Here is a 267,277-nt window from a genome sequence, read left to right on the forward strand (position 1 = left end):
ATCTTTTCTTTCATTTCTTCTTCCAAGTCCATATTTGCCAACAATTCCTTCCTCCGGTTCTTCACCCACAATCGCGTTCCAGTCCCCCTTGGCAATCAGGTTTTCATCTCCCTTAACATTTCTCATTGCATTATTTATTTCTTCGTATATTTTGTCACTGACTGCATCTTCTTCTTTGGATGTTGGCATGTACATTTGTATTATCACAGTGTCCTTTGGTTTAGTTTCAAGTTTGAGTAGTATTATTCGAGAGCTGTCTTGCGAACCATGGATGAAGGGCATCAGACGGATGCCATATTCCTTGACTTCCGGAAAGCGTTTGACTCGGTGCCCCACTGCAGATTCCTAACTAAGGTACGAACATATGGGATTGGTTCCCAAGTATGTGAGTGGCTCGAAGACTTCTTAAGTAATAGAACCCAGTACGTTGTCCTCGATGGTGAGTGTTCATCGGAGGTGAGGGTATCATCTAGAGTGCCCCATGGAAGTGTGGTAGGTCCGCTTTTGTTTTCAATCTACATAAATGATCTTTTGGATAGGGTGGATAGCAATGTGCGGCTGTTTGCTGATGATGCTGTGGTGTACGGGAAGGTGTCGTCGTTGAGTGACTGTAGGAGGATACACGATGACTTGGACAGGATTTGTGATTGGTGTAAAGATTGGCAGCTAACTCTAAATGTAGATAAATGTAAATTAATGCAGATGAATAGGAAAAAGAATCCTGTAATGTCTGAATACTCCCTCAGTAGTGTAGCGCTTGACACAGTCACGTGGATTAAATATCTGGGTGTAACATTGCAGATATGAAGTGGGACAAGCATGTAATGGCAGTTGTGGGGAAGGCGGATAGTCGTCTTCGGTTCATTGGTAGAATTTTGGGAAGATGTGGTTCATCTGTAAAGGAGACCACTTATAAAACACTAATACGACCTATTCTTGAGTACTGCTCGAGCGTTTGGGATCCCTATCAGTTAGGATTGAGGGAGGACACAGAAGCAATTCAGAGGCGGGCTGCTAGGTTTGATCATCACACGAGAGTTACGGAAATGCTCCAGGAACTCGGGTAGGAGTCTCTAGAGGAAAGGAGGCGTTCTTTTCGTGAATCGCTACTGAGGAAATTTAGAGAACCAGCATTTGAGGCTGACTGCAGTACAATTTTACTGCTGCCGGCTTACATTTCGCGAAAAGACCACAAAGATAAGATAAGAAAGATTAGGGCTCGTACAGAGGCATATAGGCAGTCATTCTGTTTGGGAGTGGAACAAGGAGAGAAGATGCTAGTTGTGGTACGAGGTACCCTCCGCCACGCACCGTATGGTGGACTGCGGAGTATGTATGTAGATGTAGATGCACGTATCCCTTGACACGTGAGCCATAGTTTTTCCTCAAAATTATTCCAACTCTTCCCATTCCTGGTCTACCTTGGTCAGTTCCGGTGTGAATGACTGCATTCTCCAGACCAGAAATCACTTGGTTGTGGCCATCTCATCTCCGATATGCCTAGGATACCGATTTCCACTCGTTCCATTTCAAGTTTTACCTTTCCTAGCTTGCTACACTGAAGCAATGTTCTCATTCCAAGTGGCTATGTTAAAATTGGGATTATTTTCCTTCACGTTGTCTGTATCTTTTGCACTCCTCACCAGGAGATCTGATTGGGCGACTATTTTATCTCTGGAAAATTTTACAGAAGATTCTGATAGAATCTGTAAAACTGTTTTTGTGATATCTGTGACTTCTCAATCACAGTGATTTATAACAAATACGCGATTTCTCGCTCAGCGCTAGAAGCAAGTGATGCTGAAACAGGAAGAGGTCTGGGATTGTGAGCGCCACCTGCAGGCTGCTGCAACGAACTGAGGCGTCACGTGAGGTCTTGGTATTTGTTGTGTCTCTCTTGCCTGGTACACAATAATTAGTAGTCTTAAGAAATGCAAAGCGTATCATTGTAGTTATGGTGCTGCATACATAACCTGTTAGGCCACGCTTCTTGTATTCGGACTTTTTTTGCAGACAAGCTTATGAGTTATAGACGTAAGGACAACTAATGAAAAAATCCAATTTTATGTTTTTATATTGGTGCATTTGATAAACAGAACAGTACTTTAGGGCACAGCTGTACCAGTGTACTAGCTTTGTTCGTAATATTCATTAAAGAAATAGTTACCTAATGATTGAGAATACATATCTTTCTTGTCTCGACTTTTTGTTTCTGTCTCGATTTTTAAAGGTATCAGTCGTTAAACATAGAGTTTCTGGAAATTCTGTCTGGCGCCTCTAATAGTCGCGTACTTAAATTTGAGTGTGTGGATAGTGAGTCATATGCGGGTGGGCCAGTCCGTACTGTAAAAGGCCAGTTCCCAGGTTCCAGTCTACATCTACATCGACACTCCGCAAACCACGGTACGGTGCGTGGTTCAGGGTACCCTGTACTACTACTAGTCATTTCCTTTTCTGTTCCACTCAGAAATAAAGAGAGGGAAAAATAACGCCTCCGTATGAGCCCTAATTTCTCGAATGTTATCTTCGTTGCCCTTACGCGCAATGCATGTTGGCGGCAGTAGGATTGTTCGATAGTCAGCTTGAAATGCCGGTTCTCTCAATTTTCTCAATAACGTTTCTCGAAAAGAACGTCGCCTTCCGTCCATAGATTCCCATTTGAGTTCCCGTAGCATCCCCGAAACACTAACGTGTTGTTCGAACCTACCGGTAACAAATGTACGCGTAGTGCCTCCCACGGATTGCGTCCTTCATTGGGCCAAACATATGGAAATCCGACGGTGCGAGATCGGGGCTGTAGGGTGCATGAGGAAGAACAGTCCACTGAAGTTTTGTGAGCTCCTCTCGGGTGCGAAGACTTGTGTGAGGTCTTGCGTTGTCATGAAGAAGGAGAAGTTCGTTCAGATTTTTGTGCCTACGAACACGCTGAAGTCGTTTCTTCAATTTCTGAAGAGTAGCACAATACACTTCATAGTTGATCGTTTGACCATGGGGGAAGGACATAGATCAGAATAACCCTTTCAGCGTCCCAGAAGACTGTAACCATGACTTTACCGGCTGAGGGTATGGCTTTAAACTTTTTCTTGGTAGGGGAGTGGGTGTGGCGCCACTCCATTGATTGCCGTTTTGTTTCAGGTTCGAAGTGATGAACCCATGTTTCATCGCCTGTAACAATCTTTGACAAGAAATTGTCACCCTCAGCCACATGACGAGCAAACAATTCCGCACAGATGGTTCTCCTTTGCTCTTTATGGTGTTCGGTTAGACAACGAGGGACCCAGCGGGAACAAACCTTTGAATATCCCAACTGGTGAACAATTGTGACAGCACTACCAACAGAGATGTCAAGTTGAGCACTGAGTTGTTTGATGGTGATCCGTCGATCATCTCGAACGAGTGTGTTCGCACGCTCCGCCATTGCAGGAGTCACAGCTGTGCACGGCCGGCCCGCACGCGGGAGATCAGACAGTCTTGCTTGACCTTGCGGCGATGATGACACACGGTTTGCCCAACGACTCACCGTGCTTTTGTCCACTGCCAGATCACCGTAGACTTCTGCAAGCGCCTATGAATATCTGAGATGCCCTGGTTTTCCGCCAAAAGAAACTCGATCACTGCCCGTTGTTTGCAACGCACATTCGTTACAGACGCCATTTTAACAGCTCCGTACAGCGCTGCCACCTGTCGGAAGTCAATGAAACTATACGAGACGAAGCGGGAATGTTTGAAAATATTCCACAAGAAATTTCCGGTTTTTTCAACCAAAATTGGCCGAGAAAAAAAATGTGTTGCATTACTTATTGAACTGCGCTCGTAGCAACCCGCCTCTGAATTGCGCCGATGTCTTCCTTCGATCCAACCTGGCGCGGATCCGAAACACTGGAGTAGTACTGAAGAATACGTCGCATCAGCGTCCTATATGTGATCTCCTTTGCAGGTGAACCACATCTTCCTAAAATTCAACCAAAAACCATTCGCCTTCCCTACCGCAGTTCCCACATGCTCGTTCCATTCCCGGTTTGATTCCCGGCAGAGTCAGGGATTTTCACCAGCCTCGAGATGACTGGGTGTTTGTGTTGTCCTCATCATTTCATCATCATAGAGAGATTGGACTGAGCAAAGGTTGGGAATTTGTACGGGCGCTGATAACCGCGCAGTAGAGCAACCCACAAACCAAACATCATCATCAACGTTACGCCCAGATATTTAAAGGACTTGACTGAGTCAAACAGGACACTAGCAGTACTGTATCCGAACATTTATAGGTTTGTTCTTCCTACTCATCCGCATTGACTTACAATTTTCCAAATTTAGAGCTAGCTGTCATTCAGCACACCAACTGGAAGTTTTGTCTAAGTCGTCTTGTATCTTCCTACTGTCTAACTTTTGTTTTAATACCCTTGGAAGTCTGAAAACAGCACGTACTCCGCTGCAGGGAGAAAATACATTCATGTTCTTTCTGCATGTATTAGGCATTATCTTCTTAGCCCTCTTAGTTGAAATCATTGATCTTCGTAAAGATCTTTTTCTCATCGAGTAATAAGTCATCATTTGTGTGACATGACCCAGTTTTTCAGTATTCCATAATCTGCTCATTTAGGCCTTTCACTCTTAGTTTCTCCGTGATGTCAGTATTCTCCTCCTGCTGGATAGTGTGTACCCAGCTACTCTTCTCGGAATTCGCATCTCCGATGCTGGTATGCCAATAACATCGAATTTTTATTCAAGATACTTCAAGAAAATAAAATAGATATAGTTTCAACAACAAAAAGAAAATAGAAAATTCATTCTGGTACCCTTAAGGAGAGATTCCGTCCAAAAAATTTAACTCTTCTTCTACTTTACCCATATAAACCTAACATTAGTCATGTCCATCACGTAGAGATTTAGCAAATACCCGAGATTGTAAGTCCAGTACTTCATTAGATTTTGAATTTTTGATATTATTGTAATGGTATTTTTGAAAACCAACTTTTGATACTCAGACCTTAATTTTTAATTGCAGATTTTTTAGGAACGTTCGCAAGACGTTGTTCAACACCTGTAAGCATTCGTTTTATGAGAAATGTTATTAATACACTCAGTATTTTTTTCAAGTTTCAGACATACGTTTTCTGTAATTGTCGGTGCGTAAATGTGATAATAAAATAAACACAGTTTCGTAATGTTAATGCATAAAAGCGTCGAAATACCGCAAGAGTAGTTCCTGCAAAAATTTCATTCAGAATTTTAGGATACAGAAGTTGGCATTGAATTCAGAAAAATAAAGTTACGAGGAGAGAGATTTTCAAATTGTACTAAAGAATGAACTTTGGTATAAGACACAAAACCCACTAAAATTCACAAGCACCTTCTTGGTCCTGTAAGGTTTCTTCTATTTGTGATTTCAAGACCACGATAGGCTTTTTTCCAGGGTGGATCTTGTGGACTGCTTGACCCTCGTTGATCTCTAGATACGGAGATCTTCTTCTTGTAGGAGCGCTGGGACTCCTGCTTTCTCCAGTTTTCAAACGTCTCATATCGAACAGAGAAATGTCTTCTGCGAGACCGGAAATTTATTTATTTATTTACTTATTTTATTATTTAAAAAAATTTTTTTTTTGCAAACTTCCATTTGCACAATGTGTCGTGCCATTAGTGTATCTTGGCACTAGTGCATCAGATGCAAATCTCTGATAGACACTTACTATTCTGACCACTTTGGCAGCTGTCTGTCTACCACGGCACCTGTGCAGTCAATATTTCATTTTTTTCCCTTAAACGTACTTGCAATCCATATACAGCCAGTTTGTTTCGGGATCTGAGACTAAACATTCCAAAGATATGACTATCCATTAGTTTTTTTGTAATTGAAGTTTTAGGGTGGAGTCTCCTCTTGAGGTTGGTTTGCTACCGCTAACCACTTGAGGACAATATTATGGAAATGGAAGAGGATGTAGATGAAGATGAAATGGGAGATATGATACTGCGTGAAGAGTTTGACAGAGCACTGAAGGACCTGAGCCGAAACAAGGCCCCCGGAGTAGACAACATTCCATTGGAACTACTGACGGCTTTGGGAGAGCCATCCCTGACAAAACTCTACCATCTGGTGAGCAAGATGTGTGAGACAGACGAAATACCCTCAGACTTCAAGAAGAATATAATAATTCCAATCCCAAAGAAAGCAGGCGTTGACAGATGTGAAAATTACCGAACTATCAGTTTAATAAGTCACAGCTGCAAAATACTAACGTGAATTCTTTACAGACGAATGGAAAAACTGATAGAAGCCGACCTCGGGGAAGATCAGTTTGGATTCCGTAGAAATGTTGGAACACGTGAGGCAATACTGACCCTACGACTTATCTTAGAAGAAAGATTAAGGAAAGGCAAACCTACGTTTCTAGCATTTGTAGACTTAGAGAAAGCCTTTGACAATGTTGATTGGAATACTCTCTTTCAAATTCTGAAGGTGTCAGGGGTAAAATACAAGGAGCGAAAGGCTATTTACAATTTGTACAGAAACCAGATGGCAGTTATAAGAGTCGAGGGGCATGAAAGGGACACAGTGGTTAGGAAGGAAGTGAGACAGGGTTGTAGCGTATCCCCGATGTTATTCAATCTGTATATTGAGCAAGCAGCAAAGGAAACAAAAGAAAAGTTCGGAGTAGGTATTAAATTGCATGGAGAAGAAATAAAAACTTTGATGTTCGCCGATGACATTGTAATTCTGTCAGAGACAGCAAAGGACTTGGAAGAGCAGTTGAACGGAATGGATAGTGTCTTGAAAGGAGGGTATAAGATGAACATCAACAAAAGCAAAACGAGGATAATGGAATGTAGTCGAATTAACTCGGGTGATGCTGAGGGAATTAGATTAGGAAATGAGACACTTAAAGTAGTATAGGAGTTTTGCTATTTGTGGAGCAAAATAACTGATGATGGTCGAAGTAGAGAGGATATAAAATGTAGACTGGCAATGGCAAGGAAAGCGTTTCTGAAAAAGCTAAATTTTAACATTGAGTATAGATTTAAATGTCAGGAAGTTGTTTCTGAAAGTATTTGTATGCAGTGTAGCCATGCATGGAAGTGAAACGTGGACGATAAATAGTTTGGACAAGAAGAGAATAGAAGCTTTCGAAATGTGGCGCTACATAAGAATGCTGAAGATTAGATGGGTAGATCACATAACTAATGAGGAGGCATTGAATAGAACTGGGGAGAAGAGGAGCTTGTGGCACAACTTGACTAGAAGAAGGGATCGGTTGGTAGGACATGTTCTGAGGCATCTAGGGATCACCAATTTAGTATTGGAGGGCAGCATGGAGGATAAAAATCGTAGAGGGAGACCAAGAGATGAATACACTAAACAGATTCAGAAGGATGTAGGCTGCAGTAGGTACTGGGAGATGAAGAAGCTTGCACAGGATAGAGTAGCATGGAGAGCTGCATCAAACCAGTCTCAGGACTGAAGACCACAAGAACAACAACAACAACAACCACCACCACTACTCCTGTCGCTTGCTAGCGGTTCCCTTCATTTCGGTGTTACTACTGCACCCCACATGACCGACGACCTGCCTTACATACTCACATCCAGATCTGCCCTTGCGATCCTTTCAATTGTTGCTTTCAGCGACGACTCGTAACGCAATATGTACAGAACCATCCTATCTCTTCATTCCATTATGTTCTGTATTAACCATTTTTACCGATGACTCATTGCAGAGCTGCCGAGACTAGCAGTCTAGTGGTACTAAAAGGAGTGGTGAAGAGGCTGGAAACCGACAGGTCGCTCGATCGTGTCCCAGTCGCACCACGGAAATTATCAGTTTGCCTTCAAACTAACCTTTACCTCTCAACGATGTAAGGAGTCGCCACGAACGGGACGTGTTTCGAATTCCACTTTAAACTGTATGTCCCCTTTCCCTCGTTGGATAACTGCGTTAGGGAAATGCTAGACGGCGAAGTGGGGCCCAGTTGAAATACACTGGTGTCAAAAATTGAAGCAACAAACCAACGTTTTCCTGTCCTGCATCCGATTCACGATGTATTCATGCAAACTGTCAACAGATGTCGCCGGCCGCGGTGGTCTAGCGGCTCTAGGCGCGCAGTCCGGAACCGCGCGACTGCTACGGTCGCAGGTTCGAATCCTGCCTCGGGCGTGGATGTGTGTGATGTCCTTAGGTTAGTTAGGTTTAACTAGTTCTAAGTTCTAGGGGACTGATGACCACAGATGTTAAGTCCCATAGCGCCCAGAGCCATTTTTGAACAGATGTCGTTACGGTCGCGTCCTGCACGGAAGATGGCATTCCGGTCAACGGACAACCACGCCAACGATGACATCAGGGCACCTACCAAACGAGAGAGTGTTTGCCGGGTAGTCCAACATCCATAGTCGCTGTGTACACAGTGACAGACGGTGCAGTATGGATGGCCCTGCGATGGAGGGCCGTAGGAAGAATGGAAGCAGGACAGTCGCAGACTGATGCGGTCCGATGACTTAATGTGAATCGTTCTGTTGTTTCTCCGATGTGGCGACAGGTTACAGATATCGGAAATGTATCCTGATGACCAGGGCGGGGCCGATCACGTGTAACATCAGAAAGAGAGAACCGTCATTTGAATGTAAAGGCCCGACGGTATTGCCTCAGTACTGCACGGCAACCTGCATCTGACCTCGCAGGATCCACTGGGTGTGTTGCAGCGAGGCAAACGGTGCACACAAGGCTTCGGCAGAGTTGCTTTTATTACCGGAGACCTGCTGTATGTGTCCTTCTGATGTGTCTTCACAGAAGAGGATGTCTAGAGTGGAGCCGTCAACATCGAACAGGCCAATGCTCTTTACACAGATGAGTCCCAATTTGGCCTGGACAGTGATTCGCATCAAGTGAAATACGATTTCGGGACTCGAACGTTCTTGAAAGAGGCCGATATCGAGGAGGATCTGGAATGGTGTCTTCATGAATTTGTACTCTCAAATCGGCAATGTTTTACTGCTGCCAGGAATCGTGACGAGATCTCATATGCGGTTGCTGCGAGGTGCTGTGTTCCCAGACTTCGAATTGCTGGACGATAATGCTCAACCTCGAAGAGCATGTGAGGTTGATGTTTCCTTGGAAACGGAAGATATTACACGCATGGAGTGGCCTGTTCGCTTCCCCGATTTGAATCCCATAGAGCACGTCTGGGATGCACGAAGGACACGGGTTGCATCACGTAATCATCGACGAACCATTCTCCAAGACTTGCGAACAGCCCTGTAGAGCCGGCCGCGGTGACCGAGCGGTTCTAGGCGCTTCAGTCCGGATGCTATGGTCGCAGGCTCGAATCCTGCCTCGGGAATGGATGTGTGTGATGTCCTTAGGTTAGTTAGGTTTAAGTAGTTGTAAGTTCTAGGGGACTGATGAGCTCAGATGTTAAGTACCATAGTGCTCAGAGCCATTTGAGCCATTTTGAGCGCTGCAGAAAGAATGGCTGTTATTGCCTCAACATGAGATTGATGGCATCATTCACAGCATGCCCCGTCGTTGTCAGGTCTGTACGGCTGCCAGAGGTAGTCAGATCCCATACTGAGCGCATTAAACATTTGTCGGAATGTGTGTGTAACTCCTCTAAGTTGGAAAAAACGAAGAACATTTTGGTCTAGCGTTATGAATGTTGCGGTTGTTTACATTCTGTGTTCTTTATATTGTTTTTACTTTACTATCACCTGTTTATACCGTTTTGTGGCAGAATAAACGCAACCCTACAAAATTTAGATTTGTTGCTTTACTTTTGGTCACCAGGACATTGAGCCACACGCAGATTATCACAGGTTTTCTTCGTTCCTTATACAGGCAACCGGATCTTGAATAATTTCCTTAACACCAAGTTTGAACGGTTCCTAATTGTTTCATTTCTGTTGCTCCTATTGTCCACCTTTCGACTCGACCGATGCATTTATGCGCGTTCCCGGCAGCCCGATTTACCAAAGTTCAGTCAGCGTACGCTAGTCTCTGCTATCTGTCACCAGCGCGCGGGTTGAGTTGCCTTGTTCCCTCGAAATGGATGCTCATTACGACTTTTTTTCACACGATCAAATATTACTCTGATGTTCGATGTGTTTTTTTATAGATGGATGCCTCTTCAGTAGCTAGCTGTAGGTGGCAGCTTTACATGGAGGTGAATGATAATCATCATAAAAGCATTCAAGAAGTTCTTCCGGAAGTCCAAAATGGTCCAAATGGCTCTGAGCTCTACGGGACTTAATTTCTGAGGTCATCAGTCCCCTAGACTTAGAACTACTTAAACCTAACTAACCTAAGGAGCGCCTAGAACCGCTCGGCTACTCCGGCCGACTCTTCCGGAAGTTCTGTTAATACTTCACTGTTGGTTTTCTTTACTGGTGAAGGTTCATAGTCAGCAGAACTGTTGGCTTCTCTTTGAGGAGGTTTCCAACATTGCCACTAACGCTTCAATCTTGAATACTATTAATCGCGTTGCGTCCATAAAATCGTTTTCTTCGTCTACTGTCTTACCCAATGTAACTTCAGTTGAGCAGTCAAATTACTGTTCATGTTTCTGAATAACTAGATCCAGCAAAAACATTGTGAAAGTTTCACCATTCCTACACCGTCTTCCGTTGGATGAGAGCTTATTAACATGGTTGCCACAATACTTAAAACGCTCCAAACATTAGTAGTCGCGTTCGTTTTTGCTGTATATGTGTGAAAATGCTGACACAGATACAGTAAATATGTGAACTACTTGCCTGACCAGCTAAAGTCCCGTCCTCCAACACAGCGAACACTGTCGAGTGCAAACCAAGAGCAACACTATCACCTGTTGACGCAGGCGTGGTTAAAAATCTGAGATGGATCTGTGTACAAACATTTAAAGACGAATTCCTGTTCGAGCTGAGAGACTTCCCTTGTAAGATCAACCCCCGTCGAAAGGCAGCCGATACTAAGCCATATTCTGCCTCCTGGCCTCCAACGAAAAGTAGCCCTTCTGCGTGAGTTTAAACGCATACAAGACAAGCCGCAGCTCTCTATACATCAATACACGGTTATCCTAGAAAGAGACCAACTTCATTCAAGGAAACCATTAAAAAAAGAAAAAAAGCTATGGAAATGCACACGTCTCAGATCAACCTAATCGACTCATGAGAAATGAAACAAGGCAAAGCCTTGACATCCAGACTCTCAAAACATGCCCTGCAGTAGAAAAAGAAAATCCTGTCTTCCACCACTCGCGCAGAACATGGACAATGAGCAACAGAATACGCGCCAATCATTGCAGAAACGCAGACACTATCCCTAGGTGCGGTAAAGACTCCACTCCAAAATGCGATTGCAGGACAGCCAGGCAAACCGTTCGCCGCATTATTACGGAGGCTTACGTAGAGCCGGCCGGTTCTAGGCGCTTCACTCTGGAACCGCGCGACAGCTACGGTCGCAGGTTCGAATCCTGCCTCGGGCATTGATGTGTGTGATGTCCTTAGGTTGGTTAGGTTTAAGTAGTTCTCAGTTCTAGGGGACTGATGACCTCAGATGTTAAGTTCCATAGTGCTCAGAACGAATTGAACCATTTTTGAGCTTACCGTAGACTTTTGACGACTTCCTGATGGCAATGACCGACGCATTTGATATTTAAATGTCTGCTTGTAAATTACACGTGTTACTGTTCGTATTTCGTTTAATATTCTGCTTAAAAATTATTTGATAAATAAATAAATTTAATAATACTGATTTGTAACTACACGAAAAATTAATTTGTAGGAATGTCTTTGTTCTCTTCCAACATCACTCTTATTTCCTGGTGTTAAATACCGGATTAGATCGCGCAGAAGTGGGAAAGAGTAGTATTTATTTCGGAAAGTTCATGCGACTATGTCTCAATAGGCGCAGATTCAGTGATTTTGTACGGAAAGAGGAGATACTCAGTTATTAAAACTGTTGGCACCGGGGACGTGTAAAATGGAAAACGCTTTCATACGATATACAGTGCGCAACAATTCGTACTACGCATTCAACCGCGACCCAATCATTGACTCATGAGAGATAAGTGTTTGCCATTGTCCTGTGGTCTTTGGAAGTTCCATGAATTCACGAACTTCTACGTGGGGATTTAAAATCGTGCCACCGCTTAACACTTTAGTACAGCCATACTCTGCAAATCGCTGTCAAGTGCATTATTTGGGCTTCTTTCCGTCCCTGTCACGTATAGAAATGACTGTGTGAAATGCCTCTGTGCGCGCTGTAATTCATATGACCTTCTCCTCAGAATCACTGCAGCAGCGATACGTAGTGGGTTGTGGTTTATTCTCAAAGCAATCATTTAAAGACGATTCTTGAAACTTTTTAAAGTAGACTTTCTCTTCTGGTGTCTGCCAGTTCACTTTCGAAGCCATTTCGGCGCAAGTGATTAGTAGGCAATCTCTCTGTAGACTGCATTTCCCTCGTATTCTACCAGAAGTCTGGCACCTGCTTTGCCTATGAGAGAGCTTACGATTCCATACACCTAAAAAGCGTTACGTCCATATACAGCGTAGTTGACACACGTAGTGAAAATAGGTAACAAGAAACAATGGTGTTATCCGTACGTCGCTGGGCACTATCGGTGGTGAAAAATCTGAGTGGTCACGTGGAGATCGAAGAAAGCAAACGCCCATAGCAGCGAGTGTGTCAAGGGGAGTAACGTACACTAACAAGTGAAAGTGTTGTGCGTGTCTCTCTCCTCTTAGCTCTCGGTTGCGTAACGGAAGAGAACTGCCTCCGACGAAAATACCGGAACGGATATGTCCAGCTTTGCCGTGGGCTCCCGAAAGAAATATTTTTTTTCCGCAGGAGGAGGAAGCAGCTGCACAGCCAGCAACAGGGGATCCGAGCTTCCGACCTATTTACTAGGAAATTCTTACAAAACGCCGGGTCCACCGAAGACGGCGCGTACGCACACCGACAGAAAACACGTGTTCGGGCCTCCTTTGTCTGCAGGCTCGGTAATTTTAGCACCGGCCGTAGCGCCCCCTCTGTCGGTTCCTCCTCTCCCCTTCCTCGCCCCTCCCACAGCCGGTCCTCGCTCACGCAGTGCCGCCCATAAGCGAGTCCAGCGGCCCGCAGCAATGGAGGGGGCAGGTGCCGGCGCGGCGCATTGCGCGTGCGCGGGCCGGGTCACGTGGCAGCGGCCTACCGCCAATGGCGAGGCGCGCTTCGAATTTGCCGCCGCGGCGCTACTGTAGCACATGCTGCGCAGCCGGCCGGGCCGCGACGGGACAGTCGCATTGCGTCGCCACCGCAGGGTAGGGGCGCACTCAACTCCTACGTTCATTCGACCTCGCACGCTGTCGACAAACAGACGGGCGACCGGTGCACCTACAGGAGAGACACGACACGCGGTGCGCCAGAGCATTTATATTTTTGTACAGGAGAGTGACAGGCAATCGGACTGGAAGTGCTGTATATTTTTTCGTTCTCTCGCTGCCGAGTGAGCGATTTTGTTTCTACGTGCATGTCATCGAAATAAGGGGTGAGCACCCCCGTGCTTTGAGAGGAGGGCCACTGCCGAACTCCCCTCGCGACCGAGCAGCAGTGTGTCGCCGGACGCCGAACGAGCTCTTCCCGACGACGCCCCCGTTACCCGGTCGGCAGCTGCAGTAGTGTGCGGCGATGCCGGCTAGCCTCTTCTCGGACATGGAAGGCGGCCGGGGTGCCGGCGGCGCGGGCGGCCTCGAGGACCAGCGGGCGCTGCAGCTGGCCTTCGAGCTGTCGATGCTGGGCTTCACGACGGACGTGTCGCCGCCGCCCGGAGTGGTGGGCGGCCCTGCGGGGGCAGGGCCCGGCGGGGGCGGCGCCGCCCCCGACACCTCGACGACGGCGGCGGCCGTGGCCGCAGCAGCCGCCGCCGCCGCTGCCGCCGCCGCCGACGCGGCGCACCACCATCTGCTGGCGCCGCCGCCGCCCGCCGCCGCCTTCCCCGACGACGCCCGCTGCCCGCCGGGCAAGAAGTCGCAGAACATGACGGAGTGCGTGCCCGTGCCCAGCTCGGAGCACGTCGCCGAAATTGTTGGCAGACAAGGTAGGCCACCGCCCTGCTCCTAACTTCTCTATTACTGTGGCAAATCCAGAGCAAGATGCTGATAAGACTGCGGGAGTGATCTTCCTTGACGTAGATCTGCTGTAGTGGCCGTGCACGAGTTAAAGTTCAATCGGTAGGAAGGTATATTTTCCGCTCAGTTCTTTCATCTCGATTCCGCCTAGATCTGCTCTGTCCATTGTTGCTGGGTAGTTTCCACTAGGTTGACGGATATTGCTCAACTTCCGCGGTTGTTACCAGTGTTAAGTGGTATAACATGAACTGCGATTACTTTTCGAATGAGCAATTTTGGTTCATATCTACCCGTTACTGCCTGGTGCACAACAACTGCATTACGACTCTTTCATGAGTGGAGGGGTATTTTGCAGTAGTGAGATGAATACTTGGTCTTCAAAGTTGTCCATTAGTCAGCACGTAGTTTGGATGTAATACTTTCGAGCGTATCATTTGAGTTACAAATGGGTCAACAGTAGCGAACGAATTATTTATATTCGTTGCAGTTGTTTGTAGCTAAGTAGACTTCTTTTATACCGACAGTGACTTCTCAACACTTGTATCGATGATGTTGCCTTTTCACCCAGCATACAACACTTTGCTTGCCAGCTATTAGGTCAGAGTTGATTTGAGTAATTAGATGTACCAACGGAAGAGTTGCCCATTCCACTGTAGTTTACATTGGGGTAGCGAAGCTTTTAGACTAGGCAGATCAGTTTTGTGCAGTGCGCTGAAAGACTTTTCCTCGATTGTTCCTTTCGATGATAAAAAGGTTTGTTTTCAGTGTCAATTTGGAAGTAGTCATTCTGAGTTTCCGCGTTGCCTATAAATGAAACTTAATTTTTCACATGATACAAATATATGGCAAGTTTTTTCAGACGTTCGGGACGGTATGTTAGTGTCATGTAGATGTTCCATTTAAAACGTAGGTCTTAGCGGAGTGCAGTTTCGACTGCAGTCTGAAAAAGCTGTCACATGCAAGCATTTTGCATTAGCCCCCACAATTTATTACCGTGACACTAAAGGTGGTTTATAGCTTTCGTACTAAATACGTAAGTTGGGATGACAATATTGCTACTTTGGTCACGAAAGAGGAAGCGATGTCGTCGTAATGTAGTTAATGGAAAGTTTTAATGGAATCCCCCGTATACTTAGCGAATTGAAATGTTTTTCTGCTATTGCCTTGTTTCGTGAAGAAAACTAAGCAGCACAGTGTCGGTTTATATTGATATACATGTCACTAAAATCATTTTTCCGTTCTCGTCTGTTGTTTGGAATGTTTTTCATGACGTTGGCGCGGATGGATGTTATTTTGACAGGAGTACCGCGCATTGCGACTTGCATACTCTAAACATCGAAGCTTCTTGGGAATATGAGCTCGTACGGAAAGATATCTTTCCGTGCGCTATACGAGATTGGAATAATAGAGAATTGTGAAGGTGGTTCGATGAACCCTCTGCTAGGTACTTAAATGTGATTCGCAGAGGATGTGGTTTTTGTCTTTTCGCTCATTGTTGGCTTCTATGTTATGGAATAAACTCTTCAATACAGGTGCCGGCTCGTGTTTGAGGTTGCTTACCACGTTGCTTGTTACGGATCTTTGTGGGTACAAACGCCCACAGATTTGTGACACATAAGACGTTTTGGTAGAGTTTTCATTATCGAAAATCGGTTAAGCCTCAGGCCACTCGAATAGCTCGAATGCTAGATCACTTCATCACAGGGGACGATCGGGTACGCTTAATGAGCTTGCAGTGAGTCTGGTATCAGCTGTTGATGAGGTCCTCGGTGTAGGTTAAGCCGCGTGGCGGCGGCGCGCCGGCGACCACGTGGTCGCGCGGACAGCTCCGTCTGCTGCGTTCGCCTCTCCTCTCCCTACCTAGCTTCCCCGCCGTCCGCTCAGACGCCGACCTTGGAAGCGTTCAGCCAACTTTCTCTGTTCCGCTCTCGTCCGGTGCACCGGGCCGGTCGCCACGGCCGCCACACGAGACCAGAGACACATTGCGTAACAAAAGCAGTCATCGCCGCCGCCGCCGTCTGCTCGCTGCCTCGCCGCGGTAGGTCCCCAGTTCGCGTCCCGACGACCTGTTCTTTTTTTCAATTGTCGAACGTTCTGGGTATGGACTGGCGTATTCGTCGAGGCAGTAAATCGACAACGCTATTCGCTTCAAAGACGATCAGCTCGGAATTGTTAGACATAGCTAGAAGCCACACGATTCTTCGTGTCACGTAATGTCATATTTCTAAACTCGGTCGCAGCTAGCGGTGCCGTCGGCCGACCTTGCGCTCCATTGAGCGCAATGAACAACTTCCTTATTTTCAGCGAAACTCGCGAGCGATAGGAGGCAACCGCTGTATGCTAGTAAAACTCTGCGATGGCCGCAATAAAACGCAAACATCTCGTTCGATGCTCGAGCTCTGTCGTCGACTTCTGAAGCCTCGAAGTAATCCACACAATTCCTTGGAACGATAGAAACTGGCAGCACCGAATATTGTTCCGGCTGCGTAACCACAAGAATATGAAGCGTTACGTGCCCTTACTTCAGTGATGCAGATAGGTGACCTGTCTGTAAGCCAAGCATGTCTGTTTAACGTATTATAATCTACACTTGAGAATGGCTACGCAACCGAAACTGCATTATAATGAACATTATAATAATGGTTTAACCTTAACAATAACAGCTACTTCGGTAGATGTGATTAGAGATACCTATATAGCCTGCTGCAGCTGAAATACGGTAGCAAATTTCATAAAACTTAATGAATTTATTGTATCTAGCGTGTGTATTCACCACAGGTTCAAAGGCAGAACTAGTGATTGAAGTACCATTTCTTTTTTGTAGTGGACATCGTAAGATATCCCCCGATTTGTGTACGCAACTTTTCAGCCGTAAGTGGTCCTATATTTTTTTGCTTAGTGCTACGCGTAGGGCCGAATGTCTTGCAGAAGTGATTCCATACAGTTGTGCGTCTGAATTTATACGAAATAACGTGACGTGCGCGTTCCTGCTGATCTTTCAACGAACTGACTGCCGGTTCAAGTAAACAGTGCGCCAGATCAGGACACTCCGTTAATCTTCTACGCAGTACCATCTTCTACGCAGTGCCATTTAGTATGTAACACGTGAACGTAGAAAGTAATATGACGCGGGTCCCGCAATACAGGTATAACTTGTATGCAGATAATTGTTCCTTCATGTCGTAATGTTACAAACATGGTTATAGATGTAGGATAACTGACTTTAGGCGGCAATAGCCACAACGAAGTTAGTAATTCGGTTGTCAAGGCCACGCCACTGGCTCACTTGCACCACAGCTTCCGAGGTCCCACGTACTCTTGACCAGTCAGTTTCCACGGCGACCCTGGCGTCGGAGGGCCGGCTGGCACCCGTTGTCAGACAACAAAGGAGCAGATGGCCGGAAGAGCGGGCCTGCTAGCAGGCACACACGATACCCGAGCTGGCCGGCGTTGTTCGGTTAGGCTCGCCGAGCGACCCCCGAACAAAGCAGCAGATGTTCCGACCTCCGGGCGCTCCTTTTTCCCTTTTTCGTCTTCCTATTCCTTGTGCCCCTTATGTAGGACCTTCTCTTCCTGTCGTCCCGCGCTGCGCGCCAGGTTCTTTGTGTGTTAGTGCCCGGTGGAGGGGGTTCCGACATCCGTTTACCGCCGCGTCGTCTCTACCGGGGTTCCTCTCGTCTCAAAGGACCTTTCAGGTCGCCGAACCAGTCATCTCAATCTCCACGTACGTCGTTAATACTAAATATACGTGGCTTAAATCTATACTAAAGGTGGACGTATACACCTACGAACTGCAAGCCGGAGAAGCATTTACAACATGACAGTTCTACACATAAGTCAGTGTGTGGCTGACGGTTCGTTGAACCACGTTGAGACCCCACAATTCTAGAGTAGCACTTGGGACAAATAAACACTGAAATTCCGCCCGAGCTCGAATTTTATTGCGGTGCCCATTTGCGCAAGGTAACTGGGAATCTTCAAAATAGCGCGGTATGGACACAGTAATAAGGTCATCCGAAGACCAGTATCAGTTGCAAAGCGATTTAGGAAAGATTGCTGTATGGTGTGGCAGGTGGCAGTTGACGCTAAATAACGAAAAGTGAGGTGATCCACATGAGTTCCAAAAGAAATCAATTGGAATTCGATTACTCGATAAGTAGTTAAATTCTCAAGGCTGTCAATTCATCTAAGTACCTGGGTGTTAAAATTACGAACAACTTCAGTTGGAAAGACCACATAGATAATATTGTGGGGAAGGCGAGCCAAAGGTTGCGTTTCATTGGCAGGACACTTAAAAGATGCAATAAGTGCACTACACTCGTTAGTCCTCTGTTAGAATATTGCTGCGCGGTTTGGGATCCTTACCAGGTGGGATTGACGGAGGACATCGAAAGGGTGCAAGAAAGGGCAGCTCGTTTTGTATTATCACGTAATAGGGGAGAGTGTGGCAGATATGATACGCGAGTTGGGATGGAAGTCATTAAAGCAAAGACGTTTTTCGTCGTGGCGAGATCTATTTACGAAATTTCAGTCACCAACTTCCTCTTCCGAATGCGAAAATATTTTGTTGAGCCCAACCTACATAGGTAGGAATGATCATCAAAATAAGAGAAATCAGAGCTCGAACAGAAAGGTTTAGGTGTGCGTTTTTCCCGCCCGCTGTTCGGGAGTGGAACGGTAGAGAGATAGTATGCTTGTGGTTCGATGAACCCTCTGCCAAGCTTTTAAATGTGAATTGCAGCGTAGTCATGTAGATGTAGTAGATTCGTTATCACTTTCTACCGTCTGGAACCACGCGACCGCTACGGCCGCAGGTTTGAATCCTGCCTCGGGCATGGATGTGTGTGATGTCCTTAGGTTAGTTGTTAGGTTTTGGTAGTTCTAAGTGACTGATGACCTCAGATGTTAAGTCCCGTAGTGCTCAGAGCCATTTGAACCATCACTTTCAACCAGTAAAACGCAAAATTTGATTCGCCTTCCCCAGTACATTTATGTGATGGTTCCAATTTGTTGTTAGTGATAAGCTCCAGGTATTTGGTTGAATGCACAGTCTTCAAGAAACCTTGTCCCCATAGTTTTGCAATTCGTTCTTATCTTCTGACGACTTTGTTATACAAATGTGACAGCATCACCTGCAAAAAATTAGAGCTGCTCAAATTGTTGTAAATAGCTCCTGTATATTTGGAGCGGCAGGGGCGTCTAACATTTCCATGCGGAACCGCAGATATCACTTTCTCGGTGACTTCCCGGCAATTACAACCAATCCAGTCGCACAATTGGGACCATGCTCATTAGAAGCTGATTGTCAGCAAAGGCGTGAAAACCCTCCTTCGAATTTAGAAACATGATAGCAACCTCACATTCCATGACGATAACTACCATTACATCGTGTGATTTAAGATCCAGTTTTTTGTTAACAACGAAATTTTCTGCGCCAGTACTGGTTGTGATAGTTTCAGTGAAGTATTTCGTACGTTCGAACGCAGTAGATGTTCCAAAATCCCACTGAAAATAGGTACATCAGGTGCAAGCGTACGCGACCGTCTGTAGGATAAGATTTGCGCTGTTAAAGCTGCTTTTGACTTGAGATTTTGAGTTATGCAAGCTCGTGAACATGCAGGCTTGTATAAGCAAACCTCAGTTGTGAGGCAGTCTTCGTAGCAGAAAATGTCCAGCGATGTTAGCAAATAAATTGCAGATTGCTCCTAGAGGTTCTTTTGGAGAATTTTGTACGTGTACTAAATCGAAAGCGTTTGACGATAAGCGAAGAGCATTTCCGCATACGTTGTATTTGGAAAATTATACAAAACAATTGCCCGTCGCAGACGTATCGTTATTAAAAAGTGGAATGAACGTACGGCCTGACCATGTAAACGTGAACCGTGAGACCGTTATAAGCAGTTCTTTCAATTATCTTGCTCAAACACCGAAGGGACCGCGATACACGTTCCTGGGAGCTTTGTCAAGGTTCCATTGTCGTAGAGCAAGCATGAGCTATTAAATGTGCTTGAAAACACTTTTGGGCGAAAAAGAAAATGTAAGATAACTACAGATATGTCGCATCACAGGCCTGTATGTCAAACTTTCATAAAGAAAGTGACATAAGGTTCAAATAAATTTTCTGTATATCCTAACATAATTCTGCTAATAACTTAAGTTGGCATAGGAATCTGGACAGAGCTGTACTGATTTGAAAACAAAGGCAGTTAATAAATTCTCTTGTTGTTGAATATCGTCAATTTCTTTGTGTAACAGTACTCGCAGATGTATTGCAGCATGTTCCCGGTAATTTTGACTAATGTAGTGAATTTAACTTGCACCACCCTTTGCACATTTATTAAGATCCATTGACAGATAGTGGACAATGTTCCCTCTTCACCATACCTTAATTAGCCGTAAACTGCGATACGTCAATGTAGATTCAAAATTCTGTAACTAAAGGGTGTAGAAGTTTCTAAGAGGTATTCTAATCCTGCCATTCTGATGTCTTCTTTTGCGGGATTTTTGATAATAAAAAATACTTTAATGTTTGGCTGACCCTTCAATAATTGTAGGGATTGATATGCCCTCTTCAGCGGTTTACATGTTAATGAGACTTGAAACAGATTGTAAATACCTGATTGACCTCCATTTCAGATATTTACTACCTATCTTCCGGTACAGTTCTATTATAGATAACTCAAGCTAATCCAGAGCTTCCTGGTGCGATATTTTATTTACATGTTTATTGCATAAAAGCTTTCGTGTGATCAGAATTACGTAGTAAAAGGATAGCTGCTGGTTTAGGGAAATCATACGCACACTGACATTACGTGTAATGCGATGCTTTTTCGTACAGTTAATTCTTTAGATCTGGACATGTGCATTCCAGATCGTTATATGCTCGCGCCTTTTATTTTAAAATATGCAAATGTCGCTGCGAAAGTTCTCATTTGCTTTTGGCGGCATTCAGTGGATGCGCCGTTAATCTCGCACACTGCGGTCTGTTGCTGTACAGCACTCTTCTTGTGATAAAGCCTATGCCAACAGCTTTTCGAAACTATAAAGTGCGTTTTCTCGATGTTTTTCATTTGTCGTTGCTACGAAGGGTCACCCTTCACGGATCATCGTAAAGAAAACGCCAGTGTTCGAATTCTGACATTGTTGCGAAACATTTACAACCTGAAAAATAAATGACTGAGAAATGATCCACACGCACTTACCTCCATAATCTACTAACCAGTGTGAAGTGCACGGAGTACGAGAAGAATATGTAAACATGACTGTACGATCTGTACACGAGATATACGTAGAGGTTGTAGTAATTCTATATTGATCAAATAAAACTGGTGAACATCCCGTATTAGTCATATTTGGTACGGGTCCCCATAGACTTAGGGACGCACAATTACCATGTACGCTATCTCCTTTGTAGACAGGCGTTTTCCTAGTATTCCACTGATTTTGCACCGCTCTGAACTCCTATAATAATCCGTGAATGTTATTGCAGTGATTCAAGCGAATGATTGTAAAACTGTCACCGGTGAAGTCTGTTGTTACTGTTAAGTGCCTGGAAGGTCATTAATATACAACACGAACGAGAAGGGTCGCAACACAAGTGAAGTTCGTCTGAAACTTTCCATCCAAGATCATCCTGCGTCTCCCTTTCCAAGAAATAGTGCAGTAAGAAATTTCGCTTGATAAGAGCAAAACGAGGATCATGGAATGTAGTCGAATCAAGTCGGGTGATGCTGAGGGAATTAGATTAGGAAATGAGACAAAGTAGTAAAGGAGTTTTGCTATTTGGGGAGCAAAATAACTGATGGTCGAAGTAGAGAGGATATAAAATGTAGACTGGCAATGGCAAGGAAAGCGTTTCTGAAGAGAAATTTGTTAACATCGAGTATAGATTTGTCAGGAAGTAGTTTCTGAAAGTACTTGTATCGAGTGTAGCCATGTATGGAAGTGAAACATGGACGATAAATAGTTTGGACAAGAAGAGAATAGAAGCTTTCGAAATGTGGTGCTACAGAAGAATGCTGAAGATTAGATGGGTAGATCACAATACTAATGAGGAGGTATTGAACAGAATTGAGGAGAACAGGAGTTTGTGGCACAACTTGACTAGAAGAAGGGACCGGTTGGTAGGACATGTTCTGAGGCATCAAGGGATCACAATTTTATCATTGGACGGCAGCGTGGAGGGTAAAAATCGTAGAGGGAGACCAAGAGATGAATACACTAAACAGATTCAGAAGGATGTAGGTTGCAGTAAGTACTGGGAGACGAAGAAGCTTGCACAGGATAGAGTAGCATGGAGAGCTGCATCAAACCAGTCTCAGGGCCAGACCACAACAACTGCATATGATAGTACTTTCGTTAATAGGCGTACAAAGTCAAATGCCTTTCGAAAATAAAGAATTAGTGCATATAACTTGATCCGTGGCTTTCAGGATGTCTTGAGAGATTTCGCGTGATATTTTCGGAACCGATGATTGCCATGGGGAATATATATAGACGTATATCATTGTCTGAGCAGATAGTTTTTGTGTAGCAGCGATTTTATTTGGGTTCCAGCATAAATTATTTGCAGCGTGGTGCTCAACATATTGTGGTACGGACAGTGTGTCAGATGCAGTGGGTTAGTTTGGCTCTCGGCCGCGGAGCCGGCCGGCGCAGACAGGTCCTTTATTCCGCAGTCAAGGCCGGCGGCGAGGAGAAACCGCGTCCGTGGCGCACACGTGGGAGGAATTCTGTTAACGCAGAGTCGCGGGTGCGAGACTTCCTGCCCCCGGACCCCGGCCCTTATCACGCAGATAGCCCACCCGCTCCCTGTGCATACTTGTTTTCGCGTACTGCGAGGCCCTAATCTTCCCCGTTCCAGGAATCCGCCACCTGCCTTTTGCTGGGCCCTGGACGCCGCCTCCAGCGTGCCGGCGTGTTTGGCAACAGCGCGGCGTCGATTCATTGCCTCTATCCTGTCCGCTGATAGGATTGCATCGCGCCGATCCCAGTAGCTCAACTCGGCCCGTGCCACACATAGGCTGCGCCCGCTTTCGTGTCGGCGCAGTTCGGAGCAGTCTTCTGCTGTGTGTCCCATCGGCTGACCTCCACGACTGCATAAACACATCGTACAGAACCTACCGAGCGAGGTCGTACGTTCGGGAAAATGGATTCGGCCATCCTGATTTTGGTGTACCTAAATTTCCTTAGGAATTTTCCACCTTAATTCCTTAAATACCGGGTGATCAAAAAGTCGGTATAAATTTGAAAACTCAATAAATCACGGAATATTGTAGATAGATGTACAAATTGACACTCATGCTTGGAATGACATGGGGTTTTATTAGAACCAAAAAATATAACGTCCGAAAAAGTCACACATGGTGCTTCATCTGATCAGAATAGCAATAATTATCATAACAAAGTAAGACAAAGCAAAGATAATGACCTTTACAGGAAATGCTCAATATATCCACCATCATTAGTCATCAATAGCTGTAGTCGAGGAATAATGTTGTGAACAGCACTATAAAGCATGTCCGGAGTTATGGTGAGGCATTGGCGTCGGATGTTGGCTTTAAGCATCCCTAGAGATGTCGGTCGATCACGATACACTTGAGACTTCAGGTAACCCCAAAGCCAATAATCGCACGGACTGAGGTCTGGGGACCTGGGAAGCCAAGCATGACGAAAGTGGCGGCTGAGCACACATCATCACCAAACGACGCGCGCAAGAGATCTTTCACGCGTCTACCAATATGGGGTGGAGCGCCATCCTGCATAAACATCGTACGTTCCAGCAGGTGTTTATCAGCCAGGCTGGGGATGATGCGATTCTGTAACATATCGGCGTACCTCTCACCCGTCACGGTAGCAGTTTTGCTGTCCAGCGCAATCTGTCGAACATTTAGTGAACTTTTTTTTTTTGTTCTAATAAAACCCTATGTCATTCCAAGCATGTGTCAATTTTTACCTCTCGATGTACATTATTCCGTGGTTTATTAAGTCTTCAAATTTATACTGACTTTTTGATCACCCTGTATTTTCCGCCAAAAAAAAAAAAAAAAAAAAAGTTGGTTCCTTCCTCCATTCCTGTCTCGATTTCACTTACCGACAGCTGATGGGAAGGAAAACCCCAATCTTGGTACTTTCCTCAGTCTCGTGTATGCTTTACGGTCCCTTATCTGTAAGCATTACGATCTCTGGTGCTGCTGTTGGTTTTTAATATCCACTCACCTTCTGTTACGACTTTCCGTTCTTTTAACTACTGGAATCCGGCAAACCACTTTATTTCGGAAGAAAATTATCTTACGTTCCACAGATGCTCTATTTCGCTTCACTGGCTTCGATAAATCAGTAATCTTAAGAAGCCTGCCAAATTAGAGGTATTACAGATCATTAGATCTTAGCTTCGTGTAAAATATAGTAAGTGTCGCACAGAAACTTTCTGAGCAGTCGTCAATAACTTATTCACAGAAACATTGTCATATGTTCGTATTGCATGTAATTATTGTAACCACCGACAAATTAATAATTTAGAGGATGAATCACATTTGTGTATACGTCGAGCGGTTGTTCCAGCAGTGGAAGTTGTAATTATCCGTTCTCCTGGTTTTATGACCTCCTGTTTCGTAAAAATTAGCAACATGCACAGCTCCAGTGATTGCAGAGCAACCTTGTTTAGAGAATAGTTTTCATACCGGAAGCCATGGTCTGCCTTTTGTCAAAACAGGTGATGAACAATGATTTTTAATTGTGATTGACATCTTAGATGTACGGCATCAGTATTTATAGTTACTCTGATAGCCTTGTAAGCCGAAAACCGTTTGACTAAATAAGTTCTCTAGAACATGTACAATATTCTGCTTTTCATTTGTAGTTCTGTTTTCCCAAGAAGCGATAAGACAGTTAACATACTGCATTCAATTCAGACGAGAAAGGATATAAAATTACAATTACATCAGAACATTCTATCAAATGTTACACCTGCGACAAATGTTGGCCAAATTTAACCCCCGACGAAAGCTTGTCACTTCTGGTAAATTCTAAACATGATCTGTTTCCAGAATCCTGCAGATATATTTATGTGGATTGTTGTGTTCCTCTGTTAAGATCTAAATAAAGGTTTATAAATGATGAAAAATAAATCTTTTGAAATTTCTAGCCCTTGTTTTGCCAGCGTTACCTCTAGTGTGGTGCACAACACGAATGTAAATGTAAACCCTTAAACTAATTACCCGGAAGGGAGGCGTAAAGTCACTTTCAAACATATAATTATGTAACAATCAAAACTGTACTAAGATATGTGTGTACGTAAATTAAATGTTTTGTAGAGTGATGTATTTAGAAATTACAAGGTGAGCCGTAAGACAAAACAACTATTGAATTAGGAATATTGTTGGACGTGCCGTTCTGTGTCGGTACGTCGTAGCTTATTGTTCAGGTAACAATTACATTTTGTAATGTACCCAACAGTAACTGCGACGCAGTTAATAGCAAGACTGGCAGCTTTGTTGAAATGCATATGCTTTATTTAATAGTCAGAAACATTCGCCGAACTTACATGTTAGTTTTGATGGATTTGTCACAACCATTCATCTTTCAAGTGAGAGTAATGAAGATTCCTGCGACGCTACGTTCTTCTAAGTTGCGTAGAAATTAAAATACTCAGTTGTGAAGGAACAGCTAGCCATTTATAAATGTCACCAAGCTATATCTAGAAAAGGATTAATCTTAAGTAGGCAGTAATCATGCTACGATTAGCAACCATAGATTGGCTGAATATGGGAGTACAGTTTCACTATGCGCGTATACACACAGGTCGCAGAAATTATTGAACTTTTGTCTCATTAGTGCAGAGAACATTGATAGGAATGATGTCTTAACTTTCACCGTTTGGAAATCTTTCTCTTCACGAAATTGCTGATAAAATTTTGTATCTGAACTTTTTCGGCTGAGATATGGTCTTACGTTATCGGTGCAGTTAAAGACATTCTCATCTAACCAGAGCTGCTTTAGGCTGCCTTCAAGTTGATTACCACGTATATACCGTTTAATCTTGCTTCCTCGCAACTAGAACATTTGTACAGTGCTTTGCTCGAAGGGAGTGTAATGGGGTCGTAAAGTTTAATTTACTTAGCGTGTAGTATTAGCGACAAACTGAGGCTTTACGTAGATGAAATTACCGGGAATTCTGACGTGTATGAAATAAAAGCCATATGCAGTTAAGACATCGATGAAATAGCTATCTGGTACTGAGCAACCAACTGTGGAAAGGAACGCGTAGCTGTTACACGAAATATCAAGCGTAGTGTCATTTCAGTAGTGAGGTATAAGAACTCGTCATGAATATGTAGGATTGGCTGTGTATAGAGTAAGTTGAACGATTGCATCGAGCAAACGGGCGACTAAGAGTAATTTCGGTGTGTCTACAAGAGGGGTTACCAACTAAACACGGGTACAGCTCACACATGATTACTATTAGTGTAAATATCTTGCAACACTTCACCCGTAGAGATCATGCAAATAGCTCGAAAAGAGGCGTTCAGTCTCTTCCCAAGCCCCGTCCTTAAGTAGAACAGCAGAAATTTTAATATGTAACGGTTTAATACATAGCATACTACAAAGTACCACTGTAACGCACTTAACGTTCAAGGGACTCCGTGAAAAATTGGAATAATTGAGTTAGCGTAAATGAATCTGACTGATACAGGAGGAATAGTCTAAGGGTATCTGTCTAAAAAGTTATTGTAGTTTCGATGACATGCCGTATTATTGCTCAAAGGATCAGTCAGAACTCTGATGTACATTCTTCAGTAACTTTATTAATTTTTATTTTCCAATTTCAAACTACTACTACTGCTACTGTTACTACGGATATCCGGAAAACAAGAAAATCCAGTCTTCTTCTGCTTCCATGTCCTCGAGCTTGCTTGGTCAATCGCATTTTCTATTGCCACCAGTGCCGAAAATACTCATTCGCAGTGTTTCCAATGACGACTGATGAAGCTACAGATGGACTCTACTCTTTTAATTTGCTTCTTCAAAACTCCGAATAAGTTTTCGATTTATCATTTAATTCGATGTGAGGTTCGAATTAGGAGTTTGAAACACAGCTTCTCCTTCCAAAACTCATCTGTCAAACAAGACTGCGACACAGCTAGACTTATTATTAGTACTTTCTCGTCACACGATTCCATGTCTTTGCGGACGGGCAATATTTGCAAGGTGTACACTTCAGAGTGCGAGGCAGACTAAACAGTCGCCTGAAGTTCACACGAGAGCTGGAATAGTATGGACGTCAGCGCGTAGCGTCGGTTGCCGCCGTATGCTAAGTTAGCGCAAGAAGTTACTTCTTTCATTGTCCATACAAGTAAATGTTATATTATGCTATACCACGATTATTGAGGTTAAGCTTCACAGCTTTCAAGTTCACCAGTTTCGTGAATTTATCACTAAGAACACGGGGGTTATTTAATACCTCGAACCCTAAAGTATGCATATTCGCCTGTGTAATTTAAGTGCCATAGTGAAATCTATGAACCGTACAGTAACGGTCGTCGAGAACCTAGCTGAAAGCACGACCCCCGTAATCCTGCTCTTTTCGGGACGTATTGCCCGTTTCTGGAGCGGAGCAGTTCGGCTGGCCGGGTTTTGGGCCGAAGGGGGCGTGCGTCAACGAGCTGTAATCCGGATGCCGGCGTCAGCACCGGCTGGCGCCAGTATCGCCTGGCACGACTGCGGCTCGCTCCGCGACCTTGGCCGTGGTGGGCAGAGGGAGGGGTTCAAGACCCGGTCAGCGCCAAGGCCCTCGTCTGAGCCGTGCGGCTCCGGCAAGCTGTACTAGCGTGACGGTAAACTGCTTGAGGCCTAATAGTGCAATGTTTGTACCGACAATGTGCAGGCATTTTACAAGCAAATACCATTTGTGTCGTAATGTTCACTAAGGCACTTTCAGAACAGTGTGGGCCACATCTATTGTAAATGTTAGTGTCTGCGAGGCAGCCTTCCATCATGAACACCCAAATCTATGGCCTATTGTGGGAAGGCAAAGTGCGATGTTGAGAACGTTATACTTCCAATGAAATAAAAGGCAATTGTCTTTGTTAAGAGTGTCAGGTGATTTATTAGGAAGATAAATTCTCGTTAACAAACTACTCGAGGAAAAACGGTATTAATAAATGTGGCACAGGAGGCAGATAAAACACGCAAATTGTTTCTGTGGTGTTAGCTGCTTTTAAAGTGTTAAGTGGTTCGAGGTTAAAATGTGTTTCTAAATTGATCGTGATATTATTGTACCAATCCTGTGCATACATCTGAGCCCAGTCAGTTCCTAACATTGTTTCATCAACAAAACAAACATGTACGTGATGTCTGACGAGGACTGATAAGTACTCAGGGATACGAGAAGAAAGATAATTCGAAGCAAGAAGTCTAGTAATCATGGGCTCTAGAATACACACCTTACGAGCTATGAGCACTTATTCATCTTCGCTAATGTTAAACTCATCTCTTCTATTGAAAAAAATGCCATAGCTCTTAAGGTATGCATTTTAGAGGCCATTTCACTAGGTTTTTTTTGTGGTGGTGGGGGGAATCGTTCCTGTAATATCCCTAAATAGTGCCATTTTTCTTGTACACCCTTTATAACTTGTCATTTCTTTTTTCGTCACAGTAGCAGATCAGGCCAAAATTAGCAACTTGGTTTCAGAGCGCCAAATCTGAAGCACACACAGTTGAAGCATTCTTAAATCATGTGGCTGTGAAGGAAACTGCATGCATGTTACGTTCGGTCGCCATTATGCAATGTTGTGTTGACTCGTAGAAGCAAATGTCAATGGAACTTAGTGATTTTTCCGAAAATAGTTTTAATTTACTTGCCAGCCCGCAGTAGGTATTTTCTAATTCTGACCTTCAATGTTTCACATAATGGTTATTATATCTGTTGCCTTACTTCGTAGCAAACATATCAAATCTTAATGTGTCATATCAGTAGGTACGTGCTATTGTGGTAAGTAGTCTAATTGGCATTTGGGAGTTGCCCATTCAGCCTGCTCAAGAGTGGACTGTCGATTACGCCGATATGAACGTAAGGACAACAGAACACACTGGCACGAGCGGAGAAAATCTACTACCCCGCATGGAACTGAACCCCTGTGGTAAGTAATTTCTCAGAACACAACCAATAAAACAAAATTGCTGCTACGGGGAGTCGAATCGCGATAGCAGGGTTCCGGGCAAGCCCCAGTCCGGTACATAATTACAATCTGGCAGGAAGCTTCGAAACAGTGTTGACCCCGCTGGAATGCTAGCCAAGAATCTTAGGTCTGAAAGATGTAAACTGACCATAGTTCTTCAGTACTATAAAAAAATCATGGGGATAATTTACACCTAAGGCAGCTACAAACAACTCGCAATTTTTATAGCTTCCGCACATTTGTACTTCACGAAAACCACTTGAAAATGCAAATCTTAATTTGTCGTAAAAATTCAGAGCCACAGAGCTGTGACAAACATTCCACTTAGCTCTTGTGCTGACAATAGAGGCACAGTGGTTTTATGTTGATGCGTCACCGAGATAAATCAGTATTGACGATAATATAAGATTCGCGTATTCATAGAGTCCTATCCGAGGTGTGTGTGTGTGTGTGTGTGTGTGTGTGTGTGTGTGTGTGTGTAGTACTATAATTGGCCAGTCGAGCGAGTTGTTTACGTGACGAAGCCCTTTGTTGCTAAGTGACCCTTTCCACCGCAACGTCTGTAATTTTAATGACTTTAGTCTGTTCCCTACATTGGGAAAGTCGTGTCGTTGGTGGGACATGACTGGGTGTGCTCAGTAACGTTTCGGAATTAGGTGTAAACAGTTTAGAAACAGCGAGACTAAAAAAAGTTCATGCGGGAGGATACTTGCGTTATTAAATCGTTAGTTAAGTGGTTTTGTTAAGGTCCATATAGGTGTCAGGGAATAGTTCTTTAGAGAAAGTTGGTGGATTTTGAGTTTTGTTTGTGCAATTTGCCTTAGAAAATACTGGGAGAGAACCTGATGTTCAGAAGGGCTGAAGTGAAAATCGTTGCTCTCTGATGATTCAAGAAACAACCATTAACACTAAAAAGAATTGGGCTAATTCTGGGTTGATTTTACTGTCAACTCTATCCCGTAGAAGCTTCATCTCTTCTGAGGCAACATCAACATACCTAGTTCTACTTGATTACTGTATTCATCCCTTCGTCTCCCTGTAAAATTTTAACCCCCCCCCCCCCTCCCCGCACACACACACACACACACACACACACACACACACACACACACTCACTCACTCACTCACTCACTTCGAATACCAGATTTGTCGAGTCATTGAGTCCTGTCAACTGATCATTTATTTCCGTCAATTTACTTCCTTTTTCCAAATACAATTCAGCACCTCCTCATCAGTTATTCGATCTACCAATCTAATACTCAGCATTCTTTTGTAGTAAGACATTTCAAGAGCTTCTATTCTCTTATTGTCTCAGCTGCTGACTTTGACGCGTTACATGCGCACAAGGCTAGTCTCCAGACACTTAGCTTCAGAAAAGAGTTCTTAAAGTTACTTTAATTTCTGATTCCCAGAAAAGTTTTTTCTTGCTAGAACGGTTATTTCGCTGCGCAAATAGCGGAACTCCTCAGTTCTTAGTGTCCAATACAGCGAACGGCGTTACCGCGTTGGTAACACCCGATGGATGACCGCCCAGGGAAAACTAGGCGCCATTGGCTAACGGACCCGCAAGTCGACCAACTGGCATCCTATTGAAAGACTTGCACCAGGCCTTGGTGTCACTTGTTGTTGGTGTTGTCTAGTATCTTAATATAGTTTCCTCCATACCTCCTGGTTTAATTCAACTAAAATTCATTATCTTTGTTTGACTTTTGATATCTATCTAACAACCTCTTTCCAAGACACTATCCATTCCGTCCAACTGGTCTTGAAAGCCCTTTCAAGTCTCTTGACGTAAATAATCACCGGCAAACTTTAAAATTCTTATTTGTTCTCTCTGCACCTAAGTCCCTCTCCTTGGTCACCCTTACAGTTTGAAAATGTCGGCGACGGGCTGCAACTCTCTTCCTAGTCAACAAGTGCTTCTTTCACGCCCCCTCGACACTTACAACAGCAGTGTGGTTTCTGTAGGTCTAAAAGTTGTAAACAATCTTTCGCTCCTTGCGTATTATGCCTCACGACTTCAAAATGTTACTGTATTCCACTCGACAAGCATTTGTCGTGGTCTAGTGGCTAGCGTTGCCTTTTTCTGGATCATAGGATCCCGGGTTGGATTCCCGTCTGGATCGGGGATTTTCTTCGCCCGGCACTGGGTGTTTTGTGTTGTCGTCATTTCATCATCATTCGGGAAAGGGGCAAGATGGGACAGGGAAAAGATTCCGACTTCGTACAGACGCTGATCGCTGATAACCGCGTAGTTGAGCGCCCCCCCCCCCCTACACACACACACACACACACACACACACACACACACACACACACACACACACACACACACACACACAAACCAGATGTCATCGACAAGCATTTCTCTAAATTTACAAATGCCATAAACGTAGGTTTACCATTCCCCCCAACCAATCTCCTAAGAAACTCTTAGAGTGAATTTTGCTTCACTTGTTGCTAAATTTCGCTGGAGCCTAAACTTGTAGTTCTCCGATGTCAACATATACCAGCTCTTCTATTCTTCTGTAAATAATTCTCAGTGTTATGACTCATTAAAGTGATAGTCTGGTAATATTCATAAGCCAGAATGAGGTTTTCAATCTGCAGCGGAGTGTGCGCCGATATGAAACTTCGTGGCAGTTCAAAACTGCGCGCCGGGCCGAGATTCGAAGTCGGGTCCTTAGCTTTTCGCGGGCAAGTGACCTATCATTTGCTAGTTCTGTAAGTTTCGCAGGAGAGCTTCTGTGAAGTTTGGAAAGTAGGAGACGAGGTACTGGCGGAAGTAGAGCTTTGAGGAGGGGTCGGAGTCGTGCTTTGGTAGCTCAGTTTGTAGAGCACTTGCGCGCGAAAGGCAGGGGTCCAGAGTTCGAGTCTCGGTCCGGCACACAGTTTTAATCTGCCCGGAAGTTTCATTATTGATGTGTCAGAGCTTTGTTTGGAATTAGAACTACTACTTTCTTCTTGAAGGCTGAGGATATTTGGCGCGTCTGATGTCTTCAACAGGCGTAATAGTTCGATAATGCTTAGAGAATAGGGGAGAAAATGGATTGGAATAAGGAAACGGCATGCTTTTCCCGAGTGGGTCATGAATTACTTATGGCAAACACAGCGAATCGGTATTTATTCAGTGGCGACTGCATACGAGCTGCAGAATCGGAGTAGTGAGGGCGTGACGTGATGTGCGGGCAGGGCTGGCTGCGGCGCGCTGGCCCGGCCACGGGCGGGCAGGAAGCGCGGCGTGGGAGGAGGTATTTTCCGGCAGGCTGGCGGCTGCAGGATCAATGTCCTCGCGCCAGCGCCGAGCCGCGCCGCGCCGACTGCGCTCACGGGCGGCGCCTCCCCGAGCAAGGGGTTTAACCCTTGTGTGTCAAGTCCTCACTGGAACTACCACTAAGAGGGTCGTCCAATAAGTAACGCCCCACTTTCTTTCTCAGAACGTATTTATTGTTGTTGTTGCGGTCTTCAGTCCTGAGACTGGTTTGATGCAGCTCTCCATGCTACTCTATCCTGTGCAAGCTTCTTCATCTCCCAGTACCTACCGCAACCCACATCCTTTTGAATCTACTTAGTGTATTCATCTCTTGGTCTCCCTCTACGATTTTTACCCTCCAAGCTGCCCTCCAATGCTAAATTTATGATCCCTTGATGCCTCAGAACATGTCCTACCAACCCTTCTTGTCAAGTTATGCCGCAAACTCCTCTTCTCCCCAGTTCTATTCAATACCTCCTCATTAGTTATGTGATCTACCCATCTAATCTTCAGCATTCTTCTGTAGCATCACATTTCGAAAGCTCATATTCCCTTCTTGTCGAAACCATTTATCGTCCATGTTTCACTTCCATACATGGCTACACTCCATACAAATACTTTCAGAAGCGACTTCCTGACACTTAAATTTATACTCGATGTTAACAAATTTCTGTTCTTCAGAAACGCTTTCCTTACCATTACCAGCCTACATTTTATATCTTCTCTACTTCGACCATCATCAGTTGTTTTGCTCCCCAAATAGCAAAACCCTTTACTACTTTAAGTGTCTCATTTCCTAATCTAATTCCCTCAGCATCACCTGACTTAATTCGACTACATCCCATTATCGTCGTTTCGCTATTGTTGATGTTCATCTTATACCCTCCTTTCAAGACACTATCCATTCCGTTCAACTGCTCTTCCAAGTCCTTTGCTGTCTCTGACAGAATTACAATGTCATCAGCCAACATCAAAGTTTTTATTTCTTCTCCATGGATTTTAATACCTACACCGAATTTTTCTTTTGTTTCCTTCACTGCTTGCTTAGTATACAGATTGAATAACATCGGGGACAGGCTACAACCCTGTCTCACTCCCTTCCCAACCACTACTTCCCTTTCATGTCCCTCGACTCTTATAACTGCCATCTGCTTTCTGTACAAATTGTAAATAGCCTTCTGCTCCCTGTATTTTACCCCTGCCACCTTCAGAATTTGAAACAGAGTATTCCAGTCAACATTGTCAAAAGCTTTCTCTAAGTCTACAAATGCTGGAAGCGTAGGTTTGCCTTTCCTTAATCTATTTTCTAACATTTCTACGGAATCCAAACTGATCTTCCCCGAGGTTGGCTTCTACCAGTTTTCCCATTCGTCTGTAAAGAATTCGTGTTAGTATTATGCAGCCGTGGCTTATTAAACTGATAGTTCGGTAATTTTCATATATGTCGAACACTTGCTTTCTTTGAGATTGGAATTATTATATTCTTCTTTAAGTCTGAGGGTATTTCGCCTGTCTCGTACATCTTGCTCACCAGATGGTAGAGTTTTGTCAGGACTGGCTTTCTCAAGGCCGTCAGTAGTTCTAACGGAATGTTGTCTACTCCCGGGGCCTTGTTTCGACTCACGTGTCTCAGTGCTCTGTCAAACTCTTCACGCAGTATCCTATCTCCCATTTCGTCTTCATCTACATTCTTTTCCATTTCCGGAATATTGTCCTAAAGTACGTCGCCCTCTATTTTCTGCTTTCCCTTCTTTGCTTAGAATTGGATTTCCATCTGAGCTCTTGATATTCATACAAGTGGTTCTCTTTTCTCCAAATGTCTTTCATATCTATCTTACCCCTAGTGAGATAGGCGTCTACATCCTTACATTTGTCCTCTAGCCATCCCTGCTTAGCCATTTTGCACTTCCTGTCGACTTCATTTTTGAGATGTTTGTATTCCTTTTTGCCTGCTTCATTTACTGCATTTTTATATTTTCTCCTTTCATCAATTAAATTCAATCTCTCTTCTGTTACCCAAGGATTTCTACTAGCCCTCGTCTTTTTACCTACTTGATCCTCTGCTGCCTTCACTACTTCATCCCTCAGATCTACCCATTCTTCTTTACACTTTCGTGATCTTCAAAGTGTTTTTCCCGTAGAGAATCTTAAAGCGCCGCAGAGAGATGGAAATCCGAGGGTGCCAGACCTGGACTGTTGGTTGGATGAGGCGATGATGTCCAACCCAATTTGGTGGTGTTTCCCGGGTTCTCAGACTTGTGTGTGAGCGTGCATTTTCCTGTTAGAGTAAGATTTCTGCTGCATTCTTGTCCGATAGTTGGAGTCATTTCTTGAGTCTTCACGTATGCCTCAGAATTGATGGTTGACCCTCTTGGTATCAGATCCACGAGAATGACACCATCACAATCCCAGAAGACTGTCACCATGACGTTTTCGGCAAAGGGGTTATCTCGAATTTCTTCTTCTGAGATGAATTAGGATGATGCCGCTCCATGGACTGCTGTTCTATTTCCAGCGGAGACTGGTGCACCCAGCGTTCGTGCCCCGTAATCATCCGTGACAATATCAGAGTTTAGACCATTGCAGACGTACTTCCAATGCTGACCGACAACTGTAGAACCAATTGTCGAGTTGATGCGCCAGTCGGCACGAGTAATGGTATCCGCACGATTCAGCACGACTCGAGCAGTGGCTAGGAGAGGACGTCCTAAATGTGGCTGGAGCTCTGTTTCAGCGTTTCCTGAGGCCGGAACCTTCTTTACCCACCGCCCAACTGTACTACGGCTCTGCTATCTGCCAGAACGGTTCGAAACTTCACTGGCGCACAAAACAAACATCTATGTGAAGCACCAAGAAGGGCCTTTTGTCTATGTATATCAGTGGCTTTTTAAAAAATGCGGGGCATTGCTTATTGAACGACCTCGTAGACATGGAAAAAAGTGAAGATACTTCTTGATACCGAGTACATTTACTTAGATACTGGGACTTTGTCACTCCCCCTCGGCGGGACTTTTTCACTCCCTCCTCCGCCCCACCCCTCACCCCCGGCGAACTGCTTTGTTAGCTGACGCAGTTACTGCGATTTTACGAATCAGTTGAACTGCAGGTTGTAGTGCGCAGAAGCAATAGGAAAGTAATATCAGAGATAGAAACAGCTGCTCATGATGAGATCCACGTCAGAATAGCCTATAAATGGAGAGGACGTTGGAATGGGGTGTTAAAATAAGTGGTGGTCACTAGCGAAAACCTCGTAACTCTATTTTCTTAAATAGTTCATGTGAAGCCAAAACGGTTTCTTAAGATAGTGATACATAAAGATGCTACTAGCGTAACTGTATAGTAGGAGCCTAGTCATTGACAAATTAGATAAATCCATGCACTTTCAAATCTCCTTCGTAAAAACTTGTAATGCCAGTAACTCCATAATCAGACAGATGCAGTTATGAGGTTTAAATTGCCTACGATCGGTATGTGCTTCGTAGCGTGTGGCGGGTGATAGAAAACGTACAGGTTTGTGTACCAGAAGCCCAGATAGCCCACCTTTGGGACGGCAGTAAGGTAAGGCGAGACGCAGAGGGCGCTGTAGAGGCCGCCGAAGCTCACCAGCGGCGGTAATGGGATCGCGGGGGTGGAGGCCGTTCTGGACGACGAACTGCGCCGCCTCTTGTGCTCTGCCTCTGGCCTGCGTGTGCCGAGGTAAGGTGCACGTAAAGCACGACGAAAAAATTCAAGTCATATCGACTGTCGGGTCACTGTTGTGCCATCAAATTATTGTTGAACTGAAACTTCCTGGCAGGTGAGAACTGTGTGCGGGACCGAGAATCAAACTCGGTACCTTGCCTTTCGCGGGCAAGTGCTCTACCATCTGAGCTACCCATGCACGACTCAAGCCCCGTCCTCACAGCTGCAATTCTGCCAGTACCTCGTCTCCTACCTTCCAGACTTTACAGCTCCTCTCCTGCAGACCTTGCGAAACTAGCACTGTTGCGGAGAGGGTTGGGTTGTTTGGGGAAGGAGACCAGACAGCGTGGTCATTGGTCTCATCGGATTGGGGAAGGAAGTCGGCCGTGCCCTTTCAAAGGAACCATCCCGGCATTTGCCTGGAGCGATTTAGGGAAATCACGGAAAAGCTAAATCAAGATGGCCGGACGCGGGATTGAACCGTCGTCCTCCCGAATGCGAGTCCAGTGTCTAACCACTGCGCCACCTCGCTCGGTATTGCGGAGACATAGCTTAGCCACGGCCAGGGGGATGTTGCCAGTATGAAATTTCCACTCTGCAGCGGAGTGTGCGCTGATATGGAACTTCCTGACAATAAAACTGTAAGCCGAGACTCGAACTCGAGACCTTTGCCTTTCTCGGTCCGGCATACAGTTTTTAATCTGCCAGGAAGTTTCATATCAGCACATACAATCAGCTGCAGAATGAAAATTTCGTTCCGTTGTTAAACTGTCGGTTGACGGCCGTATGTATATGGCCATATATTGGCTGCTGCGTACACTCTCCGAAATAGCCGATCCGCTGTTCAGGTGCGTTTTAACTGTCGGAGCTGAAGCTAAATCTTTGTCAAAGCTCTCAGAACGGCGAGAATCATCGCCGACTGGGAGATATTTTAGGGAAAGATTGTACACGTAGGTTTCAAATCTGTTGCGTATTTCAAATGAGTCCAAGGGGAGTAAAAACTGACAAAGGTTGAGAAATGTCAAGCTAAGATAGTAACCCGGCAATTAATGCTGCACAACCATTTCTTAGATGCATGTGTGCAGAATGAAGCAGCTAATGAAAATTTGTTCAAAGGCCGGGATTCGAACCCGGGTCTCCTTCTCAATAGGCAGATGAGTTAACTACGCAAACCTGCACAGTGGCTTTGCACAAGTTCTCGGACTACTGTAGCACGCCTCAGCCTGCTGTGTGCACACATCAGATGTGTTAAGACTTGAAAAGGTCTCTGTAACTGTATAGTTTCATTTAATGCTTGCTTTTCAACTACATAGTCTAAAAAATTTGCTCTCAGGCTTTCGTGACTAATTACCCAACACTAAAAAGTTTTATACATTGTAATGATTTGCAATATTTTTAATTGAATTAATAACTGAAATATTTGATTTACCTTAAGAATAACAATCTGTCCTCAGCGGGGGCAGAGTATAGCTTCTTGGTGTTAAGACGTTCCATTTATGGACCCATTACTGACAGTATTCATAAATTTTTTCTTGAGATTGAAAAGTAACGTGTGGAATTTTGCGTCATATGTCACTAATAATTGGATATATCTTCATGTTACTTCTTGCGTTTTGTGGGTTACGCAAAGCATAAATCAAAGATGTAAGTTCGTTTCAGCTTATGAAGAAGACAATTTCCTAGCGTTCTTTTTTCTGTACCTGTAATGTATAGTGTCCTCGTCAGCTAAAAGCACGAGAATGTTAGTAGCGTGGAGAGATGTCTCTGTTCAGAAAGTGGTCAGATACCATGTCCTTCAACTCACTGCTCCGTTTCAGTACCAAAAACTCTCATTATATAAAAAATTTATTCCACCCGGCTGTATTTGAAAGCTGACCTTTGTTCAGCACTATTGATTTCGGGCATCGCCCACACGTCGTCACATAAAAATCGCAAGGCATGCGTAATTGTACATAGCACGGTCGTCAGTGTAATCCCGTAATGCATAGCTACAACACGCAAATTTTTAATAGCACAGTACTACAAATAGTTTCCATATTTGCTATGTGTAACTACGCATGGTACACGATTTCTGTATGACGAGCCGAGGACGATATATTCACATCTGTTCTAGATGCAGTTGAAAATGGGCCTTCCTGGAACTACTTGTGCTGGATAAAGTACAATTTTACAACACAGAATCTTTCTCAGATTTGTCGAAGATGAGGTTCCCACCCAGAAGAAAACTGATTACTTACCCCACGGAGGAGCTAAAACGTTCCGAAGAAACTAGCAGTCGTGTTCCTCGTGCAAATAACATAACTGACAGACGGAAAGAAGAAGAAAATAAGTATTTGTATCGAAGTACCTGTCGTGTAGGGATTTTTCGCCTCATAGTAGCATCTTATCAGTTTTTTTAATACATTTGAAGAAAGACTGCACAGCTCTTCTGCTCAATTTATTTTACTTAATACTACGTGGTAAAAGCTCCAGTAAACACTACAGCTTTTAACATTTTAATGTTCCGATAATAAGTTGCAGTCTCTTTAATCTAAGAATAGATGATAAATGCAGCTAGCCGCTATCTCTGTGTAATGTCTTGTCTGTATAGACGTGTATCTGTTGTCTTTAAGAACCCTTCACCTTCACACACAAATCTATACAGTAAAGTAAGGCCCTCCCAGTTCTTGGCTGATCCGTGATAAGACAGGCGAAAAATTAGACTAATGGAGGATTATTAGTAATATCTCTATTTTCATTTTCTCTCTCTCTCTCTCTCTCTCTCTCTCTCTCTCTCTCTCTCTCTCTCTCTCTCTCTCTTTTCTTTATATATGTATAGTTTTTAATATAAGATTTCATTACGTGATACAGTGATAATCAGCCAAACAGAATCTTTGGTGGAGTCCTTCGTCTTGGTAATCAGCGGCTGGCTTGCTGTAAGAGATCTTTACATTTATTATTACTGTTAAACACTGCAGTCAGTCGGGAGAATCAATCGTTTGGACAATTTGTTCCTTTTACGAAAGGTTGCGAATTCCAGATGTGTACGAAGCCTTTTTGGACGATTTAACACTCTGTGATTGCAGGCTCTCTTCGACACAGCTGAAACTTCCCCGCTAATTACAGGGCCAACGTGATCAACAAATGATTCAGAAAAAACTCATTCGTTCATTCGCTCCTTAACAAAAATGTCACAAACTTTATTTATGGAGGAAATCGTGTATTAAATCCATCTCTATTACATGTCCAGATCTCCGGTGATACCACGCCTTAATTATTTTCCTTTTACAATCTCTTTTTCTTCAAAACAAACTGCTAGCGGCACAAATGTTAATTGGCTCGCTTTAGCGAGAAGAAAAGCAGAATATGTATCTCTCAGAAACACGTCAATCCCTCAACAGATACTCCAGAGGCTGTCCTAGTTACCCCTCTAACAACCATGAAGAATGCATATATGTATCTGTTATTTCAAAGAATAAATGCACTAGAAAATACTTTGGCGTCGACGAGCTGTCGCCGCATATATTACGAGAAAATCAGATCAGATAACTTTACCAAAGTGAGTGAATGTGGATGGTTTGATTGAAAATGATTAATTGGTGCGTGGTAGAGGGTATTTGCTGTGGGGACATCACAACCTGTTGTGCAGAAACACAGTTCCGGCGCTAAGGAACAGAAAATAGCAACGATTTGTGCTGTAGGGGAGGAGGGATAAAACGGCAGGGAAGATAAACCCTGGCAGATGACGCTTGTGTCGGCTGACAGGAGCTGCGCGGCGGCATCCGGCGGGTGGGCGTGTCGCGCGCCGCGCCGCGCCGCTGTATACATGTGACGTCACCGCGGTGACCTTGACCGGCAGCGGCCCTGTTGCGGGACTAAATAGTCACAGCGCCACCCTCCCAACCACGGGGTTCCGACGCGGTCATTATTTCGACTTAAACTACCGGTGTGAACGCGGCACCGGCCGTTACTACGTCCAGGGAAAGCATATCACAGAACGGTGTGTGGAGGAGGGTGAAAACTGCGCTAGTGTCATTCCCCTTCCATTCAAAGATGATACGCGAGAAGGAACGCTACCAGTATGCCACCGGGTGAGCCAATATTTCTTCAATTTTAGCAGTCTGGTCGTTACGGGATATCATTGCCGGACACTCCTTGAAACGGTCTATTATTTTTGTATGTAATGACCAGCTGTCTTGTAACGTCTGCTACTGCCGCACGGTTAGCAGAACGGTCTTACGCACTGCTTTCCGGAGTGGGAAGGAACGCCTGGTCCCCGGCACGAATCTGCCCGGCGGACTTGTGTCGAGGTCCGGTGAGCTGGCCAGTCTGTGGATGGTTTTTAGGCGGTTTTCCATTTGTCTCGAATGCGGCCTGGTCCCCTTATTCCGCCTCAGCGACACTATGTCGGCGACTGCTGCGCAAACACGTTCTCTACGTACGCATACACCACCATTACTCTACCACGCAAACATAGGGGTCACATTCGTTTGGTGTGAAACGTTCCCTGGTGGGTCCACCGGGGGGGGGGGGGAGAATAAATATCTATGGAGTGAGCATTCACATGCGCAGACCAGATTTTGTGTTGTCAACATACATTGCCGGCCTGGTCACGTGTTCTCGGGACGTCGTGACTCATGTATTTGTCCGTATAGCGCCCTGTATGTGTAGAATGTCACTACATCCCTAGTACAGACGGATTCTTTTCGTACGTGTCGTGGATTATTTATATATGTTGCGCAGACATTTTAACAGTATTCGATACCGAAAATAAACCAGCTATGTAACTTTTTAAGGGCAAGTGATATTACATCTTGCTTCTTTGCGATGGGTGTTACAGTTCAGATGCAATCGATTTTTGGTAGTTATCGGTATGATACGGCACTTAATACAGAGCGTGACGTACATTTTTGCAGTGGTAGTCTGGCAAAACGACTTGACAGTACGCTAGTATTTTTGCAAGTGCCCGAAAAACACCGAATTTGCCACACATTGGCGAGTATATCCCTGCTAATTCGTCCTTTTTTTCTGCCATTTGTGCCTATTTATTTTCTCGTTTTTGCGACCTAAAGCACAATTTTTATTACTGGTGACACTTTGAAGTATTTAACGAGTTTTACGTACTTGCTCCCAGTTTATCAAATAGTAGACTGAGTAATCTATATACATAATCGACAAGTCACTGGTAAATGCATGGAGGATAGTATTTGCTGAAACAACCAACCAGTCCCTTTCCTGTTCCACTAGGAAATTTACGAGAAGAAGAGATTGTTTGTAAGCTTCTGTACGAGCCGTAATATCTATTATATAGTCATAAAATCGTAGAAAAATAGGTCTAAAGTATCAAGCCTTAATTATAATGCGTCTCGAAATTTTTAAACATATACAGTATCTCTTACTAATATGATAACTATAATTAGAGCTACATGGTATGTACCCATGAAAAGTTACTATCCCTCCTTTCACATATTTTTCTTTGCATCCGTAGCAACAACAGTAATTCACCATCGCTATTACACTATCAACAAACGGTGAAACACAACAAAAAACTCTTGATATTATAAACTTCAAACGCTGCAGAAAGCACACACGCACAGCCAAGCCCCGAAAACACGTGGCAATCCTAGTTTGATGTTGACAACATGCGCAGAGCGCAGTGCTCACTCCAGAGATATTTACTCTATGGGCCGAACCGCACAATAACCTTGAAAGAGTTATTCGGTGTGGAGCGGGGGAGGGGCGAAGTGGATCACTGCAGCTACGGCGGGGACGGAGCCTCTCCGTCGTTTCTAGGTCCCAGGTTAACATACAATACAACAACGTCTGCTGTTGCTGTTTGATTTTTTGTCAGTGTTACTGCTACTATTTTTGGTCACTATTATTGCTGACTACCCGAGCAGGTGATGAATCGAGTAGCTGTTCTTTGAATCCTAAGTTGGTAAGGGTGCACTTCTTCATTCTTAACAAGAGACTTTGCAACTATTCTGAGTGCTCACTTGGATTAATTTTTCATACGATGTTAATTGGACCTCTGCAGTAACGAATAATATAAAACAGTCTGCGAGGTAATTTGACGATCTGGTGAAGCATTATCCGTCAAAATAGGTTCATCAAGAGGTAAAAGAGTAAATACAGAAACAACTTAGTAGCTCAAACTAGAGGAACAATTATATCCTGATGACGTTTTATATTTGCTATCTTCGTTTACAGGTCAGCATACTATTTATAACAAAAAGACCATAGTATTAAAGAAAAGAAAAGTTGATAACATATTAAGTCTATATTACATGAAACTGGGTGCCACTAATACATTTCACGTGTCGTCCTATAACAATTGTGGAAGTACCAAATTGTAAGTGGACAGAATGTCAACATGGTGCGCTTACTTCCAACCTAATGTAGTGGAGAGACATGTAGAATCCTGCACTTGACACGACGTAAAAATTGGACCTGTATTGACATCTTAATTGTCATACAGTACATAACAGGAAAGAGGAAGGAAAAAGTTAATGCTGTTTTTTTCGATGCACGTAATTACAGTTGTCAGTTAACTCATGGTGTACAGGGACTTAAAGTTCTGTAAGAGACGCCTGTGCAGAGTATATTGGAACAGTATTAGAATGTAGACTCCTCACCAGCTTGTACTAATGTGAAATGATGGATGTTTGCTGATTAAATATTTGGCGAGAACATTGTTCAAAAACGTAAAACAGATACGAACAGTACTGGTCAACAAATACTTTGGAAAGGCGTTAAACAGTAAGGCACATGGATGGTTACGAAGGCAACGATTATATCGAGTATCTTGAGGTGTCTGATTAGCTAGAATATTTTTTTGGTTGATAGAACAATGAATGTTAGAATCAAAAATGTATAATAGCCGTTAGTTGGATGTATACATACACAGTAGATACTGTCTGAAACGCTCTGTTTGTGCCGGAAGTATCATATGCGCGTAAATAAAAAATAAATAGTATGAGTTTGCGGCGTTAGTGGTTGACTTTGTCAGTAATATCACCGCCATACCTCGTAGTAACACTATGAAACGGTTGAAATGTAATTATCAGTTGTCTCCGGATGGTACGATGTACCTGTTAACGGCGCGTACACAATAGGCCAACGAAGACAAACGACGGAGACTGGGTTAGGCCGAATGTTGGTCGCCAGTGCTTTGGGGTTCGGCTTGTCATCCACACCAAACGGAGGGCCTGGGGCCAAGGGATTAGACTACGCGTAATCACAATTGGCTCTGATAACTTGCCGACGTCACTCTCGTCTTGTTACTGGTATAAAGTGGCGTTTCAATTAAAATTTCACGGGCAGAAATTAAGAGGGAGGAAGGGGATTCAGCAATCTCGCATGTGCAGCATTTATTTTACTGCAAGAAGCTAATCATAAGAAGACATTGGTGGACGACCTGTCTTTCAAAACATGGGAGCAGTACTGTGGGACAAAATTACTCGTAAAATCTACCGTAAAGCTGAATTGGAATATGCGGTATGCCATAACTTTCCCTAACGAAAGCTGCAGACGTCTAATTGTTGAACTTTGTAGCCCTCAAATTCCCAAAGATAACCTCTTTTAGGACGGCAGAAAGTTAAGTCACTCTCACTTTTGTATGTTTCTCTTTGTCGTTCACGGCGATAAGATGAATCATAGGTTGTAGTGGCTCATAAATTTCACGATAAAACTCTATCGGAGTTATTGCTCTCTCCACATTCCACTCTATACTACAGTATTTTTACACACAATAAATACACGCCCTTAGTTCTTTGGCAAACCAGTGGATAGTGAATTTGACAAAGAGATCGATCGTTACCGGGGGCCTTAGCGTTAATGTAAAGCTAAACTCAATAGGCTTCGCCAATGTAAAAGATCTTACAAAATTGAGTTCGTTTTGCACGAGCGACTTCCTGGTGAGAATCGACTACTCGAAGAGCGTGCGCCTTTCGTGTCTGCTCGCAAATCTTCAACCAACCCCGACGCGAGTCAATCGTGTTTAGATTGTGCAGTGTGGACTTCCAAATTGTCGAGTGTGCTGCACGCTACGCACGCCCAGGAACAAGGACTTGGTGGCGACTGTCGTAGCTTCAGCCTGTTTTGGCAGGGCTCATTCCTATTTAGGACATGATTTTGTGCTTTTCTTGGTCGTTGTTCGCTTTGTATTCTTACCTTTCCTACAAAAAGGAGCAAAATGATATTTACGTATTACGAAGAAAATGCCTACTCGAAGCATAAATAAGAACGTAAATACGTACTTTAATGTAAATTATTTCAACATTTAAAATCTGAGTCCGACGAAAATAATAATTTTCGATGTTATTTGGCACTTAGCAAATAAGAAAGGTGGAATGTACAAAACAAAAAGGCGTCGTTCGCTTGTTCTGGATATTGTTTGATGGGTGTAAAAGTGTATATTTACCCGAGCAAATATATATCTCCTGAAATGTTTGTATGACAAAAAAATAGCTCTGAGCGCTATGGGACTTAACTTCTGATGTCATCAGTCCCCTAGAACTTACAACTACTTAAACCTAACTAACGTAAGGACATCACGCACATCCATGCCCGAGGCAGGATTCGAACCTGCGATCCTAGCGGTCGCGCGTCATTACTTGTCCCACTTTCTTAATCTCTTTAGATTTTTCGCAAAAAGGGATTCTCCCTCATAACCTCACTTCCTCACTTTATCACGTGTCATCAGCTGACGGATTTCACGCCACACGCAATTTTGATGCTGACGTGTAAACGAAAATGGTCACGCCAGTGAATGCGCGTACTCACCAGGTCAACGAAGGCCAGCGATCGAGAGCCAACCGCTTCGTTGGCAGAGATTTTCATTGTGTAGTGGCGGCAAATCGGAGGCAAGGAAGCGGTTGGCCTTGGTTGCGGTTCGGTCTACTGGCGGTAACATCAAAGCGTTGGCGGTTGATAGGAGCTGAGACCCTCTTATTGTGGACGCCGGGTCGAATCTTCGTTGGCTCAGTAATGAGTTGTCTGTAGAACGGGTATGCATTTAAGTTTTTCAGGACAGCAAAAGTCTCACTTGCATTGATCGGTTTCGGTCTTCAATAAGAGCATCACCAGAAACTCTTTAATTCAGTTTTAAGTACAGTAATTAGGTGTTATAGCTAAACCAGTCAATAAATCTGTTTCTACTGCAGACAGTACCTACTCTGGCTAGGGATGTGCATTTGTGTTAAAAAATAATGGAGTATGAAGTGGAATCTGGAGAGAGCATTAAAGTTGGAGTTATATCGTGAAAGGGAAAGTTTGAGCCCCTATGAGCTGCGATCGTAAAAACAAACTGAAAATACTGGATGCTTGCAGGAAAATATCTCGGCTATTATAAAGTGATACACACGATGTGAAAAAGAATGTCTATAGACATCTTTTCGCTGTGAACGACAAAGAGGAGCATACAGAACTGGAAATAACTATTGGCTTTCCGCTGCAGGTACAGCTCTCTTTAAAGAGGTTTTAGCTTCGGAAATCTTAATGTCTAGACATTTTTTAAAAAAAATTGAAATCTGTGAAGAAGAGGTGGCCCACCAGCGTCGTTTCTTTTTCTGATCAGCTTTTTGCAGTGAAATAAATGCTGCTCATACGAAGACTGCTAAATCCCGTTCTTGACTCATGATATCGGCCGGTGAAATTGCGTAATTAAAACGCTACTTTAGACCAGTAACAAAACGGGAGCCGTGTCGGTAGGTTGTTAGAGCCAATTCCGATTCCACACGGTCGGAACCTTTGGGCACAAGCCTTTAGTTTGTTGTGGATGAAAAGGTGAACGCCAACGCATTGGCGGTAAACGTTCGGCCGAATCCAGACTCCGTCCTTCGTTGCCCTAGTTATGGTATGAACGCCCCATCAGACGAAACGCAGTACGTGAATAAAACGCCAGGAGCGCTGCAGTAGACTCACGTGACAGTGGATTGTGTAAAATTGGCCAGGCAGCGTTCGCGATGCTGACAGAACATCGGCGCGGTGTGGCTTTCCTTTGTCTACGCGTGGCGCACCTGCGGCGGCGGGGACTGGGCGCGCTGGAGGCGGCTGGCCAGCCGTGACCTTGGCGAGCGCGTCCTTGAGACGGTAGCGGCGACCAGATGTGGCCAAAATTGGTCGCGGCCCGCCCCGCCAGACACCTCACCGCTCGCTCCTCGTGCCGACTGCTGCCGGAATGTCGGCCGCGCCGGCGCCGCTGTCCGTAGGAGGAGAAATGTAAAAGTAGGTCATTCCGCCCTAAAAAAATTCACCGATTCCACTCACTAGCCTGCTACTGAGCAGTGGATCCAGAAGCGTGCAGCAAAACTAGCACACTGTCGAGACTAAATCAAAATTACGATGTTGGTGCTTGAAATATCGATATTTCAAACATTGCAATATCGATTTTAAAGTATCGATCTTCGATGCAGGCAAGAAAACAAGGCTACTCGGTACAGATGCCAATACTTGTTTCCGTTGAAAGGAATGTTTTATCGGAAAAAATCATTTAGACACCAGTGCAGCGCATCCACGATTTGACAAGCATGGTCAAGGGGGCGGGGGGTGAAAAGGAGTACTGTTTTTGAAGGGACAACGCAAGATCATTGGATATGTACGTGGCTCAGAATAACAAAGCGATTGTCAGTTGAGCGTGGAGCGGTTGGATGTTGCCTGTTCGCCATTACGTGCAATCTCGACAGGGCTCCGGCAGCGTCAGCTATTCAGTTCCGTGCTGATGGACTCCTTACGTTTACCATCAACGTGCAGTACTGAGTTTCCTTTGCAGGACGAGAAATCGTGTTACTTTCCTAATCAGTTTATCAGCTTCACAGATTACATAAATGCACTGAGAAACAAAGCACACAGCTAAAAATCGTAGCAGTTGTTACAGACCGCAGTTGTCCGCAGCTGATTGTGATCTGCACCCGCGGTCTAGACCGATATGAGAACTGTGCACAGGACAGAAGGTACGACCAAACTCGTAATCTGACTGTTTCTATGGTAATGTCCTGTAAACAATTGTCCGCAGCTAGCTTTGCTGCATCTTGATCACGGGGTCTCGAGTTCGATTCCCGGCCTGGTTGGGATTTTCTCTGCCCAGGAACTTGGTGTTTGTGTTCATTTCATCCTCATTCATCGATCGGATTCTGTAAAAAAAAATTGTAATGTGTAAAAATTGGAACATCATCTGTAAAGAATTGCCATTCACTCATTTTATTCTGATCCAGGTACAGGTATGGACTAAGAACTTTCATTGTTCTTTCATTTAATGCTTTCGTGGTGTCCAGTAGCGTAGACAACATTTAGGCGATCAGAGTAAAACTCTACGAAAACTGTCCAGAGACGAGAGGCGTAGTACACTGTGAGTTGGAGGACACTTTCCCGCAGACTAGTGAATGAAGTCACTATTTGAATTGTATGGTGCCAGGTGGCAGCAGTTTACTTGGCAGCTGACACACTTGTTAATTATTTCATACAAGTGAAATATGTCCACACTACTTGCTGCATTTCAAACTGTTCATAAGAATATGAAGGTAACCTAATGAAATCCAAAACATAAGCCACGTTTTTTCACTTACACCACTTACTTGTATACGTGGTTTGACAACAACATAACCTGTTTTGAAATGGCTAATGCAGTATAATCCACTTACTTGTCTCGCATTTTTCTTTTGAGGTTTGTAATAGCTATTGTTGTTATAGGGCTGAGAGACGCAGTGGCAGAGAATGCTCGGTCACCATTAAAGCATACAGGAAGAAAACGTACACGGAATGTGGAGATCTGGAAGACAAACGAAAGGAAAATCCTCCGAAATACTAGTCAAGAGTATATAACCAGAAAAAGGGCAGTTCGTTAAAGGACAACATTTTACCAACAGAATCGTATAAAATAGCCTGCAAGAACAACGGAAGAACAATCTAGGAAATTCTTTGATTCATTCTGGAGCCTAGGTAATATTCACAGCAAAATATTTCTTCGGGGAACAGTGCAAGCATTCATTGTGTAGAGGAGACGCCCACGAAGCAGAAATCAATGCCATTGAGGTATTTCGTAGAGGTGGAAAACCAGAGCGTTCCAGGTTTGTAAAGCCTTCTTCCCGAACACATTTCAGATATCCGATGGATGACTCAACTAGTGGTCTGCAAAAGAGGGTTGAAGACGGCTTCGGATTAATCCATAAGATCTTTTCTTATTTCGTTTCTTCATTTATACCTGCAAGTTTCAGTGGAACAAGTGAAGCGAAAAAGAAAACTTGCTTCTGAAATATTCGAATCTGAAAACCTCATTTTATACGTGGTTTGCCCGGAAGCTCCATTGAAGCCCCACTTACAAATAAAAGCCATATTAGGTATTTCTGAATCATTCACAGGTACAATGTAGTCTCGTTTCAGCAGTAGAACACGTTTAACGGTGTGGTCTAACAAAGCGTGCAACCGTACCTCAGCTTTTGATTCGGTAAAAGTGAGGGTTTCGTCTGGAGGACAGCAAGCTTGTTTTGCTGCCAAAACGGCTGAGTACAGTGGATAGTGTGTGTTTAAGCCTTTTCCTTTAGCTCCGTTTGTCAAATGCTGGTAAGATTCTTTAGACAATTTGAAGTCTAAAAGAAGTGTAACCTAAATTTGCATCATAAGAGGATGGCGACGGTGTTGACAATCTCAAGCCTGCCTTGTAATAGGGTTATTACAAATGATTGAAGCGATTTCACAGCTCTACAATAACTTTATTATTTGAGATATTTTTACAATGCTTTGCACGCACATACAAAAACTCAGTTTTTTTAGGCATTCACAAATGTTCGACATGTGCCCCTTTAGTGATTCGGCAGACTTCAAGCCGATAATAAAGTTCCTCCCACACTCGGCGCAGCATGTCCCCATCAATGAGTTCGAAAGCATCGTTGATGCGAGCTCGCAGTTCTGGCACGTTTCTTGGTAGAGGAGCTTTAAACATCGAGTCTTTCACATAACCCCACAGAAAGAAATCGCATGGGGTTAAGTCGGGAGAGCGTGGAGGTCATGACATGAATTGCTGATCATGATCTCCACCGCGCCGAAAATTCAAAGCGTTTGACTTTGTCATCGGGTGTCAGGGCTTGTAGCAATTGTAAACGGTAAGGCTTCTGCTTTAGCCTTTTCCGTAAGATTTTCCAAACCGTCGGCTGTGGTACGTTTAGCTCCCTGCTTGCTTCATTCGTCGACTTCCGCGGGCTACGCGTGAAACTTGCCCGCACGCGTTCAACCGTTTCCTCGCTCACTGCAGGCCGACACGTTGATTTCCCCTTACAGAGGCATCCAGAAGCTTTAAACTGCGCATACTATCGCCGAATGGAGTTAGCAGTTGGTGGATCTTTGTTGAACTTCGTCCTGAAGTGTCGTTGCACTGTTCTGACTGACTGATGTGAGTGCATTTCAAGCACGACATACGCTTTCTCGGCTCCTGTCGCCATTTTGTCTCATTGCGCTCTCGAGCGCTCTGGCGGCAGAAACCTGAAGTGCGGCTTCAGCCGAACAAAACTTTGATTTTTTCTGCGTATCTGTAGTGTGTCGTGACCATATGTCAGTGAATGGAGCTACAGTGAATTTATGAAATCGCTTCAATCATTTGTAATAGCCCTGTATTTTTTCGCCTTGAATGGACTTGAGAGTGTGACGTTCACAATCTTGGCAGCATCTGGGTGCCCCGAAGATCGAAGACTCATTTGCGCATCGACCGATAATTCGACAAGACTGATCTTCGTACGAATCTCCTCAGTTCTCATCCTTTTGGACCTATCAGAAGCTTCAAATTTTGTAGCAGGTCGGCCTGTCGATTTAGTCAGACTTACAGATTTCGCTTTAATCAGAACATATACTATTGAATTTAATCAGCTCTCGTTCTTCTTCAGAAAATCTTGTCGAAGAGTTGCTTCCCTATATTTGCTTCTGAACTTTGTCAACAGACCGAAATGGTACGCCTAATATCATCGGGAACTGTAATTATATGTCCACTTTTCTCTCAGACTTTTCCAAATGTTCTGTGACCGCCTCTGAATCGTTAAACGAATGCTCTTTTTTTATTAGAAAAAACCTTACCGCGAAAATCCGATTCTGTAATACGCTGGATCAGGTGAAACTGAAATTTATAAAAAAAAATCTGGTACAGTTTGTCTTTTTCTAATTATTTTATTCTTTACAATTCTACGCGTCGATTATAATTTAAATCGTACAAATGCAGCTCATAATTAATTGTATTGTCGTTTTTGAAGATGTCTCAATAATGGCATTTTGCAAGTGTCGTTTAAAACGTGGCTCAGTCATAGTAGCAAGCAGTAGCAAGATTTGAAGCTTAATTTACAGGTACTAGTATATATTTGCGGACACAGCGCAAAAGAAAGCGGAATGTCGTGGAATTCATAACTCGTCTCTTTTTAAACGCAATTTACAATTTTCTCGTCCATTCTCAGTAGTACGTTAATTGAAAGATAAACATACATAATTGATGAGTTAATGTTTTTCATTACTACATACCTCCTGGAATACCTTCCATATAGAAAGTATTGGCTTCACTTGCACACAAAACACACAACTATCTTCAACAACAGGAAGGTTTTTGTAGTCTGGCCAGCTGCATTCGCGCTAAGAATGAACTGCCGCATTTGACCTGAGATATAACCGAAGAAATGAATATGTGGTTGTCCGCACAGGCCGGCGTTCAGTTGTCCCAGCATTGCTGCAGTCAACCTGATAGTTCAGAATTTCCATCTATAAACTTTTTTCCTAATTGGCCACGTTTTCAAGATTCTGGCCCACTGTACGACGCAGTTATTAGTTGCGCGAAAAATAGATGTAGATACATACAGCGGATAGCAATGTTGTCTACGTAGGGTGTGTGGGTGTGTGTGTGTGTGTGTGTGTGTGTGTGTGTGTGTGTGTGTGTGTGTGTGTGTGTGTGTGTATAGGGAGGTGGTTTTTTAAGGTCGCAAGCGACGTAGCTTACGCACAGTGCAGCAGCGCTAGCTGGCAGTAGCGGTCGTATATGACCACTCGCGTTCATCTGTCTGAAAATTGGACAGCGTGGCTAGGTGAGCGAGCGGTGGTGCAGCGGGCTGCGCGGACCGACGTCGAAGCAGATAACCCAGACTGTTGCTGCCCGTCTTGTAAGGGTACACATTAGCAGCTCGTGACTTGAGAATACCGTATGCTTAAAAGGCATTACGCAATGTCTGTAGGTCTTGTGAAAGATTACAGGCGCGCGGATTGGGTAAAATGCTTCAAGAAGTATCAGATTGATGAGCTTCAGCGAGAATCCCGCAGAAACGTTACCTTGTGAATGTTTCATGTATTAAAAAGTAGCTCTAGTACCAATCAGTGTGTGTTTTGTACGTCGCGTATGCCGTAGCGCATCTTTCGTGACCTACGTGTCACGTACTTCTTAACGCTCGGGCCTAGATACGCCACTGCACCGCTCTCGGCGCATGAACTCAAAACAATAACGTGCGTGAGTTTATGGCGTAACGCACCTATATGAGTGGTACTCATTGTGGCCACGCCAAGAAATTATCTCAAAACACGTGTTTCTGAGAGAACATTCATTTTATGTTGGCTCCCTCTCCAGATGCTTACATTTATTAACGCTTCGTGAAAATTCTTTAATTGCTTTGTACAACAGCTGCCTTCACAATTTCCGTGCAAAATTCTGTGCCACTTCGCTCTCTGTCCCACGAATTTCTTTCACGGACCGGATTGAAACCTGTCGTGGGCTAGATCCGGCTCGCACGCCCCCAGTTGCCCACACGTGCTATCCGATCGTCTCCCCCTTCCCCATCAAACAGTGTATGACGAATGTTAAATATAAAATACCAAACTGTTTCACATGCCACGTTGATCACGTGAGAAGAAACTGGATGTGACGTCGACGAAGAACGTAAAAGATTTAGACTCGAATTACACTGACCACAAAAGCCTCCAGGCTTAACCTAAATTATATATACATATCATCGAACAGCTGTTGTCGTTACGGCAAGTGGAAAACCCCTGACGGTAAAGTATTGACATCTGCCGCTGCCGAAGAGTACCGCCATTGCTTTACGTTTCTATGGCAACGTCTGTATTGGAGCGTTGTGATTGACTGCTACACCGTCAGTAGTACTACAGGCTACAGTAATATTATTTTACGATGTACCGACTGTTCGTCTAAAATATTGCGCAGTATTTATTATGGTCCGAAATCTTGGGCGATCAAGCTGCTGCTACTACAGTCACTTCACCTTGCTGCAAGCAAAGGAAAAAGTTGAATTAACGTGAAAAAATGCCATGTGTTGAGAGAATTGACGTCGAGATTCTTTTCACACGGTCATGGCTGTGACAAGCGCTTTCGAAATCTTAAATTCCGAAGTTTGTGCGCTTAAGAGGCCTATTTTTCTTTCTCCTGAGCAACGTAATATGGCGCGTTATATTTACACAGATGTGTAAATCTGTTTCACTGCCGTACAGGAAGCACGTAGAATTTAAGTAACGGAGGTAGTAAGAAAGATAGCGTGCTCGTGGAGAGAGGTGAGTTAGTCCACCACTTAAATGCTCAGCAAATCAAACTGAACTCGCCAAACGTAATGGAAGCGACTTACTGGTTCAGACACAGGGACGGCAGCATGCAACACAAATGCAATTGTCGTACAGCTCGGCTGGTTGCTGCACGCGGCTATATCGTACGGGGAGGGGAATTGTCATGTGATGTGCGTCAAATGTTCGTGGATGATACAAAGCTATATCCATCTCCGTAGTTAGTGAAACTTCAGCTTTTCGCTTAAAAAAAATTAGAAACCATTGTTTTGGGATTCACGCAAGTTCTCTGCTGTGCAATTTTTCTCCTTCGGTTTCGGAGAAACTATTAGGTGTAAACTTTTTTCCGCCTTTAAAGTCACATGTCACAGCTTGTTAATTAACTGGTTTCATTTTCGCTGTTACTGTTGTACGTTTCAGAAAATTGCAATAAAAAATGTTCGCTGAACAGTCTACATTTGGTGCATTTTAGGTGGTGACGACGTTGCGTATCAAATATAGTTAACATATCAACATAGTTTTTAATGCCGGAAGGAGAGTCTTGCCTCCTTCCAGTCTCTAGTGAATTTGTGAGGACAGGTTGCCGGACACTTGTAGTCACCACTCTTGGCCGGGTAGTTTGAGCAGCGAGCCCTTAGGCAAGGGAGGCCCTTCCTTCCTCGTACTTAGTCTCTGCTTTCAACCCGCCGACTCCGCATTTTACCCGGCACAGTCAGTACGTAATGTGCCCCCTCCTAAGACATCACGACTTCTTGAAATCATGTTGCTAAATGAAAATACTGATATAATTATTGATGGTGCTCCACTACATATAATACTAGATATCGTAGTTGCATCTACTACCAACCTATTTCCAACTAACGTTCCCCTAAACTGCAATATAGAGTTCTTTTCAATATCCACAAATAGAAATACTAAAATTTCTGGAAAACGAAAGCAATACCATCGACTATGTTACCATCGACTGTGTCTGTATGTAATCAGTTCTGCCAACCATAAATACAGCCGCAGCCTCCCTCCGTCTGTACGGTAGGACCTAGCTTCTTTCAACACTTGACTATGATAGGAACAGCATCTCCATGGAACAGTATAAGAACGATCTTAAAAGAATGCGAATCATTTTGAGCGCTACGTTTGTAACTACTTTAATTACTATGGCTGACAGTCCAAAAACAATAAGGAAAGAAGAAATAGTTGAAAAGACGTGCTCCATGTTAATGTACTCATCCCTTGCGGCCCAAAATTAATTTGTCGTGAGACAACGTTCAGAGCAGGAAAGCAAATGTCACTGAGTAGAATATTACATTAATTTTAAAAGATCTAATGTCCGCAGCTCGTGGTCGTGCGGTAGCTTTCTCGCTTCCCACGCCCGGGTTCCCTGGTTCGATTCCCGGCGGGGTCAGGGATATTATCTGCCTCGTGATGACTGGGTGTTGTGTGCTGTCCGTAGGTTAGTTAGGTTTAAGTAGTTCTAAGTTCTAGGGGACTCATGACCATAGATGTTAAGTCCCATAGTCCTCAGAGCCATCTGAAAGATCTAAGGGCAATTTCAGGTGCCAAGAGGGTGATTTTGAGTGACGTTTACTGCTGGCTTAGTTAAACCAAATCCCAGTGTTTATCAGTTCTACGGCCAACTCGTATCATCACCGATCTAGTTAGGGATACTGTTGAGGTCTGAAGGAGTCTCTAATTTTTGTAACAAATAAACGCCGATTGCAAGCACACTTTCTCAGGCTTTGAACTGTCACAATGACAAATGATAATTTATGATTTTGGCGTGTTAAAATAAGCCTAAATAGGCTTCACAGTAATTGGGTATCGTGGAATGCTCGGTGCTCGTGCGATGGCTTATGTAAGTCAGAAGGGTGCGTCGCCCACTGTGGGAGGCTGTGCGGATTCTGTTTGTGTGCAAAATTTGGCTCCCTCGCTGTGGTCCGCTGAGTGAGTGTCGCTAGACAAAGCTACCCGACGCTTCGGAGCAGGTAAAACCGCTAACGTCCGGGGTCGCAAGTGTCGGAACACACGCAACGAATGTGTGTACAATTTGGTTGACCTCGGGACCACGGTGCCCCTTTTATCTACATACTGTTCCGATCCCAAAGAAAGCAGGTGTTGACAGATGTGAAAATTACCGAACTATCAGTTTAATAAGTCACAGCTGCAAAATACTAACACGAAGTCTTTAAAGGCGAATGGAAAAATTGGTAGAAGCCGACCTCGGCGTAGATCAGTTTGGATTCCGGAGAAATGTTGGAACACGAGACGCAATACTGACCCTACGACTTACCTTACAAGAAAGATTAAGGAAAGGCAAACCTACATTTCTAGCATTTGTAGACTTAGAGAAAGCTTTTGACAATGTTGACTGGAATACTCTCTTTCAAATTCTAAAGGTGGCAGGGATAAAATAGAGGGAGCGAAAGGCTATTTACAATTTGTACAGAAACCAGACGGTAGTTAAGAGTCGAGGGACATGAAAGGGAAGCAGCGGTTGGGAAGGGAGTGAGACAGGGTTGTAGCATGTCCCCGATATTATTCAATCTGTATATTGAGCAAGCTGTAAAGGAAACAAAAGAAAAATTAGGAGTAGGTATTAAAGTCAATGGAGAAGAAATAAAAACGTTGAGGTTCGCCGATGACATTGTAATTCTGTCAGAGACAGTAAAGGACTTGGAAGAGCAGTTGAACGGAATGAACAGTGTCTTGAAAGGAGGATATAAGATGAACATCAACAAAAGCAAAACGAGGATAATGGAATGTAGTCGAATCAAGTCGGGTGATGCTGAGGGAATTAGATTAGGAAATGAGACACTTAAAGTAGTAAAGGAGTTTTGCTATTTGGGGAGCAAAATAACTGATGATGGTCGAAGTAGAGAGGATATAAGGTGTAGACTGGCAATGGCAAGGAAAGCGTTTCTGAAGAAGATAAATTTGTCAACATCGAGTATAGATTTAAGTGTCAGGAAATCGTTTCTGAAAGTATTTGTATGGAGTGTAGCCATGTATGGAAGTGAAACATGGACGATAAATAGTTTGGACAAGAAGAGAATAGAAGCTTTCGAAATATGGTGCTACACAAGAATGCTGAAGATTAGCTGGGTGGATCATATAACTAATGTGGAAGTATTGAACAGGATTGGGGAGAAGAGGAGTTCGGGGCGCAACTTGACTAGAAGAAGGGATCGGTTGGTAGGACATGTTCTGAGGCATCAAGGGATCAGCAATTTGGTACTGGAGGGCAGCGTGGAGAGTAAAAATCGTAGAGAGAGACAGAGATGAAAACACTAAGCAGATTCAGGGGGATGTAGGCTGCAGTAGGTACTGGGAGATGAAGAAGCTTGCACGGGATAGAGTAGCAAGGAGAGCTGCATGAAACCAGTCTCAAGACTGAAGACAATAACAACAACAACAACTGTTCGTGTAGGGGTCGTGATGCTGCAGTGTGGCACAGAGTGGACTGGAGTGCGGCTGGGGCCCGCACGTTGTCACCTCGCGGTCGCCGGAGTTTTTTGTGGGGCGGCGGCAGCTGGCGGCGGCTTCCGCTGGGTCTGGCCGGGCCGGGCGCGTGCTGCGGCAGCTGCTCAGACCAGGTCCGCGGCGGCGCCCCTCTTTGTCCTCGCCGTTTTCCGGACTTCCTCAGCCCTGCCAAGTGTCCACCAGTCCAAATATACACGTCTGTGCGTCGCTCCCCAAACCCACGTGCTTACTACACCAAAATCCACAACTAGGATGTTCGACAGTTTGTAAATCTGGTTACGTCGAGTTTTTTCCATCGGTTTACCAAGTAGGCCATCCCTCCGTACTGTATCGTGTACTGTTAGATCCGTCAAGACGACGCCAGATTCTTTTTATCGACGTAGCCATTCTCGATAAAATTTGAGGGTAAATTTCTTCTAGGTCAAAAACTCTGCCACCACCGGTACGGAAGGCTTTATGTTTAAAGTCAGCCTGATCATCAAAATTCTCTCAAATAATTTGTAAACAGAACATAAAAGGGAAGTCGGTCAGAAAGTTTGGGGTTGATTCCAGTCTTCCCACGTCTCATGATGGCGAATATCTTAGCCTCTTTCCAACAGATACAGCACGCCCTGAAATCAGACGTCGCTCACTGTTCAGAGAATGTAATAAAATACTGCCGAACCCAAGTCGTCCTATACACCAGGAGCCGAACCAAACAACCGCTTGAAAACAAGGTCATCCCTATGACAGTGTGTTTCTCTACGAGCCAGGAAACGACTTGCTTAAAAGTGTCTTAGTGTGCAAAATTTTATGTAATGCTGAATCTGTTACCTTGTAATTTAATCTTCTTTAACATTCCACTTTCAAATGACGAACGAATAAAAAAAATAATATTTATTATAATAGTATGGCCATAGGATTGAGTAAATGGACCATTAACCGAACTTAACATTATGGTGGTTGTTGTGCAGAGCACCCCACGCTATTCTGTTGTGTGCCCCTTCATCTCTGCACATCCTACATCCACCTAAACATGCCTCCTGAATTGAACCCTTCAGTTTCCCTCGACATTTTTGAACCCTCCATCACCAAATTGATGATTCCTTGATGATGCGTCCTATCAACTTACCCCTTCTTTTAGTCAAGATGTCATAAATTTTCTGTATTCGATGAGCTATTCGATCTACTCACCAAATCTTCAGCAATCTCCTGTAGCAATGCATTTCGTTTTTTGGCTTGTCTGAACTGTTTAGCCACGTTTCGCTTCCGCCCAAGAAGACTCCGCTAAAATAACCTCAACAAAAACCAAACATTCAAATACATGTATTGGGTGTAAACAGACTTCTCTTTTTCAGAAATATTTACCTCGCTATTGTCAGGTTTCATTTTATCTCCATTTTACGGTGGCAGTCGTCACTTACTTTGCCGCTCAAATAGCAGGACTCACCTAGTTGTCCGCCCCCGGTCGCTGAGTGGTCAGCGCGACAGAATGTCACTCCTAAGGGCCCGGGTTCGATTCCCGGCTGGGTCGGAGATTCTCTCCGCTCACGGACTGGGTGTTGTATCGTCCTAATCACCATTATTTCATCCCCATTGACGCGCAAGTCGCCGAAGTGGCGTCTAATGGAAAGATTTGCACCCGGCGAATGGTCTACCCGTTTAGAAATGACACCTTTCTATCGCTTGCTTTTATTACAGTACATTCCAGTGATACCTGGTATATCTTCATTGATACTTGTAACCTACCAAGGTGCCATCTTTTCCATCCAGCTGCTCTTCAGAGCCAGTGTATTTAAATCAACATTGTCAAATGTTGGATACTGCCGTGCCTGTGTTGGATTGCACCCTAAATCAGAGCCTTAAAGTCCGATCTACCACAATGCTCCACAGTAAAATTTCACTATTATTGCCATCTTCTTAGTTTATAAGGGTCGTCTTTTTATGTTAATGAGGTACTTCATTCATATAATTTATGCAGATCTTAAAAAAAACGCATGATCCAATGTGATCGTAAATTACTTGCAATTGGTGGAATCTTAATAAAAGTTACTACTCGCCCCTCGATAATATGATGCGAAAAGGAACATCTACTAGTTTGTAACTAGGTGAAAGCTGAACGTTGGCTTTCTCTTTCTGAGTGACAATACTTTCAACGACTCTGAAGTGATGAGTTTGTCTCAAAACGATAATTGGTGAGGTTAGTGAAATGTATCGCGAATCAGACGGAAGTTCTTCGATTTCTTTCGGGGTCCGTTTCACAACAGATTAACTTAACCGTTTCTCTAGTGGAACATAGTAAAGAAAACCTTACAACAAATAACATGTTTCGTCGCAGAGACTAACCCTTGCTTTCCTATAACAAAGTTAGCTAGTAAGGGATGACCGAAGATATTATGAAAGTACGTTATTATTGTCCATTTGACTTATCACCGGACACGGCTTAAGAGATATTAGAAACGAATGAGGAAAACCGTCGAAAACCTGAGTTCAGTCAGTAAAGCAGATGGTCGTTAAAGAAGTGGGATCAATATCGCTGTGACTCAGCGCGCCGCCTCGCTAGTTGTCTACGCGTTACGTTTCAATCGCTGAGTAAATGTTTTGAACTAGATTCAGTGTTCACATGGTGGACATTGTGCAATTGTTCGTAAACAACACATCAGTCTATACTTAAGTCATGCCATAAAGTTTCGTTAATATTCTAGTCTCACTTAAGAGGTCGATCTGTACTGTTTGGTGTGACTATTTCCCTTCACATTCGCTGCCTGGTGTTTCGGTTACTTGATATTTGAATTAAAGGTAGCAAAGTTACTTCCGTACGATGGTTACAGCATGTCGTCGTATCCTTACATTCCACAGCATACAAATTAGCTTATGGTTGCTCCTAATTGACTCTGTTTTTGAGTTTCCCACTCAAATGCGTTCCCTTTGCCAATCTTTTACCTTTCCTCTGTCATGGTGTCTGGTGGACTGCTTGCTAAGGCTCGACCGCCATATTTTCAGATTGCAACTCTCGCGTCTGCTTCACACGGCCAGGAGCTTATGGCATATCGTGGGCTTATGGCGGTACTGATTGAACGTCACTTATAAATACTTAGTGCTTGGCATAACTACGTCGATTGGGTTGATTGCACCTAGATTTCAGTGGTTCAGATGTGTCCTTCGTCATCGTGGGATGCAGAACGTCAGCAAACGCTGAATGTATTCATCTCTACGCAACGATGTCTCTAGATGGAATTTGAATTGGATAAGAGGCGTGGAAGAGGATCGGAAAAAGTTGTATCCTCAAAATTGATGGGAATCAAAGCGTAACTTCTTAAATTTTGTCCCAAGTATTAGGTTGCTTCGTTTACTGAAACCACTAATTTACATACTCAGTTAGTCGCTTTTAGTGCTAGGAGTACTGGCCAGAAAGCAAACGCGGGATAAACGAAGAGACGAAAATAACCCTAGAAAATAGGATCAATAAAGTCGTTTTAGTAACGAATGTAATCTCAAATCTTCGTAATTCCTAAACAGTCGTTTTGTTAATGTCTTGTGAAGCGCAGGCTCCCCTTGACTGGGCGGAAACGCTGTTTGAAAGTCTCTCAGGACAGAATTGTGACGAGAGAAGCGGACACTGACAGGCTATGGACAAGAGGCGGAGTAGACGAGAAGGAAATTAAGTCGTAATTCAGTGATAAGATAGGTAGGTGGCAGTGAAGCAGCTGGAAGGAAGTGGGGAGTGGGCCAGTTTCTCGGGAAGCCGCGTGCGAGGCAGTCGTTGTTCCTCGCGCCCCCGGCTGGGGTGTGGGAGGCAGATGCGCAGCGGCGGCGTGGGGCGGCAGATAGCAGCTGCCGCCGCCGGAAGTGGTCGGAGCTTCCCTCCTACCCCGCTGTCGGCGCTGGCGTAGCCCTGTCCGTGACCTTCCTTCCGTTGCTCGCCTGCGCGTTCCAACTGCGGAGAAGAACCTAACGCCGTGTCGAACATCGGCTGTCTGGGCGTGCGTCGATCAGAGCGCTTCTACAGGGTGACCGCCGTGTCGTAGCTAATCGAGGAACGATGTCAGTAGAACATAAGAGATAAAGCTTAACCGCTTGTGCACCCAGATTAATTCATTATTTCGGGTGTTCCCGGATTTCTGAAAAACGAAAAGTTTCAAAAACTGTTCATATATTGAGAGAATAAACGACTAACGTCATAATTTTATAGACTGTGAAAGCCAGTCACTAAAAATAGACAGGTGTCTTGGGAAACATTTTTCTTGTTGCATAGGTGGTCTGCAACATTACATAACATCAGAAAACACACATCTGACACTTTTTTTGGGAAAAAGCGACGACAGAAGCTATAATTTCTAACAGTGAAGTTTCTAGTGAAACTCCCGTAGCGAAAGGCCCTGTCTTGACATTAGTAATGATTGACCTGCCGACCACTTTATAGTGGCGCCAGGGATCGTGCGGAAAGGATGTGAGTAAACAGCGAGGTGTCCGGCGCAGCCGTGGAAACAATCCCAGGAAACGGTCTGCGTGCGCCGCATCCCGATAACCGCGTCTTTTAACAGGCTGCGATAAGGCCGGCAGGTCGTTCGTCTTCCTCATTCTGTTGTGCGAACGGCACAGCTTTACCTGAGCTGTAGACACGTTGACGTCATTCTTGGCGCGTAACTGAACAGTAGTAGTAGTACAGTGCGGCGTAAAGAGCGTGCGCTAAACTGCAAATCTGAAAAGTCCGAGGTTCGATCATCCGTTTTTGTCACATCGACTCGTATATTAGTGTGAAAACAGCAAAGTTGTACAGTGCTTGAAAACCATGGTCAGTGCCCTCCACTACATCATGGCAGTGTTCAAACCTACCTTAGAGTTGAGGGATGTCTTACCGTTTAATATGAGAATTTCTCGGTGATGGCAGTGTTACTTCGGGACGATTCACAGAAACCAAATACTCGTAAACTGCTGCTGAGGAACTGTAAAATTTCATGATTTGTGAATGGTCCCTGGTCGATGACTGTGATAAAGTGATTCGCACTGAAATTATTTGGACTGCGTAAAATGGATCACTTTTATTATTTGCGTTACACTAATTCGTTTCCACTTATTAAAATAATCACTGGCAAATGCCAGTTACACGCCGCTATTGGTAATTAACTTTGTGAATTTCCGTAGATGGTGGCAATTAACTTATCTTTTGCAGACCAAATGTAGGTTACCACTGTTTGTAATCGCCTTCGTGAACCCTTAGGTTGCTGTCATTATCGATGAATTTGCGCCACTAAAACCTAGATTTCGTAAACATTAAATTTTTCATACAAGGACAAAAACTAGTATAATTTTCAGGTGATTCCGCCTGTAAAGCTTCCGGACGATTAACTATGTAGAGTTCATCGTTGTGCCAGCGAAAACCTTGTAAATGCCAATGTTAGCAGAATAGAACTAGTAGCTGCTGAACTACCAACTTTTTGGAATGGCTAACAGACTTCGTCGTCCTGGACATTTCGTGAGAAGATTCCGCCGCAATGAAAAACGCCCTTTACACATGTCCACCCAAAGTTCTGTATCACGTCACTGATACTCTCCCACATTTCGTGAAGATGCAAAACGTGCTGCCGTTCATTGCAATTTCTCGATGTACTCCGTTATTCCTACCGGGTATGAATCCCACACCGTGCAGCAGTGTTTTGACAATAAATCGGTGGTTTCCTTTCTCCACAACATTTTATATAGTTTCTTTCAGTTTAAATTGTTCGTAATTGTAATTCGTAGGTATTCAATTCAATTTACGACCTTTAGATTTCATTGATGTATCGTGTAGCGGAAGTTGAACGGATTCCTTTCAGCATTCATGTTGACCAACTCACACTTTTCATTATTTAGGGTTAGTTGTAAATTCCACACCAAAACCATACCTTTCTAAATCGTTTTGCATCAGCGAGAAGTTTCGTAAAGGTTTGATATGGTGTGTGAAGTCCGTTGGAAGTCGCTACTCTCAAATACAGGATAAATAGTCTTGGAAAATGGCATGCCGGGAGTTAACAGTGCATAAAGACGTATACACAGTTTATAATTGTGATATTTAACTTACTGTATTAAACCGACGGCATAGGATTATAGGTCTTGAAAAGTGACAGCGTTTATATTTTTTTAAATTCGGACAGTGTGTGTAAACAAAATTGAAAATTTTGTTGCCCCTAGAAGCCATTAGGTACGCAACTTCAAACTGGGACTTTGTCCAGAATTAGCCGTTTGACAGTATAGACGTTGTGGCAGTTGCATTGTCTAAAATCTTGGTGAGAAACGTGAAACTCCTTGCTTCATATTTTACATGGTATGAGTAAACACGGAGGGTGTGGCTGTGAGAAACTGCTGGCTCTGCTTTGGAACACACGGACGGTGATCGTGCCCGGAAGTGGCAGGGTCGCGCGTGGCGCAGCATGGGCGACCATTCCGCTGCGTGCGCTGGTTGCGACTGCTGGATCGCATGTACAGCCGCTGACATCCGCCTCCCCTCCCCTTGCCACAGGAGCACTTCCCCTCCCGCGCAGCTCCCCACTCCCCCCATTAAGCTTTGTCGGTCGTTTATTAGCGGGCGTATGGCGCTGATACGCGATACACCAGCTCTGCGGGACGCTCGCAACACTGCCGTCCCCGCGCACTCTTCCCGGAGTAAACTGTGCAAGCAGGCGCGTCCCTCGCCAGTTTCTGCTTCCTCGGCGTGCCGGGCCAGATAAGAAGCGCTGCCTGCTGTATCGCTGTTTGTAACCGCAAAGTGTTCCTGAGAACGTGAATGCTTGATGCGCACATGCGCAGTTTTCCGCTACCGGGTGAGATTACACGCGCCACGTGACGCAATATGTACCGAGTACCGAGCTGGCTGGCACTGTGAGAGATGGAGCAGTAATGTATCAGTATGTTGCGTCTCATTCAGTGCGCGTGATTCCATCTTTTTTCCGAGGTTGGCACAGCTCTTGTCAATGTTTTGACTCCCCCGAGGTTTGTAGAGCTGAAAATGAATGTTCAAGGTGTGTTTTCAGAGTTGTGATTTCCCGACCGAGTAAGAACTGCGTGCCAAACCGGAAGTCGAACCCGTAACCTTTTGCAGGCACTGGCCATAAGAACTGTTAATAGCTGTGGTGGTGCATTGGTTACCACGCAGGACTCCCGTCTTATTTCTGAAATTTTTCTGCTTCAGCAGGTCGCGCGCACAACCTTTTTCCATGATGTGTCGGTGATCTTCCAATTGGTCGTCTTTTCAAATTATGTCCATTCCAAAGCTTTTCTTGGCGTTCTTTTAACGTGGAGAAACCATTACAGCCTATTTCTCTCCATAGTTCCTTCGTTTCGTATTGTTTCATTTCCTATCGTGTCCATTCTTTCTGTTAGAAAGTGCATCTCCGTCACTTTTGTATTGTACTCGGCTCTTTTTGCAGGTCCAACAATCTGATCCATAGTTCAAAATTCTTATATGATAATACAAATCTTATCTCTGCTTTGGCTGTATTTACCATTCCCTAATTATGTCTGATACAAAAATTCCATCAGTGTTTCCGTGATTTGCGTTTATGGGACAGTTCCTTACTAAGACGAGACAGATTTCCTGCAGCATATAATAAGAATTCAAACTTATTAACTGTTCCTGATGACCCTGTCTTTCATTTTCTGAGTTATGCAGGTAAATACAGCTATGATACTGTTATCCCCGTAACCATCAAACGCAAAAGCTACTCTCCTGCAAGGTACTCGTGTTTATCTAGACAATGTTAACTATATCACGCTGTCTTCTTAGATATAAATCTTCGAAATGGCTTCCACATCAATAACAAGACACGATGCGGCTTTGACGCCAGAATCTGCTGCCCAGCTACCAACCACAGGTGTATTCTCCAACTGTTGCTGCACTTAGATTGGCCAACTACCGAAGTCTGGGACTACGTCCCTCAAATAGATACATGCAGCGTTGCGAGAAAGAGAAGCCTGGTTAGTATTTCACTATTAAGAAAAGAATGGAACGTGGATTGATTGGAGTGTTAAATGGAGATAGGGTGCAAAGGGGGAGTACACAAAGAACTAAATATTGTTAACATCTCACTTCGATCGATTAGCAGTAACATACATGTAATATCACAGCTGTAAATTAATGAAACTTTGTAGTCGAATTAAGTCGGGTGACGCTGAGGGAAATGGGTTAGGAAATGAGACACTTAAAGTAGTGAAGGAGTTTTGCTATTTGGGGAGCAAAATAACTGATGATGGTCGAAGTAGAGAGGATATAAAATGTAGACTGTCAATGGCAAGGAAAGCGTTTCTGAAGAAGAGAAATTTGTTAACATAGTGTAAATTTGCGTCAGGAAGTCGTTTCTGAAAGTATTTGTATGGAGTGTAGCCATTTACGGAAGTGAAACGTGGACGATAAATAGTTAAGACAAGAAGAGAATAGAAGCTTTCGAAATGCGATGCTACAGAAGAATGCTGAAGATTAGATGGATAGATCACATAACTAATGAGGAAGTATTGAACAGAATTGGGGAGAAGAGGAGCTTGTGGCACAACTTGGCTAGAAGAAGGGATCGGTTGGTAGGATCTGTTCAGACACATCGAGGGATTACCAATTTAGTATTGGAGGGCAGCGTGGAGGGTAAAAATCGTAGAGGGAGACCAAGAGATGAATACACTAAGCAGATTCAGAAGGATGTAGGTTGCAGTAGGTGCTGGGAGATGAAGCGGCTTGCACAGGATAGAGTAGCATGGAGAGCCGCATCAAACCAGTCTCAGGACTGAAGACCACAACATCACAATACGCTTCAGACCGGTCGTTGCACGATGAGTGAGGACATGAAGCAGATGACAGGCGTCTCGCCCAACGACTGGTGTTTCTGTTCGCTGCCAGATCTCCGAAGCTCCTAATGTGATGCTCTGGTTTTCCGCTCTGCTTATAACGTACTTCAGTTATAGACGCCATTTTTAAGGCTGCGTATAGCGCCGCCACCTATCGGAACTTCATGAAACTATAGGGTCTGAAGTGGTAATATTCCACAATAAATTCCGCATTAGTTCAACCGAAATTGGCCCATGAAAAACGTGTTGCATTACTCATTGAATGCTTCTCGCACAAGTCGCCAAATCACGCACAAGAAATAAATGAAATTGCACTGTCCGATTCCACGAACGATGGCGGTTCGCGCTTGTCGAGGCACATTGTTGCCGATTTCAATCAACAGTTGCCACCCGCGCATGGGCGTGCTATGCGCTTGAAGAGAGCGTATCTCCTGCAAATTGTCTCTAGCTTCCTTACGCTGAATTAGCGACTTACTGCCACCATCGGCGATGGTAACACGCAACAAATTGAATAAATAATGCTCTAAACAACTCGCTACGATCACGTTTAATGCTCGGATCTGCTACGGCATTCACAGTAGAGCGCTGAGAACACTACTGAACGTTCATTGGCTATCGGAGAATGCGTGACGTAGATGCGCAGAACGAGCCTAAAGGCGACCGCCATCGCTCGTGACTCAGAGTATACAGGGTGTTTAAAAAAACAAAACTTTAAAAAATATAAATTCATTCAAACAAGATATAGAGCTGAGTTTACTGCTGTTTTGTAGGCCAGCAGATTTTTTTTTTGCCCTAAACTAAGGTTGATGTATGTGGCTTCTGTTGGTTATCCTGCATACATCCTATAGGAATTAAGTTTCTTCCAAAACTTGCTGTAGCCTTGTAACTTGTAGGTGTAACTTGCTCAGTGGCGGCGTAAATTCTTGCTCAAAGTTCAGGTAGAGAAGACGGCACAGGAGCTGTCACTGAGCAATTCCCGGATATCACCCAGGTAGTGGGGTGGTGCACCATCTTGCGTGAAGTGAACATTTCGTTCTTGGTCATCCTCATCGATTTACGTTAACAACAGTTGTTGTAACACATTCAGGTAAAGTATCCTCTTGATGGTTCTCTGACGGAAAAAAAGGGGCCGTACACTTTGTTCTTGCTCAACGCACAAAAAACGTTCAGTTTAGTGCTATCAAGTACATGTTGCAATGTTTGATGTGGATTTTCACTGCGCCAAATGCTACAGTTGTGTGTGTTAACATTGCCACGTAAGTGAAAAGTCGACTCGTCAGAAAAGTTTATTTTGTCCAAGAAATATTCATCCTCATGTAAGCGGTTTAACATCAGCACAGACTTCCTTGCGAGCAATTTTATCAGTGTCTTTTATTGAATGTACGATCGTCAATCTGTACGGTTTCAAATGCTAGCGGTTTCTCAACATACGCAAAACAGTCGTATGTGGGATTTACAGTTCACGACTTGCACGCCGGGTCGATTTCGTAGGGCTGTTGTCAAAACTGTTTCGCTCGCTCAACGACGTCGTCAGATGTGCTCGGACAACCTGATGATCTCTCATTTCTTACCGAGCACCCTGTTTCTGCAAAATATTTATGCCACTAATAAATTGTAGGCCAACTAGGAGAATGTTCAGCGTATTCGGTACGGAATTTAAGCTGAACTGTTGTCGCCGACGTCGATTCTTCAAACAAAAACACACAGCTTGCACATAGAGTAAATATCTCTGGAGTGAACATTCACATGCGCAGAACAGATTTTCTGTTGTCAACGTACATTGCCGGCCTGGTCACGTGTGTTTGTCCGTATAGCGCCATGAATATTTAGAATGTCACTACATCCCTAGTACAGACATTATTTTCGTACGTGTCGTCGATTATTTATATATGTTGCGCAGACATTTTAACAGTATCCATTTGATACCAGGAATAAACCAGCTACGTAACATTTCACGGCAAGTGATATTCCACTCTGCCTCTTTACGATAGGTGTCACAGTTCAGATGCACTCGATTTTTGGTAGTTTTTGGTATGATACGGCACTTTAAAGTATTACAGAGCCTGGCGTACATTTTCTCGTTTTTGCGACCTAAAGCACAATTTTTCGTACTGGTGACATTTTGAAGTATTTATTTAACGCATTTTACGTACTTTCTCCCAGTTTATTAAATAAATAGTAGACTGAGTAATCTGTATACATAATCGACAAGTCACTGATAAATGCATGGAGGATAGTATTTGCTGAAACAACCAGCCATTCCCTTTCCTGTTCCACTAGGAAATTTACGAGAGGAAGCGATTGTTTGTAAGCTTTTGTACGAGACATAATATCTATTATAGTCATAAAATCGTAGAAAAATAGGTCTACAGAATCAAGCCTTAATTATAATGCGTCTCGAAATTTTTAAACATATACTGTGTCTCTTACTAATATAACTATAATTAGAGCTACATGGTATGTACCCATGAAAAGTTACTATCCCTCTTTTCACATAATTTTCTTTGCACCGGTAGCAACAACAGTAATTCACCATCGCTATTACACTTTCAACAAACGGTGAAACACAACAAAAACTCTTGATATAAACTTCAAACGCTTGCAGAAAGCACACACGCAGAGCGAAGTCCCGAAACACGTGACAATCCTGGTTTAATGTTGACAACATGCGCAGAACGTAATGCTCTCTCCAGAGATATTTACTCTGAGCCTGCACGCTCGGATCCAATGAAAGCAGCCATCTTTAACCCAATTGCCGCTAGCGCTCCTTACGGTGCGATTCGGCACTAGCGAACTACGCGAGACAAGACTTCGCATGTTCCCTTGCAAACGGGCACTAAAATCGCCACTGTAGGTACTACGAATTAATTTATATGAATTCCCAAGGCTGTAAAGGCCTTTTTGAAATACCTGTAGTTGATGCAATTACCGCGATATTATTTGTCGCAGCAATTCGAGATGTGCACCAGATTGCGGTTACAAGCCTAATCTGTCGCCGGTCGTAGACAGTCCTCCGAAATACATTCGTGTAGTTGAGTTTGGTATCAGCAATAGATGGGAGAGGGCTGAGGGGTGAGTGCAGTGGCAGTGGGACAGCCGAGGCGTGTGCGGAGCTGTGCTGCATTGCGGCTCGGCGCGCCCCTGCCGCGTATCGATCGTCAGCCAAGGGCGACGGCGCCGCAGTCGGCAGTGACTGCTGCAGCCGACCCTCGCCAATAACGTGCAACTGGTCTGTGGGGAAGAAAAGCTGCATCATGGACAAGCGACCGTTTTCGTCAACGATACCATGGTATTACGTTAAAGGAAGGTTGCTGGGTGGAGAAAAAAAAGGTTGCAGATCTGAAACTTCTACATATACACGATTACTCTGCAATTCACATTTAAGTGCTTGGCAGAGGATTCATCGAACCACAATCATACTATCTCTGTCATTCCACTCCCGAACAGCGCGGGGGACTGATAATCCGCATTTCGCGATCGAGAAGTCTCCTGACGCTCAACGGATGACTGGTGTGCAATATCCAGTCACGGAATAATCGGTGCGGTATTCCTTGATGGCACCGTAACTACCTAACGGCACCTGAAGGTTTCGGAAGATGACTTCGTCCCCATTATCCAGTGTGTCCCTGATTTCGACAAGATGTGGTTCATGGAAGACTGAGTTCGACCCCTTTGAAGCAGGAGTGTTTTTCATGTCCTGGGGGAGCACTTCAGGGACCGCATTCTGGCTCTGCGGCACCCAGAGGTCACTGGAGTGCGCCTCGATTGGCTGCCATATTCTCCGGATCTGAATACAAGCGACTCCTGGGGACAGCAATAATCTCGAAACCATTGCTGAGCTGAAAACAGCCATTTAGGTGGCAACCGACGGCATCAATGATCCGACACTTCATGTAGAATTTCGCTATTCGTCTGAGCCACATCTTCGCCAATGATGGCAGGCATATCGAGCATGTCGTAACCGAAATCCGAATATCTATAGTGACGTTTACGTATTAAATAAGGTGTGTGCACGCCGTAGTTTGCAACTAATTTATGTTGTATTTAATATAGTTCAGTAATTGTCACCCTGTGACTGCCTTAGGGGAGTCGCAAGTCACTGGAATAGCTCGCTTGGTAGTCGGTTTAAGAACACGAAGACGATGCTGGGATGCTGCTGTTTGGTACAGTGTTAAGTCCGGTCTTAATGCTGGAGAAGTCCGGCATGTGGCAAATGTGCGAGCCGGCTGTTGTCTCCGTTGAGATGAGACGTATGACATATTAGAGTTGAGGTCACGCACGATTCCGTGGTGTGGGACGAGCAGTAAAAACAGGCGCCTACTGCGAGACGGGGTCGCCTTTGACGCGCGTTTCCTGACCCACTGAGCAAGGCCCGTCATAATCCTCCTCCACTCCTTCCCGCAACCCACGCAAACGTGTAACGGCAGGCGAAGTATGTAAATACCGTGACAGTTGTCGCCGACACACGGATTATTCTGCTTATCTCAACTACTTGCGCTATATTCATTGCATCTCACGAATATAAACTAATTACAAAACATTCTTAAAACGTGAAACTGCCGATATGATTTTGACTCAAGGGGTGGAGCGATACGTGAGGAAATCACCTGTTTGTTCTCGGACGTATGGATTTAAATCTCCACGATAACGAAGGCAATGGTCCACATACCACTTCCAAAGTAATACAAAAATCTGTTAAAAAATCTTTCTTACCGAACGACGAATCGGGCTAGCGACACTGACTGCACTGTACCTGCGCAACTGCCATAGTAATCTCGTTCCGTAAATGTGATATACGAGCAGTGTAATTTAGTCGAAATGTGATAGTTGGTAGTGTGGCTTTTTTCCGAGTGTCTAAGCATGGGAGCAACGGTGTACCGAGAAAGTCTGATGAAGTGGTTGGAACGGCTCACCAAGTGAGCGTAGACTCTTCGGTCAGGAAGACCTTCCCTCCGATGACAATAGTTCCGCGCTTCCGATCTTTGCTTGAAAGGTCAGCAACTCGTAAGAGTGAAAGTTTCGGCAATAATGCACAATTAAATCTGCAAATGCAGGCCACAGTTGTGGCAGGAGTGTTACATACATCACAGCGACAGTGTACCATCATCTTCACCAGTTCGCCAATTCAGCGTGAGTAATAAATGGCTGTCGTTCTTCACCCGCTCTAATCGGCAATCCTTGCTCTACGCAGATTTTTCCGAAAGTGACAAACGAAAGCGCGGAATAGAAGTCGTTCAGATACCATGTATGGCATTAAGTACCCTGTGCTGGATCGCGCGCCTTTAATACGAACCCCCCGCGTCAGATTACATACGTTTCTGACGCTCCGTAAACTGAGGGGCGAGCAGCCTTCGTGGTAGGGGAGGCGGCTTTTCCCGGAAGAACGCTAAAACTGCCGTCGTGTTTGGCTGGGAATAAGTTTCTCGCCCAGTGGTGCGGTACAGCGCGCGGCGATTCACGTAATCGTTAGTGTGCTCTTGAGCCGGTTACTGCTGATTTGTAAGTCCGGTGTGCTGTTAACCCATTTAGTGGAAAATGAGTCGTCCGAATCTGCGCACTGCAATTCAAATGCCGCGCTAAGAAAGGCTCACAGCTTTATGAAACAGCCTGTCGTTGACTCTTCTGACGCAGCAGCGTAGGAATGCGAACTCTCGTGTTCTCGCTGCAGTTTGCTGACTGAGTATATTGCGACGAGCCACGTAACTGGTAGCCCAGGACTCTCTCGTAAGTAGAACGAAACGAAAATACTGGACTATTGCAGGAGTCAGTGTTAGCCTCTATACTTTCAGACTTTTACGTTTCTGATATGCCTGAAACCAATGGAAAGAAGTCTGGATGTGGCGGCGATCTAGGACTTGGGATTCAGCGTAAGAAGTTCAAAGGTGCCAAAAACAGTAATGATGTCGTTAAACTGTATTATTTCCCCATGTGGAGACTCATACCTAATGTTTCTGTAAACGAAGTTAGTAGTTCCCACTTAGAAAAAGAACAGCAGAGTAAATTTGATGTCTTTACGAACGACACAGTGCTGCCCTTAGTCATCCAGATTGTCTTGGAATGATGATTGACAAGTCACTATCTCTCAGTATGCGTTACGAAAAAACTCATTGGAAAAGAGAACCTGAGAGACAAGACACCCTTACTGGAAAATCGATATCTGAGACGCCCTTATCCAGAAATCCTTCAGTACTAACTGGGGAGCGTGAGCAGACATGCGTAAAATTTCTGCCCCCAGGTTAGTGTTCTGCGGATGAAAGTTGTGCTTTGATGAGGTTGAGCAGCCCTCTGATAATGCTGATCATTTCTGGGTACTTAAGAACTGCTCAACTATACTGGCCTCCAACACTCTGCCATACGGCCCCTCCTCTGTGAAAACAAGAAGCCCTGTTGAGAGAGTATTGTAATTCAGTGATAATTTCACCCCTGAAGATATTTACGGGTTGACAAGACATATTTCTTTAGGAAGATCCAAGCCAGCGACTGGCGCAACAGCGTGCTGAACTAGGAATGCTCCGTCTGCAGTGCGATCTCTTATTAGCCCTCCAGAGACACAAGGGCTTTGAACTCCCACGGGATGAGTGGAAGAAAATACACAGCGTCCGAACAGTACGTGGAGTGAGTGCCTACAATCTGTACAGCAATCCAGCACAAGCTATGATCGTGGAGCACCAAACGGCGCCATCCAGCATATTGTGAAAGACTGTACATTGAGAGACTATCTGGATGAGCCAAATTGCTTTCTCATGATTATAGTCAGACCTCGACTGGATAGGGGGACTTGACAGTACCATAGAACAACTGTTTGCAAATCACACTTAAGTGCCTGGCAGAAGGTTAACGAAACATCTTCACTATAATTCTCTAGTATTCCAAACTCAGTGCGCGGGAAAAACGAACACCTAGATCTTTCCGTTTGAGCTCTGATTTCCGTTATTTTTTTTAGGATGATCGTTTCTCCTGATTTAGGTAGGCGTCAACAAAATATTTTCGCATTCGGAGAAAAAAATTCGTGTTTGAAATTTCGTGAAAAGATTCCATCGCAACGAAAAAGGCCTTAATGATGTTCATCCCAAATACTATTTTATGTTGTTGACACTCTCTCCTCTGTTTCGCGATAATACAAAACGTGCAGATCTTCCTTGAACTTTCTCGATGTACTCCCTGTTAAAGGATCCCAGACCGTGCAGCAGTACTCCAAAATAGGACGGACAAGCGTACTGTAGACAGTCTATTTAGCCTGCTACATTTTCTTTCTGCCAATAAAGCGCAGTCTCTGGTTTTTGTTCGTTATTGAAATTCATACGTATTTAATTGAATGTACGGCTTTTACATTTAACTGATTTATCGTGTAACCAAAGTTAAACGGATTCCTTTCAGCACTCCCGTGGATGACTTTCCAGATAGCGTTATTTAATGGTCAGTTGCCAATTTTCGGGCCATACAGATTCTTCTCCAAATCTTTTTGCTATTTGTTTTGATATTCCGAGGACTTCACTAGGCCATAAACGACAGCTTCATCTGCAAACAATCTTTAATGTTAGTAAGGAACAGCGAAGAGCCTAAAACACCTTGTGGAAACGCCAGAAATCACTCCCGTTTTACTCGATGTCTTTCCGCCAGTTGCTACGAACTGTGACCCCCTCTGACAGGAAATCATGAATCCAGTCACAGAAGTGAGACGATATTCCATAAGCACGCAATTTCACAAGACGCTTGTATGGTGTAGTGCCAAGAGCCATCTGGAAATGTAGAAATACGATCTCAGTTTGAAATCCCTTGGACACAACTCTTGCGAGATGTTTCACAAGAACTATGTTTCCTAAATCCGTGTTTACTGTGTGTCAATAGACCGTTTTCTTAGTGGTAATCCGTAGTGTTCGAACTCAATATATGTTACAGAATTCTGCAGCATATCGAAGTTAATAACATGGGGTTGTAATTTGGTGGCTTACTCCTACTGGCTTTCTCGAATATTGTGACCTGTGCAAATTTCCATTCTTTGGGTACGAATATTTCCTCGAGCTAGCGGCTGTATATAAATAGTATGGAGATATTGCCTCAGGAAACTTAGGAGGGAGCGTAATTGGTATACAGTCAGGACCGGAAGACTTGCTTTTATTGAGTGATTTAAGTTGCTTGATTACGCCGATGACACCTACTTCTAAATTACTGATGGTGGCAGATGTTCTTGGCTAGAGTTCTGGAATATTTACTTTGTCTTAATTGGTGAAGAAATTTCTAAAGGCTGTGTTTAGTAACTCTTTCGCAGCACTGTCGTCGATAGTATTTGTATTGCTATATAAATGTATATGGTATATAAATAAACCACCTATTATCTCTCTTTAAAAAAATAATGTAACTTTTTGAGAGGAAACACTCTCCTAGTAAATTTGTTTCTTTGATTTATCGTGATCTGTTACTGATTTTTTGTGAAGTGTTGAAGTTAAGCTTTCAAAAAAATACAAAAGAGAGATAATAAACAAAATAATGAATTTCGTAGGTTGCCAATTACGTATATCTGGTTTTATCGAGCGCCAGGCTCCCTACAAATTACTGTAAATGCAGTAGCGTAGTATTACTCAACTCCAGTTCACTGATTTGAAATTATTACTATCACAGAAAATAGACAAGTTTTAATAAAATAATCTCACTGGATTCCTTCAATTAATCTCCCTGAATATTTTTACATAATTTCTTCCGCTCCGGGTATCAGACATTGTGCTGTGAAAAAATATTTTTATATGTACCGCGTAATGGCGACTAATTGTTAAGTCAGAGATCACTGTTACTCGCTCCGCAGCAGCTGGAAGCATGCTAAATAATTTTCATTAAATATTCTTTTCATAAGATAAATGTGGCGTAGGTTCTTGAAATAACACACGGAGATCACTTTATACTAATATATTCTTACTAGGACACAGTTTACACCATTAAATATTTGCAATTACGTTACGACAGAAACAAATGCTAGCGCAGCACAACAGCTTGCGTACCATATTCCAGCTAACATCAGAACAAAACAGACTAGACAGAAGAATGAGCATTGCATTGTGTTTTATACTCTTACAAAGATAATAATACTTCTTTTAATTACTTACACATTATAATCTCATACAATAAAAATGTCTTTTCTGCATCTATCGATCTGTTTGTTGTTGTGGTCTTCAGTCCTGAGACTGGTTTTATGCAGCTCTCCATGCTGCTCTATCCTGTGCAAGCTTCTTGATCCCCCACTACTTACTGCAGCCTACATTCTTCTGAATCTGCTTAGTGTATTCATCTCTTGGTCTCCCTCTACGATTTTTACCCTCCACGCTGCCCTCCAATGATAAATTGGTGATCCCTTGATGCCTCAGAACATGTCCTACCAACCGATCCTTTCTTCTAGTCAAGTTGTGCGACAAACTCCTCCCCAATCCTATTCAATACCTCCTCATTAGTTATGTGATGTACCCATCTAATCTTCAGCATTCTTCTGTAGCACAGTATTCCGAAAGCTTCTATTCTCTTCTTGTCGAAACTATTTATCGTCCATGTTTCACTTCCATACATGGCTATACTCGATACAAATACTTTCAGAAACGACTTCCTGACACTTAAATTTATACTCGACTTTCAGAAACGCTTTCCTTGCCATTGCCACTCTACATTATATATCCCCTCTACTTCGACCATCATCAGTTATTTTGCTCCCCAAATAGCAAAACTCCTTTACTACTTTAAGTGTCTCATTTCCTAATTAATTCCCTCAGCATCACCCGACTTAATTTGACTACATTCCATTATTCTCGTTTTGCTTTTGATGATGTTCATCTTATATCCTCCTTTCAAGACACTGTTCATTCCGTTCAACTGCTCTGTATGTTTTTACAGTTAGTGTTATTACCTTTCGTAGATAAATAGATGTTCGCAGTTCATTTTGAGTCTCATACAGTCATTTTTATTTGCTTCACCTCGATAATGGTGAATATTGCAAAAGGGACACTACACACTCCTTGGAATTCTGTTCAATCCATGTTGTAAGGTAAGTTGTACGGTCAGTATCGCGTCGCGTCGTCCTCTTGCATTGGTTCGAACCCAAGTCGACGCTCCCCACATACTGTCCTAGTGTCGTCCCAGTCTTGCGGCAGCCCTCAGATTTCTCCTGCCGACTCGGGTCTGTCGAGCGGTCGGGCAAACAGACGGTTGCAGAGCGGTGTCGCGCTGAAGAATCGATAAAGCCGCAGAAGGCCCTGCGCGCCTTGTTACGTAAGCGGCGCGGCTGCTGGGATGGGCGCGTGCATTCCTTCCGGCACAAAGCGCTCTTGTCAGCACCGCGCCTCCTATCTCGCCCGCTCGTGTCCACAGCACGGCGAGCTCTGCCGTGCCGGTTTATCGCGAATCACGGCGCCAGACCAGAACACACACACACACACACACACACACACACACACACACACACACACACTCCGTCAGCGCTCGTTTGCGCCCCGCCCCGAAGAGCTCAATGATACACCTAGGCTTCACCGAGATATTGTCGCTCGTAAGAGAAGATACCTCTGTGCGTATTTACACTTTTCCTTTTAACGCACAACAGGAGTCTGGCGAAGACGGCGCAGACTGCCTTCAAACATTCTCTCCCAGCGTTGTTGTTGCGTGTTGCACGGAACTGCGTGAGTGTACGCACAAGGTGTTGCACTAATGCTGCCGATAGAAGCGGAAGCGTCGCTTACTCACATGCGTGTCCTAAAGATTTAGATTCTAACGTACTGCTTTTGCGAAAAAGGAATAGGTACAATTTTTGAGCAAACTTCAGTGGTGAACATCGGTGTGGTCTGCGTAAATAATCAGTAAATTCAGAGGAGAGATCCAGTATTGTAAATTTGGTTAGCCATGTACGTGAAAATGATTTGTCTCGAAGCTTTTCTCTTTACTTAATACTTGATTTTGAAGACCGCACGTCACACGATCTTGAATTTAAAAAGTCTTGGGGCACGAAAGGGAAGCAGTGGTTGGGAAGGGAGTGAGACAGGGTTGTAGCCTCTCCCCAATGTTACTCAATCTGTATATTGAACAAGCAGTGAATGAAACAAAAGAAAAAATCGGAGTAGGTATTAAAATCCATGGAGAAGAAATAAAAACCTTGAGGTTCGCCGATGACATTGTAATTCTGTCAGAGACAGTAAAGGACTTGGAAGAGCAGTTGAACGAAATGAACAGTGTCTTGAAAGGAGGATATAAGATGAATATCAACAAAAGCAAAACAAGGATAATGGAATGTAGTCTAATTAAGTCTGGTGATGCTGATGGAATTAGATTAGGAAATGAGACACTTGAAGTAGTAAAGGAGTTTTGCTATTTGGGGAGCAAAATAACTCATGATGGTCGAAGTAGAGAGGATATAAAATGTAGACTGGCAATGGCAAGGAAAGCGTTTCTGAAGAAGAGAAATTTATTAACATCGAGTATAGATTTAAGTGTCAGGAAGTCGTTTCTGAAAGTATTTGTACGGAGTATAGCCATGTATGGAAGTGAAACGTGGACGATAAATAGTTTGCACAAGAAGAGAAGAGAAGCTTTCGAAATGTGCTGCTACAGAAGAATGCTGAAGATTAGATGGTGAGATCACATAACTAATGAGAAGGTATTGAGTAGGATTGGGGAGGAGTTTGTGGCAAAATTTGACTAGAAGAAAGGATCGGTTGGTAGGACATGTTCTGAGGCATCAAGGGATCACCAATTTATCATTGAAGGGCAGCGTGGAGGGTAAAAATCGTAGAGGGAGACCAAGAGATGAATACACTAAGCTGATTCAGAAGGATGTATGTTGCTGTAGGTACTGGGAGATGAAGCAGCTTGCACAGGATAGAGTAGCATGGAGAGCTGCATCAAACCAGTCTCAGGACTGAAGACCACAATAACAACATCCTCCTCAAGAAGAAAAAACTTAAAACGCGGCAAAATGACTAAAGATCAGTGCTGTATTCTCCTGTACAAAGTACGTATAAAATGTTACTTTTTAGTATTTCACTCTTGTGCGAAATTACTCATTACATGTTTTTTGTATATGAGTATGACCAAATTAAACTTAACCAATCGTTTAAAATGTACATTGAAATTTTCTGTTGTGCGAAAAAAATGTTTCGGATTGTGACTTCCTGAACGTATCGAGCTGTGTACTAAAGTTAAATGTCTCTGACCAGTTGCATTGTAAACTACACACTTCAGAGCTCCCGCTTCGTTCTCAAAGTGATGTCGAGGAGAAAGGAACTAGAATATGCAGATTTGATGCTAAGAATCCGTCAGTATTCTGACAGACTTGAGCTGTAGCGGTGTATTACAATAGGAACTGTAGCAGTGCCTGACAAAAGATTCATAACAGGTACAAATGTATACAGGTTCAAACATAAATAATCTTATGTTACAAACAGCCGCGCGGAGTGGCCACACGAACTGGGACGCCATGTCACGGATTTCGTGGCCTCTCCCGCCTGACTTTAGTCTGCCCTCTGGCGCGCGCGCGCAGCGCGCGCGCGCGCGCGCGCGTGTGTGTGTGTGTGTGTGTGTGTGTGTGTGTGTGTGTGTGTGTGTGTGTGTGTGTGTGTTTTGTTCTTAGCATAAGTTAAAGTAGTATGTAAGGGTAGGGACTAACGACCTTAGCAGTTTGTCCCTTAGGAATAAAAGCTCTTCCCGAGAGACACAATATTCAGGCTTCGAAGAGTATTGTTGGTGCTACAGTGAGAAAGCTTACGTACATTTTTGTGTACCTGTATAAATGACCTCGGTTCACTAGTGACAATAACTGATAACTTCTAGGCAGAAGTAATGCTTTTTTCTCGTCAGTCTCATGTTCGGTAAATTTGTTGTAAAAATAAATCGATAATTATACTCGCGCATCCACAATTTCGGAACGAGTTCTTGGCATCGTTAGAACTTAACAAGGAAACCTGCCAAGCTTCTCCTATCGTCCCATCTGCTCATGGGTTCACCTCTGCTGTTCGCATTAACAAGAATTTATTGCGTTTGGCGCGGTTGGCCTATTTCGCTATTTGGACCTTAACAGGTCATTAGCAAGTAGTGCGGCTACCGGCAGCACCGCCGCTTGATCACCGAGCTCAGCACTTGGCAATCGTGTGTAAGGGCGGAATTGACGTATCGTGTGAAACGCAACAAAGCAAATACGTGTCAATTAAGCTGCAGCTGACTTGGGACTATCGCACAGTTTCAACATATTCACACGGCTGTGGTATCCTACAATGACCGAAAGCGGTAATTGCTGATTTCCTTTCAGCTGTGGAGGCCGCGATAGCTTGCCGCCCCTCCCCCCCCCCCCCCCCCCGCCCCTGTTCGTGCAGTATCGACAAGCGCCTCGTGGCGCTTATAACCTCAAACCACTTTATCCCTTTTGCTTTGGCACGAGGTTAACGTGTAAATAGGCCCTGCAGAGGAAACTGTCCGCAACTAGAAAGTTGGTTTCCTCACTGTTCTGCTTTCGTTAGGCATTCTCCTGTTGCAGACCCATGTTACTTACAGATGGGATACAGATAAGCGATCGTGGACCCAGGATGCTACTTGGCATTTTCACGTACACGAATAATTGCCAGAGACGAAAGAAGCGTTGACAGAACGAATTCTGGAACTTTACTGGTGATAAAACTCCGAATATTAGGCTCTGTAGCCCTACAATACAAAACAATATTACACACCAAATAGAAAAAAAGATGTCAGTGAGAATTTAGCCTCTACTAATGCAAAAATTAACACCAGTTTGGAATCAAAATCAGTGGAAAAAGAGAATCAAATGATGACGCCCCACACGCCTGTCCGTACACATTTATAATGGCGTTGCAGATCAAATAATGTAAAAAATAAATTTCCTTCTGGACTGACAAAATTGCGGTTAAGTTCGCGTTTTGAAATAGTACTGTAGCTTGTTATGCAGTAAGATGAATATGCCCTGTGTGCTGTCTGTTTCTTTAGGCCCTAATATTCCAACCACTTTGCGATGCGACGTAGTATTTAATAAATTACTTATGTAAAACAGCGACGGTTAAAAACTCGACGAAATGCGAACAATGTATATGAGTGGGGCATATCGCAGGTACTCAACTTGTGATAAGCTCGTTGTCTTTTCATTGCGTATTTATTGCACAACATGACATGGGTGGTAAGCCACAAAACCTCTAAAACATCTGACCAAAAATAAGTCGGCGAGCTGGCTTTCTCCCTTATATATCACATCAAACAGTGTTTTCATTATTGCTGTTACAGATTTTCCATATTACAATTAAAAATAATTAAGTCCAGTCGAAGTAGCTCGTGTACATTGTAGTTCTAAATAGTCTCATCAGCTTAACCCACACAGTTCAGCCAAATTACAGGAATTTATATGAAAGATATGACAAACAGTGAATTTATTGGTTTCCATAACTACGTGAAGACTAAATTAGCATGACTCTCTTACCATGTTAGAGATAAATTTTAATAGCGCTTTTTGGTAGCGTTAACAGCAATGCTCTTTTTACACGGAAAGTATTTTTTGTTTTGTTGCCATGTCAGGTTATATAATACCATAAATTGACTTGCTTTGATATCAGCTACTTTGGTTGCGGCTAGAGATTACTGATTAATTGTTCTGATATTCTAATTATTTCGTTAATGGAAATTTGGACGATTACTTGGCCTAAATGAAATGTTGAACAGTGCAGTATGCTTCCAAAACTGGTTTGTTATGTATCATCACATTTCAGTATAATTTCTCCAATGCAAGGCTGCTCGATGGAGAAGCTTCATAAACTTTAACCCCTTGAAGACGGATCTTTCCCTCTGAAGTGGATATAGGCTCATTGACAAATTTCAGGCAGTTGACTGGATTTTACTGAGACATATATCACGCTGTTTGTTTGCCAATTGGGATGCGGTTTTGCTTCAGACCCTATCATGGAGCTGGATTCTTAAGCCTGTACTGCAGTATTTAGAACATACGCGGACTTTCTTGCGTCGCTTGCAGCTTCTTTCGTCCCTGGTAAATATTTCTCTATGATGGGTTTGGAATAAGCGTTAGCGTGAAGTTCCCCCGTAGCTGGCCAGTCAGTTCAGAGACGGGGGGAAGGCTCCCCTAGTAGAACGACCGTTAGGACACCAGTGCGGTGTTCTGGTTGAAGACAACAGACGATTAACTGAGCTCCCTTAACAAGTTAGCTGAATAGTTTGTGTCGGAGGAAGCATTCATGTTAGTATTTCCCACAAAACACTTCGTACTGGTGAACTGCAACAGTTGAAACGAATAAATGTAGCCATACTTGTTAACCCCCTCGTATTTAATCTCCCATTTAGTGATACGGTATTGGGTCGTCAATGTAGGAAAGGCTGTAATTAGGCGTACTTCACCTGAATCTGTTTCGTCCGATCTGTTTCGTCCGATCTGTTTCGTCCGATCTGTTTCGTCCGATCTGTTTCGTCCGATCTGTTTCGTCCGATCTGTTTCGTCCGATCTGTTTCGTCCGATCTGTTTCGTCCGATCTGTTTCGTCCGATCTGTTTCGTCCGATCTGTTTCGTCCGATCTGTTTCGTCCGATCTGTTTCGTCCGATCTGTTTCGTCCGATCTGTTTCGTCCGATCTGTTTCGTCCGATCTGTTTCGTCCGATCTGTTTCGTCCGATCTGTTTCGTCCGATCTGTTTCGTGTGCTGTATTGTGCGTCTCTTTTGTAGCGGCGGAAGTGTAGAGCTGAACCGCGTTGAAAAGACCAAAAAATGGCCCCCTTTGGCCAGCGCGTATGGTGCCGGCCGTTAATCAGCCAGGCGCGTCCCGTGCCAACTATTTAAGCAGAGGGCTGCGTTGGCCGCGACTCCGCTAAAGTGGATGCCTCAGTTTTCCGCCGCAGACTTCTGTCCCTTCTCACGTCTGCAACACTCCGTACCGCAGTTTTCTGAGGTTGGCAGTTGTGCACATGGAATACGGGTGATGGTTTTTATCAGAGCGTAGGAACAATCTTCTGTACGATTAATGCAAAACTGTCGAGATTTCTCTTTCCCGACACGTAAATGCCACAATTGCTGTTCCTATTCGCAGTCCACGGAAGTTTTTCACTCAAGTAATAATAGATGTCGCTTTTTGTTGGTTAATAGACAAATAACTTTGACCTAACGTCAGTGTTTTGGCACAAACTGCCTGAGAAACTTTCAAACATTATACCAAGTTTTCAGTGTGAGCTTGTGGACTGTAAATCATCGATGTCGAAAAGTGGCGAGTGCGCAGCTTGTACACTGTAGATTCGCTACAGTCGAAGGGAAGTATACTTGGCAATGTTTGGCGTTCTGCGTTGGAGGGAAGCAGTTGGCGCTGTTTGTTTTTGCAGTTGGCATTTGTCACACCAAGGAGGGGAAAATAAAGCTCAAAGTGACAGCGGAGATCCTAGGTCTGCAAACAGTTCCGCAGTGCTCAGCATTGCTTCCATCATGATCCTTCCTCGGACAGAGCAGAAACTGTCAGTGTATTCTAGCTGCCCCTGTAAGGCAACTGCAACTTTACTACTGAGTGATGTTGCAGAAATTAACGTGAGAAGTTCTAAGCCATTGTACAAGCGCGAGATGCAGTAGGCGCAGGCGATTGGCTTCCCTGTTAAATGGAAGTTCTCAGTCGGAGGCCGGTTATCGATCCCGTGGGCCGCAGCTGCGAGCTCTCGCAAAGTATCGATTTTCGCCCTCCTCCCCCGCCAACTGCTCCCTCGAGCAACGGCGGGGTTTGTGTCGCCACGGCACAGTTGCCGCGCCTCGCAACGTGCTAGTCGCACATTATAGCACCTACAGATCGACGTTTCTCGCCAAGTTTAAAACTACATTAATTTCTGTAACCATAAACATCTTTTAGAGAAGGTTATCGTCTTGACTCACAAAAGTCAAATGCGTTTTTGGATCTGTTTGTTGACGTACTGTCAGTTGCCAGGGTTCCGATTCGTCTTAATTCACTATAGATATAATACTGTTCTGTTTTCCTAATTTGATTGTTGACTTGGATGCAACAACCTTAGACTTCCCCTGCTTTACACAATTTATGCTCGAAGGAAATGCAAATACATAAACTTGTACTTTACATTAACAATTGTTCTGACACACACATGTGTGAAAACATTTAGTACTTACCAGATAACAAGGCTTGAGTTACAATATTCAACTCTGAACAAGGCTTGAGTTACAATATTCAACTCGGAAATACAAAGTAGTTCATTTTACCTAACATGAAGGATTCAGAAAGAAATTGCGATGGACGGTTAATTTGTTGGAGTATTAATTCAGCCATTGCCACGGTGTCTTTGGTTTTTTGTGAGGATGACAGGTTTATCCAACGTAGTTCGCCGATTCACGGAGTTCCTACATTGCGCCCCCTGCGCACATAGTTTCTATTGCCATCCCACCTTGAAGACACGCCTCTGCCCTTGGTCTGGTTCGCCAGATGCAAATAAAACAACTAATCAACAAAGTAGTTTTGCTATATAATTACTTTTCATTATTTAGTTTGCAAGTCTCGCTTCGGTAAGAAAAATGGTTAAAATGGCTCTGAGCACCATGGGACTTTGAACCTGCGACCGTAGCGGTCTCGCGGTTCCAGACTGTAGCGCCTAGAACCGCACGGCCACTCCGGCCGGCGCTTCGGTGAGAAGTACGTAAGGACGGCATCTCTCCTGAAGTAATATTTAACAGTTAACCATTCTTTTGATAGCAAAATGTTTCTTCCACACTTGTGAAGAAACTTGAGCGCTTATTTCAGAATGATCTAACGTTGCCATGCAGCCGTCGTTACTACGAAGAGTGGTACGATGCAGCTCTGCACACTAGCTTATGCTGAGCAAATCTCGTCATCTCCCCGTAATTACTGCAACCTTCATAAATTTTAATCGCGCTGAGTGGGAAGATGTACTGGTAAGGGTCATAATACTCAGCAAAATGACATGCCAAATATTTCTTGGATAAGAGGCTGTCTAAAAAATCTTGGACTGCGCATTGGAACACTTTCATATCCGTTAAAGAAATTAGCATGTGCTCAAAGCTTTTACAGAAGATCCGTCAGATTGTTCAGTGTTAGGGGCCGAGACGTTAGTATGGTGATTCGAATTCCTCCGCAGCTCCCCCCCTCTCCAGCCATCCAATTTTCGGTTTTGCATGGCTTTCTTATATCGCCAAAAGCAAATGCAGGGATCGTTCCTAAGGAAAGGCGCCGTCTCGAAAAGGTTAACATAAGGACAAAACGAATAAAACAAGAACAGAACAACCGCCATATTTTCAGTGACTTCAAAACCCTGCCACATTACCCGTCTTAACAGATCTTACGATGTTACTGCGACTGGAATCTTCCTCAGAAACAAAAACATTGAGTCATCTGGATCTTCATTCCAATTAGGAACATCTCGGTAATCGTCATAATCCTCAAAGTACTTCGTTATTTCCTTCAGTTTTCTGAATATGGCCATCTAAGTTAAAGGGCTAAGTTAAAAGTCGAATGCAATAACTGTTCCAAACATAAAGCTAAATAAGCAAAAAGAACATGAAGGTAGTAAAGTTCGATACACTGAATACTGGTGTAAATACCAACACAAACAATAGTTCGAATATATCACAGCACATGTCATCTACAGGCAGCATGTAGAAAACTATTTACCTCGAGATCGGCCCAGAACGGATGGGTGAAACACGAGTAAACACGGGACCTGCCCACACTGTGTTAATCTGAGAGCCTTGGTCTTGCCCGGTAATTACACCATAGACTCTCCTCAAGGACAAATTTACCTGTCGATGCCTTGGTATGTCTTGCCAACTCCTCTCTCTTCCTGTCGTGTAATAAAGCTCATGCCAATAAAATTCTATTCAAGCAGCACCCGTTCTGCGGTTACACGATGTACAAATGGTCTTGTGTCTATATAAGTCTGTATTGTCTTTCCGTAGTACTGTTTCCTGTTGATCAAACAGTAAGAGTAATACAGTACAAACCTAACCGTTGGTGGGGGACATAGAGCCCCTGATAAATACACTTGCTGCCGAGCTGGTAGTAACAGCTGCCGTACGTGGAAATGGGACTGCACATTAAATTCATAAACCAGACGCTCGATTTAGTAAATTTGAACTCGCATGGCATAATCGTGTTGCTACATGGAAGAGCTCATAACGTAAATTTTATTTTTTGCGTGGCTTTTCTCACTGAGGGTTGCTAATAAGTCAGACTTTCTTCTTCCCTGTTGTATGCGAAGTTGTGCTCAGTCGTCAATGATAAGTCGTGGGTAGGAAGTGAACCCCTAATTCTTCCTTTGGACTGTTGCTTCAAAGTTGGTAATAGATTACATTCTAACTCGTTTGTATAAGTCACGGATTGTTTGTCCGCAGGTTTCGCCTGCACGATCAACTTCATACTAACATTACGACCGCTCCCCACCGCGGCTTTGGATGCTGCCTGGAGGCATTGACGCCGTAACAAAAGTATGTAAGCGTAGCAGAAACGAACGGGGATCACCCTAGCGCAGATATGAGCTGTAAATGGGGAAATACATTGAAATAAAAGACTTTGACAAAGAGCAGATTATTATCAGGCTGAGACTGTGAAGGGGTATCACGAAAACCTCGAGGCAGATCGAATGTTCGCGTGCTTCTAACGTGAGCATATACGGAAAGAGGTAGCATAGAGAAAGGACCACGGTCGTGAATGGTTGGACGTCACGACTCTTCACAGAACGTTGCGTTCGGATGCTCGTCTGCCCTGTAAAGTAGGATAGATTCTGATATGTGGCATCTCTACCGAAAGAGCGCAATGCTGAGGCACGCAAGTGTTTCGGTGCACACCGTTCATCGTTCATTGTTGAACATAAGGCTCCGCAGCAGACTACCCCCCCCCCCCACCCCCCACCCCACCCCCATTACGTGTTCACGTTTTGACCCGACTACATCGTAAATTAAGACTGTAGTGGGCTCGGGGCCATCGGGATTCGGCTGTCTATCGAGAACTACCTGTATAGCTTGATGTCTTCCCTGACGGCGGTGTAAGATTTCAGCAGAATAGTCGTCCGTGTCTCGCAGCCAGAACCGTGCTACAGTCATTTCAGGAGCATTATTGTGAATTCACGGTGATGTCTTGGAGACCAAATCTTATGGAACCCATCCGGGTTGCTACCGGGCGCCATCACCGCGTACGCAAATTAGCGGCCCATTATTTATGCGAATTACGTGACCTCGATGCCACATACCTCCACAACCAACAAATTTTCGGATCCACGACGAAGAGTCGGTGATTTATTTCGTTCCAATGACAAACAAACATGCTGTTAAGCATATGGTCATACTGTTTCGGTACATCAGTGTGTTCAGTACGCAAAGGGCTGCTAAATTAATAATTTACCTTCGCAGACATTCACTTCCATGGTTTCTCTGGGTTACGTCTTTCAAGTGTGTCCAGTGCAAGCACTGGTTGCAATATTGACTGATAAAGCTGCCCATTAGTGCTGCCGGGAAATGAAAGTGCACGTCAAGGATTAGATGTAAATAGAAAATGTGTATATGAAAGGAACGTTGTCATACAAGGTGCGTCTATCTTTGCAGTTGAATTTCGGTCGAGTGGGGGAATAAGCAGAACACACAAATTTAGCTTGATTGAAGTGCAGTTTCACATCCACTGGCATAAGAAAATCAAACGGAGCAGGGAACGTGATAAACCTGTCGATTTCTGCAGACCATTCGGAAAGTAGTCAGATCTAAATGAAGTGCCGGCCGCTGTGGCAGAGTGCTTCTAGACGCTTCAGTCCGGAACCGCGCTACTGCTGCGGTTGCAGATTCGAATCCTGCCTCGGGCATGGATGTGTGTGCTGTCCTTCGGTTAGTTAGGTTCAAGTACTTCTAAGTTCTAGGGGACTGATGACCTTAGAAGTTGGGTCCCATAGTGCTCAGAGCCTATATGAAGTATTAAGTTTGTTAAAAACGTGGGGTTGCCAGTTGTAAAAGTAACGCGTATATTGGTTTTGTACATAGGTCCTCATTGGTGTGAAATACGCGTAATGACACGCCGAAATAAAGTGAGAATCAATCCGACCAGTGATTGAAGGTTTACAGTACATAACCACTTAATAACCAAAATTTCAGTAAGACAAGATCCCATCGGCTACTTCAGAAATGTGCTGATTCATTGTTGCGCAATAGTCTAAGGTGAAGGTAATACATATTGCGTCGTAAACACAGGCCGAACTCGATCCTAAAACATATTCTACACCTACTACCGGTAGGTGTTGTAGCATAAAAAGAGAATCAGTGAATTACATGAACAATCTTATTCCTGAAACAGTGCATCGGCAAGTGTTGTGTTAGAAGCAGCCCGTGCCTCGTGATGTTGTAGCAAGTAAACATGCAGCAGTATTCTTTGTTGCCAGCTGTACAGACAGCAGACACCCGCCGCCCACAGCGGCGGTCCGGCCTCGTGCCGTCCCCCGCGCGCTGCGCTGAGTCACACGTGTGTGTGTGTGTGTGTGTGTGTGTGTGTGTGTGTGTGTGTGTGTGTGTGTCGGTGCCTCCCGCTGAGCAGAGGGTCGCAGCTGCCAGGCGCCACTGTCCCATACGACGGGCGAGCTTAATGGTGCCGTCACAAAGTACTCCACATCCAATGCCGGGTAACTTGTTGTAGTGGTCTTCAGTCCTGAGATTGGTTTGATGCAGCTCTCCATGCTACCCTATCCTGTGCAAGCTTCATCTCCCAGTACTTACTGCAACCTACATGCTTCTGAAGCTACTTAGTGTTTTCATCTATTGGTCTCCCTCTACGGTTTTTACCCTCCACGCTGCCCTCCAATGCTAAATTTGTGATCCCCTGATGCCTCAGAACATGTCCTACTAACCGGTCCCAAACTCCTCTTCTCCCCAATTCTATTCAGTACCTCCTCATTAGTTATGTGATCTACCCATCTAATCTTCAGCATTCTCCTGTAGCACCATATTTCGAAAGCTTCTATTCTCTTCTTGTCCGTACTATTTATCGTCCATATTTCACTTCCATACATGGCTACACTCCATACAAATGCTTTCAGAAACGACTTCCTGACACTTAAATCTCTACTCAATGTTAACAAATTTCTCTTCTTCAGAAACGCTTTCCTTGCCATTGCCAGTCTACATTTTATATCCTCTCTACTTCGACCATCGTCAGTTATTTTGTTCCCTAAATAGCAAACCTCATTTATTGCTTTAAGCGTCTCATTTCCTAACCTAATTCCCTCAGCATCACCCGAGTTAATTCGACTACATTTCATTATCGTCGTTTTGCTTTTGATGATGTTCATCTTATATCCTCCTTTCAAGACATTGTCTATTCCGTTCAACTGCTCTTCCAAGTCCTTTCCTGTCTTTGACAGAATTACGATGTCGTCGGCAAACCTCAGTTTTTATTTCTTCTCCGTGGATTTTAATACCTACTCCGAACTTTTTTGTTACCTTTACTGCTTCCTCAATACACCGATTGAATAACATCGGGGAGAGGCTACAACCCTGTCTTACTCCCTTCCCAACCACTGCTTCCCTTTCATGTCCCTCGACTCTTATAACTGCCATTTGGTTTCTGTACAACTTGTAAATAGCCTTTCACTCCCTGTATTTTACTCCTGCCACCTTCAGAATTTGAAAGAGAGTATTCCAGTCAGCATTGTCAAAAGCTTTCTCTAAGTCTACAAATGCTAGAAACGTAGGTTTGCCTTTTCTTAATCTAGCTTCTAAGATAAGTCGTAAGGTCAGTATTGCCTCACGTGTTCCAACATTTCTACGGAATCCAAACTGATCTTCCCCCTAGATTTCCACACGCTCGAAAGTCTTCAGCCACAAACACGTTACTCCTCGATCTTTTTCCAACGCTAGCCCTCCATCTTTCATTTGGTCGTCGTTCAATGATTTGCTCATCTCTTGAATCCATGGTCCATATACCATCCATCTGCGCTGCTAAATGTTCCACCTACCTCCATTTTTACTAAATTTCCATTAGTCGTCGTCGTCTTCCACTCTCGTCTGTACCGGAATGCACATGTCTGCCTCTCCGCATATTTCACACCGTCCACATCTCCATCCACGTTTGGATGCTGTTGGACCGAGCGATGTAAAAGTAACGAAGCAAAGCTATGGTGTTCTGGCCACAGGCGGTCCAGTACGAACCTACCGCTGTGTCAGCGTCAACCAATGGTGTCGCTTGAATGCAGTTTGGAAGGTGACGGGCTCAGCACACAGCTCTCCCGACTTTGCCGCTATTTCTCATTGAAGTACCTCCTCGGTTAGCATCACGTGGCTGAGTGGACACCAGGTTAACCTGGTTGGTTCCATGCTTCTAAAATGCCTGTAGAAACGTAGCTGCGTTTTTCCTTACTTGAATAAGTGGTAGCGTATGTTTAAATTTGTTTAATTCCTCGTAGTGTGCTTTTCCGTTCTTCAGCACAATTGGGATCTAAATTACTCCTGATTACTTAACGTTCTCTTCTGGATTTCTTCAGTGTCCACTTTCAGTTCAAAATGACTGCTACAGCTCCATGAAGATGCTCTTGTTTGAGGACCACCGTATTATCTACTTTCGTTATAGATGTCTTAGTTGAAAGTTGTTTCCATTTTCTGACAATTAATTTTGTAACTAATTACTTGAAAGTTTCTTGGATGGTGTGGCCTAAATATTTTTCACACACACTCCAGTTTCTCCTGCAGTTAGTTTTTACGATTTTGGGTACCAGACAGTTGCTAGACATGCTTCGTTTCTTTCAAGTGATATTTGGATCTCGTTTGATGATCTTTAAGGACATCTGATTGCTCTAGCGTTGTTTTTGTCCTGACATCTCCCGCAGTGTCAGTTTCTTCTACCCGGCGTCAGATGGCGCTACACACCAGTCGTGTATCAGCGTTGGCGCACGACACTCTACCAAGATCTGTACGCTGTAGTTTCTTTATTGGCTTCTGGAACATATCCATACAGCCACCCTAACACTGGAAATGACGTAGTACAGTTTGTTTCGACAAATCAGGGTGTACATCAGTATAAGTCGTTCCCTGGTACGAAGTTACATAGGCTTATCAAAGGACAGATTCAGACATGAAATATATTCGACATACACTGGATATTAAAGAGTAAACAAGACGAAAATGTAACATAGGATACACGGATGTATTATGCCATAAAAATTCTCATTACTAGCTTTCTCCTCTGAATGCGAAAATATTTTGACACGGACCTACATAGCGAGAACCGATCACCACGATAAAATAAGGGAAATCAGAGCTCGTGGAGAAAGATGGCCTTTCCGCGCGCTGTAAGACATCGAGATAATAGGAATTGTGAAGGTGGTTCGAACAACTCTCTGCCAGGCACTCAAATGTGATTTGCAGAGTATCCATGTAGATGTACTGGGAACAGAATAAGAAATGATGTATCGCCGTTGGGACGCATTTTGGGTCTTTCCAATACAATCCATAGTAATGACTATGTAAATTAAATATAAAATGTTCTTTTTTGTCGTGTAAGAATTGTTTCAGAAGCTGCGGAAAGGTAATTGAATTATTGTTCACGTCCGTAAGCATCCATAGACCGAACGTAACAGTGTAACAGACCCAGATTTTGATATAGTTACACTAGTATTCTGCAAATACATACAGAGATACGTATCCACATAAATTTATAGACTGAACGTTTCACATCCTGCTGATAAGCACGTGAGAATGTAGTCGCTTAATTGTGCGTTGGTCTTCTGGCGTTGTCATTACCAAGAGCATTATATTAGCAGCGCAGGGAGTTGTATCGGGATGTTGGTGGTCTAGACGAACTGCACAGTATTCAAACGTTGCTCTAGCGTTGGATGCTAGGGAACTGATGACCAAGAGCCCGAAGATTACTTGAAAGTACGTTTCCTAGGACCTAGTAGAAACTTTAGTTTTGTAGCAAAGAACCTCAAGGTTCACGTGAAGTGTAAAATGTTCTTCATCGATGTGACCGCCTTTGTAATGCGGCGAACATTCTACCGGTAGTAAATTTCGTCCCACACTCGTTGTAACGGCAGCGTAGATTAATTTCCCACGTCAGCTAAATTGTTCAATAGGGGAGGAACATACACACGCTGTTTAATGGGGGTAATGGGGGAGATTATATATATATATATATATATATATATATATATATATATATATATATATATATATATTCACTAGTATCAAGTGTAGGGAGCGAGGTGGCCATGCGATTCTAAAACTACGTGGTTGCTCTGCAATTCACACTTAAGTGCCTGGCAGAGGGTTCATAGAACCATATTCATACTACTTCTCTACCATTCCACTCTCGAATGGCGCATGGGAAAAAGGAACACCTAAATCTTTCCGTTCGAGCTCTGATTTATTTTATTGTATTATGATGATCATTCCTCCCTACGTAGGTGGGTGTCAACAAAATATCTTCGCCTTCGGAAGAGAAAGTTGGTGAGGGAAATTTCGTAAATAGATCTCGCCGTAAAGAAAACAGCCTTTGTCTAAGTTTTCTGCCAACAAAGCGCAGTCTTTGTTTCGCCTTCCCCACAGTATTATCCGTGTGGTCTCTCCCATTTAGGCCGGCCGCGGCGACCGAGCGCTTCTAGGCGCTAGTCTGGAGCCGCCCGACCACTACGGTCGCAGGATCGAATCCTGCCTCGGGCATGGATGTGTGTGATTTCCTGAGGTTAGTTAGGTTTACGTAGAACCAAGTTCTAGGCGACTGATGACCTCGGAAGTCGCATAGTGCTCTGAGCCATCTCTCTCCCTCGGACTCCACACGTGCCGTGGAGGTATGTGGCATTCCCCGTAATTGTTTCTTCACCCTAAGGCGGTGTTCACAGTAGCGATAGCTGTGGCGTACAAGGGCGATGAGCGGCGTGTTTGGGAGAGAGCAGGCAGACGGACGTGGACCTGCCTGCGTGGCCTTTGTCTGCGCCGGCCGGCCGGTATACCTGCCGCTGCTGGCGGCGCTCGCCTCGGCATTCGCGGAATGCGCACAAGAAGCGGCCGTGAACGTGGGCCCAGCGCCCCGCAGTCACTGCGGCTGCTGCTGCTTGGCGCAGTGATGCGTCAGGCGGGAGGGGGGCTAACTAGCTGGCGGATTCTGCAGTGTGGCGGGCAGAGATCGGCTGTAGCCTAGCTGCGATATGGCGCCAAGCGTGAACCGATGGACTGGCTTTTAACTAACGTGCCTGCTGCCTGCGTGGGAAACTGCAGTTGTACTAGCGTAACGTGAATTCATCACAGCGAAGAAATGCCAAGGTGAGATTTTTCGCCCAAACGTTTGCCAGAGCGTAGCAATTTTTTATTTCGTCTTTTTTAATCTACTGTGCAGTGTAGACGCATTGGTTTTGGAGATGGAAAATGTCATAATTAATAAAATGTTAAGAGCTATTTATGAAAGGGAGGAGAAGGATAATCAACCTCAAAAACCTGGAAGAACATGCCACGAAATTCCAAGAAGTCCTCCAAAGCAAGTTACTCGTAACTAAAGATGGTGATTTGGCGGAAATGATTGTTTAAAGTGCCCAAGAAGTCAGTGGCCAATGCAAAAAAAAAAAATAACCAAAGAAATTCAGTGCCAAAATTGAAACTCTTTTACAACAGAAGAGAGAAATGAAAATCCAAACTGATCGTGACATGGTAGCGTATTCCGAACTGTGTAAGGCAGTGCGAAGAGAGATGAAAACTGACACACAGAAATTCACTGAAGACACCTTACGAGCAAGCTTGGAGAACAAGACAAGTTTAAAATCAGCCAAACGCAAACTCACTATCGGCAAAAAGCAGATTATAGCACTCAATGGAAATGAGTCGAATCGCTGAAAAGAGGTGGTTTTGAAGTTCATCAGAGACTTTTATAGCTATTTGTATAGCAATCCAAGGGAAAATTTGAGTGTATTTAAATTAAATGATGTACATAGTGTTCCAGATATACTCCCATCGGAAGAAAAGTGTGCTCTAGATAGCGTGAAGAAGGGAACAGTGCCGGGTGATGTCAGTGTCGACATCCTCAAACTGGCAGGAGAGGTAACAATAAATCACTTGGCAAAAGTATTTACTTCCTACCTGCACTATGCTTCAATCCCACTATCGTGGAACAAGGTTAAGATTATTTTGATACACAAGAAAGGAAGTATTCACAATATTAAAAACTACCGTCCTATTAGCTTGCACTCAATTTTGTACAAAATTTTCACAAAAATCTTGTTAAACCGAATTAGTTCCACCCTAGACTCTGCCCAACCTATAGAACAAGCAGGATTCCGAAGCAATTTTAGCACTATTGACACATTCTGACCGTTAGTGGAGTGATAAGCAGAGCGAATGAATACCAACTGCCTCTCTGCATTGCCTTTGTTGACTTTGAAAAGGCATTTGACTCCGTTAGCCATGTAGCTGTCTTCCAAGCTTTGAGTGAGCTAGGAGTGGGAGCAGCATACATTGAAGTGCTCAGGAAAATCTACGGGAATTCTTCAGCTTATGTTAACATCAGCGAATCAACTCAAGAATTCCGCATCATGAGGGGTGTCAAGCAAGGCGATACCATCTCCCCAAAACTGTTCTCTGCTGTATTGGAAATGGCTGTCAAAGCTGAACTTGGAAGGTAAGGGAATTAGAATTAATGAAAGAAGGCTTACCAACTTGAGATTTGCTGATGATATTGCCTTACTGGCCAAAGACTTCGCTGAGCTCCAAAACTTAGTTACAGATCTTGCATCGGAATGTCCACTGGTTGGCTTGAACATGAACCTTTCCAAAACAAAAGTAATGCCCGACAAATGGGTCCCAGCCGGAGATGAGAAAGTCAAGGACACTCTATTAGAAGAGGTCAGTGAATGTCTACCTTGGCCAGACTATAAATATGAAGGGAGACATAAGGGCAGAACTCTATCGACGCATCAAGCTTGGCTGGCAAGCATTTGGGAAGAATTAAACAGTATTGAGATCAAAAATGCCAGTAAATCTGAAGAAAGCAGTATTTGATCAATTAATTCTTCCTGTGATGACGTATGGCTGCGAGGCATTTACAAAAAAACTTAGGACAGCACAGAGAGCCATGGAGAGATCAATGCTGGGCTATACAAGGAAGGATAGGAAAAGGGCAGATGACATCCGGTCTGTGACGAAGGTTAATGACATCTTAGAGACAGTAGGTTCCTTGAAATGGCAGTGGGCTGGCCACGTCGCAAGAAGAAAAGACAACAGATGGACGAAGCTAGTACTGGAGTGGAGCCAGAGAGAGCACCGGAGGCCTAGAGGAAGACCACCAGACAGATGGGACAAAGACATCAAGAAGATCGCTGGTAACACCCGGCGGAGAACTGCCCGTCCCACTTGGAGAAGACTGCTGAAAGCCTACCTGAGTCCACGACTCGAAGAGGCCACATCATTTAATGATTGAACTGGATGATGATGATGATGATGATGATGATGATGATGATGATGATGATGATGATGATGATGATGATGATGATCTATTACACCGTGATCAAATGGATTTCGCATTTAAACCCATCGTTTCGTTCCTATCTGCAGAAACATGGACGAAACGTTGGGTTTAAATGTGAAATCCATTCCTCGACGGCACAGTAGCTCGGAACATTTTATTAATTGTCACTTTTGGTTCTGAAACATTTTACAGAAAATGTTGTACATAGTACCTAAAGGATGTCTTTTGGTACAACGCCATATTCTTCCCAGTGGCGATTACTCGGCACATTCTCCTTGTATGGTAAAAGTTGTGTGAAAGGCAAATGTTAGTGATGGGTATGTAATCGTACCTCCATGTACACTCTCGTCGTACGTCAATGAGATGTGCATAACGATCGTTTCTACGAAAAACAGGAACTACAACAATGTAGGACTAAGCACTGTTAACAGTACATTCACAGAAACAAAATACATAGTGGATTTGTTCTCCACAATTTCCAAAAACCGAAAGAGTAAGAAAAAGTTGTGCAAGCATTCCAAAATAAGACCACCTCCGTACTCACGGAGGACCCCCGCGGGCTGTAATTCTTATGGCAGCGAAACTTGTAGTTACGCTAATGTATTAATACGGAGCCGATTTACGCTGAAAAAAGGGCCATCACGTGCAAATCTGGCACTGTAGAGCATCTTGTTGACGTCTCCGGTGCTCATATTGAACAAACCGTGTACGTGGAGGTTCGACCTTGTCTGCCAACATCTTGTTCCTAATCTATTATACATGAAAAGTTTCTGTACTGTCTTACATTCATAGCGCCATACTTGCACCTGGTGGCCAAAATTGGAACTTCTTCACTGTAAATCATTTTGCATTAACGCGTTGTGCACGCCAAGTTTCGCTGCCTTATGATATCACAGTCCACACTGGACGTCTGTGAGTAGCTGCACCTTCGTAATAACCGTCCAATACCACCATTTTGGTTTCAGATACTTCGTACCTCTTTTCGATGAACAGTAGTAGGAAAGAGACCCTCGTGCAATCTTCGCTGCCTGTCAACACCACACTCGGCACAATTACTTGATCATTGACGTCACTGATTTGGTTGGTTGGCGTCCGCATTAAACGCAAGCACGTGAATCGAAACGTCGACGAGTAGTGGATTTTGATGAGGCTTAACGTTCCGCGAACGAAGAGGTCTTAAGACTGAACAGAAGATTTGATGGAATTACGGAGGACGTAATGCGCCCAGACCTTTTGCAAGTAATTGACCGTACTGGCCTTCATATATATGCAAGGTACGTGAGTTAGAATCTGGCGTTAGTTTCACTCTCAAAAGATGTCGTCTTGCAACGTGCGCCTCCTTTAATGTTTCCTTTAGGAAACCGTGAATAAAAAGTGAGCATCCCCAAGTTAGCCGTCGTTACAACTTACAAGGGAACCTCCCCATCGCACCCCCCTCAGATAGTTATAAGTTGGCACAGTGGATAGGCCTTGAAAAACTGAACGCAGATCAATCGAGTAAACGGGAAGAAGTTGTGTGGAACTACGAATATAATATATATATATATATATATATATATATATATATATATATATATATATATATATATATATATATACAAACTGAGTAGTCCATGCGCAAGATAAGAAACATCAAGGGCCGTGATGGTCCAGGAGCACCGTGGTCCCGTGGTTAGTGAGCAACTGCGGAACGAGGGGTCCTTGGTTCAAGTCTTCCCTGGAGTGAAATTTTAATTTTTTTATTTTCGCGAAGTTATGATCTGTCCGTTCGTTCACTGACGTCTCTGTTCACTGTAATAAGTTTAGTGTCTGTGTTTTCCGACCGCACCGCAAAACCGTGCGATTAATAGACGAAAGGACGTGTTTCTCCAATGGGAACCGAAAACATTTGATCGCAAGGTCATAGGTCAACCGATTCCTCCACAGGAAACCACGTCTGATATATTCTATACGACACTGGTGACGGCATGTGCATCACATGACAGGAATACGTTGTCGACCCACCTAGCTTGCACACTTGGCGAATGGGTAAAAAGATTCTTCTACCTTGCCTGATTTAGGTTTTCTTGTGTATGTGATAATCACTCCCAAAAAGTGATGAAAACATAAGTTTGGCAGATAATAATTGTCTGAAAATAAATAATTAAACTTTTCACTCGAGGGAAGACTTGAACCAAGGACCTATCGCTCCGCAGCTGCTCACGCTAACCACGGGACCACGGCGCTCTTGGGCTCATACTGTCGTTGAAGTTGCCTATCTTGCCATGGACTACCCAGTATCACACAACTTCTTCCTGTTTTCTCGATTGATCTGTGTTCAGTTTTTCAAGTCCTATCCACTGTGCCAACTTATAACCAAATCTGAGGGTGGTGTGATGGGGAGGTTCCCTTGTTAGTAGAGGTCGCCTCTGTAGTCTTTCAGGGCAGGCCACTGACAAGTTTCCGACTTGGGGCATAAGCCGCGATGGAAACGCGTGTAACAGTGCTACAGGTCTAAGAGACGAGTTTGTTGTACACTCGTAGTACTAGCTACTTGGCGAGGAATACATCTGCCTCGGAGGTTCTAGAGGCCGGAGCTTGCAGCCTCCACTCGGACGGAAAACGTATTAGCACCAGACTGCTACTAGTTTTCGGAGAGGCGCCTGTGTCTTCAGTGACGCAATCCGTTGATGCTCTTCTGCTTACGGTGAAAGTGGTCGGCACTTCGAAGAGGTGGTAGCTTCGCAGCGCTAGACGCTCACCGACTCTGGTCATCGTCGGTTTTTTCCTTCGAATGGTCTTCTTCTGGTCATCGTCGGTTTTTTCCTTCGAATGGTCTTCTTTACATCCATATGTACGTTCAGCACGACACTGTAAAGTGATGGCGGATGCATTAAATACCGGTATTAGCGAAGTTCGGGCCTAGTCCATTAGCGTATGAGGTGAGGACAAGAGACTGATAGTGGTATACTTCGCAATCCATCATTTTGGATCCGAGGCGCCACGTAAGATCGTTGGCAGCTAAATTGTCACGCAGTATTCATAGAAAACTGCCTCCCCGTTTTATTTATTCAACAGGATTTTACCAGATCTTCCATTAGTTTTTTACACTTTCGTACCGACCATATCGATCAGGTAAGATCCCAAATTCTTTCGACGTTGGCTCTCGTGCTCCAAACGATGAGCAGTACTGTTGAATTGGTCCCACCAGCGTCTTGTACGAGATTATTTACAGTACAGATCCTCGACATTTTCTCAAAAGTCTGCGGACATACATCTTCCATTTGCCTCTTTCATGCTTGTTTGTTTTTGTTCTCATTTCATATTTGTTTTATTGTGGTGCTTTATAATGCACCGCCGGCCGGTGTGGCCAAGCGGTTCTAGGCGCTTCAGTCTGGAACTGCGCGACCGCTACGGTTGCAGGTTCGAATCCTGCCTCGGGCATGGATGTGTGTAATATCCTTAGGTTACTTAGGTTTAATTAGTTCTAAGTTCTAGGGGACTGATGACCTCAGATATGTTGAGTCCCATAGTGCTCAGAACCATTTATAGTGCACCAGTATTGACGTCACGGTTTATATAGCTGGATGTCACGTATGTCTCGTTTTAGGGTATTACCGTATACCTACAATTACGGCCGCAGTTCATTTCACTTAGTGAAAGTATGGTCTTCAATCTTTCTGCGTTGCTTACAATAATTGTGCACATACAGCACTGATTATATGAATGTGATACTATAACCCCGGGGGGGGGGGGGTCTTTGTTGTGGAAAGGGATCTTCACAAGAGAAAAATATTCGTGACAAATATCCTGTCGATTTTGGTGTTAACAGACAAAACAACCAAATCTCGCCCGAAGGTATTTCAAAATTCTAGTCAGCCAGCAATTTTGCAGCAAGTTACTACTGTGGAATTTGATGTCACTAAGGAACGAAGGCATGAAAGAAGTTTCACAGCTGTCCATGCTTGCGTTATAGAGCGTGACCCCACGACAGCTACATCATTACTGTTGGTCTGCAACGTGCTGTTTAACAGAGTAGGGGAAGAAACAGAAGACTGTCGTTGTCTCGCCAAAGGAACTGCCGCAGCATTCATCAGCTGGTGTGTTGAGGAATCGTGTAAACAAGTCAGGATGTTGAAACGATTATTGAACTTTCTCGTATGTCACCGTAATAATTTAAGGACGACGTAACGGTATTACTTTCCACATGGAGAAGTGAATCGAGGCAGGATCTTAATTGGAAGTATGGAAGACGGTTAAGTTGAACCGGTTGCCAAACTGCTGTAGGCCTGTGGCAACCGTGAGAGAGACTACATTCATAAAGCTCACAATGCCACGAGGTCTAGACTGGCGGATTGATAACTTCTAGGAAAAAGATATCGTTGTCGCAGATTGTGCGTAGTTCCTTTGGCCGAGACTGGTGGAAGTAGTAGAGATAAAGCGCTGTGTTGATGCGGAGGCTTTCATTCGGTTTTCCACTGTAGTTAACGCTTTAAAGTATCTGGAAGTAAACCATCATGCAAGCGTAACTGCTTTTAACATTACCTATGTATGGACAGTTATTTGGCTGTAAATCGGAAGGATTCTTACCGGCTGCACTGTGTCGCAACCTTAACTTTATTCTAATTTCCTACTTAGTTTACCATTTTTCGGATGCAGGTTTGCTAATATACAGGGTGTATCAAAAAGAATTATCCGATTTGGCACTTCTATGTTTCTGAAACTATTAAAGATACGCAATGAATTTTGTATTTTCGATGAACGAAAATCCGCTTTTTCATACTTTTTCATAGGTGCTCAACATGCCTCCCTTGAGATGCACGGCATATGTCTATGCGGTATTCAAATGTTCCCACGCTGCATCGAGCATGTCTTGAGTTACAGCCTCCACAGCTGCTGTTAAGCGATATCTCAGTTCATTCATTGTTGTTGGTAATAGAGGCACATATACAGTGTCTTCTATACATCCCCACAAAAAAATTAGGTCTGGTGACCTTGGAGGCCAGTAATATAAGGCTGAATCGTTTGGTCCAGTGCTATCGATCCATAGTTCAGTAATCCTTTGGTTTAAAACTTCCCACATTAGAGATGGCAGTGTGGTGGTGCTCCATCAGGTTGGTAAATGAAGCCTTTCGAACGTCTCCAGCTGTGGGAAAAGAAAGTTCACAAGCGTATCGAGATATGTGCTCCATGTAACAGAAAAGAAAAATGGACCATACACTTTTCTCCGTGAAACTGCACATAACATTAAATTTTACCCCATATTCTCACATTAGGACAGTTCCTTCCCATTTAAATGGAATGTTGCTTTGTCACTGAGCACCAAGCGTGGAAGCACACTTTCATCCTCCATCTTGTCAAGGACAAAATTACAGAACTCTACAGGTTCTTTGTAACCTTCACGGAGAGCTTGCAGTAGATGAATTTTGTATGGTTTCATAGGTAAACAGCGACACAACACAGGCCAGACGGACATCGGGGGCATGTTGAGCTGTCTATCTGCACGACGAACGGATTTCTGGGAAGTCGTTGTGCAACTACAGGGGATGTGTTCAACGTCTGTATCAGACACTCGGGGACGGCCCGGCGATTTGTCTTTAAACGAAGAACCTGTTTCTCGGAATTGTTCATGCCATCTTCTAATGCACTGTTCTGTAGGAGGGTCCGTACCATACCTACTACGAAAGTCAGGCTGGACAATTATTTATTACTGGCGTGATTTGTACTAGAACTGAAGTGACCACACAGTGCTGCTACCTAGCGGAACCATGTAAAACTCGAGTTTGCTGCTTCCAACGCTAAGTTGTTGACGCACATACCTCAAATAACGTAATAGTTCCGATTTTTTGAAATCGGATAATTCTTTCTGATACACAACGTATTCCGTAGAGTTGTCTATTTGACGAAAGGAACTGGAAAGTAGAAGTGTGCGAACTTTGGTGCATTGTGGCAGGATGACTTCCCAACCTTTCATGCAACACAATGTAAAGTAGGCAACAAGACAGTGAGGATTTCAAACAAATTTTCGTAATTTTTACTTACTTGCCGAAAAGCTTGTTTATCAGACAGTAATTATGGTGTAACCTTCTCTAGAAAGTAGTTCCGTAAAGTGCGTACTACTTTCTAGAACCGTGCAGCAGAAGGGAACAATCCGAAAAATCGTCAACTTCGTTGATATGCTGAGCAGTTTTGTCTGTATGGCTATTTAAAGTAGGTGGCGTCCCCTTAAAGTGAACTAGAGTAGTATGCAGTCATAAAATTTTATATTTTTCTAGTTTATCAACATTGCAAGGTTTAGGAATCGGCTCCTGCACTTTCAAGGAGAAATATGCAGTTGAATACGAACGCGTCCGTACTTCGCGTTCTCATTCCATATGAAGGACGTTGAATAGTTAAACTGCAGATGCAAAAATGAAGAGATCTGGAATTTTAAATAAGGCTATTACCTGCCTACGATGTGGCTGAGTCAATACACTTCATAGTGTGTTAAATATAACACGAATTAACTATTGAGACAAATGTTGTGCAAGTTTGTTATATTGTTAAATGAAGCTAAAAGCATTTGAATTAAGAAAATTTAATCTGTTAAGTTTGGGATCTTTTTAAGCAGTTTGCAATGAATTTTGACCTGATTTTACGGTATACGATTGTTCGCAGTGCCTAGTACTACAAACGAAACAACATTGGGGAAACACTGGGCGGAAGCCGCAGCCCTCCCACGTAAAGCGCCAGTGGTTGCAGGGGTGCGAAAGAGATTCATCTTATGCCGTAGCAAAAGCTTTGTCTATAAAACAAGCGGAGCGTTTACCGGAAGTAGAGGTGATTTGAAAATACGCATTGATATCTGAAGTAATGAAAAGTTACAGAAGTGTTAGATCCTTAAAAGAATTGACGGCTTTCTGGTGTTCCGCTAAGTGTAGTGTACATGGCCAGTTTCGACCGTTTGGGACGGCTATGGACTTGAGTAGTTATATCAAGGGAGCGCGGTGAGCTTTCAGTGGAACGGTCATCAATCTTATGTTCACGGAGAGGCAATCTCCGCGTTGAGCCTAGTCTCTGTTTAGCTTGGGGGCTTGCACTGTCGTTGTGTTACTACATGCCAACACCTACGAAACATTTTTGTAGTAGCAGTATAGTGACTGGTTGCTGTTTTTGATTCCAAAGCATGAAAGTAATGGACAGATAACAAGGTTATGTTCTTGGTCTGCAAATACCGAATCACTGTGTGTGTGTGTGTGTGTGTGTGTGTGTGTGTGTGTGTGTGTCGATCGATAGTATGCAGGAATTCTTTTTTTTTTTGTACATTCGTTGCTATTTTGGAAACTATTCTTCGCCTTTCTTTCAGTGTATTACGAAAAGTACTTAAAAGCTTCCCTAATGGTGTAAGTGCGCCAGCTGTGTGAAAAAGAGCTGCTATTTTAGCACTTGAAAAGTGAAAGTGAGAAAAAACAGCAGGTACATTCCTGTACCAGGCCCACACACATTTCGTCTACATATGTGAAAGATATTCGTGTTTGGCAAAGAAGTCTCCTGGAATTACCAGCTTGTAAAATTTCATTTATACTTTATAGATGACTGGGATGTTACCTTTTAATTCTTTTTTCATGTGTCTTTCTCTGCTTTTTGTTTTGATTGGTACTTCGGTTGGTCATCTGGTAAAACAAACTGTTTCGAATATTTACCGACATTTTCGTCTTTCGTGCTTAATTTCGAAATTGACAGGGACAACACACTCGTCGGGGACCGCTTTTGTCTGTATTGTGTAACACTTTACTTAAATTAATGGCCCGGAGCGAGGGGGGGGGGGGGGGGGGGAGGGAGTAGCAGGACGCGAACCGATGTACCAGCTATACTTTAATTCATAACCCTACGTACCAGCCGCTATGCCACTGTGGACACATTCTGCTTGGATCTCTTGTTTCCTATTTAGAAACTGTTGAGTTTCCAGCTTAAATATAGGAGATACGGTGTAGCTTAAAACGTATCAAACTGTGCTTCTTCGACAACTGAAAATTCCATACGACCACGAAAGTCGATAGACGATCGTCGACGGTCGAAAATGGGCGTGTACAAGTCATAGTGACGTCACCGAACTGAATCTCGCGTCTCCGTCGTACAGTCGGGTCTCTCCGCTCGCAGCCGGCGCTGTCAGTTTGGCAGAGCGAGTGACACATGGCGTGGTATCGACCCGGCCCCGAGGGTGGCTGGGATTTGGCAACAGCGCGCGGCCGCGGTACCTGGCTAGGGTGCTGCCAGAACTGGAGGCCCTCAAACGGCGCCGACAGAATGGTTGGTGGTTCTCTTCTCCGGAACAAGGCATTCCTGCCTGGGTCCCGCAGCGGCCTTGCCCCGTTTCTCCCCAGAATCCGGCCTCGGTCCCCCACCGCCCGCGGACGCTTTGAACGGACCCCATGTAGCGCCTGAGTACCTGCCGCCTTGTCAATGGCATTGTGTTCGCTGTCACACTGGTCATCTGGACCCATGTATGTCATTGGGGCGCTTAGCCAACCAGAGACGGAGGGTCGCCAATCAGGGATGGGAAAAACCTACCAGTTAAAACCGATACTGGGTATCTTATTCTGAATAATTGGTATTTTTCTGTGTTTAGTGCGGTAATATCAAGTGTTTTTATTTAGAGCCGGGTAAAAAAAATCGAAATATCGATCAGCCACAACAGTGATCAAATTTTGCGTTTTTAAATAAGCATTTTTAAAAGAACGAGTAATTCTTATTAGTAACATTTGCATTACTTTGAAATACTGATATTACAGAAAAAAGTGGAAATGTTAACAGCACTATTAAATAACAATGCCAACAGAAACGGCCGGCCGAAGTGGCCGTGCGGTTAAAGGCGCTGCAGTCTGGAACCGCAAGACCGCTACGGTCGCAGGTTCGAATCCTGCCTCGGGCATGGATGTTTGTGATGTCCTTAGGTTAGTTAGGTTTAACTAGTTCTAAGTTCTAGGGGACTAATGACCTCAGCAGTTGAGTCCCATAGTGCTCAAGCCATTTGAACCAACAGAAACGAGCAACAAAAAAATGGTTCAAATGGCTCTGAGCACTATGGGACTTAACGTCTGAGGTCATCAGTCCCCTAGAACTTAGAACTACTTAAACCTAACTAACCTAAGGATATCACACACATCCATGCCCAATGCAGGATTCGAACCTGCGACCGTAGCGGTCGAGCGGTTCCAGACTGAAGCGCCTAGAACCGCTAGGCAACACTGGCCGGCCAAACGAGCAAAAAGACACACACACACACACACACACACACACACACACACACACACACACACACACACACACGGCATAAGAATGGGTGAGACAATAATGTACGTGTTAGCATGTGGCATGGCCTATTAGATAGTACGGCTGTACATTTTTCCCATCTGGTCGGTACAATAGTTTCTCACTGATGTCGTCGGACATCAGTTACATTACAAAAGACATCTCTAGTCTGGAAATACTTCAAAGTGTGATATACGTGAAGTACAATGCACCGTATGCTTTACAAGTTAAACGGAGAAGCAACGACCAACTTGTGGCATAATATAAGGAGAGAACTTGAACAGTTCATACTATGCAATAAAAACTGAAAGCATCTGATTTGCTGCTTGTGTATACATAACATATCTGTATCTGCCTGAAGCCCTTGAGAATGCACAAATTAATAAGAAAAATACAGTTCAGCCTCAGTTTTCATCCTTTAGTACTGACTATTCTTAATCAACAAATAGTGGTATGATCCCCGATTACAACATTTTTGAGCATAGTTTCAAGAAATTTGATACGATATTTTAGAGAGTTTATTTTCAGCGGTTTTAAGCCCAGTTTAACTGGCGTTGGAAAAATCGACGTAGCCGAAAACTGGTTGTTTCATTAGTAACCAACCGCCTTACCTACTTCAACGTGCATTGCACAGACATGGTTAGTGAACTCCAGAATAGGGGTGGCTGTTCTCCCTGAAACAACTGGTTTTCGGTTACACCGGTTTTCTTCCCAGAATTTAACCTGACTGTTACAACCGCTCAAAATAACCAGTCCTTGAAATCGATCTACGGTTTTTGAAAATATCTAATTCAGATGAGAGTACGAGATCGCCATCTATAAGTGTTGAGACTGTAGCAGAAATGTGTGTCTCCAGCAGATATTGCGAAGGTGAAAGAGATGAGACATCGTGAAAGAAGCTGACGATTTCCCGGCATAGTTACTATTGGATGGCATAACTTTTTCACCCTAAAGCAAGCACAAATTGAGGGCTAAGTTATTATACCAAGTTGTAGCCTGTCAATAAAATTATAGGTATATCAATTAACTTTACCTTCTCTCCCAAGGGATATAGTGGTTACTTCTTTTTCCTTGTATGATGTCGCAGTTTTGTAATGCGTTCCTCCTATTTACAGCTCCTTTTACAGCAAATGAAACATTTTGCTTCATTGCCATTGCTCTTCGTAAAATATTTCCAAACTAGAGATGGTTAAATCCGCAACACGACGGGTGTTAAAGGACCTATAGCGAAAAGAAACGGCCTCGTAGACAAAGTGGGAACGAGGCTTGCACCGTGTATGTGCACCTGTTCCGTCTCATAGGCTACACGTCATCTGGTGGTGTCGTTGGTTTCTAACTGTGGTAGGTCATTAAAATAGTGCTGATCGCTTTTCCCAGTTTTTATAATCCAATACTCCAAATCAATAGAAATTTTACGAATAAAAATTAATCATTTAACAAAAGTTAAATATGTAAACCAAATACTTTTGGCAAGCTGCTGTGGCTATATGCCACTTACTTAGCCAGTTATTAGGGTAATCAGTAAAATATGAAATGACGTATTATAATAGACCAAAAATTTAAAAATGTTATGCAGGACTAAAATACAGGTATCGGTTTTAACCGTTCGGTTTTTTACATCCCTACTCCAGAAGGGTAAAAAGCGTGGAGGGTAAAAATTGTAGAGGGAGACCAAGAGATGAATACACTAAGCAGATTCAGAAGGATGTAGGTTGCAGTAGGTACTGGGAGATGAAGAAGCTTGCACAGGATAGAGTAGCATGGAGAGCTGCATCAAACCAGTCTCAGGACTGAAGACCACAACAACAACTACTCCAGAAACGTTCGCACGGCAATCGCGCAAAGATGTTCAGTGTGTCCAAGGTCGTCTTGCTGGAGCTTTTGTCAAAGGTAGATTCACACTGCGCCACTTGACCAGGAACCAAACAGAAGGGAAGGGAACGGAAAGGAAGAGAGAGGAAAATGACCGTAAGAATTTGTATGTGCATTCCGTCTAGTTTGAGCACACCTAAACGTCAAACGATATTTAGGGGACAGTACATACTGGCATTTTACTTCTTCATCGTGTTCTCGAAATGCCAAATTACAAGCTTCCCTGCCTTCAGTAAGGAGAATTTCCTTCATCGATGAAAGGTGTTATTTTTATTAAAAGTTGTCTAACCCAGTTATCCACATTGAAGACTATTCCTTTATCCACACATTATAAAACGCATAAGATTTTCGCTTTCCTATATTTGGCGATACTTGTATAAGGACATTAATAGGGACAAAGTATTAAGTCCTCATCGTACCTTCGCAGGGTCAAGACAAGAAAGCGAGCAATAAAAATTAAGACAAATTAGCAGCTTCAGTTTCAGTAGGGAGAAACTGAAATCAGTAGAAGTACTTAGAAAGGGGGATGGGAGGAGGAGAGGGTATCACCATAAAAAAAGCTTAACAAAAGCGGAAACGTTGAAAGTAACACTATACTGGCTTGTGTGGTGTCCTGACAACGCTGCCAGGGGAGCGCGGGTTATTTCAAATAAGATTGCATCCGCTGTTGGGTAGATATCAACCTAATCAAGGGTTAGCTGGAATCTTATTACAACACTGACATCTTTTAGAAATATATAAAGGAAAAAATGACTTTCGGCATACGGTACCGCGTCATAGTATTTCAAAGTTTAAAAAGAAGTTCCCCGTTTATTGCGTCGTTTTCAGTGACTTCACGATCTAGATAGTATGCACGGGGAAAAGACGCCGTATATGCTCTTGTTTACTCGCAGGCGCGTTTGTCGATAATATTTCTTTCACATATGGCATCTGCTTCGCGAGAAAATACTAGCATTTAACACGGTCGAGAGAACAGAAAGCAGTGACATAAAAATTAACAAAAGATGAAATCTTCAACGATAAGAAATCGGCGGCGAGAAATAAAAGCGCTGTTTCGGCCACCGAAACAGCGCTTTTATTTCCGTTGAAGGCTACAGCGAAAACAGCCATTCAAAGCACTGTTGATTTGTTTTACGTTCGCGGTGGCGTGACGAGACTGCAAGTTTGAACACACTTCCTTATAGTTTCGTACGTAAGGTACAAAATTCCATGAAGAGTATTCGTATCTGATTCAGTGATAGGATTTGAAACAGCAATGTACTATAGACATTAATTAGCTCGGCTTACTGAGAGGACTGGGCAGCTATGTTTGGCTGTCTTTATTAAGAATCTGTAAAGAAAGTGACTTTAGTCTTTACAAAATTAGTAAGAAACAGTGCCCTCATGACTAAAACATCCTTGAAGCAACCGCGAATTAAGTTTGGAGAAAAAGGTCGGTTGCATCCTTAGTCGTAGCGAGGCTCACATTGTTTACATAACCAAAACTTTGTGCCGAAGACCATATGTGGCGGGAGACAAAGTGATGGATGCCTTGAACTGCAGAGCGGATGGAGGACCGCGGACTAGCTCCGCCAGTCCCTTGCGGTCGTGCACTCTGCTTCGCCAGTTGCTGTCTGTTCCTAATGTTTTATCTACCGCTGGATGTTACTTGCATGGGAGGTTTCCAAGAAAAGTCTCTGAGAAAGCCGTTCAACTTCGACTGGTAAGTGAGTCGTCCTGTACTTGCCTCTGGTTCTTAAATCTCGGACCAGATACGTGACACTACTATAAAAATCTTCGCTTCACATACATATTTAGCGTCTCATCTTTTTTGTCAGTCACATTAAATTTAATCATTGATATAGAGCGCGAATTCATTACAGACGAATGGAAAAACTAGTAGAAGCCGACCTCGGGGAAGATCTGTTTGGATTCCGTAGAAATATTGGAACACGTGAGGCAATACTGACCCTACGGCTTAAAGGCAAACCTATGTTTCTAGCATTTGTAGACTTAGAGAAAGCTTTTTACAATGTTGACTGGAATACTCTCTTTCAAATTCTGAAGGTGGCAGGGGTAAAATACAGGGAGCGAAAGGCTATTTACAATTTGTACAGAAACCAGATGGTGGTTATAAGAGTCGAGGGGTATGAAAGGGAAGCAATGGTTGGGAAGAGAGTGAGACGGGGTCGTAGCCTCTCCCCGATGTTATTCAATCTCTATATTGAGCAAGCAATAAAGGAAACAAAAGTTCGGAGTAGGTATTAAAATCCATGGAGATGAAACAAACTACGAGGTTCGCCGATGACATTGTAATTCTGTCAGAGACGGCAAAGGACCTGAAAGAGCAGTTGAATGGAATGAACAGTGTCTTGAAAGGAGGATATAAGATGAACATCAACAATAGCAAAACAAGGATAATGGAATGTAGTAGTCGAATCAAGTCGGGTGATGCTGAGGGAATTAGATTAGGAAATGAGACACTTAAAGTAGTAAAGGAGTTTTGCTATTTGGGGAGCAAAATAACTGATGATGGTCGAAGTAGAGAGGATATAAAATGTAGACTGGCAATGGCAAGGAAAGCGTTTCTGAAGAAGAGAAATTTGTTAACATTGAGTATAGATTGAACTGTCAGGAAGTCGTTTCTGAAAGTATTTGTATGGAGTGTAGCAATGTATGGAAGAGAAAAGTGGACGATAAATAGTTTAGACAAGAAGAGAATAGAAGCTTTCGAAATGTGGTGCTATAGAAGAATGCTGAAGATTGGATGGGTAGATCACATAACTAATGAGGAGGTATTGAATAGAGTTGGGGAGAAGAGAAGTTTGTGGCACAACTTGACTAGAAGAAGGGACCGGTTGGTAGGACATGTTCTGAGGCATCAAGGGATCACAAATTCAGCATTGGAGGGCAGCGTGGAGGGTAAAAATCGTAGAGGGAGACCAAGAGATGAATACACTAAACAGATTCAGGATGATGTAGGTTGCAGTAGGTACTGGGAGATGAAGAAGCTTGCACAGGATAGAGTAGCATGGAGAGCTGCATCAAACCAGTCTCAGGACTGAAGACAACAACAACATAGAGCGCTTTCTTGGCGAAACTGTGAAAAACTGCTCCAAAAGTTTTAATATCTGGGGAGAATACTGCCAAAGGAACTAAAAATATATTTTCAGTTTATTTGCAAAAGTAACGAAGTGGGACTTTAGAGCTCAATTAGGCTGTAAACATCGTATCTGATCGGGTTATTTACTTATTGCATTTGTAATATCAGTTTACATTACCCAAAACAAGACGGAACCAAACTATAATAATTAAAAAGCAATTAAGTTCTTTCACTTTAGAAGGATACGCATAACACCAATAAGTGTGTCGTATTTGTTTCGTTTTTGGGTGACACATATTCCAGTCACTTTGGGTCGTAAAGTATTATTCTTTAAATGAAAATCTATTTAAGTAATCGATGAAATATAAAGTCTGTACGGGTAGCGTAACTCAGTATCATAGAACAATCGAGATACGCTCGTTGTCCTGGAATTCTTGCCGAGAACGGTTTTCACATCGTAGGTTCGAACTGTGTGTAATGTGATATAAGGGACAAATACGTCTTTTTATTTCTCATTGTAAATTTATTGCAGAAAATGATTATTGCGTCACAAAGCGTCGGATCAACAATGATCCGCCAGCGAAGTGGTTACAGTTATCTTAGAGCGTCCTAAACAATGTTTTCATTATTGCTGTTGTAGATTTTCGATATTACTCTTTTAAAGAATTACATCCAGTTGATCTGACTCGCGAACATAGTAGTTCGAAACATTCTCATCAGTTGTAGATACACAGTTAACCAAAATTTCATGTTTTTACAGGAATTCGAAGTAAATACGTAATCTGTTAACTCGTGTTTTCTTAATTACATGAAGACTAAATTACATTGGAGATTCTACGATGCGTGTGGCTTATGAAGTTTTGTTCTCTTACATAAAGGTTCCGTTTGACAATTTGTTCATACATTTCAGTGTGTATTATTTAGTGAATTATTTTAATTATATCCACAATTGACTCATTATATACATTTGTATAAAACGTTGACACTACCAAATCCCCCCCTGCGGGTCCGGGGATTAGAATAGGCCCGCGGTATTCCTGCCTGTCGTAAGAGGCGACTAAAAGGAGTCCATCCCCCTCACGGGGGTAGTTCGCGCCTGCGTCCGGAGACGGACGGTTCCACGACCTATCATCGTGGTCCTTTTGGTTTTTTCACTTCTCGTTTCTTCCTTCCTTTTGTTGGTTTCTTTCTTTGCTCTTCTCCACCTCACTGTCTTCCTTACTCTTTCCCTTGCCTTCTCCTTGCCTTCTCATTGCCTTTTTCTCCTTGCCTTCTCATTGCCTTCTTCTCCTTGCCTTCTTATTGCCTTCTTCCCCTTGCTTTCTCATTGCCTTCTTCTCCTTGCCTTCTCTGGTCTCCGCCTCGGCGTTTGAGACAGTCTGTCCTCTTTCTCCCTCTCTCTCTTCTTTTTCCTCTTCTTCCTTCCTCCCTGTGCGTGTCTGAAGGCCGACCCACGCGTTCGCACGCGTAGCCGGTGACGGGGTAACGCGTAAGTCCCCGCCCTGGGTAGACATGTAAGGCACGCGCGTACCCCCTGGTAAAGGCCAGGCCCGGGGAGGGGTGATTGCCTGAGCTGATACCTTCTGACCATGCCGATTGGTCCCTCCGTCTGTTTCTCGGGAGGTGTGACCTGAGGTGTAAACATTCACCTAAGGCGGGAGTGCCCTCTGAGAGGGTCCCCACAAGGAAGGAGCGCGCCATCGGAGACGCTGGCAATCATGGGGGATTCCTCCGCAATGGATTCTACTCCATCTCTTTCGACTTCGACCCAAAAACGGAAACGTGACCAGCCAACAGTGACAAAAGTACTACCGCCTGCCCCACAGTTCCTCGTAGTTTCTCGAACTGAGGACGGAAAGGATTTTTCCTCTGTCAACCCTTTCGTTATTCAGAAGGGCGTAGATGCCATAGCCGGATCTGTCAAATCCTGTACCAGGTTGCGTAACGGCACCTTATTACTGGAAACTGAGAATGCCTTTCAGGCACAAAAACTGCTTCGGGCCACCCTCCTGTACACGTTCCCTGTCCGGGTGGAGGCCCACCGAACTTTGAATTCGTCTCGTGGTGTGGTCTATACTGACTCCCTCGACGGATTGACTGACGAGGAGCTTCAATCATTCCTCGCTGAGCAGGGCGTGACGGCTGTCCATAGGGTCATGAAAAAGGTCAACAATGACCTTGTACCGACCCGGACAATTTTCTTGACCTTCGATAGTGTTAAGCTGCCATCGCGCATCAAGGCGGGCTACGAGGTTATCTCTGTTCGCCCCTATATCCCGACACCTACGCGCTGCTACCAGTGTCAGCGTTTCAATCACACTCGACAGTCTTGTTCCAATGCGGCTAAATGTGTCACCTGTGGCAGGGATGCCCATGAGGGTGACTGTCCACCTCCGTCTCCTCGTTGTGTGAACTGTCAGGGTGATCATGCAGCATCCTCCCGCGACTGTCCTGTCTATAAGGAAGAACGCTGTATCCAGGAAATTCGGGTCAAAGAGAAAGTGTCCACCTCGGCTGCTCGCAAGCTATTGGCTAGTAGGAAGCCCACGCTGCTCCCAGCGGGGAAATACAGTACTGTCCTCGCCTCTCCTCGGACTACCCGGGAGGTAGCAACCCAGACATGCGATCTGACCTTCAGCACCACGGTCGTCCGTTCGGCCAGTGCTAAGATCGCGCGGTCGACGTCTCCTCTTCCTCCCATCACCCCACAGACACGAGCACCTTCTTCAGCTTCTGCTAAAACGAAGACACCGAAGTCAGATGCACGGGCCTTCAAGAAGGAACCATCCCGTGCAGACTTCCTCCGTACCTCGACCTCACAGCCTTCGACCGGTACTTCCACTACACGTCCTTCCAAAAAGGCGCATAGGAAGCACAGTTCTCCTTCCCCGCCACGGCGCATTTCTTCTCTTGCGCCACCCAGCGGCTGCCGCCCCAGGCCGTCATCCGTTTCGCCTGGCCGCACCGCTGGTCGCCGTACATCTGGCCGTTCACTGGCGGAGGAAGCTCCCCCTCCCGGCCATCCTCCCGAGATGGCCGATGACCCTATAGACCCAATGGACGATGACTGTCCGCCTACTGATAGCGGCGGCAGTGCTCGCTCGAAGCCAGGCCCTAAGCGGCCTTCGAGGTGACCACTTCTCTCATCTTTCTTTTCTTACGATGGCACTTATTCACTGGAATATTCGCAGCATTCGCTCCAACCGAGAGGACTTGAAGTTGCTGCTCCGCTTGCACCGTCCGCTTGTCGTAGCCCTCCAGGAAACGAAGCTACGCCCATGCGATCAAATTGCCTTGGCACACTACACCTCTGTGCGTTTTGACCTACCCCCTGTGGTAGGTATCCCAGCTCATGGAGGGGTTATGTTGCTGGTCCGGGATGATATTTACTACGATCCCATCACGTTGCACACCGGCCTGCAGGCAGTTGCCATCCGCATTACTCTCCCCACTTTTACGTTTTCCTTTTGTACCGTTTACACTCCATCGTCATCTGCCGTTCCCAGGGCAGACGTGATGCAACTTATTGCTCAGCTACCTGCACCATTTTTGTTAACTGGAGACTTCAATGCCCACCATCCCCTTTGGGGCTCTCCAGCATCCTGCCCGAGGGGCTCCTTGTTAGCAGACCTTTTCAACCAGCTCGATCTTGTCTGCCTCAATACTGGCGCCCCTACTTTTCTTTCGGACACATCTCACACCTATTCCCATTTAGACCTCTCTATATGTACTCCCCAACTTGCACGCCGGTTTGAGTGGTATGCACTTTCTGATACATATTCGAGCGACCATTTCCCGTGTGTTATCCATCTCCTGCAGCATACTCCCTCTCCGTGCTCCTCTCGTTGGACCATCTCCAAGGCAGACTGGGAGCTCTTCTCTTCCAGGGCTACCTTTCAGGATCAAACCTTCACAAGCTGCGATCGTCAGGTCGCACACCTCACGGAAGTCATTCTCGCTGCTGCTGAATATTCCATCCCTCACCCTACTTCTTCTCCACGTCGCGTACCGGTCCCCTGGTGGACCGCAGCATGTAGAGATGCTTTACGTGCTCGTCGACGTGCTTTACGCACCTTTAAGCGCCACCCTACAGTGGCGAATTGTATTAATTATAAACGATTACGTGCTCAGTGTCGTCGTATTATTAAAGAAAGCAAGAAAGCCAGCTGGGCTGCTTTCACAAGCACCTTCAACAGTTCTACCCCTTCTTCTGTTGTCTGGGGTAGCATGCGCCGGCTATCTGGCACTAAGGTCCACTCCCCAGTTTCTGGCTTGAAGGTCGCGAATGAAGTCCTTGTGGCCCCTGAGGCTGTCTCCAATGCCTTCGGCCGCTTTTTCGCCGAGGTTTCGAGCTCCGCTCATTACCACCCTGCCTTCCTCCCCCGCAAACAGGCAGAGGAGGCTAGGCCACCTGACTTCCGCTCCTCGAATTGTGAAAGTTATAATGCCCCATTCACCATGCGGGAACTCGAAACCGCACTTCGCCGATCACGGTCCTCCGCTCCAGGGCCTGATTCTATTCATATTCAGATGCTGAAGAACCTTTCTCCTGCGGGTAAAGGTTTTCTTCTTCGTACATACAATCGCATCTGGATTGAGGGACATGTTCCCGCCTGCTGGCGCGAGTCTATTGTTGTCCCGATTCCTAAGCCGGGGAAGGACAAGCACTTGCCTTCCAGTTATCGACCTATCTCGCTTACCAGCTGTGTCTGTAAAGTGATGGAGCGAATGGTTAACTCTCGATTGGTTTGGCTGCTCGAGTCTCGACGCCTACTTACCAATGTACAATGTGGATTTCGAAGGCGCCGCTCTGCTGTTGACCATCTGGTTACCTTGTCGACCTTCATTATGAATAACTTCTTGCGGAAGCGCCCGACCGCGGCTGTGTTCTTTGATTTGGAGAAGGCTTACGACACCTGTTGGAGGGCGGGCATTCTCTGCACCATGCATACATGGGGCTTTCGCGGTCGCCTCCCTCTTTTTATTCATTCCTTTTTAATGGATCGACAGTTTCGGGTACGTGTGGGTTCTGTCCTGTCCGACACCTTTCGCCAGGAGAATGGGGTGCCACAGGGCTCAGTTTTGAGCGTCGCTCTCTTCGCCATCGCGATCAATCCAATAATGGATTGCCTCCCAGCTGATGTATCAGGCTCCCTTTTCGTGGACGATTTTACCATCTATTGCAGCGCGCAGTGTGCACGTGTCCTGGAGCGCTGTCTTCAGCGTTCTCTTGACCGTCTTTACTCCTGGAGTGTCGCCAATGGCTTCCGTTTTTCTGCCGAGAAGACGGTCTGTATTAACTTCTGGCGCTACAAAGAGTTTCTCCCACCGTCCTTACGACTCGGTCCCGTTGCTCTCCCACTCGTGGAGACAATCAAATTTTTAGGCCTTACCTTTGACAGGAAACTTAGCTGGTCTCCACATGTCATATTTGGCCGCCCGTTGTACCCGTTCTTTAAATGTCCTCCGTGTTCTCAGTGGTATGTCGTGGGGAGCGGATCGAACCGTCCTACTTCGTCTATATCGGTCGATCGTCCGCTCCAAGCTGGATTATGGGAGCTTCGTATACTCCTCTGCACGGCCATCCATCTTACGCCGCCTCAACTCCATACAACATCGGGGTTTACGACTTGCGATCGGAGCATTTTATACCAGTCCCGTAGAGAGTCTTCATGCTGACGCTGGCGAATTGCCACTCACCTACCGGCGCGATATACTGCTTTGTCGGTATGCCTGTCGGCTACTGTCAATGCCCGACCATCCGTCTTATCGTTCCTTTTTTGACGACTCTCTTGACCTTCAATACGGGTTGTCTGTCTCTGCCTTGCTACCCCCTGGAGTTCGCTTTCGTCGCCTCCTTCAACACCTTCATATTTCACTCCCTGCAACCTTTCGAGTGGGCGAGAGCCGCACGCCACCTTGGCTCCAGGCTCAGGTCCGCGTTCACCTCGACCTCAGCTCGCTCCCAAAAGAGGTCACCCCCGGTTCGGTCTACCACTCCCGTTTTTTGGAACTTCGTTCGAAGTTCAACAACATGACTTTCATTTATACAGATGGCTCTAAGACCAATGACGGGGTCGGGTGTTCCTTTATTGTCGGGGCACAAAGTTTCCAATACCGGCTCCATGGCCATTGTTCGGTCTTCACAGCTGAGCTCTTTGCCCTCTACCAGGCTGTTCTTTACATCTGCCGCCACCGACATTCTGCTTATGTCATCTGCTCAGATTCCCTGAGCGCCATCCAGAGCCTCAGTGATCCGTACCCGGTTCACCCTTTCGTACACCGGATCCAACGCTCTCTTCAGCAGCTGGTGGACGTCGGTACGCCGGTTAGCTTTATGTGGGTTCCTGGCCATGTCGGTATCCCTGGGAACGAAGCTGCAGATGCCGCGGCCAAGGCTGCGGTCCTCCAGCCTCGGACAGCTTCTTGTTGTGTCCCTTCGTCCGATTTTAGCAGTGTCATTTGTCGGCGCGTTGTGTCGCTGTGGCATGCCGATTGGGCTGCACTTACCGACAACAAGCTTCGGGCCTTAAAACCTCTTCCCGTGGCTTGGACGTCCTCCTCACGCCCTTCTCGGCGGGAGGAGGTCGTTTTAGCAAGGTTAAGAATTGGACACTGCCGGTTCAGCCATCGCCATCTGCTGACGGCTGCGCCGGCGCCGTTCTGCCCATGTGGGCACTTGCTGACGGTTAGACACATTTTAATGTCCTGTCCTGATCTTAACACACTGCGCCTCGATCTTAACCTGCCTAATACTTTCGATGCCATTTTAGCGGATGACCCACGAGCAGCTGCTCGTGTTCTTTGTTTTATCAATTTGACACACCTCGCTAAGGACATTTGATGATGTTTTTTAATCCTATGCCTGTCAGTCTGTCTTTTATTGTGTTTTCCCTTTTAGTTGTTGTTGTCAACTTGTGCCTCGCGGTGCATTCTTAGAGTAGTCAGGGCGCTAATGACCATTGAAGTTGTGCGCCCGAAAACCACAAAAAAAAAACAAAAAAAAAACTACCAAATCACCTGTTACTTCGGGTGTTTAGACCAAATGACGAAAATTAAGAAACATTCCATTATACGACGTTATTCGATAATTAGAGCAGAATCCGATAATTTTCAACTGTAACTACCAGTCAACCAAGCTCTATAGGTTTGTTACTGAAAGGTAATATAAATTTCATATCATTCACAATGTAGGAATTACTGGTATGAACATTGTATTTTCGTTATCATATTGTTAATTGGAAATTGACTTACTACACGTCGTAAATGAACTAAGTGTTCAATAGGTGCAATAAACCTCCTAAACTGGTATGTGACCCATCGTGTGCTTACAGACAGGATGCCACAGCAACTCTATGCTGTTTTCCGATTCTAGAAAGTGTCGTGACCTAGGTACCGGCGGGCAGGAAAGAATTAAAGCAGAGCTTCGTTATCCTCAGATCCTATGTCAATTGTTGGGGTACCCAATTGCAGCACACATTACGAAACAGTAATATTTTAGTTACCTTCTGTATTTCGCAAAGTATGTTTACGAAACCACAACCTGCTTGTGTCAAAATCAGTGTTAAACAGAACAAAACATTTACAGCCCTCCTGGTCGCATAAGGATGAGGAATGAAATAATGTACACGAAACGGTAAAATATGTTCTTGGGATCTTCCAATATCAGATTCGATGTAATATCTGGCATAGATACTTTAAATGGTATCAGTACTTAGACGTCTGTACAAAAAATAGGTATTTCACAATATTGAATTCCGCCCTATGTTTTAAAGTAATTTCTTGAATGGGAACGGTTTCATTTAGAACAAGTGAAAATACGAAAATACGAGTTTTCAGAAACGAACTAGAGTGTAAAATAAGTCATGTGTCCAACATCAGAACGTCCCTGTCCAGTATGACACTTTTCGGCTCGCACACCTTTGACGGATCTGGTGTGCCGTAGACAGGTTGCAGCCAGTGGCCTACGTTGCACCAGCCCTTCAATGTTGGTGACCCCCTGCTGCAAACGGTACATCATAGGCTCGTTAGTGACGTAATCTCCGTACGCCATCTGTAGCCTTCGGTGGATATCTGAGCAGGTTCCACACGTCACGCGCCACTGACTCGATGGCAGAATACTGTCTGCTGGAAATCCATTCTTCGCCTGCAAAGGGTGGAAGACCGAAACACTGGTGAATACTGCTAACCAGTGCAGCACAGTGAAGGTGGCAAGCAACAAACGTCAAACTGGCGAGCTGAGATGTGCAAATATTACTTCAGTGCAATTGCACAAATTAAGTAGGAGTATATCCATCCATATATATTGTATATGACATGTTGCGCAGCGGATTCCTCGTTGAGAAGTCGCATTGGAATGTTTCTGAAAATGTGTTGAATGTGTTAGCACTGGTGCAAGAACGTATATTTGAATCAGAGCGCGCGGAAATCGTGCACTATAGAGAATTCAGTTTCTCTGCTCGCGTTGTTTGTAACCCCACGACTGTCTTGGGATTATGGACTCGATGAATTCAGGAGTGCCACGTTCGCCATGCAGGGTCTCAGTGGCCATCGCGACTAACGCCCACCTTCTGCTGGGATGAGGAGGATCGCACAGCCACGTTACGCAGTTTGCTTCCGACAGCCTGACCCTCTGACAAAGTATTGACGCTTTGCTTCCAGCCGGGAGCTCGCCGGGACATCCTGAGGTGCGGCTATGAAACGAAGTGAAAAAAATTAACAACATTCTCGGTACACAATTACATGCAACTTCTTGCGGCAGAAGTAGTGGTATACCGAATTTTTCGGAAGATTTCACCCTTTCCAGCAAGTTCCCCCCCCCCCCCCCCCCTCCCTTGTGCGTATTTATAAAATTCCATACCAGTGTGCTTGCAGCTGAACTGGCACTCTTAAAGATTCATTCTACAGTTACTGGTAGCAGTCCATTTCTTTAATCAGTCCACTGGACCGACATCAGCGAAAATACTCATTCCACAGCGGCGTTGCGTGCGAGAATAGAAAACAAATACTAGCATAATTTGCAGTTGGCATTTGTGTTCAGGATTTTTGGTTTCCTTAAAGTAAATCCACCTTTCCCACACGGAGTATTTGGACACATTATTCAGAGTCGTGCTTAGTTTCTAAAAAGCTCTTGAGCGATATACATATGATTCATATATTTCTGAAAGTCGCCTGAAATCTTTACACCATTTTTTGTCAGGTGTAGAAGAGTTTTTAATCACCCAAACCGGGGTTTCAGATGGCGTCATCCAATCAAATACTTTGTTTATTAAAAGAAATAGCCCATTTAATACCAGCGCCATGTGCGAGACGACCTTGTCATCATAAACTTGTTGACGTAAATAAAACTCAGCTAAGGCCCCATTTACCTGTTGCGCTAACATACGGTGTTACTTCATTACTCCAACCAAGTCCGTAACAGTATTTTGCAAAATCGGCTCACGTCGGGGTAAGATGACTCGTAGCGGCGGGTCTCGATCCATGTGGACTGATGGCAACCCTGGCTGTGCTACGATGCCCGCAGCACCACTGCGACATTCGTGCGGCTTCCTTTGCGACCAGCAACAAAATTGAACCGGTGGTAGTAGTAGTAGTAGTAGTAGTAGTAGTAGCATCATGCCTTCTTTTCGGAAGAGTCCCAGCTCAGTGTACAGAATCACGATGGACCACCCGTGTGTGGAAATTCAGAGAACGAACGAACGTCGCGAGACTGCACTCATGGTCATATGGCCCAACACTAGCTGTGTAATCACGGAATACACAAGAACGACCACTTCTGGTTCGCATAGCCGACATTGTGAATAGCAGTGGTTAAGCTTGTGACGCGTTTAGGCTGGGGAGCTTGCCGTATCCTCGCGGTCTTGAGTGACATGTCAGCAAGGTAACTAAAGCCCGCCTGTTTCCGTACTGAACTGTGCTGTGCTGTCGATACAGAGGGTTTTCTGCTGACGCACTGTCCACATCCCTCGCGCACCTGGTCGTGTGATGCAGAGACCAGCTTGTCACCACTCACCAGGCTGTGTGGGTTTCAAGCGACATGGAGTGACCCACCAGTATTCTTCACTAAAGCTCTGTGAAACTGTACATCCAGCTAGGTAACAGCTGCTGTTGCTGCCAAAGGCAGCAGCTCTGGGTACTAAATTTTGCACTCTGTATACTACCAAATCACTTGATTTAACCATGTGCACCTATCACTGTGCTGTACACGCACAATAAGATAATTCTCATCATTTATTATCCATCCCGCGGTCACAATTTTAATGGCTGGCCATGTACAAGACACCACTCACAAGGGGACTATACGACAAGCTGATTTTACAATTTTTTTATGTTTAATACGTGAAGTTCAGAACTCAAATATCAGTCCCCAAAAATAGTTCAATGTAACTCTCAAATTTTCTAGGAAATACTTTGAAATTTTCATTGTGCTAAAGAAAGGCGCATTTTTCTAGACATGCTGTGTGGTAGATTGCTCGCCTGCGCGTTAGGGCTGTTACGTTCGATTTCCCAGCTGATCAGCCTCTAAGAAGGGGTGTCCTAGTAATAATTCTGTGAACTTTAAAATACGTAAGATGGAAAGAAATCAGTAGAGGTCGAGATTGGTAATCGCTGTTTAGGGCATTTTTTCGGTCATTATTTTTTCGTATTCTCTGTTGAATTAGAATGCGTACGTCATTAAAATATAAAATTTATCGAATGTATGCTATCAGATACCACAATTTCTAATATTACAGAAAGAGCTCGTCTTCTTTCTAATTACATATTGCACAGAGAAATTCATTTTTCGTTGCAAGTAAAGAGACTTCATTACTGCTCCTTTATAAAAGATTGCTTAAATTAAACAGACAGAAATTTTTGTTTCAGCCTTACTATGGTCGGAAAACTTCGATGTTCTCGAGAACTTCGATGTTCTCGAGAACTTCGATGTTCTCGAGAACTTCGATGTTCTCGAGAACTTCGATGTTCTCGAGAACTTCGATGTTCTCGAGAACTTCGATGTTCTCGAGAACTTCGATGTTCTCGAGAACTTCGATGTTCTCGAGAACTTCGATGTTCTCGAGAACTTCGATGTTCTCGAGAACTTCGAGCTGCATGAAGCAGCTTTTGGTGACTGATAGTGGAGATTTATACTTCGCGTGCCATATATATATATATATATATATATACTGTGGTCTACTTGTCAAACGTCGTTTCCAATTCTAACGATCGAAGCATTGACCAAGAGTTGCAAGGGTGATCATAACTTGTTTATTGAGGCAAAGTTGTTACAAGATGTGATCAGGGAGACAACGATTGTCTTGCCCACACCGAAAGTAACTTGGTTGCTCGGCATCTCTCCGTCATCTAGTAAGGCCAGAAGAAATGTCTCCCCAGGAATTTGTAATATAAAAAAAAATTCTCTTTTAGTCTCCAGCGCTTAATTTAATATTAAATTTGTTACGGTTTCATCCACCATACTATAAAGTCTGTACTCGAAGGCTTCATTCCGCATGTTTTTCAAGTTCGCGTTGCCGCTTTGAAGTTCGCGTTGCCGCTTTGAAGTTCGCGTTGCCGCTTTGAAGTTCGCGTTGCCGCTTTGAAGTTCGCGTTGCCGCTTTGAAGTTCGCGTTACCTTTCATTAGACCTACCTACTACCTGTCCTGCCTTCTTTTGAAGCCAGAGATTCCAGAATCTCTGTTATAACGTGGTTTCGGCATCATTAGATTTCCATGTTTTCGTTTTTGGATTTTAGACTAATATTCTACGTCCTGCCTCTTGATGTAGCTAAGTAGTTAGATTTTACCAACACATTAGTGATGGGTTCAGGCAGGTTCCAGTCCAGTAAATGGAGTCGTCGACCCTGCCTTGATCAGTGGGCATGTTTATCGCCTGACTACTGGGTGACCAGTTTACTGTGTCGTTTTCGCCTAGTCTCATTGAGGATTGATTCCATTGTACGCCGCCCAGCGATCTCGTTGCAGGGGCTGATAGACTGCCGAGCTGCCTGGCCGTTGAGCCTACTCGCTAGCGCGACATTTAGGTTGCATTCCGGTGAGGAGTGGGGGAGACCTAGGCGCTGGGCGTGTTGATCGCCGTGGGGCAGACAGCGGCGTGGCGTCGCCGCCTGTGTACGGGTTTGGCGCCGGCCGTCTGCGGCCTCAGCCTAAACAAGAGGGGCGGCTGCGTGACGGCTCCCAGCCTGCCCTGGTGCTGTCCCGGCCGGGGTGTCATAAGACACTGTGTCCAAAATTAAAGCAAGAAACCACTATTTCCCCGTACTGTTGTCTAATTCGCGATCTAACCATTCAGACTGCCAACGGATGCCCGTACGATCGTATCCTGCACGGAAGATGGCATTCCGGTCAACGGACGACGACGCCAATGATGACGTCAGGGCACCTGTCAAACGAGGTAATGTTTGCCGGGTAGCCGCACATTCACAATCGCAGCGTGACAGTCACAGATGCTGCAGCATGGCGCAGAGAAGACACCCACGAGGCGCTCTGCTGTGGAGGGACATACGAAGAATGGAAGCAGGACGGTCGCAAACTGACGTGGCTCGAAGGCTTGACGTGAATCATTTATAGAGATCGAAGACGAGGGGGGCCGACCCCTGTAACATCAGAGAACCGTTATTTGGCTGTAAGGGCACGGCGGTGCCACCTTAGTACTGCACGGCAACTGGCATCTCACCTCGCAGCATCCACTGGCCGTGTTGTTGCGAGGCAAACGGTGTACACAAGGCTTCGGCAGAACGGCCTTAATTGTCGAAGACCTACTCTATGTGTACCACTGACGCCTTTTCACAGGACGGGACGTAGAGTGTGGAGCCTTACATAAACAATGAAACAGTCAAATGACGTTGTACTTACATAAACAAAGATAGTTAAATGGCGGTGTTTTCCTTTAAAAGAACTGTGATCCAAGTTTGTTATGCATTAAAAAGTTGCGTTATGTATTGTTCGTCGCGTATGTAAGGGGGAAAACACCAAAAGCTCCTCATTTCAACCAGAGATTGGAAAATGTCATGAGGGTAGCGCGGAGAGAACGTCGCTTCAGCTCCACTTGGCACGGAGACAATGGAGTCTTCGTCTTGTTGTACAGAAAGAAAAGGACAGGACATTCCTCGGAGCACGCTCACCTTGGCTAATTTAGAACGGAGCACACGCGGAAGAGCTTTCGAACACACACAGGCAACAAACTGGCTTACACTGCAAGGTCAGCCGCGAAACAAGCTGGAGCACGCGGCTTGTGAACTCGCAAGTACTGCAGAAAATTTTGGGGCAGTTTAGATACGAGGCGATGCCTAGATACTTCGTGCCAATAAGGCAATCTGTAGTATACGGACACCTATTAATGGACCTTGCGGAGAGTGTCAACGGTTCGCCTTTATGACGGCTCTGTCTCCTGGGAACAGTGTTCATTGTCTGGCAGTCCATTCTTCCCCCAGAGCCAAAACCAGAGGTGGTCGTGATTTTGGACGCTACGATTTATCCCAAAAGTGTTCCATAGGGTGAAAGCTCTGGACTTAATGTACGACAGTCCATTTAAGGAATGTCACTGTTAACGAAACATGCTGCTTTGACGCGGCTCAGTGTCATGCTGGCACATTCTGTCCTCACAAGGTAACCTCCCCATCGCACCCCCCTCAGATTTAGTTATAAGATGGCACAGTGGATAGGCCTTGATAAACTGAACACAGATCAATTGAGAAAACAGGAAGAAGTTGTGTGGAACTGTCAAAAAATAAGCAAAATATACAAACTGGTCATCAGTCTTGGCCACATAGGCAACATAAAGGACAAAGTGAGCTCAGGAGCGCCGTGGTCCCGTGGTAGAGTGAGCAGCTGCAGAAGGAGAGGTCCTTGGTTCAAGTCTTCCCACGAGCGAAAATTTTACGTTCTTTATTTTTGCATAGTTATTATCTGTCCGTTCGTTCATTGACGTCTCTGTTCACTGTAATAAGTTTAGTGTCTGTGTTTTGCGACCGCATCGCAAAACCGTGCGATTAGTAGACGAAAGGACGTGCCTCTCCAATCGGAACCGAAAACATTTGATCGCAAGGTCATACGTCAACCGATTCCTCCACAGGAAACCACGTCTGATATATTCTATACAACACTGGTGACGGCATGTGCATCACCTGACAGGAATATGTTGTCGATCCACCTAACTTGTACACTTGGCGAATGGATAAACAGACTCTTCTACCTTGCCCAATTTAGGTTTTTTTGTGGATGTGATAATCACTCCCAAAAAGTGATGAAAACATAAGAGTTTGTCACATAAACTGAAAATAAAAAATTAGTTTTCACTCGATGGAAGATTTGAACCAAGGACCTTCCGTTCCGCAGCTGCTCACGTTACCACGAGACCACTGCGCTGCTGCGGTCCCAGCGTCCTTAATGTTGCCTATCTTGCCATGAACTACTCAGTTTGTATATTTTGCTTATTTTTTCCACAGTTCCACACAACTTCTTCCTGTTTTCTCAATTGATCTGTGTTCAGTTTTTCAAGGCCTATCCACTGTGCCAACTTATAACTAAATCTGAGGGGGGTGCGATGGGGAGGTTCCCTTGTCAGCTACCTCAAGCGTCACTTAGCATTCACTTCGGAAATGTGTGCCTTATGAGGAATTGTTCGACCCTGTACCCCATTTTCTTAACTCCCTACGCACAATCAATCCGGTAGCTGGACTTTCGTAGCATATGACTAGCTAGTGATACCTTACGCTGATATTTTTGCTTTCCGTCCGTCACTAAACGTCTGATTCTTCGTAGTATCGCTGCGGTTACCCTTTGAGTTTCCGCTTCAGACGTATCACGGTGTCTACGTTGTAGTTTTAAATTGTGGGGTTCGCAGGCTTGTCTGTTCTATAAAGTGGGACACAGTGATATGCGGCATACCTGCCGAAAGAGCACGATGCTGGTGCATGCACAAGTGTTTCGGAGCACACCGTTCCTCGTACATTGTTGAACATCGAGCTCCGCAGCCGACCACACTTGTTTTTTGACATGTCTGTTGAATTACACTGTCAGTTAAGATTGCAGTAGGCACAGGACCATCGGGATTCGACCGTCGATCGATGAAAACGTGCCGGTTCTTTAGATGAATAATATCTTCGCTGGAATAGGTGGCTGGGCGTCTCCAAGACAGCGGTCATTCACGTCAAGGGCGGCTTGAAACGTGCAGTGCGCAATGGTCACAGGCTGGTGGGAGCAGTATTAACTCTATTGGTAGCATTCTCCTTCGCTTGCGTGGGCCCTCTGGTAATAATCGAAGACACGTTGACAGTTGCCAACCACCTGCTTCCCTTCATACTTAATGTCTTCCCCGGCGGCGATGTCTTTCAGCATTATAATTGTTCGTGTTCCGGAGCCAGAACCGTGCTAAACGTGCGACAGTGGTTTGACGAGCATTATAGTGATGTCTCGGCGACCAGATTCTCCTGATGTAAATCCTTGGAACACGTATGGGTCACTATCGAGCGCCTGCACCGTGTACGCGAATAGACGGCCCTTTACGCGAATTATGTGACCTGTGCGTAGACTTCTGATGCCAATAAACTTTGGGATCCCTGATAGTCTGTGATGTATTTCGTTCCACCGACGGACAAACAAGGTGTTAAGCAACTGGTCAAATGTGTATTTGATATGCGTAGCGGCCTGTAAATTATTGAATTGCCTTTCGCAGACATCCAGTTCCTTGGGGTCTTCGGGTTACCTGTTCCAAATGAGTCTGCTACTAGCACTGGTTGCAATGTTAACTGAAAAAGTTGGCCATTAGTGCTGCCGGGAATTTAAGTGCACGCCTCTTTTTTTCCGAAAACGTGCACTAAATTGCAGCAGAGAGCTATATAAAAGGAACAAGGCGTGTGTATCTTGGCAGTGGAATTTTGATCGGAGTAAGCAAAACTCGAATGTCTAGCCTGCCAGAAGCACCAAAGAAATAGCCATGGGTATTCAAATACAGAGATGTGTAAACAGGCAGAATACGGCGCTGCGGTCGGCAACGCCTATATAAATAAAATGTCGTGTGACTAGGGCCTCCCGTGAGGTAGACCGTGCGTCGGGTGCAAGTCTTTACGTTTGACGCCACTTCGGCGACTTAAGCGTCGATGTGGATGAAAGGATGATGATTAGGACAACACAATCCCCAGTCCCTGAGCGGAGAAAATCTTCGGCCCAGCCGGGAATCGAACCCGGGTCCTTAGGAGTGACATTCTGTCGCGCTGACGACTCAGCTACCGGGGGCGGACAACGCCTATGTAAGACAAGTGTCTGGCGCAGATGTTAGATCCGTTACTGCTGCTGAAATGGGAGGTTATCAAGATTTACGTGAGTTTGAACGTGGTATTCGCACGAGCGATGGGACACCGCATCTCAGAAATAGCGGTGAAGTGGGGATTTTCCCGTATGACCATTTCACGAGTGTACCGTGAACATCAGGAATCCGACTAAACGTCAAACTCAGACATGGTTGCGGCTCCTGCAAGAATGTGACCAACGACGACTGAAGAGAATCATTCAACATGACAGAAGTGGAAACTTTCAGCAAATTGCTGCAGATTTCAGTGCTAGGCCAGCAAGATGTGTCAGCGTGCGAACCATTCGCCGGCCGGGGTGGCCGAGCGGTTCTAGGCGCTACAGTCTGGAACCGCGCGACTGCTACGGTCGCAGGTTCGAATCCTGCCTCGGGCATGGATGTGTGTGATGTCCTTAGGCTAGTTCGGTTTAAGTAGTTCTAAGTTCTACGGGACTGATGACCTCAGAAGTTAAGTCCCATAGTGCTCAGAGCCATTTGAACGAACCATTCAACGAAAAGTCATCTATATGGACTTTCGGAGCCGAAGGCCTACTCGTGTACCCTTGACGACTGCTCGACACAAAGCTTTACACCTCGCCTGGAACCATTAACACTGACACTGCACTGTTGACGACTGGAAACGCATTGCCTGCTCGGACGAGTTTCGTTTCAAATAATATCGAGTGGATGGACGTCTGTGGTTCTGGAGACGACCTCTAGAATCCACGGTTCCTGCATGTCAGCAGGGACTGTCGAAGGTGGTGGAGGGTCTGTAATGGTTTCCTTTGGCCCATCAGTGTGTTACTGTTGACTAGCTGTACTACAACCTGCAATACCACAGAGAGGTGAGATTTGAAGATACCGAGCAGTGGTGTGGTTCGGTGTGCTCCACTGTACTGGACAAGTAGCGTTTCCGAGCCGGCGATCAGCTGTGCTGTGCCAGACGGCACGTGGTGGCCGTCATCTGAGGTGGGGGACGGCCGCTGCTAATATTAGGCACCTGGCTGGCCGAGCCGGAAGGACCTCGCCGCTGTACACAGGAGGAAGTGGTGTGGTGTACATTCAGAAACTGTCTCATGTCTTCGGAGATTGTACGATATTTGCTGAATATTTTGGTGTAATGGACAAGTGGTCTCCAGTGGCTCCGTTCAGAGTAATGATGTAAGTATGAAACTTTTGAGAAGTCACCCAAACAACCTTCACTTTTGTTTTAAAAAAATCACAGGAGTCAGAAGCCCGACTCAATGCCGATTGAAGGTGGAAATGTGAAGTTGGCATTACAGTTGTTAGTAGCAAGTATTGTGAATGATGGAACTATTTTGTTCAAAAATAAGACGCGACGCAAAATGTGGAAATTTGCACGATTGTAAAGATACGGTATTCAGTTAGGTGTAGTTAAAGCTGCCTTTTCTTGTGTCCTTGACCTGCATCGGCGCAGGGTCGCCATACTTAGAAACTCAAATTTAGTGGTAAGATAGATCAGTGGATGGCCCGTCAAAAACTGATCACAGGTAAAGCAAGAAAACAGGAAGAATGTGTACAGAACCGTGAAAAAGAAGCAAAATAGAAACAGTGAAGGGTCATCACAGTGATGGACTTGCAAACGCGGAGATCCTTGTTAGCCCTCGTGATATACAGGGGGTTACAAAAAGGTACGGCCAGACTTTCAGGAAACATTCCTCACCCAAGTAAAGAAAAGATGTTATGTGGACATGTCCGGAAACGCTTAATTTCCATGTTAGAGCCCATAATAGTTTCGTCAGTATGTACTGTTCTTCCTCGATTAACCGCCATGATTTCATACGGGATACTCTACCTGTGCTGCTAGAACATGTGCCTTCACAAGTACGACACAACATGTGGTTCATGCACGATGGAGCTCCTGCACATTTCAGTCGAAGTGTTCGTACGCTTCTCAACAACAGATTCGGTGACCGATGGATTGGTAGAGGCGGACCAATTCCATGGCCTCCACGCTCTCCTGACCTCAACCCTCTTGACTTTCATTTATGGGGGCATTTGAAAGCTCTTGTCTACGCAACCCCAGTAGAGACTCTTCGTGCTCGTATTGAGGACGCCTGTGATACAGTACGCCATTCTCCAGGGCTGCATCGGCGCATCAGGGATTCCATGCGACGGAGGGTGGATGCGTGTATCCTCGCCAACGGAGGACATTTTGAACATTTCCTGTAACAAAGTGTTTGAAGTCACGCTGGTACGTTCTGTTGCTGTGTTTCCATTCCATGATTAATGTGATTTGAAGAGAAGTAATAAAATGAGCTCTAACACGGAAAGTAAGCGTTTCTGGACACATGTCCACAAAACATATTTTCTTTCTCTGTGTGCGGGGAATGTTTCCTTGAAAGTTTGGCCGTACCTTTTTGTAACTATATATATATATATATATATATATATATATATATATATATATATATATATATATATATACTATCCGTCCGGTTATTGACGTATCTGTTCGCTGAATGCAGATTTGTGTCTATATCGTGGTGTAACGTCAGCTTGGATCAGTGAGGTATAAGGAAGGGACCTGTAGACGTACTTGCCTCCTATTCGCTCTACACAAGTATCACATGTTGTACGACAATTGCTACATTTTCCTTCCTGTTTTTATGCTTGATCTGTTTTTTTTTGACGAACTTTTGAGGGGGCGGCGGCGTTCGGATATCCTTGATATCGCGACACTGTTACGCTCGCCCCCTGACGCGAATGTGTGTGGCCCTACTATCTGCGTGTAGTGTTCTGCATGTCAGAGGGAGCGAAAGTTCTCTGAACGTTGGCGAATCGTGTAACTGAGGTGGGGTTGGGTATTAGCTCGGTACTCTCCCAGTGGGATGTGGAAAACCGCCTAAAAACCACGTGCGGCCATCCTAGCACACCGACCCTTTGGTATATTCGATCCGGGGCCGACGCACTTTACCGTTCCGGAAACTGCTCGTCAACACGCACGCGTACCCGAGCGGGTCCATTACGGATGGGTAAATTAACGAATTCGAGTTAACACTGTAACGAGCCACGGGAGACCAAGGTTCCGTTACACGAAACTTGAGATAATTATTGGAACTCGGATTCACTCAGAATTCCTACCTGCATCTATCCTCCCCCCCCCTTTCTCTCTCTCTCTCTCTCTCTCTCTCTCTCTCTCTCTCTCTCTCTCTCTCGCTCGCTCGCGCATTCCAGAATGGTGTACGTGATAATATAGATAAGCCTGCGAATACCTTCAAATTTTTCAGTTTCCTGTCCTGGTCATTTCGAGAGAGACGGGGTAAGACAACATGTCGCATGATACTGTCTGAATTTTCACCGAAGACCACTCCGTGATGAGCAAGACATATGGTACCTTAACTAGTCTGACTTGCCGCACCGAAGTGTGTCAAGAAAAGACAGTAAACGGGAGCTTTCCGGCAGCGCATTCTGTCAACACAACAGTGTGAAAATATTGTCCTGTTATCGACTTGATTGCGTATGTGGAGTACGTAACGCTGAGCGTGACACTGTGCGATAAAGTAAATCATTTGAGAACGATTATACGCAATAAACGGGAACTATTATGAGGTCTCGTAACTCGAAAACATTTCCGTGCCTGTCGTAGATAAGAGCTCATTATTGCACAAAGCGGTTGTCCCGTAATTATTGATCACTATTTTATTGTACGCCTTGTACCTGAACAAGCAGGTTTTTTTTAGAGAACGGCTTGCTTGAATTTTGATGGAATTCTCGGTTGGTGCTAGGTAACGCACTACAGCCATGTGGCCAATGCCCTCGACTGTGGACCTTAAGACCTTCCTGCGAAATCCCATAAAAACGTCGGACGATCGCCCACTCCGTTTCACTGCTGAGAAAACTCGTTGCGCGTCCGAGAATATTGTGATTGCTACACGGACCTCGTTAAAGGTGGCAGCTTAAAGTTGAAAGCTGCCGCCGCAAGCCGTGGTGGTGGTGCCTTTTAGTTCCTCCAGGTGGTACATTCTGGACAAAGCGCGAGTTGTGTGCTGAACACGGGGCTATTCGGTTTGTTGATAGCGGGCGGCAGGCGGTGCTGGCGTGTGACTGAGCTGCAGCGGCGAGAGGCGCCGGTGCTGCCGCTGGCGGCCGCCGCGCGAACTGAGCGTGTCAGCTGTCCCGCGCACGTGTTCCCTCCGCCGGCCTAGTCATAATATCGCGTGCCGTGCGCGTTGTTCAATTCATTGGGTCCACCGCAGTGGCGTTTCGTGCTGAATGGAGAAAGTGATTCAGCGCGTAACTACGCAGTAACTTGGGGGGAGCAGAGAGAGAGAGAGAGAGAGAGAGAGAGAGAGAGAGAGAGAGAGAGAGAGAGAGAGAGAGAGAGAGAGAGAGGAGGAGGGGGGGGGGGGGAGGGAGGAGTAGCAATTTCCGCTGTTCATTTGGATTTTGAGAACCTCTGTGACCTCAGCTTCGGGCTCGGTGGCTCATCGAGATGGTAGAATTAGACGAGCAACGCGTTTGCATGAAATTTTGCGTGAAACTCGAGAAAACCTTCGCAGAGACACGCCCAGTAATACAATAAGCGTGCTGAGTCTCGAATGGCTAACATGGTTTAAAAATTGCCAGACAGAAGTTAAAGATGACACGCATTCAGGACATTCTTCGGCGTGTACCGGCGACGCTTATGTCGAGGAACGTCAACGGAATTGTGTGCGCCAATCGAAAACTGATTGTCGGAGAAATTTCAGAAGAATTTAATGTTTCAGTTGAATCGTGTCATGAAATCCTTACACAGCATCTTGGAATTTGTCTTGTTAACGCCAAGTTCGTCCCACGGCTCATTCGCCTCGCAATCTGTAGAGAGTTTTTGGATAGCTCAAGTGAGAACGAGATGATCCTTAAAGAGAACCTTACGATCCCAGCAGACTTCGGAAATAAGAAAGTTGAAATAACTCGTTGAAATGATGAAGATTTGTAACGATAGAAGAGAGAAAAGAGAATTCGCAGAGGGCGTTTTGCGCGATCCAGCAAGAGGCGTACGAATACTGCTTCCGGAAGTGGAAACGGATCTGGTACTGGCGAATCAATTGTGGACGAAAGTGTTTAGGAGGAGGCCATGCACAATAAGTAAAAGGTAAGCGTAGAAAAATTTTGAGGACAAAATTCCGGAATTTTTTAATAGACCTCGTATCCGTACTCAGAGTTAAGTTATCGTGTGAACGGATAATACCACTTTGCAATGAAATTTATGTCGTCTAAAGACTGAAGTATCACGACGAAGGTCTCATGAACGGTGGTAATTCCACAGTGCATACACGAGAATGACATCCCGTGGTTAAGCAGAAACTGACACATTAAATTTATCCAAAACAAATGTACAGAGAACGAAGCCTTTACACGGCTTTCGCAATGTCTGTGTGAAGCACAGCTTGACATTGTACTGAAACTTTCAACATTGAAGATTTAAGCATAACATTTCCTGTATGAAAAGGGACTTTTCTTCTGTGGCTAGTGAAGAAATGTGTTGAAAAAACGTGTTCATGGAAATTGAAGGGTATAATTTGCATTTGCTTTTTTTTATATATGGGTCTACTCAGCCATAATTACCAGTTCCCGCCCAGAAATTCATGTTACTGCCCGCTATAATAGATTTCACGAAGTTCATTTGCCTGAAATTTACCACAGATCAGCACTACGTTTTCTGTGCGAATTTGTTAGTTTCCTTCACTTGCAAGTTGCTCAGTTGCTTCGGTTTTATTGAAAGTAAACATTTCACACATGGATGAAAAAATTTTGTTCCTATTTCAACATTTTCAAAGATTGTGGGATGTGTTAAAGCCGCGGCGACGTTAAGTTGTGACCTAACAGTCTGAATCCAGGTGCGCAGGTTACAGTAATATTCGCGCAAAGTTGGCATTCGGCGCGCTGGCTGATGGGAGCGACTGTAAACGGGAAAAGTCTTTACGGTCGCTCCCGGTGCGCCGAGCAACTTCACATGTGGAGTATATCGGTTGTTTACACACCATGCGAACGCTAAGCTTTTCTCCGCCATAAAGTTCGTCTGATCATCGCCGCACTTAACGAGGCGTGTTAGAAATGGAGTGGTGCGCCCTAGCCCTTCCTCGAAAGTTTTGATCTGACGTACCCAGCAAGTTACTGGGGATCTTACCTGAACTTAGATTCCAAACTATGGAGTTGCAAGGGTTGAAAAAAGCTGTGTGTGATAGAATTTGTGGCTGTGACAATCTGGGTTTGGCATGTCCAGTGTGGCATTACCTGCTGAGCCGCAGAGCTTACGGCTTCACACACGTGTTGTTCTCTGGACCGGCGTCGCGCTGTGGACATCCCTGTGCGCCTGTGAAAGGCGCCGCGGGGGCACGGAAGGGCCGGTTGTGGGCCCTTGCGAAATGGTGCCGCGCCGGCTCCCCCAAGGACGCGGGAAGGGCCTGGCTGGGTGCTGTCGCCTGCAGCGTGCTGTAGCCGATGCCACACGTTCGCGTCTATTTCCAGCGGCCGCGGTAAAAATATGTCGGCTCCCCCAGCGTGGCGTGGTGTGGTGTGTCGCTCTCTTGGCGTACACAGGCCAGCAGCTATACAGTCCCTGCTAGTAAACGAGTGACTGGGGGCGCGCTCCTTCTCTCCTTGGCCGTCCCTGGAAGTACGCACCGGCCGAGCAGCGTCAAATGGGGCGGGCGACGCAACTGAGCACTGCTGTTGTGGTTGCAGAATCTCGAATAAAATGGGTTGCTGACTGCAGCTGATATGAACACAACAGTGTTGCCAATGTGCTGCCAGCCGTTCTTAGCAGGGAATTGCATTTGTCTACGTAGCAGCCAACACGGGGAGTACGCGGCGCCCGAGAAAGCTTTGAGCTAGGTGGCAGCTGGTCCTCTACCGCACGATATGCTGAAATGTCACTCACTTTCCTTAAAATTCAGCATTCATCTGGTGGCGAGCGATGACCGTCTCTTACGGAAGAGCAGTCACGTCAGTCCAGTTACTTTGGCATGCGGTGACAGAAAATATTCGTCCACGGTAATCTTCTTTGTATTAAGGTGTCTGTCAGGTCCCCGACACATTAAACTGCTCTTCTTTGTTCGTTATCAGTTAACAGACTGATAGCACAGTGTTCCGGTAGCATTTTCTGGTGATCGGCCCGTGGTGTGTTTGGATTGTTTCTGGATGGCCCAACTCCTACCTCGTCGTCTTAAGTGGCTGAATGAGTGTGTAGTGTAATGTACTTAATCTGCATACCTACATATTCTGCAGGTCACCACATGTTGGATTGCGGGCGGTTCTGGTTCCACTGGTACTCACTTTCTTTTTCGGCTAGTAAAAAGACTGTCAGATATGCGTCAGTTTCTCTGGTCCTAACGGAGGTGCATAGCCCGCACAGGATACAGTGCAGTGACAGATTTACGTCCGAAGCGCTGTGCGAGTTCATTCATTCATTCCTTCGTTTGTTTGGAAGGGGAAGCCCACACATTGCTGGTCAACTACCGGCCGGTCGGCGACACATTGCGAAGCAGAATCGAGGCGCGCGCCCTGTAATCATTCTCAAACGATTTACGAAATCTGTTTGGTTAAAAAATCGAATTTTTGCGTTTGTCTTTTTTGGCAGCTTCATGTTGACATGCCCATCATTTACGTAATGGTCATAGTAATTGTGCGCGAAATTCGAAAAAGTATGCAATGAAAAATAGAGGTCGCTATGATTTTGCGTTTGGTGCATAATTTTTAATATGTTGCCGTGTATGGAATTTAGCCGAGGTCTTACATTTTTCTTAAGACTTTGGTGGAAGTTTGTCTGTCGCCAATCTCGAGAAAACTGACCTGTTGTAGCACACTCATTTGCGATCGCGCGGGCACCAGCGATAGAAGGAAGTAATCACAACATTCCTTATATTTCATGAACAGTTTGACATAACGAAATGATATTTTGGCAAATGATAGCGTGCCAAGAGGACGGTATTTTGTCATATTATACAAAACTTGTTAATCCACTTATTACAAACTTTTTGGGTGGAGGAATGTAATTTTTAAGGGACATCAATAGCTGGTGAAATGAAATTCTGTGGGCTTCGGAACAGCATAAGTTATGACATTACACATATATTTTTGTATCAAGGATGTGCATTTTCGCATGATATTGATCTTACTTGTCAGTTTGTCAGCTAACAAACAAAAGTTTCAGAATTCTCTCAAAATTGCTTCGGCACGACATATTAGTGAGGTGACATTCTGTAAACTCCGCCGTGCTTCGGCAAAGGTGCAAATTTTAACATGGCGACAAAATGCAGGTTTAACTAAAAAGTACGCCATTCATGACGTTTCTCTAAAAGTTACAAATTATGAAAAAGCCTCCGAAAATAGATTGCTGCTTTTGTTGCATTTTCACCGGAATCCTTGTTAGTACCAACCAAAGTAGAGGTGGTGTATTTCCTTTTGAAAGGTCACCATCTGACGAGCCTGTGCGTGCAGGGGCTCCTCTCTATATTTACAAAAAATGCGAGCATAGGCTTCAGTTTAGAACGGTACTTGTCATGTCCAGCGCTCGGTATCTCCTCTTCCTATAGCATCCAAATAACACCATTGAGAGATGAAGGCACGGCGGTCCCCCTGCACCAGAACGCGGAACCTTCTAAATGACACAGTGTCTAGTTGTACTCCGGAACATACACTGAACAGCCAAAGAAACTGGTACACCTGCCTAATTTCATGTGGGGCCTCCGCAAGCATACAGAAGTGGCGCAACACGACGTGTCATGGACTCGACTAATGTGTGTAGTGCCGGAGGGAACTGACACCATGGACTGATGACCACAGCAGTTGAGTCCCATAGTGCTCAGAGCCATTTGAACTGACACCATGAATCCTGCAGGGCTGCGGAGAGTACGAGGGGGTGGAATCTCCTCTGAACAGCACGTTGCTAGGCATCCCAGATACGCTCAATGACGTTCGTGTCTGGGGAGTTTGGTGCCCAGCGGAAGTGTTTAAACTCAGAAGAGCGTTGCTGGAGCCACTCTGCAGCAATACTGGACGTGGGGGCGTGTCCTAGGAACCAATTACCTTGTTACACGTAGAGAAGTTACAATGAAATGAACACCCTTAGCTGCTTACAGGCGTTGATATACGTCAACGGGGACAGATGGAAATGTGCTCCGACCGGCACTCGAATCCGGGATCTCCTGCTTAGAAGGTAGACGCTCTATCCATCTGAGCCACCGAGGACACAGAGGATAGCACGGCTGCAGGGATTTATCTTTGGCACGCCTCCCGCGAAACCCACATTCTCAACGTACTGTCCCGCACTACATATCCTAAAAGAGAACCTCCCCATCGAACACAGATCAATCGAGAAAACGGGAAGAAGTTGTGTGGAACTATGAAAAAAATAAGCAAAATACAGAAACTGAGTAGTCCATGCGCAAGAGAGGAGAGAGTGAGCTCAAGAGCGTCGTGGTCCCGTGGTTAGCGTGCGCAGATGCAGAACGAAGGGTTCTTGGTTCGAGTCTTCCCTTGGGTGAATAGTTGAACTTTTTATTTTCAGACAATTATCTGTCCATCCGTCCGCTCTATTTGCTGGATTCATATTGCCCACGGAATACATCTCACGTATTTAATGCACTCTCGTCGAAAGTAGCGAACAGTCAACTGCCAGCCAGGGAGCCTCGTTAGCAGGAATACTCTCTCTTCCGTGCGCTGTAGTCGACTGACGACGTGTGTTTCGATGTTTGTTTACGTGTGGCGTCCCCATACTACGGCGCAGTTACCTCGCATCTGACGGGCAGATAATAATTGTCTGAAAATAAAAAATTAAAATCTTTCACTGGAGGGCAGACTTGAACCAAGGACCTTTCATACCGCAGCTGCTCACGCTATCCACGAGACCACAGCGCTCCCGAGCCTACACTATCCTTGATGTTGCTTATCTTGAGCATAAACTACTCAGTTTGTATATTTTGATTTTTTTTCATAGTTCCACACAACTCCTGTTTTCTCGATTGATCTGTGTTCAGTTCAAGGCCTATCCACTGTGCCAACTTATAACTACATCTGAGGGGGGTGCGATGGGGTGGTTCCCTTGTTAGTAAATACATAGTTAAGGCTGACCGGCCACTTGACCATATTCTTCTTCTGTGCGAATGCACAAACAGTGCCCGAACTCTTACGAGAATCGGCAACGCGCCGCGAGTAATGAGTTTATTGAGCGGGGTCACTACGAATATAGTGCGGGACAGTACGTTGAGAATGCGGGTTTCGCGGGAGGCGCGCCAGAGATAAATCCCTGCAGCCGCGCTATCCTCTGTGGCTCAGATGGATAGAGCGTCTGCCATGTAAGCAGGAGATCCCGGGTTCGAGTCCCGGTCGGGGCACACATTTTCATCTGCCCCGTTGACGTATGTCAACGCCTGTACGCAGCTAAGGGTGTTCATTTCATTGTAGTTTCATTCTAACGAGCTGCTTGGTCACCGATGGTATCTGTTCTTTCGGACATGTCCGACAGAACGTATCTTAGTAAATGCGTAGAAAAGTCAGTTTTCTCGGTTCACAAAACATTTTTCTCGATCGGACGTTAGGTATCCACCGCTTCATTGCCTGTATGCCGCCGCATCAGGTGTGGAGACTTCGGGGGCGTATGCTGTGCCCCCGCCGGGCAGAGTGCGTTCGCCCAGGCCGGCCGTTGAACGCGCCGGCGCGCCGCCTCACGTGGGTTCGCTTCCGGCCCCGACGTCACCAGCGCGAGACCACCGACCGGCGCCCGGAGCGAAGCCGTGCCGCAGACAGGCCGGCTGCAACTGCAGGTGTAAAAACTAAACTACGGTGAAACTCTTAGGTGGCGCCGTGTCGTTTCTCACTGCCGGGGACGAAGGAAGCTGCACATGGCAACAGTAGTGTAGAAACTACTGCCATGGAACCACGAGTATCAAAAATGAGCACCTGGATTCAGGGACGCCTCTAGTTTTTATATCTTTTAAACGGCCGCATAACTATGTTGTTGTTGTTGTTGTTGTTGTTGTTGTTGTTGTTGTCTTCAGTCCTGAGACTGGTTTGATGCAGCTCTCCATGCTACTCTATCCTGTGCAGGCTTCATCTCCGAGTACCTCCTGCAGCCTACATTCTTCTGAATCTGCTTAGTGTATTCATCTCTTGGTCTCCCTCTACGATTTTTACCCTCCACGCTGCCCTCCATAGAGTAAAACTGAAGTGATATCGGCTGTTCCCCAGGGAAGCGTCCTAGGACCTCTGCTGTTCCTGAGCTATGTAAATGACCTGGGTGACAATCTGAGCAGTTATCTTAGGTTGTTCGCAGATGATGCTGTAATTTACCATCTAGTAAGGTCATCCGAAGACCAGTACCAGTTGCAAAGCGATTTAGAAAAGATTGCTATATGGTATGGCAGATGGCAGTTCACGCTAAATAACGAAAAGTGAGAGGTGATCCATACGAGTTCCAAAAGAAATCCGTTGGAATTCGATTACTCGATAAACAGTACAATTCTCAAGGCTGTCAATTCAACTAACTACGTGTGTGTAAAAATTACGAACAATTTCATTTGGAAAGACCACATAGATAATATTGTGGGGGAAGGCGAGCCAAAGGTAGCGTTTCATTGGCAGGACACTTAGAAGATGCAGCAAGTCCACTAAAGAGACAGCTTACACTACACTCGTTCGTCCTCTGTTAGAATATTGCTGCGCGGTGTGGGATCCTTACCAGGTGGGATTGACGGAGGACATCGAAAGGGTGCAAAAAAGGGCAGCTCGTTTTGTATTATCACGTAATAGGGGAGAGAGTGTGGCAGATATGATAAGCGAGTTGGGATGGAAGTCATTAAAGCAAAGACGTTTTTCGTCGATCAGTTTGTTGATGTTCATCTTATATCCTCCTTTCAAGACACTGTTCATTCCGTTCAACTGGTCTTTCAGGTCCTTTGCCGTCTCTGACAGAATTAAAATGTCATCGGCGAACCTCGTAGTTTTTCATCTCCATGGATTTTAATACCTACTCCGAACTTTTGTTTCCTTTATTGCTTGCTCAATATAGAGATTGAATAACATCGGGGAGTGGCTACAATCCTGTCTTACTCCCTTCCCAACCACTGCTTCCCTTTGATGTCCCTCGACTCTTATAACTGCCATCTGGTTTCTGTACAAATTGTAAATAGCCTTTCGCTCCCTGTATTTTACCCCTGCCACCTTTAGAATTTGAAAGAGAGTATTCCAGTCAACATTGTCAAAAGCTTTCTCCAAGTCTACAAATTCTAGAAACGTAGGTTTGCCTTTCCTTAATCTTTCTTCTAAGATAAGTCGTAAGGTCAGTATTGCCTCACGTGTTCAGACATTTCTACGGAATCCAAACTGATCTTAATGACTGACACACCATTTTATACAAGGGACGTAATTTATTGTATTCATACATTATATAAAAAGTTGTTTAGACTGCCAGTATTCTCATTAGAAGACTACCGTGCTTACCAATGATCCATCATGAGGAGAAAGACGGCTGCGGTCAGGTGGCGCTCGATGAGAGTTTGGGTCGGCCGTGAGGCCAGCCGAGGGGTCCGTGCAGTTGTTCCCGCTCCTGCCTAGTAAGCAGGCGATCCCGGATTCCAATCCCGGTCCGTTAGATTTCTCTCGTCGCCACCAATTCTGCGTAATATGCCGATGTAGCTGACACTAGTGATACCTTTCCTATCCACCTTCAATTTACATATTAAGACGGCTTAAGCTCTATCGTACATATTTATGATCCCACTTAGTTCATAGCGTTAGAGCCACATCTTCGGCGATACTTCAGTGTATAAATAAGAACAAGATCCTGCTTTGGTTAAAATTTAGTTGAATTGGGTGAGGTAGGAAAGGCAACGGCCTTGCCGCAGTGGATGCACCGGTTCCCGTGAGATCACCGAAGTTAAGCGCTGTCGGGCGTGGTCTGCACTTGGATGGGTGACCATCCAGGTCGCCATGCGCTGTTGCCATTTTTCGGGGTGCACTCAGCCTCGTGATGCCAATTGAGGAGCTACTCGACCGAATAGTAGCGGCTTCGGTCAAGAATACCATCTTACGACCGGGAGAGCGGTGTGCTGACCCCACGCCCCTCCTATCCGCATCCTACACTGAGGATGACACGGCGGTCGGATGGTTCCGGTAGGCCACACGTGGCCTGAAGACGGAGTGTATGAGGTAGGAAAACTGTGTACCCACATCTACTTCGTAACTTGAAAGCGATAATCAGTACACGACCCACCGTTCTCTGTCCAGTAGTAATAAAAATGTTCGGCCGTCAGAGAGGTTGGTGGGCAAGTTAAAATACGGCACAATTTCGGGAAAATCATTGCGGTAACGGAAGCCTGGAATAGATCGAATTGATTCAATGTCTAACGGATTCCATTCCTAATAAGTATTAACTGTTGAGCATTCGAGATCGAATGATTTGATATTGCATTTCAACTCTGTGCGCTAGTCCATCTCGGCATGAGCAAGCCTCTCCATTTCGACGTAACTACTGCTACCAGTTTACTTCATTAAAGCCGTGCTCTCCTTCCGCAATTTTAGCACCCCAAATTCACGACTGATTCATTGCTGCCGTCTGTGCCGGCCAAAATTTTTTTTTCCCCCAAAAATTTTCTGCTTCTGCTTTTGCTGTTCAATCTGTTCACCTATAGAGAACTGAGACTTGGACGATATAGGCTCCACTTAAAATACTTCCAGAAGAGACTTCCTAACACGTGCAATTTATTCGCTGTTAAAATTCTTTCAGGAAAGCTTTCCTTTCCAGTCTAACAGAATCAGTCTATTTTCATCGAGCTATTTCCTAATTTTTCAACTGCTGATTTAATTTTACTGAGGTAGATTTACATTTCCAATCGGAGTAATAGTTCAAAAAATGGTTCAAATGGCTCTGAGCACTATGGGACTTTACGTCTGAGGTCATCAGTCCCCTAAAACTTAGAACTACTTAAACCTAACTAACCTCAAGGACATCACACACATCCATGCCCGAGGCAGGATTAGAACGTGCGACCGTAGCGGTCACGTGATTTCAAACTGAAGCGCTTAGAACCGTACGGCCACACCGGCCGGCAATAGTTTATAAATGTACATGTCCACGAAATGTCTAGTCCTGTTAGCCTCTACCAGATCGCTGTAGTTTGGTTACATGGCGTGAGTCGAACGAGCTGACGATGTCTGCAGGCCAAATTGCTATGAGAAAAACCAGATACGTAGGTCACATATTATATTAAAGCCTAACGTGATTTACTAATCAATTCAAAATTCAGATGCTTGACTAACTATAACGGTTCGCGACTTTTCCGTGCTTGCTGCGCATTGGGAAGCTGACAGCTCTACCAGTAGATGGTGTTATTTGAACCGGTTTCGATTTAAAGAGTTTCTGCTGAACCATTCGCTCTGCCTGGGCTTACCGAAACAGTACTACGTGACTCCATAACGTAGTTGCCCTTTTACATTTTTTGGCCGTTTCCCTTTTATCGTTCAGACTTTTGAGATGATCCACTATCGGAATGGACCACATTTGAAACAAGGGACTGATGACCTTGCTATTTGGTCCCTTCAACCCCAACCAACCATAACGTAGTTAGGTGGATGCCTTCTTGCGTGAGTGAATAGTGAAAGTCTGTGGTCGCAGGCACTATTTCGCTCTCCCTAGAATTCCTTTCATGTGCCGAGCGCTCAACTTGTAATATTGACGGACATTTACACCGAGTCATCGGTGGCATTCCGTTCCATATTTTCCGATTTTGGACAAGTTTTGCGCACGCGTGGAAAACTTTACTGCCGCGACAGTGGCTGCGTAGCGTGTTAGCGCCGTGCGTTAGTGCGTGGTGTAGGTGCGGTGCCGAGAATAAATCCGACCTTTCTGTGGGCGGCGGCAGAGCCCTCGAGACAGCCATCTGTCTGAGCCGCGGCATTCCAAAGATAGCCGCGCCTCGATCCAGGAAACGCCCCGGCGTCGCATCATTGTGCGCCTCCAAGTGGCGAGAGGGCGTGGCCACAGCACACGCGCGTTCGCAGAAGCCTGCTGGCTACATCGCTCGTATTTGTGTGCGTGCGGGCACGAAACTGTCAGCGTGAGTACACAGCAAACCGCTTCAGTCACGGAACTGCAGAGAAGCATGTTTTGTATTACCAGTAGCTTTGGAAAGATGAACGGAAATGAACTGCTCAAAAGAATTAGGGGAACACAACTTTGTGTGTGTGTGTGTGTGTGTGTGTGTGTGTGTGTGTGTGTGTTCGTTCACTGAGAAATTACTGACGACTGGGTGGTTGTTGTGGTCTTCAGTCGAGAGACTGGTTTGATGCAGCTCTCCACGCAACTCTATCCAGTGCAAGCTTCATCTCCAAGTACCTACTGCAACCTAGGCCCGCCTGCTCACCTGGATGGGAACGTGCTTGCCTCCCATGCACTGGGCCCGGGTTCAATTCCCGGCCGGGAATTTGTTACCGAATTATACCTTTACATTTCACAAATTGATTAAATTACATCCTACATCGTTTATGTAAAAAGAAATTTTCGACGCGTGTTCAAAACGAAATGGAAAGACCCATTCGACCCATCATCCCTCACTACTGCGTCTCCACACACGAACACTGCCATAATCTTGCGTCAGAGAAAATGTAGACCACTCTGTGAATAACTCGTTTCCCCAGTAACAAAGCTGTCGGTTGATACGGAAACGGCAGAACCTGAAAGAGTAGTGCGAGATGTTGCCGCGTCAGCAGGGACAGGGACAGTCTGGGTCCTAACCTTCCTTCCTCGTAACCTCTCCATTACGGTCTGATAGGACGCAGCAGTTCCAGTAGCCCATCAGAGATGCAGTACTCCGGCAGTATCAGTACCACGCCGCATCACAGATACCGCCAGATATTGCTCTTAACGTGGGGTTGCAATGCGTTCCAACTTGCCTATTGTACTGACCTATAATCCTGTTGCATATTCACAACCTATTTATCTGCAGCGAAAGGACAAAGTCCATTTTTGATCGAACAGCTCGACCTTGCAAGTTGCACTTAAAGATGTCGCATTGCACGCGCTTGGTTGAGTACAACATTCACAAAGAACTGGCATGTCTCGGCCTGCCTCACCAGAGTAAACTGGGACACCTGTACTTCTGAGTGAGTGTGGATTTGAAATCGTCTGCAGCATAACCCACCTCCCCACCAGCACACGATTAATAGCGTGCGTTGTGCTTTCTTCCTCACCCCCCACCCGCGTCAAAGCAAGGTTATTAAAAACACGTAGGAACACACCAGCTAAAACTTGCAGGTATTTTTACAAATACATTACAGACGTCGGGTAACTGTAGCGATGCCACCGCCTGAAGCTGTTAATTCCACATTGCGGTGAACGGGGAACAAACGACTGTTTTGATCAAACGTTGGCGAGACCTTTTAAGGTACCTGATTGCAGATCATAGACATGGTGGTAACAAGCAAATAATACTATTTCTAGTTTATTGAAGAAAACCGTGAAACCGGTTTTACTGTTGTCGTTCTCTTAAATTTACCCACCTAATCCTCGGTTTTCTTCTCTAGTACCACATTTCGAGCCGGCCGTAGTGGCCGTGCGGTTCTAGGCGCTACAGTCTGGAACCGAGCGACCGCTACGGCCGCAGGTTCGAATCCTGCCTCGGGCTTGGATGTGTGTGACGTCCTTGCGTTAGTTAAGTTTAATTAGTTCTAAGTTCTAGGCGACTGATGACCTCAGAAGTTAAGTCGCATAGTGCTCAGAACCATTTGAACCACATTTCGAAATTTTCTATTCTGTTGTTATCAGAACTGCTTATGGTCTGTGTTTCACTTTCTTTAAAGGCTCACTCCAGAGAAATACCTTCAGACAGAAAGAAAGAAAGAAAGAGAGAGAGAGAGAGAGAGAGAGAGAGAGAGAGAGAGAGAGAGAGAGAGACGAATACTAACAAGTTAGCGAAACATTAGTATCTTTCTGTTAGTGCTATACCCCCGAAATATGCATGTCGTCATCGTAAGGCGTTAAGAGATACAGATGAAGAGACGGCGGAGGCAGCGGAGCGCTCGCCAGGCGAGAACAAAGATGTGAATGGCGCCAGAGTTGAAAGACACGCTCCAAGGTGAGCTGTGTTGTGGTTTGCTGAGTCCTGAAGGGCATCGCTAGGACGTCGGCCTGCAGCGGCTCCTTGGCCTCCGCCGCCTTTCTCCCTCGTGCCCGCGTCTGCGCTGTGACGTCACCACCTCTTCGTTGCTCGAACGTGTCTGCGGCACTTATTCGAGTTCATTACCAGCAGTTTCCGAAAACGTGTCGTGCCTTGGTCACATCTTGTGGCCGTCGATTACGCAAATCGCTCGAAAAGTTGCATACAAGTATAAATAGCCGGAAGAAGTATGAAATGAATACAGAGGACAGAAAATACATCCGTGAAACGTGCAGATTTCTCCGGTTAGTACACACTGAAGCGCCAAAGAAAGTGGTATAGGTATGCGTATTCGAATACAGAGATATGTAAACAGACAGAATACGACGCTGCGGTCGGCAACGCCTATATAAGACAAAGTGTCTGACGCAGTCTGCATCTGCGATGGCAGGTTATCAAGATTTGAGTAAGTTTGAACACGGAGTTAGTCGGCGCACGAGCGATGCGACACAGCATCTCCGAGGCAGCGATGAAGTGATTTCCCGTACAACCATTTCTTCAGGAATCCGGTAAAACACCAAATCTCAGACATCGCTGAGGCTGGAAAAAGATCCTGCAAGAACGGGACCAACGACGGCTGCAACTCAATGTGACAGAAGTGCAAACCTCCCGCAAATTGCTGCAGATTTCAATGCTGGGCCATCAAAAAGTGTCAGCTGCGAACCATTTAATGAAAAATCATCGATATGGGCTTTCGGAGCTGAATGCCCACTCGTGTACCCTTGGTGACTGCACGACACAAAGATTTACCTCGCCCGGGGCTCTCAACACTGACATTGGGCTGTCCATGACTGGAAACATGTAGCCTAGTCGTAGTCTCGGTTCAAATTGTATTGAGCGGATGGACCTGTACGTGTGTGGAGACAACCTCATGAATCAGTATTCCCTGCAGGTCAGAAGGGGACTGTTAAAGCTGGTGGAGGCTCTGTAATGGTGTGGAGCGTGTGCAGTTGGAGTGATATAGGACCACTGTTACGTCTGGAAACGACTCTAGTGACACGTACGTTAGCATCTTGTCTGATGACTTGCATCCGTTCATGTCCATTGTGCATTCAGACTGACTTGAGTAATTCCACCAGGATAATGACACGCGCCCCCCCCCCCCCCCCCCCCACACACACACGTCCATAATTGCTACAGAGTGATTCCAGGAACACTTGTCAGAGTTTAAACGCTTCCGCTGGCCACCAAACTCCCCCAGAAATGAACATTATTGAGCATATCTGGGATGCCTGCGACATGGTGTTCAGAAGAGATCTCCAGCCACTCGTAATCTTACGGATTTATGGACAGCCTTGCTGGATTCATGGTGTCTGTTCCCTCCAGTACTACTTTGGACATTAGTCCAGCCCATACCACGTCGTGTTGCAGCACGTCTGTGCTCCCGGGGGCCTTGAGCGATATTAGGCAGGCGTACCAGTTTCTTTGGCTCTTCAATATAATTCAGTTTACGTTAGTTGAATTCCACTGTCGCGTCCATAACCCAGGCTCATAGACAGGTGTGGTTCCATGATTTGGTTCGAAGAGCAAAAGGGGAGGGGGCTGTGTGGTTAAATCATGTTAAGGTCTCCTTCGCCGCCCCCCCCCCCTCTACCAGTAGTACTCTCCCCCCCCCCCCCCCCCTCCCTTTCCTTTAACATCAGTCTGTTACATGTTCCGTAGATGACCCTTTTATCGAAATGTCGGACGAAGACGAGGGTACGTATTCATGATTTGCGTTAACATTAATGAACAGTTATTTAGCCCCCCTCCATTGTATTGGCTACTGACTTCACTGTTGTCCAGGACAGACGATTCTTAGGTCAGATTCAAAACTTGCTTTGCTACCTGTGAGACATTTTATATTATTGGGCAAACGATTGAAGATTTTTGTGCCGTATATTGAATTCCTTTGAGGGAGTGACAGCTTTAATAAAAGTAATTTCCTTCCGCTAATGATATAGGTATGGAATAACTTCTTTTAAAACTGTGATGCGTTATTTGTGACGAATTTCAATAGCGAATACGAGGTGCTATCCATAATTTTCGGGATTGGTGCTACCATCTGTTGAAAATCTTATCTTTGGACTAATGGTCACATCACACTTGAAGTAGTTTCCATCCGCACGTACACACTGGTCCCAGCAGCACTTCTGCCACTTGTCAAACGTTTTCTGGAAGTCCATTTCTTTGAGGGTTATCACTGCCAGCGTTGCTTCTTGAATCCTCTCTCGAGTGTCGAACCGACGGCCATTCAACTTAAGTTTCAATTTGGGAATAACGCGAAGTCGCAAGGCGCCAAATCGGGCGAGTACGGTGGGTGGGGTACAACCGCCATTTTTGACAAAATGGTCCTGATGAGCAAGGACGGAGCGCGTTGTGATGCAGCAGCCAGTTCCCTTGACGCGAAAGTTGGGGCCTTCGTCGCCGCAAGTTTTCACGGAGCCGTCGCAAAACGTCACAGTAGTACGCGGAATTCACTGTTCGGTTGGGTGGGACAAATTCTTTGTGCACAATTCCCTTGGTATGAAAGAAAACTATGATCGTGCTCTTCACTTTGCTCTTCGCTGTCTCGCCTCTTTGGATCTTGGACAGCCCAGGCTCTCCACTGGGACGATTGTTGCTTTGTCTCTGGGTCATAACCGTAAATCCAGCTCTCGTCGCCGGTGGTACCCCGTGACAAGAATGTTGGATCAGATGTGGTCTGACGAAGGTCCGTGCACACTACGCTGTGCCTTCTGATCGCCAGTCAAGATCCTTGGCACAAATTTTGCGGCAACACGATGCATGCCCAATTCATCAGTCAACATTCGTTGATATGTCCCATAACCAATACACATTTCATCCGCAAGGTCTGGAATGGTTCGACGTCGATCTGCAAGAACCAATTACTGAAGTTTGGCACCAAACTCTGGCGTTGTGCGGCTAACGGGCCTTCCAGTGTGAGCATCATCTTCGAAGTCTGTACGGCCGGCCCTGAACCGAGCATGCCACTCAAAACACGCGTACGGCTCATGCTGTGTCCCCCAAACACTTGTCGAATCATTGCAAGGGTCTCCGTAGCATTTCGCACAGAATTTGATACACACCCGCTGTTCTGTTTCCATCGTAAAATCGTCACACACTAAACACGGAGTATTACAGAAGTCACTGTGAACACGCAACACGCGGTCCAGCTGAATGGCACTCCGCTATCTGACTCATCAGATATGCAGCTCTCGCCACCTACCGAACTAGATGCAAAGGTTTACTACTCCTACTTTGCAGATGGCAGCACCAGCCCCGAAAATTTTGGATTCCACCACGTATATGTATTGTGACGGCGCAGTTAAAATGCTTAGCTCCTTGAATGGGTACCTACATGACGTCAGTAGACGAACACACCTTATTCTTGACACTCGCTTTTGTGCAATGCGAATTTTTTTTCATTAAGTGGCGAACGCCACAAAATTATTCCATAAGGCGTTATTAAGTGGAGATATGAAACTGCTTCAGGAGAATCGATTCGTTTGTTTCCGAGATTAGCGGGTAACACGAAGAGCAAAAGTAGCTCAACTTGTTTGAGAAGCTCACTCACTCTTTCTCATGGGCTACACAGATTGTTGGTAAGACTTAGAAAAACACACTATAATTATTCCTGTTCAAAGGTTATGGATAATCCATTTTCTGATAACCACTTTATAATTCTTCGGAAAACGTCATTTACCATATCTTCTTTTGCTTTGTCTCTGATGAGCCAAAACATTATGACCACCTACTTCCGATTGTGCGTGCCGTGAATTCGACAATACTTGATCGGTTTCCAGACATACGCGCACACTCCCAATTTATGGGCGGTCGGTTTGTGGGCGCGGAGATGGCGTCCGATGGGTACCAGTTGGGTTTCATCGGATTCATGTAAACGGAATCTGATGGCAAAGACATCAACGTGAGTCTGTCATACTCCTCAAGCCATTGTAGCGCGGCTGTGACTTTCTGACACGAACAGTTATTCCACTGGGAGATGCCGTCGTTGTTGAGGACGTTCGTCTGGGTGACGGCGTATCTGCACGCGGCCATCGATATGGTTTAACAGTAAACGGGATTCATCCAGTCAGGCGACACCGCGGTCCAATCTCGACCATCCCGTGCCCACAGTAATAATGTTGTTGAGTCAACACGAGAACACATCGCAGTCCTCTGCTGCGGAACGCCATTTTCGCCAAGCTAGTCTTGTCGTCATATCTGCCACAGATAGCTCCTATCGTGCTTTAGAGAATGGGCAAGCCTCCGACCCGTATGTGGTGCGAATGCCCAACTTGTCGTCGCCTGCTCGTGGTTTCAGCATTGTTCAACCACTTTCCGTAGATGCTCACGGCAGTGACACGCGAACAGCTGACCAGCTTAGCCATTTCCGAGATCCTTCCCCCCCCCCCCCCCCCTCCCATACACCAGAGGACAACAGTCTGGCTTAAGTCTACGGATATTCGCATTTGCGCCACTCAACGTGCCCTCAGCGCCAGTGTTCATAATGTACAAATTCTACTTGCTGAAAGGGGGAGTTAGCACAAAATTGAACCTTTTTAGACGCCTCTTGCGATTTCTTCCCAGTCACTAAAATTTTCTGATCTGCCATCCTTGTTTGAATTATTACGTCCTCAGGTATTATGTTAAGTATGTTTCAAACTAGCTATTCGTAAAGCCGTATATTCCATAAAAGTTGTTTTTCCAAGGAAGTAACGTGACCTCCAGAGTCAAAAATGCCTTCAAAGATAACAAAAATATCAACTGGCGATGTATTATTATTTAAGGCTTGTACTATTTGACGAGTCAGTGTGGAAACGGCTTTCTCAGTCCAGCAAACCTTCTGGAACCTGAACTTCGATATACTAGGTTATTTCTACTTACGCGTGAGACTAAATGTCGAGTACATTAGTCTCGCTAATACTTTTAAAGATAGGTCAGTAATGAAATGGACTGTAATTGTTCATCACTTACCTTCTGAAGAGGTTTCAAATGGCTCTTGAGCACTATGGGACTTAACTTCTGAGGTCATCAGTACCCTAGAACTTAAAACTACTGAAACCTAACCAACCTAAGGGCGTCACACACATACATGTCCGAGGCAGGATTCGAACCTGCGACCGTAGCGGTCGCGCGGTTCCAGACTGTAGCGCCTAGAACCGCTCGGCCACTCCGGCCGGCCCAGAAGAGGTTTAACAATTGATATTGTACCCTGTTTGGAAAAACCCCTAAGATAATAATCTTTCATCCCAGAAAAATGTAGTATGGCCCATTCAGATGAAAAACTGCGCACTACCACTGTACACGTCTGAATGATAAACTATTCAAAGTCTAAGGCCGTCGTTACTCACTTCTCTGGCTAAATGGCTAAAGCCAGAGGCCAGTAAATTACGATGGTGGTTTGAAAAGTTCTCAGAACAGAATAGGAAAAAGTACTTCAAACACTGAAACTTTATTTTTCAATGTAGTCTCGTTGTAGATTAATGCACTTGGTTCAAGGATGTTCCAGTGCTTTGATACCACCTCGAGAAAGAGTTTACTCCAGGCCTGCAAAATAGTTGTCAACTCCGGCCATCAATTCCTCGTTTGAAGTGAATCTTCGTCCACCAAAAAAAATTTTCAGTTTTGGGCAGTCTGACGGAGACATATCAGGTGAATAAGGCGGGTGTGCCAACAGTTCATACCTTAGATCGTGTAATTTTGCCATGGCGACGACACATGCGATTTTGATCGAGCGTCAAGAGTAGCGGCTCCCGTCTTGCAGATCAATTAGAAATGAAAAAAAAAAAAGAAATGTTCAGTTAAAATGTCATATACCCTTTCAGATGACATGTGGCAAATGTGAGCAATTTCACGCACTTTCAATCGGTGATCCTCCATGACCGTTTTGTGCACTTTTGCATTGATTTCTGGAGTGGTGACGGATCTTGGCCGACCACCGCGCGGATCATCTAACCCCTTCCGACCAAATTTAAATTCATTTGTCCCCTTGGCAACAGTTTAATATGGAGGAACAGAGTCCCCCAGTGTGTTCTGGAAATCGGCATGAATGTCTTTTACTTTCATACCTTTCTTTAGGACGTACTTAATCACTGGTCGAATCTTTATTTTTTTCAGTCTTCGCAAATCATTAAGCGGGAACAAAAGAGCCACGTCACCGCCAGCTCTTTTCGAAGAGTACTGACATGGCACGTGTTTACAGGCTACAGTCCAATGAATATCACTTGAACAACTTGTGGCGTTAGCGCTGACCACTCGTGGTGATTTCAAGAACTTCCCAAACCACCCTCCTAAGAAACAGTTATATATAATTCAAGGTCTGATAGGGACACGAGTAACGCAGAGAAACAAAATATCGATATAATAGGACCAAAACACACATTTCGATGCTGTTGTACTCCCTATATTTCCTCCTGCTTCAAATTAATCTGAACAAAATTTTTTCTACTAACGTGGTTGTGTGGTATAACCATTCAGTCTTTAAAGTGCAGGTGTGGCATTACAATCAAAGGTTCAAAGCAAAGTTCAAACGAATAATACGAACACACCACTGAAGTACGATGCTCTTTTGAAGATAGGTTATGACATTGGTGTGGCAATGTCATCTTTGAAAATTCAGTTAGTGCAGCATTTGATACCGCATTGCTTGGATGTAAAAGTGTTGTACAATGTGGAAAATGTGGCTTCAGTCAGATTTGCATGCTCCGTTTTGCTTTGACTATATTATTAAAATCCGACACCAGCACTTTGAATATCTGTGCAACACCATAAAATCAGTAACGAAAAATTTAAAGGTAGTGCATTTATTTCAAACAGAGGGATAGATTTTGGTGCTGTCCTGAGCGTTAAAGGTCATAAACTCATTAGTGGAGGAACTTCCCGTTTCTGTCTTTACTATGCTCAATTTCTGGTCGTTCGCGGGTTTTGCCTTTAGACTGAGTACCTGTGTTGCGTTTGTTATTGGCAGCAGGTGTGGGCGACTTTCCGTATTATATATAATTTTCTGCATTGAAGACTAGGTATACTGTGCCATACCCAAAGTAGTTTGAGGTACATTGCAATTACGTTGTGTGCTCATTACGAAGTGTAATTCTGGCCATCTAGAATACATTCCAAAAATGCATTTATTTTGGCAAATACAGAACTACCCAAACTTCAGCACTCGAGGCATCAATAAAATAGTTTATTTTGCCTAAGGAAAATTAATGTGTTACTGATAGAAAGATTGTTCTCAGAAACAATGTAAGATCCGTTTTATCATACTGATTTTTGTCTTGTTGGAGCATTATCTAATGTGCTAATCCTGAAGCAATTGTCTTGTTTCATGCAACATCTATCGCTCGTTCATATTTACATGCTTCACAGCTAGTTCTCAACTATATACAGAGTTCCATTCACTTGAGGACGTTATTGACAGATGCGTGAAAAGTAAATGAAGTGTTCATCCAACATCTGCGGTTAGCAAGGCAAATACTGCATTGCAGTGTCTTGAGAGTAAGATGTCAGCAGTCTGTTTGCAGTTGCCCTCATCAAACATCTTTGAATCATTCACCGTATGATACTTACTTAACGTCTGTCAACATCATGGATTATACCCTGAGGTGACAAGTAATGGGGTACCTCTGAATACTGTTGGATCTCCTTTTGCCCGACATAGTGTAGCAACTTGACGTGGCATGGTCTCAACAAAGTGTTGGAAGTCCCCTTGAGAAATATAGAGCCATTCTGCCTTTGCAGCCGTCTGTAATTGTGAGTGTGGCCAGTGCAGTATTTTTTACACAAACTGACCTCTAGATTACGTCCCATAAATGTTCAGTGGTGTTCACGTCAGGTGATCAGGGTGGCCAAACCGTTCACTCCAATTGTCCAGCATGGTCTTTAAACCATTGATGAACAGCTGGGCCCCAGTGAAATGGTGAATTGTCATCCATAAAAATTCCATCTTTGTTTGAGAACATGAAGTCCACGAATGGCTGAGAAAGGTCTCCTACTACCTGAACATAACCATTTCTAGTCAGTGATTGGTTCAGTTGGACTCGGTAGATTCCGTGTAAACACGGACCAAACCATTATGGAGCCACCATCAGCTTCACAGTGGCTTGTTGACAACTTGGATCATCGTCTCGTGGGATCTACACCACACTTGAGCCCTACTTCGAGCTCTTGCCAATTGATGTTGGGACTCGTATGCCGGGCCACAGTTTTCCATGTAGGATTCAACTGCAGTCGTGGTTACGTTCATAACATTTCCCAAAATTGATTTCTGCTGTTATTTCATGTGATGTTGCGTGTCTTACCACCGACAAATCTAGGCTAATGCCAGTGCTCTGCTACGTGAAGACTGTTGGCCACTACTAATTCCTGAAATTTGGTAATCTCGGCGCACTACGCTGTGGATCTCAGAATATTGAATTCTCTAATGATTTCCAAAATCATGTCAAATGTATCTACCTCCGACCACCATTCCGCATTAAAAGTCTGCTAATTCCTATCGTGCAGCCATAACAGTGTTGGAGGGCTTTTCTCGTGAACCACCAGAGTAAAAATTACAGCTCCGCCATTGCACTGCTGTTATACCATGTGTGCATAGTACTACTGCCACCTGCATATGTGCGTATTGCTGTCCCGTGAGTCTCGTCACCTTAGTGCATTTTGTGAACATATAAACTAGAAGATTTGTATTTAAAGATGGTGAATTGAAGATGTTTGGCATAGCCTTAATGTACCTTATTGGCAGTTACCTGAAATGAAATGTCCCATCAGCTGAGTCTTAAAACATCATGCTTATTATGAACTAAGTATGAATATTACTTGAAACATGCTGAGTGCGTGGTTCCACATATACATATCAAAAGTAAAGGTAAAAAATTTCTTCTCAGCAGTTTTGTACACTTGGCCATATTTAGGTGACACTTCCGAATATTCTGTAGATATATTTAGCGATATCAATTTTAGTAGGAAGTTGTTAGAGCTGATGCTTGAAGGATTGTGTTGTTCTGTATGTGCAGGGTGCAAGATCAAGGCGCTGCGGGCCAAGACGAACACTTACATCAAGACACCTGTGAGGGGCGAAGAACCGGTGTTTGTTGTGACTGGCCGCAAGGAGGACGTGGCCAAAGCAAAGAGGGAGATCCTGTCTGCAGCAGAACACTTCTCGCAGATTCGTGCTTCGCGCAAGAGTAATCTTGGGGGCGGTGGGGGTGGGTCTGGCTCTGCACCCCCAGGACCCCCTGCTGCTGTGCCTGGGCATGTCACTATACAGGTGAGGACCACTCCTCTCTCTCTCTCTCTCTCTCTCTCTCTCTCTCTCTCTCTCTCTCTCTCTCTCTCTCTCTCCACTTTCTGTAATGGTAATATCATCTGTTCCAAATCTTGGTAAATGAAAATTATTGCTGTGTAATAGTCCACTAAATCTGTAGGTTCACTTGATTTAGTGTACTATTATCTCTTTTGTACAAAAATGGGGAATTTATGAAACTGCTGGAGGTTATCATTAAACCACTTTTTTTTTTTTCCAAGTACTGCTTTAAACTGTATACTGTGCAGGCGAATCCTCTGGATAGAAATATGGCAGCACTGTGTTGGGGATGTATGGGCTGTTAATCAGTAGTGCCCCATCAAGCTGGCAACTCTTCTGAACTGTTGTGACTGTGTGCACAGTACGCTGTCTCAAATGGTTGTAATTCAATAGGTATTCCTCCTGTCTGTTTTTTTAGAGTAAAATGTACAATGCTTCCAGAGCGACCACTTGTTTTGGTGGAAGGTCAGCACGAAGCAACTCCTGAACAGGAGTGATTCTGTACGGATAGCAGTGCAGGAAGTTCTGTAGGATTTTATGCATCTTGCTCACAGGCATGTCCAGTGTTTCGGCAATTACCTGTGTACAGCACGTTCGCACCACTTGTCTGTTTCTGCAGTTCTCTGGCTACATCTTCGCCAGATATCAGATCAATTGCTTTCCTCCCTTTTCCACATAGCACTTCAAAAAAACATTCTCTCAGTTTTTTGTGATAATTTTCTTCAGACCCTCAGACTAAAGTCAATGCCTCTTTCTTTCATACCCTTGAGTGTTGGAATTTTTTGCAGGGTTAGTGGCACACAGTCACCATTCTTTTAAGAGCGTTGCTGGTAGCATGTGATCCTTCATACAATCAGTCAAGTAGGCATCTGGGATGCAAACTGAGGAACAGCTGTGTGCTGCCTATCTGTTGGTGTGCATATCCAGCTGCTTACATTACCACGTATTGGTCAAGTTCCCACTGCCCCTGCCAAGCACAGTTTCCCTGTGTGAATAATATGCTGTTAAAGTTTAATGTCATTCTGAGATGTGGTTGTCTTTGTACAGCATGGCCAGTAAATGTATCTAACACTGTTGCAGTAGACCATTACGCATTATCCCTAATGTGAATCATTTCCTCTGCTCCCCCTGCGGGTCCGGGGTAAGAATAGGCCTGAGGTATTCCTGCCTGTCGTAAGAGGAGACTAAAAGGAGTTTCAACCGTTTCGGCCTTCCATGTGATGGTCCCCCTTGGGGTTTGACCTCCATTTTTCAAAATTCTACAGAAGTACGAGCCTTTTGGGGAAGGACGCCTTACGTGGTGTACCACTGGTCCTCAGTGCACTAAGACCTTGGCACTCAGCATTGTACCGGCGTTGTAACCATACCCACTATCCCTCAAATTGGGCCTAAACGCCTGATGGGTTGTACAAGTTACGCCCTTAGTGAGTCCCCATCTGCACCTACGGTCATGGACTTTCCATGGCACCAGAAATCCAGCACGGTAGCCAGCCCGTTGTGGTGGGGTCGTCATGTACCCTCTAGGTTGTAGCCCCCTGTCAACACAGGGATCGTACTGCCGATACCTGAGCTGCACCCTCCCCACGTCGGCCAAGGAGTAGATGCCCGTCTCCTTGGGGCATCAGGACTCCCGGCAACGGTCATCCTGCCAGGTGGCTCTTGCTGAGGCTGGGTGGCGCCCGTGGGGAGAGCCCCTGGTCGGAGTGGGTGGTATCGGGGCGGACGTTTCGCAGATGAAACGTCAACACGTATCAGGTCGCTCTGCAGCAGAGTCTTTCAAAAGGAAAGGTACTGTCTCTAGTTGTGGTTCTCCTGCCCTTTCCCCCTTGGCCACTCCCTGGGAGGAGGGACAGGCCCGCCGGCTTGGGGCGAAGTACTTCCCCCGCTATTTGGTCTGTTCTCGAACCAATGGGGGGACGTTCGCCACCTCCAAGCCCATGTTCTTTGTTCAGCACATTGAGGACATCTTCGGGGAAATCGAGGCTCTCAGTAAGATGCGTTCGGGGTCCGTTCTTATCAAGACCACCTCCGCCACACAGTCGGCGACACTCCAGGCGTGCGACCGCCTAGGGGACATCCCAGTGTCCATTGTCCCGCTTTTGGCACTAAATAGGACGCAGGGGGCTATTTTTCATCGGGACCTCCTGCTGCAATCTGATGAAGAGCTCAGGCCAACCTGGAGCGCCGAGGCGTGCATTTCGTCCGGCGAGTCCAGCGCGGCCCCAAAGACAGTCGCATCGACACCGGGGCCTTTATCCTCGCCTTCGAGGGGAACGTTCTCCCGGAGAAGGTAAAGGTGATGTGCTACCGGTGCGACGTGCGACCTTACGTCCCGCCTCCTATGCGCTGTTTTCGGTGTTTGCGCTTTGGGCACATGTCGTCACGGTGTGAGGCTGAGCCCCTTTGTGGCGATTGTGGACGTCCTCTTCGTGAGGAACATACATGCACCCCACCACCTCGGTGCGTTAATTGTCCTGGCATCCACTCGCGTAGATCCTCCGATTGCCCCGCATATCAGAAGGAGAAGAATGTACAAGAACTCAAAACTTTGGATCGTCTCTTATTCTGAGGCCAGGAAGAAGTATGACCACCTCCATCCTGTGCCGTTGACCACTTCGTTTGCCTCAGTTGTGTCCACTCCTTCCGCGGTATCCTCACCCCTATCCTGTCCCCCCTCCACCTCCTCCCCCATCCGGGGTCTCTGCCTCCGCCTCCCAAATTCCTCCCTTCCAAATCCTCCTCCCCTGTGGCCCCGGCCCCCGCCCCCTCTGCCCCAGGCCCCCCCCCCCTCTGCCCCAGCCCCCCCCCCCCCCCCCCCCCCCGCCTGAGAAGCGATCCTCTTCTCAGGCGTCCATTGGGGAAACGTTCCGGACCCCAGCTTCCGAGGTCCGGCGTTCCAAAACGGGTCCCGCGCGTGAGGACCTTCTTCGGGTCCAGACCACCATCCTTGTGCCTCCTCGGACTTCCAAGAAGGCCTCCAAGAAGAAGTCTCTATCCCCCTCTCCACCCCGGCGCATTTCGTCTGACGCTCCATCCGTGAGTCGCTGCTCCCGGCCATCCTCAGTTTCGCCGGGACGCTTTGCTGCCAGGCGCTCAGCTGACCTCTCGTCGGCAAATGATGCTGCCCCTCCTACACAACCAGGGACAGCGGCCGCAGCTGGCGACGACTCGATGGAACAGGATCCGCCTCCCGCCGGATGTAGCGTTGTTCTCTCGAAACCTGGCCCTTCGCGGCCGTCGAGGTGACCAGCTCTTCCCCCGTCTCGTTCCCCCCTTTTTTTTTGACTAGCGATGGCCTTGTTACATTGGAACATAAGAGGTATTCGATCTAATCGGGAGGAATTAAAACTGCTCCTCCGCCTGCACTGTCTGCTCGTCCTTGGTCTCCAGGAAAGCAAGTTGCACCCGACTGACCTTATTGCCTTTCCCCACTATACCTCGGAGCGGTATGACCTCCCCCCCCCCCTGTGGACGGTATCCCAGCTCATGGTGGGGTCATGTTGCTCGTTCGGGACGATGTCTATTACCATCCCATCCCATTGACCACCCCACTCCAAGCAACAGCTGTCCGTATTACTCTTTCTGCTTTTACTTTTTCAGTTTGTACCATCAACACTCCATCGTCATCCGCTGTTAGTCGGGCTGACATGATGCACCTGATTGTGCAGCTTCCCCTGCCGTTTTTATTGTATGGAGACTTCAATGCCGATCATCCCCTTTGGGGCTCTCCTGCATCCTGTCAAAGAGGCTCACTCTTGGCGGATGTCTTCAACCATCTCAATCTTGTCTGCCTCAATACCGGCGCCCCGACTTTCCTCTCGGACTCTACTCATACCTACTCCCACTTGGACCTCTCGATCTGTTCTACCACTCTTGCCCGTCGGATCGAGTGGTATGTCCTTTCTGACACCTATTCGAGCGACCACTTCCCGTGTCGTTTGTCTCCTGCACCACACCCCATCCCCACGTCCTTCGAGCTGGAGCATACCGAAAGCTGACAGGGGACTTTACTCCTCCCTGGCGACCTTTCCGGACCACGATTTTCTCGTTTGTGACAGTCAGGTCGAATACCTCACGGCTGTTATCATCAATGCTGCCGAACGTTCCATTCCTCGTACTACCTCTTCTTCACGTTGCGTTTCCGTCCCCTGGTGGAACGAGGCTTTTAGAGACGCTATCTGTGCTCGACGACGTGCTTTACGCACCTTTCGCCGCCATCCTACGTTGGCGAATTGTATTGGATACAAACGACTCCGAGCGCAATGCCGTAGAGTCATCAAAGACAGCAAAAAGCTTGTTGGACCTCTTTCACCAGCTCCTTTAACAGTTTTACTCCCTCTTCTGTCGTATGGGGTGGCCTGCGCCGGCTGTCGGGCATTAAGGCCCACACCTCGGTACCTGGCCTGACCTCAGGTAATGAGGTCCTCGTTGATCCTGTGGCTGTCTCCAACGCCTTCGGCCGGTTTTTCGCGGAGGTTTCAAGCTCCGCCCATTACCACCCTGCCTTCCTTCCCAGGAAAGAGGCAGAAGACGCTCGGCGACCTTCCTTCCATTCGCTGAATCTGGAAACTTATAATGCCCCCTTTACTATGCGGGAACTCGAACGTGCGCTTGCACTGTCCTGGTCCTCTGCTCCGGGGCCAGATGCCATTCACGTTCAGATGCTGGCACACCTTTCTCCGGCGGGCAAAAGCTTCCTTCTTCGTACATACAATCGTGTCTGGACCGAAGGTCAGGTCCCCATGCGTTGGCGTCTCTGCTCCGGGGCCAGATGCCATTCACGTTCAGATGCTGGCACACCTTTCTCCGGTGGGCAAAAGCTTCCTCCTTCGTACATACAATCGTGTCTGGACCGAAGGTCAGGTCCCCATGCGTTGGCGTGACGCCGTCGTTGTTCCTATACCCAAACCCGGGAAGGATAGACACCTTCCTTCTAGTTACCGCCCCATTTCTCTTACAAGCTGTGTCCGTAAGGTGATGGAGCGCATGGTTCATGCTCGGTTAGTTTGAATTCTTGGATCTCGACAGCTCCTTACCAATGTCCAATGTGGCTTTCGTCGCCGCCGCTCCGCTGTTGACCACCTTGTGACCTTGTCGACATTCATCAAGAACAACTTTTTGCGAAGGCGCCAAACGGTAGCCGTGTTCTTCGATTTGGAGAAGGCTTATGATACCTGTTGAAGAGGAGGTATCCTCCGCACTATGCACAGGTGGGGTCTACGCGGTCGGCTGCCCCTTTTTATTGATTCCTTTTTAACAGATCGAAAGTTTAGGGTACATGTGGGTTCCGTATTGTCCGACATCTTCCTCCAGGAGAACGGAGTGCCTCAGGGCTCCGTCTTGAGCGTAGCCCTTTTTGCCATAGCGATCAATCCAATTATGGATTGCATTCCACCTAATGTCTCAGGCTCTCTTTTTGTCGATGACTTCGCGATCTACTGCAGTGCCCAGCGAACATGCCTCCTGGAGTGCTGCCTTCAGCGCTGTCTAGACAGCCTATACTCATGGAGCGTGGCAAATGGCTTCCGGTTCTCTGAAGAGAAGACGGTTTGTATCAACTTTGGGCGATATAAAGCGTTCCTTCCGCCATCCTTACATCTCGGTCCCGTTGTTCTCCCATTCGTGGAAACAACTAAGTTTCTAGGGCTCACGTTGGACAGGAAACTGTGTTGGTCTCCACATGTCTCTTATTTGGCGGCCCGTTGTACACGTTCCCTTAATGTCCTCAGTTCTTAGTGGTTCATCTTGGGGAGCGGATCGCACTGTCCTGCTTCGCTTGTATCGGTCCATAGTCCGATCGAAGCTGGATTATGGGAGCTTCGTCTACTCGTCTGCTCGGCCATCCTTCTTACGCCATCTCAACTTCATCCACCATCGGGGGTTACGTCTTGCGACCGGAGCTCTCTACACTAGTCCTGTCGAGAGTCTTTATGCTGAAGCTGCCGAATTACCATTGACCTACCGGCGCGACGTACTGCTGTGTCGGTATGCATGCCGGCTGTTGTCTATGCCCGACCACCCCTCTTACCAGTCCTTCTTCGCCGATTCTCTCGACCGTCAGTACGGGTTGTATGTGTCTGCCCTGCTGCCCCCCCCCCCCCCCCCCCCTCCCCCGGAGTCCGCTTCCGTCGCCTGCTTCGACAATTGGATTTTGCCCTCCCTACCACCTTCAGAGAGGCTGAGAGCCCGACACCACCTTGGCTCCAGGCTCCGGTTCATATTTATCTCGACCTCAGCTCACTCCCGAAGGAGGGTACTCCGGCTGCAGTGTATTGCTCACGGTTTGTCGAACTTCGTGCTCGACTTGCCGGTCACACCTTTATTTACACCGATAGCTCCAAAACTGACGATGGTGTCGGCTGTGCCTTTGTCGTAGGGGCCGCCACCTTTAAATACCGGCTCCTCGACCAATGTTCCAGCTTTACGGCCGAGCTTCTTGCTCTCCATCAGGCCGTTCAGTATGCCCGCCGCCACCGCCATTCATCGTATGTACTCTGCTCTGACTCACTCAGTGCTCTTCAGAGCTTTGGAGCTCCCTATCCGGTCCATCCCTTGGTTCAACGGATGCAGCAGTCCCTCTATTCTTTCGCTGATAATGGTTCTTCTGTCAGCTTTCTGTGGGTTCCCGGACATGTAGGAGTGCCTGGGAATGAGGCTGCGGATGCTGCAGCCAAGGCTGCAGTCCTCCTGCCTCGGCCAGCCTCCCATTGTGTCCTGTCATCTGACGTTCGTGGGGATGTTTGTAAGAGGCTTGTGTCGTTGTGGTGGGATGCTTGGTCATCCCTCCAAGGAAACAAGCTCTGGGCAGTAAAACCGCTCCCAACTGCTTGGACAACCTCCTCCCGACCATCTCGGCGAGAGGAGGTCCTTCTGACCAGGTTGCGGATTGGGCATTGCCGGTTTAGCCACCCCTACCTGCTCTCTGGTGACCCGGCCCCGCAGTGCCCTTGTGGTCAGGCATTAACAGTGCGCCATGTTTTATTGTCGTGTCCCCGCTTTAGTCAATCTCGTGTTGTCCTGTCCCTGCCATCTACTTTAACGGATATTTTAGCTGATGACGCTCGAGCAGCTGCTCGTGTTCTGCGTTTTATAACTTTGACTGGCTTGTCCAAAGACATCTAACCTTTTTACTTATTTTATCTGCATCTTTGCCAGGTCTTTTTGGTGTCCCCCCCCTCCCCTTGAGTTTTACTAGATTCCATGTGCTCTAACAACAGTGACTGGGCGCTAATGACCTCAGTAGTTGAGCTTCCTTAAACCCCACACAAAAAAAAAAAAAAAAAAAAAAAGCTAAGAACATTCAGATACAACAACAACATTTAAAAGATCTGATACAAGAAAAATGGTTGTGGCAAAAGAAATGGCATTTTTTGACTGTGCTCCATAATGACGGAAACCAGTGAAGTTCCAATAGCAAAAGCATTATTGCTGGTAAATGCTATTGCTAGATTTGTAGACTTAAAATGCATCATATTCATCATATTAAGACATAACATAGCAAAGCAGCTTGTTACTGCATTGAAAGATTTCAAGAGTTCAGTCAAACATAAAATTCTTGGAAGCTGCATTAGGATTGTCCCTCATGTCTAGTTTCGTCATCTCCAGTGGCTCATGTACTGTAAACATACAGAGCAAAAATGAGTCACATTAATTTTGATTCATTTCATCCTTTGATTTTTGGTTGATTTCATAATTTCAGTCAGTTGCCATACATTGCACAAGTTTACCTAATGCTGACATCTGGGCCACATATTGTATAATGAATGCATTTATGTTTATATTGATAACTTTGATACTAGTTTTCTGCAGTGTCATCTTCCTAAAAGGTAGAGAGTGTGTGTGTGTGTGTGTGTGTGTGTGTGTGTGTGTGTGTGTGTGTGTGTCGCACACATCTGCATGTTGGGGGACACGCATAATTAGTTTGCATCATTTGTTCACAAATATGTACCTTATGTAACAAATGTCATAATTTGCATGCAGGATGATAATACCAAAGTTAAATCAATTTTTACTTTTATCAATATAATAGAATGAAACACTCCACGTGGGAAATAATATATCTAAAACAAAGATGATGTGACTTACCAAACGAAAGTGCTGCCCAAACTCTTTGCCTCTGTATGTATGTATGTATGTATGTATGTGCGCGTGCGCGCGCATACCTGTCCTTTTTTCCCCCTAAGGTAAGTCTTTCCGGGATTGGAATGACTCCTTACCCTCTCCCTTAAAACCCAAATCCTTTCGTCTTTCCCTCTCCTTCCCTTTTTCCTGATGAGGCAACAGTTGGTTGCAAAAGCTAGAATTTTGTGTGTATGTTTGTGTTTGTTTGTGTGTCTATAGACGTGCCAGCACTTTCGTTTGGTAAGTCACATCATCTTTGTTTTTAGATATATTTACTTTTATCAAAATATACAATATGTTATTAATTACACAGTAAGAAACCTTCTTCACTGTAGGGAGGTAAGAGTTAACATCTTTCCTGTAAAGCATAATTATACCACAAATAAGCACCACAGTTGCACTCATTTATGGTGCTCTCTCTCTCTTTGAACAGGTTCGTGTGCCATACCGTGTTGTGGGCCTGGTGGTGGGCCCCAAAGGTGCCACAATCAAGCGTATCCAGCATCAGACGCACACATACATCGTGACACCATCTAGAGACAAAGAGCCAGTCTTTGAAGTTACGGGGCTGCCAGACAGCGTGGAAACGGCACGTCGGGAAATAGAGGCACACATTGCGATGCGCACTGGTGGCGCTGCTGGAGCGGCTGTAGGCGTCGGAGGTGGTGTCGGCGGTGGGCACGGTGCACTCGCTGGTGTCGGCGGTGTTTCTGTAGGCTCTCTGGTGGACGATTCACCAGACCTGCTCGCCTCGCTGTATAAATCTGGCCTCGGCTCGCTCTTCAACTACCTCGACGGCGGTGCAGATGCGTCGGGCCTGGGCGGCTTTCACGGGCCGGCAAATGGAATTGGCGGTGGTGGCATTGGCGTCGGAGGTGGTGCCGGCATCAGTGTCGGGGGCGGTGGAGTCCTTCCCGGTGGGTCGGCTTCTTCAGTGGGCAGTTCCTCGTCCTCTGGTGCTTTCTCGTCATGTTCCAGCTCTAGCTCTTCCAGCAGTGGAGGTGGCGGCGGTCGTCTAGGAGACCTGGTGTCCATATGGGGTAGCAGTGCCGGCTCAGTCGGAGGCAGTGCCGGAGGTGGCAGCACGGGATCGGTGGGTGGCAGTGGCAGTGGAGGTGGTAGCCTCGAGCGAGACGAGGGTTTGGGCGATTCACCGTCCTTCGAAACGGCGCCTACATCCATCTGGTCTTATGGCACGACGGGGCTGGCGGGGCGGCCTTCACCTGCTACGTCGGTGTCTCCCGACTCTGCCGGTGGAGGTAACGGTGGTCAAGTGCTGCCACCCGTGACCTCTACCACCGGAGGTGGTGCAGGTGCCATCGTGTCCACCGCAGTGACGACTGCCACAGGTGGCGGAGGTGGGCAGAGTGGACGGCGCGACTGTGTGGTGTGTGCGGAGCGCGAGGTGGATGCGGCGCTGGTGCCGTGCGGTCACAACTTGTTTTGCCTGGACTGCGCGTCACACGTGTGTGAGCGTGGAGATGCGCTCTGCCCGGCGTGTCAGCTGCCAGTGGCGCAGGCCATACGCATTTTTTCATAAGTCGCCACAGCCGCTCCTCCCCGGCCTTCGGCTCGGCTCTGCTTGGCCCGGCCACACTCACACACACAACCTTTCGTACAACGAACGAGAGAAATATTTAAATCTATATCTTATGTTGAGTTATAGTTTGTGTGTTTAAATTTTTTCTTTTTTGAATGTGTACGTCCGCTTCCCGGCTTCCTCCACCTCGCTCCCGGCACTGACAACCCGCCCGAAAGGACCCTTCCCGCCCAATTTTCCCACCCCCGGGATTCGCCGATCCCGCCACCTGCGTCGGGAAAAGTCCGCCGGGGGGTCGGCATTTCTAGCAGATTGTCTATATTATATATATATATATAAATATCGATATATCACACATTTTAAGAGTATTAAAAATATTTTAACGAGATTAGATTTTTGTATTATGTGTAAAGGATGTATGCTTTGTGTGTGTGTGTGTGTGTGTGTGTGTGTGTGTGTGTGTGTTCGAGTGAGTGTATCGGCTCGTCGAAGCGGGGTGAATGGAGATGGCGTTTCTGAGGGCGGAATGCAAATTCAGAAAGAGGTGGTTGCAGAAGAAGAAAGCTGATGTGTCCTTCGGAAGACATCCACTTTGCCGATCTGTAAGTGTTAGTGTGGAATTTTGATGATTATTAGCACTCTGGAGAGGCCGGGATGGTGAGGTGGGAGCGCATCAATTGCATTCCTATCGGTGTGTAGCCTTTGCTGTCAGATATTTAGTTTCCGCTGCACATTATAATTTTGCCAAATATCTGAAAGGGAGTCCGAAGGTACAGCAGCTCGGTCGTGAGTACTATTTTCGTTGTTGGCGGAGCTGTCCCTTCTCCTATACGTACACTACTGCCTGCACTCCTACCTCCTCACTTTGCCTGTATCTCCTCCCGAGTGCAATGTGCCTCACAAATGTTCAGTATTTGTTTTTTATTACTATTATTGTTCACAAGAGAAGATTATATTGTATATTATGTTCTCTGCTAAATGTAGTTTGTACTGTCATGTGTTGAGATTTTTTGTGGAAGCTGAAAATCCACTGTAGGAAATGTACAAGATCTTTATTTTTATTTTTCTTCTCATTGTAATTAAATAAATAAATTTTTATTTTTTTATGCGTATTGTAGTTTTTCACGTGTTCTTCTAAATATGAAAATAGGTAAAACTCAGTTCAGGGGTAAACGAGGAAATTGCTAAGCTCGTCACTTGGAAACAGAGGGTTGAGGTCAGATGTATGACCATGTGAGCACTGTTCAGCCCCTGGGAATTTTTTTGAAGGTCGGGCACCTGCTTCATAAAGCTTTTACTTTTTCTCGAGTGTATGCCATTACTGCAAAGAATGTGCCGATATCGGCTGCACTATTTGCGGAGTTTACACTGTTTACTTTAAACTTGGAAGTGAGAGGGATAGGTGTTAGATCTCCAAAGGAGAAAAGAGGCGAGAGTTTGCATTTCCCCCCCCTCCCCCCCAAACAACTTTTGAGGAGAAAAATCTTAGCGCGAATTATGCATTTTGTAGATATGGAATTAGGAAAAATTGCAGAATGGTATACTGTTATTTCTCCCCCTTCATGAGTTTGCACAATATGTAATAATACATTGAGAATAGTAGTGGTAGTGTTTTTCTATTTTATTATGATCCTAAATACATATATATATTATACTACTATATATTATATAATGACATAGCTAGAAAGAGAAATATAGACACTGGAGAGTTATTTTTTATGTTAGTCTGCTCAAAATGAGAAGGGCCAGAGTGAAATAATAGTTTAATTTGATGAGACTGTGGTGCCCATCTAGTATTGAATTTTAAGTTTTTTTAAATATGAAAGGAACTATTTTTGTCTTCCCAGAGGTAAACCCTCATTTCATTGTTTAATACCAAACAGGTTTTTTAGTTAAGAATTTTCGTGAAAGTCAGGGTTTGAATTTTTTTGTTATTAAATTGTTCCTTTTTATTTATGAAGGGTTATAATGACCTGTGAACTTTCTGTAAATTTTCAGGCCCAATTATGTACATGCTATTTTCTTTCCTTTAAAATAGATGAAAATCATTACTACTTTTCACGCAATAAATGAACGTCAGAACAGCTGTTCGTGCAAGTAAAATTTATTTAAATACTAGAGTTTGCTATCCTATTTGCATCCCCCATGAAATAAAGTTAGTCACAAGGTATTAGACAATTTTCGTATTCTTGGGCCCCGTTATTGTGAGGAGGGGAATAAGAATAAATAGCTTTGACTGATTGAGGTGTCAACTTTTAGCATTGTTGTCATTATTTGTGTAAAGGTCCAGGCCTAATTATATATAATATATTTAAATAAAAGAAAATCTTCAAAGAAATGTTAATACTGTGTTTCCCAAACCTGGAGGCACAAAAATGACATTTACTAATATAACAATTCTTATAGACGTCTGATGTTTTTGTTAACTTGCTACCGAATGTGCCAGCATTCATACCTACTGCCCATATAACCAGGAATCGGCAGCATTGTGGGTTCTTGCCTTGCAAAATTGATATATATTTAAAAAGTAACATTTTTCTATCTCTGAAAGCAATAATTACATAGTGAGGGCTGTTGGTTTGTTTGCTGGCATGTGAGAGTTATCAAAGATGAAACCTGCTCAGCATTATAATATTTAGTGAATGTTTGGAGAGTGCATGTGGGCGCGTGTGTTGTCATTGTATGAATGCGTCATAGACTGTTTTCATATACAGTACATTGTAGTTGTAGATCTTGTGTTTAAAGAATCTTGACCGGAATGTAGTTTTCGAAATGGAAAATAATTATAACAGTTGAAAATATATGTATTTTCTCTTTTATACAATTTTAAAATATTGTTTTCCATATTTTTTCATTTTAATATATATTTCATGTTTCAAGAATATTTCAATCTATGCTGCATGCCAAAAATAGTATATTAAGGTGATTTAGTATTGAAACCTGTGTGTTAATTTGAATTTCGTGTAAACCTTATTATATCAAACCATCATTCCAGACATAAGACTTATGTTGACCCACAAAAGTTAGCAAATGCCCACAGCCAAGTTTTTATAAACACAAGGTCCACGGGGAATCCTGTATTTGTATAGCTGCCTTATAACAGGGGTCAGGAAATTGAAGACCACCTTGCTGTTGGCAGAATGAAATTGACACATTTTTGCCATGGAAATGTTAGAGGTTGTGGATTTGCTGAAATGAGACAACTTTGGTTACAGAGAATAAAGCATTTATTACCCCAATGACTTCCCCTCCCTGGACAGTGTGACACTCATTCTATGAAGAGCTAAATTCCTAAAATAAGATATTTTGAAATACAGGTCAACTCTGCTTACCTTGGAGCCAATCTAGGCATTTGAATTCAATAATTTCCTTTGCATTAAGATAGACCCATATCAAAGCTTCACTGTGATTGGAAAGACTGATTATGTGTTTATTTTCCTGAGGAATAAGATGAAAATGTGAAATTGCCAGTGTTTGTGGACTTAAGAGATTATTCCTCGCATTGCTGAGTGAATGTTGTGCAGTCATCTTCTCTCAATAAGACTTTCTAGATAAAATATTTTTAAAATGCGCCAACAGCAAAGATGGGTCGGTTATTTTCTGCTTAAATGCCATTTGAAGAAATTGAATACAGTAGTTGGGAGACTTTTATAATCGTGGAGAATAGTTATAGATGTTAAAATTTTGCACTATCCCAGATTTTTTGGTAACGAGAGTTTCTAGTTTTGTTCAGAAATCTAAAGAGAAGCCTCCAAATTCTTTTGAACAATAAAGTACTTGTATGCTGTGAACTGATATGCTGAAATCTAGAAACTTTGAAGCATACACTGCAATAATTCCTTAAATGTTGCGAGAATTCCTTACTCATCTTTTTTTCCCACGTTTGTCAGTTCCGTGCATTGTGCTGATTTCTCCCAGTCTCCATGTCACGGTTGTAAAAAGTGCTGATAGATTATATATAATATATTAGATTGGAAAAGAAACTACTATAAAGCAAAAGCTTATGTGTTCTGAGGTGCATTGTTGTGGCAAGTTTGCTTGTTCAGATTTAATATAATTATGGATTCTAGAGACCAGTTTTTTTATAGCTAAAATTATCGCATTTTCAGTCTTGTTTTATATATATATGAGATATAAATGAGATATTAAAGTTGGGTTTGGGATTGTGTGAACTGGAAGTCTTTTGTATTTTTGTTATTTTTGTGAAACATATTGAAAGTATTTTATGTAAATGGTATGCATGTGGCAGTTCTGCCGTACATTCTCAGCCACAGATTCTAAAAATGAATCGGGTGCCAAAACAAAGTAATATATTATTATAAGTGTATCCCAAGCCTGGCATTGTTTTATCTCTTAAAATTCTATGGTGAATAATATTTATCTGAGGATAGTGATTTCTTCCTTCAATCTGTTATTCGGCTGGGAGAGATGATTTCTGTCCCTCTGCTCCCTCAGTTTTAATTTCACAAACTCGTTATAACCTACTTTCAAAATTACTTTAATACAAATGTACATTCACAGAATACAAACTTGGATGTTACAGATTGAAGGTGGAAACTTGATACTTGGTTGTATTATTGTGCGTTTTGAGAATGATGTGATTGTCTTCATACTTAATAAATAAATATATATTTACACTCATCACATCTAGATTGATGCATTCTCTCATAATATTAAATATATCTATTACCACATTGAAGAGTTAAATAATATTCCCTAATGTGCTCAGTATAATAAAAAAACATCAAGTATTTTCCCTTTTTAAAACTCAAATCCAGAACTATCAGGGTTGTGTGTTTCATGTATTTTACAAACAAGAGTTTTATGTATTTAATGAAAAATAATTAAAAAATTGTAAAATAGGTTTGTTCATTTGAGATATGTTTATACCCGAAGAGAAAGAAATATACTCAGCCTAATACCTAGATAGTTCCATGCAAAATTCTTCACATATATTTTTATTATACATGTTTTAATGTGCGTAAGATAATCTTTGAACAAATGTATTTTGAAGTTCAACATATTACCTCCTTTTTGGGTAAAAAAAGAGTACTTAAAAAGATACTGTATGTTAATTTTTCATGTTTGCTGATATTTTATTTTCAGAATTGTGAAGAAATATTCAGTAGGATTGATTCTCTAGAAAATAAATTGTATTTGTAATTGGATCTGTTATTTTCTTTCCCTTGTAATTCCTGGAATGTCCTGTTGTTCTTAACTCCTGTTGAATCATTCTTTAGAGGAACTAATCTTCGGTGTATTTTCACATTGTATTTTAAACTTTCATTCTGATGAAAGCAGCACAAATAAACTTGGCCAGTTGTCTGAGCAAGTTGCAAAACGTTCTGCAGTTCATGCACTGGGAAAAAGTTTCTCTAATTTAGCTCTTTCACTGGAAGTGTACAGTGAGCTTGAAGTGGTAACATTAAGCTTCCATATTTTTACATTTTGTGTAAAAGTTCATTCTCAAAATACAGCAGCAGAACGAAACAATTCGTGATGATTTCTCAAAATTTTTGCTTTCCCAGAAGCACTAATTGAGAAGGAATGTGTAGGTACTATAGTAGTAGGTCAGGTAACGTATGTCACTTGCTTTTAGAATTGGTATGTGCTATGATTTATCTGACAAGATTAAAATACGAAGCTGTATATTGGAAAGAAATTATGTAAGGCTCTGTGGTTAACGAAATGTTTGCCGAGCTAAAATTTTGCAGCTCGATTTAATGCTGTAGACGATTTCTCGATGCCAGCTGCTACTGCCTATGTATTCATTCCGTACATTAACTACAACAGGAGTGCCCTCTAAAATAAATAAAACTGCAATGGAAATATTTTTAAAATCCGAAATGTTTGTAATGGAAATGCAGTTATAAAGTCTTCAACACTCAATGCTTTCTTGCTGTTAGGTAGCTGTATAAATATAAGAACAATAGCTGTACGATACAAAAGGAATTGCAAATGTACTAAGTAATTTGTAAGTAAAATCTCATTAAAGATTATAAAGTATGTAACAAAATATAAAGACTGCATGTTTCCAATGTACTGCACGCTAGATTTAGTGATTGCCCCCCCCCCCGAACACATCAAATATTTGAATTTCAGAAGCCAACCCAATTTTGTAAAATGATTGTATATCTTGTCATATTTATTTTATATTCTTAATGGATTGATATATAATTTATATAACTAATGTTTATATTTATAGCAACAGTTGCAATACTTTTGAATATAATTAATTTATTCTAAGAATAAAATGTCATAGTAATCAACAGAGATTTATACTTGTATCGTAGTAACCTGTTAGTCATCCCTTAATGTTGATAAGACTGCCATACTGTACCTAGAAAGTGTGTAGTTTTGAGCTACAAAGGGGTGTGTGTGTGTGTGTGTGTGTGTGTGTGTGTGTGTGTGTGTGTGTGTGTGTGAGATTCAAATACTTCGGTAGTCAACGTTCATGTCTAGGAGTGGAGAACTTGACAAAAAGTAATTTTTGCTAGGATTACAGCTAGGGTTGACTCCTGTTAGGAACAGAGAACAAGCCTGGAATTGACTAAAATAGACCAGAAATCACAAAGTTTTCTTAGATTTTGCACAGTGTCCTGAATGAGAGTGGCTAGAAGAACATTTGACATGCCATGCACCAGAATGGGATGGGTAGATTCTGGTTTAATCTGTGAGAGTTTGTTTACTCTTTCCCTTTCAAAAGTACTTTAGTGCATAATACACAAGATATCTTAACAATATCTGGCAAAAAGTGACATTAAAAAGAGTGCAATATAGTTGATTTGAAAGTACTTGAATTTTTACATAGATAAAAAAAAGGTGGCAGCACAGTTGTTTTAGAGGTCAAAATATACTCACTTTTAATAAAAGTTCGGTCGTGTGTTTGCTCACAAGAATTGCAGAAACTTTAAACAGAGCCTGTATCGGGGCTCCAAATTCAGGACAGATCCCTTGCCTTGACGTACAGCATCTGTCGTATATAAACTGCTGTGTCGATCTGACACACTGGTGACTTCTCAGTCGAGAAAGTTGTGTGTTAAGGAGTAGTGTCAAACATGGAAGTGGGTACTGAACGGAGTGAGGTTTGACGTCCTGCAGTGGTAAAGGTACTGAAAAAGTTGTGTGATAGTAGTCATTTTATCATGGGATGTCTGTGACTGTAGCTTCTAGCTTAGTCATCTTTTTATTAATGATGTGTGCCCTTCAGTCATAATATTTTTCACTAAGGTCCAACACTTTAGGTGGTGCAACAACCATTTCAAGGATGTCTCTGACGTTTTTTGGCCTCCGTATCTCGTCCGCCGAGTACCCGGCCAAGGGTGACCACGTGGTAGTTCACGGGGAGAGTGGTTTAGACCTGGGGGTGCGGAGTACTTTTAATATTGTGGAAGACGAATAGTGGTTTGTAAGTAGCCACCAAAGTTCCACTTATGACCCCATGAAACATCTGCGTAAAACTTGCTTTTAAATTTTCTCGAAAAGCACACACACGACACTGTTCCTTTTTCGTATCCCAGAGAACTGGGAAGAGGAGGGGGAGGTGGCACTTGCCTGCAGGTCTGGGTGTCCTTATACTCGAAAGTATGTATGTATGTATGTATGATACCAGTATGAAGAAATATGAAACTACTCTCACAGGACACTGACTAGTAGTAAGTGTATCAGAAACTTCTATGCCAGCCATCGCAAAATTGGGTTTGTCGTCGGGCTGCTCACATCCGACCTACCCCCCTCCCCCTGCCCCCTCCCACCGAACTTCAGATCCTGGGCAGGTTCGTGGCTGCCTTTGTTTACCTTCTGGCGGTAACCTCTGCAGCCCGCTTACAAATGTGGTTCCAAGTATTTTAACTGTTTTATGCTGACAGGGAACAAGATTTCATTAAATCGAGAGCACGATCTTCTGCTGGTAACTATTGACTTCATCGACAAGATTAGCCGAGATAGTCAGCACTCCTGTAAAGCTTGCATTCCCATATTGGGAGTGTATTTGAACATTAAGTGTCGTTGCGGCTGAAGAGGCTAGCGTTCTGGTAAGTTCTTTTGCTTAAGTAACAGTTTAGTCATAAAGATGTCAAAAGAGGGCAGTTTTGTATATTTCGTATTTCTTTCTTCCCTCCATCCCTTCGCAATAATGTGTTGGTGTAAATGTTGATGCCGTAATGCAGACTACGTTGATACGCGATATCGCTTACTTGTCGAGAGAGACTAGCTATTGTGGCGTAGTACGTGCAGTGGGTGTTAACAGGCTGGGAGGGGAACCCCTGCGCGAACTTTTCAACCAGGGTGTGGCGCGGGAGTCGTCGCCGGGCGGGTCGATAGCGGACAGCCATGCGCAGCCCGGGACGGCCTTAAAGTGGATGGCGTAGCGCGCGGAAGGGAGCCTATGGTTTGTGTGTGTGTTGCGTACAGGAAGGGCAGGCCCGTTTACCGGGTATCAGCAGGCTGCCGAGCTCGTTCAACTTTCTGACTGGATGGATCGTAGTAACAAATTTCTAGTTAAAAGCAAATTAAAACTTCAAACTCATTTTTATTTTCAAAATTGTGCTGAATCTCTTCTAGGTATCATTATTTCGGGAACTATGCATAAGAATACCGTTTTCAACATACTTTCATAGAATCGTTAAGAATAAATCGTTTTTTAAAAAGAAAAATCGTAAATGTGCGCAGATCTAGTAAACCTGGAATCTACAGTAGGCTGAAGTAATAACTGCATACTATTGTTTCCATCCTATGTTTGACGGGTTTGTACTTTTTACGTAATGCTATCTGAAGTCTGTAGGGATTAAATTGCTAGCACACACAAATCCACAGACCTTCAAAGAATGTCAATACGTCCGAAAATTTGCACCTTAAAGAGAAGTTTGTGACAGTCGCAGGCATTACCCAGTACTGAACGACGAATGCGATATAGACGATTCATTTGGATTTCGTCCAGCATCAAGGAATTATCAATGGTACAGGTTATATTCATTGAGGTCCAACAAAAAAGCCGTAAGAGATGTATTTCTGTGGCAAATTCTACACATTGCAACGCTGCGAGAGGGCAAACGTGATGGAAAAAGAGAAAAGTAAGACTCAGGGAGTTCATTTGTTTCATAAAGTACTTCACTAGTGTAGGGGATAACAATACTTCGAAGGCAGGCAGCTTACGACACTTTTATGCCTTGCTTCTTGTGTTTGTTCCTTCGTCACTGTCTGTGACAGTTGCTCTAGCGAAACAATTTCCACAAAAAAAAAAAGACTTTGGTTTGGGTTCTGCCCCATGTAAAGGCTTTTTCTTTCATACGCTTGAACATGTAAATAATCTCTCTTGAAAAGTTCAAAACAGGGATCATACGAGGTGCGGCTAGAAAAAAACCGGACTGATGCTGGAAAAAACATTTATTTACAATTTCATGTTATCTCCTTCAATGTACTCTCCTCCTCGGTCTCTACACCGCTCCATACGAATTTTCCACTGTTCATAGTAAAGCTGCAGATCATTTTCGGTATGTCCATACATTACTTCCGTCGCTTTTTCTTTTACTGCTTCAACGGTCTCAAATCTAGTTCCTTTCAAAGCTGACTTGACAATAGGGAAAAGAAAAAAGTCACAGGGGCCAAATCAGGTGAGTAGGGTGGATGATCTAAGATGGGAATGTTGTGTTTTGCCAAAAACGTCTTCACTGACAACGCACTGAGAGCTGGGGCATTGTCTTGGTGAAGGATCCATGACTTTTTTCTCCACAAATCGTTCCGTTTTCTCCGTACTCGCTCACGTAGGGTAGCCAGGACCCTAATGTAGTAATGCTGATTCACTGTTTGTCCCTCTGGTACCCAATCAATGTGCACAATCCCTTTGATGTCAAAAAAAAAAAAAAAACAATCATCATTGCCTTGAATTTCGATTTTGACATTCGTGCTTTTTTTTGTCGTGGAGAACCAGTAGTTTTCCAATGCATCGATTGGCGTTTAGTTTCGGGATCGTAAGTAAAAAAACCACGATTCATCGCAAGTAATAACATTTTGTAAGAAGGTGGGATCACTTTCAATGTTTTCCAGGATGTCAGAACAAATCATTCTTCGGCGTTCCTTCTGTTCAATTGTGAGACACTTTGGAACCATTTTTGAACACACTTTGTTCATGTTGAAACTTTCATGAAGAATCTGCCTAACACTTTCCTTGTCAACTCCTGTTAACTCAGACACTGCTCTGATTGTTAAACGGCGATCTTGTCGAACAAGTTTACCGATTTTTTCAATGTTTGCATCAGTTTTTGCTGACAATGGTCTGCCAGTGCGAGTGTCATCACTGGTGTCTTCGCGGCCATCTTTAAATCGTTTAAACCACTCAAACACTTGTGTTCGTGATAAACAATCATCGCCGTACACTTGTTGTAACATTACAAACGTTTCACTTGCAGATTTTCCTAGTTTGAAACAAAATTTGATGTTAACCCGCTGTTCTTTCTGTACACTCAACATTTTCCGACGCACAGACAAATCGTCAACTACTTAAAACAGACGCCACGGGCAGACTGAGTGCAGGAGGCAGATGAAACTCGAGCAGTAGGCGGAGCGAGAGTCACGTAACAGGCCACGCGACTTTCAGCCTTATTGCATTCGTTTTATTGTTTCACCAGTACTAGTCCGGTTTTTTCTAGCCACACCTCGTATAGCAGACTAAAGGAAGCGTTTCCCACGCCCATATTGTGAGAATAACTTCGAGCCCCCATCTATTACAAAGTTCTTTACATGTTACATTCATCACTCATTGTCATTAGGGGATTATGTCTGTGACATGTTACCACTGAATAGTGATCACGTAGATGTTTCCTTGCAAATGAATAGCGCGACAATTTAAAGGAATGGGGCGGCTTGCGGTAAACTCAGTATCATAACGTTGTCGGCACTGGTTCATCACCACCTCAACTACCAGCGGCTGTAAGTCGCTAAAACCAATTTATTACTTGCATGTAACCCTTTTTGTACCTCGCAGTGGTCTACACATGGCTTGTTGCAAATTAAACTTTATTTGCTCTTAAAATGTCTCGTCCAAAGCATGAGGATTTCCACAAGTTTCACAGCATTCGACCCTATATGGAAGTAACGATGGACTGTTCCAAGAGACATTTAAGAAGTGGGGTGTTTAGCATAGCAGAACTTCCATATACAGGTATATTAAAATGAGTTATGTGGGATACATAGTGCTCCTTAGGCGGCGTAAAGTTTTGTGCTCCCAGTAAATCTACTGCATAAGATGAACAGGTACAACTCACCCTCTTCCATACCTCAAACACAACTTACGTTCTCTTTGTTGATGGTTTATAGTTAATACACACAGAATACATAGAAAGTTTTATTTAAGAATTTTTATTTTGTTGAAGAGAAGATACTCTTTAGACATCCCAGAAAGTCTTCCAAGAGCCTGAGGAACCTCATGACTGAACTAATGGAAATCGATATTGTAGATGAGACCAATTATTTTTAAAAGCTATCTGCGCCTAGTAAAAGCGGAAATTAGTAAATAATATCAGGATAAATTGCGATAACTGCTTGATGGATTTCAGCATTAAAGCTGATGCCAATAGAAAAATTCCCCTGTCTTTAACAGAACGTAACATATACATTTTCCACTGGTTGTCGTTTTGATGAAACATAACACTGGAAGTATTCGCCTCCAGCAACATTGCTTGTTACGTAAAGATACTGTATCTTGAGGCACTTCCATTCATTGCCCTCGTTTGATGGAAAACGTAAAAGGTATGCACCTTGAAGCTCAAAAGTGCACGGATCTGTGGTGGCTCCATGTGGCCATGTGAAGGTCACCAGAACACAGTCCTTATGTGTGTGAATTCATCTGGATTTTCATCTTTCTTACTGACTGTTTGTCGGATCGCATTTTGACCTATCGGGCATTGTCTTAAATAAGAAAAAAATTAATGCGAGCAGTGCGACTGCAAGACAGACAATGTTTCTGTATTTTAACATAGGCTTCAGTGTTTTTGAAATTACACCCCCATCTTAAACTGCATATTTCTTAACAATACGATTTAGCTGAAGTATCACAATGTTTAGTTCATGAATAACACACAATCAATAAACATTTGCTAAGAATATAAAAACGTGAGATTTTATTTTAGAGTTCAGCAAACAACAATATAAAAATATGCAAAGCGACAATGCTGCAAAAACTGAAGTGCACAACAGTGTGTACTTTATCGAGAACTCGAAGGAAAGATTACGAAAGGTAAGTGGTACGAGACAGACGTTTGGAAGTGGAAATGACAGTTTGCTGCACAGCCTCCGCTTCACCGAAACAAAGTTACATGTGAGAAAATTGGACATGAAGACAAAAAAGTGAATTATTGGCCATGTATCTACAGTCGTATTCACAATAAACACACAAAATGAATAACGTGCATGAGCTGCAATTATTTTTTCAAGCCTACTTGTCACATAAAATCAGTAAAATTGTAGACAGGCCGTGCTATCATTTCAATACAGCACTGGGCGTTAAGGTGCTGTGACTAGAGGGCAATAAAACGAGAAATCGCGAGTGAAAAATCAACAGCTCTCAATAAATGGCTACTGAAAGGTACTATGCGTGGCAAATGGTTTACTAAGAATAAATTTTGTAGGATAGAATGATGACTGAAGTAAAACGTACCCCTTTACCTGGGGATGTGAGGTGTTCATTGCACCACAGGTGTGACAGTTTACTGAAGCATGTTGGTCACTCTGTTCAGCACCTTTTTACCTTTGTTCAAAGGGATGCTCATTGTTGCGAAACCATTGTTCGTGTTTTTAAAAGTACGCAACACTGTACACAGCACGTTTTAAACGCTGGGGTGCTGCTGATAACTCCCCACCTGGCTAGCGGTGCGACTTTCTGTATTGAGGAGTGTACATCAGGAGGAGCAAAAACGCCTTAGAAGGCTGTTGGAGGAAGTTTTTAAAGAAGATGAAGACCGTGAGATTCCAGAGTTTGAAGATTCTGATGACAATAACGATGAACAGCGCGAAGAAAGCGATCACGCAACTGCAAGTGATCAATCTGATGACGATGCCAGTGAAGATGCGGCTTCCTCCTTTCCAACAACACCGGAGAAGTTTATGCTTGGTAAAGACAATGTAACTAAATGGATGACTACACCTAAGCCTAATAATATCAGAACAAGGAAGCAAAATATAGTAACTCAGCTTCCTGGTACCAAACTAATTGCTAAAGACTGCTGTAGAATGCTTTGCTGTTCCCATAAATGAGGAAATAATTTGCTCAATAGTAGAGTGCACCAACCTTTATATTGATCGTATTGAGGCCTTCTACAAGAACAAAAATAGATGCCGAAAAACAGATGTAATAGAAATACGCTCTTTCATTGGACTACTTATAATTGCTGGTTCTTGCAGAGCAACTAAAATGAATTTACAAGATTTGTTTTCTTCACAGGGACTAGGAGTAGAAATATTTCACACCGCTAGGTCATTGGACAGATTTTTGTTGCTTATGAGGTGTTTGAGATTTGATAATTTCATGAGGACGACGTAAGGAACTGGATACGGGAAGTAATGACGTTGTTCAACGAAAACTGCAGAAATTCATACAGCCTTGGAATATGCCCCACTTGATGAACAGCTGGTTCCCTTCAGAGGTAAATGCCTCTTTTTGGTGGCCGTGCGGTTAAAGGCGCTGCAGTCTGGAACCGCAGGACCGCTACGGTCGCAGGTTCGAATCCTGCCTCGGGCATGGATGTTTGTGATGTCCTTAGGTTAGTTAGGTTTAACTAGTTCTAAGCTCTAGGGGACTAATGACCTCAGCAGTTGAGTCCCATAGTGCTCAGAGCCATTTGAACCATTTTTTAGCCTATTTTTGGTGTATATTCCTAGCAAACCTGCTAAATACGGAATAAAATCACAGACATTACCTGATGCAAGGACATGGTATACATCTCAAATGGGAGTGTATGCGGGAAAACAGCCTGAAGGGCCTCTCCAAGTTTCTGACTCAGGTAAAGACTTCGTTTTGAGACTTACTGAGGGGTTTCAAGAAACTGGACGAAATATAACAGATAACTGGTACTCTAGTATCTTGCTTAATGAAGAATTACTGAAAAAGCCGCTAACACTTGTTGACACGATAAGAAAAAGTAGGCCTCAGCTTCCTGCTGCATTGACTGTCGTAAAAGGGAGAGAAACTGCAAGCATATGTTTTGCTTACAAAGGGGACATCACTTCCCTTTCGTATGTACCTAAAAAAGGTAAAAATGTTATACTGCTGTCAACATTGCATCCGAATTCCAAGAGTATTGACACTTCAGCAGGTGACAAAAAGGAACCTGAGATCAGTATCTTCTACAACCTTACAAAAGGTGGAGTTGACAAGTTGTGTGCAACATACACTGTAGCAAGAAGAACAAAACGATGACCATTAGTGGTATTCTTTAGGATGGTAGATATTGCTTGCATTGCTCAAGTTAATGAAGAGCAAAATCCCCAGTTTTGGTGTGGAAAGAAGGCAATTTGTAAGACAGGTGGAGCAGGAGGTTGTGCATCCTCAGGTTTTAAAAAGAGCTTCAAACTCGGCTGTACCAAGATCCATCCGGCTAAAGGCAGCTAAGATCTCAAATACGGAAGAGTTTATTCCAGCAGTTCAAAGTAGTAAAGGCACGTAAGGAAGATACACAGTTTGTCCAAGAACTGCTGACAAAAAAAACCAAGTTATTCTGCTGCAAGTGTAACCAATTTATGTGTTTAAATAATATGAAAAACATCTGCTGTAAATGTAGCAATTCAGAATCTTCTTCCAGTGATGATGAAAGTGTTCAGTGTTGAAATGTGATTTTTTTTTCTAGACTTCTGACATGAATGATTGCTTTAAGCTATTTAAATATGTCTGTTGCTTTGTCTGTTAACATCTCCCTATAATTTTAAAACGGTTAAAGCTTTTCTTATTGGATTAATTTGAAAAATGGTATATATATACGAACATTTGAAATCATTTCACACTTGTTATTGATTTATCAGTTACGGATAATAAATTTTCTCAGCATGTTATAGTCTTAGGTGGAGATTTCAATTTACCAGATATAGACTGGGACACTCAGATGTTTAGGACGGGTGGTAGGGACAGAGCATCGAGTGACATCATACTGAGTGCACTATCCGAAAATTACCTCGAGCAATTAAACAGAGAACCGACTCGTGGAGATAACATCTTGGACCTACTGATAACAAACAGACCCGAACTTTTCGAATCTGTATGTACAGAACAGGGAATCAGTGATCATAAGGCCGTTGCAGCATCCCTGAATATGGAAGTTAATAGGAATATAAAAAAAGGGAGGAAGGTTTATCTGTTTAGCAAGAGTAATAGAAGGCAGATTTCAGACTACCTAACAGATCAAAACGAAAATTTCTGTTCCGACACTGACAATGTTGAGTGTTTATGGAAAAAGTTCAAGGCAATCGTAAAATGCGTTTTAGACAGGTACGTGCCGAGTAAAACTGTGAGGGACGGGAAAAACCCACCGTGGTACAACAACAAAGTTAGGAAACTACTGCGAAAGCAAAGAGAGCTCCACTCCAAGTTTAAACGCAGCCAAAACCTCTCAGACAAACTGAAGCTAAACGATGTCAAAGTTAGCGTAAGGAGGGCTATGCGTGAAGCGTTCATTGAATTCGAAAGTAAAATTCTATGTACCGACTTGACAGAAAATCCTAGGAAGTTCTGGTCTTACGTTAAATCAGTAAGTGGCTCGAAACAGCATATCCAGACACTACGGGATGATGATGGCATTGAAACAGAGGATGACACGCGTAAAGCTGAAATACTAAACACCTTTTTCCAAAGCTGTTTCACAGAGGAAGACCGCACTGCAGTTCCTTCTCTAAATCCTCGCACAAACGAAAAAATGGCTGACATCGAAATAAGTGTCCAAGGAATAGAAAAGCAACTGGAATCACTCAATAGAGGAAAGTCCACTGGACCTGACGGGATACCAATTCGATTCTACACAGAGTACGCGAAAGAACTTGCCCCCCTTCTAACAGCCGTGTACCGCAAGTCTCTAGAGGAACGGAGGGTTCCAAATGATTGGAAAAGAGCACAGATAGTCCCAGTCTTCAAGAAGGGTCGTCGAGCAGATGCGCAAAACTATAGACCTATATCTCTTACGTCGATCTCTTGTAGAATTTTAGAACATGTTTCTTGCTCGCGTATCATGTCATTTCTGGAAACCCAGAATCTACTCTGTCGGAATCAACATGGATTCCGGAAACAGCGAGACCCGACCTGCTTTATTGTTCATGAGACCCAGAAAATATTAGATACAGGCTCCCAGGTAGATGCTATTTTTCTTGACTTCCGGAAGGCGTTCGATACAGTTCCGCACTGTCGCCTGATAAACAAAGTAAGAGCCTACGGAATATCAGACCAGCTGTGTGGCTGGATTGAAGAGTTTTTAGCAAACAGAACACAGCATGTTGTTATCAATGGAGAGACGTCTACAGACGTTAAAGTAACCTCTGGCGTCCCACAGGGGAGTGTTATGGGACCATTGCTTTTCACAATATATATAAATGACTTAGTAGATAGTGTCGGAAGTTCCATGCGGCTTTTCGCGGATGATGCTGTAGTATACAGAGAAGTTGTTGCATTAGAAAATTGTAGCGAAATACAGGAAGATCTGCAGCGGATAGGCACTTGGTGCAGGGAGTGGCAACTGACCCTTAATGTATTGCGAATACATAGAAAGAAGGATCCTTTATTGTATGATTATATGATAGCGGAACAAACACTGGTAGCAGTTACTTCTGTAAAATATCTGGGAGTATGCGTACGGAACGATTTGAAGTGGAATGATCATATAAAACTAATTGTTGGTAAGGCGGGTACCAGGTTGAGATTCATTAGGAGAGTGCTTAGAAAATGTAGTCCATCAACAAAGGAGGTGGCTTACAAAACACTCGTTCGACCTATACTTGAGTATTGCTCATCAGTGTGGGATCCGTACCAGGTCGGGTTGACGGAGGAGATAGAGAAGATCCAAAGAAGAGCGGCGCGTTTCGTCACTGGGTTATTTGGTAACCGTGATAGCGTTACGGAGATGTTTAATAAACTCAAGTGGCAGACTCTGCAAGAGAGGCGCTCTGCATCGCGGTGTAGCTTGCTCGCCAGGTTTCGAGAGGGTGCGTTTCTGGATGAGGTATCGAATATATTGCTTCCCCCTACTTATACTTCCCGAGGAGATCACGAATGTAAAATTAGAGAGATTAGAGCGCGCACGGAGGCTTTCAGACAGTCGTTCTTCCCGCGAACCATACGCGACTGGAACAGGAAAGGGAGGTAATGACAGTGGCACGTAAAGTGCCCTCCGCCACACACCGTTGGGTGGCTTGCGGAGTATCAATGTAGATGTAGATGTAGATGTAGATAATTATTCGAGTACCTCAGTGATTAAAATTGCACTTATATCAATTAATAAAAGCCTAAATGCAATGTTTATTGTGTAATAAACAATTTAAGAAAAAATCGAGAGATCAGTATCAAATTTATGTAGGGTGCTGTGAACACCCCACGTCCCTAGTTATGTTATGAATGCGCACTTCCCCAATTAAAGGTTAATCACTTCCGGTGCCTATTTGCAAGTTCGTGCTTATGATCCAATGAATTTCTCCAGACATTTTGGGGATACTTCACAACTGTGAAGTATCATTTATCTAAAAATTCTTGTTCTCCTTTGTTCTTGATAAAGGCACAAATAAGCTCAGCAGCGTTGAGTACTCAGTGCGCCACAGTAACCACACAAGTTTAATTTCCTTGTCCACAGAGTGCAACACGCTTTTGAAAAGGTGTTGTTTGGACCCGAACTGTAGCGGTGCGAGTTCCAGTAAGCCTGCTTTAGTGAACTGAACGTACTACGTGGAAGCCCTACGTTACTGATTTCCATCCATCCAATAGCAGAATCGTTCCTCCATTTCACAGTTCGATTAGGTTATTCTGGACTTACCGTATGAAGCCTGATTTGTAACATTGGTAGACCTGTTTGGTAATTTTTAGAGAACGCTCCTAATGACTCTTTGTAGTGTCTGGCATTCATTTCAGAATGGTGATCGACTGCTCCTATTTGCCAAATAAGACATACGCCAGCATTTTCGTTGTCAATGTGGTACATTATAATCCTGTATCCAGACCTGGACGGTGTCTGGATTTCTCCTTTCCATCCATTCCACTCTTGAGTGCTTCCTCTGTGGTAAACCATGTTCTGATGCATAATGTCATTTTTTGTTCCTGCCTTCCAAGCTTTCTGGGATGATTTGCATCACACCAACTCTCACGAGTGTAATAGATAGTCAATCCAGTGTTTCGCAACTGTCTTTATTTCCAGCAATAACTCGTCTCTTCTTTGGTGCTACTCGGTTATTTTCCACCAGCACAGGTTTTTGTTGATTGTTTTGTATCTAAGGTCAATTTCCGAATAGCACACCTATCGATTGTTTCACTCATATCAGTTTTTAATCTTTCCAATACAGCTGCTACTGTTGGAAACTGCTTTTCCGCATAGATGTCGCAGATTTTCCTTCTTATAAATGGTTCAAATGGCTCTGAGCACTGTGGGACTTAACTTCTAAGGTCACAGTCCCCTAGAACTTAGAACTACTTAAACCTAACTAACCTTAGGACATCACAAGCAGCCATGCCCGAGGCAGGATTCGAACCTGCGACCGTAGCGGTCGCGCGGTTCCGGACTGTAGCGCCTAGAACCGCTCGGCCACCCTGGCCGGCCTTCTTATAAATCCCCGTGTAAACTCGTCCAGTGCAAACTTCGGTTGCCCTTTATTTATTTATTTATTTTTAATGATGCCAGACATGAAGTACCTCTATGTTCTTACGAAATTCGCTTAACTATACTTTCACTAATACCGAGATATTAGAAAGTTCTCTTTACTGGCTGTGATACGGAACTGCAAGCGGCCTGTTCTTCTTCGGCCTCGAATAAGCACGTGCGCTGATCACCACGGACTAGTCACAACTCCGTGAATATTGCACAGTTCCACACAACTACAATGGAAGTAATTAAATCACGAAGACTGTCCCACGCAAGTACGCAACAACATAAGGCGGCACAACGTCCCGATGTCGCTCCTGCCGCTATGAACAATGAATGCAAACACTGTTCAGAGGCCCAGTAACATAGCATAAGCGGCGCGTGACGACCTGATATTAACGCTCTACTTACATGGGAACCTCCTCATCGCACCCCCCTCAGATTTAGTTATAAGTTGGCACAGTGGATGGGCCTTGGAAAACTGAACACAGATCAATCGAGAAAACAGGAAGAACTTGTGTGGAACTATGAAAAAAATAAGCAAACTATACAAACTGAGTAGACCATGTGCAACATAGGCAACATCAAGAAAAGTGTGAGCTCAAGAACGCTGTGGTCCCGTGGTTAGCGTGAGCAGCTACGAAGCGAGAGGTCCTTGGTTCAAGTCGTCCCTCGAGTGGAAAGTTTACTTTTTTTATTTTGGCAAAGTTATGATTTGTCCGTTCGTTCATTGACGTCTCTGTTCACTGTAATAAGTTTAGTGTCTGTGTTTTGCGACCGCACCGCAAAACCGTGCGATTAGTAGACGAAAGGACGTGCCTCTCCAATGGGAACCGAAAACATTTGATCGCAAGGTCATAGGTCAACCGATTCCTCCACACGTCTGATATATTCTATACGACACTGGTGACGGCATGTGCGTCACATGACAGGAATATGTTGTCGACCCACCTAACTTGTACACTTGGCGAATGGGTGAAAAGATTCTTCGACTTTGCCCGATTTAGGTTTTCTTGTGGATGTGATAATCACTCCCAAAAAGTGATGAAAACATAAGAGTTTGTCAGATAATAATTGTCTGAAAATAAAAAATTAAACTTTTCACTCAAGGGAAGACTTGAACCAAGGACCTCTCGTTCCGCAGCTGCTCACGCTAACCACGGGACCACGGCGCTCCCGAGCTCACATTATCCTTGATGTTGCCTATCTTGCCATGGACTACTCGGTTTGTATATTTTGCTTATTTTTTTCATAGTTCCACACCACTTCTTCCTGTTTTCTCGATTGATCTGTGTTAAGTTTTTCAAGGCCTATCCACTGTGCCAAATTATAACTAAATCTGAGGGGGGTGCGATGGGGAGGTTCCCTTGTTAGATTGAGATGCATAAAAACAACAGAGCTACGCTTTACTTATTTCGTCTTGTTCATACATTGACGGAAAAAAGTAACATCCGAAGAAGAAGTCGTGCGACATAAACAAAAAGCTGGTATGCGTATTTCTACATATGAAATATGATTTCTGTTCAAATTTCGCACTAGTCACTTGAGAGTGGCACTAGTAGATCCTCGATGAGGATGCAAATCAGGTTTGCTTTAAATACGTGCAGTAACATGTGTTGTCTGGTGTCAGAGATGGCCGTGTGTTGGTTAGTTGAGGACCTGCAGCCAACCTTAGATTAGATTAGATTAGTACTTGTTCCATAGATCGTGAATACGACACTTCGTGTTGATGTGGAACGCGTCAGGTTAATAAAAGGTGTCTATACAAGATATTACATTCGACAAAATATTACATGACACTCAATATTTTTTTTTTTGTGGAGGTTGGGAAATTACCCACTTACTATATCCAAAAATTCATCTAATGAGTAGAAGGAGTTGCCATTAAGAAATTCTTTTAATTTCCTTTTAAATGCTATTTGGCTATCTGTCAGGCTTTTGATGCTATTAGGTAAGTGTCCAAAGACTTTTGTGGCAGCATAATTTACCCCCTTCTGAGCCAAAGTTAGATTTAACCATCAGTAGTGAAGATCATCCTTTCTCCTAGTGTTGTAGCCATGTACACTGCTATTACTTTTCAATTCGTTCGGATTGTTAATAACAAATTTCATAAGTGAATATACATGGTGTTACAAAAAGGTATGGCCAAACTTTCAGGAAACATTCCTCACACACAAAGAAAGAAAATGTGTTATGTGGACATGTGTCCGGAAACGCTTACTTTCCATGTTAGAGCTCATTTTATTACGTCTCTTCAAATCACATTAATCATGGAATGGAAACACACAGCAACAGAACGTACCAGCGTGACTTCAAACACTTTGTTACAGGAAATGTTCAAAATGTCCTCCGTTAGCGAGGATACATGCATCCACCCCTCGCGGCATGGAATCCCTGATGCGCTGATGCAGCCCTGGAGAATGGCGTATTGTATCACAGCCGTCCACAATAAGAGCACGAAGAGTCTCTACATTTGGTACCGGGGTTGCGTAGACAAGAGCTTTCAAATGCCCCCATCAATGAAAGTCAAGAGGGTTGAGGTCAGGAGAGCGTGGAGGCCATGGAATTGGTCCGCCTCTACCAATCCACCGGTCACCGAATCTGTTGTCGAGAAGAATACGAACAGTTCGACTGAAATGTGCAGGAGCTCCATCGTGCATGAACCACATGTGTCGTACTTGTAAAGGCACATGTTCTAGCAGCACAGGTAGAGTATCCCGTATGAAATCATGATAACGTGCTCCATTGAGCATAGGTGGACGAAACTAAAATGAGTTCTAACATGGAAATTAAGCGTTTCCGGACCCATGTCCACATAACATCTTTTCTTTATTTGTGTGCGAGGAATGTTTCCTGAAAGTTTGGCCGTACCTTTTTGTAACACCCTGTACTGTGTTTTGTCAAAGTTTAATGAGAGCCCATTTGCAGAGAACTACTTAATGATTTTCTGGAAAACATCGTTTACAATTTCACTGGTTAATTCTTGTCTGTCGTCTGTGATAGCTGTACTTGTATCATCGGCAAAAAGTACCAGCTTTGCATCTTCGTGAATATAGAATGGCAAGTCATTAATATATATTAAGAACCCGTCTGTGTGCCAGACACATTGGACGTACACCTGGACCTGTGGTCATCCCACGCACCCTGACTGCAAAGTTGTACGTCAATCTGGTGCTTCGACCTGTTGTGCTGCCATTCGAGAACAGCATCCCATCGAGCGAGATGGCGCAGTAGTTAGCACACTGGACTCGCGTCCGCCCATTCTTATTTAAGATTTCCGTGATTTCCCTAAATCGCTTCAGGCAAATGCCAGGATGGTTTCTTTGATAGGGCACGGCCGATTTCCGTCCCTCATCCGATGGGACCGATGACCTCGCTGTTTGGTCCCCTTCTCCAACCAACCAACACCTTTCCAGCGTGTGTTTTCCAACAGGATGCTGCTCGACCACGTAACCGTTGTTGTAAACCGGCATGCTCTACTGAGTGTCGACAAGTTGCCTCGGCCTGCTGGAGCACCAGATCACTCACTAATCGAACACATGCGGAACTCCAGTGTCGTCCACATACGGCACTGACCGTCCCTGTATTGACCGACCAAGTGAAACACATATGGAACTCCACCCAACAAACTGACATCCCCTGGGCAACACAATCCATTGTTGCTTGCATTCAACATCAAATGGTTCAAATGGCTCTGAGCACTATGGGACTTAACATCTGAGGTCATCAGTCCCCAAGAACTTAGAACTACTTAAAGCTAACTAACCATAGGACATCACATACATTCATGCCCGAGGCAGGATTCGAACCTGCGACCGTTGCAGTCGCGCGGTTCCGGACTGAAGCGCCTAGAACCACTTGGCCACTGCGGCCGGCCATTCAACATCCTGGCTGTTAACACCGGTTCTTAATGTAACAGCAGTTCACATTTGCAATGGCTTATCTCGCGCTTACATTAACCTGTGATCTTGCAATATTAGTCACTGAAATATGTTACCCAGACAAATTTATTCCCGAAATTTCATTACTCTACATTAATTATTTTGTGGTGCAACGATTTTCATTCTGTCAGTGTGTCACCAGTGGGTGAACTGCGGCAATCTACATCCGCAGTCGTCCGCCGCTCGTGGTCTCGCGGTTGCGTTCTCGCTTCCCGAGCACGGGGTCCCGGGTTCGATTCCCGGCGGGGTCAGGAATTTTCACCTGCCTCGAGATGACTGGGTGTTTGTGTTGTCCTCATCATTTCATCATCATCCAGGAAAGTGGCGAAATTGGGCTGAGCAAAGGTTGGGAAATTGTACGGGCGCTGATAACCGCGCCGTTGAGCGCCCTACAAACCAAAACATCATCATCATCATACATCCGCAGTTGTTATGACTATTCAGAAAGCAAGAAAAAACCGCCTTTAAGTACAGAATGGTGGTATCTTTAAATTGTGCGAAGGAAATTGTTAACATAATTACCGTCTTGCTTGTGAGATTCATCAAAGTTGACACTCGCCAAAAGAAATGCTCGAAAATGCACACTTTCTCTTAAATATTACCCCCGTTTTTAAACCAAAAAATTATATACATAAAATAAATAAAAGCAGATATTTCCACGATTTCGGCAAGGTACAACACAGCGATGTAACCCGCTCGAAGTCGTTATGAAGTGGACAGCAGTCCACATTCGAAACCACGGAGCTCTCCTGGCCGTTACTGCTGCTCTGCTGACGGCACAGTGCTTCCAGCACCCTTCTGTATTGGTGGATCCGCCTCTCTAGACGTCTAGTGGTCAGTGCCGCATTACATAGGAGTATTCGATACTTCTGATGAGACAGTGCATCGAACTACTCTCAGGGAAGACTGCAAGGTCTGACCACTGCAGCGGGATACGTTCACCGGTAACGGTCCATACACCAACTCTCACCGGTTCCTAACAATTTCCACCGACAACAAAATAGGAATACAATTTAAAACCAGTAGAAAATAACTGCTTCAATAAACCTCGCCAAGTCTGGCTTCGGACAGCGAACTGTTCCACTCTCTGATACAAGACGCCCCATCTTACTCGTACTGTCACTAAAAGGCAACAGTCGCCTAGAAAACCGAACATTAACTAAACAAAATTACATGCCCGTAATTGGGGATGCGCTTCGGATTCTTGTCGTCTTTCAGTACATGAAAAGTAACTTTATTGATCGCAAGGATCACTAACTCCTTACTTCAGTATTTTAACAGTTGAAACCACTAACTCTGTCCTCTAATGCCCACGACTTGTAACATCAAACCCATGGTGCGGACGGGTTTTGTGAACTCCAGACAAGCGTCACGAAAATTATTTCAATAGTCAGGCCTTTCGGTCAGTCATGGCACTCACATACAGACCATTCCTCACTCACACTAATAATACTCTACTGCAGAATGCTGTTTCTTGTCAAGGCTCTTAAAAAAAGCCTCGTATGCGCCCACCGCAACCCATTTAGGAGGATTAGGGGAATGCTGACACATCATCTCCAGCCCTGTCATCTCCAGGCTGAAGAAAACTTGTCCACTACGATAACGAACATGTCTTTGGCTTATGAGTAAACATTGTCAAGCACACAGTCAAGGCAAGGAAATGTTATTTCTAGGGTAACAAATGAAAATTTTTACGTAATCTATTGTAAGAGTACAATATAGTAGGAAGAATACATTATTAAATTTGGTAGGTTATTTAGGGATGTACAAAGTGCGAAATATAGTATGCAGAACTGCCACTTCTGACAGCAAAATGGCTTTGACTTCTGATAGTCACAGCTGTATCATTCTATATTGTTTCAACTCTCAGCTAGAGTCCTTGTATCATAATGGCTGGAAATCCCTCAGCAACCCATGACCAGATGATTTCAATGGTTCACTGATCTGGAGAACATACTGGCCATAGCAAAAGTCAAACACCTCTGTATTCAGGTAAGTTAAGACAGCAAGACATTCTTTTGTATCTTCGCAGAGACCTCTAAGATAGGACACAGACAGCAGCCTTAATGTATTGGAAATGAAACACCTGCATTCCATATTACTGGGTCTATAAACCAGAGGTGGTTGCATTGTGTACCCGACTGACAACCTGTACCATTATGCCAGATGCGCTTACCTCTGTGACAATGACAAATGCAATGTGGCAACGTTCAATCTCCTCAAAACCGTCACATACGGATGAATGCATTGTGCTGCTGCACACATAACTGGGACCAGCTGGGTGAGCAGAGGGGCGCTAGCCATGGCTGTATGTGCTGACGTCTTTACGTCGCGGCCACCACAATGATGGCGCTCTACACGCAGCACTGTGAAAGTTGTCCACGTTTCCTGGTGGCCAGCGGCGTGGTTAACAGATTACAAGAGTGCTCTCACTCAGGTCTTAGGTAGTCCCCTTTAAAGACACCCAACAGATCTGTATGAGGTGGCCGTGGTTGTGGAGTCACACGTGGTCTCTCAGCTAGAGATCAACCATAGTCTGCTCAATGATGCAGGTCTGTTGAGGCAGCCACTGAATTTCCCTAGGGTGATGGTAGTTTTAGTAACCCACCAGGTAGCATTAGCTAGGCCTCCAGGGGGACTGGCCATAGAAAACACTCAAGTTGTCTCATCAGTGAAGGTGGCAGAAGCTCATGACCCATGCCAGCCAAGTCCTTCAGGCCAGGGTAGCAATTGTATCAAAGACTGAAGTCATGTAGGTGGACTGTGGATGGAGTTTCTCAGGTTGAAAATGGCTCTGAGCACTATGGGACTTAACATCTGTGGTCATCAGTCCCATAGAACTTAGAACTACTTAAACCTAACTAACCTAAGGACATCACACACATCCATGCCCGAGGCAGGATTCGAACCTGCGACCGGAGCGGTCACGCGGTTCCAGACTGAAGCGACTTTAACCGCACGGCCACACCGGCCGGCCGAGTTTCTCAGGTCCCATCTTGGGACTGATAAGCTGCAACCGGGAACTGGGCTTTGGAATTCAGATTATTCGTACCAGTCGGTTTATGACAACGATGTTATCATGTGGCAAGAATGACCAAATGCGGCCTAGTTTTCTGGACCTGTCAGCACTCTTCACCACACTGTTGTGTCACAACTACTCTCTTCAAGCCTTCAGTTTCGTTGTTTCTGCATTCTGTGTGCTGAAAAACCACTCTTGCTTACAACATATGCACTGTTACTTCACTGTGGATGGTCAAAATCTGACATTATATTTCCATCCCTGTGAGGTCACTCTGTTACATTGGTAACTCGGTTATCCAGCTTTGGTGGTTTGTGGCAATTAGCTCAGTGGTGAGCCTATACTACATGCAATATCAGCTGTTTCTTCCTTGTTGGCATTCCAATCAAGCATGAAAGCAGTAAGGTCTTGGTAGGTCGATGGAGGGAGTTGGCTCCACATCTGGACAAATAAGTCACCTAATTCCGATTAATACCGCAGAGGGGACGATGAACTCTGATGCCACGTTCAGTCACATCCCAGATGTGTTCGATTGGGTTCAGATCTGGCGAATTGGAGGGCCATCACATCAATTGGAACTCGCCACTGTGTTCCTTGAACCACTCCAACGCACTCCTGGCCTTGTGACATGGCACATTATGTTGCTGAAAAATCCCACTGCCATCGTTAAAGATTATCTTCATGAAGGGGTGTATGTTGTCTGCAACCAGCGTACAACACTCCTTGGCCGTCATGGTACCTTGTATGAGCTTCACCAGAGCTGTGAATGTTCCCCAGAGCATACTGGAGCTACCGGCAGTTTTTCTCCATCCAGCAGTATGGGTGTCAAGGAGCTGTTCCCTTGGAAGACGACAGATTCGCGCCCTCCTATATGCAGGATGAAGAAGGGATTGGAATTCAACAGACCATACAGTGCTCTGCCCCCGACCAACATCCAGTACCGTGCACATTTCTGTCGTAGTTGCCCTCGTCAAGGTGTTAACATTGGCACGTGCACGGGTCATTGGCTGCGAAGCCCTTCATTAGAAGAGTTGGTGCAGTGTGTGTCCAGACACACTTGTACTGTGCCCAGCATTCAAGTCTCATGTTAGTTCCGCCACAGTTTGCTGCCTGTCCTGTTTTACCAGTCTGCCCAGCCTATGACATCCGACATCAGTAATGAGGGGTGGCTGCCCATCCCCATAACGTTGGGATACGGTTACACCTCGGTTTCGCCACATGTCGAAGACACTCACTGCAGCACTCCTCGACCACCAGACAAGTTGAGCAGTTTCCGAAAAGCTGGTGTCCAGCCTCTGGACCCTCACACTCTGCCCTCGGTCAAACTGAGACAGATCGCATACCTTCCCCATTCTACACACAGACAGCGCGCCTACTGATACTGCATGCACTGTGGTTATGTCTGACTAGCTGTCATTCCTAGCCAGGTGATGTTGCTGTCTCCTGGGTGGGTCTATATCGATAGTAGGTCGGTGGTCATAATGTTCTGCGTGATCAGTGTATGTTGCCGTCATATGATGCAGTTTTTATGGCCAGAAGTAAATACAGGGTGAGCCACCTAACGTTACCGCTGGACATATTTCGTAAACCACATCAAATACTGACGAACCGATTCCACAGACCGAACGTGAGGAGAGGGGCTGGTGTAATTGTTTAATACAAACCGTACAAAAATGCACGGAAGTATGTTTTTTAACACAAACCTACGTTTTTTTAAATGGAACCCCGTTAGTTTTGTTAGCACATCTGAACATATAAATAAATACGTAATCAGTGCCGTTTGTTGCATTGTAAAATGTTAATTACGTCCGGAGATATTGTAACCTAAAGTTGACGCTTGAGTAACACTCCTCCACTGTTCGATCGTGTGTATCGGAGAGCACCGAATTACGTAGGGATCCAAAGGGAACGGTGATGGACCTTAGGTACAGAAGAGACTGGAACAGCACATTACGTCCACATGCTAACACCTTTTTATTGGTCTTTTTCACTGACGCACATGTACATTACCATGAGGGGTGAGGTACACGTACACGCGTGGTTTCCGTTTTCAATTACGGAGTGGAATAGAGTGTGTCCCGACATGTCAGGCCAATAGATGTTCAATGTGGTGGCCATCATTTGCTGCACACAATTGCAATCTCTGGCGTAATGAATGTCGTATACGCCGCAGTACATCTGGTGTAATGTCGCCGCAGGCTGCCACAATACGTTGTTTCATATCCTCTGGGGTTGTAGGCACATCACGGTACACATTCTCCTTCAACGTACTCCACAGAAAGAAGTCCAGAGGTGTAAGATCAGGAGAACGGGTTGGCCAATTTATGCGTCCTCCACGTCATGGTAATGTAAATGTGCGTCAATGAAAAAGACCAATAAAAAGGTGTTAGCATGTGGACGTAATGTGCTGTTATAGTCTCTTCTGTACCTAAGGTCCATCACCGTTCCCTTTGGATCTTTACGTAATTCGGTGCTCTCCGATACACACGATCGAACAGCGGAGGAGTGGTACTCAAGCGTCAACTTTGGGTTACAATATCTCCGGACGTAATTAACATTTTACAATGCAACAAACGGCACTGATTACGTATTTATTTATATGTTCAGATGTGCTAACAAAACTAACGGGGTTCCATTTAAAAAAACGTAGGTTTGTGTTAAAAAACATACTTCCATGCATTTTTGTATGGTTTGTATTAAACAATTGCACTAGCCCCTCTCCTCACGTTCGGTCTGTGGAATCGGTTCGTCAGTATTTGATGTGGTTTACGAAATATATCCAGCGGTAACGTTAAGTGACTCATCCTGTGTATTCCAAAAGAGAACATTTGGCTAGGCTTGTTTAGGCCAGAACCAACAGCCTTCCCGTAGTGGTAACACCGGTTCCCACCAGACCACTGAAGGTAAGTGCTGTCAGGCTTGGCTAGTACTCGGATGCGTGACAGTCGGGGTCTGCCAAGCACTGTCTGCAAGCAGGGTGCACTCAGCCTTTGTGAGGTCAAGAGAGGAACTGCTTAACTGAGAAGTAGCAGCTCTGGTCACAAAAACTGACAATGGCCGAGAGAGTGGTGTGCTGACCACATCCCCCTCCATATCCACATCCCGTGACGCCTGTTGGCTGAGAATGTCACGGCGGACGGTCGGTATCGTTGGGCATCTGAGGCCTGTTTGGATGTAGTTAGCTTAGGCCAGATGCGGGCGACTTCAGTTTATTGTTCCACACCAACCTCAAGATCAAAAATATTGGGACAAGTGATCACAGAACACACAATCAACTGCAATCGCTCGACAGTGAAACGGCATGGGATACACAAGACATTCTGGGCAGAATTTGCAAAAGAACTCATTCGCCTTTGAGTTGAATGAGCGCTATGTTCATGAATTATATTTTTATAGAACGAGAATGGATTAATCGAGAAAGTAATTGAGAACGTGTGTTGCAGGTGGTACTTTTAGACGAAAAGGTTGGCACGGGAGACGAATTCGTGGTGGGCCGCATCGAACCAGATCAGGAGCCTGGGAAAAAAGTTGCCAAGGTAGGCAGGTAGGCAACTGCTGGAGCCTGAGAAGTGGAATGGAGAGGAAGAGAGCGCAATGGCGACATCGGAAAGTGTTCTTCGTCTCTCTGTGTGCAGATCGCAACAGGCAGCCACATTCTTAGTTGCAAATCGTCACTATAGGAGAGACAGAAAAACAAAAGCAAAGATCAGATATCAGATTAGAGTGGAAGATGTAACTATGTCTCGAATGAAAGTGAAACGTAGACGGGCAGGACATCGGGATATATAGTGAGTGATTCGATGGCTGGACGTATTGTGATAGATACCGAGAGGTAAGAAAACATCGATGCGATGACATAATACAAGTTGAATGGATGACACTAGAAAACCGGCAGTATCAACATGGAAGCAAGACTGTGTTCAATGTCCCTTTGAAGATGAGGACATTAGAGATGGAGCACAAGCTCTGATTTGCGAAAGATGGGGAAGGTAATCGGCCATGCCCCTTCGAAGGAACCATCTGGGCTTTCACCTTAAGCGATTTGAAGAAATCAACTAAAACATAATTTTGGATTGCCATGTACTGACGTCCTCCACGTACGAGTCCAATATCTGACCACTGCGCTGCTGAGCTCGGATGGAGAAAAACACCAAAGATTAGCATGGGGGATGTACTTGCGTTCTGAAACGTTGTTGTGATAATGAAGTTTTAACAAGGCTGGTACAGATCTGAAATCCATTTGTGCTGGTGTAATTAATTAGTTTGAAGATTGGTAAACGCTTGTACACTGATGAGCAGTCTACCCGATGACGTTAGAGCCCCTCTGGCCCTGATGACGAAGGCAACATTTCGCGGCATGGACATCACGAGAAGCCGTCTAGATCTCTGACCACTCAACTGTAGCCACCCATGTCTAGATTAGTTTTGAAGGTGACATTCAGTTTCTGAGTCGGTGAAGCGAAAGAATGTGTAAACAAAACAGTGGTTGTGGTGACAGAGTGATTAGCAGCTTAGCCCGAGGTCTAAATTAGGTTGGAATGTGACACTTAGAATGAAGTCATTTTGGGTATTATGAAACATTAAAACAAATAAATGTTGACTTTTCGACAGACTTCATAACGGTACTCTTTGGGGTGATTAACTGATGTGACAGTGTGGTTGTGAGTTGGCGAAACGAATGTGAAAGCATAGAACTAGCTGAAGTGCCCTCGGCTCCGCAGGAATGTCAAAACATTCCATCTTCGCACGAATGTCACTTCGTACAACGGTCACAGACTCGAAGTACTCGCACCGTGCCATCAGCGATTAGCGACTTACAGAGGTTGGACAAAAATATGAAAACACAGCGTCAAGTGCATGCTAGAACAGTGTTCCGTGTATTGTGAGTGCACTATGTCTGAGCTCAGTGCATTCGAACGTGGGTGCTCGTACGTTAGGTGATTCCATAACCTCGTTAACAGAAGAGTTGGGTATTTCAAGTGGCACCGAATCCAACATTTTTACCGCACAAAGGGAAAGTGGGAAAAGATCTGCCAAGTCACAAGGCAGAGAAAAGTGTGTGTGTGGAGGGATCGTGACAGACGGTCGTTGAATAGAATTATGACGAAAATTAAGAGGACGACAGCTGCAAAAGGCACTGCAGAACTGAATGTCGCACTCGCAAATCCTGTCTGCACCAAAGCAACATGAAGGGAACCCCGTAAGAAGAGAACTGCAGGGTCAGCTGCAATTCCAAAACCACTCATCAGTGATGCAAATGCCCGCAAAAGAAAAAAGTGGTGCCGAAGCCGTAAAAACTGGACCAGGCACCAACGGAAGAAAGCCATTTGCTCCGATGAGTCTTGTGGCCGAGTTTACATCCCAAAAGTGAAAGACGGCGCGGATTCGGTGCTGATTTGGGGAGTCATATCGTGGTACTTCAAAATGTTCAAATGTGTTTGAAACCTTATGGGACTTAACTGCTAAGGTCATCAGTCCCTAAGCTTATACACCACTTAACCTAAATTATCCTAAGGACAAACACACACACCCATGCCCGAGGAAGGACTCGAACCTCCGCCGGGTTATCGTGGTACTCCATGGGCCCCATGGTAACTCTTCAAGGTCGAGCATTCGGTGACCACTCTGGATGGTCAGGTACATCCCATGGTACAGTTTTTGTTCCCCAAAGGTGGCGCTGTGTGCCAAGACGACATCGCCTCTGTTTACACTGCACTGGTTTTGTGAGCACGAGGATGAATAGCTGCATCTCTCCTGGCCACCAGTCACAAGGTCACTCGTATTATTGAGCCTCTGTGGTCGTCTTTGGAGAGAAGGGTCTATGATCGCTAGCCACCTCCGTCATCGTTACCTGAACTTGCCACTATTTTGCAGGAAGCATGTTAAAAAAAAAGAAGTGTGTGAATTCCTAAGGGACCAAACTGCTGAGGTCATCGGACCCTAGACATACACACTATTTAAACTAACTTAAGCTAAGAACAACACGCACACCCATGCCCGATGGAGGTCTCGAACCTCCGGCGGGAGGGGCCGCGCAGTCAGTGACATGGCGCCTCAAACCACGCGGCCACTCCGCGCGGCGAATGTTATAAGATTACCTTGAAAACACACATCTATTTATCCGTTTCGAGACGACTAGAAGGCTGTTTTGAATGCCAGTGTGTTTCCTACACGGTATTAGGCATAGTACGAGGGCAGTTCAATAAGTATGCAACACATTTTTTTTCTCGGCCAATTTTGGTTGAAAAAACCGGAAATTTCTTGTGGAATATTTTCAAACATTCCCGCTTTGTCTCGTATAGTTTCATTGACTTCCGACAGGTGGCAGAGCTGTACGGAGCTGTTAAAATGGCGTCTGTAACGGATGTGCGTTGCAAACAACGGGCAGTGATCGATTTTCTTTTGGCGGAAAACCAGGGCATCTCAGATATTCATAGGCCCTTGCAGAATGTCTACGGTGATCTGGCAGTGGACAAAAGCACGGTGAGTCGTTGGGCAAAGCGTGTGTCATCATCGCCGCAAGGTCAAGCAAGACTGTCTGATCTCCCGCGTGCGGGCCGGCCGTGCACACCTGTGACTCCTGCAATGGCGGAGCGTGCGAACACAATCGTTCGAGATGATCGACGGATCACCATCAAACAACTCAGTGCTCAACTTGACATCTCTGTTGGTAGTGCTGTCACAATTGTTCACCAGTTGGGATATTCAAGGGTTTGTTCCCGCTGGGTCCCTCGTTGTCTAACCGAACACCATAAAGAGCAAAGGAGAACCATCTGTGCGGAATTGCTTGCTCGTCATGTGGCTGAGGGTGACAATTTCCTGTCAAAGATTGTTACAGGCGATGAAACATGGGTTCATCACTTCGAACCTGAAACAAAACGGCAATCAATGGAGTGGCGCCACACCCACTCCCCTACCAAGAAAAAGTTTAAAGCCATACCCTCAGCCGGTAAAGTCATGGTTACAGTCTTCTGGGACACTGAAGGGGTTATTCTGTTCGATGTCCTTCCCCATGGTCAAACGATCAACTCTGAAGTGTATTGTGCTACTCTTCAGAAATTGAAGAAACGACTTCAGCGTGTTCGTAGGCACAAAAATCTGAACGAACTTCTCCTTCTTCATGACAACGCAAGACCTCACACAAGTCTTCGCACCCGAGAGCAGCTCACAAAACATCAGTGGACTGTTCTTCCTCATGCACCCTATAGCCCCGATCTCGCACCGTCGGATTTCCATATGTTTGGCCCAATGAAGGACGCAATTTGTGGAAGGCACTACGCGGATGATGAAGAAGTTATTGATGCAGTACGACGTTGGCTCCGACATCGACCAGTGGAATGGTACCGTGCAGGCATACAGGCCCTCATTTCAAGGTGGCGTAAGGCCGTAGCATTGAATGGAGATTACGTTGAAAAATAGTGTTGTGTAGCTAAAAGATTGGGGAATAACCTGGTGTATTTCAATGCTGAATAAAACAACCCCTGTTTCAGAAAAAAAATGTGTTGCATTACTTATTGAACTGCCCTCGTAGTATGATATGGTTTTCGTGTTTCGGTATTTTCGTCCAACCTCTGTATACATTTCACATGTATTTAAGATATTTGACCTACATTTGTACACATATTTCACCGTGTCCCCCTGTTTAGCTGGATGGTAACGTGCTTGCCTCCCATGCAGCGGGCCTGGGTTCGATTCCCGGCCGGGTTGGAGATTTTCTCCGCTCGTGGGATAGGTGTTGTCCTCATCATCATTTCATGCTCATCACCGGCACGCGAGCCTCCCAATGTGGCGTCGACTGCAACGATCTGTCGGCGCAGATGTCTGTACATGCAAAAGATCGCTGCAAATGTGTTGTGTTCACACGACGCAAACTCCAATCTACTGCTCGCCTGCCATCTGTCGGTGTAGAAAAGAAATATCAGTGGCAAGCAACTACGTTCGCCGAAAATGTCAGAAGTTTAATTAATTTATTTTGAAATTTAGGAATTGAAGAAATTCTGTTGTGGTCTGTGTTCGCAACTTGTGTTGCAAAAAAACATTCAGACAAAAACGCAGGAAACAGAGAGAGCGGTCAAAATGGTATACACAGTGGCTGCTAAAGCGAAAGCATTTTTCGCACGTACATTTACTGCAAGAATTGCAGGGCCACCCTAACGACTGGCGTAATTATTTACAGATGGATGTCGAAACTTATAATTGTCTCTTAACGCTCGTAACCTCTCATATTATACGAAATAATACTTGAATGAGAAGATCAATTTCTCTCCATGAACGGCTGGCGGTAACATTAAGATTTCTGGCAACAGGAAGGACCCACGCCCGGGTTCCCGGGTTCGATTCCTGGCGGGGTCAGGGATTTTCTCTGCCTCGTGATGACTGGGTGTTGTGTGATGTCCTTAGGTTAGTTAGTTTTAAGTAGTTCTAAGTTCTAGGGGACTGATGACCATAGATGTTAAGTCCCATAGTGCTCAGAGCCATTTGAACCATTTGAACAGTAAGGAGCTATAAGGACTTTAAATTTTCAACTGCAATTTCTAAACAAGCATTGAGTGAAATTGTACCCAACACAAGTGAAGCTATTTACTCTGTCCTGAAGGATGAGTTCATGAAGGCAAGTCAAGTACATTAATTCTGTCAAGTTACAAATAATATTTTTGCTAATGAAGAATCACAATATTTTTGCTGTTTTAGACGTGTTTAAATCACAAAATACCACAAACTTGTCTGGTATATTTCATCCACTCCAACACCAGATCTTCGAGATTTTTGAACTTTTGATAATTATTTACAGTATACAGTCCACAACAATTTTTATTATTACCGTTTCTCAGTTCGCCGGTGCGTCAACCTCTCGTAATTTTCCAATTAATGCATTGTATGCAGCTGTCTTTTTGTTCCTGTCACTGTAATCTTTACTTTTAATCTTCCACAAACATGGGTCATTTCTACAAAGTTCTGATAAACTGTCTAGAACACTGACGAGCGTCAGCCATTTTAATGCTCCGTGCGCACAAAAACAAACACTGGACTGAACAAGCAGCTGTTTCGCGCCAGATTTGCGGCGATCTACTGTCCACACGCTCCAACTTGTCTGCGCAGATGTGGTTTGAACCCACAGATTTGAGACGATTCGCTCAAACCTCCAACTCCAACTTCCAGGTTTGCACACACCTCATGTCGGTGCAAATCTCCTGTCCGTACGCAACGATCTGTCTGCGCAGATGTGATGTGCACAGACATTTGCGCAGACAGATCGTTGGAATGTCAGGTCTTAAATGGCTACACAGGATAATTGAAATGGCCTGGGAGTCGGGACAGGTTCCATCAGACTGGACAAAAGCAGTAATCACACCAATCTTTAAACATGGAAACAGAAAAGATTGTAACAACTACAGAGGTATCTCTTTAATCAGCGTTGTGGGTAAAGTCTTCTCAGGTATTGTTGAAAGGAAAGTGCGAGTATTAGTTGAGGACCAATTGGATGAAAATCAGTGTGGGTTTGGGCCTCTTAGAGGTTGTCAGGACCAGATCTTTAGCTTACGGTAAATAATGGAAAAGTGTTATGAGTGGAACAGGGAAGTGTATCTATGCTTTATAGATCTAGAAAAGGCATATGACCGGGTTCCTAGGAGGAAGTTATTGTCTGTTCTACAAGATTATGGAATAGGAGGCAAACTTTTACAAGCAATTAAAGGTCTTTACATGGATAGTCAGGCAGCAGTTAGAGTTGACGGTAAATTGAGTTCATGGTTCAGAGTAGTTTCAGGGGTAAGACAAGGCTGCAACCTGTCTCCACTGTTGTTCATATTATTTATGGATCATATGTTGAAAACAATAGACTGGCTGGGTGAGATTAAGATATGTGACACAAAATAAGCAGTCTCGCATATGCGGATGACTTAGTTGTGATGGCAGATTCGATTGAAAGTTTGCAAAGTAAAAAAATGGTTCAAATGGCTCTGAGCACTATGGGACTCAACTGCTGAGGTCATGAGTCCCCTAGAACTTAGAACTAGTTAAACCTAACTAACCTAAGGACATCACAAACATCCATGCCCGAGGCAGGATTCGAACCTGCGACCGTAGCGGTCTTGCGGTTCCAGACTGCAGCGCTTTTAACCGCACGGCCACTTCGGCCGGCTTGCAAAGTAATATTTCAGAGCTAGATCAGAAATGTAAGGACTATGGTATGAAGATTAGCATCTCCAAAACGAAAGTAATGTCAGTGGGAAAGAAATATAAACGGATTGAGTGCCAAATAGGAGGAACAAAGTTAGAACAGGTGGACGGTTTCAAGTACTTAGGATGCATATTCTCACAGGATGGCAACATAGTGAAAGAACTGGAAGCGAGGTGTAGCAAAGCTAATGCAGTGAGTGCTGAGTTACGATCTACTCTCTTCTGCAAGAAGGAAGTCAGTACCAAGACTGAGTTATCTGTGCACCGTTCAATCTTTCGACCAACTTTGTTGTATGGGAGCGAAAGCTGGGTGGGTTCAGGTTACCTTATCAACAAGGTTGAGGTTACGGATATGAAAGTAGCTAGGATGATTGCAGGTACTAGTAGATGGGAACAATGGCAGGAGGGTGTCCACAATGAGGAAATCAAAGAAAAACTGGGAATTAACTCTATAGATGTAGCAGTCAGGGCGAACAGGCTTAGATGGTGGGGTCATGTTACGCACATGGGGGAAGCAAGGTTACCCAAGAGACTCATGGATTCAGCAGTAGAGGGTAGGAGGAGTCGGGGCAGACCAAGGAGAAGGTACCTGGATTCGGTTAAGAATGATTTTGAAGTAATAGGTTTAACATCAGAAGAGGCACCAATGTTAGCACTGAATAGGGGATCATGGAGGAACTGTATAAGGGGGGCTATGCTCCAGACTGAACGCTGAAAGGCATAATCAGTCTTAAATGATGATGATGATGATGATGATGATCGTTGCGTGCGGACGGGCCTTACGACTCGCAAGAGGCGAGCGAAACTCCCCGGTCGGGGTCTCGCGGCCAGCAGTGCCAAACGATCATTGCATTTTTCAGTTCATCCGTATCTCTATCGAATTTGCCAGGAACTGAGTGCCGCTGGCAACAGTCTGATTCTCCGCTGTTTCGTACCATGCGACTCTAGAGAGCTCCCTATATGTATCTGAGTCATTCAGCCGTGTGGCCGGCCGCGGTGGCCGAGCGGTTCTACGCGCTTCAGTCCCGAAACGCGCGACCGCTACGGTCGCAGATTCGAATCCTGCCTCGGTCATGGATGTGTGTGATGACGTCCTTAGGTTAGTTAGGTTTAAGTAGTTTTAAGTTCTAGCGGACTGATGACCTCTGATGTTGAGTCCCATAGTGCTCAGAGCCATTTGAACCATTTTCAGCCGTGTGGCAGGATCTTTGACACCGAAACACGATGTGGGTGATACGCCGAACAACATAAATGACAGGTCGTTTTCGAACCCGATTCTTGTCGTCGCCTCTACTCCTAGCGTTGGCAGGAATACATGACTCACACAGCATTTTTATCCAAATAGTGGCTCAAGTATATAACAAGTTTGGTTGAATTTGTTCCAGACATTCCTGAGCTATGCTTTTGTGCGACGGCTGTTTATCCCAGTCTTTCAGGCGTATAGGGTGGTGGGAGTATCTTACTATGACACAACATTTTTCCAGACAGCGAGTGAAACGTGAGCCAGGTTTGGTAGAAATTCCTTCAGTTGTTACACAGAAATGCCACTGTCTTTGCACTTTCCCCCTTCCGCCCCCTTTACCTTAAGTGCAGGGTGAAACGTCATCACGAATTTCGACAGTAAATCTAGTGACACCGAAAACAATGGATTTTATATTAATATAATCGTTATTGAATATTTTTACGTGTATTACCACCACAGTCTTTTTATAGAGATAATTAGTCATGTACGTAATACATTTGATTAAAATTGCTCCAGATACTGCCGAATGAACCTTCTATCATGTATTTTCCTCCCCTACCGTATGGGGGGTAGGTGGTTTTTACTCGCGCAGAAACCTTCGCGGACGTGAGCGCAAAAATTTACCGAAGTTCATCGTAATCGGATGCATTGTAAAGGAAAACGTAGAACGTTAACAAACAAATACTGATTTTTATATGTTAGACATACCTTTCCTTGCTATACATTCTATGTCGGAATTAAATGTTCAGTGTTCTTATGTATTTATATCAGCATAAAAATGTTTCAAATGGCTCTGAGCACTATGGGACTCAACTGCTGAGGTCATTAGTCCCCTAGAAATTAGAACTAGTTAAACCTAACTAACCTAAGGACATCACAAACATCCATGCCCGAGGCAGGATTCGAACCTGCGACCGTAGCGGTCTTGCGGGTCCAGACTGCAGCGCCTTTAACCGCACGGCCACTTCGGCTATATCAGCATATATCCACCGCAAGCCACCCTGTGTTACAAAACAGAGAGTATCTTGCACTGGTAGTCACTTCCTTTTCTGTTCCATTCGCAGATGGAGCGAGGAGAAAACGGCTGTCTACATGCCTGATTTCGTCTTTCCGGCCGTTACAAAAAATGTACGTTGGCGGCAGTAAGCTTCAAATGCCGGTTCTCGAAGTTTTCTCAGTAGCGTTCCGCGGAAACAACCTCTTCTATCCAGCGATTCCAGTTCGAGTGACGAAGCATCTCCGTTACACTAGCGTGTTGATCGAAGCCACCGATAAAAAATTTCGCAGCACGCCTCTGAATTGCTTCGCTGTCTTCCTTTAATCCGACCTGGTGGACGTCGCAGAAACCCGAACAGAACTCAAAAATAGTTCGCATTATTGTTCTATATGGGTCTCCTTAATAGACAAGCTACAATTCCCTACAATTCTGCTAATAAAGCGTGTCGACCATTCACCATGCCTATTTCCGATCCTACTTGCTCGCTCCATTTCATACTGCTTTGCAACGTTACGCCTAAATATTTAGTTAACGAGACTGCCAAGCAGCACACAATTAATACCTTAATCGAACATTACAGGATTTTTTTCCTACTCATGGCATTAACTTGCGTTTTTCTATAGTTACAAGTTGCCATTTGTCATACGAAATATAAGTTCTAAGTTACCCTATACCTCAAAGACGACAGTTTCCCATCATAAGTAAACATTCGCTGATTGGTGCTGACCCTATCTACCATATAATTTATGTACCTAGAGAACGGGCGGTCCTACCACATTTCACTGGGGGATTGCATAAGTCTAGTTAGTCATATGTCACTAAGCGACGATAAAGAAATTCTTTGCTCTTGTATTATCCTAAATTTCCTGGATAGAGGAAAAGGGCTTGCGACATCTGCATAATGAGCTCGTTACATTACCTGTTGGCTGGAATATGGTGAGAAAGGCCAACTGCAAGCGCTAAGCGTTGGATGTTCGAGGAACGGATTTTCGGGAGGTTTCCCCGAATTCTTTCCAGACGGTGGAGCTGCGTGAGAAGTCCGCCGCAGGTAAAGGTGCCCCCAGGCGGAGGCAGCCCAAAGAACCTTTCCACAACTATGCGAACTGCGTGGGATCCTTGGGGGGGGGGGGGGGGGGGGGGGGGTGGTAGCCCGAAGTGCCCACGGAAGCATAAATGCAAATGCTGAGTCACCACCACTGTGCCCTGCTCAGCATGGTAGACGAGCTACATGAGAGCCCGTCCAGTGTCAACTTCAAGTCAGATTATGGAAAAACAACAAGCGCAGCGCTTCCCCTGCTTTTTAGAAAGTGCAGAGAAATTCTCGGTTGTCGTGGTGGCAAAACTAGCGAATCCTCTCCTCCAACTGGTGGCGTTGAGGTACAGGGTGGAAGGTTCACAGGAGGACACAGTTTGATGTTTGGTTTGTGGGACGCTCAACTGCCGGGTCATCAGCGCCCGAGGACGCACTTTGTGCTCACTGTTCAGGATCGCAGGGGCAAAGTTTCGTCGCGGAGACATCGAGAGGTGTCCGGCCCAGACTGGATCCTCTTCCGCTACTTTTTTTGAGTAAGTGTCGCGCTTAGCATTTACGCTGCCTTTCTTCTGTGCAGCTCACACTTTGCCAGTTCATTCCGGAACGTGAGTTTGCTTTTTGTAGTAAGTTTTTGTGGTGCGGTCGTTAGTCGACCTTCCACAGTATATTACTGCAGTTGCGAGCTGCAAAGACAGTGAAAAGTCATTTGCTCGCTCAGTAGCAGTCTCCCACATACCATTCAGGTGCCTTCAGCATTTTTACAGGCGTTTCAGAATAGACGGGATTTTGTCCCACTACTTGTTACTGTAGTTCACCTCGATCTGTAAATGGTTTTTAAGTACCAATAAATTAAAGATTAATTTTAATGACTATTATCATTTTTCTGTCCTGCAACTGGGCCTATCTGATGAGGCGACTTTCTCCCTCTCTCTCTCTCTGTCTCTACCTCTCTCTCTCTCTCCCTGTCCCTCTCCCTCGCCCTCTCCCTCTCTCTCTCTCTCTCTCACACACTCTTATACGCTATACGGGGAGACCAGTAATATCCAATATGTACAAGAGCCAAGAGGGAATAGTAAGAGTGGACGACCAAGAAATAGAAATGATGGAAATAAAAGAAAGGTTCAGCAGAGGAATTAAAATTCAGGTTGAAAGAATATCAACGATACGGTTCACTGGTGACATGGCTATCTTGAGTGAAAGTGAAGAAACGTGATCTGCTGAATGGAATGAACAGTCTAATGAGTACACAGTATGGACTGAGACTAAATCGAAGAAAGCCGAAAGCAATGAGAAATGGTTCAAATGGCTCTGAGTACTATGGGACTTAACTTCTGAGGTCATCAGTCCCCTAGAACTTAGAACTACTTAAACCTAACTAACCTAAGGACATTACACACATCCATGCCCGAGGCAGGATTCGAACCTGCGACCGTAGCGGTCGTGCGGTTCCAGACTGTAGCGCCTAGAACAGCTCGGCCACCCGGCCGGCGAAAGCAATGAGAAGTAGCAGAAATGAAAAGAGCGAGAAACTTAACGTCAGGACTGATGGTCAAAAGTAGACGAAGTTAAGAAGCAATTCTGCTACCTAGGCAGCAAAATAACCAATGGTGGATGGAGCAAGGAGGACATCAAAAGCAGACTAGCACAGGTAAAACGGGCATTCCTGGCCAAGAGAAATCTACTACTAGCAAACTTGGCCCTGAATTTGAGAACGAAATTTCTGAGAATGTGTGTTTGGAGTACAGCATTGTATGGTAGTGAAACATGGACTGAGGGAAAGCCAAAACAGAAGAGAATCGAAGCATCTGAGATGTGGTGCTACAGACGAATGTTGAAAATTAGATGGACTGATAAGGTTCAAAAATGGCTCTGAGCACTATGGGACTCAACTGCTGTGGTCATTAGTCCCCTAGAATTTAGAACTACTTAAACCTAACTAACCTAAGGACATCAAACACACCCATGCCCGAGGCAGGATTCGAACCTGCGACCATAGCAGCAGCCCGGCTTCGGACTGTAGCGCCTAGAACCGCACGGCCACCGAGGCCGGCGACTGATAAGGTAAGGAATCGGAGAGGATAGTAATATTTGGAAAACGCTGACATAGAAATGGGACACGATGATAGGACATCTGTGAAGACATCAGGGAATGACTTCAGTGGTAGTAGGCGGAGCTGTAGAGGAAGACAGAGACTGGAATAAGTCCAACAAATACTTGATGACGTACGTTGTAACAGCTGAGATGAAGAGGCTGGCTCACGAGAGGAATTAGTGGCAGGCCGCATCACACCATTCAGAAGACTGATGACTCAAAAGAAGAAAAAAAATCTTCAGTTGGTTCTATATGAGTGAACGGTGCACTCGTGTCGGTGTTGTAACCTCCCCACAAAATTTAATAATATAATAAATAATATGAATATGATGATTCAAATTTTAGTGTACCCACAAAATTCTTTTCTCATTTAATGTAAGCTCGAAACAGAAAAATTCCTAAAGCTCGTAATAAAAAATAAAAAATAAATTCAGTAACCTGGTAAAATTTGGACGACAGCAGTGCTGCGTCATGGCCCTGTAAGATCATTATGAATAAAAACCAAAAATTCTCACCTCGATAAGGTCGGCAAGTATCTGCTCTTACAATAGCTTTTTCCGGCACAGCTCTGTGCAATGCTGGCCTATACATTTGTTATTTATGAAAGGAAGTAAATGATTTTTCTTTTGCAACAATCGGAATGATCATGCAGTGAAAAAAAAATTAAACTCTTTAAATTGAAATGAATGCTTGTTATTATTAGGACATTTTTAAAAGATATACATGGGAATAATACGGTATATTGATAATTTTCACTTGTGGACCGTCTGACAGCAACTGAATAAAACACAATTTTAGTGCCATACGCGTTTCGCCTTTATTTTCTGCAAGGCATCATCAGTGGCAGGTTGCGTGGACAGTTTCTTACATATTACGCTCCTGTTGCATTTTTGGTGTTGTTCTTCTTCCTATGAGCGCCAATTTGCTGTTTTTTCCGCATTCCACAGCACTATGCACTGAACGCTTGTTTTAGGCATTTTTAAAAGATATAAATGGGAGTTTACATAATATTACTAGATATGCGCGAGGCTGCTTTTTTTACCTTATACAGTAATACCCAGGCTCCGGCATCGCTGCACCGCGGCCGGCCCAGCCAACATGCTACACCAGACAGGACTGACAAGCGCAGACAGGCGACTGCTCGCTAGCAACAACTTACTGCTACTGCTACACAGTTCGTACTGCAGTCAACACTGCTCTCTGGTCTCAGATTCTCTTATAGCTTACATATCGCAGGCAGCGCATATCTCTTACATAACCCTCCACTTGGAGGGGGGGCAAAAATTTGGCAGCGATGGTGAGTCAATTGGACTTGCCATGAGCAACAAATTTTTCTAAAATCCACTTAATTAACTAAGTTGACAGTCACAGAGTATATACATATATATAAGTACAGAACATAAAATGAAATAGAGTGCACATGCACTGAGTACAGAACATATCAAGAAATCACAAAATGTATACGCAATGAGTACAAATCATATTAACAAATGACATAAAGGGCATACACACTGTAGTACAGAACATATCAAGCAATGACAAAATGTATACGCAATGAGTGCAAAACATATTAACAAATGACATAAAGTACATACGCACTGTAGTATTTTTTTTTACCATTTTACTAGAACTAGGATAGGAAAGGGAAGTATTGCATCATGGTTGTAGCACATTAGGTTGCATGTTGCTGCACTGAAAGTCCATATCTTTCTACAGAAGCACAACACCAAGTGAGACAATCTGAAGTTCTCCTCCCTGAAATATTAATCAGTGTAGCCAAGGCACTGAAATGTCGTATTAATATTCCATGTTATCATTTTGGTAGTACATTAGGTACACCAAACAGTGGAACCATAGTAACATCTCCATTGTTCAAGGTGCTGGACACCATGATGTGTCAACACCACACTCATTCACCAACGTAGAATTAGTACAGAAACCAAATATAGTGCTCCATGATCATAAGGATAGACAGGACAAACGTATATTGCAGTAATTTCTGGTAATTAGGTCAGAAGGTGAAGGACATTAAGTCTCATGCTAGTCATCATTGAGAATTACACTAGTCTATCAACCGATTTGACTAATTGTTGGCACTCATCGCCTAGTTACTGAACACTTCTGTACTATGTATGAAGTATTACAGAATAATGTTCATAAATCATCTGATTACAGTGAACATTGGCACTCATTGGCCAGTTACAAACCATTTTATACATTATTTAAAAGTGATCATTCAAAGCAAGAGTTAATTAATCGCATACCATTTACATAATTCATCTAGTTATAGTAATCATTGGCACTCATTGGCCAGTTACAAACCATCAGAAGTGATCATTCAAAACAGGAGCTAATGAATGGCATAGTATTAACATAATTCACCTAGTTATAGTAATCATTGGCACTCACTGGCCAGCTACAAACCATCAGAAGTCATCATTCAAAACAGGAGCTAATTATGGCATAGTATTAACATAATTCACCTAGTTATAGTAATCATTGGCATTCATTGGCCAGTTACAAACCATCAGAAGTCATCATTCAAAACAGGAGTTAATGAATGTAGCATCAAGCTACTGGTGTTCATATATAATAGCATGTAGGTGACATAATACAAAATTAAAATAAGAAACAGGGCATTCATTGGCCAGTTACTAAACATATAGCAAGTATTGAGTAGTACAAAACATTTTTCATCATTCAAGTGACATACGACATATTTAAAATAATTATTGGCACTCATTGGCCAGTGACAAAGTATTCTTATATTTTTATAAAACCTTATTCAGTATTATTCAGAAGTTATCATTCAAAATGAGAGTTAATTATTGGCAGAGCATTTATAGAGTATAACAAAAATATTATTTACAGAAATTATTGGCATAGTATTTATGCATTATTACAAAGCATCATTCAGTATTACTTAGAACTCATCATTCAAGTGACATAGGACATATTGAAAATGTAACGCACTGTCTATTACTCAAGGTCTGTGATTAGAAAACATCATTCAGTATTACTCAAAACTGATCATTCCAGTGACATAGCACATATTGAAAATGTAATGTACGGTAACTATTACTCAAGGTCTGTGATTAGAAAACATCATTCAGTACTACTCAGAACTGATCATTCCAGTGACATAGGACATATTGAAAATGTAACATACTGTAACTATTATTCAAGGTCTGTGACTAGAAAACATCATTCAGTATTACTCAAAACTGATCATTCCAGTGACATAGGACATATTGAAAATGTAACATACTGTAACTATTATTCAAGGTCTGTGACTAGAAACCATCATTCAGTATTACTCAGAATTCATCATTCAAGTGACATAGGACATATTGAAAATGTAACACACTGCAACTATTACTTAAGGTCTGTGATTAGAAAACACCATTTAGTATTACTCAGAAGTCTCTTAAACTGGTAGCATTATTTGAGACTGGTAATACATTTTTTTTGCTAGCAATGCATTGCGTTGGGATCGATAATTAATTGCTGGGTCATGAAAATATTTGCTTTTGACTTATTGCTGCAAATGAGGATAGGTAACGTCATTCGTCATGAGTCAGCTGTAGCAAGGTTATGAAACAAGTAGAGTATATGTGATCACATTCATGAATGACACACACAAATGGGTAAAAAAAATGCAAGTACTAGAACAGGTTTAATGATTAACTGCTTATAGCATATTAATTTCGTGAATAGCTTCTCCTAGAAAAAATACAAAATGGATTATTAAGCTGAAAGAAGAAACGCATATTATGCTGAAAAGTAGTGAACTTCGAATTAACAGGTAATGAAATGTGTACTCAATATATATGTACTCTAGCTGTCCTTTTCAAAACCTTCAGTCATTATACCATGCGACATAAGACATACTGTCAAAACGAACTGCAACAAATACTTAAATAACTACATAGCATTTCTTAACTAACAGTAAATATATAAACTACATCATTATTCTCATCTGCAAAGAAAAACTTAAAAGTGGTGTGTTTAGTGGCCATATAAAATTTATCACTATCATCACCTGTAAACAAAAACTTCATTATTCATATCATCATAACTTCATTATTATCATCACCTGTGAAGAAAAACTTCATTATTCATATTACCATATTCTTCATCACTATTCATCATCATTCATTATCATCTGCAAAAAGACACTTCATTATTCATTATTCATATTACCATTTACTTCATATAACTATTCATAGTACAGAGTTCCTTATTTCTAGCATATTTCATCACTAAAACTAAGATGTGTAGTTCTGTCTGACAGCCTGCATCAATCGCCTCGTATTCTGAAAGAAAAAATTAGTTAAGACTGCTATCATACGATGTGTATAGTATATTCATGTTAATGTTTGTTAATTCTGCTTCATTTACTGTTCGTGACGAGGTATTGCATCTTCTTTCGTTCATTCCGAAGGTGAAATTCCCATTTCATAGTAATCCACTGTGGTTTGTTTCATTTATTTCTTTTACACGTTATTGCTTTCTGAAAATGATGAACAATGATTAATATCTTGCATTTAAATCATATACTCATTAAATAAAAACTGCTTTCTAGTGATATAATTAAGCATACAGCACAGCATGACGGAAAACGTAATATGGCAAAAACACAGACAGTGTGCAGGTGCAAAAATGTACACAGAGTATCATAATGTAGTAGAAAAAAATGTAAAATAGTCACTATGTTGAGGTATCATAAGGCAAAAATGTCAAAGTCAACTGGTGTTTGTTATATCTTAAAGATTTCATAGTGCATACAAAGAAACAGGAAAACAATCATACATACATAAAAAATGGAAAATGTGCACGGTCTGATATATAACGACAAGAAATGACTTTCTTTGTGTTCAGCTTGTATGTTGTGTAGTTGATACAGGCGAGAGTTGAAGACTTTAATGGAGAGAGAATTTGATAAAATTAATATGTCACTAGATAGAATTGCATAATTGTTCATAAAATATGTAAGTTTATCTGGAAAAATGTGCACGGTCTTACGTGTAACGACAAGAAAAGCGACTTACTAACCTTACCTTGCCAGGCACTTGCCAAGAAAAAAATATAATAATCAACAGTAAGTAGTCACATTCATATAATTGCATAAGTGGTCATAAAATGTATAAGTTTATCTGGAAAAATGTGCACGGTCTGATGTGTAACGACAAGAAAAGCGAACTGCTAACCTTACCTTGCCGGGCACTTGCCAAGAAAAAATATAATAATTATCAGTAAGTAATCACATAGATATAATTGCATAAGTGGTCATAAAATGTGTAAGTTTATCTGGATAAATGTGCACGGTCTGATGTGTAACGACAAGAAAAGCGACCTGCTAACCTTACCTTGCCGGGCACATGCCAAGAAAAAATACAATAATCATCAGTAAGTGTTCATATAAATAATTGCATCATTTGTCATATAAAAATCAAGAAAAGGCATTACAGTGTGATAAATCATAAAGTATGTTCATTCAATAAAGGGTTTAATATTGGAGACATGGTGATTGTCTTTACTTTTTCTGGTTCTCAGAGTTTCGACGTGCACTACATTGGGGTGACGAATGCTGCGAATTCTGTATGGACCTGCATATAGAAGCTCAAATTTACTACATCTATTCTTTCCTCTGTTAGATAAATAGTATGTACGTACTAATATCTTCTGTCCAATGTGAAAGTCACGGCGTGTACAAACCTGTTTTTGCTGTCTTCTTCGGCGCTCTGCGGCACGTTTGATGTTGTTCAGCGCAATGTCAATTATTTCATGGTGTCGTAGTCGACGAGATGTAGGAAAGGATACTAATTCTTTAATTTTGTTAGGTGGTTCAACATTTTTCAGTATAACAGTCGGAGATAGCATAGTAGATTCATTTGGTATGGAATTAATTACATTCTGGAATGAGAGTATGTGTGTGCCCCAATCAGTATGTCTTTTATGGCAGTATATTCTACACAGTTTACGAATTTCTTTCATTAATCGTTCACAAGGGTTCGAAGAAGCGTGATACTTGGATATATAGATCGGAGAAATGTTTCTTGTTCGTAACATACGTGTCCATATAGCAGATCGAAATTGTGGTCCATTGTCGGAAATTACTTTCAATACATGCCCTACATGAAATAAAAAATGTTTTACAAATGCTTTCGAAACAGATTTAGCAGTAGCTTTGCGTAACAGAGTGAAGGTAACAAATTTTGAAGTGAGTTCAACAGTGACAAAGATGTAGCAAAAACCTCTATTAGTTCTGGGAATCGGACCAAAAATGTCTACAGCGGCCATGTGTCTCAGATTAACAGGTACAATGGGATATAACGGAGGAATATGTGAAGTCGTGTCTGACTTAGCTTTCTGGCAGATTTTACATGACGCTAAAACTCGTCGAATACGTTTCTCCATGTTGGTAAAATGACAGTTCTGTCTCAGTACTAGAAAACATTTTCTGGCTCCATAATGTGCGTAACTTAAATGAGTATACCAAATTAATTTGTTAACAAGCTCGTCAGGAATGCATAGTAACCAGTTGTTGCTGTCAGGGTGAGAGCGGCGAAACAGAATATTATTGCGTACAGTGTAATGGTTTCTAATGGTAACATTATTCCTATCTTGCCAAAGGTGTTTTATTTCTTTCCATACGTTGTCTTTACTCTGCTCTTGTGCTATGTCTCGTAATGACGACGAAATGAAATTTTCAAATGCAACTTTGTTGAATATACATGACGCTGAAATTTGCTTTGCAGAAGTTGGTTGCGATGTCTTGCTGATTGTTGCTGAGAGAACGGGATAGTGCGTCTGCTACAATATTTTGTGTGCCGGGAATGTGAACAATTGTAAAATTAAATTCCTGCAAATAAAGTTTCCATCTGCTTAATCTGTCGTGTGTAAATTTTGCAGAAAGTAAAAACTGTATAGCTCTATGATCTGTGTAAACGGTAGTGTGTCTTCCATAAAGAAAATGCCGAAATCTCGTAAATGCCCGTACAACACATAATGTTTCAAGTTCTGTAACAGAGTAATTGCGTTCAGCAGGTGACAGAATGCGACTCGCAAAGGCGATGTTTTTAATTACTGTAGTACCATCTTCTTCAATTTCCTGAAAAATGTCTACGCCTAAAGCGGTGTTAGAACTGTCGGTAGCAATGGAAAAATTTCTAGCAAGATCTGGATGTGATAAAAGTGGTGCATTCAACAAAACTTGTTTCAGATTGACAAATTCAGAATGTGCTTGGCTATCCCAGGACCAAATAGTGTTTTTACCCGTCAACTGGCATAATCTAGGGGTTTCTAAAGCAGAGTAATGAATAAATTTATGAAAAAATTAATTAAACCCAAAAAGCTGCGTAGAGGTTTCTTCGTCGTAGGAACAGTAATGTCACGTAAAGCTTGAAGTTTTTCCGGGTCAGGCGCAATGCCTTGTGCTGAAATTACATGTCCAAGAAATTTTATAGAAGTTTTGCCAAAGTGCGATTTGCTGAGATTAACTGTGAGTCCTTGTGCACGTAAAGTTCGTAACAGTTGTTCAAGAATCAGATTTTGTTCAAACCAGTTAGCTTCTGCAATAAGAATGTCGTCTACATACGTTGTGATTCTGTCTTTAAGTTCTGTCGGAAGTATACAATTCAAACCGCGAATAAATGCTGCTGAAGAAATAGTTAAACCGAACGGTAATTTACAAAATTTTTTAAGAGTCACCAAAACAGAGAAAAGCTGTGTACTTTCTGCACTTCGGATGGAGCTGAATGTGCCAAAATCCCGATTTCAAATCTAACGTGGAATAAATAGCAGTACCATGAAATTTCTGTAGAAGTTCTTCTAGTGTCTGTGGGCGATCTGTTTCATTAATAATAATGTCGTTGATGTAACGCGAATCAAGTACGAGACGAAGTGAACCATCCTTTTTCTTAACAATATGGAGTGGGTTTATGTACGGACTAACTGCCGGTTCAATAATTCCTTGGTCAAGCATAGCTTGTAATTCTTTCTTAACTTGTTCTCTGTGAATATACGGAATGGGATAATGTTTGGCTTTAAATGTGTCGTGCTGTTTAACTTGAAATTCATACATTGTAACCTCCCCACCGTAATTTTAAAAGAAATGACGATAATAAAAGACGATACTAATTAGAAATGCTAATGGACATTACTCTATGCATAACCTGCCCACAATGAAATGTACTGACAATGGCAACAAAATGTGAAATTCGCAATCTGACTCAAATATAAATTCTTCACCAAAAATTAAAGTCCGTTCAGTGACAAGAAAACACAATTAAACCGAAATATCGGTCTTTGGCCCTGTGTAAAACAATCAGAGTTAAAGTCTTACCTCAGAATAAATGGATGTCACATTTCTGCTCTTGTTGTTGCGCACCGCTTGGAGGAACTGCATTGCAAATAATAATATTCTCTTTTTTTGTGATTTTAGTGAAATTTTTCTTCAAAAGAAGTGGAATGAAATGGGAAGTGCAACGAAATCTTTAGTTCAATAAAAATTAAATTTTTGAAAAAATGCTTTTGAAATAAAAATTATTATTGGGGAACTTGTTGGAGAATAATTACAATAAATAAATTTTTACATTATCTAATGATTATATTAATTAACAGTATACCTTATTCACCATCTTGACCAGTGTTGCCGACCGCCTACATCACACAACCGCACTGGGCTGCTACTACTGACCGACCGCTCTGCATGACGACTACTGACAGAGTACTGCTCTCAACTAGACAGAGCTACAGACTCGCAACGACTACTGACAGACTGAGAACCGCTCGCAACACTCGCGCGGTCAAGCGCATACTCTCTGGTCACAGATGCTACAATGCCTCGCCATCGCTGCTATGTTACATACGTGTTTCATAACCCTCCACTGAGGGGGCAAAAATTTGGCAGCGATGGTGAGTCATTTGGACTTGCCAAGCGCGGCAAAATTTTTCTTTAATTAACAAAATTCTACAACTTACAGAATATTTAAATGTTGTGCACACGCACTAAGTACAAAATATATCAGACAAAGACAAAATGTGAATACAAAACATAGTAGCAAATCAGAAAAATGTATATACAATATAAAAGACAAGAGTGTACATACGTATACTGTACTTCAGAACAAATCGAAAAATGTCTTTAGCATTTTCGCAATAAATAAACATAATGGCAAAAAATCATGTCCAAAGTGCATATGCACTGAAAAATGTCTTTAGCATTTTCACAACAAATAAACATAATGGCAAACATCATGTCGACCAGTGCCATAAGTGTACTCGCACTGGAGTTCAGGAATCGAAAAAATGTATAACCTATGAACATAAATGATGTTACCAAAAAATTTTTTTCTTTATGTGACAAGAATCAGGATAGGAAAGGGAAGGATTGCATCATGGTTGTAGCACTTTAGATTGCACACAGCTGCTCTGAAAGTCCATATCTTTCCACAGAAGTACAACACCAAGTGACACAACTTGAAGTTCTTTTCCCATCAGAATTTATCAGTGTAGCCAAGACACTGAACTGTCGTAGTAATGTTCCATGTTTTCATTTTGGCAGTACATTACGTACACCAAACAGTGGGACCATAATAATGTCTTCATCGCTCATGGTGGTGGACAGCATGTCGTGTCAACACCACACTCTTACAAGGCACACCAACGTAGAATTAGTGCAAAACCAAATATAGTGCTCCATGATCACTGGGATAAACAGGACAAATGGACATTGCAGTAATTCAGGGTAGTCAGCTTATGAGGTGAAGGACATCAAGTCACATAATATTGACAATTACAGACTTAATTAGTAGTTTGTGGCATTCATAGCCCAGTTATTGAACATTTCTGTACCAAGTATGTAGTATTACAGAAAAATGTTCATTAATTGTTGTACATAGAATCAGTAGCCTTCTTTTCCTGGTTACAAAGCATTATGAAATAATCGCATTCTTTTTTGTCACAGAGTATAATTAAGAATCATTAACCTTCTCCTAATTACAGTTAATTAATCATTTGTCATTAATTAATCATTTGTCGTTAATTAATCATTTGTCTAATTACAGTTAATTAATCATCTGTCGTTAACTAATCATTTGTCTAATTACAGTTAATTAATTAATCATTTGTCATTCCAATATAGTAAGAATTATTAGCCTTAATTAATTACAAAGCATTATTAAACAGTACCATAGTTAATTAATTATGTGTCATTACAATCTATTAAGAATCACTAGCTGGCATCATGGGTAATCGTATTACAATAAACAGTGGCGGTCCTTGGCCAGTTACAAAGTATATTTAGTAAGACAGAATAATGTTCATCAGAAGCCTTAATTGAAAAGGAGAGTCAATTATTGGCCTAGCATTAACATAATACATTGAGTGATACAAATTATTGGCACTCATTGGCCATTAACCAAAACATGAAAACTCAACATGGGAAAAAAAGGGCTAATTAATGGCATAATTAATAACAATTCTTCAAGTGACATTAATTATTGGCACTCAGTGGCCAGCAAGTATTGAATAGAATCATCATTCAGTATTATTCAGATTATTACGAAGTCATTATTAAAAATCAGTTAATTACAGTCAAATCATTAATAATCACAGGCATTATAAGTAGTATCATTACAATAAACAGTGTCAGTTATTAACTAGTGACAAAGCATTATTTTAAATATATACTTTTTTTTTGTCTCATTAAGAGGTCATTACTCAAGTGACATACTATTCAGAGCTAATCAGTATTATTCAGAATTTTCTCAAACTGGTATCACTACTTGGGACTGGTAATACATTTTTTTTTTTTTGTTAGCAATCCATTGCGTTGGGATCGATAATTAATTGCTGAGACATAACACTATTTGCTTTTGACCTATTGCTGCAAATGAGGATAGGTAACGTCATTCGTCATGAGTCATCTGTAGCAAGGTTATGTAACAAGGCAGTATATGTGATCACATTTATAAATGATAAACACAAATGGGTAAAAAATAAAAATGCAAGTACTAGAACAGGTATAATAACTAACAGGTTTAGTAAGTATCATGAAAAGCTTCTCCTGGAAAAAATACAAAAACGGATTATTGACCTGAAAGAAGAAACGCACACTATGCTGAAAAGTAGTGAACTTCGAATTAACAGGTAGTGAAATGTGTATAAAATATGTTCCATAGCTGTCCTTTCCAAAACTTTCCGTCATCCTACTATGCAATATAACACCTGCTGTCAAAGCAAACTGCAACAAATACTTAAATAACTACATAACATAAATACATAACTTCAACATTATCCTCATCTGTAAAGAAAACTTCATTATCCATATCATCATAACTTCACTATTATCATCATCTGTAAAGAAAAACTTCATTATTCATAATACCATATCCTTCATCATTATTCATCAGTATTCATTATCATCTGCAAAAAATCACTTCATTACTCATTACATAACTATTCCTTATCTCTAGCATATTTCATCACTAAAACTAAGATGTGTAGTTCTCTCTGACAGCCTGCATCAATCACCTTGTAATCTGAAAGAAAAAATTAGTTAAGACTGCTATTCTGTGATGAGTATAGTATAGTCTTGTTAATGCTTGTTAATCCTGATCCATTTACTCTTCCTCATAAAGTTATTGCATCTCCTTTCGTTTATCCCGTAGGTGAAATTCCCATTTCTGTTGAATTTATTTCTTACATGCATCATTTCTTTCTGAAATTGATGAGCAGAGATTAATGTCTTGCATTTAAATCATATACCCACTAAATAATGACTGGTTTATGGTGACACAATTAACCATACAGCATAACATGACAGAAAACGTAATATGTTAAAGACGTTGACAGTGTTCAGATGCAAAAATGTACACAGAATAATACAATGCAGCAGCAGAAAAAAAATGTGAAACAGTCACGATGTTGAGATGTCATAAGGCAAAAAAAATGTCAAAGTCGACTGGTGTGTGTTATATCTTAACTATTTCATAGTGCATACAAACAAAACTGGAGTACAATCATATACACAAAAAGTGGAAAATGTGCACGGTCTGATGTGTAACGACAAGAAAAGCGACCTGCTAACCTTACCTTGCCGGGCACTTGCCAAGAAAAAAATACGATAATCATCAGTAATTAGTCAGGTGAATTAATTGCATTAGTAAATGACATCATAGTGTGTTGAATCATACAGTGGTTTCATTCAATAAACGGTTTAATGTTTGAGATATGGTGATTGCCTTTCGATTTTCTGGTTCTCAAAGTTTCGACGTGTACAACATTGGGGTGAGGGATGCTGCGAATCCGATATGGACCTGCGTATAGAAGTTCAAATTTACTGCACTTACCTTTTAATTTGCTGGATAAATAGTGTGTACGTACTAGTATCTTCTGTCCAACGTGAAAGTCTCGGCGTGTACAAACCTGTTTTTGCTGTCTTCTCCGGCGCTCTGCGGCACGTTTGATGTTGTTCAGCGCAATGTCAATTATTTCGTGGTGTCGTAATCGACGAGATGTAGGAAATGTTATTAATTCTTTAATTTTGTTAGGTGGTTCAGCATTTTTCAGTATAACAGACGGAGATAGCATAGTGGATTCATTTGGAATGGAATTAATTACATCTTGGAATGAGAGTATGTGTGTATCCCAATCAATATGTCTTTTGTGGCAGTATATTCGGCACAGTTTACCAATTTCCTTCATTAATCTTTCACAGGGGTTCGAAGAAGCGTGGTACTTGGATATATAGATCGGAGAAATGTTTCTAGCTCGTAACATGCGTGTCCATACGCTACTACGAAATTGTGATCCATTATCAGAAATTACTTTCATTACATGCCCTACATGAGATAGAAAATGTTTTACAAATGCCTTCGAAACAGTTTTGGCAGTAGCTTTGCGTAACGGAGTGAAAGTAACAAATTTTGAAGTGAGTTCAACAGCGACAAAGATGTAGCAAAAACCTCTGTTAGTTCTCGGAATAGGACCAAAAATGTCTACTGCGGCCATGTGTCTTAATTTAACAGGTATAATGGGATATAATGGAGGAATATGTGGAGTGGTGTCTGACTTAGCTTTCTGGCAAATTTTACATGACGCTAAAACTCGTCGTATACGTTTCTCCATGTTGGTAAAATAACAGTTCTGTCTCAGTATAAGAAAACATTTTCTTGCTCCGTAATGTGCGTAACTTAAATGAGTGTACCAGATTAATTTGTTAACCAGTTCGTCAGGAATGCATAATAACCAGTTGTTGCTGTCAGGATGAGAGCGGCGAAACAGAATGTCATTGCGTATAGTGTAATGGTTTCTAATCGTAACATTATTCCTATCTTGCCAAAGGTGTTTAATTTCTTTCCACACGTTGTCTTTATTTTGTTCTAGTGCTATGTCCTGTAATGACGACGAAATAAAATTTTCAAATGCAACTTGTTGAATGTGCATGATACTGAAATTTGCTTTGCAGAAGTTGGTTGCTACGTCTTGCTGATTGTTGCTCAGAGAACGCGATAGTGCGTCTGCTATAACATTTTGTGTGCCGGGAATGTGAACTATTGTAAAATTAAATTCCTGTAAATAAAGTTTCCATCTGCTTAATCTGTCGTGAGTGAATTTAGCCGAAAGTAAAAATTGTATCGCTCTGTGGTCTGTGTAGACGTTGGTATGTCTGCCATAAAGAAAGTGCCGAAATCTCGTAAAAGCCCATACAACACATAATGTTTCCAATTCTGTAGCGGAATAATTTCGTTCAGCAGGTGACAGAATGCGACTTGCAAATGCGATGTTTTTAATTACTGTTGAACCATCTTCTTCAATTTCCTGGAAAATATGTACGCCTAAAGCGGTATTGGAACTGTCGGTGGCAATGGAAAAATTTCTAGTAAGATCTGGGTGCGACAAAAGTGGAGCATTCAACAAAGCATGTTTCAGGTTCACAAATTCAGAATGTGCTTGCTTATCCCAAGACCAAATACTGTTTTTACCTGTTAATTGGCATAGTCTAGGCGTGTCTAAAGCAGAATGGTGAATAAATTTACGAAAAAAGTTAATTAAGCCCAAAAAACTGCGTAATTGCTTTTTTGTTGTAGGAACAGTAATGTCACGTAGAGCTTGAAGTTTTTCCGGATCAGGTGCAATGCCTTCTGCTGAAATTACGTGTCCAAGAAATTTTATAGAAGTTTTGCCAAAGTGCGATTTATTAAGATTAACTGTAAGTCCTTGTGCATGGAAAGTTTGTAACAGTTGTTCAAGAATCAGATTGTGTTCCGACCAGTTAGCTTCTGCGATAAGAATGTCGTCTACATACGTCGTAATTCTGTCTTTAAGTTCTGTCGGAAGTATAGTGTTCAAACCGCGAATAAAAGCTGCAGAAGAAATAGTTAAGCCGAACGGTAGTTTGCAAAATTGATAACAGTCGCCGAAACAGAGAAAAGCTGTATATTTCCTGCAGTTCGGATGAAGTTGAATTTGCCAAAATCCCGATTTCAAATCTAGTGTAGAATAAATAGCTGTACCGTGAAATTTCTGTAAAAGTTCCTCTAGTGTCTGTGGTCGATCTGTTTCATTAATAATAATGTCATTAATGTGACGTGAATCAAGTACAAGGCGAAGTGAGCCATCTTTTTTCTTAACAATATGTAGCGGGTTTATGTACGGACTAACTGCTGGTTCTATAATTCCTTGGTCGAGCATATCCTGCAATTCTTTTTTAACCTGTTCTCTGTGAATGTATGGAATAGGATAATGCTTTGCTTTAAATGTGTCGTGCGGTTTGACTTGAAATTCATACATAAAGCCGGACATAGTACCAGGAATGTTGTCAAAAACTGGAGCTTGCTGTAAAAGAATTTTGTGTAATTGCGTTCGTTCGTCGTCTGTAGTTGCACTGCTTTGTCTAACTTTATCGGAAATCATTTGTATTACGTCGTAGTCCATTTCGTCTGGAGTATTATAGTTGTGTACGTACGTATCCGTTAACAATGTGGGATTACAGTCTATGTCACGTGTTGCGGAAATGACCTCTGTGCGGTTGATTGTTTGTTCTTCCGCAGATAATGAGTGCTGAAATTCTAAAGCAAGTTGTACATTTTCATCCTTTAACATTAAATAAGAATTCTGAAAATCAATGACTGCGTCGTGTTGTACCAGAAAATTCGTACCTAAAATAACGTCTGTTGTCAATAAAGGCACAATCCAAAAATTAGAGTGAAAAGTATGACCTCCAATACAAAATGATAAATGCGTCTGTAATTTAACGTCTACACCTTTACTCGATACTGCTCCTTTCACTTTTGTTTTGCCTAAAGGTAACGTCGGATAAGTATTCTCTTTGTTGCACTCGTTGAAAGTCTCCTCATTAATTACTGATATAGGTGATCCGGAATCGATTACTGCTGAAAATTTCGATGAACCAATTTTAATTTCGATAACAGGATGTGAAATGGTTTTCTGAATAACTGGTCTTTCCTGTAAAAGAGTGTCTCTGATGTCGTCAAAAGTAATTACATTTTCGTGAACAACATTTTGCGTGTCAAAGGTAGTGCTTGTGTTATTAGAAGATGCGTCCTGTGCAGTATTTAGTCAGATTCTATCTGACGTGTTATTATTATTAGGAGGATTCTGTGGCATTTCGACTATTTGAACTGTCCTATTACTTCTTCCAGGCGTGTTACGCTCTGGATGGTACCTACTGTCGGGTTCATTCATGAGAATATGTTCTTGCGTATGATTTTGCTGTTGGTATGACCGACTGTTGTTAGATGTTCGCTGAAAATTGTCCTCATTATTTTTACGTCTGTCGTAATAGTCATTCCTATACGGTGCATTACGATAGGAATTGAAATACTGTCTTCTTTGTACGTAGTTGTTTCCTTGCTGACGTACGTTACTATTTGTTGTATCAGGGACTATACGTGCACGCGGCGGAACATTAAAGCCTGGTTGACCTTGTGCATTCCATTGTTGGTTAGGTATGCTAACCGGCTGGTTTTGATGTTGTTGTTGTGAAATACCTCTATTGTTACTAAAGTGTGGTTCCTGTTGCTGAAAATTTTGACGATAATGATAATTAGAATTTTGGCTGTTATTAGAGTTTTGGTAGTAGTCGTTCCTAAAGCGTCTGTTATCTTTCCTATTGAAATTACGTGTCTGATCATAATTGCTGTACTTTTGTCGACCTTGGTTATTATACGAAAAGTTTTTGTTTACAAAAGAATAATCAGATTGCTGTACTTCCAAGAGCTGTAAAAGATCTCTGAACGCTGAAATATTTTCTTTTTGCTGACCTGTTAGAAGTGACACTCGTAATGACCGTGGTAATTTAGAAATGCATAATTGTATAAGTGCGGATTCACTGTACGGTTCACTTAGGTACTGGTTTTGTTGTACCATGTGCTCAAAAAATTGCGTCACACTGGGAAAATTGGAGTTCTCGTAATTCGGCAAACTAATTAACTGATCTTTAATTCCGCGCTGTGTCGTCTTCGACCAGTACGCTGACAGAAAAGCATTCTGAAATTCCTCTACTGAATAGCATTGCCTCGCGATCGGTCTCATACGAGTTGCCGGTTCGCCTTCCAGAAAACTGCAAATAAATTCAAGTTTGTGTGTTACAGGCCAATTCGGTGGAAGAGCAAAGCTAAATTGCTGAATCCAATCCAGTGGGTGAATCTGCGTTCTATCGTTTTTGAAAACCTTAAACTTTCTCACTGACAGAAAATGTTTGTAGTCGAAATTATCATCTCTGTGTGATGGAACAGGTTCAGGATCGTACGAGAATCTATTGAACTGTGGTTGATCGGAATCTAAGTCCCGTACTCTCTGTAGATTACCCAAATTATACGCACTGCGTGAGTCTGACACATGTTCATAAAGTGGCGTCTGTTGTGGCATGTTATTAACTGAAATGTTTTTCATCTCTGTTACTTCTTGTTGTAAATTTGATAACTTCCTACGTAACGTGTTGTTAGATGAATCGATCTCATTAATTGTCTGCTGTAAATTTTGAAATTCAGGTGTTTGGATAAATGAAACCGGTGCAGTATCGTCTGATTTATTGTCATTAGTATTTTCGATAACATCAATACGACTGGCCAATTCATCACATTTTTCAGTCAGTATCTTAACCTGATCATCGGTTTTAGAATCAGACGCATTAATCTGTTTTTGCAACTTACGCGTAGTTTCGCTCAGTTTTTTAACATCAGCTTTGATGACATCGCAATCCTGTGTTAGATCTAATTGTTCGAATCTGTCTGTCACTGTTTGAATATTTACTGTGTGTGTATCTGTTTTTGATTTAAGATCAGAAATTTCATCCCGTAATTCCGCGTTCAACTGTTCTATGGTATTAATTTTGTCGGACACTGTAGTAATATTATTGTCTACATACGTCTTCGCTTTCGCGAACATTTTACGTTTGTCCTCTTGTCTTTGTGCAGTGATTGTTTCCATAACCTGACGTTTGACTTTATTTTGATCCTGAATAAATTTGCGGAAACGCGTATCACTGTTCTGTATGTGCTGATTAAAGCGCTCGTTAATCTGAGTGTTCTGCTGTTCGAATTTCGCGTCTATCTTTGCGTCCATTGTGCGCGAAAGTTCTACCGTCATTGCTTTAAACTCGTCCCGTAATTGTGTAGCTTTTTCAGAGCATTGTTTAGCGACTCCGCTAATTTCGTCTCTGAGTGTTTCTGTTGCGGCTGTTTGCATTTCCCTTAATTCTTGCGCAACAGACTTAATTTCTTCGCTATTTTTTTGTGAACAAGCCTCAATTTCCGTGCGCAACTGTTCCTTAGTGTCATGACACTGCGCGGCAACGGCTCTAATTTGTTCACTAAGCTGTCTGGAATTGTCGTCTAATTTATCATTTAACTGTCTGGAATTGTCGTCTAATTTTTCATTTAAGTGTTGTTTGAGATTTTCATTATCTTGCTTGACCTGTTCACTAAGTTTGTCTTGTTTTTTGTCATTATTGTCAAGTTTTTCATTTAAGTGTTCGTTATCTTCCCTAATTTCATTAAGTTGTTTACTCATTTGTCGCAACAATGCCATAATTGGATTCGACTCAAAGTCAGCATTTCTATTCTCTGTGCTATTTAATGGTGGATCTGGAATTGTTTCACTTTCTGTAACCATTTGGTCATTTTGAGAATTACAAAAAGGTTTGTCAGTCGAATGTATACTGTCGGTCATTATTTCTGAATTAAATGGATCCGTCGTACTTTCACTACACTGACCATTTTCATTCGAAAAATTTGTTTGTATGTTACTTGAATTTTCCAAATCGGTTGTGTTAAGCTGGGTAGCGCTCATTACAATAGAGCGTCCAGCGTCATCAATTGTCGTCAAATTAACAGAAGAGACAATTGAGTTCGTTTGTTCATCATTAAGATAAAAGTCATCATTATTGGGTGGAATGCACTGATTGTCAGTGAACGCAGGATTGTCACAATTACTATCGGTCACGCTGTTTAAGTCGGTAATTTCGTTCATAATACCTCGCGATACACTATTCACAGTCTTTCGCGGCATTTTTGCAATAGTCACAATTATTCACAAAACAAATGAGCACAATGCAAAAGCAACACACAAATACAACAGAGCAACGAATTGTCGTTGACCTGTAGAAAGAAAGTCACAAGATTAATAAAAGCGTAGCGCCAAATCCTAATTATACTTAAGCAAATAAGAGCAGATATCTGACTGTTGTTCAAAAGACTCTCAACGAAATTCGATCCTGGACTGGGTGTCGCCAAGTGTAACCTCCCCACCGTAATTTTAAAAGAAATGACGATAATAAAAGACGATACTAATTAGAAATGCTAATGGACATTACTCTATGCATAACCTGCCCACAATGAAATGTACTGACAATGGCAACAAAATGTGAAATTCGCAATCTGACTCAAATATAAATTCTTCACCAAAAATTAAAGTCCGTTCAGTGACAAGAAAACACAATTAAACCGAAATATCGGTCTTTGGCCCTGTGTAAAACAATCAGAGTTAAAGTCTTACCTCAGAATAAATGGATGTCACATTTCTGCTCTTGTTGTTGCGCACCGCTTGGAGGAACTGCATTGCAAATAATAATATTCTCTTTTTTTGTGATTTTAGTGAAATTTTTCTTCAAAAGAAGTGGAATGAAATGGGAAGTGCAACGAAATCTTTAGTTCAATAAAAATTAAATTTTTGAAAAAATGCTTTTGAAATAAAAATTATTATTGGGGAACTTGTTGGAGAATAATTACAATAAATAAATTTTTACATTATCTAATGATTATATTAATTAACAGTATACCTTATTCACCATCTTGACCAGTGTTGCCGACCGCCTACATCACACAACCGCACTGGGCTGCTACTACTGACCGACCGCTCTGCATGACGACTACTGACAGAGTACTGCTCTCAACTAGACAGAGCTACAGACTCGCAACGACTACTGACAGACTGAGAACCGCTCGCAACACTCGCGCGGTCAAGCGCATACTCTCTGGTCACAGATGCTACAATGCCTCGCCATCGCTGCTATGTTACATACGTGTTTCAACATAAAACCGGACATAGTACCACGGACGTTGTCAAAACCTGGAGCTTGCTGTAAAAGAATTTTGCGTAGTTGCGTGCGTTCGTCGTCTGTATTTGCACTGCTCTGTTTAACTTTATCAGAAATCATTTGTATAACGTCATAGTCGGCTTCGTCTGGAGTATTATAGTTGTGTACGTACGTATCTGTGAATAATGTGGAATGACAGTCTATGTTACGTGATGCGGAAATGACCTCTGTACGATTAATTGTCTGTTCTTCTACAGATAAAGAGTGCTGAAATTCTAAAGCCAGTTGTACATTTTCATCCTTTAACATTAAATAGGAGTTTTGAAAGTCAATAATTGCGTCGTGTTGTACCAGAAAATTCGTACCTAAAATAACATCTGTTGTCAATAAGGGAACAATCCAAAAATTTGAGTGAAATGTATGACCTGCAATACAAAATGATAAATGTGTCTGTAATTTTAGATCTACTCCTTTACCAGATACTGCTCCTTTTACTTTAGTTTTGCCTAATGGTAACGTAGGATAGGTATTCTCTTTGTTACATTCGTTGAAAGTTTCCTCATTTATAACTGACATAGGTGATTCAGAATCGATTACTACTGAAAATTTGGATGATCCAATCTTTACCTCAATGACAGGGTGGGAAATGGTTTTTTGAATAATTGGTCTTTCCTGCAAGAGAGTGTCTCGGATGTCGTCAAAAGTAATAACATTTTCGTGAACGAGATTCTGCGTGTCAAAAGTATTGCTTGCGTTGCTGGAAGATGCAACCTATACTATATCTAGTCAAATTCTATCTGACGTGCTATCATTTGCGGGAGGATGCTGTGGCATTTCCACTATTTGTACTGTTCTGTAATTTCTTCCTGACGTATTATGTTCAGGATGATATCTACTGTCTGGTTCATTCATGATAATATGTTGTTGCGGATGATTTTGCTGCTGATAAGACCGACTGTTATGCAGAAAACTGTGCTCATTACTTTTACGTCTGTCATAATAATCATTGCTATACTGTGCATTGCGATAAGAACTGAAATGATGTGTCTTCTGTACGTAGTGATTTCCTTGTTGCTGTGCGTTACTATTTGGCGGAGCCGACGCTATACGTGTAGGCGGCGAAACATTAAAGTTTGGTTGACCTTGCAGTCTACATTGTTGGTTAGGTATGCTAACCGGTTGGTTTTGTTGCTGTTGCGGAGAAAAACATGTATTGTTACCAAAATGTGTTTGCGACTGTTGGAAATTTTGTACATACTGATGCTTAAAATTTTATCTGATATCAAAATTACGCTGGTAGTTCTTGAGTGTCTAATGAAAATTGTCACTTTCGGTAAAACTTGTCATATCAGGTTTTCTTTACACGTTTCTAATCCTAGATAGATCGATAGTTGAAGAGCTCTTTTGATAGATATAAAGGATAGTAGAAGAAAAGGCAGCAGTGCAGAAAACTAAAGATGAAATAGCACTACTACGGCTCGGGGCCCTGTGCACGCTACGGCACATATTCATCGAAGTGTAATGAATCCCCTGAGGTCTCTTACGCACTGCAAATAAATTTTAGTTTCTGCGTTACAGGCAATGCCGATGAAAATTCAAAAGCTAATTGTTGTATCCAGTCCAATTCTAGTTTCTGCATTACAGGCCAAGCTGATGAGAATACAAAAGCAAATTGTCGTATCCAGTCCAAAGCGTGTACCTGTGCTGTCATTTTTAAATATCTTAAATTTTCTCACGGATAAAAATAGCTTATAATCAACGTTATCGTCTCTGAATGTGTGAACAGGTTCAGGATTGAATGAGAATCTATTTGTCTGTGTCTGTTCGGATTCTAAGTCACGTAGTGTCTGTAAATTACTTAAGTTACACTGGCTGTGTGAGTGTGACAAATGTTCGGAATGTGGCATATGCTGTGACGTGTTAGAGACTGAAAAATTTTTCATTTCTGTCACTTTAATACGTTTGTCAATTTGGCTGATCTGTTGTTCTAATTTCTTATCGACTTCCGTATCCAGAGTGCGTGAAACTTCTGCTGACAGTAATTTAAACTCGTCGCGTATCTGTGTTGCGTTTTCTGAACATTGTTCAGTGACTGCATTAATTTCATCTCTAAGTGATTCTGTTGTGGCTGCATGTGTACTATTTAATTCTTGTGCAACAGATCTAATTTCTTCACTACTGTTGCTAGCACAAGCCTCAATTTCCTCATGTAATTGTTCTTTAGTATCATAACGTTGCACGGAAATGGCTGTAATCTGTTCACTAAGTTGTTTGTTCTGTTCGTTAAGGTTGTCGTGTTTTTCATTCGACAGTTTGAAACTTTCATTAAATTGTTTGCATGATTCATTAAGTTGTTTATAATTACTGTCTAGTTTTTCATTAAGTTGTTTGAAATGATTGTCGAATTTTTCATTACGTTGTTTGTACGATTCATTAAGTTTGTCGTATTTTTCATTGAGTTGTTTGCACGATTCATTATGCTGTTTAAAATGGTTGTCGTATTTTTCATTCAACTGTTTGGAATTGTTGTCTTGTTTTTCATTAAGTTGTTTGAAATTGTTGTTTAGTTTTTCATTCCACTGTTCGAGAGTTTCATTACATTGTTTGTACGATTCATAAATTCGTTTGAGATTTTCATTAAGTTGTTTGTGTCCATTGTCTAGTTTTTCATTGAGTTGTAGTAATAATGCCATAACTTGATCCCAGCCAAAATTACCTACTCTATTCTCTGTGCTGTTTAATTGTGTATCTGCTTTTGTCGCGTTTTGTGTAACCATTTGGTTATTCTGTGATTCTTGAAAAGGTTCGCCACTCGGATGTGCACTGTGGGTCACTACCTCGGAATCAAATGAATCTGACGTGTTTTGACTACATTGTTCATCTTCATTATAAACAATTATCTGTTCGCTACGTGAATTTTGCTAATTAGATGTGTCAAACTGGGCAGCGTTCATTGTAATGGAACGTGCCGCGTCATCAATTGTCGTTAAATTAACAGAGGACACAATTGAATTTGTTTGCTCATCATTAGAATTAAAATCATTACTAGTGGTCGCTATGCACTGGTTGTCAGTAAATGGAGGATTATCGCTATTACACTGAGTGTTGCAAGTATTATCGGTCAAGCTATTTGAGTCGGCTATTTCACTCATCGCACATTGCGATGTACTGTTAACAGTTTTTCGTGGCATTTTTCACAAATCAAAATTAAGCACAAATGAAACAAAGATGAAGCAAAAATGGAACAAACACAATTACAACAAAGAGCAACAAATTGCCGATGATCTGTGAAAGAAAGAGTGACAAATTAGTAAATGCATTGCGCCAGATGCAAACTACATTTAAGTAAATAAGAGCAGATATATGACTACTTTTCAGAGATTCACAAAGAAATTTGATCCTGGCAGGATCGCCAAGTGTAACCTCTCCACAAAAATTCCTAAACCTCGTAATAAAAAATAAATTCAGTAACCTGGTAAAATTTGGACGACAGCAGTGCTGCATCATGGCCCTGTAAGATCATTCTGAATAAAAAGCAAAAATTCTCACCTTGATAAAGTCGGCAAGTATCTGCTCTTACAATAGCTTTTACCGGCACAGCTCTCTGCAATGCTGGCCTATACATTTGTTATTTATGAAAGGAAGTAAATGATTTTTCTTTTGCAACAATCGGAATGATCATGCAAAAAAAAAAAAAAAAAAAATTCTTTAAATTGAAATGAATGCTTGTTATTATTAGGACATTTTTAAAAGATATAAATGGGAGTTTACATAATATTACTAGATATGCGCGAGGCTGCTTTTTTTACCTTATACAATAATACTCAGGCTCTGGCATCGCTGCACCGCGACCGGCCCAGCCAACACGATACACCAGACAGGACTGACAAGCGCAGACAGACTACTGCTCGCTAGCAACAACTTACTGCTACTGCTACACAGTTTGTACTGCAGTCAACACTGCTCTCTGGTCTCAGATTCTCTTATAGCTTACATATCGCAGGCAGCGCATACCTCTTACAGTGTTATGGTCTAAAAAAGTTGCCGTCACTAGGAATGTTGATTAATCGGGTAAAGTAGTCAGTTCACTTCTTAGTCGTGATTTTTTTTAGTTTATTTTGGGTAATTAAACTTCACCTGCATCCGCGTTGAGCAGTGTGAGTGGTCATAATTGCCAATGACATTCTGTCGTGTTGTAAATCTACAAGGTGCAGAATGGCTTCTAATCGTGCGAGGTGCCGGGGCTAGCAGTGTATTTAACACTAAATTCTTCTAGAATCTTCATATGTAAATGATGCTCTAAGCCCCCCTTTTCTAACTCTGACTTTTGCTGTTGCACACGGATTAAGAAGAAACGCTAACTGACTGTAATCGACCCTGCAAGTGGAGTAGAAATCAGTTTGGCACCCGCAATAATTTAATTTGATAGAAATTAATTAAATAAAGGAAAGTTTCATTAACACAGTGAGAAATGAAAGGGTTGCTCTACCGATTAACAGAATGAAAGTTCCGTCCAAAATAACAATTTGATTTATTATGACTAAACTCAACATAATAAACAAAACACATGAAATATTTACAATACATCAAATTGGATCAAATTGAATACTCAAATAAATGCTGTGAAGGTGAAGTTGTCCATAAACTAGATTGTGACATTTATGACAAAGCGGTATGTGGAGCCAATTCCTTGCAACTCAAATCTTAAGAGAGACACACAGCCAACCCAACATTAATTGCTGCTACAGTAGTGAGAACTCAGACAATGAACACCCAAGACAGAACAAAGTTAGAAAAGATGAACAGGCGCGCTCTGCTGAGCTCTCATTATCACCTAGCAAAATTCCCTAATCTGCCGGTGCTGCGGACATACATCACCAAGCTGTCTTCTTAACTGCAAGAACACGATCTGGCGTACTGGAGGTGATGGCTGGTTGCTTCGACGTCCCGTCGTGGTAATGATAATGTCGCGAGTATAGCCCGAAACAAATTATCCTGGTCTGTTTGTCCAGACTAAACACTTCCTAGCAATACATATGCGCCTCTGAGCGAGACGAAGAAGGCCCGCCACACAATCACTGACGGTACAGTGACTGATTTTAACAAGCGAAGTCACACAGTAACTCCGATACAGTCAACTTTGGCCAAAACTGCTCAAGACAGACAACATAGGCCACTTGTACGCAGAACGCTCAATTGCCAACTGTACTCGGAAAGTTCAGCAACTTCGTCAAACAGTTACAATTAAATAAAAGTATATTAGACAGCCAACGGAAGGCAGGCTGTCCAGAGCTGCGAGAGGTCAGTCTTGTAACCTACTCCGACTGAAAGGCGAGAGCCGACCCTCTCAAGAGCACCCATACAAACCGAACACAGAACATTCCCGCCCCCACGACAGTGGCCGTGGTTAAATGTTCCAATCAGCAACTCGACAACCGGCAGAAATTCCACTCTATTGCTGAAGCACTACCATTCCACCAATGGAGATTCTAGGCGCCAATTTCTGCGCCGATTTTGCTACGTCACGGAGCTATGCCCTGAGCAAGCCAATCACAGTTACGATTTTGCAGAAAACGCAGGAATTTGCCCGTCAAGACTGCCTGGGAACACAGGTCATTCCCACGCCTCGCTGGTAGCCCGGCAGAAAGTGTTTTCACCAAGTTTCTGCGAAGTAACGTAATCTCTAGCCCAGCCGCCCGTTCTGGCCCCTCTGGGCGTGTCGCTCCCGCTCTTATGACAATGTAGGCGTCTGGAAAGCATCCACTCGACTCCCTCACACCCGTCGTCTTAACCCTTTCAAGCTCAGCAGAACTCGCCTGTCACCGGACCACCCGGGTGACGAGAGACGCTGCGTGGGAAGTCCGCGTGTGAAGGAATAGCATCTTTTCACCGCATGCAATTGGAGAGGAAAATCGAATTACTCAGAGTAAGATAGAAATATGAGAGGGGGCTCATGCCACCTCTCAATCGTGTTTTTTGAGGCCGCTAGTGTAGCGGACAGATTGCACTCAGAACTGCCGAAAGCCAGTCGACTCACACGAACCGTAACGAACAATACGCGTAGGCCCCCCCATTACGGTCTTCTTCGTACTCACATATCTGGGAACCTATTTCGTATGCTCGGACCTTCGTTGACAATCTGCCCTGGGCACTTGAGAGCGAGCGAGCGAGAGAGAGAGAGAGAGAGAGTAGCAGAGAGAGCAGTTGCGGCGAGTGTGATTGAGCCCAGCCGTGTGGCCGCAACCCCCCGCCGCCTCGGCAGTGAGCCGGTAGCTCAGCGAGCCGTCTGGACCAGACGCGGCGTGCAGTTGCCCCGCCCGCCTGCAGCCTGTGCGCCGTGTGGCTGGGTAACCGGGCCAGCCATCGATTAGCAGCCCTGCTGCTGCCCGGGACGCCTCGCCGCCGTTCCTCGCTGCCCTGCTCACACACACACACACACACACACACACACACACACACAGGCTGGTGCCTGCTGCACACACCTGCCGCCTGTGCAAGCCGCCCCATTACACCTTGCGTCCAATATCCCTAAGGCCGGTATTACGCTATCAAATTTCTTTGTCAAATATCTTTGTCCAATATCTTTGTCAAAGATATTTGATGGTTAATAGGGAACTTTGTCAAATGTCGTCCAATATTTGATCAAATCTAGGGCCTCGCTGTAGATTTGATCAAAGAAGTCGCTTGTCTTCTGTTCACTGCAATGTGACATCTTACCACATGGAGTGCTAGCATCGCTGCATTCTGTCGTCTGTAGTGTTTTTATAAACATTGCGGGTAAGTACAATTGGTGTGTGCCGACAACTACAAAATTAATAGAGATGTATGAAGCTGATGAGGCGCTTTACAACGTGAGGCACGCTGAATACAAGAATAGATTACGAAGATTGGAGACCTGACCTAACCTAACCCAACCCTCTCCTGTAGAAAGGAATCGGAGTGTTACAGTGAGCCTGTCTTCTGAAGATGTAGCAGTTCTTAAGTGAATATTGTGCTTTGTGATATGAGGATACATTTGATTGAGCACATACAGAAATGTATACTCATCCATTCTTAAGTAGTTGATGTACGACTCGACGTCCTTCACTATAAGCTCACGTAACAAGTTTTGTTGAATGCTTTTATCGTGTCGTCGTAAAACCCACGGCTTCACCCAGGTATGTTTCCTTTTTTTTCCCCCGCTTCTCTTCCGCATGTGCACACAGTGCAATTGTGGTACATGCAACTGCTGCGGTTAATAACAAGTTGTTGTTGTCAGCCATCTTGAACTTCGACGAAAAATATGATGACAGTGTAATACCCCTTCTAGCGCTACGTCAAAGGTCTTTGTCAAATATATTTGACAGAATATTTGATCACATCTTTGATCAAATCTTTGACAAAGAAATTTGATAGTGTAATACAGGCCTAACACCTCGAAGGACTGCATTTTAGGCGGATATTACTAGACTTCGGATTTTAGTAAAAACCTATTTTGTTCCTCATTAAGTAAAGGCAATTACGACGATTTATCATCGAAAACGCTACTTTTATAGCACCTAAAACCACATATTTCAGGTAATTTTTAAAATCCAGTTAAATAAAACTTTTTATGACTAATGTTCTTTCGTGGTCTTGCCAGCTAAGAATTACGCAAATATTCTATCGAAAATTGTAATTGTATAGCCTCTCCCCGATGTTATTCAATATGTATATTGAGCAAGCAGTAAAGGAAACAAAAGAAAAATTCGGAGTAGGTATTAAAATCCATGGAGAAGAAATAAAAGCTTTGAGGTTCGCAGATGACATTGTAATTCTTTGAGACAGCAAAGGACTTGGAAGAGCGGTTGAACGGAATGGACAGTGTCTTGAAAGGAGGATATATGATGAACATCAACAAAAGCAAAACAAGGATAATGGAATGTAATCGAATGAAGTCAGGTGATGCTAAGGGAATTAGATTAGGAAATGAGACACTTAAAGTAGCAGATGAGTTATGCTATTTGGGGAGCAAAATAGCTGATGATGGTGAAGTAGAGAGGATATAGAAGGCAGACTGGCAATGTCAAGGAAAGCGTTTCTGAAGAAGAGAAATTTGTTAACATCGAGTATAGATTTAAATGTCAGGAAGTCGTTTCTGAAAGTATTTGTGTGGAGTGTAGCCATGTATGGAAGTGAAACATGGACATTAAATAGTTTGGAAAAGAAGACAATAGAAGCTTTCGAAATGTGGTGCTACAGAAGAATGCTGAAAATTAGATGGGTAGACCACATAAATAATGAGGAGGTATTGAACAGAATTGGGGAGAAGAGGAGTTTGTGCAAGAACTTGACAAGAAGAAGGGACCAGTTGGTAGGACATATTGTGAGACATCAAGGGATCAGAAATTTAGCATTGGAGGGCAGCGTAGAGGGTAAAACTCGTAGAGGGAGACCAAGAGATGAATACACTAAGCATATTCAGAAGGATGTAGGTTGCTGTAAGCACTGGGAGATGAAGAAACTTGCACAGGATAGAGTAGCGTGGAGGGATGCATCAAATCAGTCTCAGGACTGAAGACCATAACAACAACAACAAATAGTTCTAAAATACCTAATTTCGTATTAGGAACTGACTGTACTTAATTTTTAAAAATCCAGTCAAATAAAACTTGTATGACTAAAACTACTCTTCTGGTCTTCCCGACAGTAATTGAATGATAAGTGGTTTATTCGCATGATGCCAGACTGCTCCGCAGAGCGTTGTCGCTCGCTATGGACCCCAGATGGGCCGGCTGGGCACGGAGCAGCCTCGTGATCTGCCGCTGGACAATGCTGTGGGAACAGCCTGTTGAAAACACCTGCACCGTCTTCATTCTGTCGGTCAACGTGCTGCCTGGATATGGTGAAATATTTCACAGCACCGTGTATTTGTGGAAAGTGAAGCCAGCTCCAAATCATCTCTCATTTGTCAGCGGTTACAAGAATTTCCTGATTTCTCTGCCGACGGATGTCAGCAACAAAGACGTAAGTAAAATAACCTCTATCTGCTACGCCCACTCAGAGAACGGTGATGCCTCTGTTTTTTCCGAGTTAACTTGGACCATACACATGCCAATGCAAAAATATTTTTAATATAGGTTAATTTTGCTAAGCAGATCTCGTGCGTAAATTCTTACACAACGTATTTCTCATTTCTTTTTGCTGTAGGTACATTCTGAACAGAGGCCGCATTTAAGTCAGCATGTTGCAGGGATTAAACACCAGGTAAATTTAAAAAATAAATCAAACTTGAAACAAACGTTTGTAACTAAACCAAATGCAACAAACAAAAACCGATTTCATCTTGACCTGCATCGAGCCACTGTTGGAGCAAAAATTCGTACCATTCAATGCAGTTGAAAAAAGCCAGTTCAAAAGTTTTCTGGAGATATACTGTCACAGCACCGTTCCATCAGAATCCACACGGTGAAAGAACTATTTAGAAACCTTATATGAAAATACATCGAGGAGTATAAGGGAAGATATAGGCAATTCATACATGTGGATCTCTGTCGATGAAACAACTGACAGACACGGTCGATAGGTGGCTAATTGCATTGTTGGAAAGTTAGATCCTGACACTCGCTCTGCACCTAATCTGACCTGCAGCAACGAGCTAAAAAGGACTAACCAGGAAACAGTTGCTCACTTTGTTAATAAAGCCCTCATGTTGCTTTTCCCCAACAGTCTAGATGACAAAAAGTACTTGTGATCTACACTGATGTTGCCGCATACATGACTGCTGTTGTTAAATTATTGAAACTATTTTACCCAGCATTGCTCCAAATCACATGTCTTGCCCATTCCATGAATCGTGTAGCTGAGACGATACGTCTCGAATTTCCACATGTAACCATCGAAAAGGTTTTTATTAAAGCATCTACAAGAATCCAATTATTTCGAGAGGAGCTTCCCAACGTACCACTTCCACCAGAACCCATACTTACTCGGTGGGAATCGTGGCTAGAGGCCGTGGAATATTACAGCGAGAATTTGGAAGACATTAAGAACACTGTTCTTGAATTGCGGGAGGAGGCAGTGAGCATTACATCAGCTAAAGATCTTCTAAAGGACCCAATAATTTCCAACGACATTGCATACAGACAATGTCATTGTGCATTTTTGGTCCCTGTTATTAAAGCTCTAGAGTTTTCAGGGAAACCAGTCTACACACAATTACGATTGATAGAAGAGGTGACAGAAAAAATCAACTTGGTCCCATGTTCTATTAGTATGAAAGTTAGCGAGAAACTAAAGACAGTGCTAAAAAAAAAAAAAAAAAAAAAAACCAGGGCTGACCACCCTGTGCACTGTGGCTGACGTCAGGTAAATCAACAAAACATGAGTGTGCGGTTCCATTTCGCCCAATACCGTCATTTACATATGCTCCGGTCACATCTGTTGACGTGGAACGCTCATTCTCGGCATATAGGATGCTATTAACAGAGAAGAGATGCAGTTTCTCAATGGAAAATCTGGAGAATGCGTTACTTATTTACTGTGACTGTAATTATGAACATGGACAATAATATAATGTGGATTTTTGTCAATCTATTTATCTTTCTAGACAATAAAATTTCAGATTTTGGTCACCTGTTTTCTGATTTTTATAACCTATTTTTGCAGGTGATAGAACCTATTTTAGGTACCTAATTTAAGATTTTTATAACCTAAAAGTCCGAGATATAGGTATTACACTATCATATGTCTTTGACAAAGAAATATTATCAAATATTCGTCAAATTTCTTTGGCAAAGCTCTTTGACGTGACGCTAAAAAGCGGTACAGTATTAAAATGACGTCACATTTTTCATCAAATTTCAAGATGGCGGACAACAACGACTTGTTATTGCGCTGCAGTTGCTTGTACCATAATTGAATTGAGTGAGCATTGGAAGAAAAGCGGCGGAAAAAAGGAAACATACTTAGGTGACACCATTGGTATTACGTCGAGATAATAAAATAATAAAAGCATTCACCGAAATTTGTTACGAGAACTGCTAGTGGAGGACGTTAAGTCTGATATAGATTACCTACAAATGGATGAGAGTATGTTTCAGTATTTGCTCACCAAAGTGGCTTCTCATATTGCAAAACAGAATACTCATTTCAGAAATGCTACATCAGCAGAAGACAAGCTCACCGTGATAATGCGATTCCTTGATATAGAAGAGAGCTACTCTAATTTACAATACAGCACTCGAATACCACAGTGCACGTCAGCCAAAATAATTCCAGAAACGTGTGAAGCGATTTATAAAGAAGTGAAGGGGAATATCTGAACGTAAATAAATGTCTAGTGCACTCAGTATGGGCAATACGAACTATTTTTATTTTTGAGTAATTTAATTAATAGAATTAGTGTTCAAAAACTACAAAATTAATAAAAAATACGAAACAGATGAAGCACTTTTCAACCTGTGGCAGTCAGAGATCAAAAATAGACAAAGTAGAACGGAAAGTTAAGAAAAAATATATATTTTGGAGTGTGATCACCACCTCTATTCCGGCTTGCTGAATAGCTGCCTGGATGTTTCCAGATGTAGAGATGGATGGCTGTAGCTATTATTGTGGACACGAAGTCGCCTGCAGCATATTAACAGCCCGCCAGCACTCAATTAATAGCATGCATTGTGTCCCTTTCCCACCCCCGTCCAAGTCGAAGCAAGTTTATTAAAAAGCGTGGAAGGAACACATCAACTTTGAAGCCATGTTTACCAACACACTACAGAGACATATAGCTGTAGCGATGCCAGCGCTCCAAGCGGTTACATTTCGCATTGCAGTAAACAGAAGACGGACGACTTTTATGATGAAATCTACACCGAGGCTCTAGATTTGATCATATTTCTTTGACGAAAGGCGAGATTTGACAAAATTCCCCATCACACTGGCAAATTTCTTTGACATGAACACTTGACATATCAACTTGACAAATAAGTATGATAGTGTAATACCGGCCTTAGCTGTCAGCTACACGAATTGTTCTTTACCGGTTTCAGTTGTAGCGACCATCGTCACAGGGAGACTATCAGCAAAAATGAAATACGCGACGCACACATAAGGTCAAGTACATAGTTTAAAGAACAGACCAAATAATTATGTGAAGATACTTACAAAAGCAGTACATCAAATGGAAACGCAATTCATCTTTCCTTTAGATTAATGGAAATTCATGAGAATTACAAGACGTTCACATGACCAAGTGTCATACACCATGACTCTAATCAGCTTCACAATAACTCACAACTGTGTATGGAAGAAATAGCGTGAGGACTGATTTCAGTGAAAAAGAGAACGTTCGTGAGCTTAAGCATATACTAGCTGGTCAGAAACAGTCTGAAAGGTTGTAGAGGTGTTGCAGGGGAGGTTGTGCTGGGACATAATTTTTAAGAAAAAATTCGATACGTTGCGTCGCTTCCGAGTTATTTAGCATTGAAGTTAACCAATTAGATCGCTATGCCCGAAAATTCAAGCAGTTGCACGTCCTAACAAGCGGTAATGCACATACATCTTTGGGTCCGTGAGTTACCACTTGTTTCAATGTTCATTACTAGTTAAAAGGCTCCTTTTTCGGAACTGATTAATTTATGCTAGGTGAGCAAAAGCTACGTTCGTTAAGTATGAGGAAACCAAAAGAAGAACAAGTTTGGCGACACTGTACTGGCAGGCTGTTTGAATTTGAGCGCACTGCGAGCTGACTGGCTATCTTCAATGTTGAATAACTCGGACAAGGCGCAATGCATCGAATTTTTTTATTAACAACTATTCCTGAACTCAGCCTCCCCTGCAACACCCTTACAAGCTTTTGAGACTGCTTCTGGCTACCCAGTCTAACACGACCAAAGAATACAATGCAAAGGACATCCTGTCATACTCGATATGAGTTATATACAAAGATATACAGTCACAAACATATATCAACACTGTGAAGAGAAATACGATAATATTATCACTCACAGAGTGAAACCTACAAATAATAGTGTACCTAATGTGTAATATGCTAGGTTAAATCCCATGAATACGTATGTCCTATCAGTGAGTGTATAAAGTTTTATAAATCGTAAATATCTGGACAAAACGTTAATACACAATCATTTAGTAATCGTTAGCATGGACATCACGAAAATAGATTATTTATATAAAGCTTAGAGCCGTGAAATTAAGACAAAAATACGTAAACAAAGCCTAGTGCACTCATATGGTACAAGATAATGTAATCATACGTTGGGTACAGTACAATATATGAAATTACATGAACGTATATCTGTTAATTTCTGAAGGAGCACAATGCCGATAAACGGCAACAACTCCAAGCTGTATTGCTACACAACTTAGCCCTCAGGTGCTAGTCAGCAGACGTGTAGCCCACACCTCGGGTAGTAATAATTTACGTTACAAGCATCGACATATCTGAACCTCGGTATACGGTTGACTTAAAAGATCGGATACCACACAACGTAGGATAACTCATGTGCAAGAGTTGTTGTGTATGTTACCGAATGCAGAGGCAATAATCTTATAAAACATTGGTATTATATTACTACACTGTCTCACTGTATCCCTGGACAAGGTGCAGAATACAGTTTCTTTTCTTATTAAGTAAACGTTGGTTCCTCTCGACAGATGCCTGTATAAAAGAATGAGAACAAAATGACATTGCCATGTATTCAGTAAGAAAAGAGTTTCCAAGCTTGAGCAAAAAAGTACTGAAGGTATTAATTCCTTCTGCAACCTCCTATCTTTGCGAGAATGTGTTTTCGGCAGAGGCTGTCGTTAAAACCAAGTACAGATATAGACTTTTTGCGGAGAAGAAAATGAGGGTAGCTGTATCTCTTTTGGTGCGAAAATTTGACACTTTGTGTAACAAGAAGCAAGCTCAAGCGTTCGCACTGAGGTGAGTAATATTTCATTCGTAACTTTTTTTATTAATTATTTCAGTTTTTACAAGCTTAGGGGAGCCATAGAAGCAACGTACAGAAGATGGTCAGTGGAGCCATGAATTCAAAAAGGCTGAAAACCTTGGGATTATGTGATTTCACCCGTTCCTCTGAAGAAGGTCCAGTCAACCATTCCGTGGCCTACCCCTCTGTCTCGTCTCTCTAGGTTTGCTGTTAAGAACTTTTTTTGGAAGTCCCTGCGTTTTATCTACTTGTTGCCACCATCTGTTCCTATTTACATAAATTTTCTTTTGCATTGTATTCACTTGTAATTCGTCCCTAACCTCTTCATTTCTGAAGCGATCTTCTCTGGTGCACAGTTTAGCATTCAAAAATGGTTCAAATGGCTCTGAGCACTATGGGACTCAACCGCTGAGGTCATTAGACCCCTAGAACTTAGAACTAGTTAAACCTAACTAACCTAAGGACATCACACACATCCATGCCCGAGGCAGGATTCGAACCTGCGACCGTAGCGGTCTCGCGGTTCCAGACTGCAGCGCCAGAACCGCGCGCCCACTTCGGGCGGCACAGTTTAGCGTTATGGAGAAATCAAATTTCTACATCCTAGACGCTGCTCATATTCTTTCACATGTGAGCTCAGGTTTCACATCCATAGAGCATAACAGGCACTGACACGACTTACTAAAACTTCATCTGTGTATCTTTCGTGGCTTTCTTTGTAGCGTAATTCTAATTGTTCTAAAGTTCGCGTTATAAATTATACATATGCAGCTACATCTGTGCTCCGCCAGCCGCCTTGCGGTGTGTGGCGGAGGGTACTTTGTGGATGACTGTCACTTTTACCTTTTCCTTCTCCAGTCGCGTATGGTTCGTGTAAAGAACAATTACTGGTAGTCCTCCGTGTGGGCTGTCATCTCCCTAATTTTGTCTTCATGGTCTTTTTGCGATGTATATGTAGTAGAAATAATAACATTCTACGGGTCGGGCGTGGACTGTCAGGAGCTTGAACGTGGCAGGGAAACTAGAAAATCTGGAAAAGGAAATGCAAAGACTCAATATAGATATAGTAGGGGTCAGTGAAGTGAAGTGGAAGGAAGACAAGGATTTCTGGTCAGATCAGTATAGGGTAATATCAACAGCAACAGAAAATGGTATAAAGGGAGTAGAATTCGTCATGAACAGGAAGGTAGGGCAGTGATGTGTTACTGTGGACAGTTCAGTGATAGGGTTACTGTTATCAGAATCGACAGCAAACCAACACCGACAACGATAGTTCAGGTATACATGCCGACGTCACAAGCTGAAGTTGAAGAGATAGAGAAAGTGTGTGAGGGTACTGAAAGGGTAATACAGTTTTTAAAGGGAGATGAAAATTTAATAGTCATCGGGGACTGGAATGCAGTTGTAGGGGAAGGAGTAGAAGAAAAGGTTACAGGAGAATATAACCTTGCCACAAGGAATGAGAGAGGAGGAAGATTAATTGAGTACTGTAATAAACTTAAGCGAGTAATACCGAATACTCTGTTCAGGAATCACAGGAGGAGGAGGTATACTTGCAAAAGGCCGGGTGATACGGGAAGATTTCAGTTGGATTACATCATAGTCAGACAGAGATTCCGCAATCAGATACTGGATTTTATGGCGTACCCAGGAGCAGATACAGATTCAGATCACAATGCAGTAGTGATGAAGAGTAGGCTGAAGTTTAAGACATCAGTCAGGAAGAATCAGTACTTAAAGAAGTGGGATACGGCAAGGGCACCTACCCATCGCACCCCCCTCAGATTTAGTTATAAGTTGGCACAGTGGATAAGCCTTGAAAAACTGAACACAGATCAGTCGAGAAAACAGGAAGAAGTTGTGTGGAACTATGATAAAATAAGCAACATTTACAAACTGAGCAGTCCATGTGCAACCTAGGTAAGAACAAGGAAAATGCCAGTGCAGGAGCGCCGTGGTCCCGTGGTTAGCGTGGGCAGCTGCGGAACGGCAGGTCCTTGGTTCAAGTCTTCCCGCGAGCGAATAGTTTTCATTCTTTATTTTCGCAAAGTTATGATCTGTCCGTTCGTTCATTGACGTTTCTGTTCAGTGTAATAAGTTTAGTGTTTGTGTTTTGCGACCGCACCGCAAAACCGTGCGGTTAGTGGACAAAGGGACGTGCCTCTCCAATGGGAACCGAAAACATTTGATCTCAACGACATAGGTCAACCGATTCCTCCACAGGAAAACACGTCTGTTATATTCCATACGACACTGGTGACGGCATGTGCGTCACGTGACTGGAATATGTTGTCGACCCACCTAACTTGTACAGTTGTCGAATGGGTAAAAAGATTCTTCTACCTTGCCCGATTTAGGTTTTATTGTGGATGTGATAATCACTCCCAAAAAAGTGATGAAAACGTAAGAGTTTGTCACGTAAACTGCAACAAATGAATGCAACAGTTTCACAGTCGCACAGTTTTCCCTGTGCTCTGTCAAAACATATGTTTTTAACGTTTTCAAATTTTTCCGTGTGTAGACCGCCAAATCCGGCATATATCCAAGCAAATCTGAATATGTCCTGGAATTTTTGAGAGCGAAGTTGATTATGTGTGAGTGCCTGAACTTTGATAACTGTCTGAAAAATTAAAATTTTCGTTGGAGTGAAGACTCGAACCATGTACCTCTCGCTCGGCAGCTGCTCACGCTAACCACGGGACCACAGTAATGCTCAGCTTCTAGAGTCCTGGATATATGTTTTGCATGGACTACACAGTTTGTATATTTTGCTTATTTTTTTCATAGTTCCACACAACTTCTTCCTGTTTTCTCGATTGATTTGCGTTCAGTTTTTCAAGGCCTATCCACTGTGCCAACTTATAACTAAATCTGAGGGGGGTGCGATGGGGAGGTTCCCTTGTAAGTAATGACGAGATACGGTTGAAGTTTCCTAAGGCTGTTCTTACAGCAGTAAGGAATAGCTCAGTTGTCAGTACAGCTGAAGAGGAATGGACATCCCTAAAAAGGGCGATAACAGAAGATGGGTAGGAAAACGTAGGTACAAAGAAGATAACTGCGAAGGAACCATGTATGACGGAAGAAATACTTCAATTGATCGATGAAAGGAGGAAGTACAAAAATGTTCAGACTCAGGAATACAGAAATACAAGTCGCTGAGGAATGAAATAAATAGGGAGTACAGGAAAGCTAAGACGAAATGGCTGCAGGAGAAATGCGAAGAAATCGAAAAAGAAACGACTGAATCAGCATGCAGGAAAGTCAAAACAACCTTCGGTGACATTAAAAGGAAAAATGATAACATTAAGAATGCAACGGGAATTCCACTGTCAAATGGAGACGAGAGAGCAGATAGGTGGAAAGAATACATTGAAAGCTTCTATGAGACGGAAGATTCGTCTGATGTGATAGAAGTCCATTTAGAAGAGATAGGGGACCCGGTATTCGAATCAAGATGTAAATAGCTTTGGAGGACTTAAGATCAAATAAGGCAGAAGGGATAGGTAACATTCCATCAGAATTTCTAAAATCGTTGTGGGAAGTGGCAACAAAAAGTCTATTCACGTTGGTGTGTAGAATGTATGAGTCTGGCGACATACCATCTAACTTTCGGAAAAACATCATCCATACAATTCCAAAGACGGCAGGAGCTGACAAGTGCGAGAATTACCGCACAATCAGCTTAACAGCTCATGCATCCAAGTTGCTGACAAGAATAATATACAAAAGAATTGAAAAGAAAATTGAGGATGCGCTAGATGCTGATTAGTTTGCCTTTAGGAAAGGTAAAGGCACGAGAGAGGCAATTCTGACGTTCCGGTTAATAATGGAGGCAAGACTAAAGAAAAATCAAGACACGTTCATAGGATTTGTCGACCTGGAAAAATCGTTCGACAATGTAAAGTGGTGCAAGATGTTAGAAATTCTGAGAAAAATATAGGTAAGATGTAGGGAGAGACGGGCCATATACAATATGTACAACAGCCAAGAGGGTATAATAAGCGTGGACGACCAAGAACGAAGCGCTCGGTTTAAAAAGCGTGTAAGACGAGATGTGGTCTTTCGCCCCTAGTGCTCAATCTATACATCGAGGAAGCAATGATGGAAATAAAAGAAAGATTCAGGAGTGGAATTAAAATTCAAGGTGAAAGGATATCAATGATACGATTCGCTGATGACATTGCTATCCTGAGTGAAAGTGAAGAAGAATTACATGATATGCTGAACGGAATGAACAGTCTAATGAGTACACAGTATGGACTGAGACTAAATCGAAGAAAGACGAAGGTAATGAGAAGTAGTAGAAATGCGAAGAGCGAGAAACTTAACGTCAGGACTGATGGTCACAAAGTAGACGAAGTTAAGGAATTGTGCTACCTAGGTAGCAAAATAAGCAGTGATTGATGGAGCAAGGACATCAGAAGTAGACTAGCACAGGCCAAAAGGGCATTCCTGGACAAGAGTAGTCTACTATTATCAAACATAGGCCTTAATTTGAGAAAGAAATTTCTGAGAATGTATGTTTGGAGCACAGCCTTGCTTGGTAGTGAAACATGGACTGTGGGAAAGCCGGAACAGAAGAGAATCGAAGCATTTGAGATGTGGTGCTACAGACGAATGTTGCAAATTAGGTGGACTGATAAGGTCAGGAATGAGGAGGTTGTGTTCAGGATCGGAGAGGAAAGGCATATGTGGAAAACACTGGTAAGAAGAAGGGACAGGATGATAGTACACCTGTTAAGACGTGAGGGAATGACTTCCATAGTACTAGAGGGTAAAAACTGTAGAGGAAGACAGAGACTGGAATACATCCAGCAAATAATAGAGGACGTAGGTTGCAAGTGCTATTTTGAGATGAAGAGGTCAGCATAGGAGACGAATTCGTGGCGCCCCCCCCCCCCCCCTCCAAAATGAAGTACGTAGTTATAAACTGATCGGCCAGAACATTATGGTCACTTGCTAGTAGTCAGTCTGTCCAGCTTTGGCACTGAGAACACTGGCAACGCGTCGTGGCATGAAAGCAGCGAGGCCTTGTTACGCCGATGGGTGGAGTTAGCACCACATCTGCACACACAAGTCATGTAATTCCCGTAAATTCTGGCGAGAGGGCGATTAGCTCAGACGCCAGATGTGTTCGATCGAGTTCAGATCTGACGAGTAGCGGGCCAGCATATCTTGGAACTCACCACTGCATTCCTGGAACTACACCTCACACCCCTGGCCTTGTGACAGGGCACATTATCCTGCTGAAAAATGCCACTGTCGTCGGGAAACAAGATCGTCACGAAGGGGTGTACGTGGTCTGCGATCAGCGTACGATGCGCTCCATGGCCGCCATAGTGCCTTGCACGAGCTCCAATGGACCCAAGGATGCCCACGCCAGCTTGTCTCAGTCCCGCGGTACAGGTGTCGTGGAGTTGTTCCCCTGGAAGATGACGGATTCGCACCCTCCAGTCGCTCTGCCACTGCGCCAACGTCCAGTGCCTATGGTCACGTGCCCATTTCAGTAGTAGTTGCCTTGTCGTAGTGTTAACATTGGCACATGCACAGGCCGTCGGTGCACTGTGTGTTCAGACGAATTTGTACTCTACCCAACATTGAAGTCTGATGTTAGTTCCGCCACAGTTCGCCGCCTGTCATGTTTTACCAGTCTACCTAGCTTACGACGTCCGCCATCTGAAATGAGGGGTGATCGACCAACCCCACGGCACCTGGACCTGGTTTCGCCACGTATAGAAGACACTCACCACAGCACTCCTCGAACACCCGACAGGTCGTGCGGTTTCCGAAATGATCGTGTGGAGCTTCCGGGCCATCACATTCTGCCCTCGGTTAAACTCAGATAGATGGCGCGCCTTCCCCATCCTACACAAGTATAGCACGCTGACTGTTACTAGGAGCACCGTGCGTGTGTCTGACTTGGACTCATTCCTCGCCAGGTGACGCTGGTATCGCCAGGACGGGTTTATATCGATAGTAGGTCGGTAGCCATAATGTTCTGGCTGATCAGTGTACATTGCTTGACTCTTCTAGGAACGTAAACTCTCCCAATTTTAACAGTAGGCCACATCTTGATGCAGAACACTCCTGTCACAGTGCATGCTGCTGGAGCAGAGTGAGCATCTAGGTGGCGCTTTCGTGCCTACTAAATGAATCTGTAACGAAACTCGCTACTCTTCTGTGTATCATCTCTTTAGCGCTACCTTATACTCGCACCTGTCTGGATTCTATAGATTTCTAGAAATGGAAGCAAAATGTTTCCGGAATAAGCCCACACCACATTCACAACAGCAAGAGAACAATGTTGTTTCTTGTTGTTGTGGTATTCAGTCCTGAGACTCGTTTGATGCAGCTCTCCATGCTACTCTATCCTGTGCATGCTTCTTCATCTCCCAGTACCTACTGCAACCTACATCCTTTTGAATCTGCTTAGTGTATTCATCTCTTGGACTCCCTCTACGATTTTTACCCTCCACGCTGCCCTCCAATACTAAATTGGTGATCCCTTGATGCCTCAGAACATGTCCTGCCAACCGATCCCTTCTTCTAGTCAAGTTGTGCCGCAAACTTCTCTTCTCCCCAATCCTATTCAATACCTCCTCATTAGTTATGTGATCTACCCATCTAATCTTCAGCATTCTTCTGCAGCACCACATTTCGAAAGCTTCTGTTCTCTTCTTGTCCGAACTATTTATCGTCCATGTTTCACTTCCATACATGGCCACACTCCATACAAATACTTTCGGAAACGACTTCCTGACACTTAAATCTGTATTCGATGCTAACATATTTCTCTTCTTCAGACACGCTTTCCTTGCCATTGTCAGTCTACATTTTATATCCTCTCACTTCGACCATCATCAGCTATTTTGCTCCCCAAAGAGCAAAACTCCTTTACTACTTTAAGTGTCTCATTTCCTAATCTAATTCCCTCATCGTCACCCGAGTTAATTCGACTACATTCCATTACCCTCGTTTCGCTTCTGTTGATGTTCATCTTATATCCTCCTTTAAAGACACTATCCACTCCGTTCAACTGCTCTTCCAAGTCCTTCGCTGTCTCTGACAGAATTACAATGTCATCGGCAAACCTCAAAGTTTTTATTACTTCTCCATGGATTTTAATACCTACTCCGAATTTTTCATTTTGTTTCCTTCACTGCTTGCTCAATATAAAGATTGAATAACATCGGGGATAGGCTACAACCCCGTCTCACTCCCTTCCCAACCACTGCTTCCCTTTCATGTCCCTCGTCTGTTATAACAGCCATCTGGTTTCTGTACAAATTGCAAATAGCCTTTCGCTCCCTGTATTCTACCCCTGCCACCTTCAGAATTTGGAAGAGAGTATTCCAGTCAACATTGTCAAAAGCTTTCTCTAAGTCTACAAATTCTTGAAACGTGGGTTTGCCTTTCCTTAATCTTTCTTCTAAGATAAGTCGTAGGGTTAGTATTGCCTCACGTGTTCCAATATTTCTACGGAATCCAAACTGATCTTCCCCGAGGTCAGCTTCAACTAGTTTTTCCATTTGTCTGTAAAGAATTCGCGTTAATATTTTGCAGCTGTGGCTTATTAAACTGATTGTTCGATAATTTTCACATCTGTCAACACCTGCTTTCTTTGGGATTGGAATTACTATATTCTTCTTGAAATCTGGGGGTATTTCGCCTGTCTCATACATCTTGCTCACCAGATGGTAGAGATTTGTCAGGACTGACTCTCCCATGGCCGTCAGTAGTTCTAATGGAATGTTGTCTACTCCCAGGGCCTTGTTTCGACTCAGATCTTTCAGTGCTCTGTCAAACTCTTCACACAGTATCATATCTCCCATTTCGTCTTCATCTACATCCTCTTCCATTTCCATAATATTGTCCTCAAGTACATTGCCCTTGTATAGATCCTCTATATACTCGTTCCACCTTTCTGTTTTCCCTTCTTTGCTTAGAACTGGGTTTCCATCTGAGCTCTTGATATTCATACAAGTGGTTCTCTTTTCTCCAAAGGTCTGTTTAATTTTCCTGTAGGCAATATCTATTTTACCCCTAGTGAGGTATGCCTCTACATCCTTACATTTGTCCTCTAGCCATCCCTGCTTAGCCATTTAGCACTTCCTGTCAGTCTTATTTTTGAGACGTTTGTATTCCTTTTTGCCTGCTTCATTTACTGCATTTTTATATTTTCTCCATTCATCAATTAAATTCAATATTTCTTCTGTTACCCAAGAAGTTCTACTAGCCCTTGTCTTTTTACCTACTTGATCCTCTGCTGCCTTCACTACTTCATCCCTCAAAGCTACCCATTCGTCTGCTACTGTATCTCTTTCCCCCATTCATGTTAATTCTTCCGTTATGCTCTCCCTGAAACTCTGTATAGCCTCTGGTTTAGTCAGTTTATCCAGGTCCCATCTCCTTAAATTCCCACCTTTTTACAATTTCTTCAGTTTTAATCTACAGATCATAACCAATAGATTGTGGTTAGAGTCCACATCTGCCCCTGGAAATGTCTTACAATTTAAAACCTGGTTCCTAAATCGCTGTCTTACCATTACATATTCTATCTGAAACCTGTCAGTATCTCCAGGCTTCTTCCATGTATACAGCCTTCTTTTATGGTTCTTGAACCAAGTGTTAGCTATGATTACGTTGTCCTCTGTGCAAAATTCTACTAGGCGGCTTCCTCTTTCATTTCTTAGCCCCAATCCATATTCACCTACTACGTTTCCTTGTCTCCCTTTTCCTACTACAGAATTCCAGTCAGCCATCACTATTAAATTTTCGTCTCCCTTCACTATCTGAATAATTTCTTTGATTTCATCATACATTTCTGCAATTTCTTCGTCATCTCCAGAGCTAGTTGGAATATAAACTTGTACTACTGTAGTAGGCGTGGACTTCGTGTCTATCTTGGCCACAATAATGCATTCACTATGCTGTTTGTAGTAGCTTACCCGCACTCCTATTTTCCTATTCATTGTTAAAGCTACTCCTGCATTACCCCTATTTGATTTTGTATTTATGATCCTGTATTCGCCTGACCAAAAGTCTTGTTCCTCCTGCCACCGAACTTCACTAATTCCCACTATATCTAACTTTAACCTATCTATTTCCCTTTTTAAATTTTCTAACTTACCTGTCCGATTAAGGGATCTGACATTCCACGCTCCAATCCGTAGAACACCAATTTTCTTTCTCCTGATAAAGACGTCCTCTTGAGTAGTCCCCACCCAGAGATCCGAATGGGGACTATTTTACCTCCGGAATATTTAACCATACAGTAAAGCTGCATTCTTATCAACACTAAACTGACACAAAATATTTTTAGCGCAACACAATCTGACTTTTAATTATCCCTACAAAAGTATGGCCCTGACTAACAATAGCCTATAGCTTTCATGAATCACTTACCTCACAAAAATCTTCGTTAGTTAAACTACTGCAATACAGCGAGCGACACTACTACCAGCTAAATAAAAGATTCTAACTACTGAAAGCACTAACTACTGATAGGCATAGTTATCAAATGAAAGATTTTGATAGAGAACAAACAATGTATGTACCTTAATAGTGTTCAAAAGTCATAATATATATATATACCAGTTCATAACATCCAGTCTTACAAATTTACTCTTTCTGGCGGACACACGTCCAGATCATCCGCTCTCAAAACTCCGCCATCTCACTCCCAAATCCACCACTGCTGGCGGCTCACCTCCAACTGCGCAACGCTACGCGCTGTTAACAGCCAACTGCCCAACACTACAATAGCAAATTCCAACAATGCCAGCTACAGACTGCCCACAGTACAGTCAATGATTTTCATATAGAGCGCTACATGGCGTTACTAACATAAAATCCTTAACAGCCTACTAACACAGCCCCTTTGCTCCCCACAAAAACATTTTACTAATTGTTTTGGGCAGTGGCCAATACAGATTTGAAAAATTTTTTTATAATTATAATAACAAAGATATCAAATGCACACACTTATTGATACAATGTTGGTCAAATGCCAAAATTTTCTCACAGTCCATAAAGACAGTCCTGATCATTCATCACAGTAAAATTGCAGTGTTTTTTTTCTCAAAGTCTGAGCAGTAAAAGAAAATGCCCACAGAAGTAGTGGATTTCCATGCAGTCTTGAAGAAGTACTGTTGTTCTTCCAACAGAAAGACAGTGCTGACTCTTGACATGCAGACATGTAATGGGCCACAACAGAGCAAACCCACAGCAAAGTCAGTCGAAGTTTTGAAGAATATTAGTAGCTAGGTCATCACAGAGCAGACTACTGTAGTCCTGTTAGAGATTACAGTATTGGTGGGCCACCAGATGTGCAGACCCACTGCATTCCTTGTAGAAATAATCATATTGGTGGGCCATCAAAGTTGCAGACCCACTGTAGTCCTTGTAGAAATAATGGTATTGGTGGGCCATCAAAGATGCAGACCCACTGTAGACCTTGTAGAAATAATGGTATTGGTGGGCCATCAAAGATGCAGACCCACTGTAGTCCTTGTATAAATAATGGTATTGGTGGGCCATCAAAGATGAAGACCCACTGTAGTCCTTGTAGAGATGGCCAGCAGCCATCTGTTGCGACTGTGCAGATGCACAATCACCATCGAAGAGTCTTGCGGACAATATAGCAAGTCCATAAACCACCATTTGTGCACTCACAATATTTTTGGAATTGTCCTTAGAAGCAGTAATGCTGTTAACTAGTCCCTTGCTGAATTATCAACACACGTGCAAACACTAACAGCCCAACTTCTCATCTATTGTGAATATACTATGACCAACAGAAACGTGTGCAGTGAAATGTATGCTTACAAATTACTTAATTTCATGAACTGGTGTCAATTACAATTTTAAATTTACAACATGAGAATACAATTACAAAGGTACAAAATACATCATTAAAGAACATAACAATACAGATAACATTTGTAGTAGTATAGGCTTTTCAAAAGAATAGATATAAACAGATACATCAGTGTTACAGGAATTATGACATAAGTAAATATATAAAATAATGTGAATAGTTTTCGAAACATTAATTTCACATATGAGCATTAAAACAGAACAGAATAAATAATGTCTAAACATCTTTACGAAGTAAATAACATAGTATTTGAAAAATTCTACAACATAACTCTTATCAGCTAAACACATAAAGACAGGAAGAACACAAATACACAAGGGTACACAAACGCATAGCGGAATTACACAAAAGGAAAGGACAGGGTTTGTTTTACTGCAGTATTTTCCAAACAAAACTTTCTTTACTTCTTCGAGACCTCCCTTCATTCACCATTATTCCCAAAAAGTCCTACTGATACCTGCTTTCTGTATTCTGTCCATATCATCATTCAAAATAATTATTCTTCATTGTACAGTACCTTTTTTCTACAAACTTTTTTCGTATAACTTCTCAATGCATTTCTTCCAATTCATCAAAACTTATTCTCTTGTATAGTCTACCCCCTCTTAAGCTAACTTAAATCTACTGAGCTCAGATATATATATATATATATATATATATATATATATATATATATATATATATATACTAAGGGATGAAGAAATGCAGCAATACACAACAAATTAACACAAACAGCAATGACAAAAAAATGCAAATTGGCAAACCAAGCAGCAAGTATATCTAAATTAGCAAAGCAATTGCAACATTACAACTAATATAAGGCAATGTGCAGCAAACAAGAAAAACAAATCAGTAGTAAAACTGGCTTAACAGAGTAATACAAAGTGAAATTCAGTAGCACTATGCCTGGCAAACAGCAGCAGAAAATACTATAACTTATATCTAAACATGACAAAGCTCAAGCAGAAAAAATAGTACACTAAAGACAACAATGCAGATAAGGGAAATATCTATTCACAACTTAACATTAGAGTGATGCATCACCTTGATTTACTCTGCAAAACAAGTTACCCAGACACTGACAAAAATTATGTATGCAATTCCTGTGAAGGGAAATGTCTTTTTGTGCTCCCTCGTTTTTTTGGAAGTAGATCATCAAATTTTTATTTACTGGATCTGTAGGCATAAAATATCTATTTTAGTACATCTATTAAATTTTATTTTAACCAATGCTGCAGTGCAGCTAGAAACTAGATATTAAACGAAATGAGCAAATATATGTATATATATATATGAATGAATGAAGTTTTATATATATATGAAACTTCATTCACTAGGCAAATGGCGTCTCCAAAGGCAGTGAAAAGTCTCTCAATTAGAAGGACAATAGATGTAAAATGTTTCTCATGATTTCATTAGGCATTTTAGTAAATATCATAAATTAAGAGCTCCACAGTGTAATCATATGTTTTCAAGTTTGAGCGTGTCGTATTTGCGATGCTTTCTACAAAGAAATGTCAATAGCGAGGATAAGGCCTCTTTTTTTCTCCACCTAATGGCTTTCTTTTTTCAGGCGACTATCGCTCAGCTGGGCGCCCATAACGCGTTACGTCAAGGTCACTTAGCTTTCTTACCGAAATATTTACGACAGCATTTTGCACTACAGTGACAGTCTTATATAAAAAAAATTCACAGGTTGAGTATTTGCGTTACAAATGTGTAGAAACAAAATCCTATAAATATAACAGTGTCCAAAAGTTTTTCGCCGGAATTGTGATACATTCACGCATTTACACACATTTCATAACTCTTAAAGTTCGATTCTTGGTTTCCAACATCCTTTTACACAAATCAGCGTCCCTAACCACTACTCATTATTCCTTACCTTATTACACATATACATATTCGTCAACACTTCTTCAATATTTCATCATAACAAATACATAGCATAATCTCTCATATAGAATCAGCTTATTGATCATAAACATACATCAACAGCATAATACACATCGTCATCGTAGTAATAACATCATAACACCTCAGTCAAATCTTAAAATCGCCGTAGCTTCCTCCAATAATTTCAAAACCTAAAAAAAAAATTCTCTGCTCATTTTAATAGTGTTATCTACCTCAAATGGACTTTAAAAATCATGATCCCATATCAAATACATCATTCAAAGTTCTCATAGTATCAAATGGTTCCAAAAAAATATGAACAGCTCACAAAGTACAGACAAAATACAATTTCATAAGTAGTTATGTACACATCTGTCACTGATGTAGTAAAAAAAGTTTGTTTCTCTGTTAAATAATCAGATAGCTGTGTAATTCTCTGGTAGCGAAATATGGTACCGATGTGTAAAGTTGTGTAAGCAAATATCATACTAGCTAGGGCTCCTTGTGCTTGTCAAACACATGGTGCACAAAGTAAGCGTGTACCCCCCTGAGGATTAATGTAATTATACCCTCAGGTGTTATAGATTACAGCAATGGAATGGAATGTATCACGGAAAACCTTTGTATCATTGTAAATCAAAAATCTTTAAACATAAATATTTTAAGTACAAAATCAATCACTCAAATACGTGTACTGTAGCGCTAAGCTGTGCGTCTTGTAAGATAATCTCTGTCATTACTTAAGGGTAAAAAATGTGCCAAGTGTCGTAATTATCGTCGTCCATAAGCAAAGTTCTGTAGAAATCAATGTACTTACCTCGTAATAAACAAAGTGAATTGCTATGCTTATAGATATCGTAGTTGTTACGTTTATTGCCATGATGAAATAAGTGCTGTACTGTAACGTATTCCTGTGCTACGGAAAAGGCTGTCTCATTGTAGCTATACCACAAAAGTTACTACTAGAACATGTTTTCCTTTCCAGAAGAATTCAGAAAAACTGTGCAGATATAAAACAGATACACTGCAAAAGCAACAATGTAAATTGTGAATTGCTGTGAGTATAGATATCGTAGTTGTTACGCTTACTGCCGTGATGAAGTAAGTACTGTACTGTAACGTATTGTTGTGCTACAGAAAAGGCTGTCTCATTGTAGCTATACTACAAAAGTTACTACTAGAACATGTTTTCCTTTTCAGAAGAATTCAGAAAAACTGTGCAGATATAAAACAGATACACCGCAAAAGCAACAATGTAAATTGTGTCACACAATATAGTAGCGTAGCTGTCAAATAAACTAACCACTGTGTCATCTGGTATCTCTCAGAAAGCACTTTAAACCCATAATGTATTTTCGAGTAAACCAAAATGTTGCATTTAAATCTCATTAGCAGTGCCGATATACATTCTAAGTATGTGAGCCTTATAGTCATTACGTGATCGTGCAACTAACAAGCAAAAATGTACACACATAATAACACTGTGTCGTCTGTTCACTATAATAATGCATTCATAATTACTGTCTAAATATGTTCCCTAGGTTCTAGACTGGATAGTTAATTTTAAAACATAGTTTCTAAGTGTGACAAAGAGTACTTGTAACATGAAGTGAAAAATTTTATAGCAAAGACTAAGTTAAAAAATAAACGGTTTTACATGTGAAATGTGGTGCAATCCTTTACTCTTCCTAGTACGCAGAGTTTCAACTTCAACGCAATTATCATGTCATATACGTCGGTAAGGAATGCTAAAATTTTTCTCAAGGTTAGCGTCTATGTTATTTTTCTCTGAGCCAGCCGGCGCACGTGGCTGCCTGCGGTGCGAGTCATTGTCTGTCTCTTTGTCGGCGCGCGTCTGTATTGGGATTTGGAGATCCAACTTCTACAAACTCACCTTGTCAAGAGGGCCCTGCCCTGTTTGAATCCCGCCAATTCTCATGAAATTCAGATCTGTCGTTTTGTCGGTAGTTTACATACTTTCTTTTTTGTCGGTCATGTTGTGGAGAATTTCTCCCGGAATCGTAACTGCACAGTGGACCGTTGCGTCTGACGTTATTCTGTCTCCCTCGATAATAATTATTTTGGTTCCCATGTTGTTTGTTTCTCTGTTTGTCTCTGTGATAGTCATTACCGCGAAGAGGTGATCTCTCCCTGTAATTATTACTACTCTGCCAACGGTTGTCGTACAGGTAGTGTCTGTTTTGGTCACGATTTACATTGTAAGAATAGCCTTGTCGTGTCCAGTTATTATTTCTGTCATCGCGGAATTGTGACGGATGTGACCCGTAATTGTTGTGCTCCTGTTTTCGCGTTCCGCGATTGTCAGTGTCAATTTCCAATTCTTGTAACAGGCCCTGAAAAGCTTCAGTGTCGTCTTTGCAACGTCTTGCCACAATAATATGTCGTAAATGTTCAGGCAATTTGATTAAACAAATGCGGATGGGTTCTGAGGGGCTGTATGGTTTGAAAGATACTGAGCTTATCTAACATGTCTTCGAAATATTTGACAAGACTCGAAAATTCAGGTTGTTCGAAATGTTTCATCATTATGATGCTAAGTTTTACTCAGTCTTGTGTAGCTTGAGACCAATATGCTGAGAGGAAGGCATGATAAAATTCTCCTTCACTGTGACAATTGTAAATGATCGATCGCATTCTTACGGCTGGTTCTTCTCTAAGTAGCCACACATAAATTCTAATCTGTGCTCCAATGACCAGTTGGGAGGAAAACAATGTGAGAATTGATGAAGCCACGCTTGTGGATGAATGTCGTTGCCAGAATTCTTAAATGTTTTGAATTTACGTGTTGTAATGAACAGCTTATAGTCAAAGTCATCATGTTGGCGAGTCGCATATCCGTCATTGTTACTTCGTTTCGGCGGTTCCTTCTCAAAATTCGGTATACCTTGCCAATTTCTTTCATAATTTCCGAAGTGCCCTGTGTTATTATTTTGTCGCTGTTCCGTATTTCTATGTCCCTCTTCCCGCGTTGGAGCACGAGTCTCCTCTGAAATATGTAATTCTTGTATTATTTGTACCAACTGATCTTGTACTTCCCGGATTTCTTTTTTGTGTTGCGTATTAATTTGATTCTGATTTTGTTTGAATTTCCTAATTTGTTCGTATTCTTCTGTGTCACTGAAGGCTACGGGTCCTGTGTCATTCAGATCATCATCTACCTTTGTAGATAAGTTAGTGAACTGATCCGAAAGTTCGGCTACTTTCTCTGATAGTGAACTGATTTCCTCAGTGTGTTTTTCTGAACCAAGTTTCAGAGTGTCCATTTGTGTTGAAATCGTATCTACTGTGTCCTTTAAGTTTTCCTGAGTTTTTGCAAATTGCGTAACCGAATCGGTAGATGCAACTGAGTCAATTTTAGCTTGCAAGGTGTCATGATTTTATGAACAATACTTTGGAGTTCTTTTATGGCTGCTTCGTGATTCTGTAATGCACTTTCATGACGCTATAAAATAGGTTGAAAATGCTCACAAATTTGTGTTTTTACGTCATTACAGACTAATTGACATTTCGATTCGATTTTAAGTAACTCAGCAGTTAAACCTTCACGTGTTTGTTCCATTGAGTCTAACTTTTGAAGCTGTTGCTGTGTTTGTCTCTGGTATTGTTCCATTGTATCTAACTTTTGAAGATTTTGTTCCATTGTGTCTAACTTTTGCTGCGTTTGTCTCTCATTTTGTTTCATTTGTTGCATTAATTGCTATAACAATGCAATAGTGTCTGGAATCTGTTCCTCTGTGCTATTTGGTAGTGCATTTGAACCGGCAATATTGGTATTTCGAGAAGCGGAAAATGTGTCTTGACTTATTTGAGAAAACGGTGAGGACGCAAAACCCGAATCTACAGTATTTGCAAGATTATGTCCTGTCATTTCGGAATCCTGAGGCGAGCTGTTGCCGACCGATCGATAATGCTTCCCTGTTCACTAATTGTTTCACTGTCTACACAATTGTTTGCCGCCCGCTCCATTTCCCTATGCACAATTACCAAATTACAATGTTGAACATTAGTTAATTCATTACATGGTGGCGCTGATAAGCTACAATCGTAGTCACTATCATATCCCAATTTACTTTGAAGTCTAGTGTTGCGTTTTTCACACGCCATAATTATCACGTATTTCACACGATAACAAGAAAAGCACAATTTGAAGAGCAAAAATAAGAAAACACATTAACATAGCACTGAAAATAATATCTAATTAATTGCAAGCGCAGCTGCGAAATACTTCGTGCAAATTTACATGCATGCCACAACTGTGTTACTGTACAACAATGAAAAACTACAACTACAAAGGAAATTCTCTCTATAATTACGCGCTAGCAATAAACAGTAACTACACTAATTACACAAACTAGAAGGAAAAAAGCAGAAGATTCCAGTGAGGTATCCTCGTCTAAGGGTCGACATATGAAACGTCCCCTTAGAAGAATTTATGAATTACAGTGCTGGAAAACCTCTTATATTATTTGATTTTCAAACAGCTGAGCGGAAATGAACGTACTCAGACATTTCTCTCTTTACTTATTCTTATCAACACTAAACTGACACAAAATATTTTTAGCGCAACACAATCTGACTTTTAATAATCCCTCTAAAAGAATGGCCCTGACTAACAATAACCTATACCTTTCATGAATCACTTACCTCACAAAAATCTTCGTTACTCAAACTACTGCAATACAGCGAGCGCCACTACTGCCAGGTAAATAAAAGATCCTACCTACTGAAGGCACTAACTACTGATAGACATAGTTAGCAAATGAAAGATTTTGGTAGAGAACAAACAATGTATTTACCTTAATAGTGTTCAAAAGTCATAATATATATACCAGTTCATGACATCCAGTCTTACAAATTTACTCTTTCTGGCGGACACACGTCCAGGTCATCCGCTCTCAAAACCCCGCCATCTCAATCCCCACATCCACCACTGCTGGTGGCTCACCTCCAACTGCGCAACGCCACGCGCTGTTAACAGCCAACTGCCCAACACTACGATAGCAAATTCCAACAATGCCAGCCACAGACTGCACACAGTACAGTCAGTGATTTTCATATAGAGCGCTAAATGGCGTTACCAACATAAAAGCCTAAACAGCCTACTTACAGGACAAGCGTACTGTAGGCAGTCTCTTCAGTAGCGCAGTTCCATCTTGTACAAGTCCTGCCAAAAAATCTCAGTCTTTGGTTTGCCTTCCCCAAAACATTATCTGTGTGATCGTTCCAATTTACGTTGTTCGTAATTGTAATTCCTAGGTATTTGGTTGAATTGACAGCCTTTAGATTTGTGTGACTTATCTTGTAACCGAAATTTAGTGCATTCCTTTTACTACTCATGTGGATGACCTCACACTTTTCGTTATTTAGAATCAATTGCCACTTTTTTACACTATACATGTACACTTCATGATCAAAAGTATGCGGACACCTAGCTGAAAATGACTTACAAGTAATGCTGGAATTCAATATGGTGTTGGCTTCGATGAGAGCTTCCACTCTGACAGACATGCGTTCAATCAGGCGCTGGAAGGTCTGTGGAATGGCAGCGCATTTTTCACGGAGTGCTGCTCTGAGGAGAGGTATCGATGTCGGTCGGTGAGGCCTGGCACGAAGTCGGCGTTCCACGACATGCCAAAGGAATTCTGTAGGATTCAGGTCAGGACTCTGTGCAGGACAGTCCATTACAGGGATGTTATTGTCGTGTAACCACTCCGCCACAGGGTGTGCATTATGCACAGGTGCTCGATTGTGTTGAAAGATGCAGTCGCCGTCCCCGAATTACTCACCAACATTGGGAAGCAAGAAGGTGCTTAAAACATCAATGTAGGCCTGTGCTGTGATAGTGTCACGCAAAACAACAACACGACCACACTATAACACCACCGCCTCCGAATTTTACTGTTGGAACTCCACCTGCTGGCAGATGAAGTTCACCGGGCATTCACCATACCCACACACTGCAATAGGAACGCCACATTGTGTATTGCGATTCGTCACTCCACACAACGCTTTTCCTCTGTCCAATCATCCAATATTTACGCTCCTTACACCAAGCGAGGCGTCGTTTGGCATTTGCCGGCGTGATGTGAGGTTTATGAGCAGCCGCTCGACCATGAAATCCAAGTTTTCTCACCTCCCAGACAACTGTCATCATACTTTCAGCGGATCCTGATGCTGTTTGGAACTCCTGTGTGATGGTCTGGATAGATGTCTGCGTATTACACATTACCACCCGCTTCAACTGTCGGCGGACTCTGTCAGTTAACAGACGATGTCGGTCTGTACGCTTTTGTGCTGTACGTGTCCCATCACGTTTCCACTTCATTATCACATCTGAAACAGTGGACCTAAGGATGTTTAGGAGTGTGGAAATCTCGCGTAGAGACGTATGACACAAGTGACACCCAATCACCTGATCTGGGGCGCCTTGTCACGGTCCGTGCGGCTCCCCCTGTCGGAGGTTCGAGTCCTCCCCTGGGCATGGTGTGTGTGTTGTCCTGGCGTAAGTTAGTTTAAGTTAGATTAAGTAGTGTGAAGGCTTAGGCACCGATGACCTCAGCAGCTTGGTCCCATAAGACCTTACCACAAATTTCCAAATTTTTCCAATTACCTGACCACGTTCGAAGTCTGTGAGTTCCGCGGAGCGCCCCATTCTACTCTCTCACGATGTCTAATATTTACTGAGGTCGGCAGTATGGAGTACCTGGCAGTAGGTAGCAGCACAATACACCTAATTTGAAAAAAAAACTTATCTTTCTGGGGGTGCCCGGATACTTTTGATCACATAGTGCACGTTGTCTAAGTCATTTTGCAGCTGGTTTTATCTAATGAATTTAAAAGACGGTAAATCACAGCAAACAACCAGACGGCCCGTAACATTTCCTTGGGGAACGTCAGATGTTGGTTCTGTTTTGCTCGCTGGCTTTCCTTCAGTTATTTCAAACTGTGACCTTTCTGACAGGAAATTACGAATCCAGTCGCGCAACTGAGACGACAGTACGTAGGCAAGCAATACTATTAGAAATCGCCTATGAGGAACAGTACCTTGTAAGCGCTCCATGCCAGGGTTACATTGATAGGTTTCTTGGAAATAGGTTTTTCACATAGCTACACTTTAGCTAGTGTCGGGCTGGCTGGTAAGGAAGTAACGCTTGTGGGGAACCTCTGGGTAAACGGGGGTCGCTCACAGCCACGAACGGTGTCTAGACCACACATGTGTGCGGCCACTGCAAGCTATAGCCGCCATATTGTCGCCACGGCCGTAGCGGACCGTGTAGCTGTGTTGGCTCGATGCTGGAGGGCGTGGGTCTCCACTGGTGACACAGATGCTTAAATCTCCACAAGGAAGCTTACACCATGTGGGAAAGTATTTCTCTAGCCTTCTCGCTTGGGCACAATGCCACGTGACCTCTTACTTCCGTTTCTTCGTCGTCATTTCGCTAGATGTCTGTGGGAGGAAGAATACGTTGACCGAGTATTCTTGGGATGTACGCTCTCGTAATGTTACCATTAAACTTTTCCTTGATGCATAACGCCTCTCCTGTAGCGTTTGTTATGGGGGTTTGATGAGCATCCCAGGAACGCTCTCGCGCTTGCTACATCTACATCTATTTCTATGTGATTACTCTGCTATTCACAATTAAGTGCCTGGCACAGGGTTCGACGAACCACCTTCAAGCTGTCTCTCTACCGTTCCACTCTCGAACGGCGCGCGGGAAAAACGAGCACTTGAATTTTTCTGTGAGAACCCTGATCTCTCTAATTTTATCGTGATGATCATTTCTCCCTATATAGGTGGATGTTAACAGAATGTTTTCGCAATCGGAGAAGAAAACTAGTGATTGAAATTTCATGAGAAGATCCCGTCGCAACGAAAAACGCCTTTGTTTTAATGATTGCCACTCCAATTCACTTATCATGTCTGTGGCACTATCTCCCCTATTTCGCGATAATACAAAACGAGCTGCCCTTCTTTGTACTTTTTCGATGTCATCCGTCACTTCCATATGGTGCGGATCCCACACCGCACAGCCATACTGCAGAATAGGGCCGACAAGCGTGGTGTAATCAGTCTCTTTAGTAGATCTGCTGCACCTTCTAAGTGTTCTTCCAATGAATCGTAGTCCTTGGTTTGCTCTGCCAACAACATTATCTATGCGATCGTCCCAATTTAGGGTATTTGTAATTGTAATCCCTAAGTATTTAGTTGAATTTACAGCCATCAGATTTCTGTGACTTATCGCGTAATCGAAATTTAGCTGATTTCTTTTAGTACTCATGTGAATAACTTCACACTTTTAATTATTCAGGGTCAATTGCAACTTTTCGCATCATACAGATATCTCATCTAAATCATTTTGCAATTCGTTTTGGTCATCTGATGACTTTACAAGACGGTAAATGACAGCATCTTCTGCAAAAAATCTGAGACGGCCACTGAGAATGTCTCCTATGTCGTTAATAGAGATCAGGAACAATACAGGGGCCATAACACTTCCTTGGGGAACGCCGGATATTATTTGTTTTACTCGATGACTTTCCGTCTATTACTAGGAGCTGTGACCTTTCTGACAGGAAATCACGAATCCAGTCGCACAATTGAGGCGATATTTCATAGCCAAGCAGTTTAGTTAGAAGACGCTTGTGAGGAATGGTGTCGAAAGCGTTCTGGAAGTCTAAAAATATGGAATCAATTTGACATTCCCTATCGATAGCACTCATTACTTCATGAGTATAAAGAGCTAGTTGTGTTTCACAAGAACGATGTTTTCTGAATCCGTGCTGACTACGTGTCAATAAACTGTTTTTTTCGAAGTACAGTATACGTTCCAAAATCCTACGGCAAATCGATGTCAGTGATATGAGCCTGTAATTCAACGGATTACTCCTAGTTCCCTTTTTGGATATTCCTGTGACTTGAGCAATTTTCCAGTCTTTAGGTACGGATCTTTCTGTGAGCGAGCGGTTGTACCGGGTGATCAAAATGTCAGTATAAATTTGAAAACTGAATAAATCACGGAATAATGTAGATGCAGAGGTACAAACTGACACACATGCTTGGAATGACATGGGGTTTTATTAGAACCAAGAAAATACAAACGTTCCAAAACGTCCGACAGATGGCACTTCATCTGTTCAGAATAGCAATAATTAGCAAAACAAAGCAAAGATGATGTTCTTTACAGGAAATGCTCAATATGTCCCCCATCATTCCTCAACAATAGCTGTAGTCGAGGAATAATGTTGTGAACAGCACTGTAAAGCATGTTCGGAGTTATGGTGAGGCATTGGTGTCAGATATTGCCTTTCAGCATCACGATACACCTGCGACTTCAGGTAACCCCAAAGCCAATAATCACACGGACTGACGTCTGGGGACCTGGAAGGCCAAGCATGACGAAAGTAGCGGCTGAGCACACGATCATCACCAACCGACGCGCGCAAGAGATCTTTCACGCGTCTAGCAATACTTTGCTTTCTTTTTGTTCCAATAAAACCCCATGTCATTCCAAGCATGCGTGTCAATTTTTACCTCTCTATCTACATTATTCTGTGGTTTATTAAGTTTTCAAATTTATACTGACTTTTTGATCACCCGGTATATAATTGCTAAATATGGAGCTATTGCATCTGCATACTCTGAGAGGAACCTGACTGGTATACAATCCGGACCGGAGGCCTTGCCTTTAATGATTTAAGCTGCTTTGCGACACCGAGGATATCTACTTTTATGTTTCTCATCTTGGCAGTTGTTCTTGATTGGAATTCGGGAATATTTACTTCGTCTTCTTTGGTGAAGGAGTTTCGAAAAATCGTGTTTAATAACTCTGCCTTATTGGCGCTGTCATCAGTGACTTCACCGTTATTATCGCGCAGTGAAGGTACTGATTGCGTCTTGCCACTGGTGTGCTTTATGTACGACTAGAATCTCTTTGGGTTTTCTACCAGATTTCGAGACACAGTTTCGTTGTGGATATTACTGAAAGCATCTCGCATTTAAGTGCGCACTATATTTCGAACTCCTACAAAACTTTGCCAGTCTTGGGGATTTTGCGTTGTTTTAAATTTGGCGTGCTGTTTTCGCTGCTTCTGCAACAGCGATCTGACCCGTTTTGTGTCCCATGGGGGATCAGTACCATCACTTATTATGTCGTATAAATTTCTCAATTGCTGTCGATACTATCTCTCTGAAATCATTCCACAACTTTTCTACACTTACATGATCAGATCGGAAGGAGTGCAGACTGTCTCTTAAAAAGGCGTTAAAAGCGTTTTTATCAGCTTTTTTAAGTAGATATACTTTGCATTTCTTTTTGATGGTTGTAGGTGTTACGGTATTCAGCCTAGTAGCAACTCCCTTGTGGTCGCTAATCCCTGTATTCGCCATGATACTCGCTATTTGTCCGGGATTATTTGTTGCTAAGGGGCCACGTATGCTTTCTCAACCATTTACGCTTCGAGTGGGCTCATGAACTAATTGTTCAAAATTATTTTCTGAGAAAGCACTCAGTACAATTTCGGATGACGTTTTATGCCTGACGTCGGATTTAAATGTATAATTTTTCCAGGATAACGAGGGTAGATTAAAGTCATCACCGACTATAATTGTATGAGTGGGGTACCTATTTGAAATGAGTTTCTTTGAACTGTTCAGCAACTATATCTTCTGTGTCGGGGGTCGGTAAAACGACCCAATTAATAGTTTAGTCCGATTGTCAAGTATAACATCTACCCATACTATTTCGCAGGAACTATCTACTTCAATTTCACTACAAGGCAAACTACGTCCGATAGCAATAAATACTTCACCACCAAATGTATTTATCTATCCTTTCTGAACACTGTTACATCGTTAGAAAAAATTTCTGCTCAGCTTATTTCCGGTTTTAGCCAGCTTTCAGTGCTTTCTGTTAGGGCTTGGAGCTCTGGTTCTTTCCCAACACAACTACGACAATTTACAACTACAATACCGATCGCTTCTACAACTAACTTACTGTGTTTTACCTGCCCCCTTTTAGACGGACGCCCTTTCTGTGGTTCCCTGAGGCCCTCTGACCTACGAAAACCGCCCAGTCCCTTCCACACAGCCCCCGCTACCCTTGTAGCCGCTTCCTGTGTGTAATGGACTCCAGACCTATTAAGTTGAACCCGGAAACCCACCACCCCATTGGCGCAAGTAAAGGAATGTGCAGCCTACATGGTCACAGAACCGCCTGAGCCTGAGTCAGACCCTCCAGTCGGCTCTGCACCAAAGGACCACAGTCGGTTCTATCGACGATGCTGCAGATGGTGAGCTCCACCTTAATCTTGCAAGCAAGACTGACAGTCCTTACCATTTCCGCTAGCCGCCCAAAACCAGAGATTCCTGCCTCAGCCAACACCTCACACATTCCTCCCGACACATATGTGTGTCACTTTTATTTATAACTTTTCGGTTAACTGTGATGTCGGATAAGCCATCTTACTAATACTTCCTGCTTTGAAAACATTTCATCCTCCGATCCAAAGCGACATACGTCATTGGCACCAACATGAGCCACCACCTGCAGTTGGCTGCACCCTGTACTCTTCATGGCATCCGGAAGCAGCCTTTCCACATCCAGAATGACTCCCTCTGGTATGCACACCGAGTGCACACTGGCTTCCTTTCCCTCCTTGGCAGGCATGTTCCTAAGGAGCCCCATTACGAGCCTAACGTTGGAGCTCCCAGCAAACCCCTCCTCCCCTGCCCCCCCCCCCCCTCTGTGAACTCCCAGACCTTGCGGGACGAGAAGATTCCTCTGGAACAGTGTGGACGACTGCATCCGTCTCAGAGACATCGTCAGCCACAGATAACACCCGAAACCTGTTCGTCAATCGAACCAGAGAGGCTCTACGATCGCCCTCATGGAAAGTTTTTCGCTGCCTGCTAGACTTTCGAATGATCTCCCACTCGACCACGGGCGAGGGGTCAATCTCAGTGGAGGCAGTACCCGGGGCGACCACAGCAGTAGACCGAACGAGAGACATGTGGGTCGTGCTCTATGTCCCTCGCATCCCCGTTGTCCGACACCCCACAGTGATGCCCCTTGGCAGCAGCCTCAAGCTGTGTGATGGAAGCCAACGCAGCCTGGAGCTGTGAGAGAAGGGTCGCCCTCTCAGCTCGCATCTGTACACAGCAGTCACAGTTCCTATCCATTACTGCAGTCACTCCTGTTTGAAGCTCGTAAAAATATACAACAAACGAACGGTGTGCTCGCCTTCTTATCAGCAGGTACGTGAGGTCCTCTGTCACTGATGGTCTATCTGGCACTGAGCTATACTAGCCAAAACAAACAAAAGCCTGTATGATCGGAGGGTCGGTATAAGGGTCGATAGCAACGGCGGTACAGTACGCTACACCGTTATTAAAATAACAGCTTGGGCCTAGTAACCACTCGAACACGCAAGAAATTACAAAAATATTCTAGTAACTACATAGGTACCTGTGAAACGAACCCTTGACGCAACGCGCCAATCTTTATTGGATCTTCTCTGTCTCCTGTGTTAATCGAACCTCGTAAGGTACTGACAAGCAATAGGAATCGTCCAAACCAGTTTTTTGCCAGTCACGTCGTTGTGGATGAGTTACAGTTCTTTAAGAGTCTCCCAATGCGTAACACTATTGAGGCTTTCGTGGTCACTTCTTGGCGTGCTGCCCGCTGGCGCTCGCCCTGTATCTTCGTCCGACGGCCGTTTAGTGGTTTTTCTGACGTTTCGCCAGCACGAGCGAGACTCACCCTCCACTCCGCCGACAGCCACTGGGAGTGGATCTATAGCAATGCTAACCACTCGTGTTGGCGGAACGCCAGAAAAGCCGCTACACGTACGTCGGTCGAAGATCGCATGACAAGCGCCATCAGGTGAAACATTATTCTGCCAAAAAAATCTCGACTCGGGATCTGCTTTATCTACAAGTAGTTTTATGTTGTTTATGTTTATAGTTTTTCCGCTTTATATCGCTGCGGATGATTACTTCTATATACTTTACGGTCATTACAGTGATATAGACCAATTACGACAGCGTTTGCTCTTCTCTACAAACGAGGTGTGAGCGAGAAGTAACGAGGTTTTATTTTTTTTCAAACAACAACTCTGTCCATTTCAAGTTAGTTCCCTTTGACAGCAATCCACCAGTGAAATCGTTGTTCTTAGTCTTGGCGTTGTTGTTGTTGTTGTGGACTTCAGTTCTGAGACACACGTGTAAACACTAACAGTCCCTACATCTCACATATTGTCCATATACTATGACCAACAGAAACGTGTGCAGTGAAACGGAACTTACAAGTTAATAATATGATGAACTGGTATGAATTACAATTTTATAACATAAGAATATAATAACAACGGTACGGAAAGATCTCGCCGCAATGAAGAACGTCTTTGTTTTAATGATTGCCACCCCAACTCGCTTATCATATCCAGGACACTCAGTCCTCTATTTTGCAATAATACAAAATGAGCTGCGATTCTCTGAATTTTTTCGATGTCGTCAGTCATTCCTATCAGGCAAGGATTCCTTACTCCAGAGCAATACACCAAAAGTGGACGGACTGAAACGTTCCTTTATAAAAAAATTATGATTTACTGTGCTGGAAAACCTCTTACATGATTTGATTTTGAAACAGCTGAGTAGAACTGAACGTACTCAGACATTTCTCTCTTAACTTATTCTTGTTGCTGTGGTCTTCAGTCCTGAGACTGGTTAGATACAGCTCTCCATGCTACTCTATCCTGTGCAAGCTTCTTCATCTCCCAGTACCTACTGCAACCTACATCCTTTTGAATCTGCTTAGTGTATTCATCTCTTGGTCTCCCTCTACGATTTTTACCCTCCACGGTGCCCTCAAATACTAAATTGGTGATCCCTCGATGTCTCAGAACATGTCCTACCAACCGATCCCTTCTTCTAGTCAAGTTGTGCCACAAGCTCCTCCTCTCCCCAATTCTATTCAATACCTCCTCATTAGTTATGTGATCTACCCATCTAATCCTGAGCATTCTTCTGTAGCACCACATTTCGAAAGCTTCTATTCTCCTCCTGTCTAAACTATTTATCGTCCACGTTTCACATCCATACACAGCTACACTCCACACAAATACTTTCAGAAACGATTTCCTGACATTTAAATCTATACTCGATGTTAACAAATTTTTCTTCTTCAGAAATGCTTTCCTTGCCATTGCCATTCTACATTTTATATCCTCTCTACTTCGACCATCATCAGTTATTTTGCTCCCCAAATAGCAAAACTCCTTTACTACTTTAAGTGTCTCATTTCCTAATCTAATTCCCTCAGCATCACCCGACTTAATTCGACTACATTCCATTATTCTCGTTTTGCTTTTGTTGATGTTCATCTTAAAAACTCCTTTCAAGACACTGTCCATTCCGTTCAACTGCTCTTCCAAGTCCTTTGCTGTCTCTGACAGAATTACAATGTCATCGGCGAACCTCAGAGTTTTTATTACTTCTCCATGGATTTTAATACCTACTCCGAATTTTTCTTTTGTTTCCTTCACTGCTTGCTCAATATAAAGATTGAATAACATCGGGGATAGGCTACAACCCCGTCTCACTCCCTTCCCAACCACTGCTTCCCTTTCATGTCCCTCGACTGTTATAACTGCCATCTGGTTTCTGTACAAATTGCAAATAGCCTTTCGCTCCCTGTATTCTACCCCTGCCACCTTCAGAATTTGGAAGAGAGTATTCCAGTCAACGTTGTCAAAAGCTTTCTCTAAGTCTACAAATGCTAGAAACGTAGGTTTGCCTTTCCTTAATCTTTCTTCTAAGATAAGTCGTAGGGGTAGTATTGCCTCACGTGTTCCAATATTTCTACGGAATCCAAACTGATCTTCCCCGAGGTCGGCTTCTATCAGTTTTTCCATTCGTCCATAAAGAATTCGCGTTAGTATTTTGCAGCCGTGACTTAATAAACTGATAGTTCGGTAATTTTCACATCTGTCAACACCTGCTTTCTTTGGGATTGGAATTATTATATTCTTCTTGAAGTCTGAGGGTATTTCACCTGTCTCATACATATTGCTCACCAGATGGTAGAGTTTTGTCAGCACTGGAACTCCCAAGGCTGTCAGTAGTTCTAATGGAATGTTGTCTACTCCGGGGGCCTTGTTTCGACTCAGGTCTTTCAGTGCTCTGTCAAACTCTTCATGCAATATCATATCTCTCATTTCATCTACATCTACCTTCCTCTTCCATTTCCATAATATTGTCCTCAAGTACATCGTTCTTGTATAGACCCTCTATATACTCCTTCCACCTTTCTGCTTTCCCTTCTTTGCTTAGCACTGGGTCTCCATCTAAGCTCTTGATATTCATGCAAGTGTTTCTCCTTTATGGAAAGTCTTGGTAGCGGCACTGAAAGGCTTCAACTGGTAGGGCCTTTAACACCTCAGTTATGAATCTTCTCCAGAGTCCGAAAACGACGTCCTTTTAAGGCAGTTTTCAATTTCGGTGGGCTGTGGAACAGCAGGTATGCCTTTTGAGGTCAACAATTCCGTGATGAAAGTGACCGTGCGACATGGGCCGTTGTCTGCACTGTCCAGTCTCACTCGATTCGCCCATTTCCTTTCGAGGACATATTTTTATAAACCACTAGGTTGACGGTTTACCCTGGAGGGACAGTCTCACAGTAGCACGCACAAGTTGGACTTTTGCGTCGCCTTTTGAAGCTGAAAGTCTCCCTGAGCGAGGTTCATCTTCAGCATATTCTCGGCTTTCCAAAAAAACTTGTGCTCTAGATAAGGAATATTCCCAAGGAGCCTGTCTCAACTTTTCGAAGGTCACACTTGCGGATTCCCAAAGTGTAACACAAAACTTGATGGCGTAATGTAGCTCTAAATTCCGTTGTTCCATTTTCGTAGCAAACAACGCAAATACAACTTCACTGGTGGCGCTCTGAAAAATCACGTTATGGCTACACGGAGCTGAAACTCGGACTGAGCATCTGGAAGAGATGATGACACCGGTACACGTAAGTAGATCTACACAACGTTGCCAGATCGCTCGCAGTGTTGACAGTCTCATTACTTTTCTCGCTCATCTTGTATTCTCCCTTCAGTTCGAAGTTCGGTTAAGTTTTTTCAACGGCGAATAATTTGCCGCAAACCTTGGTTGTAGAATTCAGCATTTTGGTTGTTCAAGAAACGATCTTCTTCGAAAATCACCTCGTCCTCTTTTCGGAAATCCGTGCCACTCAGTGAGAGGAAGAAGTTACTGGGTATTACGTGAAAAGAGTACAGACCTGAGGCAAAATGTGGTGTCTCAAAGAAGCAGCACGTGTGACTGCTTCTTGTACAGATTGAGCTCGAGCGTTGTGGAACAGAAACACCCACGCGCACGGCTTCCTGTGATGCTTCACCTTGACAGACTCCCATAATCTCGTCAGGAGATTTCAGTACTGTGACCCTCCCACGGTTTGCCCTTTAAGCGCATGATCTGTTAAAAACTATCGCCATCTAGCGCGGTAATGGTTTGGAACACCACGAGATCCTGCAGAACATTCAGCAGAGGAGTCTAAACGTCGATTGTGTAAGAAGGAAAGAAGAAGGGAAGATTACGTGAAAAGAAAAAAGTTGGCTACCTTTTGCGGGGGCAGACAGCCCTTAGCAACGAGAGAATGGGCGTGTCCCAAGCCCTGAAGCTAGGGATCCGAAAAATACATTTTTGAGAAGTTAGCATAATTGTAAAATTGTTTCAAGAAGTGTTCCATAGCCGGCCGAAGTGGCCGTGCGGTTAAAGGCGCTGCAGTCTGGAACCGCAAGACCGCTATGGTCGCAGGTTCGAATCCTGCCTCGGGCATGGATGTTTGTGATGTCCTTAGGTTAGTAAGGTTTAACTAGTTCTAAGTTCTAGGGGACTAATGACCTCAGCAGTTGAGTCCCATAGTGCTCAGAGCCATTTTTGAAGTGTTCCATAACAGACTCCGCTGGAGGAACCAGCGTAGGACGAAATATTTTCAAAGCAGGAAATATTAGTAAGATGGCTTATCCGACATCACAGTCAACCCAAAAGTTATAAATAAAAGTGACAGACACATGCGTCGGGTGGAATGTGTGAGGTGTTGGCTGAGGCAGGACTTACGTGACATCGCAGCTCTATCTCAGTTTACGTACGCGAAGTCTGGGTACGTACAGTCGCACAGGCAGTACTTTTTCTACGGTAAGTAAAAAATTATCAGCACTCTTGACATAACTCTTCTTACAGTGTTCGTACTGTCCTCTATTTATTTTATTGGTTCAAAAGGCTTTGAGCACTATGGGACTTAACTTCTGAGGTCATCTGTCCCCTAGAACTTAGAACTACTTAAACCTAACTAACCTAAGGACATCACACACATCCATGCCCGAGGCAGGATTCGAACCTGCGACCATAGCGGTCGCGCGGTTCCAGACTGTAGCGCCTAGAACCGATCGGCTACCCCGGCCGGTCCTTATTTTATTGTTATGCTGTTGTGACCCTGCGATGAAAGTCTGATCCTAAGTCCTCCATTTGTCTTCCTTTTGTTGCTGAGAGACGGTGGCCGCGCCATTAGAAGTTTGCACGGTGATCCTGTTTTTGTGGTCGGAAGGTATTTGGGGACCGCAATTCATCAAAGACTTTCGGCACAATACGGAAGCAATTCTTGCCGTAATGGAGTGTCTACGAATGGATTGCATGCTCCAGAAATGGTCGCAGAAGTGTTACGCATGAGGAAGGAGCCGGACGACCATCCGCGGCCACAAATGATGTGCATGAGACATGGTTCTAGTACACAGACGAGTGCCTACTGATGAAGAGGCACATCGTCTGCAGATTAGTCACGGTTCTGCCTACGAAATCATCCACGACAGACTTGGGCTTCATGTGCTACAGGGGTCCCGAAACAACTCACAGTGTTACAGAGACAAATGCGCTTGGACATCTCCCAGAAGCCTTTGGATCGCTGTGGTAGCGAATGTGACTGCTTATTAGACAGAATCGTCACTGGCGACGAAACGTTGCTGGACCATCACGAATCGGCGAGTAAGCGGCGGAGTGTGGAATGGAAACATCCACAGCCACCTAGCAGGATAAAGTTCAAAATCCAACCATCCGCAGGAAAACTGGTGCTTACCGTTTTTTTCGGACGCATAGAGCCCAGTACTGGAACATTGCCAAGAGAGTGGCACAACAATAAACAGTGAGAGTTACAATGAGATGCTTGCTGACACGCTGAAGCCTGCAGTTCGATCAGACGCCGAGGACAACCGTTGAAAGGTGTTGCACGACAATGCCCGTCCACATACCGCTACCCACACTGCTGAAACGCCCCGGGAACTCAAATGTGATGTGATGGCTCATCCTGCTTGTAATCTTGCTCTTGCTCCTTCCGACTTCCACTTGTATGGTCCACTCGAAGTGTCATTAAGGGCGTATGTAGGACAAAATTGCGAAAAAATTCGAAATTTTTTATTGCATAATTTATTAGACTGATTCTTAAGGGCGTATGTAGGACAAAATTGCGAAAAAATTCGAAATTTTTTATTGCATAATTTATTAGACTGATTCTTTATGAATAACATCGTAGTTTCATAATCCAATTCTGGCTAAAAGTATGTTTTAAAAACGCTTGTTTGGGCGTCTGTGCCTGCCCTTTCTGTGATCCACATCTTCTCTACGCTAGAAATTTTTGTGCGTTAATTTTTCGTTCAAACAATCTAAACGAAATGCAGAAGAGTCTAGAAGCGTGCCAGAAAGATTATCTTTACTTGTTCTTTTGTTTACAACGTGGTTCTTTTTAATAGTAAGTACTACAAACTTATTTCAGTTTTTAGTTTTGCATATATCAACCTGTTTTGCTCGAAATGGGTCGTAGAAGTGGAAGCATATTAAGATAAGCGAGGAAATGTCGAATTGTACGTGTAAAACTTTCCACAGATGATAAACCCCAGCATTCCCTTTGCGACACATCGTGGTGCAAATATCTTCAGGCGGAAGCCAGTGGAAAGTCACATACCCACAAACGTGGTTTGCCACTTGCTGTTTTAGATATTATAAAACCAACTTTCAGGTACCTAGCCAACACTGAAATGCTGAAAAAATGTGTACATGGGAAGACACGGAATACAAATGAGAGCTACAGCTACTGTATATGGATGCGTTGTCCAAAAACGGTATTTGTGTCCTCAGTTGTTATCAAGACAGTTACATGCGATGACTGTCTGCTGATCATTAGTGGAAATGTAGGTAGGATTACGTGCCTGCAGAGACTAGGCTTCCATCCAGGTGCATTCACACTGAAGATAATCAGCAACATCGATGAAACGCCACTGGACAAAGCTCAGGCAGCAGAAGAAAAACTGCAAAAGTTGGCTCGGCAAACGAGGCAGGGGAAGGGATTACTCCAGAGAGGCGAGGAAGAGAACGAAGATTATGGATTAGTCACTGGCGGTATAGCAGTACTGTCAAAAACTGAAATAAACACTTTAAATGCGAACTGCCATAAACTGACTTTTTTGAGCTTCGCTGTACTTTTCTAAGGAACTATAAAAGCTAACATCCTGAAATTTGGCATGTTGTTAAGAATTACTTACTGAATAGTCCTGTGTAGCACTTTTCCGTTACCTTTTCTCTGAGAAAAGTTCTCCTTTAAAATTTGAGAAAAATAGAGCAGTCTGTGGTAACAAAAAACTG

General features: G+C 43.4%; 1 protein-coding gene and 1 pseudogene across 1 annotated transcript; both read left to right on the forward strand.

Moving 5' to 3' along the window:
* Positions 1–13,913: 13,913 nt before the first annotated feature.
* LOC126412391 (RNA-binding protein MEX3B) lies at positions 13,914–165,166 on the forward strand. The gene is made up of 3 exons (XM_050081968.1): positions 13,914–14,040; positions 150,048–150,301; positions 158,892–165,166. The coding sequence occupies exons 1-3, from the start codon at positions 13,980–13,982 to the stop codon at positions 159,996–159,998; spliced, it is 1,422 nt and encodes a 473-aa protein (XP_049937925.1). The 5' UTR covers positions 13,914–13,979; the 3' UTR covers positions 159,999–165,166.
* On the forward strand, positions 136,731–136,848 carry LOC126413705 (5S ribosomal RNA; annotated as a pseudogene).
* Positions 165,167–267,277: the final 102,111 nt, after the last annotated feature.

This window comes from Schistocerca serialis, chromosome 7, assembly GCF_023864345.2.
Source record: "Schistocerca serialis cubense isolate TAMUIC-IGC-003099 chromosome 7, iqSchSeri2.2, whole genome shotgun sequence".
Taxonomy (NCBI): domain Eukaryota; kingdom Metazoa; phylum Arthropoda; class Insecta; order Orthoptera; family Acrididae; genus Schistocerca; species Schistocerca serialis.

Excerpts from the sequence above, each read along its gene's own strand:
- LOC126412391 (XM_050081968.1), top strand. The coding sequence starts at position 13,980 with ATGACGGAGTGCGTGCCCGTGCCCAGCTCGGAGCACGTCGCCGAAATT. Across the intron at positions 14,041-150,047 it reads CGAAATTGTTGGCAGACAAG|GGTGCAAGATCAAGGCGCTG; the intron begins GTAGGCCACCGC and ends CTGTATGTGCAG. Across the intron at positions 150,302-158,891 it reads CTGGGCATGTCACTATACAG|GTTCGTGTGCCATACCGTGT; the intron begins GTGAGGACCACT and ends CTCTTTGAACAG.